At 39.3% G+C, this 273925-nt stretch overlaps 14 protein-coding genes, 1 long non-coding RNA gene, 1 other non-coding gene and 2 pseudogenes across 21 annotated transcripts; 2 read left to right on the top strand and 16 right to left on the bottom strand.

The window, feature by feature from the left end:
• The first annotated feature begins 3669 nt into the window (after positions 1-3669).
• On the top strand, positions 3670-4902 carry LOC144658235 (uncharacterized). Its single transcript, XM_078518628.1, has one exon. The coding sequence runs from the start codon at positions 3739-3741 to the stop codon at positions 4798-4800; it is 1062 nt and encodes a 353-aa protein (XP_078374754.1). The 5' UTR covers positions 3670-3738; the 3' UTR covers positions 4801-4902.
• A 6564-nt stretch (positions 4903-11466) lies between these two features.
• On the bottom strand, positions 11467-30065 carry LOC144658394 (uncharacterized). The gene is made up of 3 exons (XM_078518813.1): positions 29971-30065; positions 25119-26006; positions 11467-12924 (listed from the first exon to the last, which is right to left on the bottom strand). The coding sequence occupies exons 2-3, from the start codon at positions 25932-25934 to the stop codon at positions 12022-12024; spliced, it is 1719 nt and encodes a 572-aa protein (XP_078374939.1). The 5' UTR covers positions 25935-26006; positions 29971-30065; the 3' UTR covers positions 11467-12021.
• An 18383-nt stretch (positions 30066-48448) lies between these two features.
• LOC144658167 (uncharacterized) lies at positions 48449-108895 on the bottom strand. 2 transcript variants are annotated; one of them, XM_078518521.1, is made up of 2 exons: positions 108836-108895; positions 48449-51266 (listed from the first exon to the last, which is right to left on the bottom strand). In XM_078518521.1, exon 2 carries the CDS (start codon positions 51193-51195, stop codon positions 49534-49536), a length of 1662 nt encoding a protein of 553 aa, XP_078374647.1. In that variant the 5' UTR covers positions 51196-51266; positions 108836-108895; the 3' UTR covers positions 48449-49533. The 2 variants fall into 2 exon arrangements, with proteins under 2 accessions (XP_078374647.1, XP_078374646.1); XM_078518520.1 differs by lacking the exon at positions 108836-108895 and adding an exon at positions 54290-54355.
• On the bottom strand, positions 58934-83577 carry LOC144656425 (chymotrypsinogen B-like). The gene is made up of 6 exons (XM_078516645.1): positions 83489-83577; positions 82677-82886; positions 81703-81927; positions 80177-80340; positions 63016-63202; positions 58934-59091 (listed from the first exon to the last, which is right to left on the bottom strand). The coding sequence occupies exons 1-6, from the start codon at positions 83541-83543 to the stop codon at positions 58934-58936; spliced, it is 999 nt and encodes a 332-aa protein (XP_078372771.1). The 5' UTR covers positions 83544-83577.
• LOC144656427 (uncharacterized) lies at positions 66480-67139 on the bottom strand. Its single transcript, XM_078516649.1, has one exon. It carries the CDS (start codon positions 67137-67139, stop codon positions 66480-66482), a length of 660 nt encoding a protein of 219 aa, XP_078372775.1.
• On the bottom strand, positions 102809-126006 carry LOC144658352 (uncharacterized). The gene is made up of 3 exons (XM_078518777.1): positions 125963-126006; positions 125363-125426; positions 102809-104871 (listed from the first exon to the last, which is right to left on the bottom strand). Exon 3 carries the CDS (start codon positions 104796-104798, stop codon positions 103827-103829), a length of 972 nt encoding a protein of 323 aa, XP_078374903.1. The 5' UTR covers positions 104799-104871; positions 125363-125426; positions 125963-126006; the 3' UTR covers positions 102809-103826.
• Positions 112182-112259, top strand: Trnat-ggu (transfer RNA threonine (anticodon GGU)). Its single transcript has one exon. It is a non-coding gene; the product is annotated as a tRNA-Thr (tRNA).
• Positions 116047-125922, bottom strand: LOC144658258 (uncharacterized). Of its 2 annotated transcripts, XM_078518658.1 has the most exons (3): positions 125871-125922; positions 125376-125448; positions 116047-117805 (listed from the first exon to the last, which is right to left on the bottom strand). In XM_078518658.1, the coding sequence occupies exon 3, from the start codon at positions 117733-117735 to the stop codon at positions 116725-116727; it is 1011 nt and encodes a 336-aa protein (XP_078374784.1). In that variant the 5' UTR covers positions 117736-117805; positions 125376-125448; positions 125871-125922; the 3' UTR covers positions 116047-116724. The 2 variants fall into 2 exon arrangements, with proteins under 2 accessions (XP_078374784.1, XP_078374785.1); XM_078518659.1 differs by lacking the exons at positions 125376-125448; positions 125871-125922 and adding an exon at positions 118848-118869.
• A 2961-nt stretch (positions 126007-128967) lies between the features above and the next one.
• LOC144657303 (uncharacterized) lies at positions 128968-136707 on the bottom strand. 2 transcript variants are annotated; one of them, XR_013571499.1, is made up of 2 exons: positions 129468-131919; positions 128968-129156 (listed from the first exon to the last, which is right to left on the bottom strand). XR_013571499.1 is itself a non-coding variant. In XM_078517638.1 (2 exons), exon 2 carries the CDS (start codon positions 131769-131771, stop codon positions 130308-130310), a length of 1464 nt encoding a protein of 487 aa, XP_078373764.1. In that variant the 5' UTR covers positions 131772-131801; positions 136540-136707; the 3' UTR covers positions 129287-130307. The 2 variants fall into 2 exon arrangements, 1 of the variants encoding a protein (XP_078373764.1); XM_078517638.1 differs by lacking the exon at positions 128968-129156 and adding an exon at positions 136540-136707 and having other exon boundaries at positions 129287-131801.
• Positions 136708-140412: 3705 nt separating this feature from the next.
• Positions 140413-144828, bottom strand: LOC144658270 (uncharacterized). Of its 2 annotated transcripts, none has more exons than XM_078518674.1 (2): positions 144739-144828; positions 140413-141877 (listed from the first exon to the last, which is right to left on the bottom strand). In XM_078518674.1, the coding sequence occupies exon 2, from the start codon at positions 141824-141826 to the stop codon at positions 140879-140881; it is 948 nt and encodes a 315-aa protein (XP_078374800.1). In that variant the 5' UTR covers positions 141827-141877; positions 144739-144828; the 3' UTR covers positions 140413-140878. The 2 variants fall into 2 exon arrangements, with proteins under 2 accessions (XP_078374800.1, XP_078374802.1); XM_078518676.1 differs by lacking the exon at positions 144739-144828 and adding an exon at positions 142183-142229.
• Positions 144829-147657: 2829 nt separating this feature from the next.
• Positions 147658-174762, bottom strand: LOC144658014 (uncharacterized; annotated as a pseudogene). Its single transcript, XR_013571637.1, has 4 exons — positions 174663-174762; positions 160403-163541; positions 149577-149650; positions 147658-149079 (listed from the first exon to the last, which is right to left on the bottom strand). The product of XR_013571637.1 is annotated as an uncharacterized LOC144658014 (transcript).
• An 11436-nt stretch (positions 174763-186198) lies between these two features.
• LOC144658347 (uncharacterized) lies at positions 186199-195219 on the bottom strand. The gene is made up of 2 exons (XM_078518769.1): positions 195146-195219; positions 186199-187376 (listed from the first exon to the last, which is right to left on the bottom strand). Exon 2 carries the CDS (start codon positions 187325-187327, stop codon positions 186725-186727), a length of 603 nt encoding a protein of 200 aa, XP_078374895.1. The 5' UTR covers positions 187328-187376; positions 195146-195219; the 3' UTR covers positions 186199-186724.
• A 10202-nt stretch (positions 195220-205421) lies between these two features.
• On the bottom strand, positions 205422-206236 carry LOC144658419 (uncharacterized). The gene is made up of 2 exons (XR_013571711.1): positions 205850-206236; positions 205422-205718 (listed from the first exon to the last, which is right to left on the bottom strand). It is a non-coding gene; the product is annotated as an uncharacterized LOC144658419 (long non-coding RNA).
• A 233-nt stretch (positions 206237-206469) lies between these two features.
• Positions 206470-209633, bottom strand: LOC144658012 (uncharacterized). The gene is made up of 4 exons (XM_078518340.1): positions 209554-209633; positions 208519-208654; positions 208214-208288; positions 206470-207778 (listed from the first exon to the last, which is right to left on the bottom strand). The coding sequence occupies exons 1-4, from the start codon at positions 209631-209633 to the stop codon at positions 206819-206821; spliced, it is 1251 nt and encodes a 416-aa protein (XP_078374466.1). The 3' UTR covers positions 206470-206818.
• Positions 209634-214508: 4875 nt separating this feature from the next.
• LOC144658011 (carbohydrate sulfotransferase 11-like) lies at positions 214509-216253 on the bottom strand (annotated as a pseudogene).
• LOC144658251 (uncharacterized) lies at positions 216217-222429 on the bottom strand. The gene is made up of 2 exons (XM_078518652.1): positions 222329-222429; positions 216217-217694 (listed from the first exon to the last, which is right to left on the bottom strand). The coding sequence occupies exon 2, from the start codon at positions 217643-217645 to the stop codon at positions 216623-216625; it is 1023 nt and encodes a 340-aa protein (XP_078374778.1). The 5' UTR covers positions 217646-217694; positions 222329-222429; the 3' UTR covers positions 216217-216622.
• A 1381-nt stretch (positions 222430-223810) lies between these two features.
• LOC144658010 (uncharacterized) lies at positions 223811-249657 on the bottom strand. Its single transcript, XM_078518338.1, has 4 exons — positions 249531-249657; positions 239609-241010; positions 226946-227020; positions 223811-226104 (listed from the first exon to the last, which is right to left on the bottom strand). Exons 2-4 carry the CDS (start codon positions 240959-240961, stop codon positions 224584-224586), a joined length of 2949 nt encoding a protein of 982 aa, XP_078374464.1. The 5' UTR covers positions 240962-241010; positions 249531-249657; the 3' UTR covers positions 223811-224583.
• Positions 249658-256090: 6433 nt separating this feature from the next.
• LOC144658009 (uncharacterized) lies at positions 256091-273461 on the bottom strand. The gene is made up of 6 exons (XM_078518337.1): positions 273194-273461; positions 267764-268999; positions 267048-267061; positions 264778-264953; positions 261447-261524; positions 256091-258353 (listed from the first exon to the last, which is right to left on the bottom strand). The coding sequence occupies exons 2-6, from the start codon at positions 268948-268950 to the stop codon at positions 256833-256835; spliced, it is 2976 nt and encodes a 991-aa protein (XP_078374463.1). The 5' UTR covers positions 268951-268999; positions 273194-273461; the 3' UTR covers positions 256091-256832.
• Positions 273462-273925: the final 464 nt, after the last annotated feature.

Here is a 273925-nt window from a genome sequence, read left to right as displayed (position 1 = left end):
AGGGATTTTGACATCTAAAATGGTCTGCTGGGTTAGAAATTAAGAGGAGATATGTGAAATTTGACATTTACTAGGTGCCCAGGGGTGGGGAAATCAACTTTGGATTCCAAAAAATTTCAAATTCCCCTGGGTTGCCCCCCCCCCATCCTGGGGCAAACCATTGATAGGTGCATTAATAATCGAACTCAATACGTTTTTTCGATCATCGAAGGAAATCTAAGAAAAAAGTTCGAAGTTCGAGTTCGATTTTTGAACTAAGTAAATCGAGCAAAATTAAATATCCTCGTTCGGTGTAGTTCGATCGAGTTCTGACATTTTGGATCCTCTTTGGTGTCACCTAGTGGCCTTATCACTCCAGTTGCAATGTAAATGCCAATGTTGGAGATCATAAAATATTATTACTGGTACAAACCCATGAACATAAATAAAATGGTATGCAAATTTCACATAAGGGAAAGGCTGCAATACCACTAAAAATTATATTAGTGCAATGTAAATCTTAATTAAGAAAAAAAGAAGCTGTTAAAAACCTACATAGCCTAAATTGTGTACGAACCTGTAAGGCTAAGGGAAATCCAGGTTGTTAGGCTACGTTTACATGGGACCGGACCAGAACTGTTCCGTTCCGAACCAGACCAGACCAGATCGGCTTCTGTTTACATAGAACTGTTTGGAACTGATCCAGGTGTTTACATGGGACTGTTCTGGAACCAGTCCGTAACGGATCCATAACTGGACCTGCAAAATAGCAGGCCCAGTTTTGGATCCGTTCCGGACCAGGTTCCAAAACGGTCCCATGTAAACAAAATGCCTATCGGGTCAGAAAATCAGACCAGATCATTTGGAACCAGTTCCATGTAAACATAGCCTTAGTCGCATGTATTTACTGAGCAGAAAGGAATAAATGAGCAGATTTCTGACAAAAATTTTTAATAATCATGACAAACGAGTAGAGTTTATTCCAATTTAGTATTCATTGAGCAAGGGTTTTGTACTCCCATACATTCAAGTTATTTTTGACAGACATTATATCTCCCCATTGCAACTACAGCATTTTATAGCTCAAATAATTGCTTTATGTAATGTTTAATAAATGAGCAGTGCTCAATGTTTTATCAAGTTTAAAACACGAGGTGCAGCCGAGTGTTTTAGACTTGATAAAACACGAACTGCGAATTTAATTTTTTTTACAAACCTCGCTCCCTCGTTTTTAAAAACAGCTTCATAAATCTTCTGATGTAGATCAACTCAAATTGGACGCAAAGTTGAGCCGTGTCTTTATAAGATATAAAGACACTCACTAAACATTAATATCTTTTGTATTTTCTTTATGAATTATTAATGAGTTTTTGAAGGGTTTTTTAACAACTGGCCCCTGGAAACCCTACCTTTATTTAAACCCTATGTTCAATAGACCTTATCACGGTTTTCGACACCATCTTGATGAGTAGGAAAAGTGGGTAGAAATTACAGTGTTTGTATGGGAATCTGACGGCAAATATCTTTTACAGAAAATGAATTCTGGACAACTTTTATGAATTGTAAAGTTAAGATATACTAGGCAAAAGTTTTTATTCCCAGAGTCTGAATTCAGTGAAGTTTTAAATTTCCCATACATTAGAGTGGGTGGGAAAAGTAGGGGGAGGGTCAACAAAACATTTGCTTCATACAAGGAGAGGGTCAGGAAAATTTGAATTTGAGCCACCCTCTATTTGTGCCACCCTCCATCCTTTAAATAATGACTGCCCCTAATGTGGGAGGCGCGGTGGCCTAATGGTTAGCGCGCTCGACTCCGAGTTGAACGGCCCGGGTTCGAGGCCTGGCTGGGGGCGCTGCGTTGTGTTCTTGGGCAAGACACTTTACTCTCACAGTGCCTCTCTCCACCCAGGTGTATAAATGGGTACCGGCGAATTTACTGCTGGGGAGTAACGCTGCGATGGACTAGCATCCCATCCAGGGGGGAGTAGCAATACTAGTCGCTTAATGCTACGGAAACCGGGATAAGCTCCGGCTGTATGAGCCTCATGGCTCGGACACAGACTTTACCTTTTACCTTAGTGAGTAATAAATATGTTATAATAAATAATCATTGACATCCATAAGTAGTCAATGGGTTATAATTTCCAGAAAAGTCACACACTCCTCTGGCTGATGGCATTTGGGGAATTCTTGTGGGAGGAGGCTTGATAATCTGTGATCAGGCATTTTTTTGCGGAGGGAGGAAAGAGTAGAAAAGAATGCTTGATCACTGGTTAGAATAGAGGGTTTAGGACTCTGCAAATCTGACTCTGGGAAGGGGTGGTGAAGTTTCAGCTGATAAATTCTTTCTTAGGTATTATTTTCAAATAATTTTGGTTTTAAAAGGAATCCTTCCTTTTGAAAAAAGGAAATATTATACAATACATTTCTTACCTTTAAGGGACGGTTCATTTTTTATGAGATAGGGGGGGCTGGTGGGGTTTGAGGGGGTGCCATCCAAAAAAATTTGGCTTTAAAGGGGGGGCCAGCCAAAAAAATATGGTCTGTAAGGGGGGGTCACTAAATAAAATTGTACTTTTAAGTGTTGTAAAGAGGCTTCTGTAAGAGTAAAAAATATATGCCAGAATGCCCAAAATAACATTCCTGAGGTTCTCAAAATTCAACTTTTCTCGGGGGAGCATACCCCCGAACCCCCCTACTTTGTTATGTACAGTGGAACCCCGATATAACGATCTTCGATATAACGATATTCCCGATATAACGATGAATATGTTATGTCCCGGCAATAGTAAAATGTATGGGACGGAACCCCGATATAACTATTCCTCGATATAACGATATAATTTTACTGCCCCCTTGGCATATCGTTATATCGGGGTTCCACTGTAGCAAATGCCATTAACTCAACCCAACAGCTTATTGGTTACAAGTACAAGTGCAGACAACCCATACTAACAGACGACATCCACAATAAACAGCTGAGGCAATGCCAGCTATTTGTGATGTGTTTTTTGTACACTGATAAATTCTTTATTCACAAGGCTGGATATGTTTTAATTTCACTTGATTATTGTTGTTGTTGTTTTTTTTTGTTTTTTTTGTTTTTTTGGGGGGGGGGTAATCGAAAAAAATTTTGATTTCGAGGGGGGGGCCAGGCAAAAATTTTCGATGAAGAAGGGGGGGCCATTATATATAACAGTGACTATCTATCAAATCCCACCAGCCCCCCCTACCCCATAAAAAATGAACGGTCCCTAACGTTCTTTTCACAGGTTCCATAAAATTTGTGGAGAATAAGCCCGATTAAAATCAGTATGGAAATCAGAGCGGGGGGGGGGGGGGGTTCATTGCTAAGGTGAACCAGACAGAAAGGGAAGGGAGGGGCAGGTTATTGCTATGGAAATCCAGTCAGTGTGAGACAAAAAACTCGAAATCCATCGTGGTTGTGTGTGTGTGGGTTGCTGGGGTGGGGGAGGCAGTTTTAATTTGCAAATCACTTCTCTTTGTTATTGCTGACAGTTTCTTAGGACTGCGTTATCTTGAATTCCCAAAATTTGAGTCACTCATCAACCAGTTTTAGTGTGGTTCTACTTATTTACATATAATGTTGACAGAGCTAAATAGCTTTAAAACATTTTGACAATCGTTTTGTATTAACATTTATTTTGAAAAATTTACTTTCTTTGAGGGTCAGAGGACATTGTGATTCTTGATGCAAATTACACAAGGTGCAGTGACAATTTTTGTTAAACTTGGAAAATGGAGAAAAATGCATCGTGCAAAAGGGTTTCCTCAGATGAAACAACGTTCAAATGCAACGACTGTGGCAAGTGTTTTACACAGCGCAGGAAACTGACGCAACACAAGAAAACACATCCTAGACAGAAATCGTTTGAATGCAACCAGTGTAGCAAACGTTTTAATTGGGAAAAGAATTTAAAGGAGCATCAACGAATACACACAGGCAAGAAGCTTTCTAAATGCAACCAGTGTGGCAAGTGTTTTACTCGCGCAGGAACTTTAAAGATACATATAAAGTTACACACAGGAGAAAAGCCGTTTGAATGTAATCAGTGTGGCAAGTGTTTTAGTCAGGTGGGGAATCTAAAGCGACACCAAAAAACGCACACAGGAGAGAAACCTTTTCCGTGCGACCAGTGTGGCAAGTGTTTTAATGAAGCAGCACATCTTAGGCGACATTTGAAATTGCATACAGGAGAGAAGAATTTTGAATGTAGCCATTGCGGCAAGCGTTTCATTGAGGCAGGGCAACTGAGGCAACACGAGAGATTGCATACAGGAGAGAAACCTTTTCAATGTGATCAGTGCGGTAAACGTTTTAGTCAGGCAGGGATTCTAACGCGACATAAGACAACACATACAGGAGAGAAGCCTTTCAAGTGTAACCTATGTGGCAGTCGTTTTAGCCGGGAAGGAAATGTAAAACGACATATGAGATTACATACAGGAAAGAAGCCTTTTCAGTGTAGTCAGTGTGGAATGGGTTTTACACAAGCAGGAATTCTAAAGCGACATAATAGAAGAACACACGCAGGAGAGAACCCGTTCAAATGCAGTGAGTGCGGCAAGTGTTTTACTCGAGCAGGACAGCTAAGGCAACACACGAGGCTACATAAAGGAGAAAAGCCGTCTAAAGTCAACCACCGTTGCAAGTTTAACAGACATGCAGCAAGCGTTAAACAACGTACAGCAACGCAGGATGCAGAGAAGCAATGTGCGAACGAGGAGTGTGATGATCGCTTCAGCATCGCTGAACTTTTAAGTAACATTAAAAAATTAAACAAGACTGACGTGTTATAAGTATCACTGTCTACTGTACATGTGTTGCAAGTGTTGAAATGGAACACTGGATAAGAGGCGCGCATTACCTGCATACTCAGGCTCGTTTGGTTTCGTCATGGATATTTTTAACTCAGTAAGAGCTCAAAAATCAGTATTTAAAAGTATGAATGAAGTTAAAGTATTTTTGAATAGTTAGGTTTGCTTTTTTTTGTTTTCGTGTTTCGGCTATATAAAGCGTGTGAGAATAGTTTTATGAGTTAAGGTTTCGACTCACTTTTCGCCTTATTGCATTATTTGCACAAGACGTGGAACTAAAAACTGACAAATATGGTATCGCCTCTGGAATTTCGCAGAAAAGAAAGTTCCCGATTGTCTTTCGTCATAGCTCCGTTCCTCGAAAAACTGTCTTTTGTATAATTGCCTATTTTCGACCGACCGACCGACCGACCTTGACTTACTGACTGACTGACTGACTGACTGTCTTACTCACAAAAAATAAAAGAGCTTCTTAATTTACAACACAATGAACATAATTATTTAACTTTTACATTGACATTATGAATTGTACACGGCTCGCGCGTGCAAGACAAAGTTTTCATCATCCCGCGCAAATACTGATGTCGTTCAGTAATAGCAAAAAGTGATAGAGCGGTTTTCACTTGAGTGTCGAAAGTAAATTGCTTTTGGTTTTGTATTACTACGCTTAGTGATTGGCTTAAAAATCTCGCGCCTCTTTCTCAGCCAATCAGAACTAAAACCAAAACCAATCGTGACTCGCTCGCGCACGTTTTCCCACGCTTCGCACCGGCTACGTGTATTTGCTTCGAGTTTTGATTGATTCACTGGATTGTCTGTGTCCTTTGTGATTGGCCAGAGTAATTACTTTGGTTTTGGTTTTACGACACTCAATTGAAAACTGCTCTATCGACCTTGTGTGTTCACACTAGCTACATAATGACATAACGGGAACTCAAAGGGAAACTCAAAACGGCACTCAATTCATAGAGAACTTAAACGGGAACTAAAACGAGAACTCAATAGCGAACTCAAAAGGGAACTAAAACGAGAACTCAATAGCGAACTCAAAAAGGGAACTAAACGAGAACTCAATAGCGAACTCAAAAAGGGAACTAAAACGAGAACTCAATAGCGAACTCAAAAGGGAACTAAAACGAGAACTCAATAGCGAACTCAAAAAGGGAACTAAACGAGAACTCAATAGCGAACTCAAAAGGGAACTAAAACGAGAACTCAATAGCGAACTCAAAAGGGAACTAAAACGAGAACTCAATAGCGAACTCAAAAAGGGAACTAAACGAGAACTCAACACGAGCGAACTCAAAAGGGAACTAAACGAGAACTCAATAGCGAACTCAAAAGGGAACTAAAACGAGAACTCAATAGCGAACTCAAAAAGGGAACTAAACGAGAACTCAACACGAGGGAACTCAAAAGGGAACTAAAACGAGAACTCAATAGCGAACTCAAAAGGGAACTAAAACGAGAACTCAATAGCGAACTCAAAAAGGGAACTAAACGAGAACTCAATAGCGAACTCAAAAGGGACCTAAAACGAGAACTCAATAGCGAACTCAAAAAGGGAACTAAAACGAGAACTCAATAGCGAACTCAAAAAGGGAACTAAAACGAGAACTCAATAGCGAACTCAAAAGGGAACTAAAACGAGAACTCAATAGCGAACTCAAAAAGGGAACTAAAACGAGAACTCAATAGCGAACTCAAAAGGGAACTAAAACGAGAACTCAATAGCGAACTCAAAAAGGGAACTAAAACGAGAACTCAATAGCGAACTCAAAAAGGGAACTAAACGAGAACTCAATAGCGAACTCAAAAAGGGAACTAAAACGAGAACTCAATAGCGAACTCAAAAGGGAACTAAAACGAGAACTCAATAGCGAACTCAAAAAGGGAACTAAACGAGAACTCAATACGAGGGAACTCAAAAGGGAACTAAAACGAGAACTCAATAGCGAACTCAAAAAGGGAACTAAAACGAGAACTCAATAGCGAACTCAAAAAAGGGAACTAAACGAGAACTCAATAGCGAACTCAAAAAGGGAACTAAAACGAGAACTCAATAGCGAACTCAAAAGGGAACTAAAACGAGAACTCAATAGCGAACTCAAAAAGGGAACTAAACGAGAACTCAACACGAGGGAACTCAAAAGGGAACTAAAACGTGAACTCAACACGAGGGAACACAAAAGGGAACTAAAACGAGAACTCAATAGCGAACTCAAAAAGGGAACTAAAACGAGAACTCAACACGAGGGAACTCAAAAGGGAAGTAAAACGTGAACTCAACACGAGGGAACTCAAAAGGGAACTAAAACGAGAACTCAATAGCGAACTCAAAAAGGGAGCTAAAACGAGAACTCAACACGAGGGAACTCAAAAGGGAACTAAAACGAGAACTCAATAGCGAACTCAAAAAGGGAACTAAAACGTGAACTCAATAGCGAACTCAAAAAGGGAACTAAAACGTGAACTCAACACGAGGGAACTCAAAAGGGAACTAAAACGTGAACTCAATAGCGAACTCAAAAAGGGAACTAAAACGAGAACTCAACACGAGGGAACTCAAAAGGGAACTAAAACGTGAACTCAACACGAGGGAACTCAAAAGGGAACTAAAACGAGAACTCAACACGAGGGAACTCAAAAGGGAACTAAAACGAGAACTCAACACGAGGGAACTCAAAAGGGAACTAATGAACGTGAACTCAACACGAGGGAACTCAAAAGGGAACTAAAACGTGAACTCAATAGCGAACTCAAAAAGGGAACTAAAACGAGAACTCAACACGAGGGAACTCAAAAGGGAACTAAAACGTGAACTCAATAGCGAACTCAAAAAGGGAACTAAAACGAGAACTCAACACGAGGGAACTCAAAAGGGAACTAAAACGTGAACTCAATAGCGAACTCAAAGAGGGAACTAAAACGAGAACTCAACACGAGGGAACTCAAAAGGGAACTAAAACGTGAACTCAATAGCGAACTCAAAAAGGGAACTAAAACGAGAACTCAACACGAGCGAACTCAAAAGGGAACTAAAACGTGAACTCAATAGCGAACTCAAAAGGGAACTAAAACGTGAACTCAATAGCGAACTCAAAAGGGAACTAAAACGAGAACTCAACACGAGGGAACTCAAAAGGGAACTAAAACGAGAACTCAATAGCGAACTCAAAAAGGGAACTAAAACGAGAACTCAACACGAGGGAACTCAAAAGGTAACTAAAACGTGAACTCAATAGGGAACTAAAAGGCAACGCAGACAGCTATTGACGGTCCGAATCAGTATCGTATGGGCCGTAAATCTTGCTAAGCCTGGCTTTTACTAAAAACTAAAGAAAAAGCGCAAGAGCAACAGCTTATATTCCACAGTGAAAACAGCTTCGACGCAAGAATAAGCAAAAGAGCAAGGATCAAACGTTTTCCTTATATGAACGCATGTCCAAATCTTGACGTTCAATATTTGAACGCATGTCCAAATCTTGAAGTTCAATATTTGAACGCATGTCCAAATCTTGAAGTTCAATATTTGAACGCATGTCGAAATCTTGAAGTTCAATATTTGAACGCATGTCCAAATCTTGAAGTTCAATATTTGAACGCATGTCCAAATCTTGAAGTTCACTATTTGAACGCATGTCACAATCTTGAAGTTCAATATTTGAACGCATGTCCAAATCTTGAAGTTCACTATTTGAACGCGTGTCCAAATCTTGAAGTTCAATATATGAACGCGTGTCCAAATCTTAAAGTTCAATGTTTGAACGCGTGTCCAAATCATAAAGTTCAACGTTTGAACGCGTGTCCAAATCTTGAAGTTCAGTGTTTGAACGCGTGTCCAAATCTTGAAGTTCAGTGTTTGAACGCGCGTCCAAATCTTAAAGTTCAATGATTGAACGCGTGTCCAAATCTTGAAGTTCAGTGTTTGAACGCGTGTCCAAATCTTGAAGTTCAGTGTTTGAACGCGTGTCCAAATCTTGAAGTTCAATGTTTGAAGGCGTGTCCAAATCTTGAAGTTCAATATTTTAACGCGTGTCCAAATCTTGAAGTCCAATATTTAAACGCATGTCACAATCTTGAAGTTCACTATTTGAACGCTTGTCCAAATCTTGAAGTTCAATATTTTAACGCCTGTCCAAATCTTGAAGTTCAATATTAAATCGCGTGTCCAAATCTTAAAGTTCAATATTTAAACGCGTTTCCAAATCTTGACGTTCAATGTTTGAACGCATGTCCAAATCTTGAACGCGTGTCCAAATCTTGAAGTTCAGTGTTTGAACGCATGTCCAAATCTTAAAGTTCAATGTTTGAACGCGTGTCCAAATCTTGAAGTTCAGTGTTTGAACGGGTGTCCAAATCCTGAAGTTCAGTGTTTGAACGGGTGTCCAAATCTTGAAGTTCAGTGTTTGAACGCGTGTCCAAATCTTAAAGTTCAATGTTTGAACGCGTGTCCAAATCTTGAAGTTCAGTGTTTGAACGCGTGTCCAAATCTTGAAGTTCAGTGTTTGAACGCGTGTCCAAATCTTGAAGTTCAATGCTTGAACGCGTGTCCAAATCTTGAAGTTCAATGTTTGAACGCGTGTCCAAATCTTGAAGTTCAATGTTTGAACGCGTGTCCAAATCTTGAAGTTCAATGTTTGAACGCGTGTCCAAATCTTGAAGTTCAGTGTTTGAACGCATGTCGAAATCTTGAAGTTCAATGTTTGAACGCGTGTCCAAATCTTGAAGTTCAATGTTTGAACGGGTGTCCAAATCTTGAAGTTCAATGTTTGAACGCGTGTCCAAATCTTGAAGTTCAATGTTTGAACGCGTGTCCAAATCTTGAAGTTCAATGTTTGAACGCGTGTCCAAATCTTAAAGTTCAATGTTTGAACGCGTGTCCAAATCTTGAAGTTCAGTGTTTGAACGCGTGTCCAAATCTTGAAGTTAAATAGTTGAACGCGTGTCCAAATCTTGAAGTTCAATGTTTGAACGCGTGTCCAAATCTTGAAGTTCAGTGTTTGAACGCGTGTCCAAATCTTGAAGTTAAATAGTTGAACGCGTGTCCAAATCTTGAAGTTCAGTGTTTGAACGCGTGTCCAAATCTTGAAGTTCAGTGTTTGAACGCGTGTCCAAATCTTGAAGTTCAATGTTTGAACGCATGTCCAAATCTTAAAATTCAATGTTTGAACGCGTGTCCAAATCTTAAAGTTTAATGTTTGAACGCGTGTCCAAATCTTAAAGTTCAATGTTTGAACGCATGTCCAAATCTTGAAGTTCAATGTTTGAACGCGTGTCCAAATCTTGAAGTTCAGTGTTTGAACGCGTGTCCAAATCTTGAAGTTAAATAGTTGAACGCGTGTCCAAATCTTGAAGTTGATGTTTGAACGCGTGTCCAAATCTTGAAGTTTAATCAGTGTTTGAACGCGTGTCCAAATCTTAAAGTTCAATGTTTGAACGCGTGTCCAAATCTTGAAGTTCAGTGTTTGAACGCGTGTCCAAATCTTGAAGTTCAGTGTTTGAACGCGTGTCCAAATCTTGAAGTTCAATGTTTTAACGCGTGTCCAAATCTTGAAGTTCAATGTTTGAACGCGTGTCCAAATCTTGAAGTTTAATGTTTGAACGCGTATCCAAATCTTGAAGTTTAATGTTTGAACGCGTGTCCAAATCTTAAAGTTCAATGTTTGAACGCGTGTCCAAATCTTGAAGTTCAGTGTTTGAACGCGCGTCCAAATCTTGAAGTTCAGTGTTTGAACGCGTGTCCAAATCTTGAAGTTCAATGTTTTAACGCGTGTCCAAATCTTGAAGTTCAATGTTTGAACGCGTGTCCAAATCTTGAAGTTCAGTGTTTGAACGCGTGTCCAAATCTTGAAGTTCAATGTTTGAACGCGTGTCCAAATCTTGAAGTTTAATGTTTGAACGCGTGTCCAAATCTTGAAGTTTAATGTTTGAACGCGTGTCCAAATCTTGAAGTTTAATGTTTGAACGCGTGTCCAAATCTTAAAGTTCAATGTTTGAACGCGTGTCCAAATCTTGAAGTTCAGTGTTTGAACGCGTGTCCAAATCTTGAAGTTAAATAGTTGAACGCGTGTCCAAATCTTGAAGTTCAATGTTTGAACGCGTGTCCAAATCTTAAAGTTCAATGTTTGAACGGGTGTCCAAATCTTAAAGTTCAATATATGAACGCGTGTCCAAATCTTGAAGTTCAATGTTTGAACGCGTGTCCAAATCTTGAAGTTAAATAGTTTAACGCATGTCCAAATCTTAAATGCTTGTCCAAATCCTGAAGTTCAATATTTGAAGGCGTGTACAAATCTTGAACTGAGTTCAATATGTGGGCTGAAGTCCAAATCTTGAAGTTCAACATTTTAACGCATGTCAAATCTTGCTATAGTTAGAATAAACAGGGAAGAGGTCACATTATAGTGAACTATCCTAAATTATCTCTGTTTTTAACATAAGTAGTCTTGATGTTAATACTCTTTATAAATTCTGACGCTGACTTATTTAAGCGTCAACAAAGCTCATAATGTACTCAAGACGTTTCGACCGAGAATCTTCGGTCTTCTTCGGTTGTTAACATGGCAGAAAACACAACGGTTTTTTAACTGTTTCACATTTGTACGCGTGCGCGCGAGTGACTAATACAAGAACACGCGAACGCTGCGCGAGACTATGAACATTATGTAAGTGACTTATATACATCAGGGATGTCTATGTGTTCGTTTCCCGCATTCTGGTCCCTCTGCGAATGCCAAACATGCGAACACGTTAAGCCATGATATGGATTTCAACCATGCAGCGGTGGTGGACAAGATAGGCGATTACCACAAGAGGCTTTTCCTAGAAGCGTGACATTTGTAGAGGGACCAGAATGCGGGAGGAGGGCTTTCGGTCAGCGTAGAAAGGCTGGAAGACGCTTTGATTAATTGTCATACCCATTTATTTCGCCATATTCAACAGGATGCATATAAAATGCCTTCAAAAAGTATTGAAAAGGTAACTTATCCATGTTTTACTTGCCTCGTACAAAAGTCGTCGTTACTTAAAGAAAGCAATTACGTAAGAGGAACCTTTAGAGTATAAATGTATAGAATCGAAAATCAGCTCCTTAGGAAATAAATATAAACGCTACCCAATTTAATCTCGGTAATGTGTCTCAGTACTGCACATCAAGCGTTTCACAAAAACAGTCTCCAGAAGGCACGCATTGATAAGGTTTTATTCATGCTTAATATGTTTAATCCCGACTAAAAGTTCAGAGATACTAAAGTATTTGCCATCCTCGCTCGTTTTCGGCTTGACTTCGTTGTGTGTTTTTTCGTGTAGCGTAAGAACACTTGCTTGTTCAAAACATCTGCCACACTGATTACATTTGAACATCTTCATTTCTTCTGCATGTAATTTGTCATGTCGCCTTAGATTTCCTTTTTCAGTAAAGCACTCGCCGCAATGGTTGCATTTAAAAGGCGACCCTCCTGCATGCAGCCTCGCATGTCGTTTTAGATTCCCCACCCAGCTAAAACACTTGCCACAATGGTCACATTTGAAAGGCTTCTCTCCAGTATGAACTCTCACATGTGACCTTAGATTTGCTGTCTGACGAAAACACAAGCCACAGTAATCGCATTTAAAAGCATTTTCTTCTGTGTGTATTCTGGCGTGTTGGTTTAGATATTTAGCGTGTTGAAAACACTTGCCGCAATGCTTGCATTGAAAGGTGTTTCCACGCGCGTGAATTTTGGCATGTGTTTTAAGATTCCCCGCGAGAGAAAAACACTTGCCACACTTGCTGCATTCAAAAGGCTTCTCTCCGGTATGTGATCTTGTATGTTGCCTTAGATTTTCTGCTCGCCTAAAACATCTTCCACATTGCTTACATTTAAAAGGCTTCTCTCCTGTGTGTATTCTTTTATGTTGCCATAGAGTCGCTCGGTGACCAAAACACTTCTCACAATGGTTGCACTTATACGGTTTCTCCCCCGTATGCACCCTTTCATGTTGTCTTAACTGTCTTGCCTCATTGAAACGTTTCTCACATTGGTCGCATTTAATAGGTTTTTCCACTGTGTGTTCTCTCGCATGTTTCCTTAGATTGCTTGCCTGACTGAAGCACTTGCCACACTGGTTACATTTAAAAGGTTGTTTGTCAGAGGAAGTTATTTTGCATGGTATAGGTTCCTCCATTTGCAGCGTCACAATATCCTTCCACCTTGGAAAACAAGAAGACAGTAATTAACATCCGAAGTTTATGCTTAAATCTGGACTGATGTAGGGGTGTGATCAGAAAGGGGGATTTATTGGTTATCTTGAATTGTCTCACAATTAGTTGTACCGGTATATAAAGTAGAATCACTGACGAGTGGCTTGAAATTCTTGAAAAAAAAATTCAAGATTTTCGAATTCTTATTAAAATATGCGTAATGCGATAAACAGGCACCACGTTTTCAAGACCCCAGTTCCTGAAAACCACTTTGGTGAGCAAAGCCTACTTTATAAAGATGATGATGATGATGACTGATGATGACGACGATTATTATTATTATTTTTATTACTATTTAAGAGCTACTTAGATTCTGGTGTGTCGTTGGCTGGTTATTACTTAAGGTAAAAGTCAACACTGCATTCCTGCTTTCTGGCCCTTCAGGCTAGCGAACTGACTAGGAGTATTTCTGCCACACCCACCCTCCCCCCCCCCACCCCCAGATGGGATGCCAGTTCACCTACCCCTGAGTGGAGAGAAACACTGTAAGAGTAAGGTGTCTTGCTCAAGAGCACAAATAAAACATTTTCCAAACCGGGGCTCAAACCCGGACCACTTGATCTGGATGGGGTCCAGTGCATAGATTGTTACTTTGATTGGAAATTGATTAAAGGCAGCTCATGAACACGACAGGTAATTTTCGGTTTCTTTGAACTCAAGATATCTTTCTGTCAGTGGTCTGTCTGTCTGTCTGTCTGTCTGTCTGTCTGTCTGTCTGTCTGTCTGTCTGTCTGTGCCAATAAGGGTAGAACGTGGATAACAAATCTAAGAAACAAATCTGACCCTGCAGAGGCTATAAACGATTTATAGAAAAATAATTACACTTAAAACCCACGAGTAAGAACCTGTTAGGCTAAAATTTGCAAATTAGAAGTAATTTAGAACCCCCTTTTTAAAAGGACCTATTTAGCCTTGACTATGGAAACTGGGTCATATCCTTTTAAAATTGATTAAAAATATTTACTTTCGGGAAAATAAGTTTGGACAAGGCATAACTGTACATGTCTATAATGTTATGTTGTGAATGATCAGTGCTTCATGTTAACATAAACACATATGAGGTCCCTATGGAAATTTTATACAAGGAACACCGGCCGAATATCACTTTAAGTTCTATTAAAGACAATGTAAATTTTTCTACAGAAAATAACCTATTAAGAACCTAAATCTAGGGTTTTTACTGTATATGTACCGGTATTCATATAGGGAGACATATCTACCTTAAGGTTATTATTGTTTGCGGGTACCAATTTTAGCAATTTTGGCTAAAATGGCTAAATTTAGTGCTCACTAAAATTTGTCTTGGTCAAATTTAATACTCGTTAAATTTAAGTAAATAAAAATAAGCATTGTCGACTTGAAAATTTTATAAAAATAGAGGCCCGTAAACTTTTTTTTTCTGGCAATGCAAATGTTTGCTCAATTTCAAGTGAGTTTTTTCTTTTACTTAACATTCATTTCCATCTTAGCTATATGTTCATTAAAAACTATCACTAACTTTTTAATTTTTTTGGAAAATCGCTAAATTAAATAGTCGCTAAATCTTGCCCTGAAAAAAATTGCTAAAATTAGTAGCCGCTAAAAATAGTAACTTGAAGGTATACTTATAATTTTTTTATGAGTATGCTGTGTTATTTACTAATTTAAATCTTTTTCAACAATCAAAGGGGGAGCAGGGCTGCTGACTTGATTTAACAGTTATTGGGATCATAATTCAGGGTTGTTAAAAGCTTTTTTTTTTTCGCGTATCCGGTTAAGAACCTCGGTAACTTAAAGCTGATTTCCTCCGTACTGCGCAGACTCGGGGTTTGTTTCGTTTTTGTTTTGTCGTGCGTCACTTCGTGCGCCGGTCCGCCACAGTTCGTTTCCTCCGGCTGACGTCGGGGGGGTCCTCCCGTTTCTGGTTCTGGCGGGAGGTGGTGCGGTGTCTGTCATTTCTTCTGTTGGGCTCACATCATTCCCGGTGCGCGTCGGACTGGAATTCATCTTAAACTCAGATAACTCGAACCCCCCCCCCCTCCAAGTCAAACTGAGTCCCATTTTCCTTGGATTTGACCCCACTTTTTAGTCATTTTTTATTGGTTGACTTGATCTCTGATAACTTATTTTCCCCACTAACTCGAATTAAATGTCATTTTCCTTAATCAGAATTTACCCTGATAACTCGTATTCTGGTGCTTGCAACTGGCCAAAGATGCCCACTGAAATATCCTATCAGCTTATCTTGTCATGTACTAAGTGGATTGAAACACTGAATCTAACACTACAGCAACTTGATTCAAAAAAGTGCAACCAACAGATCATGCATTTGACATTCATTCCTGATCTTATGAGTCATACACACATTCACCGTACTGTATTATCACAAGAATGCATAAGTTACAGTTTCTGATGAAATAAGTTTAAAAGTTTTTACTGTACTGAATACTGAAGTGCTGAAAAATCAGTTAATTATCAATAATTAACATGGTAAATTGATTATATAATCGACCCTGAAAACTCAAACCCCCCCGCTAACTTGAACTGTTATTGTTTCCCTTCAGAGTTTGTACTAGTTATGTACCAGTCAATTCACATGTTGAACATCCTCTCCCCGGGCAAACCCCCGGGCATTTGCATTTTTGGAAAATTTGCATTCAAATTCCCACCTCCCTGGGCCAAAAAGCTGTTCAAATGCCCCACTACAAGCCCATCTTCAGTGATCAAATGTCCCCACCCCCGGAAAAAAATTAGTAATCACCAGTAAACAGATAACTGTTTTACCTGTTTTATGTGACTTTATGATATGATAGTAAGAATGCTAAAACAATTTCATGCCTTCAAATATAGAACAATTAAGCTTTTCTAGTCCTTCTTTCTCAACCATGCAGCCACAAAATTAATGTGAAATCTTTTCCTTTGAAACTCTCCCAATTGGTCCCTGTTATGATTATAAACCTGTGTGCGTTTACTGGGAAACTTATAACCAGAAATCAAGTCTGCATTCAATTCCCCACCCCCTATGTGGTTGGATCAAATTCCTCACCCCTGTGAAGATTTCAATTATCAAATTCCCTTCCCCCAGGAAGGTTAAACCATCAAATGCCCAAGGTATGACAGGGGAGGGAATGTTGAACCTTCGATTTGACTGATACATTTACCGGCCAGGTTCTACTATATAGTTTCAAGTAGCTTGTGTCCTTGATTGATTACTGTTATTCTCATTTCTTTACCAGGGGTACAGAAAATTTTGTTAAAATTTGAGACTCGCCAAGATGCCAAGACCCTTGTTTAAAATCTTAAACTGAAGGCGCATTTACACGACAGAAAAAATTGGGTACGGACCTGTCAGAAATTTGGTCTGGACCACATACATGTATGCAGAGAAACAGTCAATTTAAAATGGGGCCGTAGGTGCCTATGGTCCCGTTTTGATTTGACTGTTTCTCTAGAAAAGTGGTCAGGTCCGGACCAATTTTCTGACGGGTCCAGACCCAATTTTCTCTGACGTGTAAAGGCGCCTTGAGACTACAGCATTTTTTTTTTCAAGTCCAAGCCTAAGTCTTTAATGTAATTAAAAAATCTGAGCGCAGGACAATATAACAGTGCTCTGTAGCTTTCTGTCTGCTCAGCCAATGCCTTGTACTAAAAAAAAAAATTCTAGACAAATTAATTGCAACAGCAATTTATGAGCATTATTTATCAAAGCCCTTTTGAGAGGACAAAGTCCATGGACCACCCCGTGACCCGGTCCGCCCCGGCCCTCCATGCCCCCCCCCCTTTTCAGATCGTGTTGGGGACAGGGTATGGGCGGTACCACCCAACGAATTCACAATGCCTTAATCGCTGCGGCGAACAATCCACATGAATACCGGTCCTAGTAGGCCCGGAGTGCATTCAGGCTATGGGGGCCCCCACCTTCCCTCCGTTGGCCCTCCAGTAGCTAGCTGCCTATCGCTCACTTTGCTTTCTTGTATGCACTCCGGTTAGCCTCAATACTTCGGTTAGCCTGAATAACATATTGCCTGTTTACTTGTCCCAATGGTAATGGTTTCATGATTTGTCCCTCGCGGCGCTTCGTTCAGTGGTTTCGCTATTTGGTTTTGGTCATTCGTTTTAGTGGTTTCATCTTGTTTTGTGTTTTGTACCTGCTGTCTCCCCTTCCCCATTCTAACTTTGATTTTCTTTCGAAATCAGGGGTGGTCCATGGACCGGGTCCACAGTGGTCCTGGCCGGGTCCACAGGGGTGCCGGGTTCATGGACCCTGGCCACCATGTCTTTTGAGACATGGTGGCCTATAAATAGTTTGTGTGCTGGACTAAGGATCTAGCAGTCCACATTCAAGCCCTAGCCAGGGCACTGCATTTTGTTTTTACCCAGGTGTATAAAAATATAAATGGGTACCGGCGAATTTTCGCATGCATGTAAAACCCCGCGATGGACAAGCATCCCAGCAGGGGGAAGTAGAAATAGCCAGTACTCCCAGTTGTTACATGCTATTGGGATAAGCTCTGGCCTGATGGCTCGAATGTTTCAGAAGAGTCAAGCATGCTGCGACTACCATTTTTCAGCGCCAAACATTGAATTATATTCCTTCTTATAGCTCAAGTTTTCTCTAGTATTAACTAAACAAGTCCTTAAAAAACTTATTCTTATCTCCCTTAACTGAAACAAAACCGTTCGTAAAAGAGTTGTAGGCTTCAAACAACTGACGAAACCGCTCGACCGAGGAACGCCGCCATGACAGTGGAGCCCAGTCTGAAACGGTTGTCAGCAATGTCAGGGTCAGCGAATCTTGCAGGACTGGACTTGCTAGTCGCGAACGGGAGATCAAAAAAAACCCACAACCGAAATGCAGACAACGTATCGCATGAGATGTGTCAAATCTGTTTTGCAAAAGTGAGACTTAGACAGCAAGGGACCGCAAACGAAAATGCTGTCGTAGGATCTGCTGAGAGATCTGATCAGCAAATAATATGTACTTATTGACTGAGTGGGAGGGCCGAGCGGGAAAATATTTGGCTCGAGGTCAGGACGTACGCCAAATATTTTCCCGTCCGGCCCGACCTAACTCAGTCAATAAGCATTTTATCATATGACCACTGATTTTTTTTGTTTGTTTTTCTTTCGTGGATACAGATCATACAGACGCGGCGGCCCGTTTCGCGCGCATTTTGAAAAGCCAATGGTAGCTCGTAATTTGTTTGGGAAGCCAGTAAAGTGGCACTGCATTTGACTTGCGATGTGCATACAAAGTTTTTGAACTTCTGTGAAGTTGTCAACCAAATCTTCTAGTTTTAGCTCCATTCCAAGAAGATTTAAATCCGACTAAATTCCTCGTACATGATTGCAGTTAGTAGAAATTTCAAACGAAACGTTTATGAAGGACTACAACAAAGAATTTGCACCGGCAACGTTTCGGCTAGTCGTGCTCGTCTCTCAGCGAAGACTGAATTTATCCTGCCACAACTTAGCGACGTTTCTTCTGAGCCGAAATTCACAATTGGTTTGAACGAGAAGATTAATCAATTTTCCACCAAGAAGGATTTTGGATGTTTAAACTGCATTAGATCTTAATCTATGAAACTACGTAAAGACTTGGAAAGGGATTGTACTGGCAGTTCAGGATTTTGCTTCGCTTCGTTTCCCTTCGGCTTCAAGTTGTTTTGTTTACCAAGGATCGTAGGATTCATGAACGTCTGCTGTTGCTGCTTAGTCCTTGAATTCGTTAGTTCCTCGACGATGTCGAGCTCTGCATTACAGTTGATGTCCAAATTGTGCTTAAAATGCTTCGTGAAAACAAGCAGGAAACTGTGTCATAATCAGGTTAGTTGTAAACATGAACTCGCATTTTGTTTGTTGTGATTACGGAGTAGAAAGAGAAATTTGAGTTTACTTCGCATTTGCATTTTTCTTCAACGTTTATCATGACTTCAAACCAGGATACGTCTTTCAGGTCTTTGTCCGATTATGTTTTTTTTTGACGGCTTTTATTTCGATTTTATTGTTGTTGTCAGGAGTATTTCTTCCTCATTTGCCAAGTTTAATTTAAACATGCCTTCAAACTACAGCGCTTTCTAGATAGTAAAGTTTTAATAAATTAAACATGTTGGACATTCTTTGCTTTTTAAAAAATCTTAACTATCGTTTATCTGAATTCAAAGCTGTGGAATCAACTGGTTCCAATTCCGGCATCTCGCGGCAGTAGCGGGCCGTACGCTTTTCTAGTAGGGCCGTACGTGTTTTTCCGGCCCTCCTAGAGCGAGGCGTACGGTCCTCATACGGGAATTTTTTTCATATGGTTTTCCAAGGAAATTGCGCGCGGGTCCGTACGGGTCATATGATAAAATGAAATAACAAACAGGACTTCGAGGCTGATCATACTACGTGAATTGAAGACTTTGCAAGACACCAACTCAACATCCTCGTTCTCAGGGTCTCTCTCCCTGCCCTGGAACAAGATTATGAGTTTCGTTTCCCTTCGACCCTCAATATCTCTCTCAGCTTCGCCTCAGGGGAACGGTGAGAGTCTCTGCTTCCCTTGGGGCCAGTCCTTCAATACCTGCTTGATGAACGACGTAAGGCTGGTCCTTGCATTTGTATAGTATTTTAGTGACCTGTACGTGTAGCAGTACCCACACATCCGAGGAAAAAGGGGAGGGTGGGAACGGCTACATTTGGGCTAGTACTTTAGGTGTATAAAAGATACCAAAGGTTTACCTCTCTTTAGTATATACCACACAAGTGAATAATGCTTTTCACGCTTGCTGATTGGTTAACTCGGAGGTGATTAGCAAAGTACTATTCACCCCCGAGCAGCTTAACAGAAACAAAATGCCTTCGCGCGTCGCTTTGTTTACAGAAAGTAATGTTTTAGTCTGTTAGTTATTCAACTTGTGTGGTATATACTAAAACAATTATTCACCTCAGTGTCGGTGAATGTGGTGGATGTTTACCGATGGTATATGGCAAAGCCAGTCTTAGGCAAATCCGAGCGTTCTAATTGGTTCTTTCTTGGTCGGGATTTTGCCATACGGACCGTTTCCATGGAAACGGTCCAAGCCGTGTATTTTTTTCGAAAGCCGGCGAATTCAAATTTCCAACTAAACCTGCGAAAAGGAAATGTGTACTCTCATTCTTCACGAATAGAAGAAACTACCAAACGCATTGATATTTTACTGAGCTTACAACGAGGACGAAGAAAACGAATATTCACCAAATATTCGTCCAAATGAGTCCACATTTTTCACGCAGCGACTTTTTTTTAAAGCACTCGAACCAAAAAAAGGAAAAGAGTACGAGCAAGATCCTCTCTTGGTACGAGCAAGCAGCAATTTCCAGTTTTCAACGAACCATACAGAGCTAAGAAGAAATATCCATTCAACATACTCAACGACGCCGAGTTTGAAAAATCGAGAAGAGAACTAGCTGCGAAGTGCCAGTCACTAGTTCACAAGTACGCGTAGTACGGCGAAGGAAAGAAGCCGCGAAGCCGTTCAGGCGATTGATGAAGACGGCGAAGTCGAAGATGCTCTTTTTGAAGCGGGAGAATTAAGCGACTCCAATCCAGTGGGCACTTCATAGAACTATCTTGTCCTTTTTAAAAAAAATTACCCTTACACTTCGGTCAGCTTCGGTTTACGAGCCAAAAGTTACGGGAGCTGAGACGTTCAACTTCAACGCCGAATGATGACCAAAAAACCTCAGTTCGGTTAGCCGAGCGGCCTTCTGGCTTTTAGTGATGCCTGTTTCAGTTTCTACATTAGAACTTCCCCAATCTTAAGAATAATAAAATCCGCTTGGTGAATGTTCGTCTTCTTCGTCACGATCAATGAATTTGTTTTCAAACTCGTGGTAGCTTGTTCTTTTTGAGTTGCTCGCGTCATCATACTGCACTTTACGGAGGAAGCCCTTTGAATGCAAGTGACCGGAAGTGCTTTTAACAGAAAAATAAACAGGCATGGCTGTGCCATATAATAAACTACTTACTAACCTAGCTTGCTCGGGACCGTACTGGGCGAATATTGCCCCTCGGTCTTTTTTGTACGGGCCTCGCTGCGCTCGATCCGTACTGTCAAGACCTCGGGCCAATATTCGCTCAGTACGGCCCTCGCGCATGGTTAATAAGATATATTTATTACACGACTAAGGCGGTCCGAGGGCCAATAACTAAATCAGCCAATCAGATTACTTAATTTCCGGTCCCGCAAGGGCCGATATTTTCCAAGTATCGGACCGGGTTTTGTCCCGGATAATCCCGCGCTAATTCCAACCCAATTTAGCGCAAGATTTTTTTTTTGCAAGATTTTTTCGGAGTTTTTATTGCTTTGAAAATGAAATGACTTTAAACACAGAAAAAATTATAACTTCTTTTTAATAGCGCGCGGAAAAGTTTTGCCGCACATTGTTTTCCAGGACATCTACCGGGTAGCAATTCCGCACACTACACAAAGTTTCCAGTCGTGTAATAAATCTCTTATTAACCAAGCTTGCTCGGGACCGTACTGGGCGAATATTTGCCCTCGGTCTTTTTTGTACGGACCTCGCTGCGCTCGATCCGTACTGTCAAGACCTCGGGACAATATTCGCCCAGTACGGCCCTCGCGCGTGGTTAATAAGATATATCTATTCAACTCCACTTTGGTGAATAATTGTTAACTTTGACTAAAGGATGCCGTATATATTTTTGTTCTCATTCAAATTCGCGTTAGTGTGGGAAGAATTTTGGACTGAAGCAAGGGGGGAGGGGGAGGGGGAGGGGGAGGGGGAGGTGAAGATAGGTGGAGGAAATACGGAGGCCCCCTTACGTGATTTAAGTCAATCAAAAGACCATTTTAACGCTGTTTTTAAAACGGCAGATTTGGTTGGCTGTTCCCTCCGTATAAATCCAACCAATCCAATCATGTGTCCCCAGGGTCACACGATTTACTTAACCAACTGATATTAAACAATGGTTTTTGTGATCCGGAATAATGAAGGTCAAGGTAAGTGTTATCAACCGAAGCCGAAGGCTGAGGCTGATAACACTTACCTTGACCTTGATTATTCCGAATATCACATAAACCTCATCCAATAATTGTTTTATTATACATTGTTTTTCTGGAAAAGGAGGTAATGACAAACGATTTCGACCTGTTTCAAAACTTGTGCTAATTACGGCTGGTCGTCCTACTAAATCGTGGAATAGTTCCTTCCCAATTTTTGTTAGTCATTTTGTGTTTTCCGAGACTTAATTGTCCAGCACTTTTTGAACTTTGGTCAAATTATTTCTCGGTTCAAGAAGTGAATCGACGAACTATGAATTTCCCTGGCCGCCAGATGCCCGACACATTGCTCTTGGAAATCATGCATTGCGCGCGCAACCTACAGATTAGTGAATAATCTGCTAGCAGATAATTCACTAATCTGTAGGTTGCGCGGATTCCCAGACTAAGCTGTAGGCTCTTAGCCAATGAGAAGACAGCTAGTGACTACATTGTATAATAAAAAAGTTCTTGTAGCAGTAAGTAAGTAGCAGTTTGTTCTCAGCTCTAATTGTTATGATTTGTCTCTACTGCGAAAGATATCTTTCTTAAGAAAGTTACTTACAGACCTATTCTACGCAGTCACATTGAATTGTTTTTCTTCTTTCTCTAGCTGTAAGCTCACTGTCCAATCTAGTCCCAGACACTATAACTGTGTCACCCTGTTTTGGTTGCTTGATTACGTCCAGTATTATCATGACAGGCAGAGTTGCTGCTGGTGTAACATTGTCCCTCCCTCGTGTTTAGGCACCTAAAGTATTGTATTTAACCTTACAAGGTACCCTTGGTAAAACACTTCTGGGGGGTCTCCTTATAGTGTACTACTACGGGAGGCTCCACCACAGGGCACAGAGGAGTCAAGTTTGTCCGCAATTCAAAATCTCTACCGTACGCGTGCAAAACGACCTTCAAAAGCTTTTCAAAGCGATCGTGTGAGCCGTACGTGATACAACGCCGTCATGCGATACTTGTTTGCAGATCGTCTGGTGATATCGTATTCTGACAATGGTCGCCTGGGGCGAAAAAATCGTCGCCCGAAGGGCGATGATTTTTTTTTCGGAATGAGGCACGAAGTGCCGATAAGAAAAAGAGCTAGAGATTTCTCTGGTAACGCCCACGAACATTGATGTCTGCGGATATCGCATGAGGGTATGAATACGATATCACCTGACCAGACAATCTGTAAACAAGTATCGCATGACGGCGTTGTATCACGTAGGGATCACGTACGGCTCACACGATCGCTTTGAAAAGCTTTTGAAGGTCGTTTTGCACGGTAGAGATTTTGAATTGCGGACTTGACTCCTCTGTGCCCTGTGGCTCCACCCGAAAGTGTTTTCTTTAAATATCAAAAGGGTGGGGGTAAAATGTCATTATAATGACCTTTAAAAATACGTCGTACGGATCCACAGAACTGTTGATTTATTAAAGGGGGTAAAGGCCTTGATAAATCCTGTTGTCTTCATACTAGTTTAAAAAGCAGTAGTTTTTTCTGGTGGTTAATTAACGTTTTTAGCTCTCTTACGGTTGAGCTTAGTGCAGTGACACCATTGAAAGAAAAGAGGCTTTTTGACCCTTTATGATAAATGCTGTATGTAAATGTAACAAGGTTGCACAATTACAGTCGAAGCTCTCTTAACGGACACTCTCGTAAGCGGACAGCTCTACTTACGGCCGCCTTGTTTGAAATCCCGTTTTAAGTCCCATACAAACTCTGTATTTTTACATCCTCGTAAGCGGACATTCCCGTAAGCGGCCGCGGACACTTTCAGAGATTACGACTTAGACTTTTTCTTTGTTTTTAAGCTCCCGTAAGCGGACAATCCAAAGAAAATCCTATTAACAACCTCTTGCTTTTAGCAATCAACTTCACATCACCGTTCGTCACAATGGTTTCACCGGCAGTAATAACAGTACCATATTTCAGTGTTTGTCTTGTCGTCATCCACGTCCGGTTACACTTCGAAAAACCACTTACATGCATATGCCCATTACGTTTATAGCTGGGCAGGCTCCCAGCGGCCATCTATCCCCTACAACTCTAGTGGCCGCTTACGAGAACCATTCTCGTAAGCGGCCAGTTCCAGTTACGGACACTTTTTTCGCGTCCCGAGGGTGTCTGCTTACGAGAGCTTCGACTGTAGTTAATACTTTGTAATTCCTCTTTTATAATTACTACTGTCATCATTATCATCATCATGTACCTTTTTAACATGGGGGGGGGGGGGGGGCGTTCATGCTTTCGGCTTATAAGGACTGCACTGCAAAGGGTAAACCGTAAATAAAGACAGTTATCGTTATCTAAAGGGCTTGTTATAAAAAAAGGTTTATTTTAGACAGTTTCCTACTGAAAGCTGAGGAGGTGCGTAGAAAAGTCAAGTAAAAATCTCAAGCCTGAAAGATGTAAGAAAAACAAAACAAACACAATGAACATCGGAAGACTGAAAATATCGCTTATTACCGCATTTTTTTTATCTTCATAACGTGTTGCTCTTTACTTCCTCAGTTTTAAATACGAGGCTGCAGTAAAACCCTTTTATTGAGAGCGGTAAGTGTAACAACATATTACATGGATGGTTATCCGTTTTCACTCTCTCTTTCCCCGAATCATACCGTAAAATTCTGAAATAAACCCTGGGCTTTTATTTTCTCATCGTCCCTTTTTTCGGGGGCGAGGGGCGGGGGGGGGGGGGTTCAAAAGTCTTTTATCCTGCGTGGCAGGCGTCGTCTTTCGGTTTATATTGTTAACATTTTATTAGGTGCATACAAAAAGTATATAATTAACAACCTGACCATAACAATATAAAACAAAACAGGTCCCAAAGTCGTGAAACAAACATTACAGGTCTGTAACGTAAAATAAATTACAATGAGGGCTTCTAATCGGACATATCATCTCTATTTTACAAAGCTTTAACTAGAGTGTCTGAAGTTCTCGTCTTCCGCTGCAAGGTACACACAACGATTCATTCCTGTTTGATTTTTTTAATGTTACATAAAAGTTCAGAGATACTGAAGCAATTGTCATCCTTCGAGACAGTTCTTGACTTCACTTCACATTCAAAAGGCTTCTCTCCTGTGTGTATCCGTTTTATATGTTTTGTTAGACTTCCTGAGTGATTAAAACACTTGCCACATTGGTTGCATTCAAAAGGCTTCTCTCCCGTGTGTGTTCTGATATGTTGTCTTAGATTTCCAGCATGATTAAAACACTTGCCACACTGGTTACATTCAAATGGCTTCTCTCCTGTGTGTGTTCTTTTATGCATTCTCAGATTTCCTGCACGATTAAAAGACTTGCCACACTGGTTACATGCAAAAGGCTTCTCTCCTGTGTGTATTCTTTTATGTTGTTTTAAATGTCCTGTACTATCAAAACACTTGCCACACTGGTTGCATTCAAAAGGCTTCTCTCCTGTGTGTATTCGTTTATGGTGACTTAGATTTCCTGTACTATTAAAACACTTGCCACACTGGTTGCATTCAAAAGGCTTCTCTCCTGTATGTATTCGTTTATGGTGACTTAGATTTCCTGTACTATTAAAGCACTTGCCACACTGGTTACACTCAAAAGGCCTTTCCTCTGTGTGTGTTCTGTAATGTCGTTTTAAAGTTCCTGTATGATTAAAGAACTTGCCACACTGATTGCATTGAAAAGGCTTCTCTCCTGTGTGTATTATTTTATGCCGTTTTAAATGTCCTGCTCTTTGAAAAAACTTGCCACACTCGTTGCATTCAAAGGGCTTCTCGCTTGTAGGCAATCTCGCATGTTCTTCTAGATGTCTTGGCTGATTAAAACAGTTTCCACTGCGGTTGCATTCAAAACCCGACTTCCCTATTTTGCTAGATGCATGCCTCTCCATATCCATATTGCCAGTTAAAAAGGAATTGTCCGTATGCTTTGTGTTATTTGCAGCAAAGACCCACCGACGCCTTTAGACCTTTAAAATGAAGAAGAAAGTAAATAACCTACCAACGCTAATGCAGAAGGATTTACTGGATTTGTAACAGAATGGGAATGCAATTAGGGTTTACGGAAGGGAAATTTAAAATTTCTAGCACTTTATCTGTGGCTGAGGTTTATATCAAACATAAATATTCTAGTGGCACGTGTTTTCACTTGGTTGATCTAAAAAGTTGACTAGTCCAATTCTAGAAATCTCTGTCACGCAACGCTATGTAACGTGGCGTGACCGAAAGAGCGCCAGAAGAAGTGGATTAAAGGCCTGCTTTTATGTAATGTTTAATAAATGAGCAGCAGTGTTTTATCAAGTTCAAAACAAGAGGCGCAGCAGAGTGTTTTAAACTTGATTAAACACGAACTGCGAATTTCTTGAACGGCTTCAAAATCTTCTGATGTAGATCAACTCATTCTAGCACCATTTACGGTAAATTTGGGGTTATTTCGGCCTAGAAAATTGACGTAAGGGACCGTTCATTTTTTATGGGGTAGGGGGGCTGGTGGGATTTGATAGATAGTCACTGTTATATATAATGACCCCCCCCCCCCCTTCTTCATCGAAAATTTTTGCCTGCCCCCCCCCCCCTCGATGACCTTCGATGACCCCCCCCCCCAAAAAAAAAAAAAAAACAATAATCAAGTGAAATTAAAATATATTGAGTCTTGTGAATAAACAATTTATCAGTGTACAAAAAAGACTTGTAACCAATAAGCTGTTTGGTTGAGTTAATGGCATTTGGTACATAACAAAGTAGGGGGGTTCGGGGGCATGCTCTCCCGGGAAAAATTGAATTTTGAGAACCTCAGGAATGTTATTTTGGGCATTCTGGCAATTTTTTTTACTCTCACAGAAGCCTTTTTACAACACTTAAAAGTACAATAATATTTAGTGACCCCCCCCCCCCCTTACAGATCATATTTTTTGGCTGGCCCCCCCTTTAAAGCCAATTTTTTTCGGATGGTCCCCCCTCAAATCCCACCAGCCCATAAAAAATGAACTGTCCCTAAAGTTTAACCATGTCTCTATCAGATATATAAAGACACAACGACTTTTGTATTTTCTTTATGATTTATTAATGAGGTTTTGGAGGAGAAATTTTGTCCTTGGTTGGAGAATTACCCTCTCCCCAGAGTTATCTTTTTACCAAGTGTTTAAATGAAAAATGTTGTCCCTGCTGACCAAGCACAATCTGGTCCCCAGAGCCCGTGTTTCTTTTGTTTAGCACCAAGAACATGGACTCTGGCCAAGCCCGAGCCGACAGTGCATGAATGGTGGTCCAAAAGAATAGCAGGATGTAACCACTTGGAAAAAGATAGGAACACCCTACCTTTTTGCATGCAATGACATTCACTGGTTCTAAGCTAAAAGTGGCAATTAATTTCCATTTTCAACTAGCAAAGAGGTAATGAAGGAAAAAAAGAAGTGTACTGAAATACACCCTATACCCATAATAAAGGACCGACAGTGCATGAATGGTGGTTTTAAAGAATGTGTTGTTCAAGAAAATCATATCCACACCCCTTCCACGGAAGGCTTTTTTGGTTTTACCCCCCCCCCCCCCACCCACCCTATTGGAAATTCCAGTTAAGCCCCATACTTTAAAAAATTGGCCTTTCGAGACCCCCCACACCACAAAGAATTTTCAATGACCTTCCATAGAGTGGGTATGGATATTTTCTGGAACTGTATAAAGGCAGGATTGTAACCACATCAAAAAAGATAAAGGGACACCCTACCTTTTTGCATGCAATGCCATTCACTGGTTCTAAGAGTGACAATTTTCATTTCCAACTAGTAAAGAGGTAATGAAGGAAAAAAGGAGTACACCCTATACCCTACAGTTCTACTCTATTATCTCTGGGAATAGTTTCGAAGCAACTCTTTTTTTTCCTTGGAGGTTCGAGAATTCTGGATTACTGCATATTTACGTCAATAAGTTCCCCCCATAACACATCGCCATTAGTACCCATTACCCAGGGTATCAAATCGAACAAAACCAAACGAGTTTGTCATTGAACTCAATCCAACGAATTCGGAAGATATCAAACAATTAACTTCGATGTTGTTCAGTCGTCGAACAACTACCTTTTTTGTGAGTACCATTTAGTTAGATTAAGTTCAGAAATTGAACTTGTAGCTAAAATTCAAAATAAAGAATTTTGAACCATGAGCGTGTAAAAATCTGTTTATTTCTTATATGGTTTTGGAATAGGTAAGCGACTGAAAATAGTATGCGTAATCTTTGTCTTTTATTTAATCCTAACGGAAAAATACATAATATTTGAGAAAAAATTCAAATACGCAGTAAGCCATTTATTAAAATCGTATGCATGATCGAAAATCAAGAAAATACAAACAGTTTTGGGGAAGAGACAAGCCAGGGAAATAATAATAATAATAATAATAATAATAATAATGGTTTTATTGGTAACATTTCTACATAGTAGCTCTACATTTACCAATTAAACTAACCTAACCTAACAAATAAAATGATATTTACAATTAAGACTCTATGATCATTAAATTACTGTATACTACTATGCTATACTATACTATATACATTTATGCATATAAAAAAAATACTATACTATATACATCTAAGAGAAAAATAAAAATAAAAAGCTACAGGAGATCAATCTGTTAATTTAGTTTTTTTCAAAAGGAAGCGCTTTGCTTCCCTGCAAAATGAATCATGGTCCACAGTGTTTTTAAGGTTCGTTGGAAGTTTGTTAAATAGGGTAGCGGAGTGATCTTGAAAGGTGTTAAATATTAGTGGGATTTCTACTTGAATACAACATGCAGTGGAATTAGAAGGAATATATGCTACTATTCAGGATTATAACTAGGAGTGTACTGTTGGAAATGGCAAAATTTGATTCAAGTTGCAGCTGGTAATTTACAAAACTCATGAAACTCTTTCCCATGGTAGCAACCCAGTTAACAAATGCCCGACAAATGACAAATATTGAGATGCTTGAATCTTGGGTCTAAAAATAAATATGGAAATAAAGGATACATAACTTTAGGTGGCTGGATCAATGGATGCATATATAATCCCTGTTGTCATCAGGATGATCAGGTGATGGAAGACTGATCAATATTGATTTTGCTTGATTTAAATTATATTGTGATTTGACGTAAGCTCCCTTAGATATCGTTCAGCAACAGAACTAAATTGAATCTCATCAGACTTTATTGAACGTTCGATTTGGTTCGATTTGCATTAATTTTTTGTGAGTTCGATTTCGTTTGATAAATCTTTCGATTTACCTTCGATTGGGTTCAATTGAATTCGAAAACCGAATGTGCGATTTCATACCCCGAGCCATTAGTGTCCTTTCCGAAAAACAGTACATTGAAAAAACCGAGAGATATGACACAAGTGAGGTCTGATTTGTTGTTAACATCTCAACAATAACCACAAATCACGTAAAATCATGCATTCTCTTCATGATCAGAATATTCAGAGTAATTTGAGCGGATCCTCGCGTCATTCCTGCATAACAAAAAGCTTATGATTTCCTTGAACATAAGACCTATGTTTCGTTTTACACATTGATTCGAGAAAGAGGCCTCTGCGGAGGAGAGAGCCTTGAGCTCCAAAAATAAAACATCAAAACAAGCACCTAAATCGAATCGTTGCGTTACACCTTAAGTCTACACATTGTAGATATAAATCCTGGGATAATGGGTAGCGGCGAATTTTCTGCTGTCGAAAAACCCTGCAATGGAAAAGCATCCCATCAGGGGGAAGTAGAAAAACCCAGTACTCCCAGTTGCTTCATGCTATTGGGATAAGCTCTGGCCTGATGGCTCGAATATCTCAGAAGAGTCAAGCATGCTGCTACTATCATTTCAGCGCCAAACATTGAATTATATTCCTTGTTATAGCTCAAGTTTTCTCTAGTATTAACTAAACAAGTCCTTAAGAACTTATTCTTACCTTAACTGAAGCAAAACCGTCTGTAAAAGAGTTGTAGTTTTCAAACAACTGACGAAACCGCTCGACCGAGGAACGCCGCCATGACAGTGGCGCCCAGTCTGAAACGGTTGTCAGCAATGTCAGGGTCAGCGGGCGAATCTTGCAGGACTGGACTTGCTAGTCGCGAACGGGAGATCAAACAAACACCCAAAACCGAAATCTAGACAACGTGTCGCATGAGATGTGTCAAATCTGTGTAACCTCCATGGGCGGACAAAATTCACTAATTCCCAGACTAATTCTGACTAATTCCCTAGGGTGACAACAGTTCCAGCCTTGGACTTGCACGTGGTCAGAACGCGTCAAACTACAGTAGAGCCCCGGTGATCATATGACTCGAACTCTAAGGGCCTGTTTACAAGCAGGTAGGGTAACCCTAGGTGCTAAGGTTACCCTAGCAAGAGGGTTAGAAGATAGCCCGGGTTTACAAGCAAAATTCGCAGGTAGGGTAACCCTACTTACCCGCCGGGTCAACTTACACCGGTTACGCTTCAGTTAACCTTGTACAATTTTGTCGTTAGAAACTGTTATTTGAAAATAATTCCGTTTCAGTGCAAAAATACGACAAATTGTGAATGAACACGATGTTTCTTTCTGTTTTTGTCGGTATTTTTAAACATATTTAGCTTTTTGGAGCCAAAATAAAGTTGTCCCGAAGGCGAGTTATCCCTAGCAGAGCTTTTACAAGGCGCTAGGGTTACCCTAGCAGCTAGGGTAACCCTAGCACTCAGCTAGGGTTACCCTAGCTGCTAAGGTAACCCTAGCGCCTTGTAAACACGTCGATGAAAAAAGAAGAAATGTGGGAGCGCTAGGGTAACCCTAGGTAATAGGGTAACCCTATGTGCTAGGGTTACCCGCCTGCTTGTAAACAGGCCCTAAGGGAAACGAAAAACAGTTCGAGTTGGCGGGGTTTCGAGTTATCGCGGTCGATTGAATTTTTAATTTGCCAAGTTAATAATTGATGGTTTACTGGTTTTTCAGCACTTCAGTATACAGTGCAGTGCAAATTAAATTTATCTCGTCAGAAACTCTAACACGATCATAAATTCTTATGACAAGAGTGGAAAAAGGCTGTCAAATACGTAATCTGTTAATTTCGTTACTCTTATCAATGGGCAACCTTGGCGAGTTGTAAGAACCGGAATTCGAGTTAACGGGGTAAATTTGACCCAAATTTTGATCAAGGGAAACGAAATTTAGTTCGAGTTAGGGACTGGTCAATAAGTGTAGTGGAATTATGGGACTGATAAACATTAGTCACGTGACATAGCACATGGAGCGAGCAACAGTCAAGCGAACGCGAGTCCTCCTTCTTCTTCAGTTCTTGTGGAGTCAGCATCTCCTCGTTAACAGTTAAAGTGTATATAAAGTTGTGTTTACAGTTCATTCTCGCAGTGGTTACTCTCAATTCCCCCGCTAGTCCCTTTACAAGTGGTGGAGAACCCAAATTTCGTCGAACTCATCATGCCAGCTACAATTGAAGAATTGCAAGGCATCGTGGCTGGACTTGTCAGCGTTGTGAAAGACTTAACAACAAACGTAACTCAAGTAACCCAAACAGTCGGCAACATGGCCGAAGCCGTTCCAGCACCAGTTCAACACGAACATACACAAGGTCTTCGTATGCCTTCGATGCAGCTTCCTTCGTTTCGTCGAGATAGTGTGGTACAAGACGATATCTCGGAATTTCTGGAGCGGTTCAACCAGCAAACCTCACATCTTCCCGCCGGAACACGTTTCTCCCTTCTTGAACAACAGTGTGTTGGGGACTGGCCGAGATCTGTGTTGTCAATAGCAAAAACTACAGAGGGCTACGCAGATAAAGCGGTAGAAGACCAATTTAACATTTGCATCGAAAGATTACGTGCAGAATTCGGCGAATCAAAAGAAGACAAGTGCCGCCGATTAGCAGCCGAGTTGAGCGCCATTCAACAAGAGCGTGGCGAGTCAGTGGAACAGTTTGCGTTCAAATACAAGAAACTACTGCATCAATTGGAGAAACTTGGCGAAAAGATTGCGAAAGATTGTCCTACCTTTGTTATTTCACAGTTTATTTCTAAAGTCAAGCCCAGTATTGCTCAGCCCCAGTAAAAATATGGGTGTGATCACGGTGTGATCACGGGCGTGATCACAAAGCGTGATCACGGGTAAAAACTTTTTACGCGTGATCACGGAATATATTGTGATGGAAGGTGATCACGCCTTGGTACGCTGGAAACCGTGATCAAACCCAAAATCACGGTGGCGTGATCACGGTCAGAAGAATAAAAAATTGCGTCAAGCACGGTTCAAGCAAAATATCCTTGAATATGCTTAATATGCTTAATTTCTAAATAAAACATCTAAATACCTTGATGAAATTGAATAAGTCTTTATTTTTATAACACGCTTTACAACTTTCACGGAATGTTGGCCGTACGTACAAGTAAAATCAATTCTAAAGCAAATAACAACTTGTTGTGAGCAAACGCTTGCACTTAGGACTAGCACCATTACTGTAACTAACTTGTAACCAAATAAACTGTAAAACAAATTATTTAAATGATGAAGAGTCAACACGTTTTATCCGCAACAGTTGACCGTTGGTGAGTGCGCCATTTTGGAAAGCTTTAGTCGTACTAGTCATTCTTCGATTACATTGACACTTGTGTATTTCTATATTGACCAGCCGTTTTAGCTGACACTTGCTCACCTCAATTTGCGAATTGTCTCGGTTCCTTCGATTCCCTCGTTGCAGAATTCAATTATCCAAGAAGTAATGTTTTGTAGAGAGCGGTAAACCAATTCATCGTTATTTCAACTTGCCGAACGGACTTAATCAACATTTGTGCTTCCATGATGTCGATCTAACGTGGACCGCAGTTACATTGTTGCATTTCCACACTTCAACTGACAAATCTGTCTTTAAAAAGGCAAATTATTTGATCAAATTTTACATCATAGCGAGCTATGAAGGACTAAGACTTTCCCGCTGTAAAATCAACGGTTGACTTCAATTTTGTAACACGAGCAAGCGGTATTGAAAACAATAAACCTGTTGTCAAAATTGACCAATCGCGTATCGTCTGTGCTTCATGAAACTTGAGATTACATTGCGGTCAGCTATTTTTGCGCCCGAATTCCGTCACGTATTTACGAAAGCCAAAGAGCGCTGAAATATAAAAAAGATTATACTGAGAAACAGAAGAAACGAAACAAGCAGTGTTGTTGCAAATTGTTTCCATGTGACCACAAGCTATTATGAAGCCAAAACAGTCAGGAAAAACAAACGATTGCCAACTTTGTCGGCAAACTGTCATTAATGTTTTCATTAATTCGGACGCAGTAATCACGCCAAAAGCGCGGACTTTCATCGGTGAGTAAATTACGATTTTGAAGAAAAGGGACAAAAAACTACAGCTTTTACCATTACTTAGTTTTAAACGATCCGCTTATCAAGTGTCTTATTTTTATGTGAGCGCACTGCCGGACAAATTGTTACATTGAAATTAGAACACTGCTGATCTTACCATTGCAGATGCTCAAGAATTTAGTTTAAGATTATATTAATTTTGGTACTTCATTTTCAAGGCTTCTATCTTGCTCTCTTTGGGAAGATGTAGTTTCGTCTATCGCCATAACTATAACGTGATCACGGTGAATTGGCAGTGATCACTCTCATCACGGCGTGACAGGAGTGATCACGGGTGTAATCACTCCCATCACACTGTGATCACGCTATCCCAAAGGTGTGATCAAGGTCAAAGGCGTGATCACACCCGTGATCACAGGCGTGATCCGTGATCACACTGTGATCACAAAATATTTTTACTGGGGAGCAGCTCGTTGTGAAAGCATCAGAATTTGAAACCCTCGATAAAGCAGTCGAAGCGGCTCGTCGTGTTGAGTTGTCATTTCAAACTCCGCCCGCCGCCTCGAAACCAAATCAGTCGCTCGATGAATGGAAAGTTACACCACCGAATGCGTTTGTTTCCTCAACCTCCATGAAATCTCAAGATCAGCACTCCCAACGACAGCAGAGGGCTTGTTACACTTGTGGAGAAACAAATCATCTGTCGAGGTACTGTCCAAAATACCGCAAAGACACGTCAAAACAACCGGAGATATGCAGAAATTACAATCGATTTTCCAAATCTAATTGCGAGGAAGACGGCAACAAATGCTCATATGGCCGACAACACAAGTGCCACGCTGTAACAAGTGGGGCTGTAAAGCTATCAAACACTCAGAAAATCGCCCATCAAGCACATCTCGCAGCGCTGTTCCATCTGATGAGGTAAATTCTCTTAGGCAGCAACTCGTAGTCTTGTCTACTCGTCTGGAAAAATATGAAGCTCAGTGTACGGAGAAATCCTCGACTTCTATTCCTGCAGGATCTGAAAACCAAACCTCAACCTGAGCTTCACGACCACCACCTCCAGCTTCATTTGATCAGCCCTCAACATCTACTCCATTATTTGGATTACCTGCCGTTACCATCCCTGCACATTCAGCAAAGCCAGAAACTCAGTTGTGTCAGCGTAATATTCTGTGGACCTCTGTTACATCTGCAGGTGAACCACTGCCCTTGCCATTGGATAGTTGTTGTTATGTATCTCTTGTGAGCAAAGTACATGCTGATCTTGTTGCATCCAAACGACCTGACCTCAAGTATTGTGCCCTTGAAGAACACATTTCTGTTACCTCTGCAGATTCAAAGTCTGATCTTAAAGCAGTTGCCACTATGCAAATCCCCATCACATGGGAAAATGAAACAGAAACTGTCTTTACTATGCTCGTAGTTCCAGGTCTCGTCTGGCCAATGCTCTTTGGAGAGAACCACCTTCATGCGACTCAGGCATTGGTTGATCATTATGCTCCGTCCATCATCTTTCGCCATCCAAGTATGCAGTTTCGAGTCCAGTGCTCGCTTGACAATCCACTTCAAGGTTTTGCAAACATCTCTGTACCCAATAGTTCCTCATCGTGTGCAAGTGGATCAACATCGCAGAAGCCTCATGTCAGTATTACATGCCTTCTTACCGGAGCACCACCACTGGGTGTTCACAAGCATTCACAATCCCTTCACCGTGGTCTTAATTTTGTTACGGTCTGTGTCACCCTTTCTGCAGCTTTAATGGGATACCAAGTAATGCGTCAACCGCTTTGGATTGAGGGTAAAGACATTCAACCAGGTGTCAAGGTTCTCAGTGGTCCCTTTGATCTCAGCCAAATCTCAAGTCATGTGAAACCTGAAACAGCACGCCCTAGCAGTGATCCGTGCTACAATGCTCAGCTCATAGACCTTGCTGAAACACCAGATTCAGTTCTAACAGAAGAAACTCCTGACATGCACATCACATACTGCACAACACTGGCAGTGGAATCTAAGTTGAAGAAGACAAGTATCCCTGAGAATGTCATTCTAGGAGATGTTAGAGACATGACAAAGGATGATGATGCTGTTCTCGAAGAAGCAGCCGACACTACTGCAAAACAACTTGCAGATGGATGGCTTACTTGGGCAAATACTCAGCAGCCACCTGCTTCATTGCAACCTCCAAAGGAAACTGAACATAAACATTGTGACTTAGACTTTTGTGCTCCAAAGCAATGGCAACTTTCAGTCCAAGTGAAAGAAATGGAAGATTCTGGTCTCAACTCATCCATATTGTCTCCTTTCTGTGATGCCCTACCAGAATTTGATTGTCAAGGTCCTGAGTTTCCTCCAGCAGAAGAGCTGACCTGTGACCCTTACTCATCTGCCTACAGTGATGCTTTATTTCATGCCTTGGATTTAGATGGCCCAGAGTATTCTAATGTTGATGAAGATATCATGAAGAGATTTAAGGAACTTATCAGTCAGTATTCTACTGCATTTGCCCTCCCTGGTAGTCCACTCGGAGCTGTTAAGGGGTTTGAGCATAGAATTGACACAGCTGATGCCCCTCCTATCTATCGTCACCCATACAAGAAAAGCCCAGAAGAACTCAGAGCGATCAAAACAGAAATCGAGCGGATGCTTAAGCTAAAGATAATACAACCAAGTCATTCAGAATGGGGTTCCCCATGCATCCTGGTCCGCAAACCTCCAGAAAAGGGTAAACTGCAACCTCCAAGATTTGTGGTGGACTATCGCCGCCTCAACAGTGTGACACAAGGAGATGGTTACCCTATCCCCTCTATCTCTAGCGTTCTTGATGCTGTCAGCCAAGGAAAAGTATTTGCGAAATGTGACTTGGTCAGTGGTTACTGGCAAATTTCTATCCGGCAATCGGATCAACACAAAACTGCATTTTGTACACACCTGGGACTGTACGAGTTTCTCAGGCTTCCCTTCGGATTAAAAACAGCACCAAACACATTTCAGCAGATTTTAAACACTGTATTTGCAGATTACTTGCACAAGTGGCTTGTTGTTTACGTGGATGACATAATTCAGTGGGCAATGACAGACGAGGAAGCCTTTGAACATTATTCATTGTTGTTTCAGAGACTGGTTAAAGTTGGTATGCAACTGAAACCTTCCAAGTGTACATTCTTCGCAAGGGAAATCGAAATACTGGGACATCGGATCACCCAAGAAGGTCGAACACCAATAAGCAAAGGAGTAGAAGCAATCTTATCTATGCCCACACCAACTAACACTTCTGCAGTCAAGCGTTTTCTTGGACTTTGTGGATATTTTAGAGACTTTATTCCATGCATGTCTACCCGAACACAAGCCTTGCGATCTCTTCTCAAGAAGGGTGTGTCATTTCAGTGGACCGAAGAAACAGCAAGAGAGTTTAAAGACTTGAAGCAAGCAATCACTGGCCCAGATGTTATGTTGTTCCATCCTGATTGGAATGCTCAGTTTGAATTACATGTGGATGCTAGCAAGCTAGGATGCGGAGCAATGTTAGCTCAAGAGAAGCATGGCATACTTCGCCCCGTGAGATTTGCATCCCGAGCATTTACACCAGCTGAATCACGTTGGACAACGATGCACCAGGAACTCTTTGCTGTGAAATGGGGACTTGAACAGTTTCGCTCTTACATACTAGGCCGAAGAGTTAAAGTTGTAACCGATCATGCGAATCTTAAATGGTTGACTACCATGGCACCACAACAGGCAAAAGTTGCAAGATGGTGCATGAGCATGGCTGAGTTTGACTTTTTCATCGAACACAGAAAAGGGGAAAGAAATGTTGTTCCTGATGTTCTCAGCCGTCACCCTGTAAAAGAAAACATTCCTGAAGACAATGTTGTTATACCTCCAGAGAACAGTGTTATCGCATTTATGATTATCGCAACCTCAGTTGATGTTCCACACCACACCCCTGAACTTGTTCATGGAACATTTAACAATACTATGGCTTGTTTACACAATGCATGTCTTATACCTCAAGCTGATTGCCTCGACCCAGTCTGCCTGGCTACTGCTCCAAAGAGAAACAAATGTACAAAGGAAACTCAAAGCAAAACTTCTGTTACAAACCAGACCAAGACTCCTCAAGTTGGTACATCTCAACAAAGTCCATCTTCAGACTGCGACTTTCAAGACTTTGAAAATTTGGAATCTTTAAACCGGAATCGGTCAAAGTTTGCTAAGAGACAGCTACAAGATTACTGGTTAAATCTGCTAAGAAAGTTTCACAGCTCAAATCAAGATCTTTCTGCATTTAAGAACATTCCAAAGGAACACTTGCAATGGGTTAAACAAATGGCAAAGCGCTCAGCTGTTATTGACGGTTTGTTAATGTATCGAGATGAACTTATGGAGGACCCAAATCACTATCGTATTATGGTTCCCAATGACATTCAACTTCAACGTCATCTCTTACGTGTATATCATGATTCACCTGTGGGAATGCATCGTGGACGCGAAGCTACTTATGGATCTCTTTCTTATGACTTTTATTGGCGAAATATGACTAAGCATGTGAGGAACTGGATCAGGCGTTGCCCTGCCTGTATCAAATTTAAGTCTATTGATCCCAAACATGGACCAATGCAAATTCGCATATACGACCGTCCCTTCAGCACCATTGGTATAGACTATGTTGGACAATTGCCTTCTACCCCAGCTGGTAACAAATGGATTCTGACTGCTGTTTGTCCCTACTCTAATTTCTTGCGGGCAATTCCGGTCCCATATAAACAAGCAACTACTGCAGCACGAGCTCTGTTTAATGATGTTTTCCTGCAATACGGATTTCCAGCAGTCTTACAAAGCGATCAAGGAGGAGAATGGCTTAATGCGGTATTACGCCAGCTAACAAAACTTCTCTCAATTGAACACATTGTTACAACAAGTTACCGTCCACGGCTAAATGGAAGTACAGAACGTGTTCACAGATGGTTGAATGCAGCAATAGGAATTTATTGTGAGAAACACCAGGAACGCTGGGAAGAGTTTCTGCAGCCAGCTGCATATGCTCACAATGTATCTCCAATTCCTGGTACTGGTCAAATTAGTCCATTCTTCTTGGTATTTGGCCGCAACGCACCATCACCTGAAGTCATTTCTCTTGACTTACCTGAAGAAAGCCTCTCAAGAAGCACCTATGCAGAGCAGCTTGTGTCTCGTATGCGTGAAGCACAAAAACAGTTCAACAGCATCAAAGCGGATATGAAGAGAACTCAAAGAGAATATTATGATAAATCATCCAGGGAACTTAACATTGCAGAAGGAAAGCAAGTTTATGTTAGAAGACCACCTCCGAGTTCACAACCAAAAGGATCAGCCACACGGTTCATTCGTCGATTTGATGGTCCTTACACTGTTATAGGACATGTTCATGGTCGCCAGGATCTATTGCGACTTCGACACAAATTCACTCAGGATGAGATTAAAACAGTAAACATTGAAAAGCTCATTGTTGTGCCAGATGAACTTTCAGAAGAAGTAGATTATGATCTCAGAAATAATGAAGAACCACCATCTAACACAGAGACAGTTACCCCTCCTGAATTACCCACTCGAAAGAGTGCAGCAATTGATCCTGATTTGGCAAAGTTAGCATTTGCTTTTGGACATTATCTGAACAGTCTACCAGGTGCAAAGGCATATGCATCAGAAGCCTGCAAAGTGGTGTACCAGCAGATTCCAGATGCACAGGAAATTTTGAAACGTTGCGGAAAACTTAAAGGACTGATTTCAAAGTGCCCTTATCTATCCATGTCTGGAGGCTCACATGGAGGAACTTACTTGTTAAAACTTGACAAAGACATGTTTGCAACTTTAGTTTCAGAAAACTAAAATCCCTTTTAAGAAGGGGTGGACTCATGAGGATTATAGACTGTTAAGATTTTCTTGTTAGCTTTGTTTCAAATTTATTCATCATGTACATTGTAATCGTTTGTCGTAAGTTACTCCCTTAAAGAAGGGGTGGACTGTAGTGGAATTATGGGACTGATAAACATTAGTCACGTGACATAGCACATGGAGCGAGCAACAGTCAAGCGAACGCGAGTCCTCCTTCTTCTTCAGTTCTTGTGGAGTCAGCATCTCCTCGTTAACAGTTAAAGTGTATATAAAGTTGTGTTTACAGTTCATTCTCGCAGTGGTTACTCTCAATTCCCCCGCTAGTCCCTTTACATAAGTACAGGGGGGGGGGGGGGGGGGGGCCGGAGCAGAAAGGGGGTGGGTCATCAGTTTTTGAGCCCTCAAAAAGGGGTGGGTTATGTTATTTCGGATCTACACGTAGGGGGTGGGTCATCTTATTTATTCACTTACTTTTAACTGTTTTAGTTCCAAGAAAAGTTGTATTCATCAGTATATAAAATTGATAAATTTCTCCATGTAAGCAGTTTTAAATGAATTTCTAGCGATTTCAAAAGGCCCAAATATAAAAATATAAAATCCCCCTAGATGGCTTGTAACAGGAGCCCATCAATGATGGGCTCCTGCTTGTAATCATATCATCAGTTTTACCTGACTCTCTTCAACCTGCATAGATTCACGCTGGGCTTTAGGCCTTTTAATACCAGTTAACTCTTTTCTCAAACAATTTGCAAATATGAATGATGGATAGTGGTTGTATTTTATGTTATTAATTTCTGTATAAAAATATGAACTCTTCAATAATTGATTATGAATTAATATCATATACTGATTCAGTTTTTTGCATATGTTTGTGTCTAAATTTCCCCATGGACTTTACACACAAATATATGGAAAACTTACAAAAGGCTAGTATGAGAAGTGATAAATTCATCCTTCTTTGGTGTGTTAAGAAATGGGAAAAGACGTACATGGAACAGTAGTGTCCATCAGGAAAAATGTCTATGTAGGGGATTTCACTTCAAAAGCTGAAGTCAAATGAAAAATCTCCAACCCCTAACAGATGATAAAGAAATGATAGGTCCCTTGATTTTTTTTAGCAAAGGGGGTGGGTCATGTAATTTTCAACCCCCTGTCAGGGGTGGTTAGTCAGTTTTGAGCCAGACGGAAGGGGTGCGTCACAAATTTTTCGAGCCACCACTTTTCCAATTGCTCCGGTCCACCCCCCCCCCCCTGATACTTATTGACCAGTCCCTTAGCGGGATTTTCGAGTTAATGCTGTCGTAGGATCTGCTTAGAGATCTGATCAGCAAATAAAATGAAATAACAAACAATACTGCAAGGCTGATCATACTTCGCGAAAAGTAGACTTTGCGAGACACCACGAGGACCCGCATAGGGTATTTTTCTGTTCGCTGTTGGAAGCCAACGTTGCTACAGACGCCATATGTAATTATATAGCAGAATCGCAAAAATGTGTGAATCCTCGCAGTTTGAGGTGAATCTCATCTTGATTGACAATTTCAGCGTAATCACAGCTTGCATTCTATTTGGTTTTTATCTTATTTTTTAACAGAGAAAGATAACAGTTGTACCAGTAAGCGGGATAGCTGAATAATAACGGATTATACTGATCAGTGTACAGTTCTAAAAATCATTTAAAACAATGTTTAAATCTGTTTATCGTTTACTTTGGTTCATTTCATGCAGCGAAGTCACTGCGGCACGGCGTGAAGCCGCGATTGTAAGTTTTTCTGGAAAACAACGCATGAAAAATTTAATTTGAGGATTGATTTGATAGTAGTTATATCAATTGTTCGCTATGTCAGTTTTCATTCTGTGTTTGCTTCAGTGACAACTGATTTCGTTTTTCTTCAATGCGAGATGCTCACGTATTTAATTCAGTTTCAGTTTCTTTGTATCGTAGTCACAATCTTTTATGTTGACTGATAACAGACCTATCACGTTAATAACCGCAAGCAGAGCGCCCGCTAACGTAAACATTATCTGAAAACACAAACTGCACAGTAAGCGATCAAAGATATCGCAATGTTTTTGTTTGCTATTTATAAGCGCGTATCAAAAACTGTCCATGTCGCTAAGGTGTCCATCCATTATTAAATGCAGACACTCTTTCAGCTTGTCGTGAGCTGGTGTGTACAAGAATGGTGAGTATTGTGTTATGAATTTTCACGCCTCGAATAAGTTAGCTGTGCGCCAGAAAATTACCCAGCAAGTTATGGAATAACGAATAAAAAGACGCGAAAAACGTAACACGACACACTGAGCCCAAAGGGGCTTTTGATCCTTTATTTGTATGAATGTAAAGCTTGGTGATTACTTCTCAACCGCTGCGAATGCCATTGGGGGTGCACAAGTAATGCATTTAGTTGAGAAAGACTTTGAAAAACACCCGAGTGTCGAGAGCATTCGGCAAGCTTATCAAGGCCTTCAATTTGGTTTTAACGAAATTGGCTCCGGTGAAGTGGAAAACGAACTGAAAATTCTTAAATCAAACAAAGCTACAGGGTGGGATGGAATCTCCCCGAAGATTCTAAAGTTAACTGCCAAAGGTTTAGCACCATCCCTAACAAGTCTCTACAACAGCATTATTAGAAAGGGAAATTGGCCTAACACGTGGAAAATGGGAGAATGGACTCCTGTTTTCAAGAAAGGAGATAAAACCGATCCGGGAAATTACCGACCTATAACAGTACTAAACTCTGTTGATAAAGTACTTGAGTCATTACTTTCCAAGCAAATCATGGAAACCATGAATCCACATCTATATCAGAAAATGTCTGCCTACAGAAAGACACATAGCTGTGAAACTACGTTGATAAGGCTAACTGAGGACTGGAAAATGGCTGCTGATAATAAGGAGTACGTGACTGTTCTATCCACCGATATGAGCAAAGCTTTTGACTCATTGCACCCTGCACTAATGATCCAGAAACTTAAAGCATACGGCTTCTCTGAAAGAGCACTAAATCTTTTGCGATCCTTTCTTGAGCGTAGAAGAAACAGAGTCAAACTACAAGAAGCGCACAGCGCATGGAAAGAACAAAAAAGGGGGTGTCCACAAGGCTCCTCCTTCGGGCCTCTTCTCTGGAATCTGTTCCAAAATGATCTCTCGCTACATAGGCAGTCTGCTAGTCTATTTATGTATGCTGATGATCACCAAATATACGCCAATGATAATGATATACAGAAGGCCGCCCAAACTCTTAGGAGAGAAACAGAGGCAGTGTCACAGTGGTACAAGGAGAACCTACTGCAAGCCAACCCTCAGAAATACCAGATCCTTACCCTTGATCCACAACCTTCCAAGAGAACCCCTGAATATGCACTGAAGATGGAATTCGATGGTCATGAAGTCAAATCATCGGAGTATCTTAAAATTCTTGGTGTAACCATCGACAACAAACTGACATTTAGTGAACACATTAGTGATATTTGCAAGAAAACGAGTTGTAAGGTTGGGGTGTTAATGAGACTACGTAATCTAATTCCATGGTCTGCAAAGTTACAGCTGTACAAATCTAGTATTTTGCCTCACCTTACATATTGTGATATTGTATGGCACTTTTGCAAATCATCCGATAAGAAGAAAATGGAGAGAGTTCAAGAGCGCGCACTCAGGGCAGTCTTTAAATCCCAATCGGAGACCTACAGTGAGCTACTGAAAAGAGCAGGTCTACCAAGTCTGTACCAAAGACGTCTACAAAACATTGCCATTCTAATGTATAAAGTAAAACACGGACTTGTGCCCACTTATATAACAGAAATATTTAATACAGCCCCGAAACGATATAATCTGAGGAACGCTGATTTTAATATTCCACGTTTTCGCACAGTACATTATGGAAAACATTCTTTACGATATTTCGGGCCTTATCTATGGAGCAAACTAGACCACAGTGATAGAGAAAAACATAATGTCACGAGTTTTAAAAACAGTATTTTAAAAAAAGACCTCACCCGTCTTATACAAACTGAGTGTCAATGTGACATATGCAGCTAGCCGATATACATTTTTAAATTTTTAATTTTTAACTCTTAACTGCAATTTTTATCTTTCACCTACTTTTATGATAAAATTTTATATTCTATTGTAATTTATTGATTTATTTATTTATTAATGTATGTAGTACGATTCTTCAGTTCTTCAGTTTTTCTTCTTCTTAGAATTTAAGTGTAAATATTTTAACTTTAAATAGCTTAGATATATAATAATGTAAATAGTGTCCACAATTAGTTTTTTTAAGCTAAATACTTCAGACACTTTAATAAAGTATTTCATTCATTCAATGTAAAAACATGTTTCATGCGATCAATTTTTTAAATGTCTTCGCACGAAAAACACGGAAAGCAAGAAAAAGGTGCATTCTTAACAAGCACAATATAAAATCATGGCACTATCAAATCTCTTCAAACTCGAACTACCAAATTATATGCCGATTTCACTTAGAAGTTTTGTAGAAAATCATGGCATTAGCAAATATCCCCACATTCGGACAGCCCCAATTCCCCCTGCCCCTTAAAAACAAAACCTCTTAGAGTTGGATAAAATCGGGAAAAATTTCATAATGCCATAACGTCCTAACTCACAGAATCACGGGCGTGCCACCTAGTGTTTCTGTTGCAGTTCTTGCAATTAGGAGTTTTGTAGAAAATCATGGCATTATCAAGAGAGCTCTCTTGGCATTATCAAATATCCCCACATTCGGACAACCCTAATTCCCCCTGCCCCGTGAAAAACCCCTTCGTGGAGTTGAATATAATCGGGAAAAAAATGCAGGAAGTTTCATAATTCCATAACGTTCTATAAACTCACAGAATCACGGGCGTGCCACCTAGTGTTTCTGTTGCAGTTCTTGCACTTAGGAGTTTAGTAGAAAATCATGGCATTATCAAATATCCCCACATTCAGACAACCCTTATTCCCCCTGCCCCGTGAAAACCCCCTTCGTGGAGTTGAATAGAATCGGGGAAAAAATGCAGGAAGTTTCATAATTCCATAACGTTCTATAAACTCACAGAATCACGGGCGTGCCACCTAGTGTTTCTGTTGCAGTTCTTGCACTTAGGAGTTTAGTAGAAAATCATGGCATTATCAAATATCCCCACATTCGGACAACCCTTATCCCCCCTGCCCCGTGAAAAACCCCTTCGTGGAGTTGAATAGAATCGGGGAAAAAAAATGCAGGAAGTTTCATAATTCCATAACGTTCTATAAACTCACAGAATCACGGGCGTGCCACCTAGTGTTTCTGTTGCAGTTCTTGCACTTAGGAGTTTAGTAGAAAATCATGGCATTATCAAATATCCCCACATTCGGACAACCCTTATCCCCCCTGCCCCGTGAAAAACCCCTTCGTGGAGTTGAATAGAATCGGGGAAAAAAAATGCAGGAAGTTTCATAATTCCATAACGTTCTATAAACTCACAGAATCACGGGCGTGCCACCTAGTGTTTCTGTTGCAGTTCTTGCACTTAGGAGTTTAGTAGAAAATCATGGCATTATCAAATATCCCCACATTCGGACAACCCTTATCCCCCCTGCCCCGTGAAAAACCCCTTCGTGGAGTTGAATAGAATCGGGGAAAAAAAATGCAGGAAGTTTCATAATTCCATAACGTTCTATAAACTCACAGAATCACGGGCGTGCCACCTAGTGTTTCTGTTGCAGTTCTTGCACTTAGGAGTTTAGTAGAAAATCATGGCATTATCAAATATCCCCACATTCGGACAACCCTAATTCCCCCTGCCCCGTGAAAATCGCTTCGTGGAGTTGAATAGAATCGGGAAAAAAATGCAGATAAATATTTGCAATTAGGAGTTGTAGAACAGTATGGCATTATCAAATATCCCCACATTCTGACAACCAAATTGTTTGTTCCCCAATAAATGTAATGAAATAGTTGGTTTAGTAACAGTAAAATAATTGAATTTCTCGCAATCATCGATATTTTCGATTTTGACTTTTCGCATCACTCGGTTTGACCACGTTGTAAACAAAGCATGGAACAGACTTACCTGGACACAGTGCATTCAATCCGGTCCATCGATGTGAAAATTCTATCTGATCGAAACATAAAATTAAGAAAATCCGCAGGCAAGCTTATACAGGTGCTTTTGCATAACAGACACAACAAACCTTTTCTACTACCGACAGAACAATTCTCTTTTCGTGCGCCAGTAACATGAACGATTTGGCATATTATGTCAAGTATCTTCCTGGCGCCCGGTCCAGGCCGCTTCATGCAACTTCGTTAGAATGATGACCGATTCAGTTGACCAATGTCGATATGACCATCGTGCTATTGAAGCATACAATTCTCAAATCAAAATATGTTTGTAGTAACAAACCTGACTTTTTTGCCGCCAAGCGAGTTCGCGCGCCGCTTAACATAATTTATTCTACCACCAGACACGAAAATTGATCCACGTAACGTATAAGTGTTGACAACATCATCTTACGAGACCGCGCGCAGCTTCAGTCCAAGAAAATCTGGAGCTTTTCGTCTTCTCATTCTGCGATACAGTGCTCAAGAGCATAATTTTAAAGCGACGAAAACGAAGCTGTGGCCCAGTTTTGCGGACTACATTCTTGAAAGCAGGGGAATTAATTTAAATTTATTTTCCCCTACAAATGTTTGATGTTATATACAAATGCTTTCTGGTGTTTTGTTTTGTTTTTTGTTCGTCAATTATTATTACTTTAGATCCTTGTTATTCATATTTAATATTGACTTTGCTTGCATAGCGCGGCTAATAAAAAAATACGATCTCCCCGCATCACTTTAATTGCCGAATCCTGCAGATTCATAAAGTTATTTATAGCGAAAGTCTTGGCGAACATCTCATTACATCTGTCAAGTGATGAGTTGTGACTGATGTTTTGCACTCCTCCTGCGAGCTTTACCGAGCTTCAAATTGCAAGATCTGTCAACACGCCTATTGTTTACTATTGCGAAATCGGTGCACTGAATGTACCCATGGCCGACACTATCGCAGGTTGCTAAGGCGTGCGGGTCCTCATGAACTCGACGACCTCGTTCTCAGGGTCTCTCTCCCTGCCCTGGGAACGAGATTATGAGTTTCGTTTCCCTTCGACCCTCAAAGTTTCTCTCATCTTCGCCTCAGGGGAACGGTGAGAGTCCCTGCTTCCCTTGGAGCCAGTCATTCAATGCCTGCTTGATGAACGACGTACGGCTGGTCCTTGCATTTGTATAGTATTTTAGTGACCTGTACATGAAGCAGTACCCACACATCCGAGAAAAAAGGGAGGGGTGGGAACGGCTACATTTGGGCTAGTACTTTAGGTGTATAAAAGATACCAAAGGTTTACCTCTCTTTAGTATACACCACACAAGTGAATAATGCTTTTCGCGCTCGCTGATTGGTTAACTCGGAGGTGAATAGCAAAGTACTATTCACCCCCGAGCAGCTTAACAGAAACAAAATGCCTTCGCGGGTCGCTTTGTTTACCGAAAGTGATCTTTCAGTCTGTTAGTTATTCAACTTGTGTGGTATATACTAAAACAATTAGTGCCGGTAAATATTCACCACTATTTAACTCCACTTCGGTGAATAATTGTTAACTATGACTAAAGGATGCCGTATAATTTTTTCTCATTCAAATTCGCATTAGTGTGGGAAGAATTTTTGGACTGAAGCAAGGGGGGAGAGGTGGGGGGGGGGGGGGTGAAGATAAGTAGAGGAGATACGGAGGCGTATAAATGTAATTAATAGTCTATAATAAGATTGCTTATAACTGATTCCTTAAATTTTGACAGAGGGAAGGTTTTTAAATTTTCGATTATAGAGTTCCAAATACTTTCGGGCCTTTGAATCTTATGTTCAATAGACCATAATTTGTTCTTACTTTAGGTAAAGTGTAGGACATGTAGGACAGAGTCACCCTTTTACCAAGTGTTTAAAATAATATGTTGTCCCTGGTGACCAAGCCGAATCTCATCCCAGAGCCCGCATTTTTTTTGGTTCAGCAACAATAACGCGGACTCTGGCCAAGCCTGAGCATAATTAGTAAATAAACCCCTTCAGGCGGCTGGTACAGTATTGGAGGATAATGCCCGAGGCTGAAAGATTGTCGAAAAATGAACAGTCGGCCGAGAAGTGAAGGTTCGAGGACAATCTTTCAACCAAGAGCATTATCTTCCAATATGCCAACCGCCTGAAGGGGTTTATTTATTTTATAACCCTCCGATTTATTTCTACAATGCGCTTCATCGCCAGTAAAATTATAGGAAAAAACGTAAGTTTTAAAAAAAGTAGGTTGGTTGGTTTACGTGATTTTAAACTCTGTGATTTGATTGCATTAAAAGTTAAAATTGAATCAGGTGACTTCATTCGTTTGTTTTGTGCCTGCCCACAAAATCGGGCGACGGATATCAAATCGGACGGGGTATATTCTCTGATACCCGTTTTGTCCAATGAGCGTGCGCAAAAATTAATGGGTGGGTTTTAATAAACGACAGACAGTGCATGAATGGTGGTCCAAAAGAATAGCAGGATGTAACCACTTGGAAAAAGATAGGAACACCCTACCTTTTTGCATGCAATGCCACTTATTGGTTCTAAGAGTGACAATAAATTAATTTCCATTTTCAACTAGCAAAGAGGAATGAAGGAAAAAAGAAGTGTACTGAAATACACAATATACCCATAATTTAGGACTGACAGTGCATGAATGGTGGTCCTAAAGAATTTTTTGTTTCAGAAAATAATCACACCCCTCCAATGGAATTCTTTTTTTGGTTTGAATCCCTCACCCCTTGAAAATTCCAGTTAAGCCCCATAAAAAACGAGTGGGAGACAATGAAAAATCAAAATCGAACTGATTTGAACGATGCTAAGCCATACTTAATTCAAACCACAACATACTCACACAACAAAATGTAGCAGCTAGGGGCATAGGCATATTAATTACAGCGATGTCACAAATTTATCATATTTATGAGACGTATAGCGATAGAAATGCTTACTTCCTGTCCCTGGGTGGGGTATAGCGCCGGAATAGTGATAGAAAAAGCTATAGAAACTAGTTATAGTTCTCACTACATCTGCTCCCGCTTTTTATTGCTGATTAATAACAACGAGACATCATTGTATGAACTGATTTTTTTATTTTGTATATATTGTATAATTTGTAATGGACATTTTCTATAAAGTTTACGGTTTGTGATTAAACAGATGATATAACTTTCGATTTAATTATATAAGAACTTTCCAATTGATATAAAAAGTCATTGTTTTCAAGTAGCAGTTTGTTCTCTAATTGTTCTAATTTGTCTTTTCTGAAAAATATATCTTCCTTAAGAAAATTACTTACAGTCTTATTGTACGCAGTCACATTGTAATGTTTTCCTTCTTTCTCTAGCTATAAGCTTACTGTCCTATCTCACTGTAACTGTGTCACCCTGTTTTGGTTGCTTGATTATGTCCGGTATTATCATGACAGGCAGAGTTGCAGCTTTGTGTGTAAGCACCAAAAGTATCGCATTCAAAAAATATGTTTATTGGGATAAGATATAATATAAACATAATATATACATAATTAAAAAAAATACAGAATTAAAAAAGGCAAGGGTTACCCATGCGAGGCGCTTCCCGAATTAAAAAAAAAATTATTTAGTACCTATTTACAAATAAAAAATATATATATAAAAAGTTAAGAAATGTTATCACTTAAAAACGAAATACATAAAACAGGTGAGAAAAGCTAGTTTCTGTGACAAGGACGTTTCCTGACTGCGGACGAAGTACAGGGATAATCTACATCGAAAACTGAGCTTAGGTTCTACCAAATGAGACACTTGCCATACTGGAGCCGGGGTAGCATCTGTGCAAGTTAGGTTCCACAGCTTAACAATCCTGTTAAAGTAGGAAGCCTGAAATGATGTAGACTTACAAAAACTAGTTTTTAGCATTAGACTCGCGTATTTACTAAGACGTTTACGGCCGTGACTTACGAAGGTGACATAGTCATTGATGTTCAAATATATAAGTTCGTGGAGAGGCTTGTAGAAAAACACAAGACCCTTAACTTCTCTACCATAAGTTAACGGTAATAGTTCAAGAGCCAGAAGACGGTCTTTGTCAGATACGTCTCCAATCCTGGCTTTGCAGGTCTGTAACGAAATAGATATTACAATGTGGGCTTCTTATCGGACAAACCATCTCTCTCTTAACAGAGCTGTAACAAAAAATTCTGAAGCTCTTGTCTTCCGTTGCAAGGCAAACACAAGGTTTCATTCTTGTTTGATTTCTTTAATGTCACATAACAGATCAGAGATACTGAAGCAATTGTCATCCTTCCGGCTTGTTTTTGACTTCACTTCAAATTCAAAAGGCTTTTCACCTGTGTGTGCTCGTTTTAAATGTATTGTTAGATTTCCGGCTTGGTTAAAACATTTTTCACACTGGTTGCATTCAAAAGGCTTCTCTCCTGTGTGTATTATTTTATGTTGTTTTAAAGTTCCTGACTGATTAAAACACTTGCCGCACTCAGTGCATTCAAAAGGCTTCTCTCCTGTGTGTATTCTTTTATGTATTCTTAGATTTCCTGCACGATTAAAACACTTGCCACATTGGTCACATGCAAAAGGCTTCTCCCTTGTGTGTGTTCTTTTATGTTGTTTTAGATTTCCTGCACGATTAAAACACATGCCACACTGGTCACATACAAAAGGCTTCTCTCCTGTGTGAACTCTCTTATGTTGCAGTAGAATCCCTTCCTGATTAAAACACTTGCCACATTGCTTGCATTCAGAAGACTTCTCTCCTGTGTGTATTCTTTTATGTTGTCTTAGATTTCCTGCTAGATTAAAACATTTGCCACACTCGTTGCATTCAAAAGGCTTCTCTCCTGTGTGTATTCGTTTATGTCGTCTTAGATCTCCTGCCGAATGAAAACACTTGCCACACTGGTTGCATTCAAAAGGCTTCTCCCCTGTGTGTGTACTTTTATGTTGTCTTAGATTTCCTGCTAGATTAAAACATTTGCCACACTCGTTGCATTCAAAAGGCTTCTCTCCTGTGTGTATTCGTTTATGTCGTCTTAGATCTCCTGCCGAATGAAAACACTTGCCACACTGGTTGCATTCAAAAGGCTTCTCCCCTGTGTGTGTACTTTTATGTTGTCTTAGATTTCCTGCTAGATTAAAACATTTGCCACACTCGTTGCATTTAAAAGGCTTCTCTCCTGTGTGTGTTCGTTTATGTTGCTTTAAATTTCCTGCTCGACTAAAATACTTTCCACACTGGTTGCATTCAAAAGGCATCTCTCCTGTATGTGTTCTTTTATGTTGCTTAAAGTTTCCTGCCTTTATGAAACACTTGCCACACTGGTTGCATTCAAAAGGCTTCTCTCCTGTGTGTATTCGTTTATGTCGTCTTAGATCTCCTGCCGAATTAAAACACTTGCCACACTGGTTGCATTCAAAAGGCTTCTCTCCTGTGTGTGTTCGTTTATGTCGCTTTAAACTTCCTGCTCGACTAAAACACTTGCCACACTCGTTGCATTCAAAAGGCTTCTCTCCTGTGTGTATTCGTTTATGTCGTCTTAGATCTCCTGCCGAATGAAAACACTTGCCACACTGGTTGCATTTAAAAGGCTTCTCTCCTGTGTGTGTTCGTTTATGTTGCTTTAAATTTCCTGCTCGACTAAAATACTTTCCACACTGGTTGCATTCAAAAGGCTTCTCTACTGTGTGTGTTCGTTTATGTTGCTTTAAATTTCCTGCTCGACTAAAACACTTGCCACTCTGGTTGCATTCCCAAGGCTCTTCTCCTGAATGTAATGTGGTATGTGTTCTTAGATTTTCTGCGTGACTTACGCACTTGCCGTAGTCGTTGCATTTTAACGTTTTCTCATCCGAGGAATCTATTATGCTTGATGTATGCTCTTCCATACTGCCAGTTAAAAAGGAACGATTCGTTCGCTTTGTGTCATTTGCAGCAAAACCCACTGATGTCCTAAGACCTTTAGAATGAAGAAGAAAGTAAATAACCATCCAACGCTATTGCAAAAAGATTAATTGAATTTGGAACAGAATGGGAATGAAATTAGGGTTTGGGGAAGGGGAATTCCAGCGCTTTTTCTGTGTCTGAGGTTCATATTAAGTATCAATATTCTAGTGGCACTTGTTTCCACTTGGTGATCGAAAAAGTTTAAAGGTATATTGACTAGTCCAATTCTAGAAATCTCTGTCACGCAACGCTGCGTAACGTGGCCTGAACCAAAAAGCGCTAGAAGAAGTGGACTAAGGGCCTACGTTTATGAAGAAACGTTGTTCTTGGTAGGAGAATTACCCTCTCTCCAGAATCCTTTTTTTTTACCAAGGGTTTAAATAAAATATGTTGTCCCTGCTGACCAAGCACAATCTCGTCCCAAGAAGCCGCATTTCTTTTGGTCAGCACCAAGCCCGAGCCGACAGTGCATGAATGGTGGTCCAAAAGAATAGCAGAAGTTATTGTTACTAACTCCAAAATACGCTGTGAGACCCGGAGAGGTCAATTTTCTACCGGAAATAAAAACCGGCGTTTAAGAAATCGCGTGCCGGTGATTTTCTATTTCCTGTAGAAAATCGCCCTCTTCGGATCCCACAGCGTATTTAAGAGTTAATGACAATATCGCCATGCCCTCCGCCACTGAGGTCGATTTTGTCGACCTGACGCCATTTTTTGTGTGGTTTGATGGACCGCGCATAACAAGAAAAGCAAAACTCGCACTTTGGAAGAATTTTCAACGCTTCACTGGGGCATTCGGAACCAAATGGACAACGATAGCAAAGAGAAATTACCGGAGATTACGGTGCTGGAAATTCTGAAACCATTTGACCAATTTAACGGAAGATATTTCGTTCGAGTAAGATGCTGTCGAAAATAGTTTCCAGCCTTGAGAATTTTTAATAAAGTACACGTGTTCAAAATTTCGCAAAGCAATTACTAGTCCAAATCGCTTCAAATTGGTTCGAGGAGCTGGCAAACAAGAAAGAACACGAAACAGCAACAGTGTACGTCAATTTTCATTCATAAAACGTTCGAATTTCTATATCGTAAACGAAAAATGTTTCATTCCAATATAAATCCTTATAAATCGAGTCTTAGAGTACTGTGGCTCTTATCGTTAGCTTGGGCTGCCTGTGGTTCAACTTCCGATTGGTCGCTCGCACGAAACGTTGTCCTCTGGGGTTGTCTTCAAACTTGAAAGCTTGATTGCGAACCATGCAATGTTTGATACCCAATTTGAACATGTTTTCTTTCAGGACACGATGCAACAGACGGTACATGTAATCCCTATACTTGCTGTACGTGGGTCAGAATGTTGAAATGAGAAGAGAGTCGACCTGTGGGAAGTCTAATTGACGCCGTGCTTGTTCAAACAAATATTTTGCAGCTCGAGCCGCTAGAAACGCTGGAATATTCCTGCCACCAACTTGTTTACGAGTTCAGACGTAATCATGACTTTCGAGCAACATGTCTTGTTCCTTCTCAACTTTCAAACTTTGGAAGTTTAGTCGCGACAAAGTTGGGAACTTTGTTCCGAAGTGCGCAATTTGATTGTCAAACTCGCAACGTAATTGGCTTATTCGTAATGTAGTTCCCAATTTCCCAACGAACTTCGCAACACGACAAGGTAAAGTTATGTGAAATTTACTGTAAAAACCACCCTATACCACAGGGGACCCAAACGCTGTATTAGTTATTCATAATCTTAAAATAAAAAATGTTCTTATTTACCTGCGTTCCTGTGTCTTTTTTCATCGGTTTGGAGCGATTTGAATCAGAGCGAAGGCGGTTTACGTTGCGAGTCTCAAACGGTAATCAGTCTGTCACAATGTCAATACGACGCGCCTCAAGTAAATTGAAACACGAAACTCCCCGCGAGGAGAGTTAATAGTTAATGGCGTTAGTAACTAGAGTTAATAATAACTGAAACTTGAGGCGCGTCGTATATGAATTTGTAGTATGCCCAAGCTCGAAAATTTCCTCAAACACAAAGCCAAAACTATAATTGAAATCGCTTGGCATTTCTAAGCAAAGATCTATAGTTTTGAGGAGGATTGGATTGGTTTTTCCGTGGAAATTCTAGAATAATTTCAGACTGCCGGGTATGTAGTATTTTGAAAACACTTCCCGGCTGCCGGGTATCTAGACACAATGTTTTATAAAACTCCCGATTTTTCAAAGCAAACTGCGTTTTTTTCCTTGGAGAATCAAGAAGTCGAGATTCAACTGTTTCTCTCTGTTTACGAGCGCCCTTATTCTAATAATATAGCACAATCCGTGTCCTCTCCGATAAAAGATGCGTTTAAAGTTTTCCAAAAAAAGCGAGAGACACGACACGAGTGAGGTCAATTGAAACACTAATTTCTATTTACAACTCGACAACAACCGGAAATCACAGTCACGCATTCTCTTCTGAACAATCAAAGTAATTTGAGCGCATCCTGACATCATTCCTGCATTACAAAAGAACTGTCCTTCTAAGCGTCTCGACTGTGTTGTGATTTCAACCGCGTTCCCAGGGTGTTTATGTTTGCGATTTCCTCAAATAAAAGATCGCTTTTTCGTTTTTCACATCAGTCTAATTCGGATGTTTAAATGAGCGCCCGTCTAATCCCTTGAGCTCCAAAAATAAAACTTCAAAACAAGCACACAGGCCCTGCACACAGGCGGCTTTACCGAACTGTTGCGTTACGTGTAAAGTTAACACATTGTAGATATTAATTGGCCAATTTTGGTAGGTAAAACCTTTATAGGTGCACCAAATTTTACATGATGGCAATATTGCGCCAGTAAACCAACGAAAGTGCGATCTGACCGATATAGAGTAGCAAAATAAACCGACACTATATAAGATCATCATTTGACACGTAATGGCATGGCGATTTAGGAGACCGAATAGTTTTCTTTTTGCCGAGAAACGGGTAGAAAACAATAACTTTGTAGCTCAAGGTTACCCTAGTGTATTTAAACATGACCTTACAGAGTATCTCTTACCTCTACTTGCAAAAGAGTTATAAAAGTAAGCTGCAGACTTCAAACCACGATCAAACGATAGCTGAAACGACGGATTCAAAACAATAGCTATAGAGCCTTCAGAGGAGTGGCCGAGAAGGAGACTAAGTTTCTCTGCTATGATAATCTTGGACTGGACTTGACTTGCTGGTCGCGAACGGAAGATCAAGAATTGGCTATCGAGGGACCACTGAATATCCATTTTACTGCCATAAAATGCAATGAAAAATCAAAATCGAAATGGTTTGATAGGTAAATTTAAACCACAACTTACACCCACGAGATAAGAAAATGTAGCATCTACTAGGAGCATAAGCATGTTGTAGCGATGTCACAAATATTGTTGCTACCATTTGAAAAATTTTACACCTTAAAAGGTGTACGTCAAAATGCCGACACGTGAAGAACCAGAACAGCTACCAGAACAGTATGTTTTTTGCTCGGGGGGGGGGGGGGGGGGTACTCCCATAAATTTCGAATAGGGGTATGCCGCCAAGGTTCTTAGACCCTGACCCTATTTAAGGATAAAGAAAGCGAAAATTGATACCCTTTTTAAGGCCCAAAACCGAAAAATGACACCCTATTCAAGGGGAGGAGAACGTTCCGTGACGACCCAAATAACGGCTAACCGCGCACGGCAAGACACAAATCTTTATAAAATCACTGAGAAAATTCAGTTTTTAGATACCTGTTTTTTCGTTTAACTGGGCGTTTATTTCAGCTAATAGAATTTAGGTACCCTATCTAAGGATCACACCAGGAACACATTGCCAAAAGGAGCAAAAATGATACCCTATTTAAGGACCGAGAACCTCAAAAACCATACCCTATCGGGCGGCACATACCTATATAGGCCACATATGGGAGTACCCCCCCCCCCGGGGGGGTTTTGTTTGTGTTTTAGTTTATGGCAACGATGTTATGCATGAAACTTCGCGTGTCAATATTTAAAATTTAGCACTACAAGGTAAACGATATATTAATTTGTTTCTGCGCACGATGATTATTTTATCTTGTTATCTCCATTGTTAAATACAAGATAATCGCTTATGGAAATAGCACCAGGGTTACCGGAGTTTATATTATTAAGGTATCGGTAGAAATGACAAGGGGCAAATAATAACGTCTATACGATAATCGAGAGAAGTTTCGCTGGATGATTGGTCGCAATTCATGGTCGCTGAGAGTTTATATAATACCTTATTACATGAAATTTTCGCGACACGTTAATTTCGCGAATTTGAGGTGCACATATTTCGCGACACTTAAATTTCGCGATTTTGCGAAAATTTTGTATTTTGAATCACTTTAATTTCGCGTTTTTGAGTGAGACACAACTCACATTTTCTTGGCAATATATTTTGACATGTCTTTGAATTATATAAAACGACTTCATCGAAGGAACAATAACCTAAAAATTAACAAAAACGCAGGGGGAACTTAATCTCGGCAATAGCATCAACAGAGCAGTTCTCACAATGTCTACAAATAAGTACAACATCCATTTTGACAACATCCATTTACATTGATTACTGACATATGCGAGTCACTTAATATTCGCGTCATGTTATGTTCGCGACACTTATTGTTCGCGTCACTTTAATTTCACGATTTAAAGTGTCGCAAAAATTTCATGTAATAAGGTAACCTGAATTCTACGCGCATTATGATTGGTTCTTACCTATGATGTATTAGAGTGCAGACGCATAGATGACGTCACGCGGTGGTGTGACTCGCGCGCGTGATCAGAGTTCATAGTCCAAATCAGAGTCTTATTATATAAAACAAATAGATTCCATTTTGCCGTGGGTCTGTTCAGTTATAATAATGATAATGTAATGTTTAATAGACACTCATTGCAGTATTAATAACTGAATTACAGAGTAAAAAACAAGCTAAGGTATAAATATAAACTATAAATATAAAAATTACAATATATATACAATAAAAGGATCTATCATAAACAAGCTAGTTCGAGGTGTAATATCGAAAAGTGACGAAGGCCTGAGAACGCTTCGTTCTGCGAGGTTTGATGGTGTTTCGACTTGTGCCGGATCTTAAGTCGTAGTTATGTACAATCTCCTCACGTCGAGGCAAAAGAAACAATATAGTCTATGTGGTAGTCCCATTTTAAGTCGCTGCTGATGTAAACTCCAAGGAGTTTGTATGTTGAGGCTCGTTCGATTACGTTATTTCCAAGTATAATAGGATTAATTACAAAATTATGGTTACTCATAAAATTGATTAACATTTCGTTGCATTTAGAAGGATTAAGTTTCATCTTGTGCTCGTTTGAAAATTCAAAAATATCGTTGGCAGCAAAGTTAAGCAAGCTTACACTATTTCTAGGGATAATTTCTAAGGCTGTTGTGTCATCGACAAACTTAATTCTAAGGTTCCAAGCACGTAGGAGGCTGTTCGTCATAATAGAGAATAGGATTACTCCTAACTTGGTGCCTTGGGGGATACCTCCCTTAGGGGTCTTCCAATCAGACACAGTGTTCCCGATTCTCACAGCCTGGGTTCGATTGCTTAAGAAGGCCTTAATCCAATTCACCAAAACGGGGTGCACGTCCAATTTCTCTAATTCCTTGATGAGAACTTCGTGATCGATCATGTCGAACCCTTTATAGAAATCCGCCATAAATAGCCTTGCGCCGCTGTTCCCAGTGTCGACTGCTTCATATACCGCTTGAAGGAGGTAAACCAGCGCATCGGTAGTAGACCGGCCAGCGCACGCGTATTGCCGTGGGTCAATCTTATTAGTAACTTGGGAGATCAGATGGGCACGGGTGAAACCCTCCATCACTTTAGCTAACGCGCAGGTGAGAGCGATTGGGCGCAGGTCTTTCTCGATTTGTTGTGGAGGGGAAATCTTAGGAATCGGGTTTAATATGGTGGCTTTCAGGGAGTCAGGGAAGTAGCCCTCAAAATGTGGTATGAACATCAGTGATCAACACGCCTAGCGGCTCATGGGCCATCTTTTTTGTTGTTACCACAATTTGACGTCATCTGTGATTTACAACTCAACAGACGCACGGCAAAATGCAATCTATTTGTTAAATTGACCATGAAAATGAACATGTAACGCAATACAAGGAAACAGAAAGAATCACCGAGCTGACAAAAGTAATTAAGAAATGCCTGAAGAGGTAAAATGGAAACTGGTATTTGGAAAAATTATTATTAGGAAAGTGGGATTTGGGTGACTCGAATTGGGATTTGGTCGCTGGGAATGGGGATCACAGACAGAAAACAATAGAACTGGGACTAGGATTTTAAAAATTTGGCAAACAATAGGCTGGGATATGGGATGATTATACCCCCAACCCCCTCCCCCCTCCCCCAGTTGGTATCAACAAGTTGTCGTCTATGTTTAAGGAGTTCTCTCTGGGAGGTGGCTTGTCAAAACGTACACAAAACAGTGCGTTCGCGTGCGACCGCCATCACCACGTGGTCGGATGCCGAAATTCCTGCACGCAATTTTATACACATATCTGATCATGCTACCGAGCAAAGCATCGAAAGCTACTAAACGATGGCTTCAATCAGGCAGCTGGTCCATAAGAGTGTAGACCATGAAAAAGGTTGTCGCCGTTAACTACACACGCTGATGTAGCAGGAGCATGTTTCAGCGACCCCCCCCCCCCAATTTGATCTTCATGTGTCACTGGAAGAAATCCCCCCTACCTTTCTTGCGCGTGCGCCAGGGGCGGATCTAGGGAGAGGATGCAGGGGATGCACACCTCCCCCCGCCTTCTGTGATGACCTGCGGCTTTCAAATAAACTGGTACAGTTAACTTTCTCTAAGACGGACACCTTCGGGACCGGCTGCAGCTGTCCGTCTTAGAGAGGTGTCCACTTTGTAGAGACTCGAGGTAACATGACACCAGTAATTCTGAGATAATAAAGCTTAACCTTTTCATGATGCAACCAACCTTTGCTAACTGCAACAAGACTAAAATTATAAAAGGACCGCATTTGTTTGTAAAGCAAACATTGAGAGCTTCTACAAACTGTAATACTGTAAGTAGAAAACGACCTCTTTAGTGTCCATACACCTAAGCACCTAAGCAGAAATCCGTAAAAGTGTCATTGTTTTTGATTAGTAAGCGTGGTATACACGTATCCTTAGGGCGCTGACTAACTTTGCTTTTGGTCGATACGAAGTTTGGAAGTATTTTTACTAATAAAACATGATAAAAAATACTTCTCAAGTGTCCGTTAATGATTTCAAAGTGTCCGTTGTCCGTCTTAGAGAGGTGTCCGTCTTATAGGGAGTTTGGTTACAGTAAAATGACTAAAAAAGGCAAGGACCATCACCAAGTATCCGTCTTATGGAGGTGTCCGTCTTATAGAGGTGTCCGTTAAGAGAGAGTTGACTGTATTCTTTGAAAAACATTTACGTGCTTTATTGGTGCGAGTATAGCTAACTGTCGTGGGTCGTGGGTCGTGGGTGGAAGTCGTGGGTCGTGGGTGTGGGTAAAGTCGTGGGTGTGGGTAAAACTCGTGGGTAACAAAAAAAAATAAAAATAAATTGAAATTGAAAAATCGCTTTGTGTAAAGGAGATAAAATATGAGTATTGTATCTAAAGAAAACAATACGACAAACAGGTATTTACCTGATCATTGACAGATTCGCATTGCCTCTTCCTCGTCTTCAACTTGGAATTTGAGCCAGCAGCTGTTGCTTAGGCGCAGTGGTGAAGTTCTCGGAGAATCTGGTTTCACTACATCCGCGTACGAAATAGAAGGGTCGCTATCGGAATGCATTATCGATCGACCTAAATATACAAATCTGAAAAGGGTAATTCTCAGGATAACTCGCAGCACGTTGTTTTCTTCCGGATCGTCGGTCGAAAAGGCGAATGATTTAAGTTTATTATCCTTTGTTCAGTTACCATGACGCCTTAAAAATACCGATATGAGCGTGCAGTGGCCGTGGGAAAGAATGTCAACCTCAAAAAAGGACAGACAGAGGAATTGGAACCTAGGAATCAGAGAAGCCGGTGCTCTGTAATAAAAGCCTAGTCCTACCGTTTAAGAAGTAGCTTTGTTTTACAAAGAGAAATGTTTTCAGAGTAAAATAATGTTTTTCTTGTGTCTGTTTTAATTTTCACCTCAAAAGAAATAAAATACTATAAAGCTCCTTTAAGTCTTCCTCTCTTTTACGCCACCCCCCTCACTCCCTCTCTAAGGGACGGACCATTATTTTGGAGAGGGGGGGGGTGAAAATATTTTAAAAAATGTTTGTCGGGCCTAGAAATCCTTAATAAACTGTTTGCAAACACGATATTTATAACAAAAAAATAGTTTGCATTTCGAAAAAATAAATGTTTGTAGAGGTGCAAACACTTAAAAAAATTGCAGAGAAAAAATTTTCATATCCCCTTTCCAAGAAAAAAAAACACTCCGTCCCTCATTAGCCTCGGTCGGGAAAATATATTTTTCTGAATAAACCATCGTGGTCATAAAGGTATTATTTTTGGAATAAAACAGCTGTTATTCAAGACAAAATCAAGTTGCTAAAAATATCAAGCGGCGCTACTCTTGGCTGTAAACATGTCGACCAGACACAAAAATATAGCGCGCCTAGCCTAGCGCTAGCCTAGCCTGATCCAGGCTCTCTATAGTCTCTATAGTTACATTGACGAGAGCGGAGGAGTGGGCACTACATGTGCAAGGGCAAAATACAAGTCTTTGAACCGCTTAAACTTGACTTTACGGAGCAAAGGTATGGACGTTACGTTTCTTCTTTTCTTTAATCCCTAGTCTAACAACAACTGTACCAATTATATTTCCAAAGTACACAAAGCGATTTTTCAATTTCAATTTTTATTTTATTTTTTGGTTACCCACGACTTTTACCCACACCCACGACTTTACCCACACCCACGACCCACGACTTCCACCCACGACCCACGACAGTTCGCTATACTCGTGACAATATTACTTGGCTTCACACTAGAAGCTAAGTTAGTTTCAAGTCAGCACTTGAATCAAGTGCACTTAAAAATCTTAAGTCGTATTTTACAAAATCTGGCTTCACACTTGATGACTAAGTATATTACTTAAGGTACAAGCTGTCAATCATCTTTCGCGGGGTAAAATCAGTCACGCATAGTTATCACAAACACGATTGCACGCTTGTGAAATCATTGTTTTAAGGAGTCGGCGGGATAAAGTATATTCAAGTTGTTGCGGCGCGAAAAAGTGGCCAGGTTGAAATAGTGGCTGCACGTGTGGCTGGTTTTGAAGAACCGCATTTCGTGGTAGAAATGAAAACCGATGGTTAAAGCCGTCTCTGAAAAAAAAAGGAAGTTAAAATAGGATTATAAGTTTATTATAAGTTTAACCATATGCATCGACTTTTCTTTTCTTTCTTTGTTAACTTACATAAAAGACTCTTGCTCCTCCGAACACCAGCCGTCCATTTTGAATTTCTTCTGATTTCAGCTGGCAAGTTGTTTTTCAGAATCGTGACAACGCTGCACGCGCGCGCTTTCAGTTGGCTTCCATTTCCTATTGGTCAAGTGCGTTCTCAAGTGTGGTGTAGACCATACTTGGCGGCGTACTTCGGCTTCTTTGAACTACGAAAGTTTCCATGGTCACCAAGAAAAGTTCAAATAAGTACGTTTTACCCCTTCACACTCAATACCTCAATCGCTTACTGTAATAACTTAATACTTGCAAGAGCGAATTGTGAAGGAAAATGTGTTTTCAAATAATGGTTTATAAACTACAAGTGTGTTTTATAACCACCGAAATTTGCACGTAGAAATTTTGTGCGCTTCCAAGGAAAAGGAAGCTCGTGTTTACCTTGCCAGCATTGTACAGGAAAAAATTCAAAGTGATTAATTAGACAGCAGAGACATCTTCGAAGATTCATGTATATTTTTGAGATGCATTTTCTAAACGAAAACCTTAAATATTCACATGTTAATTTTATTTCGCACGGTAGTTTACCGCTTTTTATCGTTGCATTTTTGCAACGGCGCTTGTCTTTTGTAAATATCACCATCCGTAGACTATTTATAAAGTCCACGCCATTCCAAATATTTTGTTGTATCATTTACACGAATCATTTCCGGTCCCAGGATCATTTGCGGTCCCAGGATCATTTGCGGGCCGGGATCATTTGCGGGCCTGTACAGATTCCTTACCATTTTTATGACTCTGGGATTGACCTTGCCTGTCTTCCTGAGGTTGTAACTACTAGCATTAATAAACCACTGAATGCAATGGTCACACGACACATCTCCACCGCCTGGCCAGGACCTGTACGCATGCGCACAGCCTATTACCCGTGGAGTGGCAGCCATTGACAGCTGTTTTGTCCTTGTTAGTACTCATCAGCATGGCGAAGGACGCATTGTCGAGACTATAAAGTCCCAGCCACAGCTCCCATATGGTTCTATATGGGGCTGAGGTTTAAAGCAACCTTCGCGTCTGTAGACCTCTGGAGTAAACGGCGGGGACTATGATCTTGTATGAGACCCTTAAGCCTGGCAATGCCATGCTGATGAGTCCTAACAAGGACGAAAGAGCTGTCCATGACTGCCACTCCACGATTAATAGGCTGTGCGCATGCGTCTTGGCCAGACCGTGGAGATGTGTCGTGTGACAATTGCATTCAGTGGTTTATTTTTGACATTTATATGTCGTCACACATGCATCCCTATTCTAATTAAATTTAGGTGATCCACATCTCCTTACGCATTGCCGAGACTATAAAGCATTGCATTCAATGGTTTATTACTACTGCGTGGTGGTCTCTAATATGCCGTTGAACAGTTTTTACATCAGGGCTTGCCTTCGACCTGACAGAGTGACTAGACTTGCCTTATCAAGCGCTTCTTCAAACGAAAAACACGGGAAAATGATACGTATCGCCCTCTTTTGTACTGCTTCTAGAATCATGAATAGTTTAATTTGAATCATACATCTGTGAGATTGCTTTACAACTGGAAGAAATATCTAAGTGCAAGAGGATTTTATAAGTATGGGTGATCAAATGGTGACGAGTGAAATTAGGAAATAATTTCACGCGCATTTTGTCAAAATTCTAATAATTTTCCGAGCCTTTAGGCGAGAGAAGATATTTGACAAAATACAAGTGAAATTATTTCCTAATTTCGCGAGAATACCATTTGATTACATTTTAATATCATAGGTGACAAATAACGCTTGCAATCGTAGGTTTTTGACTGGTATATTGCATCGCGAACTCCGAGCTTTGAAAAGTTGAAATTATAAATTTTGCCTTAAGCTGTTAAGTTCGCAAGTTTTTTAGTCTCTAAAGAAAACCCTTTAAAAATTCCTTATTGCTGTTGACAAAAAGTTTTAGGATGAATCAACTGTCAACTATTTCTCGCATTATGACCACAATTCGTCTTGAATGAACTTAAAACGGCGCCCGTGTAAAACGCTCAAATTCCGCTCGATGCCATCTACGTAATTGGCTTAAGTCTTGAAGTCATTTGACGTTTTGAAATATAAAATATCATCAAAAGTTTTATAACATGGCCAAGGCTAGCTGGCTAAGATGAAATTTAAGCGAAAATGTACAAATTTTAAGCTTTAAAACATCTTTTGACCCGGACGCCATCTTGCCAAAACTACGTTGCCATGGCAATTTTATAATTTCACATGTGAAATTATAAATTAACGTCGAAATTTCGCGCCAAAATTAAGGAGTAATTTGTCACCTATGATATAACTACTAAAATCTGTTAAATTTCCTGACATCTTCTTGTTCATCCAGTCAATAAAACTGCTCACACGAGCCAAAACAGAGTAATAATCGGTACTGCATTCATCTTTTCCCCAGCTCGCGACACCTCTCAAGACCCATCGTCCACCCTCGTTGCAAACAAATGGTCCACCACTGTCTCCCTGATTGTACATTTTACAGAAATAGAGATTCGTTTATATCATTTTTATACTACATGGTAATTAAGGAAGGAATCAGGCTCTGAACACTGGAATTGGATGGCTCCTATAAGCAACACAGTTTTTAAACGTGACCGACCTTTCGGTGTAAGGTGAATACTATGCACGTCAGCGTATTTTATCGACAGTAAAGTTGACCCTCTCACGCAAATTTAAATTCACACCCCTCAGACAGTACAAGGGGAGGGTGGCAGAGGGGAAGGGGGAGGGGGTTGTTGATGGAACCCTTCTTGGGTTTTCCTTATTTGCGACACCTTTACAGGTCGCTGGAAGTTATTATGCCTTTAGTAAATAGCCTTTTGCCTGCACCACAGTCATACGATGTCATCTTGCAGTTCACTATTTTACTTATGACGTCAGTAAATGGCATGGATCGATGCAAAACAGGGACCGCGCAGGAAGAATTGGAGTGGGGGGGCTAAAACCCTAACGCGGAAGCATAAACCAACTGGAGGCGGGGGGGGGGGGGGGGGGGAATTCGGTGACATGCTCTCCCGGGAAAATTTGGATCTCAATTTCTCTTAGATACCAAAAAATGCATTTGAAATTTAAACGTTCAGCGCTTAAATTTTTTTGTAAATGAATTGCTTCAAACGACAAAACGTTGCGATAAAGAGACGTTGCTCCACAAATCGTTCGATACAATTACTCACTGACCCTTGAATCTTACATCAAGGCAAGAACCTTGCCTTGTTGTTGAAGTTCCTGCATGCAACTGAGATGTTACCAGAACGAATGAAAACAGAAAAGACAATTTCACTTTCTTTGTTACCAAATAAATTACCTTTAGCACGAGCTCGAAAACAAACAGTATTGTCTTATAAACTTATCCATTCTGACCAATGATGAAGCAGGCCTTTTTCATGAAAGAACCACTCGCCCTTTAAAAGCCAGTTTTTTCAGTAATAAAAGGCATGATCCTGTAGTAGCCTAATATTTTTTGATTATAAGATAATTGTCCGCATCTACTTGTTTTTTTTGTGTATCTAAGTTGAAGGTGAGTCTATTTTGGTAATGAACTGCTGTTACTTTCGTCCTTTACAAACTAAATCAATAATATGGCGTCCAGAAACACATATTTTCAGTGAATTCTCGTTTATTTTTTAATTCATTATACTTTTTTTCTTGTTGTTGCAAAAAAGTGGGGGAGGGGGGCTAAAGCCCCCCTCGCCCCCTCCTTCTCCGAGTAGTACAGAGGGAAGTCGACAAATACCACCTCGAATTAGACGCTTTTATCGCAGCTGGAGTTCGTTTTTTGGCAAGTGTTAATGAGTCACGGTAAATTCCCCGACTTTGTTTACCCACGCGGAAAAAAACAAAATTTGCATACCATGTTCAGGCAAGCCCTTGACATGTTCAAACAAGCCCGTGACTGTCACGTCACGCTCTCAACGTAATTCCACAAATACCACACTGAATTAGACGGCAAGGAGTCATAATTGATATCACGTGCATTAAATCAAAAGAACAATAGTTGTGCACGTGTAAAACAATAGATTTTTCATTCCAGAGTGCTTAGAACTCAGATTTTAGCACACAGGAATGAAAACAACTTACTAACGTCTAAAAATATCATTCGGGTAAACCCCGGCACCCACGCACAAATTTGCATGCCGCTTGCGGCTTCATGTCAATTGAACAAATGCAACTAATGAGTACATGGCGACAAAAAGTTACTCTTCAGAAGCAACAATTTGCCTGTATTGTGACAAAAGTTTCACAAAAGAGGAATTTTATGACTCAATCCCGGTTAGAAAGCACTTCTCAGGGCTCTATCACGGACAAATTCACAAATGTTGTGCAGATATTATAGAGGAAGACTCTGGCGTGTAGAATCTCTAAACGCTAAGATGGAAGAAAAAAATATGAACTTCAATTAAAAAAAAAAGGGGAGCGGGGGTGAGGAGGGAGAGGGCGAGCAAGCAGGAATTCCAATTGAACATTTGCAGACATTGGAATATACACAAAGATGGGCCGAGGAAGAAAGGGAGTTTTGATAACAAGTGGGAAAAAAAAAGTTAAAAGGTTTATTGGGCCACCTTTACAAACTTTTCAACATAAAAAAATTGCTAAAGAAAACAATCAAACAGTGATTTTATTGTCAGAAGAGGCGATCGCACAGTTGAAAACTTTTGACAAAGAGCTTGTCGCAAACCTCTTGACAAGAAATTGACTCTTTTAAAACTGTTTTTTTTGTACGTCTTAATATTTACCGGTAATTATTAAATTTAACAAACCTGTTTTTGTATTTATTGCTCCGTTTTTATTTGAAATTGCGGCCAAAATTTTGTCTCCTTTTGATGCTTCTAATGAAACTAGGTCCTGTTTTTGGAAATTAGAAACGGTTGGACTGCTTGTGGCTGACCCCCTTCCACCATTTTCTGTTTGAACCTTGATCAACACCTGTACTTCATCATTTACAACATTATCATCTTTTTTACTTAAAATAAGAAACTGCCATTCTTCAATTCTTCCATCAACGGGCATAATAAAGTAATTTAAATTAAAATTAAATTTAACCGAATAAAAAACAACAGAACTTGGGTGAAAACGGCCCCCAAGAGTAATTGTACCATCGGTTCCATCATAAAAACCGTTTATGACAAAATTCAATATTTTTGGAAAATAGTTTTTTAACTCAAACCCATTCATATCAATATTTGTTTCAAGCACCATGTTTCCACAAGAAATAATAAAAGGTTTTTCACAAACATCGCTTGGCACGTCCGCTTGATAACCCTTTACACCATAAGCAATCAAATAAGCTTGCTCACTTGCTTGTGACCCCGAGTAACCAGGATTGGTTATGTCAATAAAAAGTTTATCGTCACTGTTTGACGCATTTTTCTGTGAGTGAATGATTGTTCTCGTATATTTTGGCGTGTGATTGTTGAATCTTTTTGTATGATAATTGACAGTGTTACCACCAAAAGGTGATGAAGCACTTAAACTCCAGTTAAGATCACTTTTAGGAAAGAAAAACTCAACGCAAAGAGTGTAATCCCCAGAGGGTAACCCGGTTAAGCCGATTTTAAACCTTGAATTAAAACCGTTTCCAGATTTTACTAAATTAAAACGAAAAGCGCTTTCTTTGAGTAAGTGAACACCAGAGTTAAAATTGTTAACAACTGTTAATGAGTTAACATTTGTAACACCTTGAAAAGAAGATGCAGAAAAAAAACAAATGTGAAAACAAATTTTCGTTTACCCCTGAAGAAATTTAGTGAGTTGAAACATACTTTTGCATTGAATCTAAGTTTACAGCGTCTTGGTCACCAACAGGATTAGCAAGCTGTTTGATCGAATGGTCGTTCATTACCAAATTTTGATTAACAACACCCATTTGTCCAGGGTCGCCTTTTTGGCCAGCGGGACCTTGTGGACCAGCAGGACCAGTTGGGCCGGCATCTCCTTTTGGCCCTTTTGTTCCAGCAGGCCCAGTATGCCCAGCAGGCCCTGTGGCACCAGCGGGACCAGTTGGACCTGTTTCACCTTTCGGACCCGCAGGGCCAGCAGGACCAGTTGCACCGACGGGGCCAGAAGAGCCAGTTGCACCTTGGGGCCCTTGTGGACCGGCAGGACCAGTAGAGCCAGTTGGGCCGCTGTCACCTTTATCGCCTTTTTGACCAACGAAACCTCTTGAGCCAGTTGGGCCTTGGGGGCCTTGAGGACCAGTGTCGCCTTTCGGGCCAGCGGGGCCAGTAGGACCGCGAGAACCTTGAGGACCAGCTGGACCAGTAGGACCTTGGGGGCCTTGGGGGCCAGTGTCGCCTTTATGCCCAGCAGGGCCAATCGAACCTCTTGGGCCAGGGGGGCCGGGAGGGCCAGTTGTTGAAGAGCTGTCTGAAGGATGGCCTGTGTCTCCGTTGAAAGCACCCATTATATATATTCGTCAAAATTTTTTTTCGTAGTTTTTTTTGGCCTGTCGTGATACAAAAAAGAGAATTTTGTTTCTGTTGCCAGATTAAGCAGATTTCTGTTTATGCCAAGCTCATCAGCAATACGATTATTTTCTCTTGGAAGAAACGAAAAAATACAAAAATGGCTGCAGTTGTCACGGATATTTTTTGGAACTTTGAAAAAACATTGAGAAAGATAAATAACGCTGCATTGCCGATGCCTTCCGTTTATGAAGTAATTAATAATTTCGTTTTGATTGCTTTCACAAACCATGTCGTCAAATATGACTATTTTTTGGTTGTCATCTGTGAGTTCTTCAAGGGGAATAACAGTGTTGGTTGCCTCGATAACTTCATAACCAGTTTCAGGATTGACTCTTTTTTCAAAATCGTCAAGAATCAACTGATACTTTTCTTGATGAAGGTTTTTTGCGCAAAGATAAATTTTGTCGTAAACCAAAAGCTCATAAAGCATGTGTAAAAGAATGTTTGTTTTTCCAGAGTTGCTTGGGCCACAAATAAGCATTCGAAAAGTGTCAGATGGCATGCTTGTATGCCCCTGTTTGAAAGCACTTTGCGAATAAAACTCAGGATCGTAATTCGGAATCTTCATTTTTTCGTTGATTATATATATATACTTGAAAAGATGTCGATGAAAAAATGGCAAACACTTGCTGAAAAAAAGGCCGCTGTTGAGCGGCAAAATGCCAAAATACTTGCTGCGATGAAAAACAAAGCGATTGCAAAAAAATTTGGACAGCTTTCAGGTGAGGAGGTATTTAAACCGCTGACACGAAGGTTTGACCGCGCCTTTACAGCGCAAACGGATGAACGAAAAAAAACTGATGCTGAAGAAGGGCCAGACTATAACCTGGATGATTTTGACTTTAACTACCCTTTTGGTGAAAATTTTATGCCAGATGAAGAAACGCCCCCGACAACTCCGCCGCCGTCACCAGAAGTGCCTGACTATTCGATGGTGGAATCTGACCAAGATTTCGAAGACGAAACTCCAACATCATCACCACCATTAACATCATCACCAGCCCCACCTCTTGCGGAAAAGGAAGATGATGATGATGATGCAGAAGGTGATGATGATGCAGAAGGGGGTGATGATGCAAAAAATGGAGATGCTACACCCTCGCAAGATTTGTCTCAGTCGGTTGAACGAGCCAAATGGGGAACACCACAACAACCAGGAATCAAGGGATCAGAATCAACTGATTTGCAGGTGCTGAACAGCATGTTAACGAAAAATAAAGACAACCCCGGCTATTTCGTGAAAAGCCCGAAATCAAAATATCACGGTTACACTATTCCAGACATACAAAAAGCCCGAGACGAAATTTTAGAAAGAAGGGGAGAAAAGAAAGCAAAATCTTCTTTATTTTCTGAAAAAGAACCCCCGGATCAAGAGGGGAGCGGTGTTGTTGATGTTAACGACCTTGTTGACAGACTTCATATAAGCCTCGGGTCAATTGATGCAGGAAACACTCCGAAAAAGTTGCGAAGTCAAATAATTTTATTGCTGCAAATGTTAACGAAACAGAAAGTGCTGTCAACAGAAGAAGCAAAAAAAATTTTACATAAGTATATAAGATGAAACATCTTAACCTTTTGCTCAACTCCGCGATTGCGAAAAAGAGTGATGCAAGAAATGAACCTCATGACTTTAAAATTCACTTTACTCCCCCGATCGTTTTGGACCCTTCAAAAAGGTACAAAGCGGCAATGAACGAGCTTGTAACAATGAGCTATTCTTGGTATAATGTTTCAGGAAAATATAACAATAACAAATTTAAATGGAAGAAAAAAAGTGACTCAGACTGGATTGATGTTACCATTCCTGATGGAATGTATGATTATAAAGACCTGAACGACGCTTTTCAAACTCTAACAGGAAAAACTGATGATTCAAAAAACATTTTTGAACTTTATTTTTATACCACGACATACAGGGTCACAATTTTGATTGCCAACGATTACGAGCTTGATTTAAGCGCAGGTGATTTTTCAGATCTTATTGGATTTGAAAAAAAAATCTTGAACGACACGAACAACGTTGGCGATCATGTGCCAAACTTGACGAGAGGGGTAGACTGGATTTATATTCATTGCGACCTTGTTTCAAGAGCTGTTGACAATATTGAAGACGATGTTTTGTACACGTTGTCAACATCGACTCTCGAAATCTCTTACCCATTTTCGAAAGAGCCCCGTCGACTCTTGTGGCATCCAGTTAACAAATACCGAATTAACTCGATAAGAATCAGAATTAGTGATGGACTTGGAAATGACCTTTTTTTGAACGATCAACCTGTCGCTTTGAGCATTTTTATCGAAGAGGAAGAATGATTTTTTGAGAAAAGTATAGGATGAACCACCCAAGCGAATGGACGAGGTTTTACGACAGAGGTCACTACAGATATCGGCACAAAGGAACCGGGGTCGTAAGAGACACTTTAATGTCTATCGGTAAACGATTTGCAAAAAGCGGAAAAAAAAAGGCTGAAGAGGCAGCCAAAAAAGCCGCTGAAAAAGCAGCTGAAAAAGCCACTGAAAAAACGGCTGAAACCACCAAAAAAGTTGCTGAGCGCGGCGCGGAAAAAATTCAGCAAGTTTTGAAAAGAAAAAAAAGTCTTTTACCTGATTCCCGAAAAAAGCTTGAAAATATTTTAAGAAGAAAAGAAGCAACGATGGAGAAAGGACTCAACCAAACGTCGAGACAAAAGCTTGAAAATATTTTAAAAAGAAAAGAAGCAAAGATGGAGAAGGTGAACCGAATCATTACAGAAAATTAATTTTTTTGTGGATATATATATACCTGGTTTTGGGAGCGATGTTCAGAAGCGGAAAGTTTTTGGAAAAAACTGAGTTTATGAGGTTTGGGTTAGACAAGCCCATAACAATTCCTGGAAACAATCAGCTACAGGCAAAAAGTGGCTACAAATTTTCTGTGACTGACAGAGACAACTGGTTCGACTGGTACAACGCTTACATCCGTGCAGATTTTACATTCGAAGCAACCGCAGATGGGGCTGCTGTTGCAGGAGACACCCGTTCAGCGCCGATTAATGGATCTTTTTCTTTGATAAATAAACTTGTGGTAAAATCTGCGGGAAAACCTCTTTATAACGTTGACAACGCTCACAAGCTGATATTTATCAAAAACTTGTTGGATTATTCCGATGACTTTTCCAGAAGTGTGGCTAAAAGCCAGTTTTGGTATCTTGATACGGATGACACTTTTGTTACAGCAGCGGCCGCAACAAACCTTGGAATTCGACAAAGGGGATTGTTATCCCACGCGGGTGCAACGGTCAACACTATCATTCCTCTGAACAGGTACTCTTTTTTTGAAGAGCTCAGTGACAAGCTTTTGCCACCAATGCCGCTTGAGCTTGAAATACAACTTCAGTCTGACGCAGAAATGATTTGGCAGAACGACGGCACAAACAGGCGAATTGTTGTAAGAACCCTTGAGCTGTGGGTTCCAATGCTTCGGTTCACGAGCGAAGGGCAAATGCTTGCGAATGAAGACTTTTTAAAACCAAGAAAGTGGACTTACATGAGTGAAATGGTGGAGCCCAGCACCAGCCAACGCACTGCTTTCGGAACTTGGCAGATAAGTCCTGGAATTAAAAACGCAAAGCATGTCTTCATCTTTATCCAGCAGACCCGAAAAGTGAACACTCTTACCCAGAACCCGTACTTTTTTGACACTTTTGACATTGACGGAGATGGCTCAGCAAAGCTCGCTACTTGCAGGCTGCAGTACGGTACTTCCCAGTTTTATCCTGAGCTGGAGTATGACGAAAATTTCAAGCTGCGAATCCTCAACGACGTGATGAATTACCGTTACCGAAAGAATGATTACAATACAGGAGTTCAGCTGCAGACAAGCAACTTTAGCACACTTTACCCTTTTATTTACTTCGACCTTCGAGAAAACAAAGATAACTTGACAAACGATCCGAAGCAGCTGATTTTTCACTACAGGCTAAATGAAGCGGCAGATGCCCAGAATTACACGATATTCGCTGCTATTATGTACGAAAGCGAAATGGTTCTGAGGCAGGTGGGTAACGAACTGGTTGTTGTCTAAATTTTTTATAAAATATATAAGATGTCTTCTTACTACCCACACAAGGTTGCGCTTTCTGAGGGCCAAAAAAACAGCCTCGCCAAGGCGTTTTTGAACAAAACATCAATCACGCTAAGACTGAAGTACGAAGACATTACGGGAAAAAATGGAGACTCTTTGCATCTGACCTCGCGGCAAATCAAAAAAATTCAAAAAGCCGTTAGCGAGAAAAGGGGGGTTGATCTGAAAATGAGCAAAACGCAGATTAAAAACGCAGTTAAAATCATCAAAACCGCAGTTCTTGGCAAAGGGTTGCAGGTAAAACCAAAAGGTGGAAATGGTATGAGGGTCCAGCCTGCAAATGTGATGCGGCGGCCGCCTCCATTTATTGGAACTTGGGGAGAAAAAAAATGAATTTTAAGGACGTTCCTTTAACTGATTTTGACCTGTTTGCGTGGTGTGATTATCTCAAAATCCCGATAAAAGGTGTTTTTTCAAGAAACGAATTTTTGCCAAAAAATCACTCTCCCTGCATAATCAACATGGACGACTTGGGCGGCCTTGGCACCCATTGGGTTTGTTGCTTTCAAAAAAGAGAAAAAGAAAGCTATGAGTACTTTGACTCTTTCGGTTTGCCTCCACCCGCAGAATGGGAAAATGAGCTTGTTCTAGCGGGAAAAAAGAGCTTTTTGCGAAACGACAACCAGCTTCAGTGGGAAAAAAGCGTGCGGTGCGGTTACTACTGTTTGCTTTTTTTAAACGAACGAAACAAAGGGCGGTCGTTTAAGAAAATTCTTGAAATGTTTTCTGGCGATTTGTTGAAAAACGAGGCTGTGGTCAAAAAGTATTTTTTGCATCAAGTATAAAATGAAGGTGTATTGCGTTAAAGAAAGAAAGTTTACCCCCAACGTGCCTGGTAGTGAAAAAGTGGTAATGACCAAAAATGCCCGAAAAATGTTAAAAGCCAAATGTGTAAGTTGCGGCATCACAAAGACAAGGTTCCTTTCGAAAAGCCAGAGCCAAGGAGGCGCTTTAGCAAGGCACAAGCCACGCTTAGTTGACAAAATCGCCGAGGGAGCAAGCATGTTTTTGTCTGGCCCCTCTCCCACGTTTGCGACGGCAGCTGCGAAACTTGCAGGGCAAGCATTCAAAGGAGTGAGCGACAATGTCAAATATTTTCGAAGCACATAAATTAAACAAAAAAAAAGATAACAATTAAATGGAAATTCAGAAAGTTTACTGCGTGAAAGAAAGGCGTTGCACTTACAACGAGCCTTACACCAAAAAAACCGCGATAAACATCGAAGGTCAAAAAATACTTGAAGCCAAATGTATCAGTTGCGGCATAACAAAGGTTGTTCGATATGACCCGGTAAAAGGTTTTTGGACCACCAAAGACGCTTGGAAAGCCAAACAAAAAACAAAATTTTTTTCTGCAGGTATAGAATGAAGGTCTATTGCGTAAAAGAAAGGCAGTTCACTCCCAATGTGCCGGGAAGCGAAAAAATCGAAATGACAAAAAACGGCCGAAAAATGTTAAAAGTCAAATGCGCCAGCTGCGGAATAACCAAAACAAGATTCGTTTCCAACAAAACGGGGGCCGGCATCGACATCCACAAAGCCATCGGCAAGCTACCAAAACCGAAAAAAGGGTGGACGCTGCCGGGGCACAACTATACCGGGCCTTACAATCCTCTTGAAAAGCAGCTGACATACGATCCAAAAACCGGAAAAATTCTCAAAATCAAGCAAAAACCCACGGGGGCTACAGACGCTGTCGCAATGCAACACGACGTTGATTATGCTGTTTGCGCCGGCAAAAAAAACGAAAAAAGTTGTAAACACGAGGCGGATAGAAAAATGGTAAAAGCGCTTGACGCAGTTCCCAAAAACAAGCGCCAGTGGGGGCACACTTTGGCAAGAAACGTGATTGCATCAAAGCAGAAGGTTGGCTTAGGGGTTGGAGAAACCGTAAACAAAAAAATCGGAGAAAAAATTCCTGGTTTTCAGCAAGCGCAAGATGCCGCCATGGCAATCACAGGAGCCCTTGGTGGAGATAAAAAGCTTCTTGAAAAATATTGGTCAGGAGACATAGCTAAGGGTGCTTTTAACACCAAAACGGGTTTTTTCAGCAAAAAGTTTTGGACTCACCCTTCAGAAAACCAAGACCCTTCTTGCTCAGCCACAGTTTATAACAAAAAAACAGGAAAATGGGTCAATCATTATTGCGATTAAATCTAAAAATTTTTGCCTTCAAGTATAATGGCCACCGCTACCCAATACAGACGAGCCGAAATCAAGGCAATGAAACTGACCTTGGAAAATCAGCAGGCCCACTACGAAAAGACTTCCGCCAAATTCAAGCGCTGGCATACTCGCTGTCAGACAGCTTGCGCTTTAACGGGCGGTGCCGCGACGATTCTTACCGGCTCAGGTCTCGCAGCTTCGCTTTCCGCTGTCGGCATTGTCGTTGGAGGGCCTTTGATTGCGACAGCAACAGTTTTTTCTCTCGCGTCAACTTCTTTGGGCGTCACTGTCAAGTTTTTCTTGCAAAAAGCAAAAAAACACAAAAAAATACTTTCACTTGCTGAAGAAACTCTGTTAGCAATCAACTCTCTTACTTCTGCGGCCCTTGAAGACGGACAAATTTCTGACGACGAATACCAAGAAATCGTCAAAAAGTACAGTGCCTTCTCTTCGAAAAAAACGAAACTGCGTTACTCAAATCACACTGACAGCGCTCGCTCCCACCAATCTTGAAAATGTTTTTCGGCAGCTTTTTTCGTTTTTTTATTTTTCGTCAAATTTTCCGCCAGCTTTTTGATCATTTCTTCTTTTTTTGGCCAAGAATCTGGTAGCTTTTTGAAATAAAAATACAAAAAACAGGTGTAGTTAATATTTTTTTTTTTATAATTTTGGCAGTCTTTCACCACGTTTGCCAAAAATCGCAGCCTTGATGGATCAAAATCTTGCCAAACAATACCGTTTTTTGTTAAAACTGTTTTCAAATATGACAAGTTCGCCACCGGCGGAATCGATCTTCTTTCTGTCTCTTCCAGATATTCAAAACCGTGGGGTTCTTGAAAAACGATTGGTTCAAAAGTTTTCTTTTCCGCAACAAAAACCGAACAGAAATTTTGGATATCTTTTTTTGTTAATTTAACGAGAGCATAAGGGTCAGCGACAAATTTTTTTTTGTCTTTTAGCCACTTAACGCCCAGACCATAAGGGTCATCGCCAATTTTTTTTTTGTCTTTTAGCCACCCGGACCAAAAAGAGTCAACAAAATTATAATAAATCGGAGCCATATTACTACAGCCCGCAAGGAAACAAGGTTCATCGCCAAAATATTTTTTTTCTTCCATGTTATATTAAGTCTTTTAAGTTCAAATGGAAAATAATAAATTGGAGTCACGTTACTACAGCCCTCAAGGATACTGGAAAGGAATTTCTGCAATAAAAAAATTAGCCAAAGCCGCAAAGGTTTCCGAAGATACTGCAAAAAGGTGGCTCGGAAAACAAGCTTTTTGGCAAATCTACCTTCCCGCACCACGATACGTTCCTCGTCCAAAGTTTGATGTATCTTCTCCTAACGCGGTCCACCAGGCGGACCTTCTTTTTCTTCCTCATGACAGATTGCCGCGAGGGCGAAAAGTTTACAAATACGCGTTGACTGTTGTTGACGTTGCCAGCCGTTACAAAGAGGCCGAGCCTTTGACCTCAAAAGATTCAACTGAGGTTGCAAAAGGTTTTCGGGCAATTTACAGGCGTAGTGCACTGAAATGGCCACAAATGCTGCAAGTTGACCCCGGGCGCGAATTCATGGGCGCTGTTACCAAAGAAATGGAAAATCAAAAAACAGCTATTCGACGCGGGCGTGTTAACATTCACAGAGATCAGGCCATTGTTGAACGTTTCAACCGCACACTGGCAGAGCGCCTGTTTGGTTATCAGTACAGTGTCGAGTTGACCCTGCCATCTGGCCAGCGGTCGACAGCGTGGGTTAAGAGGCTACCCGAAGTTATTGCCGCTCTGAACAACGAAGTTACACGGCTGACGGGCAAAAAACCCTCAGAAGCTATTAAATTAAAAGCCGTTGCTGCCAAGCCGTCGACTCCTTATTTGAGGCCTGTTGGTAAGAGCGAAAAAAAGCTCCCCTCCTCCGTGAATGTTAGATATTTGTACCAGCCGGGTGAGTTAGAAGGTGGCGGAAAACGTGCCACCGATCCAATCTGGTCTTTGAAAGTCTTTTCGCTTGAAAGAGCTGTAATGAACCCGAACGAACCTGTTTTGTATTACTTGCAAGACCGCCCCAAGCGTGGCTTTGTGCGCGAGGAGCTGCTCGTAGTACCTCCTGATACCGCCCTTCCACCAGTCAATGCCAGCTAAACGTGATATTCAATCGGTTCGGTATGTATTCCATCTTCAAGCACCCAACGTTTGTCGTAATAGGCGCTCAAACCCAGTTTTTCCTGCTCGTAAGTTACCATTTTTCCTTCCTTCATACGGAAGCCTCTGTTTGTTGCCATGTCCTTATGACCATTCAGAGCGGCCTTAAATCCTTGCCATCTTATTTCGTTTTGCTTCTTTGACATCCCCTTGGTACTAAACTTCTTTTTTTCTACATCTTCTACATCTTTTTCATCAATAAAATAACACTTTGAGCAGAGAGCAATCATCCGGCTGCCCGTACACTCAAGCTTAAAGAGACCAGGGGTGCGGCCGCTCCACTTGTCCCAAGCCAGCCATTGTTTTTTTTGGGCCTCAAATTCTTGTTTTAGCTCAGGTTTTACGATGTCCTCAAGCTTCGAAGCAGAAATGGCCATGTAACAGCTGTCCGTGTCCATCTGAATTAGCTCAAAGTCCTTTCGATCAAAATACTTGTCTAAAAAGTCATAGTAAAACTTGAGCATGCGCAGCTTTGCCAACTGGTAAACCGCGATCCCAACTTGAAAAGGCCTGCTGATTGTTATCCTTGGCTTGCGGCTTTCCAACTCATACGCTTGACCGATTTCATCTAAGTCACTAAAATACGCACTTCGTAGAGCTCTATCAACCACTTTCTCATCTTTTGTGTATATCACATTCGTTTGCCGTTCTAGGGCCTCGATCAGCTTCCCGTATGCACTGTTTCCTAACAGCTTAAACACGTCAGCCAGCAAGGCCTTGCTCTTATCAACATCCCCCGTTCTTCGCGCCTCTGTCACTTGTTCCACAAACCAGGGGAAGATCTTTTTCGGTTGATAGTCAATTGTTCTGTGAACCGCCGTTATCACCGCCCCGTGTTCCACGTACCAGCGCAGCAGTGGAGCATACAAAAGAATTTTTTTGGCAGAAAGGGCACCAACGAGCTTTTTACCATCTCCACGATTTCTTTTTGTTTTTTTCAAGTATTCATACATGTGTTGTGGAACGGCTTCGGCTGGCACCTCTTTGTTGTAAAAGAATGGCGGCATCTCTTCAAACTTTTTCCACAAATTTTTTGGAATTTCTATGTCAACTTCCGCAAATCCAAACCATCCGGCGGGTATATATAAAAAAGGGTTTTCTCCCTTCAAGTTTCGCATAAGATAATAGGCAGCAGATGTTTCCATTCCTGTATGGTACCAAAGTTGTTCTTTTCCGCATGGCATGTCTTCTAACATTGTTGACAAATAGAGGGCATTTGCGTCGTAGCCAACGATGTTTTTGCAAAATTTTGCGTTTTCAAACTGGTGGTCTCTTATCTTTGTGAATCCAGCTTCGTGGTACCTTGTAAATACTATGCTCGGGCCTCCAACAACCGCACCTTTCAGCATCTCATACGCTTGTGCGCTCGGGCTGTGCATTTCTGCCCCCCTCTCGACCGCTCCCCGAAGCAGGTAATGTAAGCTCACACCAGGAATACTGACGGCATCTTTTAGGATGTCTATCCCCTTTTCAGTGTAAAAAGCTTTCATTTTTTCTAGAGCTTCTAGGCCGGGAGCCACATCAAGGTTATTGTAATAGCGAAGCCAATCTGCAAAAGTTCGCATTCCCTTTTCTCGGAACAGCTTCTTGCAGGCTCGCCATTCTGAAAGTTTAAGCACAAAGGAGTTTTTCAACCTTGAATACCAAGCAAGATAATCCGGCAACCCTGGATAGTCAAGCTTCTCGGGGGAGTCAAACCACTCATAAGGAAACCACGATTTCGTAGCCTCACAGCCGTATGCCTTAACCCACTTTTCATAGCTTGTTCCTGGCCCAAGGTAGTTGATAATGTCAAGGAAACGGAAGCCCTGAGTGAGCAAGAACATGATTTTGTTACAGTTTTTTGCCACTCTGACTTTGCCCGTTGTGTCAGCAAGGCGGTCTGCAAAGTTATTTTTGATCAGATTCAGATCGTAACTGCCAGAGTTGAACCCAACTACAGGTACCTGGTTGCACCATTCCTCAATTTTTTGTCGCTGCGCTTTTGGAAGCAGGCCCACGTCTTTTGGCATAAATTTCGCTCTTACTTGAGCCCGGATGTTTTTTCCGCGTCTCTCCAGCTCTTCCATAAACTTGCGGACCAGCTCCGCGGGGTCTCTTTCACAGATGTGGGTGGGCTCTCTTTCAAGGGTGTCACCGATGCTTACCGAGATTGGCACGTGTGCGTTTTCGATCGTGAGTGTTGGCGTTGGTTCCTTTCTCTGATTATTGTCGCCATACGCCTCGAAATCGTACAAGATCGCGTGCGGGTAGCTTTTTGTTTGCGCCCGCGGTGTATCAACAACGATTTTCCTTACTTCGCACGCCCAAGCCTCGATCACGCGGTAGCCGGCCCTTCGTAGCAATCTTGTACGTTTCATTGTGGCTTTGAACCTGTCTTCGCGTGTTTGGTCGTTGCGGTCAATGATTTTGTTACGATCTTGCGGGTAACATTTTCGACACCCGTGCCAGTGGCAACCGTGGTATTGAAATACAGTTTTGGAAATAGGGTCGTACCCGTCGACAGGTGCGCGCTCAACCCAACGCTCGCCCCACCATGCCCGCACATTGCGTGGTGAATGTGAATTTTCCGCCGCTTGGCTTCTTGGTCAAGCCACCGAAGCGATTCTTTGGAAGCTTGATGGTTTGGATAGAAAGCCTTCTCAAAGCTTGTCTGCGGTTCTTCAACCTTTTTGCCCGGGCAATCAATTATTGTTTTTCCTTGGCTGCAAGTTTGATAATGGCGTTTAAGGTTGCAAGCTTGTGTAAATCTCGCGTTGCAATGGGCGCATGCATACGTCTTGGCTAACCTTTTAATATCCTTAATGACAAACGCGTGCCCTTCGAAAGTGCCGATTGTCAGAATGTTCTTCAGCACAGCTGGAGGGTTTCTTTTTAGGTGCCATACGACTTCCTCATCTTTTACCCTCACAGGCTCATAAACTCGGATGCCGAGCCAATCAGAAAAAGCGGCACCCTGATTCAGATGCCTTTCAACTTTATCTAATTCATCAAGAGATGTTTTTGGACAGTCAGTCGGCACAGTTTCGAGTTTGAAAAAACTCTTTGCGAGACCTCGGGCTGCTGCTGTGCTTCGATCAATACGCGCTCCTCGGTGCACAGCAATACAACGCCATAGACACAAATTATCTTGATAGGTATCTAGCGCCACCATCGACCGGCCATGAGCAAGGTTGCGCAGCCAGTCTGGTAAGGGGCCTGTGCCTAACAGCGGTTGTCGGTCAAGCACAACCTTTACATCAACATTAAAAAAGCTTTCAAACTTCCACTTTGTAGAAGGTCTTTTAATATTGTCAGGAGCCAGGCGTTTTGTCTCCTGTTCGGTCAACCATTTTTCCGCTGCAGAAAGCTTATGAATCCAAGGTGAGCCTTTGTTAATGTAGTAAACAATGACCGTATCATCTTCAATGTTGCGCAACTGATACGAGTAAACATGCCTGATATAAAACGCTGTGTTTACATTTTCTCGAATTTTTTCCATAAAGTTTGGTGTAAGGTCTTTTTCCAGACCTCTAATGAAGCGCCATCGAATAAAACGCCGGCCACTATTTTCCTCCCCCTCTTCTTCCGCGACATCAAGAAGGTTTAAAATCTCATTCTGATAATTTGTTACCACCCAATTTTCGTGTGGTACAAAAGGATCAAATTCATTTTGAATAATCTTCCTTTGTTGCTCCTTTTTTTTCTCGCGACGAAGTCGCTTCGGGGGTTTTAAGTGATACTTTTGTGGAAGCAACGGTTTTAGCAAACGCTTTTGCACTTCAAGAGAGATCGGTTCATCCAGTATATTACGGACAACTTCACGAAGTGGGCCCGACATTTGAGGCATTCGCTCAATTTGTTGCTCAACAAACTTGTCAAATTGACTTGCTTTGTTCGCGGTCAACAAGGTCTTGCTGAAAGCCATGTAACTAAAAAGCACAAATGTTCAATTGACATGAAGCCGCGACCTGAACATGGTATGCAAATTTTGTTTTTTTCCGCGTGGGTAAACAAAGTCGGGGAATTTACCGTGACTCATTAACACTTGCCAAAAAACGAACTCCAGCTGCGATAAAAGCGTCTAATTCGAGGTGGTATTTGTCGACTTCCCTCTGTACTACTCTCCGCGGTCCCTGCAAAAGTATTCCAAAACTATAATAGGATGCCAAAATGCACTAACAGTGAATTGTTGCCTTGAAAAATATTATTTATAGAGCAAAGAGCTATATCTGAAAAGTCGAAATTTGGCTAAACCTGAATGTAACATGGATACCATGGCTAAATAAAAAACAATGGGCAAAGAATCGTCACACAAAATATCCAGCTTAACAGCTTTTGAACGTTAAAAAGCCGTAGGTAGACTAAAATAACAAAGGTAACAGCGCCGTGATGGAATTTGCGTGAGCCAGCACCATTGAGGGTAGAACTAGGCCAATGGGAACACAAAAAATTATATTACACCATAATTGTTCTAACGGGCCCTAAGTATGGCTTATTTACCTTGCATGAACCTTTGCCTTGTCCACCAGCGCACAGCATCGACCTTTCATCAACACGAGGGCCGTTCACTCTGCTACAGTCACTGTGTCCGGCGACAGGTAGCATTGCCTGCTGGAGAGTGTTAGCCTCACTTTGATAATCACCTCCGGCAGTTAATCCCCAGCCTATTCAAATAAAAACAGAGTAGCATCACACAAAGCAACACATGAATAAATTGGCGTGCTAGCTTACATCATACTATTGCCCACCAGTGACGTCATTGCAATAGCCATTAACGATCATTAACTCGATCACCAAAAATGTAAGGCAGTATAAATGATAAAGAACAATCACACGTTTACATCCCAGTATACTATTGATTCTTTATAGACGGGGTTGGACGCAATCATTTTAAAACCTTTAATGATGATCTCACAAGAATGAGCACAATAAGAATTAGGTAGTTTTCCTAGGAGCGCTACATTCCACCCAGGACATTAACTGCGTGAACGAACATGTATACATTTTCCGCAAGTTTATTTAGCATTGGGAAACTCCCTAGAGACCGGCGGCGTATAAAAACTTATTATGCAAAAAAAGAACTGAACCAATTTAACACTGATGAAGGTAACAGAGAGTTACCGAAAATTCAGTTTTTAAACGTTTTAAACAGCTTTTTAAAACCAATTTTAAGATCAGATACAAACCGTTTTTAATCAAGAATTAAGTATGAACAACGTTTATGATTTTGCCTATTTGCTCAGACCTAGTGTAGACGTGTATAAGGTGATGGAGTGCGTTCGTTCTTTTTATGCGCTTCTGCTTCCAAAAATGAATGATATTTGAAGCGTTTTGGGCATTAATCTGGTTATAAAGTATTTTTTTCTTTCTTTGAAATTTGTTTAAAGCAAGTCAATATGCCTGAAAAAACGGATATCCGTGCTTAATTTATTTTTTAAAAATGGTAATATTCATTAATTCGTGATATATTGATACGTATAGAACAGGGGGGGGGGGAAGAAACTTCCTTTGTTACACGACTCAAAAAGTAATCATAGCGGTGCCGGGCAACCGAGACTGCGCAGTAGCTATTGAATGGTTGCTAAGGGTGTAGTGAATAGCTTGACAAAGTTCATTGTTTAGTTGGCATGATTTGGCCTTGACCGTGCACAAAACACAATAGCTATTTGCATTTTGATTGCTTCTTTGAAGTTTTTCGCTTTTTATTCCACGCCGCCAAAACATTGTCAGTGACGTGAGACATGAGAAATCTGGCTGAAAATGCCAAAAACATCTCAGCGGCGTAAAACGTCAAACGCAAACACCGCGACAATTCGCATTTCACATGCACGCAGTCATTGATATTTAAATCTTTCTGAGAAAACAAAACTTTGGTTTGACGTATTTCTTAGTAACGGCTTGATTGACATAGACTCGCGCCGTTTCCAGGCACTGCTATGTATTCAAAGAAAAGTACCGACTTTCTTCCCCCCCCCCCCCCCCTGGTATAGAACAAAACGGGCGACAAATATGTCCGAACACCGTACCTGTGAGATAGCAGTTTTTCCCGGCAGGAATTCGGGATCCTTTTGCTGGGAGGCAAACAGTATTCACTTTGTCGCTAAGCGTTGCCGGTGTTTTCAGTTTTATAAGAGCGATGTCATTTCTATAGCCACGGTTTGCATCGCTGTATACGTAACTCTCATGAATGAAGATCTTTTCCACTTTTATTGATTGCTGTGCATCGGTAGTGCCAAGTCGTTTGTGTGCCCCTACACAGGTTGAAATAGATATTAGCACAAATTCGGACATGTCGTAGTATGTTTGAACAGGTCTGGTTATTCTGTTTGTATCTGAATAAAAAGAATACAACTGGAAATACCGATTTCTAGATAAACAGTTGAGGATATTTTATTGGAAGCGAAACTCGATGTTTTCAAAGCGGAGGGGTTCCGTTTCATAGTGAATAGTGTAGTTTTGCAATCATGCATTCAACTGCTATTTTACTAATGTTACTGTAATAATGCTCTTATTCATTTATATATATTTAATTGTTAATTAACTTTCTATGTTATATCTTATCAGTCAATCAGAGAGCGCACAAAATCTACTTTTAATCATAATTTATTTCTGTATTGTGCTGTTTTCCAGCAAAACAATTGACAATTGGAAAAATCTCACCCCGAATACCAAACAGGTATCTCCGACACAGAATAAAATAGCAAAGGGGTGATGGATCAGCCAAACTTCTCTTACTAATATTTTTCTTTTAAAGGTTTAAAGTTCATTTGATTAAGTTGGCAACACGTGACAAATTCTTCACACATGTATTAGTTAACTTACTCAATGTACTAGTTAACTTACTTACTCAATGTACTAAACTTACTTGATGTTACTTGTTGGAATGGAATTGTGGAAGTGAAAGTGGTATAAGTAATTAATAAATTTCAATTATATTCTTTGCAACACTATCTGAAATTTAATCTTCCAAATAGTGCTAGTCTGGAAATTAGTTTCTTACCAACTACTACATTCAATAAGGTAAGGCTGAGTAACTCTTTGAAAAAGATGACACAATGCGCCGCTGTCACCACCCATTGGTCACTGATCAGGGAACCGCCACATTTGTGGTCGTCGATACTCAATCGCAGTGAGACTTGCCATGGCCAGGAATGCTTAGGGGCATCCACACCGCCAACGACACGAGAGGTGAAGTGACGTTTGCCACAACCTTGAGGGATAAATGAAGATTTTTTTAATGATTTTATTGCAAACAACGATTTCTGACGCCTTTTGCTCCATATCTGTGCTGAGATCGACAAAATCATTATTTGCTTATTGGTGAACTTCTTTTTTGCCTAATGTGTTTTGGATTTTCTATGTTCCTCTACTGACACTTATAAAAAAGAAAACTGGTAGAGGTCCAAAGCTTACTTTTCTAAAACATCTTCAGTATGGAGGCCTGATTATTGAAAAGAGACGGTCTGGTCATTCATAAGAGATTTATGAGTACCAGAAGAGAACCATACAACTTTAAGAGCAGATGCACTCCTTAAGGAGCGACACTCAAAGCCAATAAAACAACATCGTCTTTGGTAAAAGCTTTTGTTTTGTGAAGTCATAAAGATGTTTGGACTGAGATCATTTTAAAGCTTAGATCGAAAACGAAAAAAAGTATCTTATCGATGATCGTTCATTTCTATTTTTATGAATTTTGAATAATGGAGAGGCACGGTCTTGTAAATGGTAATTCTGACTACAACTTACATCAACTGCAACGATCTTGAAGAGCGTTAACACTCTAAAACTTGATAAGAAAAACAAATTACGTACCTTGGGACAGTGCGAGAAATGCTGCCAAAATTACCACGACCGGGGAAAGCTTCATCTTCGGAAGAACAGTAGTTTTAACTGCAAAGGACTTTTCCGATGTAGCACATTTATTCACATTCACGTTTATCACCTGTAAGGTGTTTAAATAACAATTATCGGAACACTAAAAGCAATGGTCTAACTTCCTTTCTGGGTCGGTGAGATCCTGATTAACCGGAGTCGTTCAGATGGCAAACCCATCAAAATTTTGATTACTTTTCGATTTCACGGTTTGCTTACGTAACACGCAATCTTTCGAGACATAATAACTGCAGATTGTTTATCTTTTTTCCATGTTCTTAAAGGACGTTACCTTAGTTGATAAGAAAAAAACATCCGGGAAGAGTACTAGGAATGCTGTCAGAATTAACATAACCAGGGAAAGCTTTATCTTTGGAACATCAACAGTTTGAATCGTAAAGCAATGTTCGTGTGTAGCACATTATACTAAGGTGCTTATACAACAATTATGGAAACACTAAAAGTAATGGTTCATCTTTCTTTCTCAGTCGGTTAGATTTATTAGCTTCTGTCGTACAGATGTCAGTATTAAACAAAACTGGGATTTTTTTGGCAAACCCATTAGATTTTAAAAGGTTACTTTATAATTTTGTTTGCTTAAGTTGCACGCAACATTTCGAGACATGATAACTGCTGATTTTCTATCTTTTTTCTTTGTACTGGAAGGGTGTTAACGCCTTAGCTGATAAGAAGAAACGTTTTTTTGGGAGAGTGCTAGGAATGCTGTCAAAATAAGCACTACCGGGGAAAGCTTCATATTTGGGAAGCAGTTGTATTAACTGTAAAGCAATGTTCGTGTGAGGCACATTTATAAAAAGTATTTATTGTTATCACCTGAAAGGTGCTTAAATGAGAATTATGGAAGCACTCTAAGTAATGGCCCAACTTCCTTTCTCAGTCGGTTAGATTTGTTAACTTCTGTCTTTCAGATGTTAGTATCAAACAAAACTAGGATTTTTTTGACAAACCCTTCAGATTTTAAAAGGTTACTTTTTAATAGGTTTGCTTATAAGTTACACGCAACTTCTCGAAACAATATAACTAGAGATTTTTTTATCTTCTTCACTACGTTCATAAAGGACGTAAACATCTTACGCTGATAAGAAAAAACTTTCTTGAGAGAGAGCTAGGAATGGTGTTAGAATTAACACGACCGGGGAAAGCTTCATATTTGGAACAGCAGAAGTTTATTTGTAAAGTAATTTTCCTATATTGCAGATTTTTACACATTCACGTTTATCACCTTTAAGGTACTTAAAAACAATTATCGAAGCACTTAAAGTAATGGGTCATCCTTCTTTCTAAAACGGTCAGATTTATTAACCTGAGTCTTTCCTTTGACAATATCGGCAAACAAAACGGAGGGCTTTTTAAGAAACCCATGACATTTTAAAAGTTTGTTCTTAATTATGTTTGTTTAAGTTACACGCAACATTTCGAAACATTATAACTACAGTTTTTCTGTGTTCTTTTCTTTTCTATGTTCTTAAAAGACGTTTACACCTTACTTGATAATAAAAAAAAGAATTTCGGAAGAGCGCAAAGAATGCTGTCAGAATTACCACGACCGGGGAAAGCTTCATATTTGGAACAGAAGTAAGTTTATTTACAAAGTAATTTTCCGATGTAGAAGCCGTAGTTTATACACATTCACGTTTATTATCACCTGTAAGGTGCTTAAATGACAATTATCAAATCACTAAAAGTAATGTCCCATCTTCCTCTCTCGGTTGGTTAGATTTATTGACCTGAGTCGTTCAGATGACAAACCCATCAAATTTTAATTTATGTTTGCATAAGTAACACGCAATATTTCGAGACGTTATCAGTAACTGCAGCTTTTCTATCTTTTTTCTATGTTCTTAAACCCTATTCAGACCGGGGGGGGGGGCTTTTGAGGCCCGCGCTGACTTTGATCTTTTATAACTTTTTTAAGATTTAACCAAACGCTGCCAAACTTTCTGAGTTTTCCTAAAATTTATCTGGCAACAATTTGGTAAGGTTGGATGATGCGTCAGGAACTTGACATCACCATGGCAACGGCATTTTGACAGGCATGTTTTCCCAAGTTTGTAATTTTGCGTGTTTCTGTTAATAAAAATCAACTTAAATGAACCTATTTTTACATTTTTACGGGTTTAAAGCACATTTTTATTCTTTTTGAGTACTTTGCAGTGATTTTGGGTGGTTTTCTGGCATTTTGGAAAAATTTTGAAATCCAAGATGGCGGATCCAAGATGGCGGCTGTTTTGACATCATGATGTAATTGTCACGTGATGTGACGTCACAATCCCACGTGACGTATACCAAAAGAAAGAGTTTCGGACGTACAATACATCCTATAAGTTTCATGGTGATTGCTTAAATATTCTGGAAGTTACATAGGGGGGCTTCCGAAGCCCCCCCCCCCCGGTCTGAGAAGGTCCAAAAAAAGCCCGGTCTGAATAGGGTTAAAGGACGTTAAAACCTTAAATAATAAGAAAAAACATATTGGAAGAGTGCTAGGAATGCTGTCATAATAAACACGATCGGGGAAAGCTTTATATTTGGAACATCAGCAGTTTTATCTGTAAAGCAATGTTCCGATGTAGTACAAATTTATACACATTCATTCATGTAATGATCACCTGTGAGGAGCTCAAGGACATTCGCGCCAAAATTTTCTACTCGATAGATTTCTTTAATTTTTTTTGCTGCAGTCAGATAATGAGTTACTTGTGGCAGAAATGCAAAAAAGGTTAGGGTCACTGACGTCGTTTCAGAGAGAAAGTGTGTGGGTTGTGAAAAATTGGCGCACGTAATTCAGCATGGTTTACAGGGTTTATAGTTAAAAATATCAAAGATGAGTAAACAGAGGTTAACGATCTTAGTTACATTTTGTAGAAGTGCGTCTGTTGCGGAAATAATTCTTAGTTTTGCCATCTTTTTGTAAAACTAAACCCTGGAAAAACGCATTTAAAACTGTCGTACGGCAAAAAGGAAAGCTCAAAAAGCGCAATTCAAACCGTCAGTGTGACAAAAAATCAAACTTCCACTCGATAGATTTTTTTCATTTTCTCGCAAAAGGTAGATATTAATTAACAAAAGTGATCCATTAAGAAAAAAGTAGGGGTCACCGACAATTTAGGAGAGCAAAGTGCAAGCGAAGCTAGCGGAACGGCAACCCAACCAGCGCGTGCGCTCAAAGTATGACGTGGCATGGCGTTGCGACATGAATTACGTGCGCAGTAGGGATGCTTATAAACAATTAACGCGAACGTCCGGCTTATGGCAATTAGGGACGGACCATTATAAAAGTGATGGGGGGGGGGGGGTGGGAAATTTTCCGCTTGCACGAATTTTTTTTTCTGTCCATTTCTTGTGCAGGAATTTTTTTTTCGGGTGAAACCCTCTGCTCGAATTTGTTTTTTAGACAAACGTTTTTTTCTTCAGACAAATGCCATGTTTTGTTACTTTGTACCATAAAAATGCTGTTATTCATTGACTTCATCCTTTAGGGACTGTCGATAAGTACCAAGGGGGGTGGGGGGGTGGTCAAAGAGCGGTGCAATTGGAAAAAGTGGAGACCCACCCCTTCCTTCTAGCTCAAAACACTCACTCCTGGGCGGGGGTTGGAAATTACATGATCCAACCCGGGGATCCACCCCTTTCTACAAAAAATAGTTACCGGTAATAAGGAAAAAGTCTGTTTGATTGTCTGTAATGGATTAGAGGTTTTTGGATGGATATCAGCTTTTAAAGTGCAATCCCAATCATACGCCACCTTAATTAACTGCGCTGCGCAGTTCTTGCTCTGCACGGGGTTTATTATTATTTTTCGTTTTGTCGGTGACCTGTTCCAAACCTCTACTCGGTCATGCTTAATGTCACGTGATGTTTAGAAGCTACAAATCAGTAACAAATGGAGAAATTTTCTTATTTTTTGTCTTTACAAAAAATGTTTAGTGTGAAATATACAATTTTGAAGCGTTTTATTCAAAGAAAATTCTAAATTTTCATGCGTCGAAAGAAAAATATATATCAGCGGGCCAGAATCTGTGAATAAATACCATTACGTTGGTGTAAAAGAATGTGCTGACATGACAAGTTTCACTTTCGATCGGCTAGACCTCGAGTCACGTAATTTTTCAAAGCTATTATCAGCTACCTTTCAAATATTTGCGAATCCATTAATCTTTACTTACAAAATTCAGTGTGAAGTATTTTGAAGCGTTTGAATCGAAGAAAATGCTAAAATTTCACGCTTTAAAAAGATACGCTTAAGCGGGCAAGAATTTACATTTATTTACATTACGTTTGTGTCCTGGAATGTGCTGGCGTAAGCAAATTTTTACTTTCACAAGGCACTGATCGGCAAGAATCATGCAATGCTCTGAAAGGTTTAAATCTGCAACAAACGGAAACTAAACAAATCCTCTGGTCTAAACTTAGCATGTTAAGTGTGAAATGTTCGACTTTTTAGCGTTATTTATTATTGGAGCTGTGTCATCTATAGGATTTCTGAAATCTGATGGAAAACCACTGAGCTGAGACAAAAATGCCCTGACTTGCTAGGGTTACGTCATTGCTAAATTAATTCTCCGGGGAATTCCCATTCAGCAAAACAGGTCTAGTGTTTTTCTCAAATTTGATTTAATTATTTGCTCCAATATTCCATTTTCGGAGCTGGTTATTCAATCTTTAAACGGTAATTCAAGACAACACTGGATGCTGATTTAAAAGATTTTTTTGTTTCACGGATCAGGATCGTGGGAATTAAATTTGGCCAGCATTAGCATATAAGAAAAATATTTAATTTCGGATGGAACTAGTCAACCATGAAATGTCACGCAAGGTGTTTTCCTACCATCTTGTTTGTCAGTCGCAACATTGTTCGACGCAGGTAAAGGGGATAAGGGGGGGGGGGGGGTGCCTTTTTTGTTCCCCCAACATGGCTCACCTAAAGTGCTCACGAGACCAGCGCAGTTGTAAGCTCTAAGAGCTCTTGTTATTTTTCGTTTTGTCGGTGACCTGCACCAAACCTACACTCGGTCAGGCTCATGTCACGCGATGTTTAGAAGCTACAAATCAGTAACAAATGGAAACATTTTCTTATTTTTTGTCTTTACAGAGAATGTTTAGTGTGAAATATTCGATTTTGAAGCGTTTTATTCAAAGGAAATTCTAAATTTTCATGCGTCGAAACAAAAATTTATTTCAGCGGGCCAGAATCTGTGAATAAATACCATTACGTTGGTGTAAAAAAATGTGCTGACATGACAAGTTTCACTTTCGATCGGCTAGACCTCGAGTCACGTAATTTTTCAAAGCTATTATCAGCTACCTTTCAAATCTTTGCGAATCCATTAATCTTTACTTACAAAATTCAGTGTGAAGTATTTTGAAGCGTTTGAATCGAAGAAAATACTAAAATTTCACGCTTTAAATAAATACGCTTTAGCGGGCAAGAATTTACATTTATTTACATTACGTTTGTGTCCTGGAATGTGCTGGCGTTAACAAATTTTTACTTTCACAAGGCACTGATCGGCAAGAATCACGCAATGCTCTGAAAGGTTTAAAATTAAAGCTGCTACAAACGGAAACTAAACAAATCCTCTGGTCTAAACTTAGCATAAAAGTGTGAAATATATGGATTTTTTAGCGTTATTTATTTTTGGAGCTGTGCCATCTATAGGATTTCTGAAATCTGATGGAAAAGCACTGAGACAAACATGCCCTGACTTGCAAGGGTTACGTCATTGGTAAATTAATTCCCCGGGGAATTCCCATTCAGCAAAACACAGGTCTGGTGTTCTTCTAAAATTTGATTTAATTATTTGCTCCAATATTCCATTTTCGGAGCTGGTTATTCAATCTTTAAACGGTAATTCAAGACAACACTGGATGCTGATTTAAGAGATGTTTTTGTTTCACGGATCAAGATCGTGGGAACTAAATTTGGCCACCATTAGCATATAAGAAAAATGTTTAATTTCGGATGGAACTAGTCAACCATGAAATGTCACGCAAGGTGTTTTCTGACCATCTTGTTTGTCAATCGCAACATTGTTCGACGCAGGAAAAGGGGATAAGGGGAGGGGGGTGCATTTTTTGTTCCCCCCACATGGCTCCCCTAAAGTGCTCACGAGACCAGCGCAGTTGTAAGCTCTAAGAGCTCTTGTTGTCCCTAATGGACACTGTAATTCTGTGACGAGCTTAGGCCTTCGAAAAAAATATGCAAATTAGCTTAGCGGAGATTGAATCTCCGCTAAGATAATTAAGATTGGTAACATAAGAACGTAGTTAGCACGTTGAACTACCGCAACGTACAGTGAATAACAGTCATAAACGTCGCGGCTTCTCTGTAGAGAATGAAAAAAAAAAGAGATTAACTGGAGTACGGGGTTGCCTAACAAGAAAACAGCAAACATCGAGGCAAGTTAGACAGAATAATCATTTAGCCCGAGGTTATATTCTGCCCACAGATAACAAGAGCTCAGTAAAGAACTCACTACCCAAGTAAGACAGAATAATTTAGCGCGAGGTTTATATATTCTGCCCACAGATAACAAGAGCTCAGTAAAGAACTCACCACCTAAGTAAGACAGAATAATTTAGCGCGAGGTTAATATTCTGCCCACAGATAACAAGAGCTCAGTAAAGAACTCATCACCCAAGTAAGACAGAATCATTTAGCGCGAGGTTTATATATTCTGCCCACAGATAACAAGAGCTCAGTAAAGAACTCACCACCTAAGTAAGACAGAATCATTTAGCGCGAGGTTTATATATTCTGCCCACAGATAACAAGAGCTCTGTCTCAGTAAAGAACTCACTACCCAAGTAAGACAGAATCATTTAGCGCGAGGTTATATTCTGCCCACAGATAACAAGAGCTCAGTAAAAAACTCACCACCTAAGTAAGGCAGAAAAAAATAGCGCGAGGTCAGTAAAGCGAAATAAGTCAGCGCGCGATTAGCAAGTTGATTATTATAGCAGTGTTTGACATAAGCGATCATTGTGAAACTGAAAACCCAAGTTAAATTTTATATTCCACAAAAAAAATAAAACTTACCATTGTGCGGTGTTTGTCTTGCTTCTATCTTGGATGAACGGCGGCAAGCCGCGCTGTTTGCGAATTGAGTTACCTTATTATTTCCCGCCAGAATAAATTAACCCGGTAACAGTAATCATTTATAGACGAAAATGCCGAATCTCTTTTCGGTTATTAGGCGAAACCCTTGCAAAATCTCACAGGGCTTTCCTGTTTCGTATTCATCCATACGAGATTTGCAGTGTAGCAAGGAACATGTAGCAAAAAATGAAATAAAAACATGTCTTAAATTGGTAACAACTACTCAATTCATGTCGTGAAGACTAGCTACAACAATAGACTCCTTGAAAGCCCCAATCTTCACACATTCAACTTGTTTCCGCGTGCAGAATTACTGTTGATCTCGCTATTACCGATATCATTTTCTTCGACTCGCTTTTACATTTATGAGGGTCCTGAAGGGGTAAAATGGGAACTGGGATTTGCCTATTTTCACTGGGAATGGCCTATTTTTTCACTCGGAAAATGGGATTTAGGTCACTGGGACTGGGATTCGGAAACAAAAAATGGGAATGGGAAGCGCATCAGTACATGACTAAACCTGCATATTTTTCGCTATATAATGTTATGTTCTTAAAGTCCGGCAAAAAATAGTTAAAACTGACGCTGAAAATTCTGAAACGAAACGACCGCACTGCACGAGTGTCCATCAAGTCTTGATCAATTTTCGTGTAAGTGATTAAGTTACTTAACAGAACAGCTATGATTGAGAATCAGCAATTCAGCACAAATGGAATATTTAAAAGAAGTGACAGCAAGTTGTTGTCAGTCAGGGTAGTGGTAGGTACGGGATAAGAACTTGATAGCTTAAGTTAAAGATACAAAAAAATTATATCATTCTCTACAAGACAAACGAACAAATGAAAAGTGATATTCTCAACAATATTAAAGATAACAACTAGCAGAGCATGATTTTGGATAGTACAGTCGTTGAACTATCCCTTCTGCGACCCAGGTGCGAAAAGAAAGTCCAGGATAACTTGCATGTGCATGCTTTTAAAAAACAAACCAATGAAAAACGACAGAGAGGTGTGGCGTTTCTTACATGTAACGTGTGTGCGCTAAGGTAAAAAAAGCTCGCTTAAATGAAAAATTGAACTATAGGTACTAAATCCACAAATACAACTTTTTATATTTATCGTCTGTGCGCGTGCGTGTCCAAAGGTTTTTTTTTTTTTTTTTTTCCTTTATTTATTTACACACACTTACATAAAGCTTACATTAACTTACTTAGACTTACATATGGGTACATAAATACAACTACATTTACAAAAACTTACTTACATCGACGTTACTACGTTAACTACTATGTTACATTTACATTTACACAAAGTCGGAGACTGTATTCCAAGTGATGAAAAGAATAAATAAATAAATAAATAAAAAAGTAAATAGGTAGATAAAAAAATAAATGAATAAATAAATGAATAACTAAAAAAAATGAACTGAAGATTGATGTTCTCCTTCTGTTTTCAATTTAAATTAAATTGATGTTCTCTAGAGGGTGCCACTTTTTGTTATGTATTTCTTGTCTATTGTTTCTTATGGCGATGTTACATTCAATTCTTTCTATACTTTTTATTTTGGTTTTTAAATGAGTTAGTAAAGGTTTAGATTTTTTGAGACGACTTTGATATATTACTTGTTTTCCCATAATGATAATGTGATTAAGCAGAAGCCAGTGTGATCTTGTTTGTAACAGACCAAAAAGAATATCACATTCATTTAACAGATCTAAATTTATCCCTACACCATTTAGCCAAGAAACAACAGACGTCCAAAATTCTTTGCTACAGTTGCAGTTACAAAAGAGATGCTCGAGGGATTCCTCTAAGAGATTGCAAAAAGTACACATAGGAGAATCGACTAATTTCATCTTAAACAGAGATTTGTTGGTATAAACAATGCGATTGAATAATTTATATTGAAAACTTCTTGTTTTTGTGTCTATGGTTGCCTTGTGTGGAACCATGTAAATTTTTTTCCAGTCAAGGGCATGGCCATTAAATAAATTGTTGAATTTTTGTTGGGCAGACGGGGGAGCTTGAATATTTGTTACCAGTGTCCAGTAAAGTTTTTTCGTGGTGAGTTGTTCTAGTTTCACATTTTCGCCATCTATATATATATTGTGATCCAGATCTTTTGGGTCGATGCTTTGCCAAGTTAGAGTTGAATCAGATGACTTTAAGACGTTTTTCCAAGGGGCGGGGAAAGAATTATGAATGCCAAGCAATAGTAGGTAGTCATTCAACACGAGCCCTTTATTTTTAAAAAAACAGCCATGGCTGAAGCTTGCCTTGCGCTGATAGGATATCGCCAATACAGAGAATACCTTTAGAAACCAATTTTTCACTGAAAACCGTCTCTTTGTTGATTCTCAAAAAACGATTATTCCATATGATTTCGCTGAGAACGTGCTTCTTAGTTAATATATTGTTGTGTGCTAACTTACACCAAGCAGCGAAGCATTCAAGATAGAATTTAGGTAAGTCCCTTGGTAAGTCCGTCACACTAAAATTGCAATTTTCCGCCCTGGTTTTTTAAGATATAGGTGAGGAAGTGTTTCCATGGGCTAGGGTATTTCTCAACGTACTTTTTGAGACAAAGGATACGTTGGGTATTGATCATTGATTCTATATGAGGCATTCGTAGGCCTCCACATTCGTAATCGCTTATTAAGGCTAAGCGCTTAATTTTGTCCTTGCTATTCCAAACAAATTTATATATTATAGAGTTAGCTTGCTTTAAGATATCTTTGTTTAAAGGAATTATAGATGCTCGAAACATAAATTTTGGAATAGCAAACGTTTTGACTATTTGAATTTTTCCGTACAGGGAAAGATTTCTCCATTGCCAACTGTTTAAGGTCTTGCTTAGAGATGTTAAAATTGCATCAAAATTGAGATCCTGATTCTTACGCCAGTCGTAAGTAAAGTAAATACCTAAGATTTTCATCGGTTTGTTAACTTTGTCTTCGTCTATATTAGGTAGTTGACCCTTATTGGAATTGTCACCGAGCCAGAGAGCTTCCGTCTTATCGTTATTTAGCTTCAACCCAGAACAGGTTCCAAATCTCTCAAGGGTATCTAACAGTATTTTAAAGCTGATTTCCAGTCCGTACTGCGCAGACTCGGAGTTTGTTTACGTTTTTGTTTTGAATTCGTTGAAACGTTACACTTCGGTGACAGCATACATGACGTTTTTTAGTCCGCCATTACAGTTCGTTTCGTTCAAGAGTTTCCGATGAGCTGAAACGTCGGTTTGAAATAGCGTCAAGGTTCTTCTACTCGTTATATTTGTTCTGCAAGGATATCTGGCGTTAATAATGAAGAAAAAGGTAAGTTTGTCGCGGAATTTTTAGTTTTGCTTGTAAACATTCCCTTCGTGTGGGCTCACATAAACATTGCAGCCGAGATTGCGCAGTACGGACTGGAATTCATCTTTAAAAGATGGGATGTCTCTTACAAAGGAAGTCAGGTCATCGGCAAAAGCTGTAACTTTAGTTTCCTTGTTTCCAATCACGATACCCCTTATTCTGCAATCATCTCGAATATTTGTGAGAAGTACCTCTAAGGCTAAAATGAAAAGGTAAGGAGACAATGGGTCTCCCTGTCTAACCCCTCTCTGTACCTCAAATAACTGCGTGGAAAAACCATTGTTCAGTACACAACTGGAATTATTGGTATAAAGAATTTTAACCCAGTTTATGAAAGACTCACCAAAACCAAAAGATTCCAAGGTTCTAATAAAAAAAGCCCAGCTAATGGAGTCAAAAGCTTTTTCGAAATCGAAGGCAGTCATAATACCAGAAGTTTTCGTAAGTTTGGTATATTCCATTATATCATCAATGGTTCGAGCGGCATCGAATATTGTTCTGCCTTTTATATAAGCATATTGGTCAGTGCTGATTATATGCGGTAGAACCTTTTCAAGGCGTAAAGCAATAGCTCTTGAGGCAATTTTGACGTCAACATTCAACAGTGAAATGGGTCTCCAGTTCTTTATATATCTCCTGTCCCTTTCTTTCTTTTCTATCAGTTTTATTATGGCCTGTTTTTGAGTGTTTGAGAGTTCCCCGTGCAGTTATGAATAGTTTAATGTGTCGGTCAACTGTTGCCCTAGGAGATCCCAGAAAGTTTTATAAAACTCTGCGGTTAGCCCATCATTTCCAGGTGACTTGCCGTTAGAAAAAGTTTGCAGAGCATTGTAACATTCTTGAGTGGACAGAACACCTTCACAGAGCAATTTTGTGTCTTCCATCACTTTCGGCAAAGTTGTATTATTAAAAAAATCAGCATAAAAATGTCGTCAATATCTTGGTAATCTTGATTTCTGTACAAATTTTGATAAAAGCTTCTAAGTTCGTCCAATATAAGCTGCGAATTGACTATTATTTTCCCTTGACTATCGAACAGTCGGCGAAAACACAAGTTTTACCACTTCTATTGCTCTCAAGATTAAGAAAGTCATATAGTAATATAGTCATAAAGAGACTCATATTCCTGTTTCGACCGCTCTAATTCTGCAGAGGTATCTTCAGAAGGCGATGCGGTATACTTCATTTCACAATTTTTTACTCTTTCTTCTGCTTCAGCCAAGCGAGCTTTACGTTTTTTGCTTTTACTCTTACTATAGCGAATTGTTACTTGTCTTATTCTGTACTTAATTAGGTCCCATAAGACACGTTTGTCAATGACATCCGCAAATTCAGCAAGCCAAATAGGATATTGTGATGTTATCATACTAACATATTCCTCATCGTTGAGAAGACTGCAGTTGAATTTCCAGTACGATGGCCCAAAAGGACGATCTTTGAAGCTGTTTAGATTAAGGATTATGGCTGAATGGTCTGACTTAATTGCAGGAATAATATTAGTTTTAGAGATGTAATCTTGAATAGAGTCACTTATAAGCCAGAAGTCTAGGCGACGCTTAATGGGAGGGTTTTTTTGAGACCAAGTGAATTGCTTGGTTTCGGGGTTTTGTAGTCGCCATATATCGACCAGATCATGTGCAAGCATGAGTTCTTTAATGTTTTGGACTGAAGATTTGGCAACCATCCTTCCTCCTAGATTATCGAGAGCTGAATTAAAATGAACGTTAAAATCACCTCCCAATATGATATTGTAACTGGAATCTGTATTCATATCTTCCAGAACTGATGATATTATTTCGAAAAAGTCGCATTGCTCTGAGCATTTTGTAGGCGCGTATAAGTTAAGCAATAAGAAGGGCGCTTCCTGAATAAGAGCTTGTATAGCGACAAAACGGCCGTTGATATCTTCTTTCAAACATATTAGATCAAATTGAAGTGTCTCACTAATAAGTACAAGAACTCCTCTACTATGGTTAGAGCCGTGAGAGTAAAACATTTGTCCTCTGTACTGAAATTTCCATTCGTTGACAACTTCCGGTGTGCTGTACGTTTCTTGTAGGAACGCAATATCTGCTTTTTGTTTTTCAATCCAAGTAAAAATTGATTTTCGCTTATAAAAGTCACGAATCCCTCGAGCATTCAAAGAAACCATCTTAAAATCTACCTCCGCCGCTTCGAAGTTTTGACAATAATACAATAGAATAGAGTGGCAACGACTGAGAACATTATAAGTGAGTAAAGGCAAAAGGGAACATACCTATGCGCATTTCGAGTTAAAATAACAAGGTCAAAGTCAACAAATATTCCCCAAAGGGAGGAACATAAATAAAGATTCAAAAAGTAATTACAACACAAAAAAACACATATAATATACTTGGACATTCTACTCACCAACAGCCCCAAAGCGCGATGTGTGGGCATCCTATTAACTCTTACCGAGTGGCGTGCTAGATGGTATGCTCCATCGATGTGGCTTCTTATTTACAAAAGAATATTTCGCCTAGCCTATTAATTAACATTATCATTTTTACGAGGTGTGTTCTATTAGGTGCTATCTAATTTGAATTTAAACAAAAATTGTTTCTGGCAAAATTAAGAAATTACCATAGCAGAAAGGAAAACAAAACACAGTAAAGTCAGAAAATCTATGAAATAGGATCGTCCGGAGCAATATATTTACCATTTACAAAAAGTTTGTCCGGTTGTGACTTGCTGAAACGAGCAGAGAAACCATTCTTCTTTGCTTGTTTTAACTTTTCTAATTGCTTCTTCCTCAGGTCGTACAGATCTTTTGGCAGGTCATCGTACACATACAAATCTTTCTCTTTCAATCCCGGATTCGCGCGGGCTTGACTCAAAACTTCTTCCCGGTCGCTGAACCTCAAAAATCTGGCGATGATGAGTCGCGGACCCTTCCAACTCGGCTTCCCCAGCCGGTGAATTCTCTGAAATTCAATACGGTCTCGCGGATTGGCAATTTTTAGTTCTTTCTCCAGGAACTCGTATACTAACTCTTTAGTGTTTTCCGTCTGTTGACCTTCAGGAATATTTTCCTGTATTCCAGCAAACTTCAAATTCTCTCGCCTACTATAGGCCTCCAGAATAAAAACTTGCTTTCTTAGTTCTTCGGTATCGAACTGGGCTTTCTTAGTGTCGCGCTTGATGTCAGAAAGTTCTGTTTCATTAAATTGTGCACCTTCCTCGAGTTCGTTGACCCTCTTCTCGGTCTTACTGGTCTTCTTCTTCAAAGTTGAAACGTCTTTATCGAGACGGCCGACAGTTTCTTCGATGCTGGAGATAGAGGCAATCACGCTGTCCAGGCGTTTTTCAATTGTATCAAGTTTCTCCAACTTAGATAAGGCCAAGTCCATCTTCGTGGCTAAGTCTCCAGCCATGTCAAGAGCGGTGAGCACTTCGTCGTTCTCACTAACTTATAATATAATAATAATAATGTTCTTTACCCAGGGAGCTCACATCACCAAAGGTGTTATTCAGTGAGGCCCTGCAAAATAATAGTTCAAATTTAAAATTAAAAGATTAAAAAATAGTTTAAGAATTAAAAAAGTTACATGATAAAAAATGTATAGTATTAAAGTTCACAATAAAAGGATACAAAATTTAGCTAAAAACTACATTCTTCAGGGCTTGCTTAAAAAGTAAAATGGACTTAATGTCTTGTATCGATTTTTCTAGCTTATTCCAGTCTGCAAGTCCTTGGTATAAAAGGCGTTGCTTGCCATAATTTCGTCTAATCTTCGGTAAATAAAAATTGGTTTTGCCACGGGTGTTATAAGCATGAATGTCATAGTTTCTCTTTGTATCAAAATTAAAATCTATGAGGCCATTTACATATTTGAAAACGAAAACGCAGCGGTGAAATAACCTGCGTTTCACGAGTGTTGGCCAACCAAGTGCATTTAATGCTTCTGTAGACGAGGAAAAACTTGGTAAACTAAGAATGGTCTTGGCAGCCTTGTTTTGAAGTAACTGTAGCTCACCCATTAGGGTAGCATTACCCTTATCGCCCCAGATAGTATCGGCGTAATCGAACAAAGGGCAAACCAGGCTGTTGTACAAAGTAGACCGCGTTTCAAGAGGTAGCAAGTGTCTAATTCGTTTCAGCAAACCAAGTCTTTGATTAATCTTAGTGGAAATGGCTTCAACATGGTCGCTCCAAGTCATAGTCTTGTTTATGGTTATACCAAGATATTTAAAGGTATCGGTGTATTCGAGTGACGAATTATCAATAACGACATTGATATCATTACAAGATCTAATCTTATGGGGACTACCAATTAAGATAAACTTCGATTTAGAAATATTCAAGGTTAGACGATTTGTACTAAACCACGAAGAAAGTTTAGACAAGTCCTCGTTTATAAAATGTTCTATCTCGGTAACGCACAAGCTGCTGAAGTAGATCACTGTGTCGTCAGCGTAAAGGGCCACTTCACAATGTTCCAAACAGGTGGGAAGATCGTTGATATAGACCAAGAACAAGAGAGGGCCGAGGATGCTTCCTTGAGGAACGCCGACTTGGATCGGTCTCAGCGGAGACTGGACATCTCCAACCACAGTGAGTTGAAAGCGATTGTTTAGATACGATCTAAACCATCCAACTACGTTATCACCAGCACCGATTTGCTTCAGCTTTTCTAACAGGAGGCCATGATCGACGGTGTCAAAAGCCTTCGAAAGATCTAGAAACACTGCTCCTGTTAACATTCCATTATCGAGTTTATCAAGAACCCTGTCCGTAAAATAAGCGAGGGCGACTTCGGTTGATAGTTTAGGGCGAAAGCCAAACTGTTTTGGTGTAAGTATGCTTGACTCAGTCAAATAGCCATATAGTTGTTGATGTACTGCTCTCTCAAGAATCTTACTAACCGTCGGAAGCACTGTGATGGGCCTATAGTTATTACAATCAGATTTGTCACCTGATTTCTGACTTCGCCGAATTCTTCTTCTCGTGTCCTTTTTTCCTCCGGAGAAGACTTAACCCCGTTAGGTGAAATCAAACTGACTTTTCTTTTACCAGATAGTGAAGGGCTGTCCATAGGCTAGGATAATTTGAGCGATAAATTTCGAGAAACCCGAGGAGCTTTAAAGTCGCGTCTACTCGGTAGCCATTCCTCACCAGTCTCGTCCAAAGGTGCTGTGGAATATGGTTTGGTCACCCCCCTTTTTGTAAGGGTGGGGGGGGAGGCGACGGATTTCTAAGTATGCGCATACAAGTTATTCTGGACTCGCTCTTCCTGCGCCTGGGTTCAATCCCTATATTGGGCACCGAAGGGAAAGTTCAGGGAGTGGGCTACGTTTAGGACAATCAAAACAACACAGATATAATGCGCTTGAGACCAGATTTTCCACGCACTGGGAATTTCACTGCTGGGACTGGGATTTAGACAAAAAATAGGCTGAGAAATGGGATTTGGGCAAAATTTGGGCTGGGAAATGGGATTTGGTACCCCCCCCCCCCCCTTCAGGACCCTCATTTATAACTTACCAAAGTCGACTCATACTTGCGGCTGTCCGGCGGATATCCAATGTCGTATAGCTGATACAAAAACACCAAAACTTGACCGTGTTGTCAAGAAAACTTATGAAACAGGACTGAATCATTTAAGGTCACAAACAATACTGATATCGACAGTTTAGCAAATAATGTTATTAAAGAAGATGACACCAGCACGTTTCGAAACCGCAAAAGCAGAAACTGCGTGACACAAGAAAACGTCACGTACACATAGCTAGGACCGGTTTCATTTCACATTTCCAGGAGCCCATCAACTGGAGCCTCCATACGTACTGTACCCTTGAGTCAACCCTTTCCCGTATATTTTTATTTTTAGAAACACATTTCCCGCGAAAACATTGCTCCTGTGGTCAGACCACATGCAGCGTAGCTAGGGCGACGATGTAAAAAAAAAAATGGCGGCCAATGTCGTACACACATTCCCTGTCCGTTTTCCTTTATAATTTTGCTTCTTTCCTGATTTTACATCCGAGAGAGCCTGGTTTACTCGTGAATGAATAACGGTTAAAAGTTAATTAATAAACCACTTTTTTGTCCTTGAAAATGAAGTCAGTTTAGTCATGGCGTTGATCGGAAAATCATTTGCTTGTTTGAATCTTACCGATTTCTGGTTTGCACGGACTTATTACATGCAGTGTTAGACGTAAACAGTACTGTGAGATTTGACGCTGGATTTGTAAGATCTATTCCCGAACGAAAGCAGAAATAATTTAATATGGGCCGAGCTGTGGCAAACGCGTGTTCTTTGATACGGCGACGAACACTACAAACGTGATGACTTCGATGCACATTTTGACTATCCGTATGCTCCAAGATCCAGCCAATATAAGATCATCGTGCTTCGAATAAAACCTCAGGAAAATGATATGTGTTTGTTTCTTCTAAAGTTGCAACTGGAATTATGGCAGAGATCGTTGAGTCGCTGTTGCAGAGGTGAGATATTGCGCATCTTACAATTTTAAAAATATACGCGTACAGGCCAACGGCCTGAATGTTACATCTTTCTTCGGTTAGAGACCGTGTGATCCGCTTATTTTAATCCCCGTACATTTCTTTCGCTTTGTATGTTTCAAAAGAGAACTCAATGCCTGTACTATCTAAAGCCGAATGGGTCGTTTAGCCGGAACGGCTGTTTAGATTTTTATTCTAATGTTTGTCTAGTGTCTTCGCCACGAAGGGTTCACAAGCTAGCGCTTGTCTGAATTATTGTCACTCAGAGTTTTGAATGTCTTGTAGAATTTGATTTGCAATGTGTTGGTACAGGCCAAAGTGCGTACCTTGTTTATAAATTTATACCATTGATACGTTCGTTTAGTGTGAATGTTTACAACCCAGTAAAATTTATTGTTCACAACAACGATTAGAATCGATCAACCTTTTATCAAGCTGTCTTCTTATCGGAAGAATTACACGGCAAATAATATTGACCGATCTGTTGCGCCTATCCATCCTCTTTTCAAAATATATTCGTAATTTCGCAGTTGCAAGATCGGTCTCGGCGCCTTTCGATTCGAATAATTGTTCTTACTTTTTTGACAGACCTGTACAAAATTCCGCAGTTTTTTAGTCATAGCATTACTTGATGTCTTCCTTCGAAGAAATACTGAATTTAGAGGACGACAAGGAACAACATTCTGCAGTCTTTCCTTCTCGTTTCGCTATTGTTTTAGATATCACAGCTTGCGTAGCCACAGCGGAATGCGACAAATGATTGACAGAGGTGCGAAATCTCCCGCGCGAGACCCCGGGAGATTAGTTCTAAAAATAAATTAATACGGGAAAGGGTTGACTCCAAGGGTTAGTATGGGAGATGAAGGCTCCAGTTGATGGGCTCCTGACATTTCCTGGCATGCGGTGACAAGTTATGTACGAGATTAAAAGACCTCTTTGACAGATTTCTTTTGAGGGCTAAGCTTGTCATTAGTTTCTTACACATCTTCTTTCGTTTCTTAACACACACACAATCCATTTAATTACGGGGGGTGTGGGGGCATGCTCCATCAGAAAATTTTGAAATTTCTAGGCTCGGAAATGCTATTTTCAGTATTTTCCACCATATATTTCGTCGAAAAATAGAGCTCATCAAGTGTTAAATGATGGCAGGTATTTTCAGGTATTAATAGGACCTTTCCTTCTGCACGAATCGTGCAAAGGGGAGTCCCCTTTGCACGATTTTTTTTCTTGCCATTTTGGCTTGCATGAATTTTTTTTTGGTTCCCCCCCCCCCATCACTTTTCTAATGGTCCGTCCCTTAAACTGCAAGGTGTATAACCTCAGAGAATTATTATCAAGTGTGTTTTGTTTTATTAACGGTTTATACTCTAAGGTCTTGGTATGGGAGATCAAAATTAAGGCAAATTTCTGTTATTATCTGATTGCTTGGCACAGATTAGTACGATACTAAATTGTTTAGGAAATGTAAACAAACATTAAATTGAATGAGAGTAGAAAGGGAGGGACAGGTGGGGTTGAAAGGCTAAGGAGATGGAAAGGGAGGGAGAATTAAAATCCATGCTTGGTTATATCATGCAACCTTTGACTTCTGTGATTTTCTCACAAGAACAAAACTTAAGGTGGGGTTCTACCTGAATTTGAATGGAACGTTAAGAGATTTAAAGAAGGGATTGAAGAAAAGAATGGAAACACCTCCAAACAGTTGACCCCCTCGCACGAGCACTCCAGGTTGTCAGGAGACTGTTTGGTGTCCGTCCACCAATTTTTAACTTCAAATTCAAATTTTAAAATCACATTAAATCTCCAATATTTCTTATTTGTCTAAATTTTACTAATCCTTTGAGAAAAACTATCGCCTCCCAGACATCCCCCAAAATCGTTCAAAAATTAACAAAATACTGCAAAACAAATATATATGGGATAAGTAAAGCTTTTTTGAATTCCTTGAAACGCGGCTGAAATAGTATGACAATAGTAGTTACCCGATTAGGAGTTGTATACTGTTCCATTAAAGTGTAAGGGCTGGAAAATATTGAAATGCGTCAGCCGCCTAAAGCGTTGGAAAAATTGGTCTTCAGGTAAAAAGCCCGCCTTTATTAAGTATTGCGAAAAGGCTGCACTTTGCTAAGTGTTACAAATTTTTATTTTCTAGACGTCTAGTTCAATCGTTTATTTGTATTGTGCGAAATATATTTTTATAAATTGAGACCATTATGTCATTAAGTAATAATGCAATCTTGAAAACATTCCAGATTTTCATTATTAAAATAGAAACACAAAAAAATTCAAATTTGGGAAAACAAGCCTGTCAAAATGACGTTGCCATGGTGATTTCAAGTTACTGGCACAATAATGTCACGATAAGTATAAGAAAGTGAACTCAGAAAATACCACAAAACCAGAAAATACTTGTGAATTGCGCATAAAACGACCATTCTATCTGAAATCTTAACCTCCAAATATGGTTAACGATACAATACAATTCAGTAGTAGTAATTTTAGGATACAATAAGTACAGTACAAAGTTTACATTAGGAAAAGATCTCAAAGGAACATCTGTCCAGACTTTGCAAATAGTTTAGTAGGTCAATCTATTCATAAAAATAATAGATTTTGCATTTCTGAAGTAACCTTTTATTCTTGCATTATATTCTTCAAGGTAAACGGACTAAAAGTTAATCTGGATTTCAATTACAACTTAACCAATGAAAATACTATATTCTGGAAAATACATCAATCTCTCGCATGAAAAACTAACTTTCATTCACGTACAATAAGATCTCTTTTGTATTGCCTTGATTAGTATATAAGTAACGCGTAAACTGTTACAAATCGATTACCTTGAGGACTATGACGATTATCCTTGGCAGTTTGTACTATGACTTAGTGTGAAGTATCATCGAAGTTTACTCTACAGTAAAGAAGTTTGATGTAAACCAGAAGAGTTTCAGTGATTGCTGCCGCTTCCTCGCTTCTTGGGACGTAGAAACTAGACTCTGTACTTCTGGCATACTGTAACGAGTGCCGGCTGCAAAGCGGTTAGCTCTACCAAGCTCAACCTCCCCCCCCCCCCCCGGCCTGAATAGGTTTAAGTGACTGTTTTTCCAGTGATTTTATTGTACTGTACCCTGCCTTTCAAGTCAAAACAGATAGCTTATTATTAAGCGCCCGATTTTAAGCTTCTCAAGCTTCTCAAACTTCTTGTTCTATACAAAATACACATGGTCGCACTACTTAACGTATCGTTATTACTAGTATCAGTTATAACTTCAATTTCTGAAGTTCTCGTCTTCCGCTGCAGGGCACACACAAGGCTTCATTCTCGTTTGATTTCTTTTATGTTACATACAAGTTCAGAGATACTGAAGCAATTGTCATTCTTCGAGCTTGTTTCTGACTTCACTACATTGTGTGTTCTTTGGTGACGCTTCAACTTTACTGCACTTGTAAAGCACTTGCCACACTGGTTACATTCAGCAAGCTCTTCTCTTGTGTGTATTCTTTTAATATGTGCTGTAAGATATCCTGCCTGATTAAAACATTTTCCACACTGGTTGCATTCAAAAGGCTTTTCTCCTGTGTGTGTTCTTTTATGTTGCCTTAGATTTCCTGCGTGAGTGAAACACTTGCCACACTGGTTGCATTCAAATGGTTTCTCTCCTGTGTGCGTTCTTTCATGTTGTCTTAGATTTCCAACATGTCTAAAACACTTGCCACACTGGTTGCATTCAAAAGGCTTCTCACCTGTGTGTATTTTCTTATGTTGATTTAAAGTTCCTGCTTGATTAAAACATTTGCCGCACTGGTTGCATTTAAAAGGCTTCTCTCCTGTATGTATTCGTATATGTTGCCTTAGATGCACTGCTCGAGTAAAACACTTCCCGCACTCGTTGCATTCAAAAGTGTTCTCGCCTATATGTGTCCTTTTATGTTGTTTTAAAGTTACTGCTTGTCTAAAGCACTTGCCACTCTGGTTGCATTCAAAAGGCCTCTCTCCTGTGTGTATTCGTTTATGTTGCCTTAGAACTCCCGCCTTATTAAAACACTTACAACACTCGTTGCATTTAAAAGGCTTCTCTTCCGTGTGTGCTCCTCTTTTACCCCGCCCAAGATTTCCTGTCTGATTATCACACTTGCCACTCTGGTTGCATTGAGAAAGCTTCTTTTCTGTATGTAAAGTGGTATGTTTTCTAAGATTCTCCGCGTGACTAAAGCACTTGCCACAATCTTTGCAGTTAAATGTATGCTTATCCGGGGAATCTATCTTGTTCGATGTATGCTCCTCCATATTGTCAGTGAAAAAGGAACTGTTGTCACAATTAGTGTAATTTGCAGCAAAGACCCCAATGATGTCTCTAGACCTTTAAAAGGAAAAAGAAAGAAAATAACCTACTAACACTAATGCAAGAGGATTTGTTGAATTTGTAACAAAACGGGAAAAAGGTAAATATTAAAATGCTTTCTGAGGCTGAGGTTCATATCAAACATCACTTGTTTCCACTTGGTGGATCTAATGAAATTTAACAATTTCAATAACATTTTTGTATACAAATATATGTAAGTATTTTTGACTATTCCTTACTAGGCCTTCCTAGGCCTCGTTTTGTTTTTTGTTTGTATGTCTCGTTATAGTTTATACTATGTGCAGTGTAAATGGATTCAGTTAAATTAAAAGTGAAAATGCTTAAGAGAATTTAGTCAGTATACTGTACTATAGGTTTGACCAGTACAATTCTAGCAATCTGTCACGCAACGCTACGTAGCGTTGCATGATAGAAAGAGCGCCAGAAGTGAACCAAGAGCCTGTTTATATATGGAAAAATGTTGTTTTTGGTAGGAGAATTACCCTCTCACTAGAATCAACTTTACCGAGCGTTTAGTTGAAAAGTGTTTTGCCTGCTGACAAAGCACAAAAATATCGTTATTATTACAATCTCACTATAAGAGCCTGCGTTTCTTTTGGTCAGCACCAAGAACGCGGACTCTGGCCAAGCCCGAGCATAAAAGCTACCTCCCCGCCGGGGCAGGGAGGGGGGAGGGGGTACTCGGGTATGTTTTAGGTGGGTATGTGCCGCCCAGAATTTGCACTGAAAATGATACCCCGTTCTAGTAACAAGTCAACCTCGTTCCGAAAGAGAAATCCTGGGAACGAGGTTGGTAACAGGTCAATCTTTTAACAAATAAAGAAAAAATTGCAAGGCCGACTGAACGGTTTGGGACTGTATTGAAATTCCAATATTTCGGAAGGCACGGCCTTCCTTCTTCAGGGTCTTACAAAGAATGACTCTTAAGGTTGAACGTTACAGATATAAAATGTGGGAAATACGATACAACGCGTAAATAACAATGGTAGAAAAACAAAAACGTTAAAATTTGAAATTTGAAAAGATAAAGAGACGTTACAACATGAAATTAAAAAAGATATAAATATATAATAAGATGCCATAATGGCACTAAAGACTTGAACACCGTAAGCTAATACTATAATAACAACATGAGTGTAAATATAAACTACGAAATGTCATGCTTCATCCTTTTTATTTAATCCTAAAGGTTAAGTGTTTGACCTCTTTCAATGAGGTACGCCTCTCTTGCCTTCCGAACAACGTCACGGTTAGATCGAATGAGTTCAAGAGGAATGAGTTGCATGTCAGTAGCGTTATGATTGTTACAAAGAAAATGTTCTGATACTGTAGTGGGTTTAGAGTGGTTAGTTTTTTTGTCAACAGTTCTGCGGATGAAGCATGACATTTCGTAGTTTATATTTACACTCATGTTGTTATTATAGTATTAGCTTACGGTGTTCAAGTCTTTAGTGCCATTTATGGCATCTTATTATATATTTATATCTTTTTTAATTTCATGTTGTAACGTCTCTTTATCTTCTCAAATTTCAAATTTTAACGTTTTTGTTTTTCTACCATTGTTATTTACGCGTTGTATCGTATTTCCCACATTTTATATCTGTAACGTTTAACCTTAAGAGTCATTCTTTGTAAGACCCTGAAGAAGGAAGGCCGTGCCTTCCGAAATATTGGAATTTCAATACAGTCCCAAACCGTTCAATCGGCCTTGCAATTTTTTCTTTATTCGTTATTTAGTTATAGCTGATTAGATCCTCTACAGTGAGAGGATCCGGTACTTCTATTTTGTCACGGTGGTCCTTGCAAATTCACGTTAGTTTTCAATCTTTTAACACCCCGTTTTGGCTGCTGATTGCTTGAAACTTTCGTGCGCTCGAAATCTTATACTTCGTTCGATAGGGGGCCCAAATTCACGACCCCCGTTTTTATTTTTGAACTAGTAAAGAGGTAGTGCAGAAAAGGAAGACGTGTACTGAAATACATCCTATACCCTACACTTCTGCTCTATTAGGCCTGGGAATATTCGAAGTATGATGTTTTGAAATGTGGAAAGGGATCCCAATTATTTCTCGAACCTTTCCTTGCTCTCTTGAGCTTCCCAATAACTCCCAGGATAACTCGATTAGTCATTTTTACTGGTAGCAAGGGTTTGGAATTTTTTAATAATATATAAAACCAAATAATAAAGTTCAACTCAGTTCAGTTAAGTATTTTCCACTAAGACTGAAGTTTCTATGAGTCAAATGAGTCAGTGAGTCATGAGTCATGAGTCAAATCTTAAATAAGAGTTATAAATTTGAAAATAGTGCTACCCTTACTAACAAATTAAAGCTAACCGCAAGCAAACCGGAGTGGAACTATCCGCAAGCAAACCGGAGTGGAACCAACCGCAAGCAAACCGGAGTGGAACTAACCGCAAGCAAACCGGAGTGGAACTATCCGCAAGCAAACCGGAGTAGAACTAACCACAAGCAAACCGGAGTGGAACTAACCGCAAACAAACCAGAGTAGAACTAGCCGTAAGCAATGTGAAGTGCTTGTAAGCTTCTTTGTATAAATGTAAACCATGGTTCAATAGATGATATCCTACTTTGTGTAAAAATTAGCTTGACTCTTTGACTCTTATGACCATAAAACAGGGAACCTCTTTTCCACTGAAATTACTCGACCCCGTGAAACACTCCTGATTTCTCAAAGCAATTTTCGCTTTTCCCCCCTTGGAGGTTCCAGAAATCGAGATTCTACTATTGCTGGTTTTCACTGTCACGCAAGTAACGATACTGTCACGCGCTGCAAAAAATAAATCCAAAGCTATTGAGTTAAACAAATCAAGAATTTTACAGGTTGTAGAAACTAACAAGATAGTCTACGTATCCAAGTCTCAGGTATGTACGGTATTCCGTACTCGAGTTATCCGTCATAATGTTTAACACAAATTTAGTGAGCACAGTATGGAAACGCCATGTTGGATCCCATGTGGAGGGGCACCAAGATGGCCGCCGGAAATCAATCAAAAAAACATCTGGCATTCCCCTCTGCTATAAAGCGCGGTCAGTTCACCTTCGTGAACACGTAAACATTCGTATAAACACTTCTTGTAAAGCCTCGATTGTTCAGATCGTTAAAAATAACAGGATGAGGCATACGTGACAGCCTTCGGGCGGCCATTCTAATGTCGTGTGGCGCAAAACTCCGAAATTCAAAATGTTATTTCTCAAAGACGGTGGATGCTATCGAGCTGAAAACCTTCAATAAGATAGCTAGTGAAGGATAAAAAGTCAGGGGGCTCGCGATTCTGGATTTAGAATTTTGATGACGTCACGTGAAAACCAAGAATACATTTTTGTTGTTAATACTAAACTAAGTCCTTTCCGATGAACGATGCATTCAAAGATTTCGAAACACGCGAGAGACACGACACGAGTGAGGTCGATTGAAACAATGTCACGTAAAGTCACGCATTCTCTTCTGAACAGTAAAAGTAATTCGAGATCCTACATTATTCCTACATTACAAAAGAACTGTTTTTCTAAGTGTGTCAACCGTGGAACGATTTTCTAAAAAAATGATTTCTCTTTCATTTTACACAAAAGAAAGTTTAAATAAACACCTTGTCTTCCCTCGAGCTCCAAAACTAAAACTTCAAAACAAGACCCCGGCGGCTGAATCGAATCGTTGCGTTACGTAAAAAAAGTTTACACATTGTGCATATAAATTGGCCAATTTCACCCTAAGGATACGAAATTTCAAATGATGGCATTATTGCGCCAGTAAACCCATAAAAGTGCGATCTGACCGATGTAGCAAAATAAACCGACACTGAAGATCATCATGATACGTAATGGCATGGCGATCGATGAGACTGAATAGTTTTTTTTTCAACAAACGGGTAGAAAACAATATCTTTGTATCTCAGGTTACTCTAGTGTATTCAAGCATGGCCTTACAAATTATCTCTTACCTCTACTTGCAAAAGAGTGATAGAAGTGCGCAGCAGACACAAACGACGGATTCAAAACAATACAGCCTTGAGACGGCCCAATGGCCGAGAAGGAGACTAAGTCCCACCGACACGACAATCTATAACTGGACTTGGTCACGAACGGAAGTCGGAAGATCATCAAGAATTACCGATCGAGGCACTGATTTGCAATTTTTTATTCGAAATGTTAGGTGTATATAGAAATGTCGAAACACGAAGGGACATGCTGATACTAGTCCTGCGACTGAGGCCCCCGTTGATACCAGTCCTGCGACTTAAGGGGTCACCCTGTCAAAATATCGATTATTATTATTTTTTTTATAGGGGAACAAAAAAAAAAAAAAAAAAAAAAAAAAAAAAAAAAAAAAAAAAAAAAAAAAAAAAAAAAAAAAAAAAAAAAAAAAAAAAAAAAAAAAAAAAAAAAAAAAAAAAAAAAAAAAAAAAAAAAATTAAAAAATAAATTTTAAATAAAAAAAGAACTAAAATTACAATTATGCTACCGGAACATGTCGCAGTGATATATAGCAATGAGGGACAAAACAACGTGTAAAGTGTGTGGTTTAAGTTTATCTTTGGTTTATTGCTGGTTTTCACTGTCACGCAAGTAAAGACACTATCACGCGCTGCAAAAAATAAATCCAAAGGTATTGAGTAAAAAAAAAATCAAGAATATTACAGGTTGTTGAAAGTTACTAGATAGTCTACACAAATTTAGAGAGCACAGTATGGAAGCGCCAAAAGATGGCTGCCGGAAAGCAACCCAACACTTCTTGTAGATTATTACAACGGGTACGAGACAATGAAAAATCAAATTGATTTACACAATTCTAAAGCATACTAAATTTATTTACCACAAAATACTCACACAACAAAATGTAGCAGCTAGGGGCATAAGCATATTAAAGCGACGTCACAAATTTATGGGACGTATGGCTGCAATGTTAAAATGTCCCTACCTTTTTGTGTATTAATTTGTGGCTTTGCCCCCAGTGGTACTTTTCCATCCCGCATGACATAATGCAAGAACCTTCATGTGTAGTTATTATACCTAATCGTACCTTTTTGGTACGCTTCGGCGGCATATCAGGCACGTTTGGTCGAGCCAAAATACCCATGGCAAGACCAAAGGAGCCTGATATGCAGCCGAAGCGTACCAAAAAGGTACGATTAGGTATTTACTGTACCCAAATTCAGCCAAAACTCCGGTTATATGTATTGTTCTGTTGAAGCCATGCTTGCAAGGTACGTACTGCAAATTGTGTTGACTAGGTCTTCAACACTTTTACCAAGTTCTTCTTCTGCCTTTTTTTCACTCGTTTGTTTAGAGTTTCATTCTCTAAATTTTCAAAATCAAAATTAAGCGAAAAATTTTTTAGTCTGAATGTCTCATTACTCATCGGCAAACGCGCTCAAGTTTAGTTTTGGCGAAAACGTTTTTCTCTTTTTACGACCGCTAAACACCGCTTAATTTAATTAAACTACGAGGTTTGTTTTATTGGTAAAACCTCTTTTCAATTCATCGCACAGTAACACTACTTTACTTCAAAGTGACCGTGATATGGTGGCATACCAGGTCAGTGACTTGCAATTGATATCGTAGGATATCAGGACAGTAGATCGCGCTTCTGATTGGCTACTTGCGAAAAAAAAATTGGGTGCGGTAAACGTTAATACCACACTATACCGTAAATAAAGCGATATTGTTAGCGGCTACTAATTTTAGCGATTTTGGCTTAGCAAGATTAAAAAGAGGTAAAGCCTGCTGTCGAGCCAAGTGGCTCATAAGGCCGGAGCTTATCCCGGTTTCTGTAGCATTAAGCGGCTAAGAATATTTCTACTCCCTCCTGGATGGAATGCAAAATCGCAGAGTTACCCCCAGCAGTAAATTCATCGGTTTCCATTTATACACCTGGGTGGATAGAGGCACTATTTATACCTAATCGTACCTTTTGTGTACGCTTCGGTAGCATATCAGGTGAGTTTGGTCGAGCCATGGTTCGTATTTTGGCGAGACGCAGTCGAGCCAAAATACCCATGGCGAGACCAAATGAGCCTGATATGCAGCCGAAGCGTACCAAAAAGGTACGATTAGGTATTTACCGTACCCAAATTCAGCCAAAAATCCGGTTATATTTATCGCTCTGTTCTGAGGCCATGCTTTCAAGGTACGCACTGCAAATTGTGTTGACTTGGTCTTCAACACTTTTACCAAGTTCCTCTTCTGCCTTTTTTCCACTCGTTTAATTAGAGTTCTATTCTCTAAATTTTCAGAATCAAAATTAAGCGAAAAAATTGGAAATTCTGACTCTATTTTTTAAGTTTGGATATCTCAGAACTCGTCGGCAAACATCGCACAATTGGCGAGTGCGCTCAAGTTTAGTTTTGGCGGGAAAGTTTTTCTCTTTTTACGACCGCTAAACACCGCTACATTTAAATTACGAGGTTTGTTTTATTGGTAAAACCTCTTTTCAATTCATCGTACAGTAACACTACTTTACTTCAAAGTGACCGTGATATGGTGGCATATCAGGTCAGTGACTTGATATCGTAGGATATCAGGACAGTAGATCGCGCTTATGATTGGCTACTTGTGAATTGGGGTACGGTACTCTCTCCTCTGCAGGGGCTCCTTTAGGGGAGGAAGGCGAAAAAACGAAGAATGAAAAATAGGGGGAGCGCGGGGAACGACGGGAAGGGCGAAGCGGCGGTTCCCCGCGCGCTTTCGTTTCGATTCTCTCCAGGCTCCGCGCGTTTACTTTTCACCTCTCCCCCATTTCCCAGTCCGTACGAAACACGAAAAAAGCCTCTGCGGAGGAGAGAGGGTACGGTAAGAGAGTAAATCGATCCGGAGTCCGGTGCACTAACAATTAGGCAACCGCGCCTAGTAAAGTCTTTTAAGCCCAGCTGGCTCATAGTTCTCGGCGTTTAACTCTGGTTTCAGTAATAAGTAGTGTAAGTATTGTTACTCCCCCTGAATGGGATGCTAGTCCATCGCAGGGTTACTCCCCAGCATCCATCAAGCTTCCCCAACAGTATGAATTCGCTGGTACCCATTTATACTCATGGGTTGGAAGAAGCACAGTGAGAGTAAAGTGTCTTGTTGTCCAAGAACACAACACAATAACCACGGACAAGGCTCGAACACAAGCCGTCTTATCTGGAGTCCAGCACTGCAATGTGGCAACCAAACACAACCTCCCTTTTTTGATCAGGAAGAAAGTTATTTATTAATTAATTAACATGACATGAATATATGGAATTCATATATTTGTCCTTTCTCCATCCGCGGGTATATTACGAACTCACAAGTGACCAGCTCCCAGTTGGCTTGATAGCTCAGTTGGTTAATTAGAGCGCTGCACTGGTATCGCAGAGGTCATGGGTTCGATTCCCGTTCAAGCCTGAATTTTTTTCAGGCTTGCTTTTCTCAACTGCTCAAGTTGCGTACATAACTGCGACGATCTTTCATTTGCTTATAATTAATTAATGTTCAAAAAACTCTAACTGGACAAGAACTGGATGTAATATATATCAAACACGAGAGACAGTGTTTCAGTGTTTCAGGCTCATACCCGGGCTGACTTATCTGGAGTCCTGCACTCTAACCATGAGGCTACCGAACACAATCTCCCTCTTTTGATCAGTAAGATAGTTATTAACCGGGCAGAGACTGGGCCGAGCCCGGTTCATAAATCGCCCGGAATTTTTTCGTCGTAGTAGTCGTAGTAGTAGTAGTAGTAGTCTTGTCGGTAAATCGTTCCAGACCCGCTCGGCCGCTTCCTTGGCCAGGATTCAAATCACGCACTTTTGATATTTATTCGGCAGGAGCTATTAAACCCGGCTATTAAATCACTCTTCTATTTTAAATTTTATCTAAAACCCTGATTTCTGTTTAGCGTGAAATATATATATTTTTGTGTTATTCAAGCGTTTGGATTGCGAAACCGGTGATTGTTTTGACATGACAGCTCCAAACCGCTATTTCAGTCACGCAATGTTTTTGCAGCAAGCTTTACGCATAACTGCTCTTTTAAAAAACGGCTGGTAGCCAGAGCATTTTTGAGCCGGAATACTTTGAAGATGCTTTTCATTTAATAGGAAGAATTATGTCCATTTTCATCCGTGCACAGTTGAGACCAGTTGAGCTGGCAAAGTCGCGTATCAGAGACGATTGAATGTTTGCACAGCAAAATAATCTTATGTTGGTTCTTGATGTAAAACACTTCCCAAGACTTCAGTAAACAAAATTGTAATGTATAGTATTTCTACGAACTATGATGGTATTTGTGAAGGGATCCGTAAAGCCAGCAAGTAAAACAAATGGTCTGCAAAATGATCAAAGGCTCTTCGAGCAACCTCATGGTAATTTGGTAATTCGATGAAATGCCGACCTTCGCATTTTTTTCTAAATAAGTGTCCAATAAAGTAATTCAATCTCATTTTATTTGCGTTTGAATGTTTTATTTTTCCACATGAGTTGCGTCATTGATGGTTCGTGCTCTCAGGTTTCGTAGCGCTATTCAGTTTTCACCACAAAAATATTTACCGGTTAGTGTATTACCTTTGATCCTTTTTAGCGTTAAGTAAATTTGTTTTGTGAATATCTATACTTTTCTGTCAGCACGTATAGCGTTATTTTTGAGCAGCGGATAAAATTCGAGAGAAAGATACGCCCGAGCACTTCGTGTTTCTGCTCGACTCAAAAAGATGAAAAACAGATGACGTGACACGAGGTGACGTCACGCGAAACAGAAACGTGCTGTGGATTCAAGCTGTGGATGTGGTGTTAACTACAACACGTCACATGGCGAGCGTAATAATTTTTTAACCGTAACTACGTGTAACTCACAGCTGCTATCAGTAATGTCACAATTTCACTTAATTTGCCTTTCAATGTTTTCTTGCGTGAATGGGTCATTGATAGTTTTTTTTCTTCAAATAAGCGTTCAATAATGTGCCTTTGAATGTTTTATTTTTCCATGGGAATTGTGTCATTGATGGTTCGTGCTCTCAGGCTTCGTAGCGCGAATTCTATTTCATCACAAAAGTGTAACCTTTGATCCATTTAGCATTAGGTAAATTTGTTTTGTGGATATGTTTACTTTTCTGTCAGCACGTATAGCGTTATTTTGAGCAGCGAATAAAACTTGAGAAAGATGCGCGTTTCTGCACGACTCAAAAAGATGAAAAACGGATGACGTGACACGAAGATAATGTGACGCGAAACAAAATCGTGCAGCATGAATGTTGTGTTTACAATAAAGACGCGGTAACTGCATGTAGCTTATAGCTGCTATCGGTTATGTCACAATCTCACTTCATTTGCGTTTGAATGTTTTCTTAGGTGAATGGGTCATTGATAGAGTATGCTCTACGGCTTCGTAGAGCGAATTCTATTCTCTTTTATCACCAGAGGATAAGTGTAATTGATCCTCTTTCGATTTGTTTTGTAAAAATTCAACCTTGTTCCCTGAAAGAGAGAGACCCTGGGAATGAGGTTATAGGATAATTTGTTTTTGATTGACATGTGCTGAATGGCGTTTTAAACAACCTTTCTGTCAGCACGTTAATGCATGAATTAATTGCGGTTTAATATCAGAATGGAGTGACGGAAACACGTCACTTCAAGTTCGCGAATCATCACTAACCTCATTACCATTCGGTAAAAATGAAATCTTGGCGCGGGTAATTTAATACATGTAAATTCTACACGGCATGCAAAATTTCACGTTTTTGAAATTTTCTAAATCTTTTTGCCTTTTAAAATGTTTCTTGACCCCATCTTGAATAAAATTATCTATTTTTCATTTTTTTTTATTTTTCACGTTTATTAGTCTTTTTAGGCTTTTGAAACGACAGGCATCTATTTATAGATTGAGGCACCATGTGATGTACATATTTGCGTCATTTCGTGTGTTCACTCGGCCGCTTTCTTGGCCAAGATACAGATCCCGCACTTTTGATATTTAAGAGGAGAATTAAAATTTTATCTATACCCCGATTTCTGTTAAACGTGAAAGATATATTTTTGTGTTTTTACGCGCACCGGTTCTGGGTCCGACCGGTGTTGTTTCGCAGGTCGCTGGTCGGTTACATTCACCATGCGGCTCCTGCAACCTCCACTCTACTTGTTTTCAGTGCATTTTACTATTTCCATCCTCATTGGGGACCTCACACGTTTTAAAAATTTCTTAAATTTAATTTAAAAAAATAATGCAAGAAAATATCTACAAACTATGAATGCATCGAGCCATCCTGTGAATGTGGCAAAAATGAAAACTGCCCTTTGGCGCGATATATTTACACGGCATGCTATTTTCACGGCTTTTAGGAAATTTTTAATGCAATCAAATTTTCTTCGCCTCATCTTGAATCTTTTTTTCACATTTAGTTGAGATTTTTAGAGCATCTGTTGTCTAATACGTGTGGTCTAATGCGCCCTTTTTTAGTCTTTTTATTTTCTTTTATAATTTTCTTAAAAATTTTTCTGTTATTCTTGATATTTACTCGTTTTATTCGTTTTTTTTTTTATTATTTATGTACTCGTTTATTCGAGCAGGAGCAATATAAATTTCTGTTACTCCACTCTTTTTAGCGAGGAATATAAAATATATATTTTTTGTTTCTCATTCAAGGGTTTTGAGTTTCAGTCGGAACCGAACGGCGATGGAGAAATGACCTGCAATGAATCACGCAATCAAGAACTTGCGTTTGCGTGACTGCTTCCCAAAATTGACGTGAAGAGCTTGCATGTTTGAAAGCTGAAAAGCTTTCTTATCTTGTTCTTATTCCCATTTTTTGGTGTGGTACATTTTTAAAAATGTTTAAAAACGCGTCTTAGTTTTTAACGAAATCGTTCTAATTGTTTTTTTGTTTTTGTCGGAGATCATTTGTACTGCCATTTAACTGGTTTGAGTTCATTTATTCAAGATTGCACAAAAACGTCAACACCTAGGTTATTCAGTATTCGGAAGAAAAATAAAAATTTGAAAGCCTACATGTAGCAGGAATTTGTCCAAGGATGGACAAGCAATCACAGACTTGCGTGTTACGCAATATAAATTAAATGGTATTTTAAAAGTTTTTGCTGTACTTGTCTAATCATGTAGTTAAACATTAACTGCCCGGTTTTAAGCATTAAGCTTTAGGCGTCTTGTTAATGTTTAAAAAATAAACAAAAAGACTCGAAATACAGAAGCTATCATGAAATTTAATTTTTACAAATCTTAATATGGTTAACATAACAATATTTTACACAGGTTGCTACCAAGAGCCTAACCAAGGTTATCACTCTGGCCAATAACACAGAACACAAACAATCAACTGATCCAAACAAAACTTTAAGCAAATGGCATGTAGCCGGCATGAAGCGCGGGAAAACGTGCGCCAACGAGTCACAATTGGTTTTGGCCATTTTACTTTTGATTGGATAAGTTGCTCGAGTTTTTTTTGGAACCAGTTCATTAGTTTTGCCCTCGTAATTACAGTAATATTTGCATACACTTTATTTTAACAAAGGAAAATTTTGTATTGTACATATATACATTATTAAGCTTTTAAAAAAAAACTTTTTGACTTCTACACAACAACGGCGGTCGGTCGTGCCTTGAAGTTCTCCGTATTTAGGCTGTTTCTTGCGGTTAAACTCTCGAGGCAATGGCTTAAAGTCTTACGTGCCACATAGCCAATAAAATGAAATCGACTTTGCCAAAACGCTGGCCCACGGACGATACAAAGAAAAAAAAAACAGGGGCGGATCCAGGAATTTTGTAAGAGGGGATTCACCACTAAGGAATGTATATCACAAAAATTGACTCACCATTTCCGATACTCCCCATAACCCATGACAAACGGCATGCTGGTACGCTTTACTCCTGTATGATGTTTTTAAGATCGCTTAAAAGTTCAGCGATGCTAAAGCGATCACCATGCTCCAAGCTCGTATATGGCTTCTCTACTTTGGTTGTTGCATTCTTATGCGTTCGAATCCCTGCTTGTGATTGACCGTTGCAGCTACTTTGGTTGTTTTCAAAATACCTCCATTCGGAATGTGTTTTGTTATGTTGTTTTAAGTGCCATTCCAAAGGGAAACCCATATCACACTGCTGACATTTAAATGGGTGCCTTGTTTCTATATGCCGTTTTAAAGAAACAGCCTGATTGAAACACCTGACACAATGGTTGCATTTAAAGGGCTTCTCTCCTGTGTGGATCATACTATGTTTCTTTAAATTTCCTGCCAGACTAAAACACTTGCCACACTGATTGCATTTAAAAGGCTTCTCTCCAGTGTGTACTATTTCATGTTGCTTTAGTTCTGCTGTCCGTCTAAAACACTTTCCGCATTGGATGCATTCAAAAGGCTTCTCTCCTGTGTGAGTTCTTTTATGTTTCTTTAAATTTCCTCCCTGACTAAAACACTTGCCACACTGATTGCATTTAAAAGGCATCTCTCCAGTGTGTACTATTTTATGTTGCTTTAGATCTGCTGCCTGTCTAAAACACTTTCCACATTGGATGCATTCAAAAGGCTTCTCTCCTGTGTGGGTTCTTTTGTGTTTCTTTAAATTTCCTCCCTGACTAAAACACTTGCCACACTGATTGCATTTGAAAGGCTTCTCTCCTGTGTGTGTTTTCATATGTTGGTTAAGATGTCCTGTCTGACTAAAACACTTTCCACATTGGATGCATTCAAAAGGCTTCTCTCCCATGTTTGTTCGTTTTCCCCGCCGGTTGCATTCAAAAGGCATCTCTCCTTTGTGCCTCTGTTTGTGCCTTTTTAGATGTGCTCCCTGCCTTAAATACTTTCCACTTTGGTTGCATCCAGAAGGCTTCTGTTTTGTATGTAATGTCGTATGTTTTGATTTATGCTTCTCCATATTTCTGGTTCAAAGGAACTCTCGCTTCACTTTGTGTAGTTTGCAGTAAATGCTGCGACAATCTTTAGACCTTTAAATAAAGAAAAAAGTGAATGGCCTACTAATTGCTTTTGCAACAAGATTTATTGAATTTCTAATAGTCCAGTATTCTAGCACTCTCTGCCACGTAACGCTATGCAGCATTGCGTGACAGAAAGAGCGCCAAACGTGGACAAGTAGGGCCTGTTCAATCATATAAAGAAATGCTGTTCTTGGAAGATAATTACCCTTTCCTCAAAGTTTATTTTTACCACTAAGCTGCAGAATTGCGGATTATCAAAATATCTTGATGGAATATTATTAGTTTGATAATTAATATTTTGATGATTTATTGATATGTTTCTTGTTTAAAGGTTTAGAGTTAGGGTTACAGTCAAAACCCGCGTGTAAGAACCTACATATAGGGAATTAAGAACCTTCTGGCAGAAATTTGCTTTTTTAATACCCCAAAATATAGGAACCTGTTTAGCCAAACAAATTCCAACAGCCGGTTGTTATATGTGGGGTTTAACTATTTAATTTATTTTTTTACCAAACACCAAGATACATTTTATATACAGTACTGTATCATTGATCAATTAATGTTGTTGGACTTTTGGCAACATGGGTACATTTATAATGAAAAACAGACCAGATTTTATACTATTTTCTGTTAACCAACAACAAAGTCTACTCTGTAGAATTAAGAACCTAATTAAGAACCTAGTTAGCCTAAACTGTCAATAAGTACCCCATAATACAAGAACCTGTTTTGCAAAACTCTGAAAAAAGTAGGTTCTTACACACGGGTTTTTACTGTATTGTTAGTGCTTAGGGTTAGGTTTAAGGGTAAATGAACTGCCCATACTTATACCTAATTGTACCTTTTTGGTACGCTTCGCCTATGGTCGAGCCATGGTTTGTATTTTGGCTTGACTGCGTCTCGCCAAAATACCCATGGCGAGACTAAACAAGCCTGATATGCAGCCGAAGCGTACCAAAAAGGTACAATTAGGTATTTACCATACCCAAATTCAGCCAAAAACCTGGTTATATTTATCGCTCTGTTGAAACCATGCGTGTAAGGTACGTACTGCGAATTGTGTTGACTTGGTCTTGTGGTCACTTTTACCAAGTTCCTCTTCTGGCTTTTTTCCCACTCGTTTGTTTAGAGATTCATTTTCTAAATTTTCTAAATCAAAATTAAGCGGCTCCACTTTTTCCGTCTGAATGTCTCACTACTCGTCGGCAAACATCGCCCAATTGGCGAATGCGCTCAAGGTTTAGTTTTAGCAGGAAAGTTTTTCTCTTTTTACGACCGCTAAACACCGCTAAATTTTAATTACGAAGGTAAGGTAGAGGGTCCTGAAGGGGTAAAATGGGAACTGGGATTTGCCCATTTTGACTGGGATTTGCCTATTGTTTCACTGGGAAAATGGGATTTGGGTCACTGAGACTGGGATTCAGAAACAAAAAATGGGAATGGGAAGAGTTTCAGTAAATGACTAAACATACATATTTTACGCTCTGTAATATTCTTTAAGATAGAATAGTTAAAACGCTGAAAACTCTTAAACAAAACCACTGCACTGCACGGGTGTCCATCAACTGGCGATCAATAATTATTTCCGTGTAAGTGATTAAGTTACTCAGCGGAACAGCTTTGGAGCATGGGCACAAATGGAATATTCAAAAGAAGTGATAGTAAGTTGTTGTCAGTCAGGGTAGTGGTAGGTAAGAGATAAAAATTTAACTTGATAGCTTTAGTTAAAGCTACTAAAAATTTCTAATTCTCTACAAAACAAGTGAACAAATGAAACTTTAGTGATGATCTCAACAGTATTTGTGATAATAACTTGAAGAAATAAAAACATGACTTTGGATAGTCGTATAAAGGGGTAAAACCCAGGAGCGAGAGGATAGAGTTCAGGATAACTTGTAATATATGTGCATGCTCAAAACAAACCAATCAAAAACGACAGAGAAGTGTAGCATTTCTTACATGTAATGTGCACTCTAGGGTAAAAATAGCTCGCTAAAATGAAAAATTCAACTATGCAACCAAAGTGCGCAATCTGCAAGAAAAATTGTCGTAACCTTTGCCTAAAGTCATAATTAAAAGAACAGGTTCTAAATCTACAAATACTAAATTTTTGAATTTATCATCTGTACGCGTGCATGTCCAAAGGTTCTGTGGAATATGGTTTGGTTTCCCCCCTTTTTAAGGGGGGGGGAGGGTGGGACGACGGATTTCCGAGCATGTGCATGCAAGTTATTTCTGGACTGGCACTCCTGCGCCTAGGTTAATCCCCTATATAGGGCACCGAAGGGAAAAATCAGGGAGTGGACTACATCTAAAACAATCAAAACAACACTGACATAATGCGCTTGAGACCAGATTTTCCACGCACTGGGAATTTCACTGCTGGGACTGGGATTTAGACAAAAAATAGGCTGGGAAATAGGATTTGGGCAAAATTTAGGCTGGGAAATGGGATTTGGTACCCCCCTTCAGGACCCTCAAGGTAGGTAAGGTAAAGTCTGTGTCCGAGCCACAAGGCTCATACAGCCGGAGCCCGGTTTCCGTAGAATTAAGCGACTAGGAGTATTGCTACTCCCCCCCATTCTCGTCCCCATAGCCCTTTTGTTTCTCTTAGCCGGCTGAGCTTTGGCACGAGAAAACGAAGGGCTCTGGGGACAGAGAATTTCCAGTCCTAGATTCTAGGACTTCCGGTCTTCATGTATGCAGTCATGACGTTTCAAAAGAATGTATGAGAGAGTCGTTATGTTTTTGACTTCCGTTTAGGAATTCTTTGTTCCAAACAGCCAATAAAAAAATTTGAATTAATTCAAAAATCCTATGTCCCCAGAGCCCTCCGTTTTCGCGTGCAAAGCCGGCTAAGAGAAACGAAAGGGCTATGGGGACGAGAATGACTCCCCCCTCGATGGGATGCTAGTCCATCGCAGGGTTTACGGTTACCCTTCAGCAGTAAATTCGCCGGTACCCATTTATACACCTGGGTGGAGAGAGGCACTGTGAGAGTAAAGTGTTTTGCCCAAGAACACAACGCAGCGCCCCGGCCAGGCCTCGAACCCGGGCCGTTCGACTCGGAGTCGAGCGCGCTAACCATTAGGCTACCGCGCCTCCTTAAATTACGAAGTTCTGTTTTATTAGTAAAACCTCTTTTCACTTCATCCTACAGTAACACTACTTTACTTCAAAGTGACCGTGATATGGTAACATATCAGGTCAGTGACTTGATATCGTAGGATATCAGGACAGTAGATCGCGCTTATGATTGACTACTTGCGAATTTGGGTACAGTAATATCAGTGATTAAATATTCTGATAACATCATGATTAATAACTCTATCACAGGGAGAAGAAGAGGTTCTAAGTTAATTAAATATTCTGATAAGCTCTGATAGTATCATGATTTAACACTATTATTGTTACTTAATAGAGATTCGACTGTATAAAACATTTTCTTTGTGCTTCTATCAAATTTAAGCATAATCACAAAGGCACAATCTGATTAGCTACAAAGGTGGCATCGCAAGGCTCCAGTACCGACAGCACTTGTTTTCGGTTATTTTTTGCTGAATTTTATACAATCAAAACCTTCAATATATCATTTCTAGTAGCAGCCACAAGGTTATGCTCTTCAACTAACAGCCGATCGATACACCTTATTCATAAATGGTGGAATGAGTGGAAGAATAAGGGTCAAGTACAAGGAAGCAAGACGAATAGACCAATTTATATATCTTAAAACTCAGCCTAAAACATTAAACATCACTACGAGGCTCTGGGGAATAAACCCCACAAACTCTACAGTTTGTTCCCCAGAGCCTCGTACTGAAGTACATTGTTTTAGACTGAAGTAAAAACATCGAAATTGGTATATTTGGCTTCACTTCAACAACCAAGAATCACTTTCTTACCAACAAGATACATGCATTTCAAGAATACAACAGATACTACTTAAGGTAACCATGCTTTGCTTTATTTTGATTCAAAGTAAAGCCACACTCATCTCGCTTTCATGTAATCCATCCAAACTCTTCCATACATTCTGCCATATTTTTATGAGAATGTATTGAAAATTCAAGCTTGCTCATTGTTAAATAGAAACACTGTTGAACTTTGAGAGAACTTGAAAAAGCTGTGGCTCAGGCATTCCTGTTCCCACAGCATTTCTTGTTGTGCCAAACATTCACTTGTGCTTCTATTTAACAATTAGACTACGAGCCCGAGGGCAAGTAGTCTAGTTGTTTTAGTAGAACCTCTAAAGGATTGTAGTCCAAAACCTACAATATTGTGCACTTTGAAGACAAAAATCAAGAAAATTTACCACTTAAAAAGCTACCCACGCGTGCGTCTGTTTTCTATCGGCGAATAGAAAACAGTGGGAGAACCAATCAGATTTGCGGAATTCCAATAGAACACAGCTGAGTTTCTACTAAAACCCATTAGCATACCCAAGTGGCTGACTATGGTAAAATGCACAATCTGATTGGCTTTAAAGGTGCTATCTAATGATCAATAGAAGGGGCAAGCTCAGTTTTTTGCAGAAATTTTTTTCAATCAAATCCTTACAAAAACTATTCTAGCGGTATTATCACGTGTGTAATGTATCAGTCAATTCCAAGTAAGATAATCCCCCTACCCCGCAGACCCCCAAGCAATTTGGTTTTTTCAAGATTTCGGTCAAATTCCCCACTATGTGGGCCAATATCATTCTAATTACCCGTAAAAGACCCGATATGCTATGAAATTATTCTTTTTCAGTTCAGGTTTTCAGTGGCCCACCCCTGGGGGTGGGGTAGGCTATGAAATTTTTCTTTTTAAGTTCTGGTTTTCAGTGGCCCACCCCCTAGTTATTTGACAAAATTGGGGTGGCCCAGTCCTTGAGCAGAAAAACCTAGTGGCCCACCCCCCAACCAAAATCAGTAATGTGGATAGGTACACAGGGAAAATTGGCGTACCACTTTAGTCAGAATCTCCAAAAAATCTTCTAGATGGAAAGTTTGAAACTTGGTAGTGTAAGAATCCCTCAAAAGCTTTATTAGGACATATTTCTGCTAGACTTTTTGTACTGTTGTAGATGTAGTCTCAGGGGTGGGGAGGTCTGGGGGAATGCTCCCCGGGGGAAAATTTAGATTTTTAGAGCCTAGAAAATGATGTTTTAAGCATACTGACAGAATTTTTGCACTATTAAAGATACTGTCAAATGAATAAATTAACCATGACCACTCCTAATGCAGTGCATTATGACTAGTCCCTAAACCAATTTTTTGATAGAAAACGATATGGTGAACCTACTTTACATTTAACATAACCATATACTAACTTCATGGGAGGCGTGGTGGCCTAATGGTTAGAGCGCCGGACTCCGGATCGAGCGGTCCGAGTTCGAGTCCCAGCTCGGGTCACTTGTGCTGAGGGTCCACAATAGGTTTGGCGGGATGCGGGATTTGGCTATTTTTTGTGGTGATATTCGGGATGTGAGCTAAAACCAGCAGCGGGAAGCGGGAATTTCAAGTACGATCGGTAGCGAGATTTTGTGTTTTTATGGGGTCGGGATTCGAGAATTTTAATGAAAAAGTGGCGGGATACGGGATTTTTTTATCGTGACTGTATAGAAAAAATTGGCTCCTTTGTTTGTAGACCGTCCGTGTGGCAGTGTCGAGTTTCAATTAATGAATCACGAAGTGCATGTAATCTGTCAAACATATCCATTATCACCTGTGTGTGATGTTCTTCACATGCACACTGATACGACATTTCTATTTCCGACGTTTTTGTCACAAGAAACAGGTATGAAATAGACTCTTCACAGCCCTCAATTTTCTAAAAAAAATTTTGGATCGTTGAACGCAGGAAAAGCACGGCTAGAGAACCGGACGTCAGCTCAAAATAGAAGGCATACGAATGCAGGGTCGTGTGCTTTGCGTCGTGCTCACTTTGTTTCCTTTTGCTTAAGATCCTGTGCATTCCTAACTTTTTGACAGACTTTTTTTCTTGGAAAATACCAAGAAAATATTCATGCAAAGTGGAATGCAAAGAAAAAAAAACTTGTGCAGAAGGAAAGCTCCTATTAGTATGCACTTAAAGTATCTTTCATTTTACAAATGATGAGTCCTTTTTTTGATGAAACATATCGTGGAGAACGCTGGGAATAGCATTTCCGAGCCTAGAAATTTCAAAATTGTCTGGGAGAGCATGCCCCCAGACCCCCCTACAGGATAGCGTCTTTGACGCTCACCCTCCAGCAAATTCGATCAGATCGGCCTCCTAAACAGCAAAACTTTTTCCCAAATGTCAATGGTGATAGTAAATTGAGTTTCAAGTGAAGGTTAGTCTTTTTGTAACGTTTATTTTAACATTTTAAAAAGAAACTCGTTCACTGAAAAATTTAGGCGGGATCGGGATTCGGGGGGTAAAGAAGGGCGGGATAGCGGGATTTACGAGAAAAAGAAGGCGGGAAGGCGGGATTTGAGAACCCTATTGTGGACCCTCTTGTGCTGTGTTCTTGGACAAGACACTTTACTCTCATAGTGCCTCTCTCCACCCAGGTGTATAAATGGGTACTGGCGACATAAAGCTGGGGGAGAACCCTGCAATGGACTAGCCCATTCAGGGGGGAGTAGAAATATTCCTAGCTGATCAATGCTACGGAAACCGGGATAAGCTCTGTAGTGTAGGGCCGCTTGGCTCGTGGCTTCTCCTATACTAACTTCACACAGTCATAGTTTCAACTGATTTGACCAGACTCTTGGCTCTCATATTATTTCATTTTTGGTGAAAATAACCCTATAGAAAACTTAAAATGCTTGATAACCTATCCATTTAATGTAACAAAAATGATCTGCAAAAGCACCAAAGTATAATAAAGCTTTAAACTGTTAAAATGGCTAAACGCTTATAGGGGTCATAAATAGTCCTTCAAAATGTCGCAGTCCTTGCAAAATAAAGCTTTTGCTCCGAACGCTCGCAAAATTTTTGTGGGTGCTCATTTGCTCGTGCTCGCACAATTTTACAAGTGCTCGCATGCTCGGTTTTTAGTGGGGTAGCTTTTTGAAAAGTGCTCATTGCTTGCAAAGCTAATTTTTGTCAATGCTCGTGCTCGCAAAGAAAAACGCTGTGCTCGCATGCTCGCAAAGACCATTTGATACCCCTGCTTATGCTTCCTCTTGATCACTTTTGAAAGGTTTGAACTATTAAAAACAGAACTTTAGACATTTTGATAAGAAATCCTCGGAAGCTATCGCCACAACATCTTCCCTTAGGTTCTTTTGAACACTCAAGAACAATGCATATATAGACCTAAGCTGATTGCAGACCATGACAGGCAACCCATCTTTGTGTTACAAAGATGTGAATTATAAGGGTTTGTATGGGAACTCAACGATTTTGAAGCGATTTTACAATACTGGGCCACTTATTTACATATCTCTGAACGCTTTAAGAACGAAGCATAGTAGAAACAAAAGGAACCATTCAAATTCAATGAGATGCAAATTAGTGGCCCGGTATTCTACAGTTTAGCCACGATTTTGTTTCAAAAGGAATAAAATTTATGTTCTGCGAATAAAATCGACTAACCTTGTTGCCCGGCCTTGTTGCCTTGTTTTATTCTTTGCTGTTTGACACAACCAGCAAGCTCTAACTAGAAACACAGAAAATGTTTTCTTTTTGTAAATAGACTGTAGCCTGACGCTTCTGACAGTATTTTGACTGTAAAACCTATTGATAAAGTGAGGCCATTTTGTGGGAAAATTCTACCAATTTGCAACCATCAACATACCGTTAAAATTCTAACGTAAATTCTAAATTTCTGTTTAGTTAGAATTTCTATTATAACGTGCTAAATAGCTAACATGTTCCAACGTAGCTAGGCCGGGACAATTGATTGACGACGATAATAAGCTCTATGTGTATTTTTCGAAGTGAAGATTCTAATCAACTGTGATCAAGTGTTCGATCAAATGGCGTCCGTTTCCTCTTGCAATCGGACAGAAAAATGGCTTTCATGCACACTAAGATTACTCTTCTTCCTATTATATAATTAACTTATTGGTTTCTCTTACCTTCAGAAGCAAAACGGGGAAACAATGAGCTCTAAATACTGCAAACACAAGCCGTCAACAAGCAGCCATTGAAACACTGGAACCCAGTCTGTACGCGACAACTAAATTTACTTACAAAAATCGAGGACTGGACTTGTGACTCGCGGACATTGACCGACAAGGCGAATGCTTTTCTACCACATTGTATGAAATGCCACGTCTGTAAAAAATGAAAAAAAAGGTCTTCACAGTTTAAACTGCTGTTAAGGCTGCTTTGAGACAGTCTGGATCAGTATCAATGATCCAAGGGAAGCAATGAATCCTGGCCAGGAGTGGATTCATTAGCTACTTTGATGCACCATTGCTATGATCTTGTATCGTGGGTCCTGATCAGGATCATACTAAAGGATTTCGTGAATTTCTTGGGAAATTTATTATGAGTTTTAAATTTTCGAATATACATAAGGGACGGACCATTATTTTCTTTAAGGGGGGGGGGGGGAGGTGAAACATTTTCCTCTGCAAACTTTTTTTTTAGTTTATGCACCTCTGCAAACATTTTTTTTTCGAAATTCTTACTATTTTTTGTTATACATATCGTGTTTGCAAACAAATTATTTTGTCTTTCCAGGCCATGCAAACAATTTTTTCAATATTTTTTTCCCCCCGGCCAAAAAAATAATGGTCTGTCCCTATAAAGGCATGCTCTTTCAAGACTGAAGAATTGAGCCGATCATTTCCTTGCTACGTTCTCATTGATCAGAGTGCCAGGGGAGGATCCTGTATCACTTGCCTTTATTTATCCCATGTCGCTTTTTTATCGCACTTCACGTCACTTTTGGTAGTATAATTTAAGGAAAAGTGGTTGTCGTTGTCGGAATTTAAGTTATCCCAAAAGGGTCGTCATTTGTCGCGATTTATTTTTATGCTGTCGCTACGTTTTGGGCCATGTCGCTTGTCGGAATTTACGGCGGCAGGGCCTCTAAAAACTGAACAATCTTCAAACTGTAAGACCCTGGCTTTCTTGACCTAAAAGAGCTTACAAGCCCCCCCCCCCCCCCCCCCCATTACAAGCTAAGGAAAAGGAAAAGAGGTAGAGGTAGTTGGTTACCTTTGTTTTTAAAGTAAATGACTGAAAAAACATGACCAGGGAAATTTTAGACTACTTGTAGTCTGTCTTTTCTTTTAGGGTCTGAGGAGCGCGTGGTTATATCAGGAACGCGAGCTAACTGGTTGAACTAGCGGAAGGACGAGGGACGAGAAGGGGCTTGGGGCGAGACGTTTTTCCTCGATCGCGCGCGCAATCTTGTCTCGCCCCCAATCCTTCCTCGCGCGTCTTAAACCCTCGCCGAGCGTCGCACTGACTCCCTTACTAAATTTCGAGAGAAAGAAAAGCAAGAAAAGAAAAATCTGAGACACTGTTTTTTAGACCAATATATGTAGATCAAATTCCACATAAAAGTTTTGGCTTTCATGTAAATGTGTTCTCAAATAAACCTTAAGTTGTGCAACACCATATTACAAACAAAATGCTGACGTTGCTTATTATGGTCTATATGATCAAAACAAAATCCAAAATTACAATCTTTTTCAATAAGCTTTCAGGAAATATATACTTTATTGGGGTTACCATTGATGGTTTGCACACAATTTGACTTGAAACGAAAACGCCAATTTTCCTTCCGTGATACCTTAAGGGACTTTTTAGTTGAACTAGTTTTATTTCAGACGTATACAAGAAACTAACAAAACGCAATTGTAAATTTCGGCTTGGGTAAAAAAAAAAAAACACTTCAATGTGATTCTTGTTTGGATAACCCAAATTAATCAAATATTAGGTACTTATTGAAGTACCTAAAAAGTACCAAGTGGGAGGCGCGGTGGCCAAATGGTTAGCGCGCTCGACTCCGAGTCGAACGGTTCGGGTTAGAGGCCTGGCCGGGGCACTGCGTTGTGTTCTTGGGCAAGACACTTTACTCTCACAGTGCCTCTCTCCACCCAGGTGTATAAATGGGTACCGGCGAATTTACTGCTGGGGGGTAACCCTGCGATGGACTAGCATCCCATCTAGGGGGGAGTAGCAATACTCCTAGTCGCTTAAGGTCGCGGGGGATACCAACAGCATGAATAAATTCATGAAGGGAAATTTTGCTTGACCTGCATCTTTTAAAACGCTTATTTCTCGGCTGTTATGGGTGCGATTAAGCTCAAAATTTACAGAGACATAACGAAATGATGAAAGATTGTGAATGTCATCTTTTATTTGGTAGATTGCATTTTACGGCGATGTTATAGCCTCGTTAGTGCCAAATTGGGAAAAACATGATTTTGTGGCAGAGTTTGCGGAACGAGTAGAAGACAGCACACTGCGATTTTGACAAAAACTAATCAGTCAATACCTCTAGAGTGTCATAACAGAAGCGGATTTTTTAATTCAAAGTTTGCCAGCAAGTGATGGCGGTTTAAGTGCGCAAATTTGAATTTAATGTCTTCTACCTCTTTCTAAAAGCGCTATTTTAAAATTCCGCTTTTGTTATGACACACTACAGTATTCATAGTTTACCTATCTGAAGTGGCAAGTCATTAAGTTCTGTATCCGCGCTGTATTCTTTGCCACAAAATTGTCGGAAAAGTCCAAACTTTGAGATTTCCGAAGGTGTCCCGACCTAAATACGATCATTTTGCCAAGGAGAGATGTAATTATGGTAATTATATTCCACGCTTTTATGGTGAGAACAATGCGTTTTCAAAAAGGACACGATTGTTTATGCCGAATATTTTTGTGATTACTCTGAGTACACTAGTTGCAGAAATAGTCAAATTTAAATAAAAATAAGCTCAAAGACTTCCTACAATCTATATGAACGTATATCGCTAAGTGTTGTTTTAAATTGGTTAAAATATCAAAGAAACAGGGATTTTTTACAAATCACGTGCACGCGCCCATATTTTTCTCCAGTCATAAATATCTCGTAAAGTTGTCGATGTGAGTCGTTGTACTTCGTGCATACGCTTTAAATAAATGCATAATGATGAGCCTAAGGTGTCCCCCGCGACCTTAATGCTACGAAAACCGGGATAAGCTCTGGCTGTATGGGCCTCATGGCTCGGAGACAGACTTTACTTTACTACTACTATTGAAAAATACTTGTACTTGAGCCTGGACTTAAGTGAACTCAACATAAGCAAGTTTAAGATTTTGGGGTGACCTGAAAATTTTCTGGGTGACCTGTGACCACACAAACAGAAAAAGGCAAGTCTGTGGCACCAGTAATCTGACCAATGCCTTCTTTGTGTACATGCTTCATTTTGCTGCCTTTTCTCATATCCCTTCATTTAGATCAAACGGAAATAACCACATTATTCAATGAAATACAATAACCATTGGAATCAACTTAAAACTTTTATTCAACCACGTAACCTCACCCCCACCCCCCACCCCCCACCAATAAAACGCAAACACTACAAACTTACAATACAAATGCTAACAGTACAACTTATTATACAGTAAAATCCTGACTTCTCAAACCCCTGAGTTTCTCGAAACTCAAAATTGTTTGAACCAATATTTTCGTTTCCCTTGGATAGCACTTTGATTTATTTTTATCCCTGATTTAATTTATACATTTAATAATTTATACATTTATATAGCGCTAAAACTATAAATATTCTAAAGCGCTGTTTACTATATGTAAAAATAACATAAAAATATAAAAATTAGAATGAACCTACATACAAACCAAACTAGAAGCAGTGTGATTGAAAAGTTAAAACGCTTAAACGCGAATGGCTTTTACTTTCCCCTGAGATTTGAGAAATCAGGATTCTACCATATTTCTATACTTCTAACAATACAACAATAACTGTACATGAACACTGCTTTTACAGAGCTTGGAAATAAGCCATCTCCAATTTCAATACTCACACTGCTCACAATACATTATTCAAGTCCAAAATAAGAAAATGATAGAATAAAATAGTACAATACAAAATTAAGCTGTAAACAAACATACTATCTAAAAAACCCCACAGGTTTATGGACGAAACATTTCTGAAGTTATGGTCTGGAACAATAATGAAGCATTTCAGTTAAAATCAAATATGTAAATTCAACATAGCAAAGAATCTTTTACTCCAAGGTCCCTTGGTTTATGTTGTAAAATAAGTTTTTGCTTTGTTGATTTAAGCTTTGTTATAAATTAATTTAACAATTTTTTCACCTATATATAAATTATACAAAATTGGTCATATAAAAAGTGTAAAATTAAACCCAAATGTCATTATGTTTTGAAAACTCTTAGGAAGAACCAATAAACTGTGTGCTCTGAACACGGTAAGGTTAAGGCTTTCGCTCAAAGGCCGGCTAACACGTTACGATTTTAAGTGCTGTCGGCCCGATTTGCTCCAAGCAAATATACATGCAATTTGTCGGCTGCCTTTTTTTGCCCTTGATTCAAATTGAAAGGTTTATAAAAAGGGCTTCACTCCTGATTGATTACCTTAATGTCAGTTAAAAGTTCAGAGATACTGAAGCAATTGTCATTGTTCTCCCCTGTTCTTTGCTGCACAGCATCATGTTTTTCTATACATGTAAAACACTCACCAAACTGCTCACTGGAACATTCAAAAGGTTTCTCTCTTCTATGAAATTTTGCGTCATGTCTCTTTAGAATTCCTGCTCGACTGAAACACTTGCCGCACATGTTACATTTAAAAGGCTTCTCCCCTGTATGAGATCTCGCATGTGCCTTTAAATTCCCTGCCTTACTAAAGGTCCTGCCACAGTAGTTGCATTCAAAAGCCTTCTCTCCTGTATGTAATCTTGCATGTGCCTTTAAATTACATGCCTGACTAAAGGTCCTCCCACAGTGGTTGCATTCAAAAGGTTTCTCTCCTGTGTGTGTTCTTTTATGTATTGTAAATTTCTTTGCAAAGCAAAAGCACTTGCCACATTGGTCACATTTAAAAGGCCCCTGTCTTTTATGTAATATTGCATCATGTCTCTTTAGAGTTCCTGCTCGATTGAAACACTTGTCACACTTGTTACATTTAAAGGGCTTTTCTCCTGAATGTAATTTTAGATGCTGCTTTAGATTCCCTTTTAGACTGAAGGACTTGCCACAGTAGTTGCATTGAAAAGGCTTCTCTCCAGTGTGTGTTAATTTATGATTATTAAAGGATCCTGGGTGTTTAAAACACTTTCCACACTGATTACATTCAAAAGGCTTCTCTTGTTTGTGTATTCGTTCATGTTGCCTAAGATCTCCTACCTGATTGAACCACTTACCACACAGGTTGCATTCAAAAGGCTTCTCGCCTGTATGTACTCTTTTATGAAGTTTTAAAGTTATAGGCCATTTAAAACACTTGCCACAATGGTTGCATTTAAAAGGCTTCTCTCCTGTGTGTTTTATTTTATGTTGGCTTAGGTTTGCTGCACGATTAAAACACTTGCCACACTCACTGCATTTAAAAGGCTTCTCTCCTGTGTGTATTCTCCTATGTTGTTTAAGATTTCCTGCTTGTTTAAAACACTTGCCACACTCGTTGCATTCAAAAGGCTTCTCTCCTGTATGCAATCTCACATGTTGCGTCAGATGTGTTTTCTGTTTAAAACACTTGCCACAATGGCTGCATTGAAAAGGTTTCTCTCCTGTGTGCAATCTCACATGTTGCCTTAGATATCCTGCCTGATAAAAACACTTGCCACACTGGTTGCATTCAAAAGGCTTTTTTTCTGTATGCAATTTCATGTGTTGCATTAGATGTGTTTTCTGAGTAAAACACTTGCCACAGTGGTTGCATTTAAAGGGCTTCTCTCCGGTGTGCGTTCTTTTATGTCTGTTTAGATCTCCTTTTTTATTAAAACACTTGTCACAATGGTTGCATTTAAAACGTTTCTTGTCTGAGGAGCGAATTTTTTTCTGTGATGTAGCGTCCTCCATGTTGCTGTGCTTTGTGTAAATCAGAAGGACCTTTAAAAGCAAAGTTAAAAGTAAATAGTTAACTTGTGAAATGGCTTAATAAATATAATAAAGAATGTGTACTTTATCATATTTACAGAAGAATGACTGTGACTTCAGAAGAATTCTAGATTTGACCTGCCCCCATTAATAATAACCCCCCCCCCCCTTAATGACGTGCACCAAATTGATTGACCCTCCCTTGCTTGCATGTGCTTGCATGAAAAAACGGTGGCCCTCCCCATGTTTGCACCAGCCATCCCCCCTCCAGGTGCATGGGGAGGGGAGGGGGTCGAGGGGTTCGAACGAACCCCCTTTGGAGGTCAATAATGGAGGACTGAAAACACAAGCTGTTGATTTTCAGATTTTCAGATTTTGCATGCATGCATGCATTCATATGAACATGTAGTTTAATTTTGCTTTATTAACCGGGTGGGGGCCTGGGTTGGGTTGGTAGTTTCTTTATATTCTTATATGACTGAATTTTTAATTCAGAAAGTATTGTGGCCAGTGTGGTCACTCACGTGGTTGGTCCATCATCTGTAATCTTTTGTTTGCAACTTCACTGACCAATATAGTAATAGAAGAAAGAGTGAAGCAAGAGGGCCGTATAAAGGCGGCCTTTTAAATTTAAAGGGTTTTGACAAGAAAATCAACAAACAAAGAAACAAAATGTGGCTGACAATTATGTGTACAAAGTAATCAACCGCCAAAAATGTGCCCACCACGTAAAACAGGCTGGTTAACTACAAGCCCCTTGCCCTTCCCCCAGGCTAGAAGGTTGTCACGTCACGAGGCCAGCTGCCAGACCGGCAGTGACACCCTCCCTTCCCCCCAGCTTTTGACAGCTACTCGCCAGCTGGACACCAGCAGATAGCCCAGAGCCTGGGCAACGTCCCCAAACCATTGTTGACGTCAAGCCCCCTCAAGTTAAGGTTGCTGGCTAGGCTTGAGTTCAAGCAAAAATCTTACGACCAGGTAACTGGTTTCTGCAAATTGGCTAAGATTTATTTACAGCATTACAGTGGAACCCCGATATAACGATATGCCAAGAGAGCAATATTAGAGTATCGTTATATCGAAACTCCCGATATAATGATATGGCCGTAAAAAAGCCGAAAATATCTTTAAACCGGGGTAATTAACCTAACATCTACTTTTTTACTGGATAAAGAGATTCAAAATGCAGTATCATTCTTGTATATCATCGTATAAAGCTGTTGTCAGAAACGTTAGAGATAACCCTTTACTGTTATGTTATTGTATTCAATTCAGTATTTTGCTTAAGATAATTGTGACTGTGTACTGATAATATTGTTATATCGAGGAAGATTTTGCGCTCGGTTCGCTAAATTCTCATTGTTTTATCGGGAATATTGTTATATCGAAGATCGTTATACATTTTACTGTAACTTTTGGCGGGACATTGAGTATTCATCGTTATTTCGGGAATATCCTTATATCGAGGATCGTTACATCAGGGTTCCACTGTATTATTTTACGGCTTACATGTAAATGTTTTTACTTTGCAATGCATACCTATGGAGCAACGGGGTAAAAAAAAAAAAGAAAAAAAAAAAACAGGTCCCTCTGGGATTTGAACTCACGACAACTTGCACCTCAACCTGGTACCGTCTTGATTGAGCTATTATGCAACAGGCTCAGTCAAGCGAGATGAATACGTCCTATATCAATGTAATAGACATTGTGCGGTCTACTTATTAAGTTACTGCTGATTATCTAAAGGTCATGCATGTTTCCTCATTTCTCCTTTTTTAATTGATTCAAAGAAATGTTTAAATAACCTGCTGCTTATATATTAATATATTCAAGGTATGAACCTAAACGTAAAACTTGGTGAAAAAAATTCAGTTGTGGCTTGAAGAGCTCTTTGATTTCTAGGTTATGGCATTGAAGGTCACACATGTAGCTTAAAACAGGTCACCCACTAAGAATGTACATATTTGCTTATTTTTTACAGCAGGCGATTTTGCTTTCTGCCATGAGCAGAGATTAAAATAATTTGTCCGGATGGATGGAAAGGGACTGGGACAGATTGAGAGATTTTTTGAATAACTCGCCACTTGAGACTAAAATTACATGTTATATACACATTTTGCTTGTGTTTAACTTAACAAGGAATTATCCTCGCTTGGACCATAAAATAGAACAAGTCGTTCCCTTTTTTTTTCCCATCAAAAAAAAAACCTTAAATGATTGGTGCAAAATGTAAATGAAAGAGACAGTCGATATATTTTATGTTTTTTAGTAGTAGTAATAAAACAGCTCTGACATTTCTACCTTTAAACTCTTCAAAAGCCACTATTAATACTGACGGTTGAGTATCATACATCAGAGGTAACGCTTCAACATAATGCATTTCTTGTTGAGCACCAACAAAAGTAAACATAAACGCTACTGGGTGCGGCTAAGGGCCTGATTACATGGCGACATAGTTAGTAGATGGCGAATTTCAGCCCGAGCTGAAATTTTAACCCGGTTTACCTGGCTGGGAATTCAGCTTGGCAAGGAAAGAAAAGCCCGGTTTCAAAAACCAGGCTGGAAAACGGTCTTAAAAACATGATGTAACACTTTCAAATTTCAGTCTGGGATGCAAAGTGAGCTTACGAGTGCGCAGTGATATTTTTCAACGAAACAAAATGGCGCCATGTTATTTTCTCAGTTTTAATTGGAGGTAGGCGCGATATCGTTTATCGGATATTTATAGGCGATATATATATATATATATACTATACTATACTATACTATACTATACTATACTATACTATACTATACTATACTATACTATACTATACTATACTATACTATACTATACTATACTATACTATACTATTATAATGTACTTATATACCCCCCTTTCCTCCTTCCTCCTTGAGGGCCATGATATTGGATATTATCGCGATATCATCACTTTAGAATCTACTAGAGTCTACTTAGATACTCCCCTTCCTCCTTCCTGAGGGCGATGATATTGGATATTATCGCGATATTATCCTGTTAGAATCTACTAGTCAGAGTCTACTTAGATACTTCCCTTCCTCCTTCCTGAGGGCGATGATATTGGATATTATCGCGATAGTATCACTTAAGAATCTACTAGAGTCTAGTTTGACACCCCTTTACTCTTCTCTGTGTGCAAGGATATTTTGATATTATCGTGATACTATCTTAAAAGGTGTATCTTCGAGAAAAATTACTTATCAAGAGTAGATATGCTACAAATGAACAATTGATAACGTAGAACCATTTAGTATCAAAATGTGCTAATGATTTATTTAAAACAGAGTTCACGAAGCATTACATTGTGCTTGACAATAAGATTTGAGCTTGTTCACCTATAAAAGAAGAAAAAATACGATTTGCTCTGTATTATACGGTAACGGTGAAAAAAGATTAGTATTTTGCGAAAGAAAAACAAAAATTGAAAATTGCATATTGACCAATCACCACCATTTGCAGAACGTTTTTAAATGGCAAAACTAGAGAAATAGTATCTAATATATCTGATAGTAAATTGGCTACAACGACTAAATTTAATTAGATATCTTTGAAACTATGACGGCATAATATCGGATAATATAAAATATCGTTAGACAGAGTTTTGAAATTATCATATAGCAAACTAGATTTAATATCTGACTATAATATTGTTTTAAAAATATCGGAGATTTTTTAGCATAATATAAATTTTTGATAATATTAGATATTAGACTTATCCCATTTCGATAATAGAAATTTTATAACTATCCGATACCTGATACTCTTATGATATCGCGCCGTTATCTCGCTAAGATATATCGGGCCTATGCTGTGGAATCGACTCCCAACTAACTTAAAAAACTTACCGTCTCTGCAATCTTTTAAAAGGCAGATCACTTTAACTAACCTTTCACTGAAAATTGAACATGGATGTCACAACTGCGTTTTATGTAGTACATGATTTATTTTAAATACGAATTAACTTATTTTAAAATTGTTATTGAAATTATTTGTAAATAGCGTAGTTAAATTTTAGTCTGTTTTTATTGTAAATATCAATTTTAAGTCTTTTTTATTATTATTATTTTTATTTATTTTATGTGTCCCCTATTAGTAGAGAGTGTTTCACTCTCGGCTAGAATTCCTTTGACACATTAATAAAGTTGTTGATTGATTGATTGATTGATTAATTGTGTTCACCCAGGATAAAATTGTCACGTAATTGCAACAAAATCAGGCCGAAAATATTTCAGCCCAGGTTGAAATTCGCCATGTACTTAGTAAGCCAAAGAAGGTTAAACATTATTTCAGCTCATCCTCGGTGTAAAACCCTGTGAAAACAACCAGTGGCGTAAAGCAAAGAACGACCAAGATAACAAAGAAACCTCAAAGCAATATAGAACAGGAAAACAATAGCTCCAAAACAAAGAAAAAATAATTTCTCAGGTTTTTACACGGTGAACCCTAATTTTCAGTAGCTTCTTGTTTCGCGATAGATCATCAACAGTTAGTAAGCATTCTTATTGTACCGTGCTAAATAGCTTACACGTTCTTCGTGTCCAGTCAGAGAGACGATTAACGACAATAAGCCCTGTGTACTTATTTCGAAGGGAAGATCCTGATCAAATATTCGATTATGGCGGCGTTTCGCGACGCCATTCTTTTTGCAATTGGACCGAAAAATGACTTCTATGTGCACTAAGATTAGTCTTTTACCGTTTATATAATTAACTCATAAGGTTTCTCTTACCTTCAGAACCAGATCAGGAGAAAAAGTGAGCTTCAAAGATTACAAACTTCAGCACAGGCAACAACTGTCAACAAGCAACCATTGATACACTGGAACCCAGTCTGTACGCGACAACTAAATATTACACCTAGCCAAAATCGTGGACTGGACTTGTGTCTCGCGAACATAGTGATCAACATAGATTGTTCACAGCCCTCTATTTTTTGGTATTTTTTCGATCGATGAGCGCGGGGAAACAACGGCGAGAGAACTGAACGCCAGCGCAAAACAGGGCGCGCCGATTCTTTCTTTTTTTTTGAGTTGAAAAATACAGAGGCTGTGGACAGTCTATGATCAACAAGGCGAAAGCATTAAATGCCACAGCGTGTATTTGTAACAAACAAAAGTAAAATTATTTTTGCAGTTTAATTCAGTTTATGTTTGTTTTTAAGGGTTTTCTTGGCCAAAAGGAATGCAAGAGTACTTTTAAGTTTTTAAAAACTTAAAGTTGAGAACTTTAAAAAGTTCTCAACTTGCATCTAGAATATGATTTTTTATTATTAGTCAAATGATCCACCAAAGTATGAGAGAAACACATGTAGTGCTGGCAACTGTTTCCAGCCATCTATCATAGATGCGTTGACTGAGGACAACATTAATTCAATATTATTACACTTGCTTTCAGTGTTACATGCATTAAGTGGCTTTCTATTGACATTCATTTTATGACATGGTAAACAAACATGATGGATCGAATCTGCCAATCACAGCCCACAAGTATGACCTTATCAACTTGAGTGCTCATTTTCATGAAACCAACATCAGTAATCTCTTTTGGTTGGCCCACTTCAAACAGCACGTCAAAAAACAATGCTAAAAGATGAATGAAGAATGATGGCTATGCACGTAACACTGAAAGCGTGGTTTTGGCTTTGTCAGAATTCTTAATTTGTGACACACCCACTAGCGTGGTTTATGTCTTTTTGCACTCGAGTCAGGTTTCTTCTCAGTCATATCAAGTTCACCATCGTTTCAAAGGTCAGTTGTGTGTTGTGGTTTCTCATTGCTAGTTTTACCCTCCCAACCCTCCCTGGGTTTAATTTTATAGCCTGTTGTTTTCAATAAATTGTTGTTGTTTTTTTTGCCTTAAACTCGTTGCGTTGTTTTTGTGTACTAATTATTTGTAATGCAGTATGTACAATAGAACCAGGTCTGCCACTGCATCAATAAAACCAACACTGACCGCCTTAATACCAAACAAAGATCAAGTGGCGCCCGTTTTATGAAGTCCAAATGGCGTAGAATTTCTGTGAGCTGTACGCTTCTACACATCCTTTCCTTCCTAAGTGGGTAGCTCTGGTCTGCGGTAAATGAAGAAAGTAGAGCCGTAGAAGCGTAGATTTTAAAAGAGAATGTGGCGTACAGCGTGGTTTAGTGAAAATGTGGCCGGAGGCGAGAGTTAGAATGAAAACGTAGGCCGTAGAAGTAGAGTTAGAATGACTGAAAACGTAGAGCCGTAGAGGGTAGAGTTAAGTAATAGCGTATAGTAACTCAACCTACTTCTGTACGTCAGTGTTCTTAATTCTTCTAGACTCTTGAAAGCATAGAGCTGTAGAAGCGTAGAGTATAAAGTACACAGCGTAAAGGACACTTCAACAAACCTGCGTGTTCATTTTAAACTATACGCTTCTACGGCTATACGTTTTCTAAACGGTACGCTATTATTAAAAACGTTAAATATTAACAGCACGCAATTTTAATTTTAGGCTCTTTTTAATTTTCTTCTACGTCTACTTTTTTATTGTAAACGGCATGCTCTGCGGTTCAGTCTTCTTATTCTAATAGCTTCTGCGGGTCTACGTTTTATTCTTTTCTTTTTTTCTTCTAACTCACGCTTTTACACACTCATTTATATTACGATAAAAGAATATTTGGCAATAAAAAAGTTGAGACGGGCAAAATAATTTTCATTTGTATTACAAAGGAATAATAGAATGTAAAGTAGAGTTATAGAACGTAGCTCTAGTAAGAAAATGGGTAGCGTGTCGAGTAAAATGAAAATGTAGATCCATAGAAGCATACAGGTGGAATAGTACGGAATAAGAAATAGGGCCGTAGAAGCGTAGAGTTTAGAATAAAAGAGACTGTAGAAGGGTACCGTAAGTTTGCAATTATAGAGCTGTAGACGCTTGGCGTTTACAATGAAAACTTAAAGTTGCAAAAGATAGTTTAAAATGAAAATGGAGCAGTGGAAGAGCCTCGAGTTAAAATAAAAGTAGAGCCGTAGAAGCGTAAAGTTTAGAATGAAAACGTAAAGCCGTAGAAGTGTGCAGTAAATGAAAACGTTGGCCGTAGAACCGTAGAGTTTAGAATGAAAACGTTGGGCTGTAGAAGCGTAGAGTTTAGAATGGAAAAATAGAGCCGTAGAAATGTACAGTTTAGAATAAAAACGTTGAGTCGTAGAAGTGTACAGTTTAGAATGAAAGTGCATGTAGAGCCGTAGAAGCGAGAGTTTAGAATGAAAACGTAAAGCCGTAGAAGTGTGAGTAAAAGAAAACGTGGCCGAGAACGTAAGTAGAATAAAAAGGGGCTGAGGGGTAGAAGGAAAAAGAGCGAGAAGGTAGAGAAACGTGGTCGAGGTGTACAGAGAAGGGGAGAGGCTAGAGCGGGAGTGCCGACGAGGGGGCCGGGGTCAAGGGAGGCTCGGTCGGACGGGGTAGTCAGTCGATCGGGGGAACGGGACGGGGAGGAGGGCGATATATCGGGAGTCAAAATCTTGATTCAAGATTAATGGGAGAAAATCTTGAAGTTCAAGATTATATCGGGAGTCACAATCTTGAATAATAGCGGGAGAAAAAGCGTCAATTGGCAAAAGCGGGAGCACAATTGGGAGTAGAGCCATAGGGCGTAGAGTAGAAGAAAACGTAAAGTCGAGAAGCGTAGAGAGAGAAGTAGAGCGTAGAAGCGTAGAGTAGAATGAAAACATTAGGGTGTAAAAGCGTAGAGTTAGAAGAAAACGTAGAGCTGTAGAACGTAGAGTTAGAAGAAAACGTTAGGGTGTAGAGCGAGGTAGAAGAAAACGTAGAGCCGTAGAGCGTAGAGTTAGAAGAAAGTAGGCCGTAGAAGCGTAGAGTTTAGAATGAAGAGTAGAGCGTAGAAGCGTGGAGTAGAATAAAAAATTGAGCGTAGAAGTGTACAGTTTAGAATGAAAACGTGAGCCGTAGGGCTGTAGAGTTTAGAATGAAAGTAAGTCGGAGCGTAGAGTTAGAAAGTAACGAGAGTAGAGTTTAGAATGAAAAGTGAGCAAAAGCCGTAGAGTTTAGAATGAAAACGTAGGGTGTAAAGCGTAGAGTTTAGAATGAAAACGTTAGGGTGTAAGCGTAGAGTTTAGAATGAAAAGTAGAGCCGTAGAACGTAGAGTTTAGAATGAAAACGTTAGGGTGTAAAGCGTAGAGTAGATGAAAACGTAGAGCTGTAGAACCGTAGAGTTTAGAATGAAAACGTTAGGGTGTAAAGGTAGAGTTTAGAATGAAGTAGAGCTGTAGAACGTAGAGTTAGAATGAAAACGTAGAGCCGTAGAAGCGTAGAGTTTAGAATGAAAAATTAGGGTGTAAGCGTAGAGTTTAGAATGAAAAGTGGCGTAGGTGTACACTACTCATACTACCCTGTGCCCACTGGAGGGGCAGCAACAGGTCCTCCACTCTGTTCTTGGCGCGGGTGGTGTTCCAGCTTGGTTTCGCCCTCAATTAAATCATGCTATACGCATTTTCAGAGCTACTGTCTTCTGTGAGCTGTACTGTGAAGCGTAGAGCTCTACGAAAATCTCTACGCCTATTCGGACCTCATAAAACGTGCCGGGTATAACAAAGATACACTGACACAGAGAACTGTAAACAACATTACATTTGTGTCCAACATTGTGATGGTTGTCAATTTCCAAAATCATGATTTCGAGAATTATTTAGAATACCAAGTTACCTCTGTGATGTGTATGCGGCAACATGCAACTACTGCTTAAAGGATGCAAAATAATTGTACAATATTTTGGATTTTCAAATGACTGACATCATGATGTAAACAAAGTAACAGAGATTTGGACATTTCACATTATATTTCTTTTGAGTAAAAGACTGTCCTGTCAGTGCCAAGTGTGCTTTTGACAAATGTTTTCTAATGTATTTGTCTTTTGTTATAAATGTTGTGGTTTAACTTAATCTTTCGTTTTAATTTCCCTTTGTTTCAGACTATGATAATGAATATGAGACAATAAAAAACAAAAATCAAACTGGTTTGAAAAAAATTCAAATATAAAATTAAACCACAACTTAAACACCAGAGGCACAGGTTCATAAAGCAGGTTTCACTCCTGTTTGATTACTTTAATGTCACTTAAAAGTCCAGAGATACTGAAGCAATTGTCATCCTTCTCATTTGTTCCTTGCTGGACTGCATCATGTGTTTCTATACATGTCAAACACATACCGCATTGATTACATTTAAAAGGCTTCATTTCTGTGTGCATTGTTTTATGTCCTGGAAGTGTTACCCCAAGACTAAAACACTTGCCACACTGGCTGCATTCAAAGGGCTTCTCTCCCGTGTGTATCTTTTGATGTCTTCTTAGATTTCCTGGGTGATTAAAACACTTGCCACACTGGTTGCATTCAAAAGGCTTCTCTCCTGTGTGTGTTCGTTTATGTTTCAGTAGGGTCCCTTGCTGACTAAAACACTTGTTGCACTGGTTACATTCAAAAGGCTTCTCTCCCGTATGTATTCTCATATGGTGCTTAAGATTCCCTGCCTGACTGAAAGACTTGCCACAGTAGTTGCATTCAAATGACCTCTCTCCTGAGTGTATCTTTTGATGTCTTCTTAGATTTGCTGGGTGATTAAAACACTTGCCACACTTGTTGCATTCGAAAGGCTTCTCTCCTGTATGCAATCTCGCATGTTGCATTAGATGTGTTTTCTGTTTAAAACACTTGCTACACTGGCTGCATTGAAAAGGTTGCTCTCCTGTGTGCAATCTTGCATGTCGCTTTAGATTTCCTGCCAGATTAAAACACTTGCCACATTGTTTGCATTTAAAAGGCTTATCTTCTGTATGCAGTTTCATATGTTGCATTAGATGTGCTCTCTGAGTAAAACATTTGCCACACTGGTTGCATTCGAAGGGCTTCTCTCCGGTGTGCGTTCTTTTATGTCTGTTTAGATCCTCTGTTTTATTAAAACCCTTGTCACACTGGTTGCATTTAAATCGTTTCTCATCTGAGGAGCCACTTGTTTTCTGTGATGTAAGGTCCTCCATGTTGTCAGTTCAAATAAAACTAGCGTTGTACTGTGTAATTTAAAGCAGGATCTATAAAAGCAAAAGTAAAAAGCAAAATTGTACTCATTAATAAAGATGAATATTTTATTAAAATTGTAATAAAATGGGAGAGTCAAGAAATTTTTAATGCCCTTGCAACCCTCCAAGTTAAGACCATTTTTTTCTCCATGGTGACTAAAATTTTAAAGCTGGCTACTAAATTGCAACTAAAGTCGCCAGCATGGAGCATTTTTACTGGTGGCCAAACTTGAGCAGTTGGTAACGTAACATACATGTAACCATAATTAAGCTATAGGATAAGTGGAGTTCATCTAAATATAAAGCCAAAAACTAACCAGTTACCACTAAAGTCTTTGTCTTCTTTCGTTGTTTGAATTAGTTTACAACACATGGGTAACCAAGCTTTTATTGAACCATAGGTATTCCTGGGGCGAAAAATATTGTTCATTATATTAAGGACTTTGCTATTTTAGAGGTTCGTTAAAATAGAGGTTTCACTGTATGTGCATAACACCAAGGGTAGGAAAATAATCCCTTCGATTGTGTGAAGCTCGCAAGATCCAAAGGTGGCCATCTCCTTATATGTAAGGTAAAAATGGCCCAGCTAGGGGGTCTCCAAAGGAGACTAGTCAGTTACACAGGGAGTGGGTTGTAGTGAACATGAGTTTACCTGGAGTTGTTGGAGTCTTGCTTAATTAAATGGTTGAATTTTGCCACACAGGTAAAAATATCACTCCGTGCTTGTTTGGGCAACTTATTAGACAACTTCAGCTAACTCCATAGCGAAAGCCTTCAAAAATAAGGACCGCAAAGCTATCTGAAATTTACATATTTTTTCCGCCATTCAGCGGCAAAACACCTCATAACAAACCAAAATTCATTTCCGGTTGTCAATCTTCGAAAAAAATTTTCACTCGTTCGAACGACTTCTGTCTACCGTTTAGTAAAATCATCCACTCGTTCGAACGACTTGAACGTTTGGTAAAAATGCCCACTCGTTCGAATGACTTGGTCGCCCGTTCGATAATTAACTTCCACTCGTTCGAACGACTTCACTTTGTCGCCCGTTCGGTAAAAACATCCACTCGTTCGAACGACTTCACTTGCATGGTCGCCCGTTTGGTAAAAACTTCCACTTGTTCGAACAACTCCACTTAGTCGCCCGTTCGGTAAAAACATTCAACCATTTGTCTGAATGACATTTCAACACACTCGCGGATTAAATGTGTACCCACATTTTGTGGGTTGATTATTATTCATATATTCACGCTATTGTTCTTTCTCATTGCATAATTATAATTCACGGACCGATGCCTTTCCGAAGGTTCACGAGCGCAAACGCTTCAATTGATGATAGGTGCGATGTTTTTGTTTTGTTTTAGATTTTCACTTGATTGATTTTTAAAACCCTATTTGTGACACAAATGTAAAGCTATTTCAAAAGAAAACGCAATGCATGGCGCTAGCTGTCGAAAACACGCAAAAACATTCCAGTAGTAAATGATTTTCGTTGATAAATTAGTTTCTTTTTTATATTGGTGCATATTCCACGTTTACCTTAAAATATATTTTTTGACGGTTCACTTTGGTCATATCGTAATGAAATCAATATGAAACTGTGAAAGACCGCTCGATTGAGACCGCTTGATTTTAAATAATGTTACCTGTTGAATGTGTGGCATATAAATTTGTATTCAGTTCGAAGTGAAAGAAAAAAAAACATTCGCAAGCAAATTGTCTGTTGTTTTGAAAAGTGCAGTCAATCGAATCCAAACAAACTCATTTCTTTTTCGTATATCTGACTGTTACGTTCCTTTATTTTTAAACTAATATGGCGAAAAGCTTAGCGATTGGGATATGATAGACAAATAACTTCAATAAAGTTTTTTACGATTTCTACTCCGACTTCCAGTTTGCAAAAGAAAGCGATCTCCAGACGTGACGGATGGCATGCCGCCGTGATGCGACAGCCGGCGGCGGTAAATTTGCGTTGTAATTTACCTAATAAATCGTTTCTCTGGAAATACTGAACTTAAATTTCCGTTTAAACGCTCATTTTCAAGCTTGTAGAACACATCTCAATAATAAATCAATATAACCTTTCCTAATCTTGCGCGAAACGTTTTTAGATGGAAAGAGATGGGAACGCGAGGTGAAATTTTTTTAGCGAAAACACTGCTTGAAAGAACAAAAGGATACGAACTTGCGGGACCATAATTAAGCGTCATTGTCGAGTTCTTTTGAAATGCATTCAAACAATTTCCCCTCAAAAGTCACAAGTCCTTTTCATTCGTTTGAACACGATATCTCCAACGATTTCAACAATTACTTCGGAGCAAACCCGAAGCTTGCCGACAAGTAAATTATCGAGTCTCCGGTGTCAAAAGGCCAGCGGTATGCCCCATTTCTGAACAACACATTTAATCCACGGCTAAGTTGTAATGGACTTGAGTGATTTCTTGGATCATCCAACGTTCAGGAACAAGTTATAATATTCCGATGTAAGAGCCGGCAATGTTCTCCACTGGAAAAAATCTAAACTTATGGATTGGATGGTATTGCGTTTCCTGTCAACTGCCTGTCAAAGCTGTTTCGAAACTCTATATTTATGCAAATTTGGCACTATTATCGAGTCTCCGGTGTAATAATAAGCGAATGCGGCGAAACGTTTACATGTAAGTCGCAGCCAAAAGTAGAGATAAGTTGGAATAAACATTATTTCGACAATTTGTCGAGCTATAGTAGAAATAGTTTTGTTTAGAAAACAATTCAAGTCTGTGAAATCGCAAAGATATAACCAGATATAGCTCAGATTTAAATTAGCCGACTCAGTCGCTGTTTAACAGTTAGTCCAACCTTAAATTCGCTCCATTTAAGTTTGTTTTTCTTACCTTTTCACTGAAGAAAACCATTCAAGAAGAGAACCACTTCATGGCGACTGCACGGCCCTAAATTATTGAAAACACTAGAACCCAGTCGATCTCTGATCTGAACGACGTTGCGAAGGAGACTAAATCCTAGTGGGCGAAAGAACCCAGGACTGGACTTGCTTATCGAGAACGGTAGACTAGCCGGCTCCAACGGTATCAGGATTTTAGTTCCAAAAAAATCTTTTTGAAGATTAAGATACCGCATAATAATGATTTGTAAACACAACGATTTATTATGATAATGCATAAGCTTCTGCGCGAATTCAGCGTTAAATAGGCGACAGACGAGTCCTAACAGCGAAAGCCAACAAAAATAAACAAAATGGATTATTAAAACAACTAAAGCAATTAAAACAAATTTGCTCGATATTTCGGTTTGCAATAAAAGCCTTCGTAGCTCCTCTGGGGCTGAGCAGGCTGAGTGGAAAAGAAATGTGAGAAATAAAAAATCGTTAAAAAATTAAGGCTGAAATGTGTGTGATTCCGTCACGTCCAAGCTGTAAGCTTTGTTGTTCACCCTCGTAAACTAGCAAACATTTACATAAACGATTCCGCACGCAAATATTCAACTGTTCGATTGCTGATATCATAGGAAATTACATTGTTTTTAAATGAATCAGGGCCCCGGGGGGGGGGGGGTACTCCCATATGTGGCCTATATAGGTATGTGCCGCCCGATAGGGTATGGTTTTTGAGGTTCTCGGTCCTTAAATAGGGTATCAATTTTGCTCCTTTTGGCAATGTGTTCCCGCTGTGATCCTTAGATAGGGTACCTAAATTCTATTAGCTAAATTAAACGCCCAGCTAAACGAGAAAAAGATATCTGAAAACTGAATTTTCAGTTCAGGTATTAGAAAAGCGATTTTCTAAAGATTTGTGTCTTGCCGTGCGCGGTTAGCCGTTATTTGGGTCGTCACGGAACGTTTCTCCTCCCCTTAAATAGGGTGTCATTTTTCGGTTTTGGGCCTTAAAAAGGGTATCAATTTTCGCTTTCTTAATCCTTAAATAGGGTCAGGGTTTAAGAACCTTGGCGGCACACCCCTATCCGAAATTTATGGGAGTACCCCCCCCCCCCGGGATCAGGGCCATCTTGATGTCACGTAGCGTGAAAACTCAGTGAAAATTGAAATAGCGTCTTCAGAAGGAAGAAGGATACCGCCTCGTCCCCGCCATCCCGCTTGCGGTGGCGGGGGGACTGGCCGGCGCGCTTTCTCCGCTGCGGGTGGTCACATCCATTCGCCGGGGCGCTGGGCGGGCTGGGATACTATTCAGGGCCGTACCTAGCGGCCTGGCCCCAGTTGTTCAAAGGGTGGATAACGCTATTTACCGGATAAATCACTATCCAATGGATAACGTAGCATGTTTTTTTAAGACTTATTCACTGGATGGCAATTTATCCGGCGGAAAGCGTTATCCACCCTACGAACAACTGGGGCCAGGAAAACTAAATTTCTAACATATTGTTTGATTTTGCTGGGCTATTTCTTGTAGCTATATTGGAGTTTGCCCCCGCAGACAAAAAATCCTAGGTACGGTCCTGCTATCGAGCAAAACTTTCACCAAAAGATATGATTACTTTATTTAGGACGTGAAAAAAAAAGAATGTTAGGCTGGAGAAATATAAAAGGGGAGGGATTTCATGCGCAATTTCAAGTATAAAGTAGGATAGAAAAAATTAAGATTGTTGAAGTGAAACGTTTAGAGAACCGATGCAGCATTTTCTATCGAGGTATATGAAAGGGTTACTTTTTCTGCCAAAAACGTTAATCTTTGGACCTTGTGGCGGAGCCTCCATGTATAACATATTTTTTCATCCATCCATTTTTTCATTAATGAACTCACCTAATCAAAGAATCAACTAAGCACACCTTTGAGGTCTAGAAAAACAGCTCGGGAATCCACTAACAGCTTTTCTGGGCCTCAAGCATGCACTTTTTTCTTTTAGTATTTTCTATCAACCTCGCTGCGAGTTTCAAATCTGATGTGCTCATTTTTGAAACTTTTTTATTAAAGGAACTAACGAATAAAATATGCTATAGTTGAGATACATTGAGATATATGCAAGTGTTCTAAGTATTGTATAGTTTCAGTAAGCAATAAGTACTTGTACTGTGTATTTAGTACGAGTTCAATGTAAGCCCAGGGGGGGTACTCCGGGATCAAAGTGACGGGGATGATCGAATTGAGGCAAAACTCAGGACCCAAAAAAATCCCTTAGTCTCCCGACATTACCCAAAAAAATCCCTGGATAAAAAAAAAACGCCCAAAAAATCCCTTGTCAAATTACCCCTAAATTGCCAAGGCCGCGCCAAGGCACTTTAGTTTGATTTTAATACCCAAAAATATCCCCTATTTAAATCAAGTCACCCAAAAAAATACCTGCCAATTTCTCCTACCCAAAAAAATCCCGGAATCGAAAATTTCGACCCCAAAAAAATCCTTCGCACATCCCCGTCACTTGGATCCCGGAGTACCCCCTGGGTGTAAGTCTTGTTTCAAAAAAGAAACTTATTTAAAAGTTATCTAAACACAGTCCAAGAGAATCTGATTCAAATGTTCAATTTGTCAAGGACCATTCAGTTACTTACAGAATCCTTCTAATACATTCATCTACAATCAAAAGAATAAAATATATCACCATAGTTTCATTTTTGTGATTTGTTGAAGTGCAAATTATTTTTGAAAACGCGGATGCTACAAACAGGTCACTGCCAAGTTTCCGTCTTCAACTACATGACACTTGTTGATAACGCTTGTTACGGAACGTTTTTCGGTAAAAAGGTAGATTTTGAAACAACAAAATCTTCTGTTGTCGTAAAGCTAGTTGTATAGGTGTTTTACACCTGCTCTTAGAACAAACCCTTCAAATAAGAAATGAGCTATAGGTAGGTTTTAAGGGCGTGAAAAGTAATATCCTTAGAATTTTCTCTGTTTGCATGTATAGCTTACGTAAGTCAAACTGAGTTGTCGAAACGCTATTGGCTACAACTCGTTTATGACAATTGTCCTTTTCATAATAACTTTGAGTTCTGCCTGTAAGCGAGAGAGTTAAGTTCTCCATTAAACACCATGTTCCTTGACGACGTTTTGGTCCACTTGATATAACAGATCCCGGAAGGTAGCAAGGCACTTCCCGCTCAGCCATAGAGCTAAATCCCCGCAAAAGCTCCTGCTACACTTTATTCTTGTTTGATGTTTTTAATGTCACTCAAAAGATAAGAGATGTTGACGCAATTGTGATCCTCGATTGTTTCTTGCTTCATAACGTTGTGTGCCCTTTTGTGACCGTTTAGCATTGCTTCATTTTTAAAAGACTTGCGACACTGGTTGCATTGAAAGCGCTTCTCGCCCGTGTGCCTTCGTTTGTGTGTCTTTAAATTTCCAGCCCGATTAAAACACTTGCCACACTGGTTACATTCAAAAGGCTTTTCTCCTGTGTGTGTTCTTTTATGCCGCTTTAAATGTCCTGCCTGATTAAAACACTTGCCACACTGATCACATTCAAAAGGCTTCTCCCCTGTGTGTGTTATGTTATGTTGCTTTAAGGTTTCTCTGCGACTAAAACACTTGCGACAATGGTTACATTTAAAAGGCTTTTCGCCTGTGTGCGTTCTATTATGCTTTTTTAAATCCCTGAATAATTAAAACACTTGTCACACTGGTTACAATGAAATGGCTTCTCTCCTGTATGCAATCTCGTATGGTGTCTTAGACTTCCTGCCTGATTAAAACACTTTCCACACTGGTTGCATGCAAAACGCTCCTCGCCCGTGTGCGTTCGTTTGTGTTGCTTTAAATTTCCAGCCCGATTAAAACACTTGCCACACTGGTTACATTCAAAAGGCTTCTCTCCTGTGTGTGTTCTTTTATGTTCCCTTAACGTTCTTGCCAGTCTAAAACACTTGCCACACTGGTTACATTCAAAAGGCTTCTCTCCTGTGTGTGTTCTTTTATGTTCCCTTAACGTTCCTGCCTGTCTAAAACACTTGCCACACTGGTTGCATTGAAAAGGCTTCTCTCCCGTGTGAGTTCTTTTGTGTTCCTTTAACGTTTCTGCGCGATTAAAACACTTGCCACACTGCTTGCATTTAAAAGGCTTCTCTCCTGTATGCAACCTCGCATGTCGCTTAAGATTGCTTGCGTGATTAAAACACTTGCCACAGTCCTTGCATTTAAACGTTTTCTCATCAAAGGAATCTGTTTTGTACGATGAATGTTCCTCCATATTGTCCATATTGTCAGTTTGAAAACTGTTCCTTTGCCTTGGTATTTGCAACACGTGTGACAATGACTTCTTTAAACCTTTAAAAAGAAGAAAGTAATCGAATTTTAAAAAATGGACATGCACTTCTATGGTCGATGTTCATATGGAAAATGAAGGGATCTGAATACGCTACCACTTGGTGAAGCTAAAAATGTAAAGTTTGTTTTTTTCGATTTTCAAAAACATGCGAACTCTGAAATTTAAACCTCAACCAACGATTTACGCTTTTTGCTGCAGTCAATCACCTCACCCGACCTCTCGGGAAACATAAATAATAATAATAAATAACTTCAGAGTTTGCATATTTTCAAAAGGGGCAATAACAGTGAATAATGTCCAGTGTTCAAGTTACGTTTTTAGAAGGGGTGACATAATTTCCCAGAAAGCTACCGAGAAGTGGGCGTTGCCCACCTGGGGTGGACAGCGGCCGTGCTGAGGAGAGAGTCGGGAGGACAGATCGCCCCTCCTTGGGGAGAGGAAAATATGCTTCTGGGTCGTTCTGGTAGCCATTTGGAAAAAACTGAAAAAATTATACCCAGTTGCCCTAAAGCAAAAGCAAATCGCCTCAGAGAACTGTGCGCCGCTGGAGCACAGTCAAGTGAAGTCGTCCTCATAAAAATGAAATAAAAAATATAAACGTTTGCAATTCTTTATTCTTGACCTATAATGATTTTTTCCAATATTTTGCCATTGGAAACTCCTTAATTTGCTTTAGAAAAATTACAAATTTCCCGAGACTCGTCTCTTATCTGGAACACTGAAATTTTATTACGTGTAGTATAGATTGATAGGCTTGCAAAGACGTATTGAAACGCTCTTTACAAAGGAAACATTTTACCAACGAACTGCCTTTTTAGCATGGATTCTTCAGTCCCTGTAAGGTGTTGAAATATTTAACAATTATTGGACTGAAGATTGAGCAAAATATCGAGATTTGTCAGTGGATCAGCAGATCAATTATTTGCCATTCGGCTTCGGCAAATAATTGATCTGCGAGACAAATCACGATATTTTGCGAAAACCGAGTTCAATAATTGTTTTATTATTCGATCACTGAATTTGTTTTGCACAAGTACCTCCGGGAACTGCGTAGGAACCACACTTTTTGTCGCTGAATTAATGCAGACGAAAGCACAACTTCGCCTTCGTTAATACATAATTAAAGGGGAAATGGTTGGGGAGCCTAACAACAACAACAACGAAAACTTTATTCGCACCCATTAATTAAATTAAATTTACAATACAGATAAGAATAAAAATAAATTAAAGTGCATGGCTGCCCAAAATAACCACCATTGGCTAATAAGATTAGGCAGCCATACTAAGTGTTTATTACAACAATTTATAAAAGGGTCAGGTGTACTAAAGATTTAGATAACAACTACAACAACACACAAACATAATCTAAGTTTACTTAAAAAAGTTAGTGAAAAAAGGTGGAAAATAAAGTATATGGACAAATTAACTGGCAGAAGAGAGGAATTGAAAACTAGAGTTATAAATAAAATGTTCCGTTAACAGCTTGCAATAATGCTTGATTTGTACTTTTTCTTAAATTGTTTAAGTGACAGAAGCTTAATGTTATCACTGACAGCATTCCAGATTTTAGCGCCCTGATATCTAATATTAAAGATTCCATAATTTGTTCTGGTTTGACAAAGTTTTTTGTTGTATATTTCTATTTGCTATTTTGGGGGTTGACCCTGCACAAAACCTGACAAAATACAATAGGTGGTGACATGCGCTCATGCAACTAACCAATAGAAACATTGCGATTACATAATTCATGCATAGTGTATGAGTGAAAAAAAGATGTGCACGGTCATGTCTTGGCCTCTTTGTTTGCTCCTTTGATGTTTGCCGAGCTTCCTAACCATTTCCCGCTATTAACTATGGTTTATACGAGCTGGTCTTCATCCAATCCTCTTTCTTTCAGATATTGCCGAAATACAATACAAGGAATTTCCACTGCCTTGTATTTTCTCTGTTTTTTGGGCCTTGTAGACAAATCCATCTCTGGGAAACAAGCTGCCATTTTTTTTCGGAAGTGGACACAACTATGCATGAGCAGAATATTATTTGCAGGAAAATCACTGTCAGACTTTATGGGCATGAACAGACCACTACTTGTAGGCAGTTATTTGCATATCACGTGGTGGGCTCTTGGCCAATAAAAGGAAGAAAAAATGCATCGAATGATAAATTATTATTATCTGTTGTTGCATGCAATGGCATATAGTAGTAAAAAGAATGAAGATTAATTTCATGTCAACTAGTAGGAGAGAGAAGTGTATCAAATTACACCAAATGCCCTGTAGACGCATCTACCTGGCAAAGACCAAAGGAATATCTTTTATACCATAACCGAGAGAATTCTCGCGCGCCGATTGTTTCAAAGTTATGGTCGATGAGAGTATAGACCATGAAAGTGACGTCAGATCACGCCACGCACACGCGCGGGCTAAAAGATGTGTAAGTTTGGTCTCCATGAATGAAAGCGAATTTCATCGTGTTTTGTACGCATTTGTTTTCGGAATTCAGGATTGGACTTCTACTTAGGTGATCTGTCGAAAGAAAATTAACCAGGCTTTTGAATTTTTGGTCTAACTGAGAAAAACGGTGCCAGCGAACCGGCAGGGGACTGTCGATGTTTAGTGAACAAGCTCTAACAAGATCTTCAAAAAGAAAAATAATCTTGCTTGCTTCAAGCGATAGGCAATGTCATAAAATTTTGTATGATTTTGTTTGGAACGGTCGCGACAAGGTGAAAAGAATGGCTATAATAAACGAAATTGAAAACAGTGGTTTAAAAATGCCTCACTTGGAATCCATCTTCACGACGCAGCGCATTTCATGTCTAAAAAAAATTTCGGAAGAATATCATAGCTCATGGAAATACATTTTGAAATTCTTCGTGAAAAACGCCAGTGGTGTTTTTGTACAATGCTGTAACTTCAATCCTAAACCTTTGTGTATAAAATCTATCCCGCCTCTTAGTCTGCACTCTGCATTTTGCAAGTGTCAACCACCCAAGGATGTAGCTAAGAAAACACTAAGCCGGCTCATCAATAAGCCCAGCTGGCTTTTCTGGCCTTGGCAGCTCCAAACAATAATATCTTAAATATTTTTTCATAAATATAGTATTTAAATTCCCTTTTTACATATTTTTTTAATACCTATTAATTGTGTCCCCAAATTAGTATGGGATTTTCCCAGGCTATGTGGCCTTTGACACATTAATAAAGTTTATCTTATGTTTATCTATCTAAACGTTTACCTATGTCTTTGTTTTCATGTAATATTTTAGCCAGATTTAACTTCTCTTTTAGCGACAACACCTCTGTCAATTTCACACTCTTGAGCATTATTTGAAAGTCGTCAGAACATTATGCTAGTCCGAACGTGACAAAATATCAAGTGGGATAATGTTTTATTTTAAGATATATATTTTTATACATCATCCTTTTTATATTTATGTCAAGTTGTCATTTATTTATGTCAAAAAACATTTTCCTTTATCATTGTGTTTTTTGCTATATCAAATGATGTTTTCATTAAAACAAAAAACACTGTTTCATACATAACGTGATTGATCTTGATGTCAAGTTGTCGCACATTTTTACACATCAAGAACGTTTCTTACATGACGTAAGTAATTTTTTCATGTCAAGTTGTTGCACATTTTTATATATCAAGAAAGGAGAGATAATCTTTTGATCAGCAAATATCGCGGTCAGGCAGGAGTCTGGGTATGACCAGTTGGGCACGAACAAAATGGCGGCCAGTAATCGGTTCGAATATACTGGGTAGGTCGTTTATTATAAGCCCCCAAGACATTAAGCGCCGGGTCGATTAGCCGCCAACTGAAGTTGTTTAGCCCCCAACCCGAAGTCGATTAGCCCCCGAATAAAATTTGTCTACAAACTAAGTAAACTATCAAATACTACAAAGAAATCAATTCTATATTTCGTTTTAAAGTTTCGCTTCTAGTTTTCGCTTATAGTTCTCTATTTACATTCACATCAACTCGACGAAAGCTAGGCTACCGGTACTTGGTTGTAAACATTCAATAAGGTTCGGTTTCGGTATTTGATTGAATACACAAAACCACACAATATTTGTGAAAGCAGTTAAACTGAAGTTTGCTTCTAGTTTTCGCTTCTAGATTTGTTATCTATTTACACTTTCAACTCAACTCGACAAAAAGTAGGCTACTTGTTTGTTATCATTCAATGAGGTTCGTTCTCGGTATCAATTGTTTGAATTGAATACTCAAGCCTTGTTAACATTCGTATGCTAAACGAAATATAGAATTGATTTCTTTGTAGTATTCGATAGTTTACTTAGTTTGTAGACAAATTTTATTCGGGGGCTAATCGACTTCGGGTTGGGGGCTAAACAACTTCAGTTGGCGGCTAATCGACCCGGCGCTTAATGTCTTGGGGGCTTATAATAAACGACCTACCCGGTATATTCGAACCGATTACTGGCCGCCATTTTGTTCGTGCTCAACTGGTCATACCCAGACTCCTGCCTGACCGCGATATTTGCTGATCAAAAGATTATCTCTCCTTTCTTGATATATAAAAATGTGCAACAACTTGACATGAAAAAATTACTTACGTCATGTAAGAAACGTTCTTGATGTGTAAAAATGTGCGACAACTTGACATCAAGATCAATCACGTTATGTATGAAACAGTGTTTTTTGTTTTAATGAAAACATCATTTGATATAGCAAAAAACACAATGATGAAGGAAAATGTTTTTTGACATAAATAAATGACAACTTGACATAAATATAAAAAGGATGATGTATAAAAATATATCTTAAAATAAAACATTATCCCACTTGATATTTTGTCACGTTCGGACTAGCATACATTCGATGAAGTTCGATTTCGATTAGATACTTGCAAATTGAACGACAGTTTTGAAGACAAACTGGGGGGCTAATCGCAGGGCCGTAACTAGCAAGAGGCAAGACGAGGCACTCACGCGTCGTCTAAATTTTTACCCAAACTTAAAATAAAATATATTTTGTTGGCAAAATAATCCCCAGTTGAACAAGATTGATTTTTCTCTGAAAGAGATTCATGCCTTCTAGATTTCTGCAGGGCATGCCCTTAGAACCCACTAGCAAAATCTTGCCACGTCCATGGAAAAGGTCTGGTTACGGCCCTGAATCGACTTCGGGTTGGGGGCTAATCGACATCGTTGGGGAAATCGACCAGGGGCTAAACAACCTACGTTCGAACCGATTATTGGCCGCCATTTTGTTCGTGCCCAACTGGTCATACCCAGACTCCTGCCTGACCGCGATATTTGCTGATCAAAAGATTATCTCTCCTTTCTTGATATATAAAAATGTGCGACAACTTGACATGAAAAAATTACTTACGTCATGTAATAAACGTTCTTGATGTCTAAAAATGTGTGACCACTTGACATCAAGATCAATCACGTTATGTATGAAACAGGGATTATTTGTTTTAATGAAAACATCATTTGATATAGCAAAAAACAGAATGACATAAGATAATGTTTTTTGACATAAATAAATGACAACTTGACATAAATATAAAAAGGATGATGTATAAAAATATATCTTAAAATAAAACATTATCCCACTTGATATTTTGTCACGTTCGGACTAGCATAGAACATCTTCGACATTCTGAATCTATATTCATTAATCCTATGGATATCCTACCAATCAAAAAGGCGCTTTTCCAATAAAACAACAAAAACACTCTTAAACTAGAAATCTTAATTTAAGAACAATTTAATTCTTAAAACAAATCGCGAATTAAGGACCTTAATTCTTAAATAAAAAAAAACGATCACTTAATTTAAGATGACCGTTTTTTATTTAAGAATTAAGGTCCTTAATTCGCGATTTGTTTTGAGAAATTGTTCTTAAAATAAGATTTCTAGAGTGAAAACGCAAGCAAGACGGTTGACACGCAGTTGGTTATCAAGGTATATCAAGCAAAAACAGTTGGAAAGCTGTTCAGATTCAAATTAGCCTACATTGTTTGCTTCTGAACAGTTAGTCCTTAAACTCGCTCCATTTAGGTTTGTATTTCTTACCTTTTCACTAAAGAAACCCATTCGAGAAGAGAACCACGACTGCACGGCGGCCATATTGAAAACACTAGAACCCAGTCCGATCTCTGGTCTGAATCCCAGTGGTCGTAAGGACCAAGGGCTGGACTTGCTTAAGAACGGAATCAGGATTTTGCCCAAAAAATGTCTTGTAACTGAACCACAACAATTCATAATAATGATAATGCATTAGCTTCTGCGCGAATTCAGCGTTAAATAGCCGACAGACGGATTCTAACACAGTCAACTCTCTCTTAACGGACACCTCTATAAGACGGACACCTCCATAAGACGGACACCTGGTTATGGTCCCTGCCGTTTTTCAGTCATTTTACTGTAAGAAAACTCTCTGTAAGACGGACACCTCTCTAAGACGGACAACGGACACTTTGAAACCGCCAACGGACAGGCACTAAAAGTTATTTTTTCGTGAATAATACTTCAAAACTTGTTATCGACATATAGCATAGCAGGTCAGCGCCTTTAGAATACCAAATTTACCAAAAACAACCCGCTAAAACGCATTACTTCTCTGCTTAAACTTGTAGATTTAGTTTTCTACTAACAGTATCACCGTTTGTTATTAACAAACAAGTCGAATCTCTGATGATATTATTTTTGTTCCACTTTATAGGTTTTGCTAACGTAAGCGACTAAAACAGACGTGTATTCGTTTTGCATAGCCTTTTAGTTTTATCGTCTCAAAATTTCTGGTGTCACGTTACCTTGACTCTCTATAAGGCGGACACCTCTATAAGACGGACAGTTGGGGCCGGTCCCGACGGTGTCCGTCTTAGAGAGAGTTGACTGTAAAATATTTGAAACAAATTTGCCAGATATTTCGGTTTGCAACACAAGCTTTTATATAGATCCTCGGGGGGCTGAGCAGGTTGATTGGAAAAGAAATGTGGCAAACTAAAAGATCGTTAAAAAGGTTAAAATGAGTGACAATAATTTGGTATTTAGTGTTTCGTCAAGACTATTCATAGCAAAAAGGATGGATACTTGCGTTAGCTTTGTTGTTCAACTTTAGTATCTCAACTGTTCGGATTTTGCTATAAGGTCATCTTGATATCGCGTGGCGTGTATACTCATTAAAACTTGAAAGAGCTTTACGAAGGATGCTATCGAGCTAAAAACTTTCAACAAAATATATAATTAGGACGTGAAAATAATTAAAGAATATTAGGCTGGAAAAATATAAAGGCGGAGTGATTTCGCGATTTCGTGTATAAAAATGACAAAAAAATTAGAAAAATTTTCTATCGAGGTATATGTAGCCTGCGAATACAGCCGCCTCTCATTCACGTCCCGCAACGAAGAGCGAAAGAGAGGCGGCTGTATTCGCAGGCTAACGTATATGAAAGGGTTGCCTTTCTTGCCAAAAAATGGAACCTTGGGGCGGAGTCTTACCATATAACATATTTTTAAATCTAGCCTCAAACCCCATCCCTTCACCGGGATGTCAACGACCTAGCGGTAACTAGCGTCATCCCATAGTTAGTAGAGGAGACTAACTATGGTCATCCAAAACATCAAACATGGACACATGAAATACAAACTAAAAAAACGTATATATTATTTTATTATCTCAGCAAATATTATTAACTTTATATAAACTAATACTTCTTTCAATGAAACTTCATGCACAATAAAACGCCCGTTGGATACGAAGTCGCTTTGAGCTATGTCGTCAAATAATTTTCGCATTTCTAAATCAGGATTCCAAAGGGCTTAAAAGGGCGCAAGGCTTTCAACCCCAAAAAGCTGGGCTCCAGGGTTCTAGTGCTCCAGATAAACAGGGCTATCTGTGGAAAATATTTTCAGGGCTTTACTTATTGATAATAGCTGGCCCCAAGAAGTAAAACGGTTGGAATCTGGATCCAAGCTCCACGGAGGAAGTTCTCGTCCCCCTTCCAAAAAACCCCCATCCCCTTTGGAACCCTGACAAATTTTCCATTTGATTTAATTATAATAATCAACTTTATTTATAGAGGGTGAACACATAACAGTAAAAAACTGAAAAACCAGTGGCCCTCTAATATAAAATACAATTAAGAACTAAAAATTATGGTAAAAAACTAACAATCTAAAATTCCAAAATTTAGTACAAAATACGCTATAATATGAAAACTAGATAAAAACTACTCTAAAATGACGAAATTGATACAAAAGAATTACCTGAAAGGTAAAATGATCTAAATGTTTGTATGTATATTTAAAAAAATTAATGAAAAGAAAAAAAAATGTTTTATTCAGCTATGTTATTATCAATTGCTTTCTCACACAAAATAAAAAAATATTAAAAAATACCCCAAATGTATAGGCGGGGATTATCACTATCATGTTGGAAGGCAAAAAAAAAACCTATTTGAATTTCTTTTCACTCCTTTACATACGCGACTACAATACTAGTTTCGTCAACAGACCTCGTCAATTAGTACTCCTTCTGGTTTTTTTTTTTCTGTTTTTGTTTATCACTTTAACAAATTAATATTTTCATTACAACTAAAACATTAACAATATACCGTAGAATTCCGGTTATAAGCCCCCCCGGTTATAGGCCCATCATCCTGGAAACAAAAAAATACATCCGGTTATAAGCCCCCCCCCCCCCGGATATAAGCCCCCCTCTACCAGATGACAGTACTGAATAGGGCTAAATGTTGCTTTATTATGTGTTTTTAACTTTAAAACGTATTTCCATCAACACTCCCGTGGGTCGATTTGAAACGTTTTTTTCATTCCGCTTATAAGCCCTCCCGGATATAAGCCCCTCCGCTTATAAGCCCACCCAAAACCCCTTACGAAGTTGTATAAGCCCAGGGCTTATAACCGGAATTCTACGGTATTTTTTTAAACCACCTAAAAAGGGTATATAAAAATATTTAGCATCTCTTGCAAGCTAATTCTTATTTTATATATTTTTTTTGTTAGTTTTTTTTTTCTCTTTGGTTTTGTCTTGCTATTCTTTTAGTTTCCTTTTGTAATTAAATTATCACTGCTTACGGAAAAACAACTAAAACTTTTGACTTTGTCCATACAATAATCGTGTATAGAGCGTTTTCATTTGACGTCCCGGCAGCCATGTTGGTGTTCCAAAACAAAGGAATGGCGGCCATGTTGGTGTACCAAGCCATTCCTCCGGGAATAAACTTCTATTTTTATGCAAAAATAATCTTTTGTTTGAGTAAACTAATATGGCCGCAGGTCACGTAAGTGAAAACACTCTTTGCATTGTAAAGAGTTTCACTCGTAGTTACTAGTAAAACCCCATACAAAATGTGTATACAATATATACGAGTCACGTTGGCGTGACAATTCGATTACTTCTAAGGCTAAATGCTATTTTCACCTACATTTAATTTTTTAGTGTCAATGTTTCTATCAATTCTGTAGTCATTGTCTAAACCTTCGTTTAGCAGAACTGCCTCGATGCAGAAAGGTGAAAGGCGAAGTAATCAAAAAAATAAACACACTTTTGAGGTCTAGAAAAACAGCTCGGGAATCCAAAATAACCTCTCTGGACCTGAAGCATGCACTATATATATTTTTTTAGTATTTTCTTTTCTCCCTCGGCGAGTTTTCAAATGTGATAAAATGAAACTATTTTTAAATGCATTAAAGGGGCAAGGTCACGGTATTTTTGGTGATTCTATTTATTTTGGTTAATTAAGAGCTCTAAACTTCAAATTGGCAGAGCAAACGTCTTTTATTGGCAAAAATCACGGCCACATTACAAACAAGGATGATTTTTGAGCATTGTAAATGACACTATTATACAAATTGGGCCAATGTTTTTCAGTTTACCTGAACGCAATCCATTTTAATCTTCTCGAATTTTGCCTATCCATGCCCCTTTGTGGCCTTTCTGTGTTTCTTTTGAGTTTTTTTACAGTTTTAAGCCGTTATTGTGATATTTCAGTTAATTTTATGACCATTTGGTCAGTGCCAAAGCCGCCTAAAATTGCGTGACATAGCCCCTTTAACGAATAGTTTAAGGGCGGAACACACTAGGCGACAAGTTGCTCCGTGTGCACTGCTTCCAAAACAAGTCTCTGCGACAAGACGCTTGTTTGGTGCACACACAGCGATGTGCATCAAATGTGTAAAATGTGAACTAGTTTTCAATTCGATATATGACTTTCTCTCATTAGTTAATTAACTTTTTGACGCAGCGACTTGTCGCAGAGGTGTACACAAACTGCGAGGACGCTGCTTTCCCTCACTTTGTCGCTGCAATCGGTCGCAAGAATTTAAACCAGTTTGAATTCGTGGGAATAATCGCAGCGATAAAGATTTTTATGAAAATGCAACATGTCACACGGGGAGAAATGTTGCAGAGATCAAGTGTGTGTTGACCTTTAGGGCCTGATTATATGGTGAATTTCAGCCCGGGCTGAGATTTCAGCTCGGCTTCCAAAACAAATCTTCTTAAAAACACGTCTGCGATTAAATAAAGAAAGTTTCATCCCGAGCCGAATTACAGCCCGGGCTAAAATTCCAACCGAAAATCTCAGCCCGGGCAAACTGGCTGAAAAAGCTCATGCAATCACGTTTTAATTTCAGTCCGGGCTGAAAGTGAGCTTATGGATGCGCAGTGGTGGTTTTCAACGAAATAAAATGGCGGTCACGATAATTATTCAGTTTTAAAAGTGTTCAACCCGGCCTGAAATTTGCCGTATGATAGCAACAAAATTCCAGCACGGCGGACCAGGCTGAAATCCGCCATGTAACCAGGCCCTTAGTTGAGCCATATGTTGCGCTTTGATAGGTAAGTGTGCTAAGCATTGTATAGTGACAGTATAAGCAAATAACTACTTGTATGGTGTATCGGTTTTTTTACCATGCCATAGAAAATACAGCCAATCAGAATACAAGAAAGCCGTTGTATATTCGATGGTATTCAACCCAACCTTCCCATCGTGCGCTGCGATCTTATTGTCGATGAAATTTAGTAAGCGTATTTTCTATGGCATGGTATAAAATAGTTACACAATACTTTCTCGTGGTATACTATGGAATATCCCACTTGTATTTTCTTCGTATACACACTCGCCTAAAGGCTCGTGTGTATACCGAGAAAATAGAAGTGACTCGTGGGATATTCCACAGTAAACCACTCGAAAGCGTTGCATAACTAGTATATACACCTTCAAAAAAGTCTCGCTTCAAGACAAGAAAAGAAACTTGAAAACGCCGATGCTGTATACAGGTTACTGCAAAGTTTCTGTCTCCAGCTAAAATACTCACCACATAACGCTTTCTTCTTGTTTAATGTTGTTGATGTCGCTCAAAAAATAAGAGATGCTGACGCAGTTGTCATCGTCAATAGGTTCTTGCTTCACGACTACAACGTGCGTTCTTCCGTGAAGCTTTAGAGCCCCTGAGTGACTAAAACACAGGTCACACTGGTTGCATTTAAATGGCTTTTCGCCTGTGTGTGTTCTTTTATGGCTTTTTAAATATCCTCCGCGACTAAAACAGTTGCCACACTGGTTACATTTGAAAGACTTCTTCTTTGAATGTATTTTCTCATGTCGCTTAAGACTTCCATCCCGACTGAAGCACTTGCCACATTCGCTGCATTCAAAAGGCTTCTTTCCTGTGTGTGTTCTTTTGTGAAGCTTTAGAGCCCCTGAGTGACTAAAACACAGGTCACACTGGTTGCATTTAAATGGCTTTTCGCCTGTGTGCGTTCTTTTGTGGCTTTTTAAATATCCTCCGCGACTAAAACAGTTGCCACACTGGTTACATTTGAAAGACGTTTTTGTATGTATTTTAGCATGTCGCTTAAGAATTCCAGCCCGAGTGAAGGACTTGCCACATTCATTGCATTCAAATGGCTTTTCTCCTGCGTGTGTTCTGTTGTGGAGCTTTAGAGCCCCTGAGTGACTAAAGCACAGGTCACACTGGATGCATTTAAATGGCTTTTCGCCCGTGTGTGTTCTTTTATGGCCTTTTAAATATCCTACGCGACTAAAACAGTTGCCACACTGGTTACATTTGAAAGACTTCTGTTTTGAATGTATCTTCGCATGTCGCGTAAGACTTCCAGCTCGAGTGAAGCACTTGCCACATTCGCTGCATTCAAAAGGCTTTTCTCCTGTGTGTGTTCTTTTGTGAAGCTTTAGAGCCCCTGAGTGCTTAAAACACAGGTCACACTGGTTGCATTTAAACGGCTTTTCGTTTAAGTGTATCCTTTTATGAAGTTTCAAGTATCCTACGCGTTTAAAACATTTGCCACAATGGTTACATTTAAAAGAATTCTTTTGTGTGTGTATTTTCTCATGTCGCTTAAGAATTCCAGACCGAGTGAAGTACTTGCCACACTTCTTGCATTTAAAAGGCTTTTCGCCTGTGTGCGTTCTTTTATGTTGCACAAGAGCCCATGATTGACCGAAGCACTTGCCACATTCGCTGCATTCAAAAGGCTTCTCTCCTGTGTGTGTTCTCTTATGACTGTTAAGAGCCCCTGAGTGACTAAAACAACGGTCACACTGATTGCATTTAAACGGCTTTTCGCCTGTGTGTGTTCTTTTATGACTTCGTAAATTTCCTACTTGACTAAAACATTTGCCACACTGGTTGCATTGAAAAGGCTTCTCACTTAAGTGTGTGATTTTATGTTTCTTCAAAGTTCCTGAATGATTAAAACATTTGCCACACTGGTCACATTCAAAAGGCTTTTCTCCTGTGTGAATTATCTCATGGCGCCTTAATTGTCCCCGTTGAGCAAAACACTTGCCACACCCGCGGCGTTTGCATTTATAAGGCTTCTTTCCTGTGTGTGTTCTTTCATGTTCCTTTAATGTTCCTGTCCGCCTAAAACGCTTGCCACACTGTTTGCATTCAAAAGGCGTCTCGCCTGTGTGTGTTCGTCTATGTTCAATTAAGGATCTTGCTCGAGTATAACACTTGCCACATTGGTTGCATTCAAAAGGCTTTTCCCCGGTATGGGACGCTTGGTGTTGCTTCAAACCTTCTGCCCGACTAAACCACTTTTTACACTGGTTGCACTGAAAAGGCTTCTCTCCTGTGTGAGTTGTTTTATGTATATTTAAACCTGCTGCTCGACTAAAACACTTGCCACACTGGTTGCACTCAAACGGCTTCTCTCCTGTGTGTGTTTTTCTGTGTTGCGTTAGAGTTTCTGAATGCTTAAAACACGTGCCACACTGGTTACACTTATAAGGCTTTTCGTCTGTGTGAACGCGTTTGTGGCGATTCAAATGCCCTTGTTGAAGAAAACATTTGTCACACTGCTCGCATTTAAAACGCTTCTCTCCGGTGTGCGTTTTTTTGTGTAGCTTTAAATACTCAGCGCGATTAAAACACTTGCCACAATGGTTACATGCAAAAGGCCTCTCTCCTGTGTGTGTTCTGATATGTTGCGTTAAGGTGTTTCTGTGCCTAAACCACGTGCCACAATGGTTACATTCGAAAGGCTTTTCGCCTGTATGTGTTCTTTTATGTGTCTTTAAAGCCCCTGAGTCATTAAAACACTTGTCACACCGGTCACAATGAAATGGCTTTTCTCCTGTATGCAGTCTCATATGATGCTGTTTCAAATTATCTTGACGAGAAAAACACTTGCCACACTGATTACATTCAAAAGGTTTCTCGTTTGTGTGTGTTCTTTTATGTTCTTTTAAAATACCTGACCGATTAAAGCACTTGCCACACTGGTCACATTCATAAGGCTTCTCGCCCGTGTGTGTTCTTTTGTGATCTCTTAACGAACTTGACAGTCTGAAGCACTTGCCACATTGTTTGCATTCAAAGGGCCTCTCTCCTGTATGTATTCTTTTGTGTTCCCTTAACGATCCAGGCAGTCTAAAGCACTTGTCACACTGGTCGCATTTAAAAGGTTTCTTTCCCGTGTGAATGCTTTTGTGTTCCTTTAACGATTCTTTTCGATTAAAACACTTGCCACACTTCTTGCATTTGAAAGGCTTCTCTCCTGTATGCAGCCTTGCATGTCGGTTAAGATTTGCAACGTAAGGGAAGCACTTGCCACAATCCTTGCATTTATACGTTTGCTGTTGCGAAGAATCTGTTTTAGTCGTTGATTTGTTTTGTTTCCCCTTATACGTTTTCTGTTGAGAGGAATCTGTTTTGGCCGATGATTTGTTTTGTTTTCGGCCTGTATACGTTTTCTGTTTAGAGGAATCTGTTTTTGTCGAGGATTTGTTTTGTTTCCCCTTATACGTTTTCTGTTGAGAGGAATCTGTTTTAGTCGATGATTTCTTTTGTTTTCCCGTAGACGTTTTCTGCTTTGAGGAATCTGTCTTGGATGATGATTTCTTTTGTTTCGCCATCTTGTCAGTTTAGCTTAAACTGTTCATGTACTTTGTTCTTTTCAGCACGTCTGACAGGGACGTCCATACACCTTTAAAACAAGAAAGTTATTGCATTTGTTGGAAAATGGACATGTATTTCAATGATTGATGCTCATATGGAAGATGAATGGATCTGAATACGCTCGTGGTACATGCTCCAATGTGGTGAAGCAAAAAGTCTATTTAACACGTGAATAATGCACAGTACACAAGTTACGTGTTTGGAAGGGGTGATATAGCTTATCAGAAAGTCAGCCAAAGTTGGGCTTTGGTCACCTGATGTGAGCAGCGGCAATGCTGGGGTAGGGGTCAGGTAGGGAGGTCGCCCCCCTTCAAGGCAAGGGAAAATGTTTAAAAGTTTGATGTTTTATGGTGCTCCCTGGTAGCTTAAAAAAAAATGAGAAAACATATCCAGTCACCCGAAAGAAAAAGCAAGCACCCGGGTGCCGCTGGTCCACAATGAAGTGAAGTCGCGCTCATAATTATTATGGATTAACGACTGTAGTTTTTGTTAATCTGTACTGATTTCCTTCCAATATTTTTCCACAGGGATCTTCTTTTATTGCTCTTCTCAATTAAAATTATCCCCAGACTCGTTTCTCATCTAGTATGGCTGACATTTTATCACGTGTAGCATAGTTTGATAGCCTCGCAAGAATGTATTAAAACGCTCCTTACAAAAAGAACATTTGAACCTATGAGCTGTGTTTTTTGCACGGTCTTTTTCCAACCACTGTAAAGGCGTTAAAAAATTTATTACTCATCACTGAGGGCTAATTTCCATGTTAATTAGAAAGGAGGCAATGCAGAAGAGAAAGCAGTATTATATCAAATTCCTGGGGGGTGTTCAAAAAGTTTTATACGGAGAGGCCCCGCCCAAGATCCAACCCCTTACCCTTTTATATACCATTTTGACAGAAAAGGCACCCCTTTTGTATACCTTTTATTTGAAAAAGGCACCCCTTTCACATAACAACACGACATGACATATACTTAAAACTGGAAGTTTTCTTGTCATTTTTATGCAGCGCTTAGTAAATTATGCCATAAGCCATAAGCCATAAATACAGCCATAAGTTGTGTCTGTTCGAAATATTGAATTTAAAGGTCTTTTTAAATATCTTAATGACATATTTCCCTACCCTTTCATATACCTTAACTTTTAAATTCCCTACCCATCTATATACCTGAAGCCTGAAAAAGGTACCCCTTTAAGGCGGAGCCTCCCTGTATAGACCAATATAGGGAGTACCCCCTGGATCAAATTACACCATACTCGAATAATCTGTTTACTCTAAGCATATTTCTAAATTTCATTGACCTTGATCTGTTTGAACTACAGTTATATAGAGTATACAGATGAATCCTGATAACTCAAATGCTGAATAACTCAAACCTCCCGCTAACTCAAACCTCTTTCGATTCCCCTCCAGGCCATTTTCCCATTAATTATTTTACCCTCGATAACTCAAAAAACCCCACAACTCGAACATCTTTCGATTTCCCATGAAGGTTCGAGTTATCGGGATTAAACAGTAATATAAATAGATTTAGCCACGCCTAAAAGCAGAGCTCCCTGGTTATTTCGCCCTCTTCGAAAATCCGAATTTAGTGACCCATAACAGAAAAAAATTATAGCACTTGAGCCCGCAATCCAATGTAAACCATTACTTGGTCAGCGGTAAACTTAAAAAATATTTTACCTCGATCAATTCTATATATGAGCCGGCAATAAGGTCATGTGATACTGGTCAGCAGATACCTTGTTTTGACAGCTGTCAATTGACCATGACATGGATGTCCAATATCAAAGATGTAAGCTGACCTTAACCATAACCTTAAACCTAATTCTGGAGTATGGGTGCCAATGTTGGGGTGCCATCGTGGTTGTTGCTATGGCGCACGTGCCCTTGAACCATGCCGCTAGCCATGATGACCATGAAAAACCAAAACCATGGGTCTGTTAATTTTCTATGGGTATGGGGCTTTGGGCCGCTGGGAGCTCCACTATAATCACCCTAATAGTCACGTGGCTCACATGACAATGTTCTACAAAAAGAGTTAAGGTAATTTTCTAGAAATAGAACTGCTTATAGATTTCCAACCAAACTTTGCCAGTTGGTTGTTTACCTTAAGCCTACCACACACTAGAGCATCTAGCTGAGCTAACTGCCTCGCGTGCCGTTTGCTCAGCAGATTTCTCTCGTGTGTGGACCGATTTTCGTGAGAATTTTGCCTTGCGAGGCCTTGAGGAAAATATCTATCGTGTTTGATATTTTTTGCCTCGCGAGGCAAGATCCTCAATGTGTGCGGGCGACATGAGAAACTTGCTCAGCCAGATGTATCAACTGACCAATAAAAACACGCAGAATGCTCACGTGCTTCAACATGGTGGCTTCCGAATCAAACTTGCTAAGCACTTTCCTCACTGTCTGCGGCAAAATGTGCAGTGAATAAATGGCTAAGCAAACAGGCACGTGAGGTGAATAGCTCAGCTAGTTGCTCTAGTGTGCGGCTGGCTTTAAGGGAAGTTCAATTTTGAAATAAAAAAGGGGAATCACCGTATTCTTTTAGCAGCAGGAAGACCTTGTATTTACCATATAATTCCCTATATTTCCTTTGCGAGTACTGGCACGTTTTCGGTGATAATGTCTTATTCCACCGTAGAAATTGATCTGTATTCATTTTATAGAAAGAATTTGATCGCTACTTTCGAACTAAGGGACGGTTCATTTTTTATGAGATGGGGGGGGGGTCATCCGAAAAAATTTGGCTTTAAAGGGGGGGCCAGCCAAAAAAATATGGTCTGTAAGGGGGGGTCACTAAATATAATTGTACTTTTTTAAGTGTTGTAAAGAGGCTTCTGTAAGAGTAAAAAAAAATTGCCAGAATGCCCAAAATAACATTCCTGAGGTTCTCAAAATTCAATTTTTCCCGGGGGAGAATGCCCCGAACCCCCCTACTTTGTTACCAGTATGTAACAAATGCCATTAACTCAACCCAACAGCTTATTGGTTACAAGTGCAGACAACCCATACTAACAGACGACATCCACAATAAACAGTGGAGGCAATGCCAGCTATTTGGGATGTGTTTTTTGTACACTGATAAATTCTTTATTCACAAGGCTCGATAAATTTTAATTTCACTTGATTATTGTTGTTTTTGTTTTTTTTTTTTTTTTTTTTTTTGGGGGGGGGGTCATAAAAAAAAATTGATTTTGAGGGGGGGCCAGGCAAAAATTTTCGATGAAGAAGGGGGGGTGCATTATATATAACAGTGACTATCTATCAAATCCCACCAGCCCCTCCTACCCCATAAAAAATGAACGGTCCCTAAGAGAAAAAAAATGATAGGTCACTGAACTCATTTATGAGAAAATGATGATTTATCTCTTTTCAAGCCAAGCCACATAGAAAAAAGCCGCCTTTTTGTTGTGGGCGCGCTAATTTTGGTAAAATTCTGCGCAGTAAGGATGCGCGTTGCAATACTAGGGAATGATCATCTTAAATCATCAACATGACATTTTTCTTATTGGTTGAACTCAATATGTCTTTTTGGTACAGATTTTATTACAGGCCATTTGCTATGTGCAATTACAACTGGGCAGTAACATAAGGTGAACAAGAGTACTTCTTCTTCCCCCTGGATGGTGTGCTAGTCCATTGTAGGGTTACCTTACACTTGTAGCCATTTATACACCTGGGTAGGGGTAGGCACTGTAAGAGTAAGTATCTTGCTCCAGAAACACAACAAAACAAAGAAACTGCACACAAATTAAGTGATAAATAAAAAAGGGGAACAAACAAAGAAATAAATAAATGTTAATAGTAATCATCATATCTATGTGCCTACAGGTAATCAATGACAAAGACGAGACAAAATATTCATCTTATTATCTACCATGATAGCCCTGCAATGAATGTAGAGACCTAGATGAATATAATTATCTAGCATCAAAAAACTGCAATAGGTGCATGCTAAGAGCTAGATCATTGTACCATATTGACATTAATTACTCATAAAATTATGTCAACCATGATTACTCATTCAGATGTTATTGATTGCTAATCAATTAAAAAACAACCTCACTCTCAGTTGTTGTTGTTGTTTTTGTTTTGTTTTTTTTTGTTTTGTTTTTTTTGGGGGGGGGGGGGGGGGGAGGGGGCAGAGGGTCAGCTGATCCTGTCCCTTTTACTCCTAGTTCCTGCCCCTTTCTGTAGTGTTTTTCTTCTCTATGTCCCATTTCTATTGCATCGCCTCCTTTCTCCCAGGTTTCCACCCTCCTGTCCCACCCCACTCATTTACTACTGTTATGAATTCTTCCCTCATCAAGAAACATTTCGTAAATGCTGTTGTCATTTTCTTTACCCAACAGTTAGTGTGCAACAGTTAGTGTCTTGACTCCAGATCAAGCAGTCTGGGATCAAGACCTCAGGCTGGGGCACTGTATTGTGATCTTAGGAAAGTCACTTTATTCTCATAGTGCCTCTCTTCACCCAGGTGTATAAATTGGTATCAGAACCAGTGAAATCAATGTTGGAGTTACCCTGTGATGGCCTAAAATTCCATTGGGGGGGGGGGGGGGGGAGAGACAATACTCCTAGTCACTTCATGCATGCTACATAAATGGGATTCAGTCTGCAGGCCTGGTGGGCCACTTGGCTTGAATGCAGACTACCGTAACCATTGAGACCTAGCTTTCCCTTAAAATAATTAATATTCACATACAAATTCTCCTAAGTGATCTCCACACATTTTCTTATTGCATTAGTTACGAAAATTTCTTAAAAGATCAAAGCAAATTTCCTAGATGGTTGATCATTACAAAAATTTCTGTAACCTTTTATCTTGATGATCATCACCCTTTGGACTTTAAGAACTTTGGCCAAGACTAAATAAGAATTCAAGCTGTCAAGAGCATGGGCCCAACAAACAACAGGAATCTATTGATAAGCAAGTTTGATTGATTGATTGATTATGATGTTTGATTGTTTGATTGATTGGTTGATTATTTGGCCAGCAATGATTGTGCATAAGAGTCAGTGAGGGTCTCCAAGAACATAAATCCTGGCCTGACCAATCAATAAGATTGCCGGCTGATAATCACTATTACAGCTGTAATTTATGGCAGTAAACGCCAATTAGTTTATTGATTAGCATTTTAAATCAAAGGAAAATTTTATGACCTTTTACCATGACAACAGATATCAATCAAAAACAAAACAATTGATCATAATATGACAGCAATCAATGTCCATTTACTAACGATTTTCAATTGACTTCTAATTTTGATTGTCATTGATTGGCCAGTCTGGTCATACAGCTTGTTTTCAAGTTAAATTGCAATTTTAAGTAAATTTATTTTTTTCGAGCCAGGATCCTGTTAGCCTAACTAGCACTCCGGCTCACTCCAGATAGCCTACATAGCATTTGGTTAGCCAAACTAGCACTCCAGTTAGCCTACTTTAGCTTGGGCTGCTTGCGGTTAAGCTTTTATAATACACCGATTCAGCGTAAGCTGGAAGTTGCATGGAAACAAGGCCTAAGGCAGGGCCCTCGTCGGTTAAAAACTATAAAGTTTTTACAAGCATTACAAATTAGCCACGAATCTTGATCCCTATCAGTGCAAAAGTATAAAGAGCAGAAATTTTAATGCCTACCAGGCAACAGGTGAAATTCTAACAGCTTAGCAGTAAGATTTTGCTGTCAACTTTAATATTCCCTCGCCAGCATAGGCTGAATTTCATCCGTTCTCTCAGGTAGTTTACAACCAATTTTGAATTTTGAAACCCAGAACACCTTTTAAGAAACAGATTTTTCTGTGGGAAAAAAGCCCTTGGTTTTCGATCTCAATAAAAACTTTCTAGTATTAATGGAGAAACTCGCGTAAACATCACGCATACATCATTAAAGACAGTCTACTGATTCTGTTATATATATATATCCCAGGGGGGGTACTCTGGGATCCAAGTGACGGGGATGTGCGAAGGATTTTTTTGGGGTCGAAATTTTCGATTCCGGGATTTTTTTGGGTAGGAGAATTTGGCAGGTATTTTTTTGGGTGACTTGATTTAAATAGGGGATTTTTGGGGGTATTAAAATCAAACTAAAGTGCCTTGGAGCGGCCTTGGCAATTTAGGGGTTATCTGACTAGGGATTTTTTTGGGCGTTTTTTTTGGTACAGGGATTTTTTTGGGTAATGTCGGGAGACTTAGGGATTTTTTTGGGTCCTGAGTTTTGCCTCCATTCGATCATCCCCATCACTTTGATCCCGGAGTACCCCCCCCTGGGATATATATATATATGATTCTACCTGTTTCAGGTGTAAATTGAATTGTACATGTATTTGAGTAGCAGATTCATACAGGTTAATAATAAAATAAGCCAACTTTCATATCAAAAGAATTATAATATAAAGTACACAACGTCGTTTTTGATGCCAATGGGTGAGTTGTGTGTATACACGGAAGCTTATTTAGTGTTTAAAGTCATCGATGCTTTTTAAACACACAAACTCTAGAGTAGTAGCAAAATGTAGCAGTTTATTCAAAGCAGACTCAGTTGTTATTGCCGGTAAAATTATACCGACCGGGAAGCTTACATGTAAACAATAAAATCTTCTCTTGCTGGTCAAATTCAATCCAGTTCACAAAATGAAGTCAGGTCCTTAAAAACATTCAGTGAAAAAAATCTGACATACCTGTATTTAACGGGGTTGACTGTACGCTTTTTGGTTGTTGATTAATTATTATGATTGGAAAATGTTACAACAAACTGTGGTACATGTTTACGTGAGCTTCTCTGTCAAAATAAACTAAAATAATTAAGATAAATGAAACTATTTGTGGAAATGTTTACGTGTGACTTTCTCTATGATTCCATGTCGATACCTGCAACTTTTTATTCAGATTAAAAAAACCTAAGGGGCTCTCAAACCTAAATTTGTTCTTCAAACGTTTCATTCAGTGAATCATAAGGTAGTTCGTTTTATTGATAAACAAAATCCAAAATTGAGTGTAGCCAGAGAACTGCAAACATTTAGATTATGCTCGCCTGATGAGCGAATATAAAATATTTGATTCCAAAGAAGATGACAACAAAATCTTACCGGTAAGCTGTAAGAATTTCTTCTCTAGCCTACTAGACCTTAAATTTCTTCAGATTCTTATACTTTTGAACTTATAAGGAGCAAGATTCGTGGCTAATTTGTAAAGGGAATGCTTTTACCTACTCAAAATGCCCCACATGCTAATAAAAACTTTATAATTTTGAGCCGCCGAGTGCCCTTAGGCCTCGTTTCCATGCAACTTCCGGCTTACGCTGAATCAGTGTATAGGGTTAGGATCCTAGCTTGAATCGATCCTGGCTCAAAATCCTGGCTTGGATCCTGGCTCGGATCCTCCCTTTATTATTAGTTTACCTCATCTAAGTTTTATTCTGACTTACTTTTAGTGTATATTTAAATTTTAAGCAAATGTTTCGTGAAGTATCATAGATTGCAATATGGACACTAGTTCCATTTCTTTCCCTTAACACATCCCATTTTTGTAACAAATTATTTGTTTATCAGTCCATTTTGTCCTCTATAGTTTTTAGCTCCAATTCTAAATCCATTAAAAGAAGTACATTTGGCCATAATTTCATGGACAGCAATTTGCACACTTCAAATGACCAACATTAAGTGTTTTCATTTTTCATAAGATTTTGTTGGGAGAAAATACTCGGCTATAAGACTCACCCCAATTTTGGCATAAACTTTCCACAGAAAAAAGATTTTCCTTAAAAAAAACTGTGCGTCTTATAACCGAGTAAATACGGTATATCCACATTTTTAATCACACTACTGGGAAACAGCTGATTGATTCTGTTTTATAGATATTTACAGTAAAACAACAAAAGTGTTCCATGTTAATAGTCACTTATGACCAATGCTATTTCTTTGATTTTCGAATAAAGATTAACATGTAAGAAACTGAATGAAATCAGTCAACTGATGCTTCCATTCAAAGATAAATGAATTTACTGTTTGGATTATAACGACAAAGCAACTGTCTTTCAATTCCCATGAGAAAGCTAGGTGATACTGTAAAATTATTTGGGAAAACAGAGTGGAAATCGATCTTACTGATATTAAAAATACGGGGTCTTGTTTACCTTATTCTTACCAATTTTTGCACAAAGTCAATCTTGTGAGAACTCAGGAGAGTATTCCCGAGCATAAATTTCTGTGATTGCAAGAGAAACTCAAGTAAAAGTGTACTATGGGTACTACATTTTTAGTGGTTTGTGATTGCTGATCCTATCACTATGCAGAATGCGTGTCACATACATCTGAACCTAGTAAATGGCCCAGGTCATCACAAGTCTCTCATAGCTGAGTGGTTAGAGTACCCACCCAACACTTGAATATATTTTCTATTGACATAATTTGCTGATCCTAGCAGTAAACAGAAAGTGTGTCACATACAGTAAAAATTCCGGTTATAAGCCCCCTGGTTATATGCCTCCCCAGATATAGCCCCAACCCACCCACCCTCTCTCTCTGCTGAATAAGAGAGTAATGAACAGACTAAAATGTTGCTTTATTATGTTGTTGTTTTTTCACTTAAAAAACATATTTCGATCAACGTCATAGCTCGTTTTTTATTCTGCTTATAAGCCCTCCCGGATATACGCCCCTCCATTTATAAGCTCACCTAAAACCCCATGACGACATCGCGGCGATGAAAATGTGTAATTCAGCCGACCTGAGTCAGGTCGGGAACTTAATATTCAGAAGCCCCCACGTCCAATCAGGAGTCGTCTTGGGAGCCTCAAAGCGGGCTGTGAAAATGCGGTTCGAGTCCAAGTTTCTACTGATGTTAAAGCTGGTTTTGAAAGCAAAACATATTATTCCGATAGTAAAATGTTTATCGGTTCATGTTCAATAGCTGGGAATACAGCCGCCTCTCATTCGCGTCCCGCAACGAAGAGCGAAATACGAAGAGAGACGTCTGCGACGTCTTGCATAATTATATTTTTTGTTTTCAGCCGCACATTACTTGCTTGATCACAAACACTTTCAAGGCAGTCAAGGACACATTTAGGGGTCATTTACACCGGACAACTTCATCGCGAAAATTAGGAATCCCTATACGAGTTGCACATTAGTAAAATTTGGAAAAATAAGCTACAAAATCACTAGATGACATTGTTTTGGAACTTGAGCGCAACTCTCGGAGGTGTTGGGCTGTAAATACCGATACCGCAACAATCATAACAATTCCTCTGAGTTAGTTTCTTCTTTCCTCGCTGTTTGTCAAATTAAAATTCTGTTTTTCTGTAGCATTTATTCTTTGGTTGGGGATGGTTCAGGTCGTTTAGGTTATCTGTTCATTCTTGTTGCTTGTTTGTTTTGCCGGCTGCCTTTATGTCAACAATAAAAGTTAGGTGACAAAATTGATCTATTTTTAACGGCCGCTGTGGCGCGTCCTTTCTGTACATCTTTGAGGTCGTTCATCTTGTTATAAAGCAGTTTCTTTTTGTTTCCCAATTACATATGAATTATAGATATTATAGAAATTCTAAGGTATAGCTTCGGTGTAGTTTCACGATCCTTCCCCCGGTCAACTTTTAGTCCGCAATAACATCCGGTTTTTTACCGTTCGTGTAATGAAGTGTTTTATTTCGCATACATTATGTAAATTAACTAGCTGACCAATCAGCGCTCCTGTCCGAATTCTGGACAGATTTACGTCATCAGTATGGAATTTCTGGCCGTGAATCACAGACGTCTCTCTTCGTGTTTCGCTCTTCATTGCGGGAAGCGAACGAGAGGCGGCTGTATTCGCAGGCTACATGTTCAAAGCGAGTGCTCGCTTATCTAAGGAAAACTGATCGAATTGTTTATGTTTTAAGCGTGTGTACGTTCGCTTGTTTTAGGGAAACTTGCTGAAGTTCAAAGTGTGATCTCGTCTGTCTGAATAAAACTTTTGGAGCGTGTGTTTACTTAGCTAAGTTTTCATGTTCAAAGGGTCTGTTCACTTATCTGTCGTGAATAAAACTTACGGTGGTTCTCATATTTAAAGTGTGTGTTCATAAATATTGTGTGAATACTACAAAGAGTTTGGTCTCACTTTTAATACGTGAATATTCCCTACGCGCTGACAAATATATATTTTCTTTTGGAGCGTACGCGTCCCACAAGAATTAAATCGCTACTACAACAAGCTTACGAAGGTGTTTATCACAGCAAAGAACACTATAGTAAAAGAAACCATTCCTGATTTAGATTAAATTGTTGCGCTGAATGCGCTTGAGATATTTCTGCGAGCGAAAGTTTTTTTTGAATTGTTGAATAAAAATTGCGAAATTAAAGACCTGTGAAAATTTATTTCAAATGTTTTCTTTTGTATTTCTATGTTAATTACTTATTTTTGGTCAAATTGCGAAAATAACGTCCCGCGAAATATGCCCGTTCCATTTTCGCGAAATTAAGTTCCCGCGAAAATAAGTAACAATAAGGTATATTCTAAGAGGTTACCGAAGCGAAAAGTTTACAAAAGAGATGCAGTGTTTTTAATGTATATTTGTTTATGAAGGGTGTATGAAAACATTACAGTCACCTTTTCTGTCAGAATGGTATATTAAAGGGTAAGAGTTTGGACTCCCCACAGTAAAAATTTGTTGTGTCCCCCACCCCCACCCCCAGACTCCCTCCCCCTGTTCTGGACTGGTCTTTCTTTTAGGTCAGTTAAAAAGGTCTTAAAACCAAGAGAAATCAATTAAAACACTTTGTATCCTTAAAAAAGCTTTGAAATGTGTTAACCACTCAAGAACAATCGATCACGAATGTATTTGACTCAACAATTCAATGGGATTTCCGGGTCCCACCCCCAACAAATGCGGCCATTTTAATATCTAAACCACCCGCTCTTAAAGAATTACTGTAATTTAGACTTTATTCTCCAGAATTCCACCCTTACCCCTTTTTCCCGTTTCCTTAACTACGGTTCTCTGTTTCAATGCAACAACCCATTACTGCGATCGATAAGATATGAGCAAATGGCCGAACTCAATTAGCTTCAATTGTCCTTTCTTTCCCGCAAATTGGAAGAAGGAAACCGCTTAATTTGTAGCTCAAAGATATCCTAGCATTCTTAAACATGGCTTTATAAAGTTGTTCTTACCTTTACTGAAGTAAAGCAAGTCGATAAAAGGGCTGCAGGCTTCAAACCACGATCGAACGGCAGACAAAAGCGGCCATTGAAAACACTCTCAACTCAGACAAGTCTCAACTGATCCCCCGCGCAGCCGTTGTTTGGGCTCGTCACGCAATGATTCACGCAATGGTAACTCCCCGCGTGACGAAAGCGTTTGCGTGTTCAGGGTCCCGGTGGGGTGCTGTTTTCCCCGGCATAGTCAATCGAACTCAATCGAACTCAATCCGTGGATTGAGTTCGATTGAGTTCGGCAATCGAACGAAATCGAACACCAGACTTTCAGTGAGTTCGATTTTCGAACAAATCGAACTCAATCGAACTCAATCCATCTGATTGTGTTCGATTGAGTTCGGAAACCGAACTCAATCGAACACAATTAAATGGCTTGCGTTCGATTGGCTCTGGTAAACCAATACAAAGCAAGCCCATCAAAAGAGGTTTTTCTCGTGCTTTTTTACAATTTATTTATTAAATTAACAGAAAAATAATTTTACTGTTGCATTTACTATTTATCCTTTCCATCATGGCAGTAATTATATAACGCTCCCATACATCCAATATACTGCCGGGTATACTGACGCTCGTTCACCTCTTACTCTCTTGGTCACTGTTAATTGTCCAAGATGAATTTGAGAGAATCATGTATATCGTTAGTAAGATATTTTTCATAATCGTCCATCTACGGTATGCCGTTTCCTGTGTCGCAGTTAGTAATTTGCTTGAATTTTTGCATAAAAGTAACCCTTCGAGTTGTCTTACCGCAATTGTAAGTTATCAGTCTAAAAAGGAAACGGTACAACAATTTCGGAATGCGCCCGCGGGAATAATGCAGATACCTTTATTCTGTTCTGTTCTCTTCTCTTGGACAGTTTATAAATGGGGTTTCTCCTCAGGTCAAAATCAAAGTAAATGATCAGATGTTCGTGTACATTTATTTCTTGAGTGTCAAGAGTTGTCTTGCCCTGCGAAGGTGTCCTAATTGTTCGCGCTCGTTTACAATTCGGAATGCACGGCCTTTCTCGCCTATTTTCTTTCAAACCTTGAAAACTTCACCATCCTTTACGTCAAAGCGGCATTCCTGGTAGCATTTACTACGCATTTAAAGCTTACAAACCACAGCGCAACTGAAGCCATTTCTGCGGTATTTCTTCGTTTACGCTGAAGTAGCCTGAGTATCAGGCTTTTCTAAGGGGTAGGGGGAAAAGGGAGGAGCGCGGACGGAAAGAAAAGCCTGACACAGACGCTTTAATTCCAGTCTTTCACCCCTCACGGCGTGATAAGCGTCAAACAATCAAATTCATTTCCGGTTGTCACTTGCGAAGCCGGACCAAGATATAACTGATAAGACACAATACATCTTGCAACAATATTTATAATGCCGATCGTCAACGTTTTCACGGAAAATATATCTTGTCCTTACACGGCGAAAATTTCGAGAGTTTAAAGTATATCTTACAAATAGAATTGAGCAAAAACAAGCTAGCAAAACATGTGGCAAAGAAGTGTGAAACAAACAGGAAACCACGCAGCGCAGACAATTATGCAATGACCTCTAGACATTTCCTTGGCCACAATCTTAAGGCTCTATTTAATACATAATGCCTCTAAATAAAACAGTGCCCCTCAGAAAGAAGTGAGAAGCAAATTACGTCGAAAAACCGAATTTAACACAGAACGGCAAGGGTACAAATGTCACAAACGTAGGCCCGTCACCTTTATTTTGCTAAAACTCCGAGGACGTCGACTTTCCGTTTCACAAGCAGCTTTCGAGGCATAATTTCTGTCCTCTATTACGTCTAATTCCAGGAAAAACTGTAGAGCGCCTTTACGGGCCGTTTTGAATTCGTCGCCTTCCATAAATACACTGAAATAACGCTGAATAGCGTCGAGCGAAGTTTTCGCTCACTGTTCGTTCGCGTGGACATCAGTTCATTGAAGACGCCGTTATGAAATTTTTATTTCCGGTGGTGTGACGTCAGGGCCCATTGTGAATTACCCAATCAGCGCCACATCCAGAATCTGGATGTTTGACATGACCCAATCAAAGCGTTTGTGTCAGGCCTTCCTCTCCTCTTTCCTTCCCTACCCTCCCCCCTCCCCTTAGGAAGGCCTGATACTCAGGTTAACGCTGAAGTAACTCGAGCTTCCAAGTTCTGGTTATGGATTTTCAATGCCTGTTTTACACAAATCACGAGTTCGAAAATCGAACGTTCGATTGGGTTCGATTGATTTTTTTTCTTTTCATTGAGTTCGATTTCGTTCGATTGCCGATATTAATCGAACTCAATCCATGAATTGAGTTCGATTGAGTTCGATTGAAATTTAGTTCGATTGGGTTCGATTGACTATGCCGGGTGTTTTCCCTGCGAGCAGACTCACGTTTAGTTATAAATTTGCTGGTGGAAAAGCCGAGAGAAGAATAGCGCGTTGGAATCTCAGCTGTCAGATAAATCTTTGGCAATTTCTTGGCTATCATTTGATCGTTTACCCAGGCATTGGCCCGAGAGCAAGCTCCCCCTGAGCGGTGGTGCGGGGCGGAGGAAAGAAAGCTTGCAAGGGAAACAACATTAATAAAGGACTGGACTTGGTGGTCAAGAACGGGAGATCGAGAATTAACGATCGACGACCATTTGATCGATCTTAAAACTTTTAGTTGTGCGTAAGGGTACCGCAGGTTCCGTAAACAATATACTAGCACTTTATTAGATTCTGACCAGCAAGCATATTTGTAATAGTATAGAATTTGTAATAGTTTTGTACGCTCATGTAACAAGTGAAATATAGACGGCAAACTTATCCTGACGGCTAAAGCGGTAAAAAAAAAAAAACAGAGTGGATAAAAAGAAAGAAAACTATAACGTAGCAAACGTGACTCAGTTAGGAAGGCTCGTGACGCCCATTTAATTAACAAAGCAAAAACTCTACATCATCCTGGCATAAACAGACGTGACAAAACACGTCATTGACACTTAATAATAATAACAATAATAATAATCGCATTTATTTATACACGATAAATGTGTTGCAGCATAGCTGATGTGGTCATGTTTACAATTTACTTGTTGAAAAGGAGAACCAATCATTGTTAAGTATTTTATTTCAAATTAATTTCCATTGTTTTAAAACGCAGTTAAGGTCTTAGGACAATTCTGCGATAAAAAAGTAATCGCTCCGATTTTATCTTAAATTGTTCAGTTTGCAACAGGCGATAAAGTTTCAGGTCAAATGACTCTTGGCCGAACTTATCGGCTTGGCCGTTACCTTTAACATATTTTACGGCTAATGGTTAACCCCACTGAGACCCTCAGGGAGACCTTTTAGGTTGATAGCCAACCACAGAGGCCAACAATGGCTTTGTGTTATCAAAGTCTTAGAATCAGCTGATTAGGCCCTGTTAGTTCTTTTCTTTGTTAGCCTAAGTGTTGTAATGTTGATAGTATTGACTTCATAAAGTAGAGAAATTTTTATCTTCGTTCATTTCAATTTGAGACGCCTGCGGAGGAGGCTAGTTTCGCACGTCCTTATCCGAATTTGGCGAATATTACTTATCGCGATTGCAAGAAAAGTAAGAGCAAAAATGTCTTAAATTTCGCGATTTTGTCAGTGTTTTATGAATTCGTCGTTAAAGATTAAGTAAATTTAATTTCGCGCAATGTAGTTTTCGCGCGTATTAAATTTCGCGATTATTTTGAAATCGCGAAATTCGCGAAAACAAATACTCGCACAAATTAGTAAGAATAACGTAATAAAAGAAAGGCGACAAAATAGAGGCTTTTACCTACGGGTATGGTTACTTAAAAATGCAAACGCGAGCTTTTGGAGAGGGAAATTTCATGAATAAAGAGCGAAGTTATTTCGATAAGGAAGGTCTTTGTGTTTTGTTGTTTTCTCAGCCTGTTCGTTACCTATCTGTGGAAAGGGGCGGGGGGAGTACTCCCATATACGGGCTAAATGGGTATGTGCTGCGTGATAGGGTGTGTTTTTTGAGCTTCTCAGGCCTTTGCTTGTCAGAGTAACCTGCGATCAGGCGTTATTTTTCTCGCGGCGGAGAGGTCAACGGAAAAATGAACGCCTGATACAAATACTTGTCGAGTCGTCTGTAAAAAGTCCAGAATCTGGACTTTTCTCTGATTGGTCAGAAAACAAAAGGCAACATTAAAACTCTATCCTGATTGGCTAATTGAGTTCAAATCTAATTTCCGGTCCAAAAATATCACGCGTAGATGATTGTTATCATGGCGGGTGTTGAGCGGAATGAAGTAGAGAGCCAGTTCTTCTAGCTTTTAGAAAATATATCAAGAGTTTTGTTCACAAAACATTTAAAGACGAACAAAGGGAGTGTATTCGACAAATAGTTTGTAAAAGAAAAGATGTATTGGCGGTGCTTCCGACGGAATATTCGGCAGGAGCGTGATCTATCACCAATGGTGTCGAAGATTATTACATCACACCACCAAAAGACGCCAGACGATCGTGCCAGTGACGAAAACTACAACCTTGAAATGTCTAATTTGAGCCTTACACAAAATCAGCCTTTGCAGAAAAAAATTTTAAAAACCATCCGATCAGCTCGTTCAAAAGGGTTATTCAAACACACGTTTGTGAGAGTAAAAATATAATTTGAAGGCGCTAATCACGCTTATCTGATGGCATCGCCGACATTCTCGACGACGTTGACAGATACTTTAATTAGGGGGCGGCAGACGACTTCTCAAGTAATTGTATCAGGCTTTCCTTTTTTCGCCTTCCCTCCGCCGCGAAAAAAAAGAAAGCCTGATCGCAGGTTATTGTCAGAGGCGCGTGAAATCTTGGCGCAAAACTGAGCAAGGTATAAATTGAGGTGGGGGGGGGGGGTGAGGTAAATGTTCCCCTACCCTACCCTACCCTACCCTACCCTACCCTACCCCTTTTCCCACTCCTATTCAGGAGTCTTCTTTGTCAACAATAGGTGGTTTTCACTGTCGAGCCGCGAAAAAATAAATCCAAAACTATAGATTCAAAACAATCAAGAAAAAAATACAGGTTGTAGAAAACTACTAAATAAACTACAAGTTCAAGTCTCAGGTTTGTACGTTATTCCGTACTCGAGTTATCCGTCAAAATGTTTCACGCAAATTTAGAGAGCACAGTATGGAAACGCCATGTTGGAGCCCAACTGCTTGGGCTCCAACATGGCGGCCGGAAATCAATGAAACATCTGGCATTAAATTCTGCCAAAAAAGAGGTCAGATCATCTTCACGAACAAGTAAACATTCACATAAACACTTCTCGCAAAACCTCAGCTGTCCAGATTGTTAAAAATCACAGGATGAGGCATGTCTTAAAGAAAACGTGACAGCCTTCTGGCGGCCATCTTTGATCTCGTGTGGCGTGAAACGCCGAAATTCAAAATGCTCTATCTTAAAGACGGTGATTGCTATCGAGCTAAAACCTTCAACAAGATATATATTAAGGAAGTCTAATAGCCAGTGAAGGATAAAAACTCAGGGGTCTTGCGATTCTGGGTTTTAGAATTTTGATGACGTCACGTGAAAACCAAGAATTCAACTTCCTCAGTATGGGCATGATATCAATACGTTTTTCCCGAAGCCACTTGTAACTACACGTAGCTTCATTCGCATTACATCTGACATGGCAATGTAGCCCACACATAAATCGATCGACGGAATTCAATACGGTCAATATCTATTCATGTTGACTTACGTACCCAAAGCTAGACAACATGCAGGACAACCATGTATCATTTTTATTTTCCCAACAGATTTTACAAATCAATACACAGGGAGCCCAAACGCTGTATTAGTTATTCATAAGGGGAGTTAATAGTTAATAATAACAGTTAAAGTAAAACTTGAGACATAATTGAGGCGTGTCGTATTGACATTGCGACAGATCGATTACCGTTTAAAACTCGCAACATAAACCACCTTCGCTCTGATTCAAATCGCCCCCAAAACCGGTTAAAAAAAAAACACAGGAACGCAGGTAAATAAGGACATTTTTATTTTAAGATTATGAATAACTAATACAGCGTTTGGGTTCCCTGTGATCAATACAAACGTATCGAGTGAAGTAGCTTAAAAAAAACAAAACGAAAATGAATTCAAAGTATAATGGCACGCCATATAAATCCTAATTCTGCAGATATATCTATCTTACCTCTAATTTATTTTGTTATCAATAAACGGCGATTTTTAATCCAGTAATCAGGTTGGGGGCGCGTCGCCCTTCCTGAAATTTTCCCAACTCAAATATGCGATTTTCACTAAATAAATAAAATTTACTACCCAATTCCATACCAAATTTAAACATAGAACTTTAACTGTTTTCGTAACATTAAAAAAGGTCTTCAGAATTACCAAGTATCTTAAGCGCTACATCTTATTCAAAGACCCTCAAGCGGTCCAGGGATTCTGTATCCGAAAATCTAAAAGTTGGCTCTAAATAACCGACCAAGTCTGACAATCCATTCTAAGGGAATCTGCGAATAATAACTGAGCATAGAATAGGCTGTATCTGATTGGTTGGTCGCGTAACATTGAATATCTTTGCCTGTTCAGGTGATAAAAGAGAATTATATCCGTATAAAAAGACATATTATATTAAAGCAATTATAAATCTGGCAACGTGAATAATAAGATTTTTTCACGGCTTCTGCATGTTCATACTTTAGCAGATGATCTAAAACAAATACATAATGATTTTAAATGAAGACCACCTGATCTTCAATAACTATTTAATTTAAAGTCAAATCCAACATCAACAGAAAGATACTGACCCTAAACCAATGCAAGCCCAAAAATTACTCATGGAAAAATGTTGTCAGTCATGGTATCATGCGATCAAGTCGCCAATACACGACTTTAACATGACTATAGAGTAGTTTTTCACTTGAGTGTCGAAAATACTTTTACTTTGGTTTTGCATTACTACGCTCATTTATTGGCTCAAAAATCTCGCGCCACTTTCTCAGCCAATCAGAAGTAAAATCAAAACAAATTGTGAGTTTACTCGCGTACGTTTCCGTGCGCTTCGTGACAACTTTATGCAATTACTTCGAGTTTTGATTGGTTTACTGAATTGTTAGTGTCCCTTGTGATTGGTCAGACTAATTACTTTGGTTTTGGTTTTACGACACTGAAAACTGCTCTATTCGTTAGCAGTTAACATCCTATCTTCAGTATTATATACTAGGGGTAGTTGACACTAAAAGTGCCCCCGGTCTTTTGATCTTATCTGATTTGTATAAAATGGAAACTTGTTTGTGTTTATTTTTGAGGGTTGTAAATGTGCGCGAAACTGTAGCGTGCGGTTTTGTGTTAGTGGCTATCGCATCTGGGCACTGGGTGAGGCATTGATGGGCAGTGAGAAGTTGAAGATAGCTCAATAGCTTGCTACTGTAGTGCAAGTTGGTTACGATTGCTGGATTGAAAGACTCAGTACAAATCTGCGATTTGTCAGACACAAATCACACACAAAAGCGACTGAAAGACTCAGTCGAAAAACCAAGTTTACAGAGTTTACATAAAGAAAACAAAACACTCGCACTGCGCAGTAGCTCACGGTTTCTGACTTTCTGCTTAGTTTCACTATTCTCAATGTTTTCTTTATGTAAACTGAGTCTGTTCAATTCAGCAATCGTAACCAACTTGCTCTACAATAGCAAGCTTTGTAATCTATTTCGATAACAACAAAATCCAAACAAATATCCTTATCTTGCAAAAGCTCAAAAAAGACTTCCACGTTAAACTTCTCTTGCACAAGCTCAAAAACTCGACTGCCTTCAGGCGTGTCTCACTTCAAAACACTGTAGCGCGTCCGGGTTGAATTGTAGATACATAAAACCCATATTAATTTAAAGCTCGTAGAACTGGCTATCTAAAAATTTCATCCATTTTGTGATAAAGTAAATTGTTGAATTTTTTACGAGGTCTAAATACGAAAGTCGGAATCGGCTATTGAAAGCTTTAAAATTCGCTAATTTGATTTGTTCGAGGGTTTCCGCTCCCAAAGTGCTAAAAAACGTGTGCGTTTTGTCGTATTCGATTACAGTAAAAAGTTACAGAGCATTTTCGAAGAAGGGCTAAAAAACATGGATTGATCGTACAGAAAAGCCTCTCAACGCAAACGTTTTTATAAATAAAAAAACATCTGGAAGTCCATGGAAATCAGGACTGAAACCAACCTTCGTATGGCAATTCTAATGTTAAATCGGTTCTCCTCTATGGGTCAGAGACGTGGAGACGCACAAAAAAAGCACTACAGAAGATCCAAACATTCATAAACAGTTGCCTGAGACGTATCTTTAACATTTGGTGGCCCGAGAAAATTCGCAACGAGGAGCTGTGGCAGTGAGGAGATCAAGAACCAATTGGCAGGCAGATTCTAAAGAGGAAATGGGGCTAGATTGGCCATACCCTGCGGAAAGAACCAAGCAACATCACTCGCCAGTCCCTGACTTGGAACCCCCAAGGGAAGAGAAGGAGAGATCGACCCCAAAACAGCTGGCGTCGCGACACGGAAGCAGAGCTAAAGTTAATGGGTTTCGCTTGGCAAGATGTTGTGCGGAAAGCCCAAGGTCGAGCTCGCTGGCGAGCTGTTGTCAATGGCCTATGCTCCACCTGGAGCGATGGGCCTAAGTGAGTAAGTAAGTTTATATTCGGTCGCTACACTTCAGTAGTAGAAATTCATTCGAGGCTTTGTGCGAAGATTGATTTGCCTGAACATTTCCCCCAGGAGGTGACCGAAAAAAAAACCTAAACACTGCTTGGCCCGGTGATCTGAGAACGTGTTTGCGGGCAGTTCGGTGGGCGGTGTTTGTTTGCGAAGCGATAGATTATTCTAAATGCTTTTTTCTCGAATTTTATTTTTCGCATGGTAGCTAAAACTCCAAGGGATTTTGTTCAATTGCCTTCAAATCTTCAGAGGACTTACCAAAAAACAAAAAAAAAACATGTCGGCGATTGTTTGAGCATGTTAAATGCTGCCCTTGCCTTGCCAATTCTTGCTCCTACATCTACATCCGTACCTCCACTCTTGTCAATAACACTGCCAAGGTATGTGAACGAGTCCACCTCCTCTAGCCGCTCTCCTCCTACTGCTCCTCCTACAGCTCTTTCTGATGTTGCTGCCAATCCGGTGGTCTTACCCTGCATCTGGTCATGGTTATGTGAAAGGAGAGCCAGATCATCAGCGAAGTCTAAGTCCTCCAGCTGTGTCCAAGGGGTCCACTGAATCCCATTCTTCTTTCCCTCGGTGGTGGTTCTCATAATCCAGTCTATAACAAAAAGAAACATGAAAGGTGATAGTAAGCATCCTTGTCGGACACCAGTCCTGACGTTGAAGCAATCTGAGAGCTGGCCCCTATGCACCACTCTGCATGACATTCCCTCATAAGTTCGCTGAATGAGTGTTATGATCTTTTCTGGTATGCCATAGTGTTTCAGCAGCTTCCACAGTGTTTCTCTATCCACACTATCAAAGGCCTTCTCATAATCAATAAAGTTGACGTAAAGAGCCGAGTTCCACTCCAGGGATTGCTCCACTATTATGCGAAGAGTGGCAATATGGTCTGTGCATGATCGTCCTGTCTAAAGCCAGCTTGCTGGTCTCGTAGTTGGTTGTCAACTGCCGCTTTCATTCGTTCTAAAAGAATTCTGTTTAGGACTTTGCCTGGAACTGATAAAAGTGTGATTTCCCTGTAGTTACTACAGACCCTCAAGTCTCCTTTCTTTGGTAGTTTAATAAGAAGCCCTTCTTTCCAGTCCTCTGGAAATTCTTCCTCCTCCCAGATGTTTTCGAATAGCCTGTACAGAATTTCAGTGGAAGTGCCTATGTCAACCTCGAGAGCTTCTGCAGGAACACTATCTGTCCCAGCTGCCTTACCATTCTTCAGTGCCTGGATTGCCTTTCTTATCTCCTGCCGTGATGGTTTAGCACAATTAATAGACAGCTCTGACCGAATATAAAGCCCTGACTAAAAGATCGAACGTATCGCTTTGGGTGTCTATTCCCGACCGACAAAAGGTTAACGTTAGATTGTTGTGTGATAATTACATGCGAGTCTGCCGTTGTCATTCTAATTAACAATTAGACGGCGAGCTCGAGGTTTCTTCGGCTGATGTTGGCGGGGGCGGCCCCGGTCCTATCAGCCGGTGACCGAGGCGGCCGTCTTGTGGCCCCCCCGATCCATGCTGAGTCGATTTATTGAAGGTGTTGATTGTTTCAGCGAGACTAAGCGCGCGCTACGGGCCTTCTCGGATCGTGTGGCACCAGTTTGCCAATCAGATTGCGCGATTACCAATAGTGGTCAGTGTGGTTATGCTAATTAGCTTTAGAACACTTAAGCCTGTTTTTCACCAGCGACGCAAGTACAAGCAGGCAAACGCAAGCACGCGAACAGGAAAAAAAATGACCCTTGTACTTGTGCTTGACACAAGTTCAAGCATAAGCATCAAAATTCAATTGTGTTTGTGCTTTTGTTTGCGTCGAAGCCGTATTCACGGTGAAATTATAGCCGTTATCCGTAAGCCTGGTTTTCACTAGCGACGCAAGCACAAGCGCAAGCACAAACGCAAGCATAAGTAGTTCGTGCCAAGTGAAAACGAACGTCGACATAAGCACGAGCACATTAGCATAAGAATATGATGTTTACAAGTTAGAAGGCTCCGTTCTCGACTCCGTTCTCCCTGCAAATATTGTGGCAGAAACTCTCAGAAACTCTCTCTCCTCTACTCGTGTGACGAAGAAAGTGAAAGCGACTAATAAAGGAGAAAAACGAAACATTTGGGATTATAAATATTTTTAAAGAAAGCATTCGTCTCCGTTTTTTTCGCTACTCGAGTCCGCGCTTGGGCCTTTTTGTTTTTTTGTCTACACTTCTCCGAACATTCTCGAAAAACGTTTATCAAAATCAACCGCGGTCTCTGCGACTTTGTTCAAATGCTGGAACGAGTGCTTTAATTGGCTAGACACGGCTACACGTAAACAATTTTCTTGTGCTTATGCGATGTTTGTTTTCACACGAACGCAAGCACAAGCGCAAGCACAAGAAAAGGAAAAATTTTGATCCTTGTGCTTGCGCTTGTGCTTATGCTTGCGTCGATGCCATTTTCACGATGAAATAAGAGCTGTTAAGTTATGCTTGTGCTTGCGCTTGTGCTTGTGTCGCTAGTGAAAACCAGGTTTTACGCTTGTGCTTGCGCTTGTGTTTGCGTCGCTAGTGAAAACTAGGCTTTAGCGGACTGAAAAGTTAAGTTGAAAGAATACGTTTTATAATGAATAAGTTTTTTAAATAATCTTTTTGGTATATCGGATGTAAACTTAAAATCTTTCATCCGGCTGAAAATTTTGGAAAGAATCACCCTTTAAAGGTATACGGTATACATCCCGCCAAAATATGATCCACAACATGTGCGAGGTGAGAGTTGTGGAGTTGTGACGACGCGTAATCCGGGAAGGTGCTTGAACGTCACCATTATCCAAAACCCATAGCGGGCAAGCGCTATTGTTACGTCATCATTACCCGATACTATTTGCAGGCAAACCCTATTGTGACGTCATCATTAACCGAGACTAGCTTGCGCGCTCACTTCAACCAAGTCGAGATTTTTTCTGGCTTCTGACTGTATGCACTGTATTTCCCCGTGTATTTCCTCTGTATTTTCCTTATGTAACTACTTATACGTGGGGACCACTATAATGCCTCATCGGGCTTTGGCCTCTGGGCCAAAGCCCTGCTGGGGTAATCACCTGTTACAAAGAGAGACCTTAACTATCTGATGTAAAAACATCATATATACACATTATAAATATGAAAACTAGTTTCCATGATAGATTTCCATGCCAAATCAAGTACAATTTAAACTTAAAAGCTTTGCCACAAATTTTGATTTATACTGATGTTATCACATTTTCCCATATATTCATTATTTTTTTTAGTAAAATGAATTAACATTGGGTCACTATATCGACAGACAAGAATGTGGTCCACCAGTTGAAAATACTGGTCAGATGACACACAGTTATATTATGGTTTTTCCTGTTTGATTTCTTTCAGGTCACTTAAAAGTTCAGCGATGCTGCAGGCATTCTCATGCTGCTCAATTTTACAAGTCGCTCCTGTGCTACATGTTACTTCATGTTCTCTTAGACTTCCTGTGTCATTGAAACACTTTCCACACTGGTTACATTTAAAAGGTTTCTCTCCTGTGTGTGTTGTTTTATGCCGCTTCAAAGTTCCTGCATGATTAAAACACTTGCCACACTGGTTACATTCAAAAGGCTTCTCTCCTGTGTGAGTTCGTTTATGTTCATTTAAATGTCCTGCCTGCTTAAAACACTTGCCACACAGTTTACATTCAAAAGGCTTCTCTCCTGTGTGTATTCGTTTATGTTTTTTTAAATTTCCTGCCTGATTAAAACACTTGCCACACTGTTTACATTCAAAAGGCTTCTCTCCTGTGTGTGTTCTTTTATGCTGCTTTAAATTTCCTGTCCGATTAAAACACTTGCCACACTGGTTACATTCAAACGGCTTCTCTCCTGTGTGAGTACTATTACTCAATGTATGTTTTTCTTGCTTGCCAGTTTGAGTGAAACTCTTGCTGCACTTTGTGTAATCTTCAGCCATCAAGGTACAGTAAATTATTCCACTAGCACGTGATATTTTATCCTCAGACCTAAAACGCACAAAAAAGTAATATCAGTGTGTTGTTTCAGAAAACACCTTATCCTTACTTATTTCTGCTAATACTTTATTTCCCCAAAAACTCAGGAGCTGGATTCCTCTAGTATGAATTTTCACGAGTATTATTTTTTCTCTGTATAAATCAACACCCCTGGTAGAGTGCATTTAGGAGCAACATTTGTTGCAGGGATTTTGTTAAAACTCGAGTTACTGAAAAAGCTATGACATCATAAAGTTTTTGTGACCTCATAACTTTGTAATGTAAATTTGGACTCATCCATGCTACCATTTTTTCCTTACAATGCTCTTCACCCGTTCGCTTTTGTTTTAACATAGAAAGATGTAAGCTGTGTGAGTTTTAAGGATTTTCGTGTTCTGGTCACCTAACATATCAAATATGGTCATGACTATCAAAAGTGAAGGTAACCTTCAATAGAACAAACATGACCAAAAACTAAATCCAGGATACTACAGGAAGCCCAAGATATGACGGTTCGAAGACATCCATAGTAACCATTTTGTAGTTAAGGGTCTCCCCCCTTAAGGCTTGTTTACACAAGCAACTTTTATGTGACAATTTTTATTTGATTGTTTAGATGACGAAAATTGGCAATTTTTATGTGGCAATTATCTTTGCTGAGAAGCTGGCATGTAAGCAAGTTTGTGAAATAAATAAAAGTTGCAACATACAATAAAATTGCTCATGCAGACGACTTGTCACTTAATATTAGGCAAATATTGTGTCAGCATATTTAGTCCCCAGTCTCCCACTCGGCATTGTGCACGGTTCAAGACCTGGCTGGGGCACTGCATTATGAGCTTGGGAAAGTTACCAGAACCAGTGAAATCAATGCTGGGGTAACCCTGTAATGGCCTACAATCCCATCCGGGGGGGGGATACTCATCCGGCCTGATGGGCCACTTGGCTTGAATGCAGACTACCTTACCCTTATATTCACATACAAATTCTGAGTGAGTGATGGACACTTTTTGGACTTTAAGGACTTTGGCTAAGTCCAAATAAGAATTCACTCTGAGTTGAACAATGCGAGCTGCATAATAGCATGGGCCCAACAAACAATAGGAATCTCTTAATAAGCAAGTTTGATTGATTGATTGATTGATTGATTGATTTAGCCAGCAATGACAGTGCATAAGAGTCAATAAGATTACAGCAAGGCGCCCAAAAGTGTGACCACTTTTAATTTATTCACATTCTTTCGTGAAGATTTATTCCAATCAAAAGCCATGGATAGCTTGCAGTTGACTTCTGATTGGATTAAATCTGCACGAAAGAATGTGAATAAATTAAAAGTGGTCATACTTTTGGGCGCCTTGCTGTAACGGCTGATAATCAATATTACAGTGCTGTAATTGATGGCAGTAAAAATGCCAATGAATTGATTAGAATTCAAAATCAAAGGAAAATCTTATGACCTTTTACCATGACAACACATATCAATCAATAACAAAACAATGTAAATTTCCTTAAATACCAAGGTAAGTTTACTTGTTAAGCTCAATTAGCCATCAATATGACAGCAATCAATGTCAATTAACTAACGATTTTCAATTGACTTCTAATCATGGATTGTCGTCGATTCGCCGGTCTGGACATACAGCAAGTTTTCAAGTTAAATTGTAATTTTAACAAAATATTTTTTTTAGCTTTTCCAAGTTTCATTCTTCTGAAGTTTTAGAGGATACCTAAACTTCGAGCCAGGATCCGAGCCAAAATCCGGTAAGCCTACATAGCGTTCGGGTAGCCTAACTAGCACTCCAGTTAGGTTAATTTGTGTCGCTAAGCTTGGGTTGCTTGCTGTTAGCTTTTATAATAGGGTTAGGATCCTAGCTTGGATCCTGGCTTTATTATTAGTTTACCTCTAAGTTTTATTCTGACTTACTTTTAGTGTATATATATATATAATTTTAAGCACATGTTTCGGGAAGTATCATAGATCGCAAAATGGAAACTAGTTCTGTTTCTTTCCCTTGACACATCCCATTTTTATAAGGAATTATTTGTATATCAGTCCATGTTTTCTTCTACTGTTTTTAGCTCCAATTAAAAGAAGTATTTGCACACTTTAAATGTTAATAAAGTATATCCACATTTTTAATCACACTACTGGAAAACAACTGATTGATTCTGTTTATGTATTTACAGTAAAACAACAAATGTGTTCCATGTTAATAGTCACGAATGACCAATGCTAATCAATTCAGTATTTCTTTGATTTTTGAATAAAGATTAACATCTAAAAAACGAATGCAATCAGACAACTGATTCTTTCATTCGAATATAAATGAATTTACTGTTTGGATTAATGTCGAGGCAATAATTAATGTCTTTCAATTCCCATGAGAAAGCTAGGTGATACTGTAAAATTAATTGGGAAAACAGAGTGAAAATCTCACTTATATTAAAAATACAGGGTCTTGTTTACCTTATTCTTACCAATTTTTGCACACAGTTAATCTCGTGAGAATGCAGGAGAGCATTCTTAAGCATAAATTTCTGTAATTGCAAGAGAAACTCAAGTAAAAGTGTACTAAGGGTACTAAATTTTTAGTGGTTTGTTTTCTTAAACCCTGCATGATCCATTGCTGATCCTATCACTATGCAGAAAATTATGCGTGTCACATATATCTGAACCTAGTAAATGGCCCAGCTCACTACGAGTCACTCATTGCATACATGCATGTAGCCCAGTGGTAAGAGTACCCACCCAACACTTGTATACCTGCCAACTCTCCACGCCTTGGGCGTGAGTCTCACGCCTGGGAGTTGAAAACTTCAATCTCATGCCAAATCACGCTTATGAACCAATTTCTCACGCCTAGTCCAAAACTGTGAGTTATTACAACCACAAACGACACACTTTCCAAAAAATGTAAACTCAAACCATTGTAAAAAAAGAAAACTCCATGCAAAATGAGTAAATGGCAATACTTTCCCCGAAATCTCAGAATTTTGACAAAAAAGCGTTGGAATGAGGTTATGTTTAGCAAACAAGTCCAGGCACTGGGATCAGGATATGTTCGCAACTTCTTCGGAATACTTCGGAAATCTTCAGAAAACTTCGGACATTGTCGTATCGTCTTCGGAAATCCTGTCACTCTCAGGATAAAAATCTCACGCCTTTGACCCAGAAAAAGTTGGCAGGTATACCCTAGAATTGCATTTTGACATAATTTGCTGATCGTAGCAGTATACAGGAAGTGTGTCACTGGCATACCTCCCAGATAAAAGCCCCCCCCCCCCCCCCCTCATTTAATATTTATAAGCCCACCTATGACACCTTACGAAGTTGTATAAGCCCATGGCTTATAACATGAATTTTACAGTGCACTAACCTAGTGAAAAGACACTTCAAAAACTACAAAATCGCGCGGCTAGAGTAATTACGAAATCCAGTTTTGATACAAATTCTAGCTATCTTCTTAACTCGCTCGGCTGGGACAAATTATCGATTAGAAGGACGAAGCAAAAGGCAAATTTAATGTACAAGTGTGTTAATAAGCTTGCCCCAGACTACTTCTGTTCAACCCGAGAGTTTCGTCTTATAATCTACGTGACGCCACCCTAAAGTTATACTTAGCGAAACCAAGAACAGACTAGTAACCTAAAGCGATGCTTTAGCTGCAGCGGTGCCTCACTATAAAATGATCTTCCTGAAGAACTAAGAACTGCGAGTTAGGTGGTCTTCTGCATCGGACTCCCACACGGCAAATATGTAAACCAGTATTTAGAAATTTATTTTTATATTTCTATTTTTCTTTTCTATACTCTATCATATAATTTATTTTTAATAAATGTATCAAAGGCATGTAATTAGGCTTAACTGTAGAGCAAAATAAAGATTGATTGATTGATTGTACATAACTGATATTTTAACCATGGTAAAATAAAAATTTCATTCATTTACATCCATTTAAAAGGGCCTTTCAAAATATCTCAGAGAAAAACACCTAATGTCTGATTCATCTAAGCATTTGAAAAGGTGACCCAAGTGATAAGTTTACAAAAGAGATATAGTGTTCCTTATGTATATTTGTTCATGAAAGGTATATATGAAAACATTACAGTAACCTTTTCTGTCACAATTGTATATTAATGGTAAGAGTTTGGACATCGGGGCTGGGCCTCTCCGAATAGAAATTTGTTGTGTCCACCACCCCACCCCCAGACTCCCTCCCCCTGTTCAGGACTGGTCTTTCTTTCAGGTCAGTTAAAAAGGCCTCAAAACCTAAAGAAATCCATTAAAATACTTTATATCCTAAAAAAGCTTTGAAATGTGTTAACCACTCAAGAACAATCAATCACGAATGTATTTGACTCAACAATTCAATGGGATTTCCGGGTCCCACCCCCAACGAATGCCATTTTAATATCTACACCACTCGCTCTTAAAGAATTACTGTATTTTGGACTTTATTCTCCAGAATTCCACCCTTACCCCTTTTTGTCTTGTGACGTCATGACTACGTCATGACGACACAAGATAATACTACAGGGGACAAGGTGCATGCCATTTTAATATCTACACCACTCGCTCTTAAAGAATTACTGTATTTTGGACTTTATTCTCCAGAATTCCACCCTTACCCCTTTTTGTCTTGTGACGTCATGACGTAGTCATGACGACACAAGATAATACTACAGGGGACAAGGTGCATTCCATGCGTATTTGCTTTCTGAGGCCGCGGAATTTTCCCGCCATGTCAATATTTTTCCCGCCATGTCAAAATTTTCTTTTTTCAGTAAATGCCGAAAAATGCGATCATCAGATTTAAACAAAACAGATGCAGACTTCTCAACCTCAAAGCACTGGAAATCTGGAGATTGAGGTAAAAAAATCTGGAGATTTCAGCAAAAACCAGGAGATTGATCAACTGACGGACAAAAATAGCTAAAAGAGTCCTAAAACCAGGCGCTAATCAAATGACTTGTTACTCTGTTTTTTCGTGAGATTTCTGTTTCTCGTCGTGAGATTGAAGTGAAAACCGTGAGTCTCAGGACAAAATCGTGAGACTTGAGAGGTCTGCAGATGCTGTTTACACTGACAGTTGCGTTTATATTTAAGCTTTTTGTTTGTTTTTCTTAGTGATAAAAGCAATCACACGAGATTCCCACCATTCTAGTCATATTAGTCAATCAGATAATAGCTACCGTTTCGTGAGAACATGTGTTTTATGATTTTGGTACAGCAATAGGGGAAAAGCATGTCTTAAACAGGATTGCGCCTTACAGAACTGTAGGTATGTCGACCGACAATATGTCAGGAAAACCTTTCTTTGCCGTTTCCATTTTGGTCCATTTTTGATTAGATCCGATTTCAAAGATGTAATAGACCGTAGTAGTCGAACCACATGTGTACCTTTACTTCAGTTGACTAGCTAGCTTAGGCAAGTTAGAATTTGTGCTGATTAAACTAGTTCAAAACAACTGATCCCGTGGACATTATTTTCCTTGTGTGTCTTCAATTTGAGTATTACTCGAAGACACACGCGAAAGGTCAACCATGAAACTTTGCTTGGTAGTGTGCGTGAGTTTATTGAAACGTGAGGCTGAAAACGTTCTTATCAGTCACAGACACAAAACAACAAAGGAGAATCTGTGACTTTGTTGACCTTTTAAAGATATTTAAGAATTATCTGTGACAGATAAATGCTTACGAATCTGTGTGTGTCTTTATTTTTTTTGTGCTGTTATCGGAGTCCTATAACTGTTCAACGGCTACATGCTGGAGTGTAATTTGAATTTAAGTCAAGCCTACTTTCGGCTGCTTGGAAAAATCGCTTTTGATAAGGTGTCGGAAACAAGTCGCGTGACAATAATAAGTACAAACATTATCCGCCTGACAGAAATAGCAACGATCAATTAATAGTATGAATCAAAATGAACGCTTAATTACCGTGATTGTGATCGGAATGGATACTATTAAGGCATCGATTTCAAAACTTTAAGCATGTAATCTTATACAATAATTAAAGATAGAAACTTCAAGGACAGTTACTCAGAGTTTCACGCACGAAGCGATCATCAGACTGTGTCGTTAGATGCGGTGAAATACAATTTAAACTACTTTCATGGAGGACGGTTGGAACGATCCTGTCTCTGATTGGCCGTGTAGTACTTGTTTTCGTGCCTGCACTTGGTAACAAGCTCAGATCTTTCGTTCAAGAAGGTGGATCTGTCAGCTGATAGTATGCAGAGCTTCTCCGTCAGACACAAATTGCAGCGTGACGGGTTTCCCCTGTAAGCGCTTGCTCTCGTGACAATGGACCACTTGATCGAAAATTCGGTGTTGTTGTCTTTCAGGTCCCAAATCTTATATATATTTTTTAGTTGGATTTTAAGCCCTTCGCGTGAGAACCTTTTGTAGTTGGAATAAACCTTTGTTTTTATCTTTAACTGTGAAATCGTGAAGTTCAGCGCAAGCATTCACGACAAAGGTTTCTGAATTGACAAGTGAATCAAGAGTTTCGTATATCGTGTTGTGAATGTCACAACTTTTATCGAGCGACAAAAGTAGCTTTAGTTTTAGTTTAAATTTTAGGGGTGAGGAGTCTAAATGTTTCTTTATGTTAGATGCACGCTTTTTAATTTTCGATATCTTTACAAGCAATAAATAGACGTGAAAAGCGGTCTATTTTCAAATAAATTAAACTCTGAAAAGAGTCACAAGACACTAAGCCCAGAGGGCTTTTGATTGTGCCATCGAACGAACGGTTCGGTTTGTCTGTTTGGCCCGATCGAACAGAAAATCAAGATTAACTTAACAAGAAATCGCCGCGTGGACACAAAAGCAAAATACTTCCGTGCAGTTAGAATGGAACAATACAATGTATAAACGAAAGAGACTAATTATACATGATGGGGTCTATTAGATTTAGTTGACAGAAATTTTTAATTCTTATAATACAAAGGGACACTGTGGGCAAGAGACCGTTTGACCTTTCTCGCAGCTTAAAAGCTTGCTCGCGCGTATCGTGTGTCGTTTATCCGTGATATCACACTACAGTATAACGCAATATTTGTTGAGACAACATAGGGAAATCTAAAAAAAGTATAAAAATATAAAATAAAATATTACTGTTGTTCAATTGAGAAAATCTACGAAGAAAATGTATTATTTGCATCCTTGGTCTGTGAATTCATAACAGCTATACAATCACTAACAAGCTTCTTATGTTTAAAAAATTGTAAGCTGCAGTTGGATAACAGTTTTTTTCACACACAAGGTGTCAGCTACTTTTATTTACTTTAAGTTTTTCCTCAAAATTATGTAAGACCCCTTGTGAAACGCCATCGCTTCTGCATGCATCGCGTGCCATTTTTCACGTTTTTTAAACTACGGTTCTCTGTTTCAATGCGACAACCGATTGCTGCGATCGATAAGATATAGGAGTCAAGAATGGTCCCTTAAAATGTCGCAGTGCTCGCAAAATTTTAGTGGGTGCTCGTTTGCTCGTGCTCGCACATTTTTACAAGTGCTCGCATGCTCGGTTTTTAGTGGAGGTAGGTTTTTTAAAAGTGTTCGTTGCTCGCAAGGCTAATTTTTGTCAATGCTCGTGCTCGCATGCTCGCAAATGCTCGCAAAGACCATTTGATACCCCTAGATATGAGCAAATGGCCGAACTCACTTAGCTTCAATTGTCCTTTCTTTCCCGCAAATCGGAAGAAGGAAACCGCTTAATTTGTAGCTCAAGGATACCCTAGCATTCTTAAACATGGTTTTATAAAGTTGATCTTACCTTTAATGGAGAAAACTAGTCGATAAGAGGGCTGCAGACCTCAACCACGATCGAACGGCAGACAAAAGCGGGTCTCTGTAAAAAATGGACCGGATGGCGGCGGATAGCGGATGGCGGATGATAAAAGGAGGATAAGAAAAGGCGGATAAGAAAAGGCGGATGACAAAATGCGGACCCAAAAAAAAATTAAAAAAATAAAGAAAGAACGTTTTTAATATATCAATAATTTAATCAATTAAATAATTTAATCGATAAATTAATTAATAAATTGAGAAGTAAATATTAGCACATTCAGTCCAGGAGATGTCTGACAAGAAAAAAGAAACAGAGATAAAAACTTTTTTCGAAAGAAAAAAAAAACCTTGACTTTCCTTTATCATTGGACTCCGGGGTGTTACTAAACTGAGGATCAGCGCAGTATTGTTTGTGAATGGTTGCTCGACTTTATCATATGAAACTGGACAGACAAACTACTGATCCCCCGCGCAGACGTTGTTTGGGTTCGTCACGCAATGATTCACGCAATTGTCACTCCCAGCGTGACGAAAGCGTTTGCGTGATCGGGGTCCCGGTGCGGTGCTGTTTGCCTGCGAGCAGAGTCGCGTTTAGTAATACATTCGCTAGTGGCAAAGTTGAGAGAAGAGTAGGGTGCTGGAATCTCAGTTGTCAGATAAATCTTTGATAATTTCTCGGCTATCATTTCATCATTTACCGAGGCATTAGCCCGCGAGCAAGCTCTTCCTGAGGGGTGGAGGGAAGAGAGCTTGAAAAGACAACAACAATCAAGGACTGGACTTGGTGGCCAAGAACGGAAGATCGAGAATTAATGATGGACGACTATTTAACCTGAGATCATGCCCTCCCTCCCTACTTATGAAAAAAAGAACGCCTGATCGCAGGTTAACGACTTTTTGGATCTGAAAACTTTTAGTTGTGCGTAAGGGTACCGCAAATTCCGTAAACAATATATTACCACTTTATATATCCTGACCGGCATTTTTAATAGTTTTGTACGTTCATGCAACAAGGCATGTTATCAGAGCCTATAAGTTGGGTATCCAGTGCATAAAACCTGTTCATTTTATGAAGAATACTCTCGCTTCAGTCCCCTTCAAAAGTCAACTTTTTAATCTGATCTGATCTCAAAGTCTGAACCACGAGAGCTGTTCACGAAGGTTCGATGGTGAGTATTAAAGATGAGAGGGTCTCAATGGGTTAGTGCCTATTACGGTTAATAGAATACTTTTTTATCGGCTAACGGTTAATTTCTTTCCGTATCGGTTAACAGAAGGATAAACATTATTTTCCATTGTTTAAAGAAGTTAAACATTAGGCCAATTAAAAAAAATGTTTCTCGTCCAGATTTCTATAAAAAAGAGAGCGGTTGGGCGTTTTTTTTGTGTTTATTTATTATTTTGTTGCGTTCCTTACCTGCGTTGTTCGAATATCGCTGTTTTTTTTTTCTCCATTTTCAAATTCTCCAGAAGCAAACTTGCAAAATAAATCCTACAAGGTAATTGACCTATCCAGTACGGACATAGCGTACCAAGGTTTTAAAATTTTCGATTGAATTCGTATTAAAATGATTAAAACGCAAACAAAAGCCATGTCTTCAGAATTTTCAACTACGTACAAAGTGGAAGTAACATCAATTTAGGTTTCTAGGAAACTGCTCACCTACCCCTCCCCAAACCTAACATTTTGCCCAAAGCGATAAGTAAGGGTTAATGTTAGGTTTGGGGAGGGGTAGGTGAGCAGTTTCCCAGAAACCTAAATTGATCCGTAACTTCTGCTGATTTTTGTTCTTTCTAACTTTTCAATAACAAATAACAAAAAAAGAGAGGCGACCCCCAAAAATGAAGCGGGCGGGGACGAGAAACATTTGTTTTTTTTTTTTCTTTTACTTGGCCTTAATTTTTATAAATTCAAATTTCCAAGGAGGTAAAAGTTAATTTCAATTGTTGTAAAACACAGTTAAGGTCTTAGGACGATTATGCGATGAAAATGTAATTTATCCCATTTATTTTAAATTGTTTTGTAGCAGGTTTTCACGAGACGGTAGTTTTAAGTCAAATGACTCTTTCGGAACCTCTCGGCTTGGCCATTACCCGGTTTACATATTTTACGGCTAATGCCGGGTTAATCCCACTGAGACCCTCAGGAAGATCTTTTAGGTTTAAAGCCAACCGCAGAGGCCAACAATGGCTTTGGGTTTTCAGAGTCTTGGAATCAGCTGATTAGGTCAGTGCGTACCTTATTATTACTTATTTTCTCACGTACTAATCCGAATTTGGCGAGTATTACTTTTCGCGATTGCAAGAAAAATAAGAGCAAACGTGTCTTAAATTTCGTGATTTGTCAGTGTTTTATGAATCCGTTGTTAAAGACTAAGTTATATAAATTTCGCGCAATGTATTTTTCGCGCGTATTAATTTTCGCGATTATTTTGAAATCGCGAAATTCGCGAAAATAAATACTCGCGAACATTAGTAAGAATAAGGTAATAAAATAAAGGCAACCAAAAGAAGGCTTTTTCTTACGGGCATGGTTACTTGAAAAATGCAAACGCGAGTTTTTGGAGAGGTGAAATTTCATATGTTACTGTATAAAATATGCAAATTAGTTATTTCGATGAGGAAGGTTTTTGTGTTTTCTTGTTTCGTCAGCCTGTTCGTCACGTATCTGCAGAAAGAGAGGGAGGAATGGGGGGGGGGGGGGGTTACTCCCATATACGGGCTAAATAGGAATGTGCTACGGTATAGGGTGTGTTGAGGTTGAGGTTCTCAGGCCTTAGCTGGTCAGAGGCGCGTGAAATCTTGCAGTGATCTTGGCGCAAAACTGAGCAAGGTATAAATTGAGAGCGGGGAATGAGGTAAATGTTCTCCTATCCTACCCTACCCCCTTCTCACTACTCCTATTTAGTAGTCTTCTTTGTCAACAATTTAACTTCCTTCTTGGGGCATAATATCGATACGTTTTCCCCAAAGCAGGTTCATCCGCATAACATCCGACATGGCAATGTAACCCACAATCAACTCCATCGACGGAAGAGACGGAAAAGACATATCCATCTAGACTTATGACGCAAGGGCAGAGAACGTTCAGGACAACTAAATATCATTTTATTTTCCAAACGGATTTTACAAATCAATACAAACACATCGAATTAAGTAGCATGCAAAAACAAAACAAGAACGGACTCAAAGTATAATGGAACACAGTTAATCCTAATTCTGATGATATATTACAGTCAAAATACTCAGAATGTGCCGCCAAGAATTCCGAAATAGTTTTGATTAACGGCGAACGGATTGCATTATTCGTTTCAAACATTCAAATTAAATTTAAATATTGTAGATCATCCAACCGTGAAACCGTGAACTTATCAAAAATTAACCAATTTGATTTGATGATCTACAATATTACAATAGTGCTAAAATATAGTTAACCCTTTCATTTTAAATACCATAGAAAAACTAGTTTCTATATAAACCTGGCAACGTGAATAATAAAAACACTTTTTCACGGCTTCTGCATGTCCATACTTTTAGCAGATGATCTAAAAGAAAGACCCAAAGATGTAAAATGAACACCACCTCATCAAAGTCAAAGCCAACACCAACAGAAAGATACCCTGAACCAAGTCCAAAAATTACTTATGGAAAAAATTTGTCAGTCATGGTATCAAGTCGCTACTACACGACTTTAACATGATTATATTCTTTAGCAGTTTACATCCTATCTTATTATATTACACCAAAAACAGGGTGACGCCAATGGATATTCCAAAAATATTTTAAGTGTTCTGCAAGTTAATTGTTCATATTCATCCTTACTACACACATAATTCATGTTGCAAGGTCAAGCCACATCTCGGATCAAACACATATAGGGGGGGGGGGGGGGGAACTGTTGCATAAACTTGGCTTGCAATTTGCTTTCTTAAATGGTCAGTGAATCCTGCTTTTTATGAGAAAATGAAAAAAAAAAGACTAAAGATTTGATTTTTTTCTCCCACCCATGTTGAAATTCTTCTTTTTAAAGGAGTTGTAGCAGTACGCAGTGCACATGCTCAATGTTTCAAAAGTGTTTTATTTTTTAAAAAAAAAAACAAAAACAGGGTGACCCCTTCAGTCGCAGGACTGGTATCAATAGGGGCCTTGTGTAAAATAAAATAAATTAAAATTAAAAGAGAGTATGTATAAAATATATATCTATCTATAAAAACTTACTACTTTAAAAAGATACCGCTAAAATGCTAAAAACAGTTTAAAAAAAAGTTTAGTGTTCTCATAAAAATAAGTTAAATTACGAATTAAAAAAGTTCTAAAAATAACCTAAGAATAAAAAGGAGAGATAGCTTGGAAACGTTCCTTGGGCTGCATAGTCTTAATGTTCGTCGGAAGACTATTAAAAATGGATGCACCATGATAATAAAAAGACTTTTTAGCGACATCTAAATGAATGTTTGGAAGTATAATGTCAGTAAAAGACGATCTAGTGCATCTCTCAGCCCAACAAGAAATCAAAAAAAGTGAGATTGCATTAGATTGTCATTTAAATCTGTTTTCATCATTGTACGAGGGTTTCAAGTGCTTTTGTTAGGTTAAGTAGAAACAATAGGAATTATTTTTGAAACAGATATGACTGAGATCATTGAGCAAAATACAGAATACAAGGCCACTTTTGTGATGGTTATATTTGGTGGCTTGTTCAATGGACTCTGTAGTCACCAATGTCACCAATCCTGGCATGTCACATCAAATGAAATCAAACTGAATTTTGTCGCCGCTTAAACATTGAAATATTCAATTCAAGAATAGATTATTGAAACGAAAAATGAAATCAAATTTGCAATAATGGAATCATTAATCCACCCTTGACAGGAACGCTTGAGCTGTTTTGACTGTAATGAACTTCAGCAAAAGACAAAATCTGATTTCTTTTCGGTCGTTGAATGAAATTGAACACAAAACTTTTTTGGGGAGTTTGATTTCTGAAAAACATTTAAAACAAGCAATGTTATATTGCAATTTCTGGCAAACATGCCATGACTAATGAGCACATACATGTAAACCATGGACCACTGTATGCATCATGGAGAACAGCTGGGGAGCTCCACTTGCCCTTGTTGGATATGGGATACCCGGCGGTAGTCAAGATAGGTATAGCCAACTCGGCAGTACATTCTTGTTGGTTATCTACCATCTCACATCAAAAGCATGCTCATGTAATAATTGTTGGGTACAAAATGACAAAATCAAGGTAATTTCTGGGTATAATTATACTTGTATGTGTAGCCCTTATTAACTTATCAGGAAACTCTTTCTCAAGATGAACGAATGTTGAGAAAGATACTCTGAATCCCCAGTTTGAATGTTGAAATGAAGAAAACATAACTTCATAACTTCTTTATCATCATGTGTTGGAAAACCGAATGTTCGATTTTGCTTGATTCATAAAATTTTGTGAATATGAAATCTTAAGCCCGGTCGGATTTCGTTTGGTGACTGAACTTTCTCAATTATTTGATTTTGACTGATTTGCATTTTTTTTTTGATTTATTTCAATGAAGAAACAAAATCGATTATACCTTATTGTTTGATTTAGTTTGATTGGGCTTGATTGGTGATTTTGATTTATTCTTAAATTATTATATGGCCAGGTCTCGCAAGGACTGGGAACTGCGGAATTCACGAATTTGATTGGCTAAAGTCGATATTGACTGTGGTCAAGATTTTCCCATCTAGACTTATTTCATTTGCTGCGAGAAAGTTACAAACAAATGTACAAAAACAATGACTGGTTTTGGCTAAAATATATAATAAATGGACTTTATGGTAAAGCAAAGTGCTCTTTATCCACAGCAGATTCAATTGAGTCAAAAAAATATCTGTCTTCAAAAGGGCATGTACTAAAACCCGAAACAACAAAACAAAACCATCAAAACGAAGCGACTGAAATGAGCGAAACCACCGAAGCGACTGAAACGAAACCGCCGAAACAACCAAAACGGCCGATAAAGGAGCGAAATGAAACGAAGTCACCAAAACAAGCAAAACCCATTACAATTATTGAGGGCTAACCTTAAACAGGCTAACCGGAGTGCATAGTAGGCTAACCTAAGTAAAAAGTAGGCTAACCAAAGACTCCAGAGTGTGTTGTAGGCTAACAGGAGTGTATAGTAGGCTAACCAGGGTGTATAGTAGGCTAACCGGAGTGTATAGTAGGCTAACCGGAGTGTAAAGTAGGCTAAACACAGGTGGCCCAAGCTCTCTACCAGATTACCTTTGGACGTGACTCTTGCTTACGAGCGGTGTTGTGTTACAAAGATTCGATTTATAAGGGTTTGTATGGGAAACAACGGTTTTGCTTTAAAATAAAGTCTTTATTTTAGCAGTGGACACCTAAATAACGATAACTCGCCGAAAACGCGTTGTATCGACCTGAGAAGCTGGAAGACAACAAAGAATGACACAACGAATCAGGGTAAGTCAACTTTATTCACAAAATATACATTGTTTTTACTTTTAAAGCACGTGACTTCCGGATTACGTGGGACTTCCGTCCGCCATGATGGTGTTCCAAATACCAATATGGCGGACGGATGCCAGTCACAAACACAAGTGTTCAGTCGAGTTTTTTCCAGTTTCGCGTCCTCAAAATGCCTATATGCCTGATCGTGGGTAGTTCTAGAAAAAGTGGTCGAGATAAGGGAATACGATTGTATCGAGTACCGGCAGTTGTGACGAATCAGGGCCCAGAAGTTGAAGAGCTCAGCATTGAGCGAAGACGAGGATGGATCTCAGCAATATGAAGCTGCGATGACCTCACAGAAAAAATCTTAAGTAACGATAGGGTTTGTGATCAGCATTTTCATTCTGGAGCCGCAGCTTCTTCGTGGGACGAAAGACCGAATTTAACATAGAACGGCAAATGTACAAATGTCACGAACGTAGGAGTCGTGTAGGCCCGTCACCTTTATTTACTAAAGAAAACCGAATACCGGCAACTGATGAGATCCACACAGAGGATCAAAACCATGGTCTTGCCTGAACTGAACCATATACTGGCATAAACAAAACGCAAAATAGTGAAAAGACTTGCGCGTGAAAGATTTCAAATCTATATTATATTTGAATCATGTGGTGCCAACGTAACGCAACGAACAAGGGAGGTAAAAAATTCTAAACATCGAGCTAAAAAGACAGAGCACTCGATCAAAATAATGCAAGAAGCATAGACTTTACAATACAGAAGGTCTCTCTGAAACGAACTTTCAGCTTTTTTATAGTAAAGCTAAAACAGTCTCTGGCGAAGCCGGACCAAGATTATCCGTGATAAGACAATACATCTTGCAACAGTATTGATTAAATGCCGGGCCCGGCGTCAATAAAATGCAAGTAGTTTACATTTTCACGGAACATTTCAGATCTTGTCCTTCCAGGGCGAACATTTTGAGGGTGGTGGACAAAACACTGACCCCCAGTCCATGGACTACCCCCATGGACTACCCAAATGGACTACCTAAAATGGACTACCCCTTAAAAATGGACTACCCCTTAAAGTACTATTCCGAGTGTGTACTACTTACTGAGCTGTTGTTATACGCACATAATTTGCACTTACTTCGGTTACTTTCGACAACTCTAGCCGCCATTTTGAATGAATTACACTATACATCTGCTGACCTCAAAAAGCGAAGACTCATGCCCAGACCCCAGGGGGGGTACTCCGGGATCAAAGTGACGGGGATGATCGAATGGAGGAAAAACTCAGGACCCAAAAAAATCCCTAAGTCTCCCGACATTACCCAAAAAAATCCCTGGACCAAAAAAAAAAACGCCCAAAAAAATCCCTAGTCAAATTACCCCTAAATTGCCAAGGCCGCGCCAAGGCACTTTAGTTTGATTTTAATACCCCCAAAAAATCCCCTATTTAAATCAAGTCACCCAAAAAAATACCTGCCAAATTCTCCTACCCAAAAAAATCCCGGAATCGAAAATTTCGACCCCAAAAAAAATCCTTCGCACATCCCCGTCACTTGGATCCCGGAGTACCCCCCTGGGGCCCAGACTCAGCACTATTTTTTCCTCAGGATCTGTCTGCCTACCGGTTCTGTTCTCCTCCCTGCACTGCCAAAGTTATTCATTCAAAAATTTTCTCTGGCCACCAAATGTTTAAGATTCGTCTCAAGCAACTATCTGTTACTATTAAAAAAGTTTGGATCTTCTGTAGTGCAGTGCAGTGCCTGTTTTGTCTGTCTCTATGAGTCCAAAGATTGATTGCTTGATTTGAGTCTACACTTTCGTGATCAGCGGATGTTCATTTAGTATAATATATTCAAAATGGCGGCTAGAGGGATACGTACGGCTTGAAAATAAACAAGGTAAGACGTAAGTGCAAATTATGTGTGTATAACAACAGCTCAGTAAGTGGTACACACTCGGAATAGTACTTTAAGGGTAGTCCATTTTTTAGGGGTAGTCCATTTTAGGTAGTCCATTTGGGTAGTCCATGGGGGTAGTCCATGGACTGGGGGTCAGTGTTTTGTCCACCACCCATTTTGAGAGCCTAAAACATATCTTGCAAATCGAATTTAGCCTAAACAAACTGAACTAGCACAACATGTGGTAGTCATTCAACTCTACAAACGGAAACCACGCAGCGCAATGACCTCTAGACACTTCCTTGGCCACAATCTTACGGCTATATTCAATACATAATGCCTCCAAATAAAAACAGTACCCTCAGAAAGAAGTCAGAAGCAAATAAGGTCGAAAGACCGAACTTAATATAGAGCGGCAAAGGTACAAATGTCACGAACGTAGGAGTCGTGTAGGCCCGTCACCTTTATTTACCATAAACTGCTCGTACGGGTCTTCGTTTTCGTATGGGTCTTAGTTTTCGTACGGGTCTTCGTTTTCGTACGGGTCTTCGTTTTCGTATGGGTCTTAGTTTTCGCACGGGTCTTCGTTTTCGTACGGGTCTTCGTTTTCGTACGGGTCTTAGTTTTCGTATGGGTCTTAGTTTTCGTATGGGTCTTAGGTCTTAGTTTTCGTACGGGTCTTAGTTTTCGTGTGGGTCTTAGGTCTTAGTTTTCGTACGGGTCTTAGTTTTCGTATGGGTCTTAGGTCTTAGGTCTTCGTTTTCGGGGTCTTCGTTTTCGTTACTACCTAAACTGCTCATCGGGAATAGTGACCGGATCGACTCCAACCTCGCCGATTTTTTCTAAATATCTTCGTTTAACGTGGTCGTCGAGTTTTCTGCAATACTCAGATAATACTGGAATCGTACTACAAAGCTCATCTATTGTAGGAACACGTTCGTTTTCCGGAGAATCCATTGAAATTTCGAGTAATTCAACAGCGATGGCATATAAACATATGTAAATTTCACCCGCGGTGGAACACCAATATGGCGGATACCCAAATATGGAAACATCTCTGACGTCACGTGCAAGCCAAGAATTCATCAAAACAGTTCGTCTGCAGCGCAGGCTAGCTGACTACCTATTGGGCAGAACAATATACAAAGGAAATACAAAGGACTTTTCTGCCCAATCAGGAGGCAGCATTTAGAGTGCTGTTTGAACTGGCCATTTCCCAGGGGCACCTTTCTATCGCTCCAAGTTTTCTAGTTTCGCCTTTCACTGTCCCTGGGTGTCTGAGGATGACCAGGTTTGTTATTGTTAACTTGTAATAAAACCTCTTAACAATTCTACGCAAACATGGACTTATGATTTGAAAAAAAAAACCTTTTTATTGGTAATTAACGCTACAGGAAATTAACGCGAATTTAAAAAAATTCGCGTTAATTTTTGTTAACGCTATTAATTTCCGTGCAGCATTAATTTCCATTATTTTGGCCCCAATTTCTTTCAATAAGTTTTTTCTTTGTGTTCATCGCGTTAATTTCCTTCATTTTGAAATGCTACCTCCTCTTTCGCGTTAATTTAATTCCTGTATTAGGGATTTTTTTTAAATTCGCGTTAACTTTTAAGTCGCGTTCATTTCAAATACCTTAATTAACACAAGCGTTTATTTCCTATAATAAAGTAAAAGATAACGCCCTTCCAATATTCAAGTTTCTTGAACAGTTCAATTCCTCGGAAACCCAGGTATGGTTAGCTGGGGGGGGGGGGGGATAGGCACGAAGAAAACTACTGACAGCACATTGGAGCGACAAAAGTTTATAAGAATGGCGTAACCCAACCTCTTTCCCAGGGCTGATCTAAAATAAACAATCACTGACGTTAAACAAACATCCAATCATCAAGTAAAAAGTGAAATCTTTATTTTAATAGGGTAACTCCATTATCTTTACAATAGACCTCTTAGGCTTTGTTTGTTTTTTGTCCCATTTCAAACCATGTGATGTTACCCTTGAGAATTATCTTTTTCAAATTCAAACAAATTCTCGTGAAAATGAATGAATAATTTCCAGGAGTGTATCGAATTTATGAGTTCGAGTTAGAAATTTCGAGTTCGAGTTAGAAATTTCGAGTTCGAGTTATGGGGTAACATTTTCCCAGTTGGTCATGTATAGTGTCGCCCTTATCACCAAATGAAAGCTAACCGCAAGCAAATAGGAGTGGAACTAACCGCAAGCAAATAGGAGTGGAACTTACCGCAAGCAAATAGGAGTGGAACTTACCGCAAGCAAATAGGAGTGGAACTAACCGCAAGCAAATAGGAGTGGAACTAACCGCAAGCAAATAGGAGTGGAACTAACCACAAGCAAACCAGAGTGGAGCTAACCGCAAGCAACTCGAACTCGATATTTTAACTCGAACTCGAAATTCTAACTCGAAATCGAACTCAACTCGAAATTCTAACTCGAACTCGAACTCATGAAATGGACAGACCCAATTTCCAGATGGACAAAAGAACAATTCTCTAGAGAACATCACATGATCTGAAATGGGCAATTTACATACGTAGCTAAAGAGGTCTGTTAAAACCGTCTTAAATATCTGCTCCAATGCATTAACAAATGAAAGGCATGCAATGCATGCTAAGCCGACGACGTTCCAGTAAAGCAAGTCAGTATGCTTAAATCCCAGATAGAGGTCTGAGAATTGACCTTTTGGGCTTCGTTAGTTCATTTGTCCCATTTTATGCACCTATCAATGTTAAGTCTGAGGAGGGGGGGGGGGGGTCGGGCATGGGGTGGGGTTTTTAACATTTTCTAAAAAAAGGCAAATTCCTCACCCCCAGGACAAAACAAAATCTCCACCCAGGAGCCAGGGAAGGTAGTCAGATGTCCTTCAAACCTTGTTGCAGGGGATCATATACGACCAAAATACCTACCTTGGGGACATCACATACAATCAAAACCCCTACCCTGGGGACTGACCTCGCGATCAAATTCCCGTGGTTAGACCGACCATTCAGAAAGATAAAAGGAAATTCTCTGGGGGCCATCATGTGATTTGTAATAGGCAATTTACATGCAAAGCTTAAATGGTCTATTGTTGTGAGTGAAAATGTGAGCCCAAAAGATATTTGACACCAAGCTTCTTTGTTTAAGTCGTTTCTTTTTCCTACAATTACTAACTTTTCATAAAGTACATCGGTTTCTCCTGACCCGCATCCTCCTTTTAACTGCTTGTCAACAGACAAGAATGTGATCCACCAATTGAAAATACTGGTCAGATGAAACACAATAATTTTATAATATTTCCTGTTTGATTTCTTTCAGGTCACTTAAAAGTTCAGCGATGCTAAAGGCATTCTCATGCTGCTCAATCCTACAAGTCACTCCTGTGCTGCATGCTGCTTTATGTTCTCTTAGACTTCCTGCGTCATTGAAACACCTTCCACCCTGATTACATTCAAAAGGTTTCTCTCCTGTGTGTGATGTTTTATGCTGCTTTAAACTTGCTGCAAACGTAAAACACTTGTCACACTGGTTACACTTAAAAGGCTTCTCTCCTGTGTGTATTCGTTTATGCTGCTTTAAACCTTGTGCAAGCTTAAAACACTTGCCACACTGGCTACATTGAAAAGGCTTCTCTTCTGTGTGTGTTCTTTTATGCCGCTTCAAACCTTCTGCTCTGTTAAAACACATGCCACACTGGCTACATTCAAAAGGCTTCTCTCCTGTGTGTATCATTTTATGTTTGTCTAAATTTCCCCCATGTGCAAAACACTTGCCACACTGTTTGCATTCAAAGGGCTTCTCTTCTGTGTGTGTTCGTATATGCTGCTTTAAATTTCCGGCACGATTAAAACACTTGCTACACTGCTTACATTTAAAAGGCTTCTCTCCTGTGTGTGTTCTTTTATGCCGTTTCAAATCTGCTGCTCCATTAAAACACTTGCCACACTGGCTACATTTAAAAGGCTTCTCTCCTGTGTGTGTTCTTTTATGCCGCTTTAGACTTTGTGCAGACTTAAAGCACTTCCCACATGGGCTACATTTAAAAGGCTTTTCTACTGTGTGTTTTCTTTTATGCTGTGTTAGAATTCCTTTTTGACTAAAACTCTTTTCACACTGACTGCAATGAAAATGCTTCAGATGCTTGTCTCCTGTGAGTGTTAAACTCTCTCTGCTCTTTGTGTAATCTTCCTCCATCAAGGTAAACAAGCTTTTTATACCCACTAGCTGGTAATATATTATTCTCAGATCCTAAAACACAAAAGAAATGTAATATCAGTGTGTTGTTCCAGAAAATGTCCATTCCTTATATGCAGAAGGTATATTGGTTTAGGTCTCCACCCCTTTCAAATTTTCAAGTTGAGTGATCTACTTTCATTAAATCATTTTGGCTTTTAAGATCCCTTGATCCCATTAGAATTTCCAGTTACCTCCAGTAGAATGGGTAGAGATAATCTTATTTTCTTGAACACGCATGTTAATGTATTGTTTGCAAGTTGAATATAATGCGATGCGTAAGACAAAGTGAAAACACCCCCAATTCCCCAAACACTGACTGAGGCCTTGAAGTTCTTGTGAGGAGGATTATAGGCAACACTCTGTTAGTGAATTTAGGCACTGAGTTAACCATCACAGACTTAGACTTGCTCCAAGTTGCTCTTTAGTGAGACAAGTGACTTGTCTCACCTGCAGCATGTCAATCCCGAATAGTGGCATCACCGGTTGGTTTTTCCCCAGTGAGGCAACAGAGATCAGCTGAGACTGTCAATCATGTTATTGTGCATAAACTTAACTGTGTGCCTGTATCTTTTATATTTCACAGAAATTAGAGAGCTTATACCCTTTCCTACTAGATAAGGTATTTGCATGTCTTTTTATTTGAACTTTCCACAGCAATGTGTGCACATATGAATCACAGTTGCATGGTTCCTGCAAAACAGATGGTCTCTTGATATTAATAAAATCCAAGTTGGCAGCTATATTGTACCCACCTCCTGGAAGATCATTGGAAATTCTAAGGGGATGGGGGATCTCACAGCCCAAACTTTTAAACAAAAGTGTGGGGGGAAAACAGGAATTTCCAGAGGGTTGAGTGATTCAATTCCCTGGGTTGGGTATGGAAATAATCTGAAACAACACATAGGCATAACAGGTTATCATTAAAATCCTTTTAAGACGTTGCCATGTATATAAAATGACTGGTGTGTTGAAATTCAATGTTCAAATAGCTCAGACTCATTGAGTCTCATTTGGAGGAGTACAATATATATATTCCGCATTGTAGTTCCTCTGAAATGATGAGTATTGTAGTATTGGACCCCTTTAAACAGTCAGATCAAATCCCTTGATAGTGGGTATTTCTGCTTGATATATATGTAGATATATGTGCAGGAACAGTGAAGCAAAAATTTCAGTTGAGGGGGGGGGGGTGGCTTGGTTATAGCAATGGTCATTACTTTGTTCTTTGTAAACTATTATAAAAATTATCAATAAGATATGTTTTCAGTAATCTGTTTGTTTTCTTTCTTATTCATTATTTCTATTTTTGTTCCTGTAATATAGTGCAAGAGGGGGGGGGGGGGGGGACAACGGTCCTCCCACTCCCACACCCCTGCAGCCCGTCCAGAAGACTTTCATAAATAACTGAATGACATTTCCCTTGCACTTTTCCCATACTTCAATCTTGTAAAATATCCCTATCCAGTTTTAGAAAGGATAACCTTCAGGCAGAACCACTACAGGGGGGGGGGATAGAAGCGACGTCTGGGACCGAATAGCGATGTTCTCACAACTTGTAAAACAAAGAACAACCAAGTTAACGAACACCCCCGAAACAATAGAGAAATAATAATAGCTCCGACCAGCACAGGAAAATTTGATAGCCATGTTTTCATTATCATTTCCGTGATGGTTTTATTTTATAATAAACACCATATGTTGACAACAAGAATCTTTCCGGAGACATTTTTACTGCTTTAACGACACAACTTACAAAACTTCTTTTACTACTACAAAAAGTAACCGACCTCTCCCACTGGCCCCATGTTAATGTTGTTGTTTTGGCAAGTTCAGGATGAGACGAGCTGCTCATGCGCCTCAGAGACATCCGCTGACTACTGCCCTGATGATTGCTTTGCAAGTTGTGGGAACATCGCTTAGATTTTATATAAGAGACTGTATGGGAAGTTACTCCCCCTCCCCTCCCTGGGTCCACTATATGGAGTCCACCCCGTCTTGAACTCACAATAAAATTTGGTCAATTGAACACAATTGAACGGTCGCTTACCAAACGGTTAACAATCATGCTCAATCGAACATTTGATTACAAAACTCCTGTTTGTTTGATTTTTTACGTTTAAATATTAACACTGATAGAAACAAAGTTATGTAAAAAATGCCTCAATATTATCTCACTAATGTATATTTTGCAGACATTTTGTACGGTGCACCATACCACTAATTCTTTGGCAGAAGAATTTTGTAGAATACAGAATGCAGAACGCATAATAATGGAATGGCAGAATGACAGAACCACGACTGACTCGTCCCCAGTCGTCTTCATATAGCACGCGGAAGACGACTGGGGACGAGTCAGGAACCACGATAGTAAAATGTCCTAACCAACAAATAAAAGCTAACCACAAGTACACCAGTGTGATGCCAACCGCATTAGCAAACCACTGACTATCATTCTACATTCTGCATTCTGCAAAATACCCCTACCAGTAATCCTCTGTTAGTGATTCAATACTCTTGACAACTGGAAAAACTTATTGGCACAGCGTTTTCAGGTTTTTTATCATGGTTATTCACATGTTGAACACCACGGCCTGTGTTACAGCAAATGAAATGGAGCAACTTCAACTCTGTTTGACTTATTACGGTGACATTCAGAGCAGAAGCTATTTTGGTTCCACAACAATAAAAATGTAAACAATAATACATAAGCTTACAGTTTTTAACTGTCATTTTGTTCTCTAAAATATGTATAACTGAACATTGACATTCAGTTTGATATTTTGACGTATTTCTATTTATAGGTTGATTATTACTCCTGCGAGATTTACTTAAGCTTATCAAGTGATGGATTCCAAAGAACCCGAACAAAATCGAAATTGAATTGCGTTCGATTTTGTTTCTGGTTCGTCTGGTTCGATAATCAAATTCAAACTCACAGCAAAGTAGATGTTCGACTACCGAACCCAATCATACGATTGGTGTTCGATTGGGTTCTACTTGGTTTGATTAGATACGCCGGGTGTAATGGGCTATTTTATAAAATTTTTGTTCCCGACCTGTTGAGGAACAATGGAATTCTTTGGGGGTAAGGGCAAAAATCCGTGGATTTCCTTAGGGGTAAGACAAAAATATAAGGGAATTCTTCAGGGGGAATAGGTGAAAAGTTATGGAATTCTTAGGAGTAAGAATGCGTTTCTAATGGAATTCGTGAGGGTTTAGCACATTTTCAAAGAGTTTCATTGGGGTATAAGGCATTTTAGACGTTTTTAACAGATTTCTTTGGGGGTAAGAATGAAAGACCTGAAAAGACCTGTCGACCTCAACAGGGGGGAGGGTGTGCGGATATTAAATGCAATAGCCCAATGTCAGTGTTTTTGCTAACTTTTTTTTAGCATACTTGCAAGGTCCCATTAAAACTAAAGCTTTATATACCTCAAATAAATGCTTTAGATAGGACATAAGGTGAATTAAGTGAAACTCATCTTAGGAAACCCGGCGTCTATTCGAGAACATACGGTCAGCGAATAATATTTCAAACATTGGCGATAAGAATTGTAGCTCATGCCCATTTACCTTGTATTTTACATATGAATTAAAGTTTTTCTTACCTTCGTTCAAACAAAACAACGAAGAAGAATTTCAGAGGGCTGTAGACTTCAAGGCACAATCGAACGGTAAAAGATTACAAAGCCGCCATTGAAAACACGTTGATCTCAACTGATCTACTGCGCAGCCGTTGTTTGGGTTCGTCACGCAATTGAATCACGCAATGGTCACTCTCTATGTGACAAAAGCGTTTCCGTGATCCGGGTGTCGGTGGGGTGCTGTTTGCCTGCACTGAAGCACAACTACAAGTGGCAAAGCCAAGAGAGGAGTACGCTACTGAATCTCAATTATCAGACCGATAGATCTTTTGCAATTTCACAGCGATCTTGAGTGATTACCGAGGTACTAGCCGGCGAGCAAGCTCTCCCCGAGTGGGGGTGGGAAGAGAGGAAAGAGCGCCTGCAAGGACAACAACAATCAAGGACTGGACTTGGTGTCATGAACGGAAGATCGAAATTGATGATCGACGACGTTTAAATCATTTTAGTATATACCACACAGGTGAATAGTGCGTTTCGCGCGCTGATTGGTTAACTCGGAGGTGATTAGCAAAGTACTTTTCACCTCCGAGCAGCTAAAGAGAAACCCAGGCGTAGTCAATCGATAAACCGATAATCGATAACAATCAATAGCAATCGATATCAATCGAAGATTGATATCGATTTCCGATACCACTCGATAGGAATCGATAAAGAAAAAAGTTGTGAGTTCGATTGACATCGGAAATCGATAAGGATTGGTTTATCGATTGCTATTGATTGTTATCGATTTTTATCGGAAGTTATTTATGTCAATTCCTCATGTTAAACATGGAGACGATGTTGTTTTATGGGTGTATTGAGTCCTTCAATCGTGGATATGTAATGCAAATATTACCAAACTTGTACTAAAAGAACAAGAACAATATGTAGCGGTGCGCAACCCTCTAGTCTCGCTATAACGACGTCATAAATGCATTGTATGAAGCAAAAAGATGGAATCATTTGGGAGGGCTACAATGTCCGTGCATATAATTATTGGATCGAGTTGAACTTTCACCTACGCAAGAACTGAATGCCATAATGGAGATGCAATCGACAGCGCTCTGAGCGCTGCCTGGGTTGAATGGACCCCGAGAATCTTTATGAAAACATTCTGCCTGGACCCCAGACTGGACTTCGGCAGGACTAGATGCTGAATTAATAAAATGTTTCACCATTTAGACGCCGGTGTCGTATTGTTTTACTAAATAGTAACGCCATCTTTAGAATATGTTTGAAACGAATACACCTCCAGAGGCTTCTTGGGATTAGTGATTGTTATCGACTACTGTCGATTGCTATCGATTATTATCGATTTTCTCAATCGATAACAATCGATAATAATATTTTTCTGTGAGTTCGATTGTTATCGATTACCGATTTCAATCGATATCAATCACCGATTGATATCGATAGATATCGATTGTATCGATTGATTTCCGATATCGATTTCTATCGATTGACTACGCCTGGAGAAACAAACTGCCTTCGCGCGTCGCTTTGTTTGCCGAAAGTGATGTTTTAGTCCGCTGTTTATTCAACTTGTGTGGTATATACTAAAACAAGTATTCACCTCAGTGTCGGTCAATGTGGTGGATATTTACCTCGCGGCCTCGCGGCTCGGTAAATATCCACCACTATTCACCTCCACTTCGGTGAATAATTGTTAATTTAATTTTACAAAATCAATACAAACTCATCGAGTTAAGTAGTTTGCAAAAAACAAAAGAAAAACGAACTCACGATCATGAATGGAACGCAAATACTCTTCGGTTTATGTCGTAAAATGATTTTGACACTATAGATATTAATTTTCCCCAAGTTACTTTATTATCAAAAAATATATCTAGTTTGAACTGTATCTTATAGAATTTAAAAGTTGGTCATGTAAGAGTCAAAACACCCAAGACAGGTGTTATTTAATTTTATTCGGCGATATTTATTCCAGAATATCGGTGTAGGATTATTGGGAGAGGGTACTGTTCTTATGAGTCTGCAAAGTCGCATAACAGACTGGGGGAGGGTGGGGGCGGGGGGTCGGGGGTCGGACGGTGGGATTGGGGTGGCACTCAGCTGAATCGTCCAGCCTACAAATCAAGTAGAAGGAAGTGAAAAATGGAGTCTGTGCCCTATAGTGATGTGTTTTCTACAAAATGTGTGTTATTTTTCTTGATATTGCTAAGAGTTGAGCTTTGTCTTCCAGAGCCGTCTCGGGCAAGGCTCTAAGTGTCCCGACTGTACAATTACTAGTAGGCAGGTATTAGCGAGACGCGCTACCTGAAAATTTTATTTAAAACTACTAAAATATGCGATTGTCACTACCTTATTCTTACTAATTTTTGCGCGTACTCAATTTCGCGAAAATTAGTGAGCCGAATTTCGCGAGTATTAATTTTTGCAATTGCGGCAAGAAAAATTGGAGCAAAATTGTATTAAATTACTCTAATTTTTTTTTCAGGAAAATACAAAAGTCTGGCCCAATGTGACTACAAGGAGCCTGCAAACGGAAACTTTGGTGACTGTACTAAGCGGCCTTTGGCCAATTTACAAGAAAACAATAGTCATAGGAAGGGTGCTCGAAAGAGATATTTTCAATGGTAGATAGCTACAGTTCTAAATATTTTAAATTTTTATTGCTCCAATGTATAATATGGTATTAATTTTTGCTTATTAACGTTAAAATTTCGCGCAATGCTTCTTTCGCGCGTATTAATTTTCGCGATTAGTTTGAAATCGCGCAAAAAACGGCGAAATCTAGTAAGATTACCGATTATACCGATCTAAATTACTAAACGCTACTGTTCATGAACATTTAAGAAGGTTTTAGACTGCAAAACAGTCGTTTTTTCTCTAAAGTCGTTAGAAAAGCGCTCATCGAAGGCGCAAAGCGCCGAACGTTGAGGCGCGAAGCGCCGATCACGAGCCTCGCACGCCCGTAGAGCGAGCGAATCTTTTAGCGTCTCTCTCCAGTCTCACTCACAGTTTTGTCATTGACTCCAGACCTCTCGCTCTCGTTTGAAGACCAAGCGCGTTCCCCGGGCGCGTTCGCAAAAGATGCGACTGTTTTGCAGTCTAAGAAGGTTTTCAGAATCACCAAGTATCTTTAGTGTTCCCTCTTACTCAAAAAGACTCTCAAGCGGTCCAGGGAAACTGTATCCAAACATCTCAAAGTTGGCTCTAAATAACCGACCAAGTCTGACAATCCATTCTAAGGAAATCTGTGAATAATAACTGAGCACAGAAGAGGCTGTATCTGATTGGTTGGTCGCGTGAACATTGAATATCTTTGCCTGTTCAGGTGATAAACCCACTGCTTCTGATTGAAAGTTTCGTAATGGCCTATGAAGTCATAGTTGATGACGCACATACCACAAATGTTCACGTAATTGTCCCAGTGCCAGTCTATTACCGGGGTGCTTCTGTTGCTTCCTTTGGTTACTAAGTATTCAATGAATTCACGAAAAGTGACGTCATCGAGCCGCTCAAGTGCACTCTGGAAGGCGTTTGGACGAAAGTTCTTCAGAATCTCTCCACCGTGAAATTCAAGAATTGGGCGGTCATTGCTTCTTAGATTGCCAATTTGTCTTCGTATGCAGACAAAATGCGCTCAAAAGGCTCGCGAACAAACGTGAACTTGAATTATGTTTCCAGCATCTGCTTTCGCTGTTCTGGAGGAAAACGTCTTAATGTCAGTCTGCCGCCGGTAAGTTGATGTAGCATTTCCCTCCAGAGTCTAGAGGCAGCCTTGGGTGACCATGTAATGAAGAACAGGGGTGATCTAACAGAAGCTTAAATCAGCTGATTACCGTTTCCAAGCAATCTTAGAGATTCTACAAGTATTTGCTCTTATCCCCCCCCCCCCCCCCCCAAATCCTTCCATAACCGACTGAAAAGCTGTTTTTTAAAACAGCCTCAAAGTGTAATTAATGGTGCTGGTTAACGGGTCCTAGGGTTTCAAGTAATATATCAAACACAAGAGACAGTGTTTCATCGCGCTTATTTATTTTTTTTGAGAAACAACCAAAAGTTCAAAACAAAACTTTAATAAATATTAAAATAACTAACAAAAACACAAACTGTAACAGTAAAACATCGTTGCAAGGTTAGTTACTTTTAAAAGAATTGTTCATTTTAGGAGTAAATATATACATGTACGGTACGGTGAATGTTGATGAGTTTATCTAAGCGACGTCGATGACTTCAGTAGAGGCAGTTATCCACAATAGTAACGCTTATTACAATAGAGGCGCTTATAAGAATGGGGGCACTTATTAGAATGGGGGCACTTGTTGGAATAGGGGCACTTATTAGAATGGGGTGCGCTTATTGGAATAGGGGCGCTTATTGACAAAAACACATTCGAAGGGGGGCGCTTATTGGAAGGAGGGCGCTAAATCGAATCATTACGGTGTGAAATTTGACATAAAGCCGGTTTAATAAACTATGAATATCCAAAATCCCTAGAATAATAAATACCACAGAACAGAAAAGAGCTAGGAATGGGGAGGAGATCTCTAATTCAAAATTCAAATCAGTACCCTCGATTTCATGTTCCCAGCCTCTTTCGAAATTACTCTGAAACTAACTGTCTAAATAGCACATACAATTTTTATTTGCAGGCAAATAATGTGCATTTTTTTTAAAAAAAATACATATTATTTTGATACAAATTAAAAATCTGGCAGCGCGAACATGAGTGTATAATAAAAATCACGGCTTCTGCATGTCCATACTTTCGGCAAAAGATCTAAAAACAAAGACTCAGTGATCTAAAATGAAGACAAACTGAACTTCAATTTTAACTCAATGCAAATAAAACCCCAGCAGAAAAATACCCTGAACCAAGTCCAAAAATAGTCATGCACAAATGTAATCAGTCATGGTATCAAGTCCTAACCACACGACTGTAACATGATTACGTGTGTTCTTTAGCAGCTTAGTCTTCCCAGCATATTATGTTTCACCTGTTCCTAATAAGCCATTAACTATCTGATGTCAAAACATCATATATATGAAAATTAGCTTCAGTCATAGATTTTCATTACAAATCAAGCACATTTTAATTTTGAAAGCTTTGCCACATATTTTGCTGTATATGTATACTGATATTATGGGTCTTTCCCATATATTCATTATTTTAAATACATGTTTTTTATGAACCGTGGTCACTATGTTGACAGACAAACACGTGGTCCGTCAATTAATACTGGTCAGATAACACACAGTAAGATTATGGTTTTTCCTGTTTGATTTCTTTCAGGCCACTTAAAAGTTCAGCGATGCTGAAGGCATTCTCATGCTGCTCAATCCTACAAGTCGCTCCTGTGCTGCATGTTACTTTATGTTCTCTTAGACTTCCTGTGTCATTGAAACACTTATCACACTGGTTACATTCAAAAAGCTTCCCTACTGTGTGTGTTCTATTATGCCGCTTCAAACTTCCAGCTTCATTAAAACACTTACCACACTGGCTACATTCAAAAGGCTTCTCTCCTGTGTGTGTTCTTTCATGTCGCTTTAAATGTCCTGCTCGATTAAAACACTTGCCACACTGGCAACATTGAAATGGCTTCTCTCCTGTGTGAGTTCTTTCGTGCTGCTTTAAATGCATTTTCTGACTAAAACACTTGCCACACTGGTTACATTCGAAAGGCTTCTCTCCTGTGTGTGTTCTTTCATGCTGCTTCAAATGCGTTTTCTGACTAAAACACTTTTCACACTGATTACATTCAAAAGGTTTCTCTTGTGTGTGTGTTTTTTTATGCCTCTTTAAATCTCCTGCACGATTAAAACACTTACCACACTGGTTACATTCGAAAGGCTTCTCTCCTGTGTGTGTTCTTTTATGCCGCTTTAAATCTCCTGCCTGATTAAAACACTTGCTACACTGGTTACATTCAAAAGGCTTCTCTCTTGTGTGTGTTCGTTTGTGCTGCTTTAAATGTCCTGCATGATTAAAACACTTGCCACAATGGTTACATTCAAAAGGCTTCTTTCCTGTGTAAGTTAGTTCATGTTGTTTTAAATTCCCTGCATAATTAAAACTCTGGCCACACTGGTTAGATTCAAAAGGCTTCTGTCCTGTGTGAGTTCTTTTATGACGTTTTAAACTTGCTGCAATACTAAAACACTTGCCACACTGGTTACATTCAAAAGGCTTTTCTCCTGTGTGAATTCTTTGGCTTGATGCATGGTCTCTCTGATTGCCTGTTTTAGTTAAACTCTCGCTGCACTTTGTGCAATCTTTAGCCATCAAGGGCTATGTACTTTACCCACTCGCGAGTAATATGCCATTCTCAGACCTAAAAACACAACAAGGTAATATCAGTGTGTTGTTCCAGAAAATATCCATACTTCATCCATCTCAACACATGCAAGGTGTTTTGATTTGAAGTCACCACTCCCTGAAAATTCCAGTTGAGCTTCCTACTTTTGATATAACATTTTGGCAATTGTGACCAAATCCCACCCCCTTACAATAATTTTCCAGTTACCCTCTGTGGAATGAAAGTCATGGTGGTCAAAGGGTTAGTGTGCTCAACTCCGGATTGTGGAGTGGGTAGGCAGCATGGCCGAGTGGTTAGAGCGCCACATTTGAAATCCGGAGGTAGCGGGTTCAGGTCCCGTTCTGACCACTTGTACATGTACTAGCTGGTGTTGTTTTCGGTAGCCCCAAATTCAACTCCTCTGCTACACTTGTAAATAGCCAACTGGGCTGCCTCCTACCAGTTGGGATTTTAATCATATTATGTTCATTTAGAATATTAATTTTGTTTCAGAGTTTGTTAACATTGGCCCTGAAAAACCCCATTCGAGGAGTGGTCAATTAAGATATTTATTTATTTATTTCTTGGATGATGGACAAGGCAAGGCTTCCCCCATGTCATCTGGTAACCAGTTTTCCAGGTATTTGGATGTGTTGTCATTTGGGATGTCAACAGCAATATGGGAAACTTACAAAAAACATAGGTGGCAGGTAGCCATGATTGTTCCAGACAAAATATATGATCCCTGGTTGCTAAAAATGTGTGGTTCCAGAAAATGTTCATATCCCCCCTGGGCGTGGGAGGGGACTCAAAGGCCAAAAACTTGTATTAGGCTTATTTAAAAATATCTCTGGTGGGAGGGTTTTAGGAAACAGCCATTCTGTGGGGGAGGTATGGATAATAATGAAACTACACCATATACACCAAATTTTCACACTCAAAATGATCTCTGATCTCTGGGTGCTAAAACCTATTGCTGGTTTTCACTGTCACGCAAGTAACAATACTGTCACGCGCTGCAAAAAATAAATCCAAAGCTATTGAGTAAAAAAAATCAAGAATATCAAGGTTGTAGAAAATTACTAGATAGTCTACGTGTCCAAGTTTCAGGTCTGTACGGTATTCCATACTCGAGTTATCCGTTGAAATTTTCCACACAAATTACACTATTTAATAATCTTAGGCATTGAAAAGGGTAAAAAAATCTGCAAACTCATGTCAAATTAGCCAAACCACTTGAGCCACTTTGGGTCTCTAATTGGGGGAGGGGGAAATGGGGCACTCCCTATAGACCAACCCGAGGATTCACATTTTACAACCAGACCTAATACCACTGATTTACAAATAGCTACGAAATATCAGCGTATAAAGCAGTTCACATATGCTTTTGATATGGCCATCGTCACATATAGCACCACATAAATTTGAGATCAAACCCAAGAAACATAGAAGGTTTGTTTACTTACTGTTAAGACAAGACATTTACCCTAGTTTTACCTCTGCCTTATATAATTTGGCTAAATGAGCAGGGTTTTCTTTTAAACCACATGCATTATTTAACAATAACAAATTTATAGAACACACATATTTTGACAAGACAGAAAGCGCTATCGCTAGCACTAATTATTTTATTTATTTATTGATCCACAAATGCCTATTGATCAAACTATACACGCTGTCGCTTCAAATTCACTTCTTTTGAAACTTATACATAGTATACCCTATAATTATGGCATGAATTACCAAAAAAACAAGCAGCACAATGCTTTACCGTCATGGAGAAATGAAAATATTGCAACAGAAACTCTGTACGCATACGCTTATCTCAACACAGGTGGCAGAGGCGTTGTATGCAATCAAAGTGACATATAATGTGGCTGATTGCGTAACTCTGGTTCAGCCATTTGAGACAACTTGTATGAGAAAGCTTCAAAAATTGCTCTAAATACTACATTTGTAAAGGAACTGAAATAAAAAAGGAATACCTCTTGTATTTCTTGCATTATTTTGACTTAGCTGTGTTCCTTGGGTGGGTTTTAAGCCATTTATGTGATTTTGACTTTCGACGGTTTAGCTTCCCCTAAGAAAAACTAGGGGAAGCTGAACCATCGAAAGCATAACTCGCTTAAAATAAACGGCTTAAAACCCACTCTAGGAACACATAGAAGTCAAAATAATGCAAGAAAACGAAATGTAAGCCAATTTTATTTCAATTATTTTCCACATGTAGTATTTAGAGAAATTTTCAAAGCATTCTCATACATTGTCTTATGCTGAAAATGTAATGCAATCGCCAACAACATGTCATGTTGATCGAATACAATATCGGGGCCGCCTGTGTTGCGCTTTGCGCTCAGGCCACAAATGACACTCCGCGGGCGCAAATAAACAACATACCCTCAAAATGTCATGTTAAGTCATGGGAATAACATGACTTTTTGAGAGTATGTTGTTTATTTGCGCCCGCGTAGTGTCATTTGTTTATATATTTCAGGGACCATTCTACACCCCTCATTCAACTCCTCCCAACAAAAAATTAACGTGATTCATACAGAGGCCTTTCTTGTACGTATATCAGTGAAAAAAAGGGGATCTACTTGCTGGGTTAACTCCTCCCAGTTTTAAAAATAGCCAACTGGGCAGCCTCCTGTCAGTTGTGGTTTTTAACAAGTTTCTGTTCGATTTATAACATTTGTTTATTTATTTTATACAGGTTCCTCAATTAGCACAGCAGAGCAAAATACGTGTACCGGTATGCTTAGGGACCGGTCATTATTTATGTAAGGGGGAGGGGGGAGGGAAAAATATGTTGGAAAGATCAAGGCCCCTCTCCAGGCCATGTAAGTAGCAAGTGATCCCCCCTTCTTTATTCAATATTTACGTGATCCCCCCCCCACCTCATATCTCCCTTTATATGCCTCAAGTAATTATAAATGCATGTTACATACAATCTTGATAATTTGCACACTTGTTCTAATGCAAAAAGGCTGGATCAACACTTAGTCAACCAAGGCTTCTTTGCTATGGATACTTTTCCAGCAATAGGGCAAATTTTGGATGAGTTATGTGTATAGTAAACATACCTCTATTATTAACTTCTTAACTTTGGAAAAGTGATAGTTTTTCAAATTATGCTCTCATGGTGAACACAAATGTAATATCCATGCAAAATATAATTCCTTTCCAATGATTTTCGTTAAGTTGTAAAGGACTACTTTCTTGTTGTTATAAACTTCATGTTTTATTACTTCTTGGGCTATTGCAGTGATAATCATTTTGTAAAAATAAAATAATTTCAGTCAAACCAGATATTAAAGCAGATAGGTCTGGTTTCTTTATTAACTAAAATTAATTTTGAGATAACAATGGAGTTTAGAGTGCAAAAGGTATTTCTGTAAAATACAAATCACTAACGTTGTACACAATACTGGCGTTTAAACAAAAGAAAACAATAGAAACAGCATACATTGTACAATTTAGCATCTCACTGTTTCACATATAGTGTTTGCTCTGTTCTGTTTAACTATTCTATTTAACTTATCAAACTGCTTATCCCCCCTAAACTTCTTTATAAAAAAATTTAGCTCCCCCCTCTTGCCACTCTGAAATAGCCTTGACCCCCCACCCCCTCCTTTTTTCCCTCCCCCCCCCCCCGCCCCCGCTCTACATAAATAATGACTGGTCCCTTATTTCATGATGCTATTGAATATGCTTATGCGTTGTTGAAAACCAGCCTTAATACTTTATCATACACAGATATCATGCATGCATCATGGCCGGTATTGCACAGGTAACCAAAGCGTACTTATTATCATGGTGCATCCATTTTTAATTGTCTTCCGACGAACATTAAGACTATGCAGCCAAAGGAACGTTTCCAAGCTATCTCTGCTTTTTATTCTTAGGTTATTTTTAGAACATTTTTAATTCGTAATTTATTTATTTTTATGAGAACACTAGTACTTCTTTTAAACTTTTTAACTTTTTTTTTTAGCATTTTAGTGGTATCTTTTTAAAGTAGTTTTTTTATAGATAGATAGATATTTTATACATACTCTTTTTTACTTTGATTTGTTTTATTTTACACAGGGCCCCCGTTGATACCAGTCCTGCGACTGAAGGGGTCACCCTGTTAAAATATCGATTATTATTATTATTATTATTATTACTATGAGAGTTTGTATGGATGTACTAAGAAGGCTTGTATGGATTTGAAATAAAGTTGAGAAAAATATCCCTTTCTGACCGGCGAAAAGTTATAATGAAACTTTAAACCTTACCTGGTGTCACGTTTTTGTATTTCTAGTGCTTTAGAAAGTCATACGCGCGATTTTCGTCTTAACCGTCTGTTGCGTACTAGTACGCAACAGACGGTTAAGACGAAAATCGCGCGTATGACTTTCTAAAGCACTAGAAATACAAAAACGTGACACCAGGTAAGGTTTAAAGTTTCATCATAACTTTTCGTCGGTAAAAAGGGATATTTTTCTCAACTTTATTTCAAATCCATACAAGCCTTCTTAGTACATCCATACAAACTCTCATAGTACGCTTTAGTTACCTGTGGTATTGTCGTTTTCTTCGCCACAAATGGGTTGAAAGGAACTGCTTAAATGAAATTGTAGTTCATTTACCTTGTAATTTGAAATATGACCTTCAGTCTTTCTTACCTTCGCTCAAGCAAAGCATCGAAGTACAATTTCAGAGGGCTGTAGACTTCAAGCCACAATCGAACGGTAAAAGATTACATAGCCGCCATATTGAAAACACGATTTACTGCGCAGCCGTTGTTTATGTTCGTCACGCAAGTCACGCAATGGTCACTCTCCGGGGTGCTGTTTGCCTCATTCTCGACCCCAGAGCAATTTTTCTCCCCGAGGAGAGCCTGCAAGGACAACAACAATCCAGGACTGGACTTGGTGTCAAGAACGGAAGATCGGGCATTGATTATCAACGAGATATATATTATTTTATAGTCTAAACAGATTTTACAAAATCAATACAAACTCAATTAAGAAGCTTGCAAAAACAAAATAGAACAAGACAAAAACTGTTACCATGCTAAGAGGTCTTTTTGGTAACTTTATTTTTGCCTGTATTGCTCGAATGTTGGGCGGAAACCATCTGAATGGTCCTCTTTAACGGGTCCCGGGGTTCAAAGTCAATTGGGTTTTAAGTTTTAACACTTTTTATAACCTGACCGCCGCCATATTAACTTTATGGTAATTTGTGAAGTCATTGCGTTGCTGGAGTCTGAGGTCCCACATAGGTGTGCCTTTTAAAGGCTTGAGGTATACAAAAGGGTGGGGATGTTAACGAGGCTACGTATAAAGAAGGGTAGGAAAAACTGTAATTCGCTTTTTTCACGATCCCACAATACACTTTGTTTACCCCCCAAAATTTTTTCATAAGCACTGTTTTCAATTTCTCTGGGGACGATCGTACGTCATTGTAAATCCCCAGAGAAATTGAAAACAATGCTTTTGCAAAAATTTCGGGGGGTAAACAAGGTGTATTATGGGAACGGTGAAAACAGCGAATGTAGGTATTCAAAAGGCCTTTCAAAATAACTCAAACAGACGCACATTGTGTCTAAGTACTTTAAGGAGTTAGTCTAGACAAGTGAAAGGCTAAAAAATGAGTGCAGCATTTCTGCTGTAGGAAGGTAAACGAAAGGGTCACCCTTTTTTGGTAAAGGTTTGGACTTTCAGACGGAGCCTTCCCGTATGAAACTTTGTTAAGGAACACCCCTTTCACCCCCTGGGGCCGCAATTAATCCTTGCAAAACAGAGATTGCGGCGCACGAGAAATCAGAAAGCTAAAAAGGTTGGGAAAAAACACGCAGCGTTCAAAACAGGGTTGTTTCAAGTTGAACCTCGTAAACAGTTCTACCCAAATATGATCAAGCCATGATTTAGGACAAAACGGTTTTTTAGCCAAGATTTCCATTAAGCTCTTCCAATTTTTGAGATTCTTGTAATACTGCACTTCCTCGGAAACCTAGGAGCAGTTGGCTGAGGGAGACACGACGAACACTAAACAGCACAAAAGTTTACAAGAATGGCGTTTATCCCAACCTCGTCTTTAGGGCTGATCTAAAATGAACAATCACTGAGGTTAAAAACAAACACGCACTGATTTAGTAGAAGAAAGTCATTATTTTAATAGGGTAAAATAGCTTTACAATGAAAACTGTTATTAATACAGGCTCTCATACATTTAAAAACCCAACAATGAAATTACAATTTAAACATTACAGGATATGTAAAAGTTAAAAGAATAAAAATATGAAACACTAAGATTTACGCTAAAATTAAATCTGTATTAAAAAAAATTACATATTATTTTGAGAGCAATTAATTAACAATCTGGCAACGTGAACATGCGTGAATATTACAAAGATTTTTTCACGGCTTCTGCATGTGTATACTTTCAGCAGATTATCTAAAACAAAGACTCAGTGATCTAAAATGAAGACTACCCAGTCTTAAATTTTAATTCAAAGTCAAATTAAACCCCAGCAGACAGAAACCCTGAACCAAGTCCAAAAATTAGTTATGCAAACATTTTTTCAGTCATGGTATCAAGTCGAAACCACACGACTGTAACATGATTACATATATTCTTTAGTAGTTTAGTCTTCCCAGCTTATTATTTTTCACCTGTTTCAAATAACCACTAAACTATCTCGTTTAAAAACATCATATAAATTTAATGAAAATTAGTTTCAACCATAGATTTGAATCAAACACATTTTCATCTTAAAAGCTTTGCCACAAGTTTTGGTGTATACTGATAGTATTATGGGACTTTTCCATATATTCATTATTTTTAATAAGTGTTTTTATGAACAGTGGTCACTATGTTGACAGACAAGCATATGTTCCACCAATTGGAAATATTGGTCAGATGACACACAGTAATATTATGGTTTTTCCTGTTTGATTTCTTTCAGGTCACTTAAAAGTTCAGCAATGCTGAAGGCATTCTCATGCTCCTCAATCGTACAAGTCGCTCCTGTGCTGCATGTTACTTTATCTTGCTTTAGGACCTTCTTCCGATGGTTACACTGGTCACGCTGATTAACTTGAAGAACCTTGTTACCTTTATGTATTCTTTCATGCTCTTTTAATGATCCTCCACGATTAAAACATTTGCCACACTGGTGACATCCAAAAAGCTTCTTTCCAGTGTGTGATGTTTTATGTCGATCTAAGGATTCTCTGTAACAAAAGCACTTGCCACATTGGTTACATTCAAAAGGCTTCTCTCTTGTGTGTGTACTTCCATGCCTCTTTAAATTTCCTGCATGATTAAAACACCTGCCACACTGGTTACATTTAAAAGGTTTCTCTCCTGTGTGAGTTCTTTTATGTTCCTTTAAATGTCCTGCCGCATTAAAACACTTGCCACACTGGTCACATTCAAAAGGCTTCTCTCCTGTGTGAGATTTTTGATGCTGTTTCAAATATCTTGCCTGATTAAAACACCTGCCACACTGGTTACATTTAAAAGGTTTCTCTCTCATGTGAGATCTTTTATGTTCCTTTAAATGTCCTGTCCGATTACAACACTGTGTTCTTATATGCCGCTTTAAACTTTGTGAAAACGTAAAACACTTGCCACACTGGTCACATTCAAAAGGCTTCTCTTCTGTGTGAGTTTTTTGATGCTGCTTCAAATATCTTGCCTGATTAAAACACTTGCTACAATGGTTACATTCAAAAGGCTTCTCTCCTGTGTGTGTTCTTTTATGACGCTTTAAATATGCTGCAAGACTAAAACACTTGCCACACTGGTTACATTCAAGAGGCTTCTCTCCTGTGTGATCTCTTTTGCTTGATGCATGTTCTTTCTGATTGCCTGTTTTAGTTGAACTCTCACCTTTCTGTATTAGGTCTTGTGCTAAATTAAAAGGATTCTCTCCACTATGAGTTCTCTTATGCCGTTTTAAATCTCCTGCCTGATTAAAATGCTTGCCACGCTGGCTACATTCATAAGGCTTCTCTCCTGTGTGAATTCTTTTATGTTGCTTTAAATGTCCTGCATGATTAAAACACTTGCCACAATGGTTACATCGAAAAGGCTTCTCCCCTGTGTGTGTTCTTTCATGCTGCTTTAAATTTCCTGCATGATTAAAGCACTTGCTGCACTGGTTGCATTTAAAAGGCTTCTCTCCCGTGTGAGTTCTTTTATGTTGCTTTAAAGTTCCTGCCCGATTAAAGCACTTGCCACACTGGTTACATTTAAAAGGCTTCTCTCCTGTGTGTATTATTTTATGTTGCGTTAGAATTCCTTTTCTACTAAAACTCTTTTTGCTCTGACTGCATTGAAAAGGCTTCTCTCTTGTGAGTGTTAAGCTCTCTCTGCTCTTTGTGTAATCTGCCTCCATCAAGGTAGACAAGCTCTTTATACCTACTAGCTGGTAATATATTATTCTCAGATCCTAAAACACAAAAGAAATGTAATATCAGTGTGTTGTTCCAGAAAAAATCCATTCCTTATGTGCCGAAGGTCTATTGGTTTAGGTCTCTACCCCTCTGGATTTTCCAGTTGAGTGTTCTTTTTTCGTTAAAATCATTTGGCTTTTAAGATCCCATTAGAATTTCCAGTTACCCCCAGTGGAATTGGTAGAGATGAAATTATTTTCTTGAAACACGCACTCTACTGTAATATTATCATTCTCGTCCCCATAGCCCAATCGTTTCTCTTAGCCGGCTTGGCACGAGAAAACGAAGATTTCTGGGGACATAGGATTTTTGAATTAATTCGAATTTTTTTGATTGGCTATTTGGAACAAATAGCCAATCAAAAGAAAAAAACAGAAGAAGTCGGAAAGCAACAGAAGTCGAAAGCCTAACGACTCGCTTATACATTCTTTCGAAACATCATGACTGCAAATATGAAGACTGGAAGTCCTAGAATCTAGGACTGGAAATCCTGTGTCCCCAGAGCCCTTTATTTTCTTGTGCCAAGGCCCAGCCGGCTTAGAGAAACGAAAGGGCTATGGGGACGAGAATGTGATATTATTTGCAAGTCCAATAGAAGGCAATGGGTAAAACAAAGTGAAAACTAATACCCCCATCCCCCAAACACTGACTGGGGCTTTGGAGTTCTTGTGAGGAGGATTATAGGTCACACTCTGTTAGTAATTTAAGGCACTGAGTTCAGACTTGCTCCAAGTCGCTCCTAAGATTCGCAGGAGACCACTGGATACGGAAACTGAGGGCGCGTGAGAGCCTAAACGCAAAATGGCTGCAGATCACGAAACCAGCAACTTGTCTTACCTGCGGCATGGCAATTCTAAAATGAGGCGTCACTGGTATATTTTCCACCAGTGGTGCCACAGAGGTCAGCCAAGACTGTCAATCATATTATTGTGCACAAATTTAACTGAGTGCGTTATGCTCCCGAGCGAGACACCAGAGGCGGATCCAGGGATTTTGATTGGGGATTTACTAGCAATTTACTTCAAAATCTTGCCTTTTGTAATGCAATACCACTCGCAATACCACCCAGCAGTACTTGATACATATATATTCACGAAAAACTGGCATTTAATAGAACCACAACCATTGCTCAAAAAAACTTTTCAAAGAACCTCACTTTATGTCATACAAAAGGCGTAAGTCTGTCAAGGCTAATCTATACCCCTGAGATCAAAACTATGAAAATCACTTGTACATGTGAGAGTTGTGTGGACCTTTCAACTTAATTTTTATCACTGTTAATGTACAAATTTCAGTGTCAAGCAAGTAAAAGTTTTATAATTGACAGAAATGAGAGAGCCAATACTCTTTCCAAACAAAAAGGGTGGGGCTTAATTGGAATTTCTGGAGGGTTGAGAGATTTAATTCCCTGGGAAGCAGGGCTGTCACTAAGATGTCAAGTTGCCAGGTACATGCAATTAGTACGCAGGGAATTTAACTGTTAGAAATTTCTATTTTCATTTTTTTTTGTCAGTACAAAGGCATGAAAAGTTATCTTTAAAATCCTTTCAAGATTTTTCTGTGTACATAAAATGACTAAAAATGACTCAATAAATCTCATTTGAGGAGAATATATTCCACAGATGGTCCAAAATAATGAGTATTGTAGTATTGAACCCATTAAAAAGGCATTAATAATTCATAAAGAAAATTCAAAAGAAATTAATGTTTAATGAGTGTCTTTATATCTGACAGACACGGCTAAACTTTACGTCCAATTTTCTTGGCCAAAATAACCCCAAATGTAAATATTAGTGCAAGAATGAGTTGATCTACATCAAAAGATTCTTAAGCCGTTCAATAAATTCGCAGTTCGTATTTTATCAAGTCTAAAACACTCGGCTGCGCCTCGTGTTTTTAAAAACTTGATAAAACACTGCTGCTCATTTATTAAACATTACTTAAATCAATCAGATGAATCAGTCCCAAATCCCTTTTCAGTGGGTACTTCTACTTAACATAATTATGTTGGTGCAGGACTATGCAGCAACAATTATTTCAGTTTTTCTAGCCCAGAGGTTACAAAAGATTGGGTTTGACATACAGTCGAACCCCACTATTTGAAGTCCCAGGGTAAACGACAAAAAGTTCAAAATAGTAGGGTTTTGAAATTGCCAGGTAGGAAAAAATTCATGTACAATGAAATAGTTTAAATGAAATACAGTATGGAAAGAGACAAGGATTATATGTCAAAGAAAATCAGCAGATGCTGCTGCTTCAAATTTTTTTTGGACATTCTGTTGTTGTTTTAATGCTTTTGTCAAACATCAAAGACAGCTGGCTAGTTTGCAGTTGAACTTCAATTCCCTTAGCAGCAAACAAACTGTTGCATGAGAGAATCGTCAAGCAGATCTCACCAAAAATACACACCATCAATTTAATGTTGAATAATCGGAATAGGGACAGCGGAGCTCGTGCATGAGTATTTGAGCCAAAGAAACAGTTCACTTCATGCTGAGTACATGCACTGATGCATTAGCAGTAATGGATACTGTGCACACGAAATTCAAGCATATTTGTCAAGCCATCAATAGGTAATCCCGGGGTATCCAATCGAACGTTCGGTAATCGAACTCAATCGAACGTTCGGTAATCGAACTCAATCGAACACCAATCGTTTGATTGGGTTCGATAATCGAACGTAATCGAACTCACAATAAAATTCGGTCAATCGAACTCAATCGAACGTTCGATTACCAAACAGTGAACAATCGAACTCAATCGAACAATTGATTACCGAACAACCAACAATCGAACTTAATTGAACGTTTGATTACGGGACTCCTGTTTGTTTATACAGCGTACATATTGTACGGTGCACCGTTCCCCTAATCCTTTTTTGGCGATTCGCCATACTCCGGGATAGGACGATTGTCTGCACAATAGCCACGGGCACACCAGTCTGCCACGTGGTTGGGAGAAATTTTGCCAAATAATAATAATATGTGTGTTTAATTCACATATTGAACACTGTTGCAGTGAATGAAATGGTGCAACTTCTGTTTGAGTGTAACAGTGAAAAGCAGGGCAGAAACCATATCCTTCCTTCTAATATAGAAATTTATTATATAAACTGCAGTGTTTTAGCGAGTGGTAGCAAAACGAGAAAAATGGTATCACACATATGTGGATAAAAATGATATGCACACATGTGTGATATCATTTTGAGCAAACAGCTTGCAGAGTTTGCCATGTTTCAATGCTCAATGGGCCAAAGTAAATCGATCTTAAGTCGAAACATCTTCGGATCTTCCTCGGCAATCTTCGGCAATCTTCGGAAAACTTCGGAAATTTTCGGAAAATGTTTGGAATCATTCATACAAACTTCGGACAACATTTTGAAAATTTTCGGAAATGTTCGGAAAATGGTCGGAAATCTTCGGAAAATCGTAAAAAACATCGTAATTAGTAGGTTTATATAATAAAAAGAATAATACATGGTTGCTTGGAGATATGAAATTTATCTTCTCGTGTTCGAATCCGATATCTCACTCGTTCGCTGCGCTCACTCGTGAGCTATCGATTTGAACACTCGAAGATAAATTTCATATCTCCGCGCAACCATGTATTATCCTCTATGTAAACAATAGTGCATTTCAGTTATTTTACCGTCCTTTTGTTCTCTTCTACCAAATATATTTTACTAAATATTGACATTCAGTTCGATATTTGGACGTTTTTATATGTGTTCCATTCAATAAAAGTTGATTTTGATTAGTCCTGCGTGATTTACTTATCAAGAGAAAGATTCCGAACAAAATCGAACCCGATTGAGTTCGATTGTGTTAGATTATGTTCAATTGGTTCGATTGGTTCGAAAATTGAAAACTCGCACCAAAACAGATGTTCGATTTTGTTCGATTACCGAACCCAATCGAACGATTGGTGTTCGATTGGGTTCGATTGATTTTTGGTTTGATTTTGTTCGATTGGATACCCCGGGGTAATAAGAGTTCAAATAAAATGTAATACATTTCAACCTGTGCTCTAATGTATTGTGTTCTTGACAAGTTCGAAATAACGGAGTTGATTTTAGGCTAGGGAAGGGGTCAGGGAAAGGAGTCAGTTCGAAATATCCGAGTTCGATCCGAAACAGCGGGGATCGACTGTGCTTACATGGTTCCATTAAAACTACAACTTTATATACCTCAAATAAGTGCTTTAGATGGGTATTATTTTGAAATACACTTGGGAAACCTGGCGTTTATTCGAGGAAATACGGTAAGCCAATAATATGCTGATATTTCAAACAGCTAGTGTGCTGCCGGTATAGAGTCTGTTTTGTTTTTCCAGTCCTTATTTTAGCATGAAACAAAGAGGACTCATCCCAGACTAAGTAACTGTTACTCTTCTGTCATTAAGACGATATTTCTACTTGTTCTTACCTCTACTGAAGTAAAACAGTCTTTTAGTAAACGGCGAAAGACTTCGAAGTCTTCGAAGCGATCGGTCAGAAAGCGGCCATTGAAGAACTAGAGCCCAGTCCACTCTTACAAAGAAGAGGAAATAAACTTTACAACGAGGACAGGACTCACGGAACATTGGAATGGAACGATCAACGATTGTATTCATCAAAAAGCACGAGAAACAAAGGGAAAATCAATTTACAAGAAAAAAATCTTCGTGAATAGTATTAAAAGACTTTTGAAACGAAATGGTAAAAAAACCCTCCAGACTGAGTAATTCATTTCTTTACCAAAAGTCTCAACTTGAGGGTAAAACTTTACACAGGGCGGGAGAAGCTTCAAGCGTTCTCCCGCCTAGCCTGCATCCCTCTGTGCTCGCCTACTCGCCAGAAGGGACGTCTGAACACATCTGGCTCTAATGCCGTCCGGTGACGTCACTACCCGAAAACCGGGTTGTGATTTTGATTGGTTGATTTAAAAATTACTTGCATAATTATGTGAAATTATGTCTGAAATTTACCGCGCGAGGATTGTAATTTGAAAACGTTTGCAAAGAGTTTCGAAAGAGTTCACCGTCCCAGAAATGAATTTATTAGTCATTCACCTTGAGTTTATTACTTTATTAGTTTACCTACAGATGAAGCATAGTAATGGAAACCGGTAGCTTTAAAGTTTGCGGCATTCGTCGCTTCGACATGCAGTGTTTTGCCAAATTTATACGTATTCTTGTTTTGTCAACAAAGCCGCTCGACGCTTTATATGTCCTGCAGCCTCGATGAGCCAGTGATTTCTGAACTCAGTGCCCACGGTCAAGTAGGATATTTTTGTATTGAATTCCGTTTCTTGATGCCTCTGTAACCGTCTAAATTGATTCATTTAAGTGCTCACGAGTGTGTTGTATTTGTCCGCTGCGTAACAAATTATATTTTGATCACTAGATAAAGCAACTCAGTTCAGATTAAATCGGTTCCGTTAAAGAATATAGCCTGTAGTCGATTAAAATCTCATTCATTTGTCTCGAGTCTTCAATAGTTTACTATTAAAACAATTTTATACCCTGTAGTCCTTTATTGAAGCGATTTTTCTTTCACAATTTATGGCCTCGACAGAAACTTTTCCGCATGAATTTTAAAAAACCAGTGTTGTGACGTCAGCGGACGGCATTAGAGACAGATGTGTTTCGACGTCCAAGCGAGCACAGAGGGAGGTCTGAAATTCAGGCTATCTCCCGCCCTGCTTTACACGACTGCAAGACTGCGCCGAGCTGTTAGGAAAAGCTTGAAGTGTGAATATCTTTGCCTGTACGTTCAGGTGATAAACCCACTGCTTCTTTGAAATCTGTCAAATCTTGATTGAAAGTTTCGTAATGGCCTAAGAAGTCATAGTTGATGGCGCACACGCCACAAATGTTGACGTAATTGTCCCAGTGCCAGTCCATTACCGAGGTGTAGCCTGCGTGGCAGTGTTTTCTCCCTCTCTCTCTCTTCCCAACTCCCCCTCCCTCCCCTTTTGACGCCTGCTACGCAGGCTAACCGGGGTGCTTCTGTTCCTTCCTTTGGTTACTAAGTATTCGAAGAATTCACGAAAAGTGATGTCATCGAGCCGCTCAAGTGCACTCTGGAAAGCGTTTGGACGGAAGTTCTTCAGAATCTCTCCACCGTGAAATTCAAGAATTGGGCGGTCATTACTTCTTAGATGAAAAAGTTTGTCTTTGTATGCAGATAAAATGCGCTCAAAAGGTTCGCGAACAATCGTGAACTTGAAATATGTTTCCAGCATCTGCTTTCGCTGTTCCGGAGGAAAACGTCTTAATGTCAGTCGGCCACCGGTAAGTTTATGCAGCATTTACCTCCAGAGTCTAGAGGCAGCCTTGGGTGACCGTGTAATGAAGAACAGAGGTGATCTAAAGGCCGAACCTACAACTCCCTTACGACTGTCGTAGGCGTGTCGTAAGCTTGTCTCATGCGACAAACTTATCGTACAGTGAAAATCGGCCTTAACAGATGCTTAAATCAGCCGACTATCGTGCAAGTATTTGCCCTTACCCCGCCAAAAAAACCTCTCATGGCTGAAAAACTGTTTTTTAAAAAAGCTCCAAAGTGTAATTAATGGTGCTCATTAACGGGTTCTGAGGCCTTATGCGTCCAATGGCGCGAAAAGGATCGATGATTAACGGGTTCTAGGGTTTCAAGTAATATATCAAACACAAGAGACAGTGTTACATCGAGATATGTAAACACCAGTTGAAAAAACAACGCGCAGCGGAGTATTTTTGATGAAATTCGAGGTGTTTGGATAGCCGATGAAACACTGTCTCGTGCGTTTGATATATCTTCTCAATCGAAACAAAAAAAATACACAGTATACGGAGAAATAAAATCGTAAATATCTATTCTAATTAAGACCGGGTATTCAAACCTTCTTCAGTTATGGTTTTCTTTGTTTTATACGAGAGTATGAGAAATCGTTATCTACGTGTTTGTTTCGAATACGAAGTATTCGGTTTTAGGCTTTAACACTCTTAATATTGCTGTTTTTATGTACAAATTTAAAAACCAACTTCTCCCTTCTAATTTTGATGTTTTTTTCACTTCGGCAAAAGAAACTCATGGTTACAATACAAGATTTTCTTCTAGAATGACTTATGCTTTACCCAAAACCAGAACAAATTATGGAATCTTTAATATTAGATATCTGGGTGCTAAAATCTGGAATGCTATCAGTGATGACATTAAGCTTCTGTCACTTAAACAATTTAAGAAAAAATATAAATTAAGCATTATCACAAGCTATTAACTGAACCTTTTATATTTAAAACTATAATACGTCATTTTCCATCTTTTTTCCATTAATTTTTCTTTAAGCCTACTTAGTTTTGTTTTTGTGTGTTTGTGTGTTGTATAGTTTGCTATGTAAATATTAAATATACCTGACCTTTTTATAAATTATTGTTATAAAAACTAAGTATGGCTGCCCAATCTTGTTAGCCAATTGTGGTTATTCTGGGCAGCCATGCACTTAACTCTATTTATTTTATTTATTGTTTTGCTAATAATTGAATGAATAGGTGCAAATAAAGTTGTTGTTGTTGTTGTTGTTGTTGTTGTAATAACCCGAACCCCCCCTGATTACTTTATGGTAATTTGTTAATCATTGCATGCGTTGCTGGAGTCCGAGGTCCTTCATCCCCGGCGTGGGCCGGGTCCGGGGGGGGAGTACTTCCTGCAGTGCCTTTTACAGGCTTGAGGTATATAAAAGGGTAGGATGTTACGAGGCTACGTACAGACGCACATTGCGGCTAAGTATTTTAAGGAATTAGTCTAGACAAGTGAAAGGCTAAAATCAAAAGCCCACTGGGCTTAGTGTCTCGTGTCACTTTTTAGAGTTTATTTAAAAAAGAGATCGCTTTTCACGTCTATTTATTGCTTGTAAAGTTGATCATTTATATAACTCCAATAACAGCAGAAAAAGATGACAGACATTGCACTGTATTGCACTTTGGTTCACTAAGCATACATTCTACTGTATACTTATACTATGACTTCCATGTGCTTTCTACACGCTATATGAGATATCGCTTTGGGTGTTTATTCGTGAACGCTTAGCCTGTTAAGTGATAATGACATGCGAGTGGTGATGATTTTGTTAATTCTTATAACCTCTTCTCCTGATTTAGTTATGAAATTTAGCGATATAAAATCACGACGTTTCGACCTCTCCGAGGTCATTTTCAAGTGCGAATAAAAATATAAAATTAGCATAAATATATTAAAATAGTAAAATAGGCAAAATTGTCACGAACGCTGAAAAGCGATAAAATATGTAAAAATAAGTGACAAAATATTAATGAAGTTAAAAAAGGGTTAAAAAACTTAAAAATACAGAAACAATAAGAGTAATTAAAAAGAAAAACCGACCTAAACAAATAGTTTTGCGCGGATGGAATCGCATTGTTTGTTCAGAGTTGGTTTCAGTTCTTTGATAAAAAGCATTTCATAAATAAGGCAGTCAAACTTGCTCTGACACTTCTTCAAAATTCTAAAAAACTGCGCAATGTCATCTGGGGCCATATCGTGTTGTTCCTTTAGGTGAGTACCAATGGCCGATCCCTTATGTTCTTCAATCCGTTGGTGAAGATGTCGGCACGTGTATCCGACATACCCTGCATCACACAGGTTACACTGAAAATTATACACAACGCATTGTTGATTCACAAGGGGTGGCTTGTCTTCCCTCACTTTGATTTCATCCTTGATTTTCCGACTCGTGTACACGGGGCTGATGTCTACCTTGATCTTCCGGCTGAGGTCTCCAAGTTGTATTGATATTGTGAGGAGTTAGAGAGCAAGTTAGTATTGATATTGTGAGGAGAAATTTGGTTTTGGTCACTCTTGAGCCGGTCTTAATGTTTTTGTAACGCCAAAGCTACAACGCAGCGGCTGAAGAACGTGTAAATTACAGTCATTTTCTTCGCTATTTAAATCTACTGAATGAAATATTCTGCTAGGTTCTGCTTAATGGAAAACATTCGATCTTGCTTGACATGTGATTCCGCGCGAACGCACGCAATAAACTATGTAGTAGTATTTAACTCGCACAAATCTCACTTTTAAAGAGAGACTTTAACTTCTACACAGAGCTTACTATGCTGTACCATAACTGGTCATAACTTTAAAATGGTTGGGTATTCAATCGACTAACGATTCAAACGATTCAAACCTTTTGTTCAAACGACATGTGTTATGTGTGCAAGATTAACTTTGACATTCAATCCCGACCAACTAATTGCTTAGATTACCATCCCTCTTTAACCCCGATACAATCTGTTGCCGCGGCTAAATTTAAAAAAAGTTGTCTACACAAAGATAAGAACAATGCTTACCGATCGAACAACTGATATTTACATCGTCCTCTCTTTCAGCAACATTTTTACCATATCTGCTATATTCCACGACTGTAATCTCTATAAATACAGTTGTTACAGTAAATATCCTGTTGAAACATCCACCATTTTCCTACGCTTGGTAAACAGAAATGATTTTCAACTACTTTCCAAAACTCTCAAGATAAAATAATAGATATCAAATAAAAGCACGCTATTCTTTAAATTGGCAACGTGAAGCTGTTATTCTGATACATCTCACAATTGCACAAATTAAAACTTTACAAGCGACCACAAGACAAGACACTCCAAAGAGATTTTAGAGCTTCATGTTAAAAACTGCTTTTCTCGCTCAATTTAAGTTGCGGTATACTAGCGTTATATGCACAACAACGACAACGAAAAATTTACAGGCAGGTCCATCTAATGACATCTTGTTGATTATTAGACACTTCTGCTTTTCAGATCCGTTCTAAAACTCATCAATATAATTTCTCTCTTTCGGTTAGTACATTGTATTATGCGTTTGTAATAACCTGGTGTATTTCATTCTTCTTCTACGCGTTTTCTGCTTGAGTTACACTGATTAATTTCATTGATTTTCAGTACAATCTTGTCGGCAAAGGTTAGAATGTTATTTTAAGAACGTAAAACTTGTCTGTATTTTTCTTGATAACTGCTGGCTGCAGCTCAAATATATCCAAAATTGAAAAGCGTACAGCTAATTTAAAGAAAAAAATGCGTCACATCTACGTGTATTCCTCTTAAGAGCTTCATTCATGCACTGAAAAGGCTGTTGTTGTCGGCTATAAAAGTTGTGTCCATTGTAGCGTGGAATTCACAGCAGGATATATGAAGCTACATGTAGTGCCTCTTGACTCAGGTCAATCTTCGGGTCAAAAAAATAAAAAAAGCAATGTATGTTTTGCGCTTTAGATTGACATTTCTGCTCTTCAATCCTAAGAAAACTCATCAAATATAATTTCCCTCTTTCGGTCATACATTGAGTTCTACCTTTACCTCAGAGCCGAGTGTAAACGAGGCTTTGCAAATCGAAAGTGTAAATGTTTCTCTCGATGAATCAGAACCGCCTGAAAAAAGAAAGGCAAAAAAGTACGACTCCAGACTGGCAGAGTTCTTTTATTGAAATGTGGGAAAAAGTATGGAACAGCACAACGCTAGATTTGAACAAACAAACGCCACAGTTGACATTTTTAAAGATTTGTCATCAAAATAATTGTCTTTATCTAATCGTTTATCTTCTGTTATTAAATTGTTGTTATTCATGCCACAAAGGTCACCCCTTTCAATACAAAGTTGTGCAAAAGTCACGTAGCAATCATAGTCTTTTTTAGGATGTCGTTTTTTGTTCAACCTTTTTCAACGCAATTCTCCAACGAACTTTCAACATGCCAAATGCTCGTTCCACTACAGATCGTAGCGCACCGAACTTTAGGTTTTAAACTTTCGCTGCTCCTGAGTCAGGCGTCCTCTGTCCGGGTAGGGTTTCACTAGCCAGTTCGTTAGCGGATAGGCACTGTTGCCAGCTAAAAGGGGCCTTATTTCTGTTCCATTTTTATTGCCTGTTAGACCACTTAAAATTTGCTCGTTTGCTGCAAGTTCAGAAAAAAACGTCATCTCTTTTTTATAGCGTGCCTGTATTTTTACATAATAAGCCCTTTACAATAAATACTCCTAACTTACTGTTTGATAAACCAGCGCTTTAGTTGCGACCTTTGTAAAGAAACAATTATTCTTTGATAACATTTGTTTTGTGATCGGATGCCGCCGGAATTTCATAACATGGCGGGAAAATTCCGCGGCCTCACAAAGCAAATGTTGACATGGCGGGAAAAATATTGACATGGCGGGAAAATATCCCCCTGTACAATTATCTCGTGTCGTCATGACAACGTCGTCATGACGACACGAGACAAAAAGGAGTGCAGCATTTCTGCTGAAGGGAGGTAAACGAAAGGGTCACCTTTTTTGTCAAAAATTGGTATATAAAAGGTAAAGGTTTGGACTTACGGACGGAGCTTTCCGGTATGAATCTTTGTTGAGTAATACCCCCTCCCCTTCATCCCTGGGTTGTGCTTTTAATCCTGGCAAAAAAAAGAGATTGCTGTGCACGGGAAATTTGAAAGTTAAAAGGTTGAAAAAACACGAAGTGTACAAACCAGGTTCTACACAAACATGATCAACTCATGATTTGGGGAAAACGGTTTTTCAGCCAAGATTTCCATTTAGCTCTTTCAATTTCCAAGTTTCTTGTAACACTTCACTTCCTCGGAAACCCAAGGAACATCCGGAAAACCAAATAGCACATTGGAGGGACAAAAGTTTACAAAGATGAACAGAATGGCGTTGATCACAACCCGATTCTCAGGGCTGACGTAAAACAAACAATCACCGAGGTAAAACAAACACCCACTGATCCATAAAAGTAGAATCTTTATTTTAATATGGTTACTCCACTATCTTTGCAATAGACCAATTTCGATATTTTAAAATTCAGCCTAAAACAATAGACATCACTACAAGGCTCTGGGGGAAAAAACCCCACACGAACTTTTAAGTTTATTCCCCGGAGCCTCATAGTGAGGTCTATTGTTTTAGGCTGAACTTTAATATATCTAAAATTGGTCTATTACAACTGTTATCAATACAGTTTCGCATACATTTAAAAATATTAAATATTAATGAAATTACAGATTAAACTTTACAGGACACGTGAAAAATTAAAAGAATGAAAATATGAAACACTAAGATTTAAACTAAAATATAAAAAAATCTGTATAAAAATTGTATTTATACTTCAATTTACCCACAAAATCTCAAACTCAAACCTTAAACAGAATGAAATGTGTGCTGTATTCAGTTCGTAAAGGCAATACCAACAACATGATAGAGAAAAGATGGCTACCGTAATGATTCGATTTAGCGCCCGGGCGCTTATTTACTTTTGGCACCTCAAGGGAGGGTGCTTAATCGAGACAGGGCGCTTATTCGGGACAGGGTGCTTATTTAATTTTTTGAGAAACAACCAAAAGTTCAAAACAAAACTTTAATAAATATTAAAATAACTAACAAAAACACAAACTGTAACAGTAAAAAATCGTGGAAAGGTTAGTTACTTTTAAAAGAATTGTTCATTTTAGCAGTAAATATATACATGTACGGTACGGTGAATGTTGATGAGTTTATCTATTCGACGTCGATGACTTCAGTAGAGGCGCTTATAAGAATGGGGGCACTTATTAGAATGGGGTGCGCTTATTGGAATAGGGGCCTTTATTGACAAAAACACATTCGAAGGGGGGCGCTTATTCGGAAGGGGCGCTTATTGGAAGGAGGGCACTAAATCGAATCATTACGGTGTGAAATTTGACATAAAGCCGGTTTAATAAACTATGAATATCCAATATGCCTAGAATAATAAATAACACAGAACAGAAAAGAGGCAGGAATGGGGAGGAGATGCGTTGATAAAAAAGTTTGTGCCTAAACGAGATTAAGAACGCGACATCCATTATACGACGACCCTAAAATGCGACTGAATACGTCATTTCGAATTCAAAATTCAAAATAGTACCCTCGATTTCATGTTCCCAGCCTATTTCGAAATTACTCTGAAACTAACTGTCTAAATAGCACATACAATTTTATTTGCATGTACATATTTTTAAAAAAATACATATTATTTTGATACAAATTAAAAATCTGGCAGCGTGAACATGAGTGTATAATAAAAATGACGGCTTCTGCATGTCCATACTTTCGGCAGATGATCTAAAAACAAAGACTCAGTGATCTAAAACGAGGACAAAATGACCTTCAATTTTAATTCAATGCAAATAAAACCCCAGCAGAAAAATACCATGAACCAAGTCCAAAAATAGTCATGCACAAATGTAATCAGTCATGGTATCAAGTCCTAACCACACGACTGTAACATGATTACGTGTGTTCTTTAGCAGCTTAGTCTTCCCAGCGTATTATATTTCACCTGTTCCTAATAAGCCATAAACTATCTGGTGTCAAAACATCATATATATATGAAAATTAGCTTCAGTCATAGATTTTCATTACAAATCAGTGGTCACTATGTTGACAGACAAACACGTGGTCCGTCAATTATTACTGGTCAGATGACACACAGTAAAATTATGGTTTTTCCTGTTTGATTTCTTTCAGGTCACTTAAAAGTTCAGCGATGCTGAAGGCATTCTCATGCTGCTCAATCCTACAAGTCGTTCCTGTGCTGCATGTTACTTTATGTTCTCTTAGACTTCCTGTGTCAATGAAACACTTATCACACTGGTTACATTCAAAAAGCTTCCCTACTGTGTGTGTTCTTTTATGCCGCTTCAAACTTCCAGCTTCATTAAAACACTTACCACACTGGCTACATTCAAAAGGCTTCTCTCCTGTGTGTGTTCTTTCATGTCGCTTTAAATGTCCTGCTCGATTAAAACACTTGCCACACTGGCAACATTGAAATGGCTTCTCTCCTGTGTGAGTTCTTTCGTGCTGCTTTAAATGCATTTTCTGACTAAAACACTTGCCACACTGGTTACATTCGAAAGGCTTCTCTCCTGTGTGTGTTCTTTCATGCTGCTTTAAATGCGTTTTCTGACTAAAACACTTTTCACACTGATTACATTCAAAAGGTTTCTCTTGTGTGTGTGTTTTTGTATGCCTCTTTAAATCTCCTGCACGATTAAAACACTTGCCACACTGGTTACATTCGAAAGGCTTCTCTCCTGTGTGTGTTCTTTTATGCCGCTTTAAATCTCCTGCCTGATTAAAACACTTGCTACACTGGTTACATTCAAAAGGCTTCTCTCCTGTGTGTGTTCGTTTGTGCCGCTTTAAATGTCCTGCATGACTAAAACACTTGCCACACTGGTTACATTCGAAAGGCTTCTCTCCTGTGTGTGTTCTTTCATGCTGCTTTAAATGCGTTTTCTGACTAAAACACTTTTCACACTGATTACATTCAAAAGGTTTCTCTTGTGTGTGTGTTTTTGTATGCCTCTTTAAATCTCCTGCACGATTAAAACACTTGCCACACTGGTTACATTCGAAAGGCTTCTGTCCTGTGTGTGTTCTTTTATGCCGCTTTAAAGCTCCTGCCTGATTAAAACACTTGCTACACTGGTTACATTCAAAAGGCTTCTCTCCTGTGTGTGTTCGTTTGTGCTGCTTTAAATGTCCTGCATGATTAAAACACTTGCCACAATGGTTACATTCAAAAGGCTTCTCTCCTGTGTAAGTTAGTTCATGTTGTTTTAAATTCCCTGCATAATTAAAACTCTGGCCACACTGGTTAGATTCAAAAGGCTTCTGTCCTGTGTGTGTTCTTTTATGACGTTTTAAACTTGCTGCAAGACTAAAACACTTGCCACACTGGTTACATTCAAAAGGCTTTTCTCCTGTGTGAATTCTTTGGCTTGATGCATGTTCTCTCTGATTGCCTGTTTTAGTTAAACTCTCGCTGCACTTTGTGCAATCTTTAGCCATCAAGGGCTATGTACTTTACCCACTCGCGAGTAATATGCCATTCTCAGACCTAAAAACACAACAAGAAGGTAATATCAGTGTGTTGTTCCAAAAAATATCCATACTTCCTCCACCTCAATAAAAGGTGTTTTGATTGTAAGTCACCACTCCCTGAAAATTCCAGTTGAGCTTCCTACTTTTGATATAACATTTTGGCAATTGTGACCAAATCCCACCCCCTTACAATAATTTCCCAGTTACCCTCTGTGGAATGAAAGTCGTGGTGGTCAAAGGGTTAGTGTGCTCAACTCCGGATTGTGGGGTGGGTAGGCAGCATGGCCGAGTGGTTAGAGCGCCACATTTGAAATCTGGAGGTCGCGGGTTCAAGTCCCGTTCTGACCACTAGTACATGTACTAGTTGGTTTTGTTTTCGGTAGTCCCGAATTCAACTCCTCGGTTACACTTGTAAATAGCCAACTGGGCTGCCTCCTGCCAGTTGGGATTTTTAATCATATTATGTTCAGTTAGAATATTAATTTTGTTTCAGAGTTTGTTAACATTGGCCCTGCAAAACCCCATATGGGGAGTGGTCAAAAGATATTTATTTCTTGGATGATGGACAAGGCAAGGCTTCCCCCATGTCATCTGGTAACCAGCTTTCCAGGTATTTGGATGTGTTGTCATTTGGGATGACAACAGCAATATGGGAAACTTACAAAAACATAGGTGGCAGGTAGCCATGATTGTTCAAGCAAAATATGATCTCTGGGTGCTAAAAATGTTCATATCCCCCTCTGGGCGTGGGAGGGGACTCAAAGGCCAAAAACTTGTATTAGGCTTATTTAAAAATATCTCTGGTGGGAGGGTCTTTATAGGAAACATCCATTCTGTGAGGGAGGTATGGATAATAATGAAACTACACCATATACACCAAATTTTCACACTCAAAAATGATCTCTGATCTCTGGGTGCTAAAACCTATTGCTGGATTTTACTGTCACGCAAGTAACGATACTGTCACGCGCTGCAAAAAATAAATCCAAAGCTATTGAGTAAAAAAATCAAGAATATCAAGGTTGTAGAAAATTACTAGATAGTCTATGGTCCAAGTTTCAGGTCTGTACGGTATTCCGTACTCGAGTTATCCGTTAAAATGTTCCACACAAATTACACTATTAATAATCTTAGGCATTGAAAAGGGTAAAAAAAAATCTGCAAACCCATGTCAAATTAGCCCAACCACTTGAGCCACTTTGGGTCTCTAATTGGGGAAGGGGGAAATAGGGCACTCCCTATAGACCAACCTGAGGATTCACATTTTACAACCAGTCCTAATACCACTGATTTACAAATAGCTACGAAATATCAGCGTATAAAGCAGTTCATATATGCTTTTGATATGGCCATCGTCACATATAGCACCACATAAATTTGAGATCAAATCAAGGAAACATAGGTTTGTTTACTTACAGTTAAGACAAGACATTTACCCTAGTTTTACCTCTTCCTTAATTATATTGGCTAAATGAGCAGGGTTTTCTTTAAAACCACATATGCATACAATAACAAATTTATAGAACACACATATTTTGACAAGACAGAAAGCGCTATCGCTAGCACTAATTATTTTATTTATTTATTGATCCACAAATGCCTATTGATCAAACTTTACACGCTGTCGCTACAAATTTACTTCTTTTGAAACTTATACATAGTATACCCTATAATTATGGCATGAATTACCACAAAACTAAGCAGCACAATGCTTTACTGTCATGGAGAAATAAAAATATTGCATCAGAAACTCCGTACGCGTACGCTTAATATCTCAACACAGGCGGCAGAGGGGTTGTATGCAATCAATGTGACATATAATGTGGCTGATTGCGTAACTCTGGTTCAGCCATTTGAGACAACTTGTATGAGAAAGCTTCAAAAATTGCTCTAAATACTACATTTGTAAAGGAACTGAAATAAAAAAGGATTACCTCTTGTATTTCTTGCATTATTTTGACTTATCTGTGTTCCTTGGGTGGGTTTTAAGCCACTTATGTGATTTTGACTTTCGACGGTTTCCCCTAAGAAAAACTAGGGGAAGCTGAACCATCGAAAGCATAACTCGCTTAAAATAAACGGCTTAAAACCCACTCTAGGAACACATAGAAGTCAAAATAATGCAAGAAAACGAAATGTAAGCCAATTTTATTTCAATTATTTTCCACATGTAGTATTTAGAGAAATTTTCGAAGCATTCTCATACATTGTCTTACGCTGAAAATGTAATGCAATCGCCAACAACAATATGTCATGTTGATCAAATACAATATTGGGGCCGCCTGTGTTGCGCTTTGCGCTCAGGCCACAAATGACACTACGCAGGTGCAAATAAACAACATACCCTCAAAAAGTCATGTTAAGTCATGGTAATAACATGACTTTTTGAGGGTATGTTGTTTATTTGCACCCCCGTAGTGTCATTTGTTTATATATTTCAGGGACCATTAAACACCCCTAATTCAACTCCTCCCAATAAAAAATTAACGTGATTCATACAGAGGCCTTTCTTGTATGTATATCAGTGGAAAAAAAGGGGATCTACTTGTTGGGTTAACTCCTCCCCATTTTAAAAATAGCCAACTGGGCAGCCTCCTGTCAGTTGTGGTTTTTAACAAGTTTCTGTTCGATTTATAACATTTGTTTATTTATATTATACAGGTTCCTCAATTAGCACAGCAGAGCAAAATACGTGTACCGGTATGCTTAGGGACCGGTCATTATTTATGTAAGGGGGAGGGAAAAATATGTTGGAAAGATCAAAGCCCCTCTCCAGGCCATGTAAGTAGCAAGTGATCCCCCCTTCTTTATTCAATATTTACGTGATGCCCCCCCCCCCCCACCTCATATCTCCCTTTATATGCCTCAAGTAATTATTAAATGCATGTTACATACAATCTTAATAATTTGCACACTTGTTCTAATGCAAAAAGGCTGGATCAACACTTAGGGCCTGTTTACATGATTCCGGAATGACTTTCATTCCGGAACGAGTTTCGTTCCGGAATGAAGTTCGTTCTGCATTTACATGACAAGGTCGATCGGTTCAACCAAAGGCATTTTCACGTGCGTGGTTTTCGCGCGAGGTCAAAACAAGATGGCGCATGTTTCGCGCAAACATGTTTTTGTTCCCATTAATGGCCGTATCTGCAATTTTAACGAGTAATTTGACCATACAGCTGCTTCTTTGGGCTAAACAGTAAATGCTATTACGTTTTTCGCTCTGAATTCAAACTGTGGAGTCCGTATGCGGTTTCGCGAGTTGCGGCTTCATCTAGGAACGAAATTCGTTCTGTGTTTACATGATACCAGAATGAAATGTCATTCCAGAACGAAACTTTCATTCCGGAATGAAAACCGGAATGAACTCATTCCGGAATGACTTGACTTTCGTCTCGGTGTCATGTAAACAGATACAGAGAAATGTATAGGGTTGGAATGAACTCGTTCCGGAATGAAAGTCATTCCGGAATCATGTAAACAGGCCCTTAGTCAACCAAGGCTTCTTTGCTATGGATACTTGTCCAGCAATAGGGCAAATTTTGGATGAGTTATGTGTATAGTAAACATACCTCCATTATGAACTTCTTAACTTTGGAAAAGTGATAGTTTTTACAAATTATGCTCTCATGGTGAACACAAATCTAATACGGTATCCATGCAAAATATAATTTCTTTCCAATGGTTATCCTTAAGTTGTAAAGGGACTACTTTCTTGTTGTTATAAATATCATGTTTTATTACTTCTTGGGCTATTGAAGTGATAATCATTTTGTAAAAAGAAAATAATTTCAGTCAAACCAGATATTAAAGCAGATACCGTATTTTCTCGATTAAACGCCGGGCCCTGAATAAACGCGGTCGGTATAAAACGCAGACCATGCAGACTGCAGACTGCAGACTGCAGACCGTGCAGACGGCGCAGACCGTGCAGACTGAGTATTTTTTTTTTTCTTCTTTTTTTACATTAGTTGCGGTTCCACTATTCCGGAATGAAAGTCATTCCGGAATCATGTAAACAGGCCCTTAGTCAACCAAGGCTTCTTTGCTATGGATACTTGTCCAGCAATAGGGCAAATTTTGGATGAGTTATGTGTATAGTAAACATACCTCCATTATGAACTTCTTAACTTTGGAAAAGTGATAGTTTTTACAAATTATGCTCTCATGGTGAACACAAATCTAATACGGTATCCATGCAAAATATAATTTCTTTCCAATGGTTATCCTTAAGTTGTAAAGGGACTACTTTCTTGTTGTTATAAATATCATGTTTTATTACTTCTTGGGCTATTGAAGTGATAATCATTTTGTAAAAAGAAAATAATTTCAGTCAAACCAGATATTAAAGCAGATACCGTATTTTCTCGATTAAACGCCGGGCCCTGAATAAACGCGGTCGGTATAAAACGCAGACCATGCAGACTGCAGACCGTGCAGACGGCGCAGACCGTGCAGACTGAGTATTTTTTTTTCTTCTTTTTTTACATTAGCTGCGGTTCCACTAGAGCTTTTACCCACGGGAAACTGAGACTTTACCCACGGGAAGTCTGTATTTGTGTGTGACCTCTATTCCCGCAGTGATTCTGCCCATGGGAAATCACTATGGATACATCAAAAAGAACAAAAGAATTACCCACGACGTTTCCCGAACCAAGTAGTAGGGTTTATCAGTGGTTTATCTAACCACAAGAGTAGTTCAGCCAATCGGGTGAAAGAAAAAAGTAAATCCGGAAACTGCAGCACATGCTGGGCACATTTTTGTGGTGTTGCGCAAAAATATCGCGGCAAATATCCTGGCACGCACGTACTAAATAACTTAATACAAGACACGCGGCATCAAACATGGCCAACTTTCGAGGTTCACTGTGAGTATATTTTACGAGGGAATACCCAAGCACGTCTTGGCCGGCGAGCAACTTGTAGGCGACGGGTTTTATAAAACAAATACAGCATCTGAAGAGATTGTAGAAATCGTAATCGCAGACGCCTTCTCCGCATTCTTCTTAACACGAAGTTTTGTATAGCTAAATTAACCGGGAATTGCCGTATAAGAAGCAGAAGAACGACCGAAAGCAAACCAGGCGTTTCGCGGTTTGCGATCTCCATGATGCATTAAATTTACACTGCAAGATCGAAAGTTGACCTCGGGTAATTATTTGCAATGTAACCGGAGGTGTTAACCTGACCGGAAACCCAAACCGATCCCAACCCAAGGCAATTACCCACGGGGTTACCTCGGGCAGAGGTCTAGTGGAACTGCAACTATTGTGTTTCACAAAACTTTTCACGAACGGTTTCCGAAGTTCGTTTGAAATTCGCGAAGTTCGCTACGAACTTTAGGGGGAATTTCATTAAGTAGTTGTCAATCAAATTACGAACTTCGAAACGAAATTGTGAATTTCACGTGCAGCAAAGTTGAAAGGTTGAGGAGTTCGCAAGTTGAGAAGAAGTTCGTCCAGTTTGTTTAATTTGGTGAAATGAATCCGTTCCCAGTACAGCAAAAAGCAATCCCAAGTCTAGTAAGGCAGGACATCAACGGACTAAAAAGCAAGGCTGCCCTGAAAATGCTTTGTGAATGTTACAACTGAGTTTTCCCAATGTCACCCGACACCCGACTAAAAATAGATTACAAGTTCTGACCAGTTCTATCTGCCGTGTGCAGTTTCGAAGGAAAAAATTTCAACAGATGAACCGGTTTACATATAAAAATACTGTTTGTGTGTGCCGTAAAAATCTTCTAAAGAGAAAAAAACGTTTTCCTTCTTGAATACACATCATTCAGTTTGGAAAATCTGCGGAAAATCAGAACTTTTCAATTCCGTGTTGTTATTATACTTTTGTGTTTACACAACACGCAAGTCGCGCCATCTGTCTGTTCGTGATAAACTCTGTTCCTCTGAAATAATTTATATTTGCAAAAAAAATAAGCTTAGGTTAAAATTTTTGTTACTAATAAACAACACTTGCTTTGGAACAATTGAAATATGTATTCATTTACGAATTACTTATATTTTATTATTAAGGACAGTGTAAAAAATGTTGGGGGATTTCTCAAGAAAACCCTGTATTCCCAAAGCATAACTACCAACCGAAGCATTTGTTTACGTTATAAAATTGAACTAGAAACCTGAACTTAACAAATAAACTGCTATATCCGACCAGTTCGTTTTACCTATAACTTACAGTGTTCCAATGTTTACAGTGTAAAGCGTTCTCTGAAAGTAGAAGAAAACTCAACAAGCTGGAAGCTAAATAAAATAATCCTTGACCTTGAAGCCAACTTTAGATGATTTCCTGCCTTCCTGGACTTGAAATTGCCTTTCCTTGTACCGTGAACGGACTCATTTCACCAAATTAAACCGAAACTGGACGAACTTCTTCTCAACTTGCGAACTCCTCAACCTTTCAACTTTGCTGCACGTGAAATTCACAATTTCGTTTCGAAGTTCGTAATTTGATTGACAACTACTTAATGAAATTCCCCCTAAAGTTCGTAGCGAACTTCGCGAATTTCAAACGAACTTCTGAAACCGTTCGTGAAAAGTTTTGTGAAACACAATGTAAAAAAAGAAGAAAAAAAAAATACTCAGTCTGCACGGTCTGCACGGTCTGCACCGTCTGCACGGTCTGCAGTCTGCAGTCTGCAGTCTGCATGGTCTGCGTTTTATACCGACCGGAATAAACACCGGGTCTCCGAGCCAGAGTTGTAAGTAAGCCTTCCAGGCATTTATTTGAGGTGTAATATGGTTTAGGTATGATGGCAAATAAATTACGTTCATGTCACATATAATGATTTAAAACCCTTGTTAATAAACATTTTGCTCCAATAAACTGCACCATTCAAATAAACGCCGGATCCACAGAGTCCAACAGATGTCATGCATGCATCATGGCCGGTATTGTCGTTTTCTTCGCCACAAATGGGTCGAAAGGAACTGCTTTAATAAACGGTCGGTATAAAACGCAGACCATGCAGACTGCAGACTGCAGACTGCAGACCGTGCAGACCGTGCAGACGGTGCAGACCGTGCAGACTGGGTAATTTTTTTTCTTCTTTTTTTACATTGTGTTTCACAAAACTTTTCACGAACGGTTTCCGAAGTTCGTTTGAAATTCGCGAAGTTCGCTACGAACTTTAGGGGGAATTTCATTATGTAGTTGTCAATCAAATTACGAACTTCGAAACGAAATTGTGAATTTCACGTGCAGCGAAGTTGAAAGGTTGAGGAGTTCGCAAGTTGAGAAGAAGTTCGTCCAGTTTGTTTAATTTGGTGAAATGAATCCGTTCCCAGTACAGCAAAAAGCAATCCCAAGTCCAGTAAGGCAGGACATCAACGGACTAAAAAGCAAGGCTGCCCTGAAAATGGTTTGTGAATGTTACAACTGAGTTTTCCCAATGTCACCCGACACCCGACTAAAAATAGATTACAAGTTCTGCCGTGTGCAGTTTCGAAGGAAAAAATTTCAGCAGATGAACCGGTTTACATATAAAAATACTGTTTGTGTGTGCCGTAAAAATCTTCTAAAGAGAAAAAAACGTTTTCCTTCTTGAATACACATCAGTTTGGAAAATCTGCGGAAAACCAGAACTTTTCAATTCCGTGTTGTTATACTTCTGTGTTTACACAACACGCAAGACACGCCATCTGTCTGTTCGTGATAAACTCTGTTCCTCTGAAAGAATTTATATTTGCAAAAAAATAAGCTTTGGTTAAAAATTTTTTTTACTAATAAACAACACTTGCTTTGGAACAATTGAAATGTGTATTTATTTACGAATTACTTATATTTTATTATTAAGGACAGTGTAAAAATTTTTGGGGGATTTCTCAAGAAAACCCTGTATTCCCAAAGCATAACTACCAACCGAAGCATTTGCTTACGTTATAAAATTGAACTAGAAACCTGAACTTAACAAATAAACTGCTATATCCGACCAGTTCGTTTTACCTATAACTTAAAATGTTCCAATGTTTACAGTGTAACGCGCTCTCTGACAGTAGAAGAAAACTCAACAAGCTGGAAGCTAAATAAAATAATCCTTGACCTTGAAGCCAACTTTAGATGATTTCCTGCCTTCCTGGACTTGAAATTGCCTTTCCTTGTACCGTGAACGGATTCATTTCACCAAATTAAACAAACTGGACGAACTTCTTCTCAACTTGCGAACTCCTCAACCTTTCAACTTCGCTGCACGTGAAATTCACAATTTCGTTTCGAAGTTCGTAATTTGATTGACAACTACATAATGAAATTCCCCCTAAAGTTCGTAGCGAACTTCGCGAATTTCAAACGAACTTCGGAAACCGTTCGTGAAAAGTTTTGTGAAACACAATGTAAAAAAGAAGAAAAAAAATTACTCAGTCTGCACGGTCTGCACCGTCTGCGAGGTCTGCACGGTCTGCAGTCTGCAGTCTGCATGGTCTGCGTTTTATACCGACCGTTTAATAAATGAGCTACAATTTATTTTAATTAAAATAAATTGTAGCTCATTTACCTTGTAATTTGAAATATGACCTTTAGTTTTTCTTACCTTCGCTCAAACAAAGCATCGAAGTACAATTTCAGAGGGCTGTAGACTTCAAGACACAATCGAACGGTAAAAGATTACATAGCGGCCATATTGAAAACACGATTTACTGCGCAGCCGTTGTTTATGTTCGTCACGCAATGATTCACGCAACGGTTACTCTCCGGGGTGCTGTATGAAGTTAGATCGTGGACAAAATGTTCGACTCGTCGTTTCGTTATTGCGTTTCGTCATTTCGAGTCGTCGTTTTCTGGGTTCGACTCGTCGAAATGTCAGTTCGTTTCGGCGTTTTACGAGGTCGACTCGTCGTCTCCTGAGTTCGACTCGTCGTCTTGTCTGTTCGACTCGTCGGATGACCGGTTCGACTCGTCGGATGACCGGTTCGACTCGTCGTTTTGCATAGTTGGTCGTTATGTCGTTTCGTCGTTTCGACTCGTTTTCGTGTTCGACTTTTCTAGGCTATAATTCATTACAAAATATATGAAGTATTACTTGATTCTTTGCAATGTTATAAATACATGAAGTCGGAACGCGGAACGGCGGAACGAGAATCGGTGTAACGAATTTTTTTTTAATAACTTAATTTATTTATTGCTATGAACGAAATTAAATTAAAAAGTTTTCACTTTGCAGACCCTGCAGACAGCAGTACCTGGAACCATTTTATTTTCTTCGCAATATCGGTATATGGCTTATTTGATCTCTAGACTTAATTACGTAAAACTAGGGAAAGAAACAAAGAAGCAAACCAACAGTAAAAAGTATCCCACAAAATAAAGGGCACCCGCATCTTCTAAGGATTTCGAGTTTATTTCGAGTGTCAGAGAATTTCAAGGAGAAGCGGGACTGCCCTTCGGACTTTCACGCGCCAATCGAGACAATGAAACGTACCTAAAACCGAAGCAAGTCAACGAAGCCGTTGGATAAAAAAAATAGAAGGGTCCGAAAACTTACTGATTTTGTAAGAAAAAGAAAGAAAGAAAATGAAAAGCCCACAACAAGGGGTATTTTTAGTATGTCACCCATCCAAGTACTAACCCCGCCCAACAGGGCTTAACTTCAGCGATCAGACGAAAACCAATGCTTTCCTTGTGGTATCAGTGTCAGACGAGACAAAGGGTTTTAAGAGTCATGAAAATAGAGAAAAAGAAATACCTGGCTAAAATGGATCTTTTTGGAAACTCGGTACTTTCCTGCCAAAACTGGTCTTAACTTTTATGAGCTGATTTACGTCATTAACGCGCTCTTCCTGATACCACATGGAAAGCAACGTTCTTGTCCGTTCGCCAAAGTTAAGCCCTGTTGGTCGGGGTTAGTACTTGGATGGGTGACCAACTGAAAATACCCCTTGTTGTGGGCTTTTCGTTTTCTTTATTTCTTTTTCTTACGAAATCAATAACTTCTCAGGCCCTTTCTTTTTTTTTTTTCCAGCGGCTTCGTTGATTTGCTTCGGTTTTGTACGTTTCATTGTCTCGATTGGCTGGGGCGTGAAAGTCCGAAGGGCAGTCGCGCTTCTTTTTTGAAATTCTCACTCAAAATAAACTCGAAATCCTGGCTCTAGATCGACCTTAAAGGATTAAGATGTTGGTGCCCTTTATTTTGGGGGATACTTTTTACTGTTGGTTTGCTTCTGTGTTTCTTTACCTAGTTTTACGTATTAAAGTTTAGAGATCATATATGCCATATACCGATATTGCGAAGAAAAAGAATCGGTTCCAGCAGTACTGCTGTTTGCAGGTCTGCAAACTGAAAATTTATAAATTAAATTTGGTTCATAGCACTTCATTAATTAAGTTATTTTAAAAAAATCGTTACACCGATTCTCGTTCCGCCGTTCCGCGTTCCGACTTCATGTATTTATAACATTGCAAAGAATCAAGTAATACTTCATATATTTTGTACTGAATTATAGCCTAGAAAAGTCGAACACGAAAACGAGTCGAAACGACGAAACGACATAACGACCAACTATGCAAAACGACGAGTCGAACAGGTCATCCGACGAGTTGAACAGACAAGACGACGAGTCGAACTCAGGAGACGACGAGTCGACCTCGTAAAACGCCGAAACGAACTGACATTTCGACGAGTCGAACCCAGAAAACGACGACTCGAAATGACGAAACGCAATAACGAAACGACGAGTCGAACATTTTGTCCACGATCTAACTTCATAGTGCTGTTTGCCTGCACTGGAGCTCGCGGTTAGTCATAGTGGCAAAGCCGAGAGAGGAGTAGGCTACTGAATCTCATTTATCAGACTGATTGATCTTTGACGATTTCTCAGCTATCACTTGAGTGTTTATTGAGGTACTAGCCCGCGAGCAAGCTCTCCCCGAGGAGAGCCTGCAAGGACAACAACAATCCAGGACTGGACTTGGTGTCAAGAACGGAAGATCGGGCATTGATCATCAACGAGATATATATTATTTTATAGCCTAAACAGATTTTACAAACTCAATACAAACTCAATTAAGAAGCTTGCAAAAACAAAGTAGAACAAGACACAAACAAGCTGACAACAAGCCGCGTCGGCCGGGAAAACGCCGACAAACACAGTACCGACGCGAAGGCTACGAACGCCGACTAAAACACTACCGATGCGAAGAGTACGATATGATAGAAAAAAGTGGGAAGGACAAAAGGACGACAACATAATACTGACGCCATCTTTAAAGCTGCACGATAAAGTAGCGTGGGGACTAGAACGATATCAGAAAATAAGCCTTATCACGGTTTTCGAGGCAAAGCGGCTAGAAATTACAGTGTTTGTATGGGAATCCAAGGGCAAATATCTTCTACAAAAATTGAATGCTGGACAATTTATGAATTTTAAAGTTAAGATACTCGGAAAAACTTTTAATTCGCCGACTTTGAAGGATTTAGCTGGGCTAGAAAGCGTTCAGTTACGTTTTTAATTTCCCATACATTTGTCTATATTTTTTCCCGCATGACTGACGCGGCTTGCGGTAAAAAATATAGACAAATATATGAAAAAATTAAAAACGTAACTGAACACTTTCTAGCCCAGCTAAGACCGGCTAAGAGTGACAAGCGGCTCTGGGGATGAGGATGGCTCAAAGCAAATATCAAGTGATGCGCGGGGGGGGGGGGGGGGGTGAGATGGTCGGGGGTCTTACTTTCAGAAAGTTGCAGAATTTACTTGCACACACTAAACTGAGCAAATTGGTCTTACCAGTAAACCTCTGTTCTGATGCTGTTTAGGCACTTAGTGAGAACGAAAAGAGGCCATTATAAATCATAATTAACAAACATTTTCACATCAAAATTGTGACATTGTGACAAGTGAGGTTACCTAACGATGAAAATATTTACATTAAAATGTAAACATTAAGAGAATGTTTATATCGATTTCTTATTTCGGTTTTATCATATTCTGTTTACGTGGCAGTTCTTTCATATTTGTAAAAATGTTGCAGACGGGAAATCTAAAGTTTAAATTTTATACTTTTTTAATTCAGGGAACGCCTTAATCCATTTTCGCTCAAAAATAATGGAATTCCCGATCGTTTGGTTTTATAAGTAACATGCATTTAAATTTTAAACATATAAGGCTTGTCTCCCGTGAAACTTTCGTCTAGCAGAAACTATTACAGAATTGCGCAGCATCGGAGATGGAAGAGGAATTATTGGAACTGACTTATTCATTATTCCTTCACATTTTTTACGACTTATTCATTATTCATTTTTTTATGTTATTCATTATTCCATATTGCCTAAATTAAGTGACAGTTCATTATTTTATGGGGAGGGGAGGGGGGGGGATTTGATAGACAGTGTCTGTAAAATATAATGGCGTTCCCTCGTCATCACATAGTTTCACCCTGCCCCCACCTCCCTGTGGGAGGCGCGGTGTCCTATTAGGGACGGACCATTCTTTTCTTAGAGGGGGGGGGGATGAAAAATTTTCCTCTGCAAACTTTTTTTTTTAGTATATGCACCTCTACAAACGCTATTTTCGAAATTCTAACTATTTTTTTGTGATACATATCGTGTTTTCAAACAATTTATTTTGTCTTTCTTGGCCGTGCAAACAATTTTTTTCAATATTTTTCAACCCCCCCCCCCCCTCCAAAAAATAGTGGTCCGTCCCTAATGGTTAGAGCGCCAGACTCCAGATCTAGCGGTCCGAGTTCGAGCCCCGACCGGGGTCACTTGTGTTGTGTTCTTGGGCAAGACACTTTACTCTTATAGTGCCTCTCTCCGCCCAGGTGTATAAATTGGTACCGGCGACAAAATGCTGGGGGAACCCTGCAATGGACTAGCATCCCATTCAGGAGGGGGTAGAAATATTCCTAGCCGCTTAATGCTACGGAAACCGGGATAAGCTCCGGCAGTGTGGGCCGCTTGGATCGTGGCTTCTCCTCACCTCCCTACGTAATCTTTTTTTGTATGATCCTTCCCCCACCCAAAAAAAAATGTTATCAGACAAAATTGCAGTTTAAGTGGTAACCAAAATACTGCTATTGTATTGATTTATCTGGATATTTGATGGGACTTGTGTTAAAGCTTTGTTTGCAACCAAACAGTTGGTGGGATCCACTTAATGCTGCTCGGTACATAAAAAAAACTAGGGGGATACGGTGAAAATTTTCATATTTAGAATCCCGAAATCGCTATTTTAGGCATCCTGGTAGAGGTTTTGCACTACAGTCAACTCTCGCCTTGCGGACACCCCGCTAATGCGGACACTCGCTATTACGAACAAAATCCAGATCCCCGGCGAATAGGGTTTGACTGGAAATGACTCCCGCTAAAACGGACTCTCGCTATTACGGACACTAAACGACGCCCCGAGCGTGTCCGCTTTAACGAGAGTTGACTGTATTATAGATGCCATAATACAACACTTTTTGAGTGTCTCCCCCCTGAGACACATGCTCATCACACGTTCTTCCACTTAAAGCCATATTTTTTTGGCCTGGCCCCCTCAAATACTCCCCTCACAGCCCATAAAAAATGAACGTTTCCTAAAGTATTGGTGCATGCATCATAAAATAATGCAAACATATCAGATTCACTCAGATTCGACCCAGATCTTCACCTTTCTTAACTGAAAATTAAGCATTGCTTACGTTTTCTAATGTCTAATCAGTCTCTACCGTTTATCACGACTTCTCTTTTTCTTTTTACCCATTGGCAATTCTCGATCGATCCCTTTCACGACCCTTTCTGCTGTTTCGTTGAAAAACCACTCGCCGAAAATCCATTCACATGGGTTGAAGATCGCTTTATACCAAAACTCAAACATCTCGTGTGGAGACGAATCGACATTGTTGACAGTTGAACAATCAAACAGAACAAAGAATGTACCAATCAGACGAAAATCTACAGGAAAAGTTCGGCATCTGCTTCAATGCAGATCACCCTCGGTAATTAAGTATTCACCGGGCGCGAGAAAAAATCCTCTGGTACCCAGTGTAAGATAGTTATGGTCACATGAACCATTCTGACAGATGTTTGAGCACGTTGAATTACCCAGCGCTATTCATTATTCCTTTACTGAAAATGACTTATTTTTTATTCCAAGCAATGAAACCTTATGCCTCAAAAACGCTTTCATGGCTGAAAAGTGTTTTTAAAAGCCCCAAAGAATAATTAATGGTCCTCTTTAACGGGTCCCGGGGTTGAAAGTCAATTCGGTTTTATGTTATAACACTTGTAATAACAGTAATAACCTGACCGCCACCATATTTACTTTATGGTAATTTGTGAAGTCATTGCGTGGCTGGAGTCTGAGGTCCCCCATCCCCGGCGTGTAGGGGGGGGGGGGGGGTACTTCCTGTAGTGGTCTATACGGTGGTTCTACCTGAAAGGTGTGCAGGCTTGAGGTATATAAAAGGGTAGGAATGTTACGAGGCTACGTATAAAGAAGGGGTAGGAAAAACTATCATGTAAGTATTCAAAAGGCCTTTCAAAATAACTCAAACAGACGCACCTTGTGTCTAAGCTGTACTTTAAGGGGTTAGTCTAGACAAGTGAAAGGCTAAAAAAATGAGTGCAGCATTTCTGCTGTAGGAAGGTAACGAAAGGGTCGCCCTTTTGTGTAAAGGTTTGGACTTCCAGACGGAGCCTTCCAGTATGAAACTTTGTTAAGGAACACCCCTTTCACCCCCTGGGGGCCGCAGTTAATCCTTGCAAAAACAGAGATTGCGGCGCACGAGAAATTAGAAAGCTAAAAAGGTTGGGAAAAAAACACGCAGCGTTCAAACCAGGGTTGTTTAAAGTTGAACCTCGTAACCAGTTCTACACAAATATGATCAAGTCATGATTTAGGACAAAACGTTATTTTTTAGCCAAGATTTTCATTAAGCTCTTCCAATTTTTGAGTTTCTTGTAATACTGCACTTCCTCGGAAACCTAGGAGCAGTTGGCTTAGGGAGACACGACGAACACCAAACAGCACAAAAGTTTACAAGAATGGCGTTTATCCCAACCTCGTCTTTAGGGCTGATCTAAAATGAACAATCACTGAGGTTAAAAACAAACACGCACTGATTTAGTAGAAGAAAGTCATTATTTTAATGGGTAAAATAGCTTTACAATGAAAACTGTTATTAATACAGGCTCTCATACATTTAAAAACCCAACAATGAAATTACAATTTAAACATTACAGGATATGTAAAAGTTAAAAGAATAAAAATATGAAACACTAAGATTTACGCTAAAATTAAATCTGTATTAAAAAAAATTACATATTATTTTGAGAGCAATTAATTAACAATCTGGCAACGTGAACATGCGTGAATATTACAAAGATTTTTTCACGGCTTCTGCATGTGCATACTTTCAGCAGATTATCTAAAACAAAGACTCAGTGATCTAAAATGAAGACTACCCAGTCTTAAATTTTAATTCAAAGTCAAATTAAACCCCAGCAGACAGAAACCCTGAACCAAGTCCAAAAATTAGTTATGCAAACATTTTTTCAGTCATGGTATCAAGTCGAAACCACACGACTGTAACATGATTACATATATTCTTTAGTAGTTTAGTCTTCCCAGCTTATTATTTTTCACCTGTTTCAAATAACCACTAAACTATCTCGTTTAAAAACATCATATAAATTTAATGAAAATTAGTTTCAACCATAGATTTGAATCAAACACATTTTCATCTTAAAAGCTTTGCCACAAGTTTTGGTGTATACTGATAGTATTATGGGACTTTTCCATATATTCATTATTTTTAATAAGTGTTTTTATGAACAGTGGTCACTATGTTGACAGACAAGCATATGTTCCACCAATTGGAAATATTGGTCAGATGACACACAGTAATATTATGGTTTTTCCTGTTTGATTTCTTTCAGGTCACTTAAAAGTTCAGCGATGCTGAAGGCATTCTCATGCTCCTCAATCGTACAAGTCGCTCCTGTGCTGCATGTTGCTTTATCTTGCTTTAGGACCTCCTTCCGATGGTTAAACTGGTCATGCTGATTAACTTGAAGAACCATGTTACCTTTATGTATTCTTTCATGCTCTTTTAATGATCCTCCACGATTAAAACATTTGCCACACTGGTGACATCCAAAAAGCTTCTTTCCAGTGTGTGATGTTTTATGTCGATCTAAGGATTCTCTGTAACTAAAGCACTTGCCACATTGGTTACATTCAAAAGGCTTCTCTCTTGTGTGTGTACTTCCATGCCTCTTTAAATTTCCTGCATGATTAAAACACCTGCCACACTGGTTACATTTAAAAGGTTTCTCTCCTGTGTGAGTTCTTTTATGTTCCTTTAAATGTCCTGCCGCATTAAAACACTTGCCACACTGGTCACATTCAAAAGGCTTCTCTCCTGTGTGAGATTTTTGATGCTGTTTCAAATATCTTGCCTGATTAAAACACCTGCCACACTGGTTACATTTAAAAGGTTTCTCTCTCATGTGAGATCTTTTATGTTCCTTTAAATGTCCTGTCCGATTACAACACTGTGTTCTTATATGCCGCTTTAAACTTTGTGAAAACGTAAAACACTTGCCACACTGGTCACATTCAAAAGGCTTCTCTTCTGTGTGAGTTTTTTGATGCTGCTTCAAATATCTTGCCTGATTAAAACACTTGCTACAATGGTTACATTCAAAAGGCTTCTCTCCTGTGTGTGTTCTTTTATGACGCTTTAAATATGCTGCAAGACTAAAACACTTGCCACACTGGTTACATTCAAGAGGCTTCTCTCCTGTGTGAGCTCTTTTGCTTGATGCATGTTCTTTCTGATTGCCTGTTTTAGTTGAACTCTCACCTTTCTGTATTAGGTCTTGTGCTAAATTAAAAGGATTCTCTCCACTATGAGTTCTCTTATGCCGTTTTAAATCTCCTGCCTGATTAAAATGCTTGCCACGCTGGCTACATTCATAAGGCTTCTCTCCTGTGTGAATTCTTTTATGTTGCTTTAAATGTCCTGCATGATTAAAACACTTGCCACAATGGTTACATCGAAAAGGCTTCTCCCCTGTGTGTGTTCTTTCATGCTGCTTTAAATTTCCTGCATGATTAAAGCACTTGCCGCACTGGTTGCATTTAAAAGGCTTCTCTCCCGTGTGAGTTCTTTTATGTTGCTTTAAAGTTCCTGCCCGATTAAAGCACTTGCCACACTGGTTACATTTAAAAGGCTTCTCTCCTGTGTGTATTCTTTTATGTTGCGTTAGAATTCCTTTTCTACTAAAACTCTTTTTGCTCTGACTGCATTGAAAAGGCTTCTCTCTTGTGAGTGTTAAGTTCTCTCTGCTCTTTGTGTAATCTGCCTCCATCAAGGTAGACAAGCTCTTTATACCCACTAGCTGGTAATATATTATTCTCAGATCCTAAAACACAAAAGAAATGTAATATTAGTGTGTTGTTCCAGAAAAAACCCATTCTTTATGTGCCGAAGGTCTATTGGTTTAGGTCTCTACCCCTCTGGATTTTCCAGTTGAGTGTTCTTTTTTCGTTAAAATCATTTGGCTTTTAAGATCCCATTAGAATTTCCAGTTACCCCCAGTGGAATTGGTAGAGATGAAATTATTTTCTTGAAACACGCACTCTACTGTAATATTATCATTCTCGTCCCCATAGCCCAATCGTTTCTCTTAGCCGGCTTGGCGCGAGAAAACGAAGATTTCTGGGGACATAGGATTTTTGAATTAATTCGAATTTTTTTGATTGGCTATTTGGAACAAATAGCCAATCAAAAGAAAAAAAACAGACGTCGAAAAAACAGAAGAAGTCGGAAAGCAACAGAAGTCGAAAGCCTAACGACTCGCTTATACATTCTTTCGAAACATCATGACTGCAAATATGAAGACCGGAAGTCCTAGAATCTAGGACTGGAAATCCTGTGTCCCCAGAGCCCTTTATTTTCTCGTGCCAAGGCCCAGCCGGCTTAGAGAAACGAAAGGGCTATGGGGACGAGAATGTGATATTATTTGCAAGTCCAATAGAAGGCAATGGGTAAAACAAAGTGAAAACTAATACCCCCATCCCCCAAACACTGACTGGGGCTTTGGAGTTCTTGTGAGGAGGATTATAGGCAACACTCTGTTAGTAATTTAAGGCACTGACTTCACTTTAGACTTGCTCCAAGTCGCTGCTAAGATTCGCAGGAGACCACTGGATACGGAAACTGAGGGCGCGTGAGAGCTTAAACGCAAAATGGCTGCAGATCACGAAACCAGCAACTTGTCTTACCTGCGGCATGGCAATTCTAAAATGAGGCGTCACTGGTATATTTTCCACCAGTGGTGCCACAGAGATCAGCCAAGACTGTCAATCATATTATTGTGCACGAATTTAACTGAGTGCGTTATGCTCCCGAGCGAGACACCAGAGGCGGATCCAGGGATTTTGATTGGGGATTTACTAGCAATTTACTTCAAAATCTTGCCTTTTGTAATGCAATACCACTCGCAATACCACCCAGCAGTACTTGATACATATATATTCACGAAAAACTGGCATTTAATAGAACCACAACCATTGCTCAAAAAAAACTTTTCAAAGAACCTCACTTTATGTCATACAAAAGGGGTAAGTCTGTCAAGGCTAATCTATACCCCTGAGATCAAAACTATGAAAATCACTTGTACATGTGAGAGTTGTGTGGACCTTTCAACTTAATTTTTATCACTGTTAATGTACAAATTTCAGTGTCAAGCAAGTAAAAGTTTTATAATTGACAGAAATGAGAGAGCCAATACTCTTTCCAACTAGATAATGTATTTGTACATCTTTTCATTTCCACAGCAATGTGTGAATATGAGTCTTCAAAACATGTGGTCTCTGGGTATTAATTAATGTAATCTGGGAATTAATAAATACAATCCAACATGGCAGTATAAATGAAATCCAAGTTGGCTGCTATATTGTGCTGTTCCAGGAGATATCAATACCCACCCCATGGAAGATCGTTGAAAATTCGGAGAGAATAGGGAGGTTCCAGAGCCAAAACTTTTAAACAAAAGGGTGGGGCTTAATTGGAATTTCCGGAGGGTTGAGAGATTTAATTCCCTGGGAAGCAGGGCTGTCACTAAGATGTCAAGTTGCCAGGTATATGCAATTAGTACGCAGGGAATTTAACTGTTAGAAATTTCTATTTTCATTTTTTTTTTGTCAGTACAAAGGCATGAAAAGTTATCTTTAAAATCCTTTCAAGATTTTTCTGTGTACATAAAATGACTAAAAATGACTCAATAAATCTCATTTGAGGAGAATATATTCCACAGATGGTCCAAAATAATGAGTATTGTAGTATTGAACCCATTAAAAAAGTCATTAATAATTCATAAAGAAAATTCAAAAGAAATTAATGTTTAATGAGTGTCTTTATATCTGACAGACACGGCTAAACTTTACGTCCAACTTTCTAGGCCAAAATAACCCCAAATGTAAATATTAGTGCAAGAATGAGTTGATCTACATCAAAAGATTCTTAAGCCGTTCAATAAATTCGCAGTTCGTATTTTATCAAGTCTAAAACCCTCGGCTGCGCCCTGTGTTTTTAAAAACTTGATAAAACACTGCTGCTCATTTATTAAACATTACTTAAATCAATCAGATGAATCAGTCCCAAATCCCTTGTCAGTGGGTACTTCTACTTAACATAATTATGTTGGCGCAGGACTATGCAGCAACAATTTAAGTTTTTCTAGCCCAGAGGTTACAAAAGATTGGATTTGACATACAGTCGAACCCCAGGGAAGTCCCAGGGTAAACGACAAAAAGTTCAAAATAGTATGGTTTTGAAATTGCCAGGTAGGAAAAAATTCATGTACAATGAAATAGTTTTTATGAAATACAGTATGGAAAGAGACAAGGATTATATGTCAAAGAAAATCAGCAGATGCTGCTACTTCAAAATTTTTTTGGACATTCTGTTGTTGTTTTAATGCTTTTGTCAAACATCAAAGACAGCTGGCTAGTTTGCAGTTGAACTTCAATTCCCTTAGCAGCAAACAAACTGTTGCATGAGAGAATCGTCAAGCAGATCTCACCAAAAATACACACCATCAATTTAATGTTGAATAATCGGAATAGGGACAGCAGAGCTCGTGCATGAGTATTTGAGCCAAAGAAACAGTTCACTTCATGCTGAGTACATGCATTAGCAGTAGTGGATACTGTGCACACGAAATTCAAGCATATTTGTCAAGCCATCAATACGTAATCCCGGGGTATCCAATCGAATGTTCAGTAATCGAACTCAATCGAACGTTCGGTAATCGAACTCAATCGAACACCAATCGTTTGATTGGGTGTTCGGAAGCACGATATGCTGATATTTCAAACAGCTAGTGTGCTGCCGGTATAGAGTCTGTTTTGTTTTTCTAGTCCTTATTTTAGCATGATACAAAGAGGACTCATCCCAGACTAAGTAACTGTTACTCTTCTGTCATTAAGACGATATTTCTACTTGTTCTTACCTCTACTGAAGCAAAACAGTCTTTTAGTAAACGGCGAAAGACTTCGAAGCGATCGGTCAGAAAGCGGCCATTGAAGAACTAGAGCCCAGTCCACTCTTACAAAGAAGAGGAAATAAACTTTACAACGAGGACAGGACTCACGGAACATTGGAATGGAACGATCAACGATTGTATTCATCAAAAAGCACGAGAAACAAAGGGAAAATCAATTTACAAGAAAAAAATCTTCGTGAATAGTATTAAAAGACTTTTGAAACGAAATGGTAAAAAAACCCTCCAGACTGAGTAATTCATTTCTTTACCAAAAGTCTCAACTTGAGGGTAAAACTTTACACAGGGCGGGAGAAGCTTCAAGCGTTCTCCCGCCTAGCCTGCATCCCTCTGTGCTCGCCTACTCGCCAGAAGGGACGTCTGAACACATCTGGCTCTAATGCCGTCCGGTGACGTCACTACCCGAAAACCGGGTAGTGATTTTGATTGGTTGATTTAAAAATTACTTGCATAATTATGTAAATTATGTCTGAAATTTACCGCGCGAGGATTGTAATTTGAAAACGTTTGCAAAGAGTTTCGAAAGAGTTCACCGTCCCAGAAATGAATTTATTAGTCATTCACCTTGAGTTTATTACTTTATTAGTTTACCTACAGATGAAGCATAGTAATGGAAACCGGTAGGTTTAAAGTTTGCGGCATTCGTCGCTTCGACATGCAGTGTTTTGCCAAATTTATACGTATTCTTGTTTTGTCAACAAAGCCGCTCGACGCTTTATATGTCCTGCAGCCTCGATGAGCCAGTGATTTCTGAACTCAGTGCCCACGGTCAAGTAGGATATTTTTGTATTGAATTCCGTTTCTTGATGCCTCTGTAACCGTCTAAATTGATTCATTTAAGTGCTCACGAGTGTACTGTATTTGTCCGCTGCGTAACAAATTATATTTTGATCACTAGATAAAGCAACTCAGTTCAGATTAAATCGGTTCTGTAAAAGAATATAGCCTGTAGTCGATTGAAATCTCATTCATTTGTCTCGAGTTTTCAATAGTTTACTATTAAAACAATTTTATACCCTGTAGTCCTTTATTGAAGCGATTTTTCTTTCACAATTTATGGCCTCGACAGAAACTTTTCCGCATGAATTTTAAAAAACCAGTGTAGTGACGTCACCGGACGGCATTAGAGACAGATGTGTTTCGACGTCCAAGCGAGCACAGAGGGATGTCTGAAATTCAGTCAATCTCCCGCCCTGCTTTACACGACTGCAAGACTGCGCGGAGCTGTTAGGAAAAGCTTGAAGTGTGAATATCTTTGCCTGTACGTTCAGGTGATAAACCCACTGCTTCTTTGAAATCTGTCAAATCTTGATTGAAAGTTTCGTAATGGCCTAAGAAGTCATAGTTGATGGCGCACACGCCACAAATGTTGACGTAATTGTCCCAGTGCCAGTCCATTACCGGGGTGTAGCCTGCGTGGCAGTGTTTTCTCCCTCTTTCTCTCCCAACTCCCCCTCCCTCCCCTTTTGACGCCTGCTACGCAGGCTAACCGGGGTGCTTCTGTTCCTTCCTTTGGTTACTAAGTATTCGAAGAATTCACGAAAAGTGATGTCATCGAGCCGCTCAAGTGCACTCTGGAAAGCGTTTGGACGGAAGTTCTTCAGAATCTCTCCACCGTGAAATTCAAGAATTGGGCGGTCATTGCTTCTTAGATGAAAAAGTTTGTCTTTGTATGCAGATAAAATGCGCTCAAAAGGTTCGCGAACAATCGTGAACTTGATATATGTTTCCAGCATCTGCTTTCGCTGTTCGGGAGGAAAACGTCTTAATGTCAGTCGGCCACCGGTAAGTTTATGCAGCATTTACCTCCAGAGTCTAGAGGCAGCCTTGGGTGACCGTGTAATGAAGAACAGAGGTGATCTAAAGGCCGAACCTACAACTCTCTTACGACTGTCGTAGGCGTGTCGTAAGCTTGTCTCATGCGACAAAAGTTATCGTACCGTGAAAATCGGCCGTAACAGATGCTTAAATCAGCCGACTATCGTGCAAGTATTTGCCCTTACCCCGCCAAAGAAACCTCTCATGGCTGAAAAACTGTTTTTTAAAAAAAGCTCCAAAGTGTAATTAATGGTGCTCATTAACGGGTTCTAAGGTTTCAAGTAATATATCAAACATAAGAGACAGTGTTACATCGAGATATCTAAACACCAGTTGAAAAAACAACGCGAAGCGGAGAATTTTTGATGAAATTCGAGGTGTTTGGATAGCCGATGAAACAGTCTCGTGCGTTTGATATATCTTCTCAATCGAAACAAAAAAAATACACAGTATACTGAGAAATAAAATCGTAAATATCTATTCTAATTAAGACCGGGTATTCAAACCTTCTTCAGTTATGGTTTTCTTTGTTTTATTCGAGAGTATGAGAAATCGTTATCTACGTGTTTGTTTCGAATACGAAGTATTCGGTTTTAGGCTTTAACACTCTTAATAACCCGAACCCCCCCCCCCCCCCCCCCCCTCGATTACTTTATGGTAATTTGTTAATCATTGCATGCGTTGCTGGAGTCCGAGGTCCTTCATCGCCGGCGTGGGCCGGGTCCGGGGGGAGTACTTCCTGTAGTGCCTTTTACAGGCTTGAGGTATATAAAAGGGTAGGATGTTACGAGGCTACGTACAGACGCACATTGCGGCTAAGTATTTTAAGGAATTAGTCTAGACAAGGCTAAAAAGGAGTGCAGCATTTCTGCTGAAGGAAGGTAAACGAAAGGGTCACCTTTTTTGTCAAAAATTGGTATATAAAAGGTAAAGGTTTGGACTTACGGACGGAGCTTTCCGGTATGAAACTTTGTTAAGTAATACCCCCTCCCCTTCATCCCTGGGTTGTGCTTTTAATCCTGGCAAAAAAAAAAAAAGAGATTGCTGTGCACGGGAAATTTGAAAGTTAAAAGGTTGAAAAAACATGAAGTGTACAAACCAGGATCTACACAAACATGATCAACTCATGATTTGGGAAAAACGGGTTTTCAGCCAAGATTTCCATTCAGCTCTTTCATTCAGCTCTTTCACCCGGAAAACCAAATAGCACATTGGAGGGACAAAAGTTAACAAAAATGAAAAGGATGGCGTTGATCACAACCTCGTTCTCAGGGCTGATCTAAAACGAGTATAGCTAACTGTCGTGGGTCGTGGGTGTGGGTAAAGTTGTGGGTGTGGGTAAAAGTCGTGGGTAACCAAAAAAAAAATAAAAATAAATTGAAATTGAAAAATCGCTTTGTGTGAAGGAGATAAAATATGAGTATTGTATCTAAAGAAAACAATACGACAAACAGGTATTTACCTGATCATTGACAGACTTCTGTAAAGCAATTCGCATTGCCTCTTCCTCGTCTTCAACTTGGAATTTGAGCCAGCAGCTGTTGCTTAGGCGCGGTGGTGAAGTTCTCGGAGAATCTGGTTTCACTACATCCGCGTACGAAATAGAAGAGTCGCTATCGGAATCCATTATCGATCGACCTAAATATACAAATCTGAAAAGGGTAATTCTCAGGATAACTCGCAGCGCGTTGTTTTCTTCCGGATCGTCGGTCGAAAAGGCGAATGATTTAAGTTTTGTTATCCTTTGTTCAGTTACCATGACGCCTTAAAAATACCGATATGAGCGTGCAGTGGCCGTGGGAAAGAATGTCAACCTCAAAAAAGGACAGACAGAGGAATTGGAACCTAAGAAGCAGAGAAGCCGGTGCTCTATAATAAAAGCCTAGTCCTTTTCTTGTGTCTGTTTTAATTTTCACCTCAAAAGAAATAAAATACTATAAAGCTCTTTAAAGTCTTCCTCTCTTTTACGCCACCCCCCTCACTCCCTCTCTAATGGTGGATTTCCACTGACGCGTAAATTTTTACGTGCGTGAAAAAAAATTAGAGACAATGTATGAACGGCCCGCGTAAACGTGTACGCAAGCCGTTCATACATTGTCTCTAATTTTTTTACGCACGTAAAAAATTACGCGTCAGTGGAAATCCACCATAAGGGACGGACCATTATTTTGGAGAGGGGGGGGGGGGGGGGTGAAAATATTGTCGGTCCTAGAAATCCTTAATAAACTGTTTGCAAACACGATATTTATAACAAAAAAATAGTTTGAATTTCGAAAAAATAAATGTTTGTAGAGGTGCAAACACTTAAAAAAATTGCAGAGAAAAAATTTTCATATCCCCTTTTCCAAGAAAAAAAAAACACTCCGTCCCTCATTAGCCTCGGTCGGGAAAATAGATTTTTCTGAATAAACCATCGTGGTCATAAAGGTATTATTTTTGGAATAAAACAGCTGTTATTCAAGACAAAATCAAGTTGCTAAAAATATCAAGCGGCGCTACTCTTGGCTGTAAACATGTCGACCAGACACAAAAATATAGCGCGCCTAGCCTAGCGCTAGCCTAGCCTGATCCAGGCTCTCTATAGTCTCTATAGTTACATTGACGAGAGCGAAGGAGTGAGCACTACATGTGCAAGGGCAAAATACAAGTCTTTGAACCGCTTAAACTTGACTTTACGGAGCAAAGGTATGGACGTTACGTTTCTTCTTTTCTTTAATCCCTAGTCTAACAACAACCGTACCAATTCTATTTCCAAAGTACACAAAGCGATTTTTCAATTTCAATTTTTATTTTATTTTTTGGTTACCCACGACTTTTACCCACCCCCACGACTTTACCCACACCCACGACCCACGACTTCCACCCACGACCCACGACCCACGACAGTTAGCTATACTCGTTCTAATCTAAAACGAACAATCACCGAGGTAAAACAAACACCCACTGATCCATAGAAGTAGAATCTTTTTGTTAATAGGGTAACTCCACTTTCTTTACAATACACCAATTACTACAATGCTCTTGTAAATAAACCCCACAAAATTTTAAGTTTATTCGCCCGTGCCTCATAGTGAGGTCTATTGTTTTAGGCTGAATTTTAATATATCGAAAATTGGTCTATTACAACTGTTATCAATACAGGCTCGCATACATTTAAAAATTAAATAATGAAATTAAAAATTAAACCTTAAAGGACACGTGAAAATTAAAAAGAATGAAATTATGAAACACTAAGATTTAAGCTAAAATTTAAAAAATCAGTATAAAAATGATATTTATGCTTCAATTTACCCACAAAATCTCAAACTCAAACCTTAAACAGAATGAAATGTGTGCTGTACTCTGTTTATAAAGGCAATACCAATAACATGATGGAGTTTAATAAACTATGAATATCCAATATCCCTAGAATAATAAATACCATAGAACAGAAAATAGGCAGGAATGGAGAGGAGATGCGTTGATAAAAAAGTTTGTGCCTAAACGAGATTAAGAACGCGACATCCATAATACGACGATCCTTAAATACGACTGAAGACGCCAGATGTCTCAAATTTAAAATTCAAATCAGTACCCTCAATTTCATGTTCCCAGCCTCTCTCGAAATTACTCTGAAACTAACTGTCTAAAAAGTGCATACAATTTTATTTGCAGGAAAAAATGTACATATCTTTTAAAAAATACATATTATTTTGAGAGAAATTAAAAATCACGGCTTCTGCCTGTCCATACTTTCGGCAGATGATCTAAAACAAAGACCCAGTGATCAAAATGAAGATAAACTCACCTTCAATTTTAAGTCAAAGAAAAATAAAACCCCACCAGAAAAATACCCTGAACCAAGTCCAAAAATTAGTCATGCACAAATATTGTCAGTCATGGTATCAAGTCGCAACCACACGACTGTAACATGATTACGTATATTCTTTAGCAGTTTAGTCTTCCCAGCGTATTATATTTCATCACCTGTTCCTAATAAGCCCTAAACTATCTGGTGTCAGAACATCATATATATGGAAATTAGCTTCAATCATAGATTTTCATTACAATCATATGCATGCACATTTTAATCTTGAAAGCTTTGCCACATATTTTGGTGTACATGTATACTGATATTATAGGACTTCCCCATATATTCATTATTTTGAATAAATGTTTTTTATGAACAGTGGGCACTATGTTGACAGACAAACATGCGGTCCGCCAATTGATACTGGTCACATGACACACAGTAAGATTATGGTTTTTCCTGTTTGATTTCTTTCAGGTCACTTAAAAGTTCAGCGATGCTTTGCCGCAAGTTTTGATGTATACTGATGCTATCACATTTTCCCATATATTCATTATTTCTTAGTAAAATTTATAATCAACAGTGGTCACCATGTCGACAGACAAGAATGTGGTCCACCAATTGAAAATACTGGACAGATGCCACACAGCAATATTACAATTTTTCCTGTTTGATTTCTTTCAGGTCACTTAAAAGTTCAGCGATGCTGAAGGCATTGTCATGCGGCTCAATCCTACAAGTCGTTCCTGTGCTGCATGTTGCTTTATGTTCTCTTAGACTTCCTGCCTCATTGAAACACTTGTCACACCGGTTACATTCAAAAAGCTTCCCTCCTGTGTGTGTTTTTTTATGCCGCTTCAAACTTCCAGCTTCATTAAAACACTTACCACACTGGCTACATTCAAAAGGCTTCTCTCCTGTGTGTGTTCTTTCATGTCGCTTTAAATCTCCTGCTCGATTAAAACACTTGCCACACTGGCAACATTGAAATGGCTTCTCTCCTGTGTGGGTTATTTCATGCTTCTTTAAATTTCCTGCCTGATTAAAAGACTTGCCACACTGGTTACATTCGAAAGGCTTCTCTCCTGTGTGTGTTTTTTTATGCCGCTTTAAATCTCCTGCCTGATTAAAACACTTGCCACACTGGTTACATTCAAAAGGCTTCTCTCCTGTGTGAGTTCTTTCGTGCTGCTTTAAATGTCCTGCATGATTAAAACACTTGCCACACTGGTTACATTCGAAAGGCTTCTCTCCTGTGTGTGTTCTTTCATGCTGCTTTAAATGCATTTTCTGACTAAAACACTTTCCACACTGATAACATTCAAAAGGTTTCTCTCGTGTGTGTGTTTTTTTATGCCTCTTTAAATCTCCTGCACGATTAAAACACTTGCCACACTGGTTACATTCGAAAGGCTTCTCTCCTGTGTGTGTTCTTTTATGCCGCTTTAAATCGCCTGCCTGATTAAAACACTTGCTACACTGGTTACATTCAAAAGGCTTCTCTCCTGTGTGTGTTCTTTTATGCCGCTTTAAATCTCCTGAATGATTAAAACACTTGCCACAATGGTTACATTCAAAAGGCTTCTCTTCTGTGTGAGTTCTTTCATGTTGTTTTAAATTCCCTGCATAATTAAAACTCTTGCCACACTGGTTGCATTTAAAAGGCTTCTCTCCTGTGTGTGTTCTTTTATGACGCTTTAAACTTGCTGCAAGACTAAAACACTTGCCACACTGGTTACATTCAAAAGGCTTCTCTCCTGTGTGAATTCTTTTGCTTGATGCATGTTCTCTCTGATTGCCTGTTTTAGTTAAACTCTCGCTGCACTTTGTGCAATCTTTAGCCATCAAGGGCTATGTACTTTACCCACTAGCCAGTAATATGTCATTCTCAGACCTAAAAACGCAACAGAAAGGTAATATCAGTGTGTTGTTCCAGAAAATGTCCATACTTCCTCCACCTCAACAAAAGGTGTTTTGATTTGAAGTCACGACTCCCTGAAAATTCCAGTTGAGCGTCCTACTTTTGATATAACTTTTTGGCAATTGTGACCAAATCCCACCCCCTTACAATAATTTCCCAGTTACCCTCTGTGGGATGAGAGTCGTGGTGGCCTAAGGGTTAGTGTGCTCAACTCCGGATTGTGGGGTAGGTAGGCAGCATGGCCGAGTGGTTAGAGCGCCGGATTTGAAATCCAGAGGTTGCGGGTTCAATTCCCGTTCTGACCACTAGTACATGTACCAGCTGGTGTTGTTTTCGGTAGCCCCGATTCAACTCCTCGGCTACGCTTGTAAATAGCCAACTGGGCTGCCTCCTGCCAGTTGGGATTATTAATCATATTATGTTCATTTAGAATATTTGTTTCAGAGTTTGTTAACATTGGCCCAAAACCCCATTCGGGGCCGAGTGGCCAATTAAGATATTTATTTATTTATTTCTTGGATGATGGACAAGGCAAGGCTTACCCCATGTCATCTGGTAACTAGCCTGCGAAAACAGCCGCCTTTCACGCTCCGATCCGCTTGCTGCGTTCGGAGGAGAAAGTCTTTCTCCTCCGAACGCAGCAAGCGGATCGGAGCGTGAAAGGCGGCTGTTTTCGCAGGCTATCTGGTAACCAGCTTGCCAGGTATTTGGTTGTGTTGTCATTTGGGATGTCAACAGCAATATGGGAAACTTACAAAAAACATAGATGGAAGGTAGCCATGATTGTTCCAGCAAAATATGATCTCTGGGTGCTAAAAATGTGTGGTTCCAGAAAATGTTCATATCCCCCCTGGGCGTGGGAGGGGACTCAAAATCCAAAAACTTGTATTAGGCTTATTTGAAAATATCTCTGGTGGGAGGGTTTAAGGAAACATCCATTCTGTGGGGGAGGTATGGATAATAATGAAACTACACCATATACTCAAATATACTCAAAATGATCTCTGATCTTTGGGTGCTAAAACCTATTGCTGGTTTTCACTGTCACGCATGTAACGATACTGTCACGCGATGCAAAAACTAAATCCAAAGCTATTGAGTAAAAAAATCAAGAATATCAAGGTTGTAGAAAATTACTAGATAGTCTACATGTCCAAGTTTCAGGTCTGTACAGTATTCCGTACTCAAGTTATCCGTTAAAATGTTCCACACAAATTACACTATTAATAATCTTAGGCATTGAAAATGGTCAAAAAAATCTGCAAACTCATGTCAAAGTACCCCAACCACTTGAGCCACTTTGGGTCTCTAATTGGGGGAGGGGGAAATGGGGCACTCTCTATAGACCAACCCGAGGATTCACATTTTACAACCAGTACTAACACCATTGATTTACAAATAGCTACGAAATATCAGCGTATAAAGCAGTTCATAGATGCTTTTGATATGGCCATCGTCACATATAGCACCACATAAATTTGAGATCAAACCGAGGAAACATAGAAGGTTTGTTTACTTACTGTTAAGACAAGACATTTACCCTAGTTTTACCTCTTCCTTATATTGGCTAAATGAGTAGGGTTTTTGTTTTAAACCACATATGCATACAATAACAAATTTATAGAACACACATATTTTGACAAGACAGAAAGCGCTATCGCTAGCACTAATTATTTTATTTATTTATTGATCCACAAATGCCTATTGATCAAACTTTACACGCTGTCGCTTCAAATTCACTTCTTTTGAAACTTATACATAGTATACCCTATAATTATGGCATGAATTACTCAAGCCTTTTGTTTTAGTAAAGGGCATGGTTCTGCAGTAGCCTAAAATTATTAAATATATATCTCAAAATGTATAATTAGACAACTGTCTGCATTTACTTGTTTGTTGAAACAAAACTAAGCAGCACAATGCTTTACTGTCATGGAGAAATGAAAATATTGCAACAGAAACTCCGTACACATATGCTTATCTCAACACAGGCGGCAGAGGCGTTGTATGCAATCAATGTGACATATAATGTGGCTGATTGCATAACTCTGGTTCAGCCATTTGAGACAACTTGTATGAGAAAGCTTCGAAAATTGCTCTAAATACTACATTTGTAAAGGAACTGAACTAAAAAAGGCTTACCTCTTGTATTTCTTGCATTATTTTGACTTATCTGTGTTCCTAGGGTGGGTTTTAAGCCATTTAAGTGATTTTCACTTTCGACGGTTTAGCTTCCCCTAAGAAAAACTAGGGGAAGCTGACCCATCCAAAGCATAACTCGCTTAAACTAAACGGCTTAAAACCCACTCTAGGAACACATAGAAGTCAAAATAATGCAAGAAAACGAAATGTACCGGTAAGCCAATTTTATTTCAATTATTTTTTACATGTAGTATTTAGAGAAATTTTTGAAGGAGTCTCATACATTGTCTTACGCTGAAAATGTAACGCAATCGCCAACAACAATATGTCATGTTGATCGAATACAATATCTGGGCCGCCTGTGTTGCGCTTTGCGCTCAGGCCACAAATGATACTACCCTCAAAAAGTCATGTTAAGTCATGGGAATAACATGACTTTTTGAGGGTATGTTGTTTATTTGCGCCCGCGTAGTGTCATTTGTTTGTATTTTTCAGGGACCATTCTACACCCCTAATTCAACTCCTCCCAACAAAAAATTAACGTGATTCATACAGAGGCCTTTCTTGTAAGTATATCGGTGGAAAAAAAGGGGATCTACTCGCAGGGTTAACTCCTCCATGTTTTGAAAATAACCAACTGGGCAGCCTCCTGTCAGTTGGGGTTTTTAACAAGACTCTGTCCGATTTATAACATTTGTTTATTTATTTTATACAGGGTCCTCAATTAGCACAGCAGAGCAAAATATGTGTACCAGTATGCTTAGGGACCGGTCATTATTTATGTTAAGGGGGAGGGGGGAGGGAAAAATATGTTGGAAAGATCAAAATTTCTGTAAGGCCCCCCTCCAGGCCATGTAAGTAGCAAGTGACCCCCCCTTCTTTATTCAATATTTACGTGATGCCCCCCCCCCCACCTCATATCTCCCATTATATGCCTCAAGTAATTATTAAATGCATGTTACATACAATCTTAATAATTTGCACACTTGTTGTAATGCAAAAAGGCTGGATCAACACTTAGTCAACCAAGGCTTCTTTGCTATGGATACTTTTCCAGCAAATATAGGGCAAATTTTGGATGAGTTATGTGTATAGTAAACATACCTCCTTTTATTAACTCCTTAACTTTGGAAAAGTGATAGTTTTTACAAATTATGCTCTCATGGTGAACACAAATGTAATATCCATGCAAAATATAATTCCTTTCCAATGATTATCCTTAAGTTGTAAAGGGACTACTTTCTTGTTGTTATAAATATCATGTTTTATTACTTCTTGGGCTATTGAAGTGATAATCATTTTGTAAAAAAAAATAATTTCAGTCAAACCAGATATTAAAGCAGATACCGTATTTTCTCGATTAAACGCCGGGGCCCGAATAAACGCCGGGTCTCCGAGCCAGAGTTGTAAGTAAGCCTTCCAGGCATTTATTTGAGGTGTAATATGGTTTATGTATGATGGCAAATAATTTATTACGTTCATGTCACATATAATGATTTAAAACCCTTGTTAATAAACATTTTGCTCCAATAAACTGCACCATTCAAAAAAACGCCGAATCCACGAAATAGCCTTGACCCCGAGACCCTTCTTTTTCTCCCTCTCCCCGCTCTACATAAATAATGACCAGTCCCTTATTTCATGATGCTATTGAATATGCTTATGCGTTGGTGAAAACCAGCCTTAATACTTTATCATGGACAGATATCATGCATGCATCATGGCCGGTATTGTCGTTTTCTTCGCCACAAATGGGTTGAAAGGAACTGCTTAAATGAGCTACAATTTATTTTATTTATTTATTTATTTATTTATTACAATTTATGGCTAAAGCTAAGGCTAAGAAAAACAAGGCCAAAGGATGAAATGCAAAAGAGTCGAGGACCCCATATTAAAGCAGATCACCTAAGATACCAAGATAAAAAATACAAAAAAGAAGGTGAAATTATAATAGTAACAAATAAGTAAATTAAATTGTAGCTCATTTACCTTGTAATTTGAAATATGACCTTTAATTTTTCTTACCTTCGCTCAAACAAAGCATCGAAGTACAATTTCAGAGGGCTGTAGACTTCAAGACACAATCGAACGGTAAAAGATTACATAGCCGCCATATTGAAAACACGATTTACTGCGCAGCCGTTGTTTATGTTCGTCACGCAATGATTCACGCAATGGTCACTCTCCGGGGTGCTGTTTGCCTGCACTGAAGCAGGCTCGCGGTAAGTGGCAAAGCCGAGAGAGGAGTAAGCTACTGAATCTCATTTATCAGACTGATAGATCTTTGACGATTTCTCAGCCAACACTTGAGTGTTTACCGAGGTACAAGCTCTCCCCGAGGAGAGCCTGCAAGGACAACAACAACCCAGGACTGGACTTGGTGTCAAGAACGGAAGATCGGGCATTGATCATCAACGAGATATATATTATTTTATAGCCTAAACAGATTTTACAAACTCAATACAAACTCAATTAAGAAGCTTGCAAAAACAAAATAGAACAAGACAAAAACAAGCTGACAAAAAGCCGCGTCGGCCGGGAAAACGCCGACAAACACAGTACCGACGCGAAGGCTACGAACGCCGACTAAAACACTACCGACGCGAAGAGTACGATATGATAGAAAAAAGTGGGAAGGACAAAAGGACGGCAACATAATACCGACGCCATCTTTAAAACTGCACGATTAAGTAGCGTGGGGACTAGAACGATATTAGAAAATAGGCCTTTAATATCACGGACACACTTGCAATATGA

This window comes from Oculina patagonica, chromosome 6, assembly GCF_052425735.1.
Source record: "Oculina patagonica isolate OP01 chromosome 6, crgOcupat, whole genome shotgun sequence".
Taxonomy (NCBI): Eukaryota; Metazoa; Cnidaria; class Anthozoa; order Scleractinia; family Oculinidae; genus Oculina; species Oculina patagonica.
The sequence above is the reverse complement of the archived record's forward strand: the minus strand, read 5'-3'. Positions and strand labels throughout refer to the sequence as shown.

Bases quoted from the DNA above. Each gene is read 5' to 3' on its own strand.
- LOC144658235 (XM_078518628.1), top strand. From the start codon at position 3,739: ATGGAGAAAAATGCATCGTGCAAAAGGGTTTCCTCAGATGAAACAACG.
- LOC144658394 (XM_078518813.1), bottom strand. From the start codon at position 25,934: ATGGATATGGAGAGGCATGCATCTAGCAAAATAGGGAAGTCGGGTTTT. The intron at 12,925-25,118 runs GTGAAGTCAAGA...AAATGTAACCAG, and splicing joins AGAAGCCTTTTGAATGTGAA to TGTGGCAAGTGCTTCAGTCA.
- LOC144658167 (XM_078518521.1), bottom strand. From the start codon at position 51,195: ATGGAAGAGCATACATCAAGCATAATAGATTCCTCGGATGAGAAAACG.
- LOC144656427 (XM_078516649.1), bottom strand. From the start codon at position 67,139: ATGGGTGCTTTCAACGGAGACACAGGCCATCCTTCAGACAGCTCTTCA.
- LOC144656425 (XM_078516645.1), bottom strand. From the start codon at position 83,543: ATGAAGCTTTCCCCGGTCGTGGTAATTTTGGCAGCATTTCTCGCACTG. The intron at 82,887-83,488 runs GTACGTAATTTG...TTATCCCTCAAG, and splicing joins ATTTCTCGCACTGTCCCAAG to GTTGTGGCAAACGTCACTTC. The intron at 63,203-80,176 runs GTAAATAAGCCA...ATGTACAATCAG, and splicing joins AAGGCAAAGGTTCATGCAAG to GGAGACAGTGGTGGACCATT.
- LOC144658352 (XM_078518777.1), bottom strand. From the start codon at position 104,798: ATGGAGGAGCATACATCGAACAAGATAGATTCCCCGGATAAGCATACA.
- LOC144658258 (XM_078518658.1), bottom strand. From the start codon at position 117,735: ATGGAGAAGCATAAATCAAAACATACGACATTACATACAAAACAGAAG.
- LOC144657303 (XM_078517638.1), bottom strand. From the start codon at position 131,771: ATGGAGGACGCTACATCACAGAAAAAAATTCGCTCCTCAGACAAGAAA.
- LOC144658270 (XM_078518674.1), bottom strand. From the start codon at position 141,826: ATGGAGGACCTTACATCACAGAAAACAAGTGGCTCCTCAGATGAGAAA.
- LOC144658347 (XM_078518769.1), bottom strand. From the start codon at position 187,327: ATGGCTGAAGATTACACAAAGTGCAGCAAGAGTTTCACTCAAACTGGC.
- LOC144658012 (XM_078518340.1), bottom strand. From the start codon at position 209,633: ATGTCTCTGAGGCGCATGAGCAGCTCGTCTCATCCTGAACTTGCCAAA. The intron at 208,655-209,553 runs GTCGGTTACTTT...GTGTTGTTTCAG, and splicing joins ACATGGGGCCAGTGGGAGAG to ATTATTTCCATACCCAACCC. The intron at 208,289-208,518 runs GTGGGTACAATA...CATGATTGACAG, and splicing joins TTCCAATGATCTTCCAGGAG to TCTCAGCTGATCTCTGTTGC.
- LOC144658251 (XM_078518652.1), bottom strand. From the start codon at position 217,645: ATGGCTAAAGATTGCACAAAGTGCAGCGAGAGTTTAACTAAAACAGGC.
- LOC144658010 (XM_078518338.1), bottom strand. From the start codon at position 240,961: ATGGCTAAAGATTGCACAAAGTGCAGCGAGAGTTTAACTAAAACAGGC. The intron at 227,021-239,608 runs CCATAATTTTAC...TATGATTGACAG, and splicing joins AAGAAATCAAACAGGAAAAA to TCTTGGCTGACCTCTGTGGC. The intron at 226,105-226,945 runs GTAAGACAAGTT...TTTGTGTTTTAG, and splicing joins TTAGAATTGCCATGCCGCAG to GATCTGAGAATAATATATTA.
- LOC144658009 (XM_078518337.1), bottom strand. From the start codon at position 268,950: ATGGCTAAAGATTGCACAAAGTGCAGCGAGAGTTTAACTAAAACAGGC. The intron at 261,525-264,777 runs GTAAATACCTGT...ACTGGGCTCTAG, and splicing joins AGAAGTCTGTCAATGATCAG to TTCTTCAATGGCCGCTTTCT. The intron at 258,354-261,446 runs GTAAGAACAAGT...TTTGTGTTTTAG, and splicing joins ACTGTTTTGCTTCAGTAGAG to GATCTGAGAATAATATATTA.